Here is a 260,204-nt window from a genome sequence, read left to right as displayed (position 1 = left end):
TACATACATATGTTTTGGTTTACAATTAGAGGAGTGGATTATAAATTATTCTTAGTTACATCATGACACATATTCTCCTTGTAAATTAAGTAACAATTATTTAAATAATTTACAAATTAAAATATTTAAGCAGTCAACAATGTAGAACTAAAAAAGGCATACTTTCAACCATGTATAAATCATATATGACGGAACATAATTACCTTAAAACTTATCAATCAGCTTGTACAAAAGTATTGCGAATGATATAATTTTATTCGAAACCCTAATTTCATCGAAAATAAATACAATTTTACAGATTTTATGAATAATAAAACCCAATTTATCTGAATGCTTTAATCTAAGTCAACTTTTTCGAAAAAAAAAAAAAGCAATAACAAAATTTGGCCCATCTTAAAGAAAACATGACCCATTTGGCATTCATGATTTTCTGTATAACCGGTGGGTGGTTGAACTTAGAACATGAATTGAAGCGGCCTTCAATGTCTTCTCTGTTCATAAAGTTCTATTAAAGTCACGTTTTTCAACCTTATCCTCCTAAGTCCACAAAAACAGATAAATATAAAACCCATGGATATAGTAAAATCTCTCTTATTTTTTTATATTACCATGAAGCTTGTATTTAACAGATGGCATCATTTTATTATAATAAGATTTTGTAAAAAGAATTTTAAATTAAAATAAGAAAAATATTAATACATATTTGATAATCAATTTGGGGTCAACGATATAATTTCTACGTTTTAAGCAAGATGTGACGTTAGACTAGAAAAATAAAAAATTTCTCTTGTTTTTGTTATTGACCTTTAAATTTGGTTGTCGAGGAACCAAAGCCTGCCGGAAGAAACAATCTTTCTCTGTCTTTTGTCCCCTTCCCCTATTTTTCTTTTTGTTGTTGTCATGGCGGAGATTTCTGGGTGTAATGGAAACCATGAAGTAGTTTTGAATGTTAATGGTGAAACCAGTCATCCTCCTCCTCCTACTTCATCAGCTCCAAAAAGAAAAGATTCTGACCTGGGTTTCTCTGTACCCTTCATTCAAAAGGTAACTCTACATACATACATACATTCATACATACATATCACGATGATGATGATGGTAAGATGGTTTTGTTTTATATCCGAATCTGCAGCTAATGGCAGAGGTGTTAGGCACGTACTTCTTAATATTTGCGGGTTGTGCAGCGGTGGTGGTGAATGTAAACAATGAGAAAGTGGTATCACTACCAGGGATTTCCATGGTATGGGGATTAGCTGTAATGGTCTTGGTTTACTCCTTAGGTCACATCTCTGGTGCTCATTTCAACCCTGCTGTCACCATTGCTTTTGCTACCTGCAAAAGATTTCCTCTCAAACAGGTAAAAAGAAATTTGGTATCCTAGCCAATGGTTCTGCAAGTCTCTTAATTTGATTGGTCTTTTTATTTTTAGGTCCCTGCTTATGTATTTGCTCAAGTTATTGGATCAACACTAGCAGCTGGTACACTTCGGTTGCTATTTAGCGGACCACATGATGTCTTCGCCGGAACATCGCCGCAAGGGTCCGATTTGCAGGCTTTTGGGATCGAGTTCATCATTACTTTTTACCTAATGTTCATTATATCTGGTGTTGCCACTGATAACAGAGCTGTAAGTATGCTATTAATGTTTATTTATTTTATTTTTTGGTATAACCAAGGCTAGAGGTTGAAGATGATGGGAATGGAATCTGATGATTCAAACAGTCAAATATTTATTATATCATTGATTAGTTTTTATTATGTCATTGATTAATTTGTCTAATATGTTCCAAAGTAAATGGAATAAAAAAGGGGTTAATAATGAGAGTGACTTCCCGAATTTTCAAATCTTATCTGTATTGGAAACGACATTAAACCTTTGTTTTAAGTTAACACAAATCATGTTCTGAGTGGTTTCTAAACACCCATTTTTCTTTTCTTTTAATGGCAGATTGGAGAACTTGCTGGACTTGCCATTGGTGCCACTGTGCTCATTAATGTGATGTTTGCTGGGTATTTAAACATTTTCCCCTTAATTTACTTGCCTACTACTATTTAGAGTTGCGCATGGGACGAGTTGGGTTTAGGTTGGACATACTAATATACTTTATGTTTGTCAAAGCCTGGCTTAACCCAAAATATGAGCCTAAAATTTTGTCCAAACTCGTCCATATTTACAAAAGACTAACTCAAGCCTATTTTAGGCTCGCCCATATTAATTTTTTAATCAACTTTAGTACCTGAACTTGACAATGAAGTCTGTTTTAAGCCCAAAACTTGGATTCATCAAAATATGATGGCGTGACATTATGAGATTGTGTCATTTAATCACTTTTAAATATATTTTTTTAATTTTCAAATGATGAAATGACACGATATCATAGTGTCACATCATCAAAATTTTACATTTGCTAAGTTAAGGGACCAAATTGAACATAGTTGCCAAGTTCAGGTAAAAAAATAGACATAAAAGTGAAAATACCAAAATAGACCTAATGGCTAAGTACAAGGACTAAAAGTTTTATTAATAATTTTTAACACTACAACTCTGTGCTGATAATTTAAGATACTGTTTGGACAGGCCAATTACAGGAGCATCAATGAACCCAGCAAGGAGTTTGGGACCTGCAATTGTGTCGAATCATTACAAGGGGATATGGATATATCTGATGTCACCAACACTTGGGGCAGTGTCAGGTGCATGGGTTTATAACATGGTGAGGTACACAGACAAGCCATTAAGGGAGATAACCAAGAGTGCTTCTTTCCTCAAGAGTCCTCGTAATTCTGGTTAAATTGTACTATAGGGTAGGAACCAAAGGAGGTTTTACTTTTTCTTTTTTTTTTGCATTGTTTTGTGTAAATCAGAACTATATAATAGTGTTTGATAGGATTGGATCATATTAACCTTTATTGATATTGCAAACCGAAGATAGGAATGTACTGATCATTGAGAATGAATGAATGAGATTGGCTCATTGCTGCTGTATTTTCATCAAATTTTATAAAAGATTTCTGTGGTATATGTTCCATTCTCAAACACATTTTAAGAAGGGTAAACAATTATTAATTAATTTCTTTTTAATCACTTAATTATGAAAATACAAAATAATCACCGAATCATATGATTTTTCTTTTATGGTGGATGTCAAAAGATAAAATTAACATAATAGAAATTTTAACCATTGACATTTATACATTATGTCAAATAGTTGGGTATAATTGAGTTACCAAAAAAAATACTAATAATATTTATCCAACTATACAAAAAATGTCACTATTACATTAAATTATTTAATGAAATTAATTGAAAAAGTTGTCATCAAGACAAGAAATACATATATCTAAACATAAACAAACTAGAAATAAATGATCAAATTATAAAAGAAAAACTAAATCAGCCAAAAACGTATACTACAAGGACCTTTAATAGAATTTGACCCAGTAGTTTTGCATTGATCCTTTGTTCTTTCCCCCTTAAATTCCAAGTCCTGAAAACAGTTGATTTAAATTCCCAGTACCATGATTTGCTTGAATTAATTTGGAAATTTCTTCCATGAAGACACTTGAAACTTATCTTCTTATCCAAACCATCAAAATGGTTCTTTATTAAATCATCAAAATTATGTGAACTCAGAAAAGTAAGAATGCAAAGCAACTTTCTTATATCATGTGATGTGAAGAAAAGAAACCTTCAAGCCTTTTAAAGATTAAAAATTAAATTAAAAGGATTAGTTGAGATCACATGTATCATGCATGTTCCATATGCATATTTCATGGTATGCATCCCCTTGGAAAGGTTGCTCAAATTGAGGAAGCCTCTCCTTCTTCAACAAGCACGTGATTCCTGTATGGCATGAGGTTTTCGACATTTCAGTAACCTATTGATATCGAAAAAATCTAATTCCGAGTCATGTGTTCTATCCTAAACACGGAACATGGCAACTAAAAGACTACAACGGGTCGTGTTCAGTAAGAGAGTGAGACAAAATGTTCATTATTTCCATCATCTATGCAACCACTAATCAACTCATCAACTACATAAAAAACAGTTGAGTTTCATGTATTATTACCTTAAACTCCAGAACACTTCAAATCTGTGGTTGTCGACTATTTTGTGTAGACATGCTCCTGGTAGAACCATCTCTCATTCGTGTTCTTGGAATGAGTAAAGGTCTACAACAAACTAAAGTAAACAGTACCTCCGTGGTAAACAATGTCATACTGAGCCATATAAAAATAGTTCTCCTCCAATACCATATCATTCTTTTGAAAAAAGGTAGTTCTGAGTCAAGGATGAGGGATGCATCGTATAGTTCAGGAATACCAGCACCTGATCTGAACTCCGCTCGTTGTTCAAGTACTACCCTTAAGCAAGCAGTAGGCACGGTTCCTTCGTGCAAACCTCTAATCTTCAGATTCAAAATCTGGGTTTCTGAACTGTAGCCAGTGATTAGAGGAGCAATCTTGAAGACTGTCAGTAGAAACCGGAGAAGCTCACTTTTGAATTTCAACATGCAATGACGGCTTGAGCTGGCAAGAGTTTCACCATTAGCAGACAAGAAATCTACCCTGACCTTCAAAAAGAACAAAGTTGCAGGACAGTTCATCAATGCAAATTTGTTTTCCCAAAGTTAAGACTCAAATTACTGATTAAATTAAATGCCATTCACCACTCAGGAAGAAGCCACCCTCTATGAAATGGCCATCTTTCCTTGTTACCAAAATTTCATAGCCTGTTTCTAGACTCGGTTTCATCCAAACTATCACCAACCGCAATTGCTATGGTACATAGTTTAGTAGAGATGTGATAGAAATGTTGTAGAGCAGAGGAAAGTGGTCTATGATTCTTAGTTCAAGTGACTTAGACGCAATGGATAAATCACTGGAAGATGACCCAACTTATTCTAGAACTCTCTTAAGGTATCAGGCTGACACTAACCTATTAGGCATGCTAGTATAAGAAGCAGCAAACTCCAATATTCCCTGAATCATGACGTTAGCAATACTATCATTTCAGGCAAATATACTGGCTATACATTTTCCCCTGCTCAAGAGGTAAGTGGCTCTTAGAAATAATAACCTATTCACTCGATGATTAAGATCAACAGTCACTCCGAATGCCATGACAAGACAAATTACACCATAAAATCGGTTTCTAGATATAAAATGTAAACATAAATGATCAGAAGCAAAATAACATGAAAATGATAGCAACCTTGGCATTCCATAAATCAAACAAATACCTGGAACATCCCAAGATATCTGTTGTACTCTGACTCCGGCAATGTCAAAGAAACAGTAACCTTCAATTTGTGATCCATCGGTATGACTCGAGAACCCACATTATTCCCAACATTTATCTTCTCCATACATTTTGCACCACAACCAATGGCGGCACAAGATACAATCGGAACATATGCAACCGGACTACTCTTACTATAATCAAAGTTCAACATTTCCTTTATCGCCAATGGTTCATCCACCAAATACCTCATCAAAATCCCACTAGTAGCAAGTGAAGTAAACAATAACCCACATAAAGCACAGCCTACATATGTAGCCCAGAACGTTCCCCAGCCGAATCGGAACAAGAGGTTCCATATAGATTTATGGTAGTTCAAGCAATCATTCATCATAGGACTGAAATACCCACAAATCGAATTCCATAAATTTGACAATTTTGTGATTACATAAGCTCTACCATGACTCAAAGCTTGAAAAGGATCAATAATAAACATGTAGAAGCTACTTATACCTGACAGAGGTAATGTAATGGAGCTAATCAGCAAATTTAACTGAAACCCAATTGCCTTTATCACTAAACCAGCTATAAACAGTAGCAAACTCGAAGAGGAATGTAGCGACTCACTGAGTTCGGCGCTCGAGTCTGCGGAGTAACGGGCTTGGTCAAGTGATTCATCATTTTCTGCGGTGATGACAGTGGATTCAACGCCGGCGTTCTCTTCTGAGACGCGGATCGGGTTAACTCCATCTCGAGGCGACTCGGTTACCACCAAAGTGCTTTCGCTTGGCTTCAAATCGCGGAAAAGATTGTACCTTGGCTCTCTAGAACTGGTTCTGGAGTGGTCTTCGAGAGTGGAAGTTTCTGGAAGGGACTCTCCTCCGGATTCCTTGGAGGAGATTCCCCGGCGAGATAAGGCTCGCCGGCGGAGAGTAGACGGTAAGTGAGACGTGGAAGGATCTGATTGGTCAAAGGTAAGGCAATCGTAAAAGGGGAAGTCGTCAAATGCGTCGAAGAACTGATCCTCTTCGTCGGAGCTTTGGGATTCCATCGGAGAAAATGACCGACAATACGACGCTGTGATTTCTTTTTTTTTCACAAATTTCTAAATTTAAAAAAAAAAATCAAAATTTGGAAATTATCTATCAAAAAACTTTTGGAAATTACGGCTAGAAGAAGACAATAACAAGAATACGTGTACGATTAAGCAGTCTTTCCTTGTGACAATATAAAATGAATTTATTTATATGCACGTATATTTGTTGGGTTAATAATTTAATTAATTTTTCATTAACTGAATTAATTAAATTTATAAAAAACATTAATAACTAATTAAATCCAAGTAATTGTTTTTACTTGAAAAATGGTTTAATTTTATATTATTTTCAAACTAATTCTATAAACATGTTCAAATATCAAATTATTCATTTAAATATAAAGATTTCCTTGAATTCTGAAAAAATTTAAACAAAAATTTTAATGCTTAAAAATGAATTTAGGTAAATATAATTTGAGTTTAATTTCCAATCTCGCTTTTTCAAATAAAAATTTCTAATCGAATATTTTATATATCCAATCGAAATCTACAGACAAATCATATATTAATAATTATTAAATATGCAATAAAAACAATTATCAAATATCAATTTTAAATTAATAGATACATTTAAAATAGGGTAAACTATAAAAATATTTATTTTTGTTTGTCCTAGATTATATTTTAGTCATTTATGTTTGAAATGTTACGTTTTAATCACTTACATTATCGTTTTTATTACGAAATGGTCACTCTACCATTAAGCTCTGTTATCTCTCTAACGACAGTCCTACGTGGCACTCCAAATGAGTTTTAAATGTCAATTTGGATGTGCAGCTGGGATGAGAATATATATATATATATTTATGAACATAGAATACAATACTTTACCCTAAAACTTAATTTTCTCCTATTTGAAAATAAACAATAGCTAGATTTTGGAAAATTTTCTCCAATTTTCTACTTTGAAAATGAATTCCTCACCCTAACTTGGGTTCAATGTCTTCTTCACTACTTTGGTCCTATATCTCTATGGTAATTTTGTAAAACTCAGTTATTACTTCTTTTTAGACAAGAAAAGATTGAATTTTAGGGCAAAATTTTGTATTCTATTTTTATAAAAAAAAAGATTAAGAACCTATTCTTATCTCGGCTGGACATCCAAGTTGATATTTAAAACCTATTTGAACTGCCACGTAAGATAGTCGTTAGAGAGTTAACGAAACTTAATGGTAAAGTGACCACTTCGTAATAAAAGAATAACGTAAGTGACTAAAATGTAATTTAAGGTAAACAAAAATAACTATTTTTTATAGTTTATCTTTTAGAATAATATAAACTCTAACTGGAGATGACATTATTAAGAAGAGTAATCACGAGCTCTGAAATAATAAATCTTAATAAATTGTAAGATTATTAACTGAACTAAATTAACAATAAAATATTTTTTATCTTTTATCTTTTATCTTTTATCTTTTTATGATTAATGGTGTCTAGAGATTTGCTTCTTAGCCAAGGCATTCCTCATATATTATTTCTACTATCAATATTAAAAATAAAATAAAATAACCAAAATAGAGGATGTATTGATTGCGTTGAAGATAGTGTGTTGAGAATTGCAGCAACAAATCGTGAATTTATGAATGAAAAGAGGCATGATTTCTGGTCCACGACACCCACATGTCTTTAGAACTCAATATTTGCTGTCTGGCTAGATTAAAATTGGTATGAAAATTAAATCAGCTTAATGGGTCCCAAGCTTTATATCAGCCCAGCTCAGGTATTCTTGTAAACCCAATTTTACTCCCATTCAAAGATGATTTGGTTGATGCGTCTTGATATCAAAAAGATGAGGAGAAGGAGAAGCGAGTGTTGGTTCATCCTATTTGTGCGGATTTTTTTATGGGAAAGAATACTATGAAATGGAGACGCTCTATCCTCCTGTATTTTTTTTTTATCAATTATCTAATTTTATTTCAGTATTTTTTCTATATTATTGATATAATTTTAACCTGAATCCCGGATCTTCAATTCTAAACTTTAAACTCTAAATTATTGAATCTAAAATCCTCAATCATAGACCTTGTACCCTGAAGCCTTGAACCAGGTTCAAGATTCAAGGTTTAAGGTTCAAGGTTTAAGGTAAAAAAAATATCAATATGATGTGTCAATGACATGAAAGAAATGCTGAAATGATATTAAATAATTGGGAAGAGATACATGATGATATGCTGTCTCTGTTTCATACAATTATTTCCGGATTTCTAAATAAAATAGAGATTGAGAGAAAGGACTAATAGGAGGATGAAGAAGATATTATAGGAATTTTTAAATCCTTTGAGGTTCTAAGAAATCAAAATAAGTTTTTTGGTTGAGTCAAGTATAATTTTACAACAATTTTGATAAAAATAAAATGAAAACGCCACCGCCACCGCCACCCTTCGGATTTGCCATTGTTCCGACTGATATAAAAATACAAATAGCACTTAAGATTTTACCATCTAAACTCCTTTTCTATATGAATTATGATGAATTTATACAATCAGACCTCTTTATAATAATTTTTCATTATAATAATATTTTCTTATAATACTAAAATTGATTTTGGATGTTTTATTTTAATTTTGTATAACAGTTTTTAACTCATAACAATAATAATCATCGTTATTGAGTAAATATCTATAATAATATATTGTCTAAAATTTGAAATAACATTATAGTATTTCATGTAAGCAGACATATTAATAATAATTTTTCAAATATAAATTATTTTAATTAAAATATTATTTCAATAAAACTTTTAAAATTCACATGAAAAGAAAAATCTATTAATCGTATTTTGCTAAATGAAAATAATCTTAAATCGGTGGAATTTAGAACCTTATAAACTAATTACTTAAATTTAATAACTCATGATAAATTAATTAATTTAATTTGATAACTCATACTAATTAATTAAACTTGTTGATTTTATGAATTTCATAATTAATCATGTGAAATAATGTAAAATAAAATATGCATAAAAGCAATATTGCATACACCGCTATACATATTTTAATTTAGTTGATTTGATTCTCGGTTTCTTTCTTTATTTTGAACTTAATTCTCACTTTCTTCGTTTGATGAAAATTCAATATATGAATTCTATGATATTTTATAAATATTATCTCTTTATAACAACATGTTTTTATAGGTGTATAACAACCGTCTCTCTATAACAAGTAAAATCTTGACAGACAAATGAGGTCATTATAAAGAGAATTGATTGTACTCTCTTTATATTAGAGGTGTTTATAGGTTAAATAAATTTTAATCAAATTATATTATCTGGATAAGTCAAAAGTTCAAAAAATAAAAAAAATATATTTATAATGAAATTTAATTAAAAATATTTTTAAACTATTAAACTAACTTAAAATAAATAAAAAAATGTCAAATCTGACTCAAAGCGAGCTGAGGCCAACGGAGCGGCCGTAATAAATAGGTCTAGTAGCATTGAAACTAATTTACTGGTTTTGAGTAATTACTATTAGTTATGACGGTCCACTGTATTAATTATGGATAATTATATCATCTAGGCAATTTGCCAAGTCAACCCAGTAATGCCACGTATATATTTACACATTTAATTTGCCAAGTCGACCTGGAGTTCAAATGTTTATCTAAATTACGTTGACATTGAAACATAGATTGTTGCCATGCTAAAAAGAAAAAAACCCTGCTAAAAAGGTCAAGTAAATTGAGCCTCCACAGCTTGACCTGGATCCTTGGTAAGAGCCAGCTTTTAAGGCACCCAACACAGTTGGAAAATCATTAAGACAATATAATATCAAAACTCCTCATACAATGGTTCATATTGTAAATCCATCCTCAATAATTAAATTATTAAATATAATATCAACTAAATTCTTCCTGTCAGTCTAACTATTAACTAGACTTGTTTATGGGCTGAGTTATCTGTCCAGACCCGAATGTCCGTCTGAAGTTTAAGAGATCTTGGGCAAAAATATTAGGTTTCAAAAAATAGGTTTGGACAAAAATATTAAACTTGCTTAAAATATGGATTGGGCTCGAGCTTGAACATTCAAGACCCGAGCCTGACCTATTTTAAGTTTATAATAGTTTATATTATGTAATTTAGGACAAATTAAAAAAAATAAACTTATACTAAATATATAATGCTACTCTAATGTAAACATTAAAATAATGATTTGTAAATATGGACGAATTTGGGTAATATTTTAGGCACTGGGCCAGGCCAGGCTTGGATAAATATAAAGTATGTTAATATTATGCTTTGACTCGGCCTATGAACACCTCTATTATTAACTTTGGTATTAAATGTCAGTTCAAATATAAATATTTGTGTATTTATTGTATGGATAGCTTGAATTCTATGTGTTAAACAATAACTGAATCCATGTATTTTGCATATACTTTATGCCTTATTTGAATTGACCTTTTAACACCTGAGCCGAGCTGATACATGAATGACCGATACTTTGAAAATTTAATTGAACTAGTATATTTTAAAATTTATGAACCGATTTAAATATACATGATGATTTAATGATGTTTAGTGGAATTAAATCCAATACTATGAATGAGAAAAAAGAATGATTCCATAGGATTGAAAGCAAGTAGATAAGTGTAGAAAAATTCTCCAATCTCGTACTTATCTTAGTTGTTTATTTCATTGACATAAAAAGCCATGTTTAAAAGGTCAAAGGAGAACAACTTATTTCTCTCTGGATAATCATGGAATGTTCACCTAAACTTCAGTTGATTCCTTTACTTTGTCAAAAACGCCATCCAGTTTTCACAGTATAACACTCTGGTTTTCAACAAAATACTTTAAAAACAGAAGTGTCCAAAAGCGTATTTATCCATTTATTTTTTCACAAAAGCATACATATTTATCCATTAAGATTATATTTTAGTTTCTTAATCATAACAATCATATCCCCAACTTGCAACCTTAAGCAATGTTGACTTATTCTTCACTATTCATATATATATATATAACTTTGATTGAAATAAAATCAAGAATCTTTGAAGAAGAAACTTAAAAATCGTTTAAAAATAGAATAATTTAATTTAAATTACAAATTTTCATGAGACATCAAAATATACTCTCTTTTTTTAAATTTTAATCGAGGGGTTAAGATTGTTATATATCTTGTTAGATCGACCTCGAAAATAAAGAAAATAATATAATAATTTATAATGTTGTCTATCATTAAAATCTTATAAATTATTGATATAAAATTTAAACTTAAAATATTATAATTTTTAATTTTAGGATTAAAACTTAATTTATTTTTGATATTAATTTTTATAAATATATTAGTTTTTCAAACTAAAAAAACTCTCTTACATCCTTATCAATAAAAAATTAGATTCTTATAAATGAAGTAAATAAAATAACACATATTTTAAAAATATATAAAATTAAAAAGAAATATGCTTATGATAATAATGTGTATCAAATCATTTAATTTTCCTAAAGGCGGCTGAAAGGAAAACTTGAAGCGGACACCAATTTCCCCAAATTGCTTAGGATACAGATTTATCCAAAAATATTATTTTCCTCAAGTCGTAAGCAAAATGGATTTACTAAAACGACACCGTTTCGCATAGAATAAACCGCGTTTAATTATGCGGTCAAATTCAACTGATCAAAATGACAACCGTCAGATGTTTCATCAACGGTCCCGATTGTTGACCCTTTCCACAAACATTCGGTGCGCAATTATCTCCGTGAAGTGTAAGTTAGTCACCTACTTCTTATCCTGCGCCGTATCGCAGCAACTTCCCTCACGCGTTTGCAGCGTGTGAAAGACACACCCCATTGTGATAGAAACGAAAAAAAAATTGAAAATAAAAAAAGGTCCGCGACGTAACCGTCACTGAAACTTCAACAACTGCCGTCCCATTTTTTTTTTTTTAATTTTATTTTCCCTCTCTTTAAAACCACCCCTAAATCTTTCTCTCTCGGCTCTCATTTGATCCTAATTTTGTTTTTCAAAATCTCGTTTAGTTAAAGGCTTCAATCAAGTTCAAAATCATACTCATTACCGCAAAAAGTAGTAAATCATTTTATTGATTTTCCTAGTTTTTTTTTGTTTTTTTAAGCGATGGAAAACAAAGCGGCGGTGAGGTTTATGTTAGGGAAGCAATCGTCGATGGCGCTGGAGAGAGGTAAGGATGGATCCGATGGAAAAGGTATAGAGGAAGGAGAAGATATAGATGACGGAGTTAGGCTGATGTATTTAGCCAACGAAGGTGACTTGGACGGCATTCGGGAGCTCTTAGACTCCGGGATCAACGTTAATTTCCGCGACATCGATGATCGGACGGCTCTCCATATTGCTTCTTGTCAAGGACAGAACGACGTCGTCTCCTTGCTACTTCAACGTGGCGCTACCGTCGATTCTAAAGATCGCTGGGGAAGCACTGTAAGCAAAAAAGCAAAACCGCCTCCTATTTTTTTTGTTCTTTTCTCTAATTTTTTTCCCTAATTTATGTTTATTTTTGGTGAAATAGCCTCTGTCGGATGCTATATATTATAAGAATCATGATGTGATTAAGCTTTTGGAGAAACATGGAGCTAAGCCTTTGGTGAGTTTTGCATCTTTGATCTGGATTGTTTTTTATTTGCTGAATTTTTTAATGATACTGATTGTTGAATTTTGGTAACAGATGGCTCCAATGCACGTAAATCACGCGCGTGAAGTCCCGGAGTATGAAATCGATCCAAAAGAACTTGATTTCACTAACAGTGTCTACATTACTAAGGTAATCTCTTTTTTTAATAATAAGTAACTGTTCATGATTTCATAACAACTGAAATCATAGTTATCTGTAGGATTAGTTTTATTGGTTAACTGAGGAAGTCTTGGCGACTAGCTAATATTCACCACATTGCACTGATAAAGAGGAAACAGTTACATTGTAATGCTTATCGAAGTTTGTGAATAATGCTTGGAATGTTTGAAATAGTGGCCGGATTATTGCACTGTGAGTTCTTTTGTTTCTTCTAGTTGTGGTGGTAACTTTGACCATACAACGGGGAGTCGCTAGACCATTAAAAAATCATTGTTTTGTTGCATAGAGCAAACAGTTTTGTTATCTATGCGATGTGGGTTTGAAGTTTGATAAGATACACATAAGAAGAATAGGCTCTTTTTGTGACTTCATGTTTCAGTTGCATGCATATGCAACAGTAACTCATCATCTGATGAGTCTATGCTTTTGCATAGTTGCTGATGATTTAAGACATCTCTGTGATTAAATTTCAGGGAACCTTCTGTAGAGCCTCATGGCGAGGAATACAAGTTGCTGTAAAAAAGCTCGAGGATGAACTTATCACTGATTCGGATAAAGTGTAAGTTGCTCATAAAGTGAGGGATTTCTTCCTTCTTCATGGAAAAGAGAGGGGGTTTTGGGGGGTGGGGAGAGGCAGTGGCTTGTGGGCTTGGAAACACTGGACCAGGCTGGGTTCTTCCATTCCCATTAAATATGTTATTTGATTTTTTTTTCAGGAGCGCATTTAGGGATGAGCTTGCATTATTTCAGAAAATTCGACATCCAAATGTAGTCCAATTTCTTGGTGCAGTAACTCAGAGTAGCCCGATGATGATTGTAACAGAATATTTACCCAAGGTTTTACTCTAGCATCTATGGTTTCTGCATGCATTTACTTGTGTCTGATTTCCTGGCTTGCTGAGTTGATTTCGAAACTTGTTGTAAACTTGGTGTGTTACAAATTCCTTTTGTTGTGTATGAAATGCTGAATAATTCGTTTATATGAATTGCAAAGCCAAATCTCTGTTCCCTCTTTTTTGGGTTATTTTAGGGATGATAAAATTGCAGATGGATGACAGGATTTTGTAAAATATGCTCTAAGCTTATGTGCTTCATTAGCAGTTAGCTTTTCAAATTTTAATTCACTATCTATTTTGCAGGGAGATTTACGAGCTTTTTTGAAAGGAAAGGGAGCATTGAAACCAATGACAGCTCTGAGATTTGCACTTGACATTGCAAGGTTTGTTTCCATATTATTGCAGTGGACTTGATAAACTATTGCTTTAGTATGCCATATGGAGAGAGCTGTTTTCCTTGTCATAAATGGGCAGTTTAATTTGAGAGTTACAGCAAATTATGAATGAGTATGTTTGCTGTTACATGGTCACTATCTTCGTGAAGAATTTGATAGGCAAATATAAAATCTGAAATCATGATAGCTTAGTTTGACCAACAAAAAAAAAAGAAATCATGATAGCCTAGTGTAAAGAGAAAACTAGTGGTGATACATGTGACTGCACATGTTGATCTTAGATGAATGAAATTGAGAATTTATATTTTTACTGGGTGCTAGATTGCAATAGCTGAACTTGGAAGATCTTTGACATTTTCCCTCTTTTTTTTGTAGGGGAATGAATTATTTGCATGAGAATAAACCACCAATAATTCATCGTGATCTTGAGCCTTCGTAAGTTTTTTGATATTTGTTTATCGTTTCCTAACAAAATATGTATGTATGACCAAGAAATAACTTCAGTTTTGTATAAAAGAATTGTTGTCTCCTTCTAAAAGTCTGCGCCTCTTACGTGCCTGAAATTGGAATGACAGAAACATTTTGCGGGATGACTCTGGACATCTGAAAGTCGCAGATTTTGGTGTTAGCAAGCTGCTTACAGTTAAAGAAGTTAAACCTCTAACATGTCCAGTGACATCTTGTGAGTTCTCTTTCTATTTGGTTCTAATTGTCCCCCTTATTATGTAAGCAGTCCTTTTAAAAAAATTATCTGGACATGTTGGGCTTCATTTTGATATTTAACAACTTCTCTTCTCTGTAACCTGAAATATGTTGATTGTTGTTGTCACAGGTCGATATGTTGCCCCAGAGGTTTTCAAAAATTATGACTATGATACCAAAGCGGATGTGTTTTCATTTGCCCTGATTCTACAGGAGGTAAATTATCTGAGTCCATGGCCTGTCTCAATCGCCCTTTATCATGTATCATGTGTTGTTCTGTCCCCCCCCTAAAATGGAAATTTTTTTATTTAGGCCCTTTATAATTTATAAAATATTAAATTAGTAATAGTAAAATTGTATTTTGCCCCCCCCAAATAATAAAAATTTGATTTAATCCTTTAAAAATTATAAATATATAAACTATTAAAATGGTAAAATTACATTTTTACTATTGTAAAAATATACAATTTAATTTTGGCCCCCTAAAAAAAATTTTCTAGCTCTGCCATTGGTCTTTTGTTTGTTTTTCTTTTTATTCCTTTTTATTCTTCGATAAAGTACGTTGCAACAGGCTTGATAAATTGTTTAAATGTGGTATACTTTAGATGATTGAAGGCTGCCCGCCATTTTTTACAAAGCAAGATAACGATGTTACGAAGGCATATGCATCAAAGGAGCGTCCACCTTTCAGAGCTCCATCTAAGTATTACGCTCATGGGCTCAAAGAGTGAGTACTAGACTTTGCCCTCTTCAATAATGAGGTGTAGCCATTTAGTTTGAAATTATCTCTTTCAAAGTTATCTGTTATCTTTTGAAGAAATTTTAGTTCTGTGAATTAACTTTAAGCATATCAGTCATTGTATTTCTTTCTGTCAAAATGATTAATCTACCTGGGGGCCTCATAATATATAAAAGATATACTAATGTTATGCTCCCGCTTACAGGTTAATTGAGGATTGTTGGAATGAGAAGGCTGCTAAGCGACCAACATTTAGACAGATAATAAAAAGACTGGAATCGATCCATGACAGTTTCAGTCATAAAAAGCATTGGAAGGTATTCTTTCTTTCCTCAAAACTACCATTCCCTTGCACTCATCTTCTCTGAGTTTGCATGCATGCTTGTACATTGTCGTATTGCCAGTGGAAACACTGATTGTCAAAGAAGAATGCAAACAATTATTCAGATATTGTTTGAGCGAATTAGTTGCTTCTTGATAAACAGACAAAAATAAAGTATGATCTACAATTGAAATTTGAGGAATACATCAACTTTTGTAATTTGCCATTTTTGGATGGCCAACAGAAGTTTGATTGGGCTACTCTTTACAAAATGAACATCTGTTACATTTGGTCTACTGTTTTGGTCCCTTGCACAGTTAGCATTTTGGTCCAATTTTGCAGGTGTGGTGCAATCTTTTTTAACTATTAGGCTGATAATTGTTCTCTACGGGTGCATTATGTTCAGGCTAGGCCATTAAAATGGTTTCAGAGTCTGGAGGCAATGCTGAAGAAAGATCATTCTAGTTCAAGCAGTTCATCTCATTCTACTGGAAGCATATGAGCGAAGTGACTGAAGCTTTATCTTCCAAAGCTTATATATAATTGTGCATAAATTTTCACACCATTGATTTTTTTTCCCCTTCTGATAATTTGTTTAGTCATTAAATATGATCTTCCAAATTTGTTCTCTCCCTTTGCATTGTGTTTGTGGGCTGAGAACTGCATTTGCACTTGTATCTTTTTCATGTAAAAAAAAAAAGAAAGAATAGTCATAATCCAAAATTTATGCAAGGCAGGCAGGTTCTCGAATGAAGTATAATCGAGCCAAGCCGAGTTGAGTTTAAGCTTTACACTTGAAGCTATCAAAATTATCTAAAAAGAAAAAAGGGTATATTTATTTACTGGGATCTGATGCTATGGTAAAACTTTGTGGGAAATTTGCTGCGTTAATCATTTTGTTGAAAAGTATATAAAATATATTTGTTGATAGATAAAAAGAATGAAAATTCAAACATCAAATTTCGTTTTTTTCTTAAAATCAATAATAATAATAATAATAATAATAATAATAATGGTTGATGAAAGTAATGGCTCAAGAAATCAACTTCACTTGAAAGTTGAAAATGCACCCCATCGTTATCAAATCGATGTTTACAAAGATCTTTTGGATCACTCTAGTTTAAACAATAAGGAATTTTGGTATTAATATCAATGTATACCTAATTTAACACATTATATGCCAACCCAATTCTTGAAAGAATATACTCTTTTTTATTGGTACAATTTAATGAGTTTGACAGTTTATTTTACATTTTGTGTCAAAATGTAAGATATTTTTCTATAAAATTATTTAACTAGAAAGGATAGAAAAAAAGACATTAGAATATTTATCTTAAAAATATCATTGAGGCTTTTGTATTTGGAATCGGGTCATATTCTATTTTTTTTACTTAAAAAATGGGTAAAATAGTACCTACATGTTAGATCAAAGAGCAAACTAGTTTAATTATTAAAAATTTCATTATTTTTACTATTAAAAACTGGCTTCTATGTGTCAACATGTTGTACACATGGCAAACCACGTGTAGTTTGTTTGGTTATTTCGTCAACTATGCTAGTTTTTAATAATAGAAATGGATAAAACTTTTAACAAAAATAACTATTTGCTCTTTGATTTAACATATTTTTTGAATAAAATAAATAAAATACAATCCAACTCTTAAATAAAGACCTCCATCATGCTTTTCGCAAATATTTACTTAAATTCAAGGAGATTTATGGGAATCCATTAAAGTGGGATATTCAATAGTTGAGAACCAATATCCAATCCCACCATCCCCAGGTTTACTTTATGAGATTTCAGCCAGCATCTGATCCTGTGGGGGGCCTTCATGAATGGTTGAATAAAGGCTTTTTTAAAAGAAAAAAAAGAAGTTGAATTTAAACCCCATCCAGACATTGCTTATTCATTGACATTAAATTCTAATATTTATTAAAAAAAAAAAAGAAGACAGTAAGCCTAACATACCTTTCATATTATTGAGTACCTTCTGGACTTATCCAAGACAATTTCAAAAAGCTTGTAAGCACAGTTTCTAGTTTGGGAACTGCCTTTAACATGCCTTTGGGTCCACAACTAGTTGATTAATGTAGGACCTCACTCCCCTTCCCCACCATTGTGGGATCTTTATGGTACAAATTGGTTATTGCCAATTGCCAATTCGCAATGCGATCACTGTCATGTATTCATGTACTACTTTCCCAGCTTATAATGTCATTTGTAGTATTCAGGTGTAGTGTGATGATTGTTTATCTTATTTTTTAATTATGTGATGAGAAGATTAGTCACTATTGTCGGTGATGAATACCATGGTTATGATAAAAATAATAATAATGTCATTTGTTAATTCGAGTGGTAAGGCATTTGATACTCTTTAATTAAGGTATGGGGTTTGAGTATTGCAAATAGAGAAAACAGAGCTATGAGCAATGGTGAGCAAAACTCAATTCGATTCGAAAAATTTAAATTTTGTTCGAATTTCAAGTTAATTGAATCGAGTTATTCAAGTTTTTCAAATCAACTCAAATAAGTAATTCGTTTTTTCCGGCTTGAATCGAGTTGAATTTTACAACTCGAATAAGAAATTGATATAAATATCCCTTGAGTCCTTGATAGTTTAAAAAATGTGCAAAGATTTTATAAATATATTTAAATTTTAAAAATGAAAAAATTAAGAAATCTTAAAAATATATAAAATGTTTAAAAATAATTTTTTTAAAAAATTCCAAAATTATAAAATTGAGGTGTTAAACAAGTAAATTATCAAATCAAGTTCATCATACTATTTGTCTTGTTTTTATTTTATATTATTTTAAAAGAGTTATCAAATATATATGATATTTATGTTCCTTAATTTGAAATTTAGTCATATTATCAACAAGATTTCAATATGACCGGTTTAGAATTTTAATTTATCTTAAACAAATCTATTTGATTCAATTTCATTTCACATGATTTGGGAAAAATTCAATTCAAGTTATGATGATAAAATAAAACTTATCGACTCAAAATTGTTTCACTCAATTTGACTCGATTCAATCGAATATTTAAAACTTATTTTACATTAAAATATGCACCTCAACTCCTCAACTCCACTCCAAATTTAATTTCAACTCTAGAGGAACTATTAGACAATAAAAAAAAAAATCTCATACCAAAACAAGAAATTGTGAGATTGATTGGATTTGCTTGTCCCTTTTATCTACTTTGAGAAAGATAGGAATTTGGTACATTTATGAGATTGTGCTTTATTCTAATAAACATTATTTTGCAACCAAAGGTCCAATCATTTCAAATCAAATAAATTTCAAACTCACCTTAAAAAATCATGATATAAATATCGTTATCAATATAGAAGAATGTGGGTTCGAGTGTATTAAAACGCAGGAGAGGTTATGAGTAGTTTTAGATATTGTGTAAAAAAAAACAAAGATGATCGAATTAATAATAAAATAATTTTAAAAAATATTGATGCAAGAAATAATAATAATAGAAACATGCTTCTAATAAAACAAATAAAAGCAGGTAACAGAAAAAAGGAGGAGGAGAATTGATGAAGATGTTGGATTAAATCTAGAAAAAAATTGTGATTAACCAACAGATCATGAATAAAGGTAGGGAGCATCATAATACAGTAGGTTTTTAAATACTATGGGATGTAACACCATCCACACAGTTTTGACCTAATTAATTTAGGTTAAAGGGTTATATAATTCTTAAACTTTTCGAAAATATTAATTAAATTTATCTGTAAAAATATATATTTATTAATGTTTTTTATTTTGACTAAGACAAAACTGATACAGCTATTAACATTGCTAACATGTTGCTAATGTGACAGTATCATGTCAGCAAAAAAAAAGAGAATATTTTTATTTTTACTATATGAACCGTACAACTATTTGTTTAAATTTATTCATTTCAAAATTTATTTTTTTAAAAAGTATAAATTTATAAAAACATTATTAAAATTTATAAAATATTCTGAAATTTTTCAAAATAAAAATAAAATTAATAAAAAATTCAGAATAAATATGAACTGTCCAAACTCGATGTGAACCTAAATAATCAATGTAGAGATTCACTAAAGATGTTTTTTTTAATTATATAAAATTTAAAATTATTTTCTTTAAAAATAAGCTTAAATATACATTTGACCACGAAGTTGTCATTTTCTCCAAAGTTGGTAAAAAATATTGTGGGAATTATATATATCCTCTAATTGAAATTTTCTAAGTAAAATATATTTTTTCGGATATTTAAATCTTTTAAATTCAATTTATTTTTTAAAAAAATTCAATAATACCATGACCGTCGCATTACTGGTGGTGTGGAAGTACCTCAGCACTTGGCCTGGGTACTCCACATCTTTGCTTGGGTTCCATTTTGATGGTATCGACAACTTGAATCCATTCCCATTCTATGGCATCAAATCTGTGTTTGTTTTTGGCTTTCCAAATACATTTCCTGCATCCAAATCAACCCACTCATATGTTTTTCATTTCCGACTTAATTAAAAAAAAAAATTTGCTGACGTGGTAGTCATTGACATGAAATGCCACATCAAGGTTATTAACAGCCATGTCAGTGCTGCAATGATCAAAGACGAAAAAACGTTGATCAAAGAGTTTAATTGATGCAAATATAAGAGTTTTAAGGGTTTAATCAAATATTTTTCCGTGAAAAGACTTAATTGAATTTTTTTTTACAAAAGTTCAAGGATTTATATACCTTTTAGCCATTAATTTAATAATAATTATTAAAACAACTTATTAAAATAAACTTTATATATTGCAGCTAAACAAACCTTGTTCTTTAGAAATTAAATTATCGAGAGTAACAAAAGTAAAATTAGAAGTATTTATGAATCGGATTGGGCTGAGGTTCGATTCCAAAAATATTTCCAAGCTCGAGCCTGAGCTTGGCCTACTCAAATTCCAGACCTGCCCAAAAAACCTATTTTACTATTTAAAAAATAAAAAAAAAATATTTTTATTTAGATTTATTGTAAAAATATATAAATATTAACAAATTTATATATGTGTATATTTTATTTATAAGCAATAAAATAAGTTAAGTCAGGCTAACCCAAGATTGAAAAATATGAACCCAAACTCGACCCAAAACGGAATGAATCGACTAAATTGGATGAGTCACATGGCCCATAAACACTTTTAAATAAAACGTATTTGAAAAATACATTAATTTCACAAAATCATATGAAAACCCAAATTGATGGCATAATAAGTTTTTTTTTTGGGGTTAAAATATTCTCTAAGTCTCTGTACTCTGCATACATTTGGAATTTAGCTCCTATACTTTTATTTCAAGAAAAATTCAGTCTCTATTTTTTTATATAAAATGCAAGTTCCATTCTTAACATAGTTAAATTTCTTTTCTTAAATCCGGTTCATTACAATGTCAACTTTTATAATTACAAGATTGTTAAGTGAGTTTTTTTATTTCAAAATGTCACACCAACAAAATTAATAATAAAATTTTATATATTCCACAGTAATTTTATATATTTTAAAATTTTATTAAAAATGATTACACAAATATTGAGGTTAATAAAATCAAATACTACAAAACCAATATTTATTTAAATATGATGTAATAACATATAAGTAAAAAAAAAGCTTCCTTAAATGTTTTGATTAAAATCAAGATACCAATTTATTTATTTATTATTATGATTTTAAAATTTAAAAAATTAAAAATACGGTCAAAATAAATCTGAACAAATAGATGTCGGGATTGCATTAATGGGGATTAGGTATTTGCATTGAAAGAATTCACTTTCTCATGAAAAATCAAAATCATTCCATTCCAAGTTTAGCTTAATTTGTGGTCCCTTCTAATATTATGGCACACAGAATATTTACCTTGAATTGGTAGCATTTTAATTTTCCACTTTCTTTCTCTCTTGTTATTTTTTCAATATATACATATATTGTTGTTATCAACACTATACGTACATAATCGAGACATAGAATGACTGATGGAAAATCCAAGTCATTTGTCTTTTCTTTTCGGTTTTTATAATAGCCGATTAGATGTTAATTCGATTGGTATCGACATTATTGCTAGTATAAGAGGACATAGGTTTGAGTGCGCTGAAGCGCATTATCCTCCTATTTAAGGGTTGAGGAGGGGCTATCGATAGTTCTAGACATTATGTAAAAAAGTACAAATATAATAAAAACCTATAATGAAATTAATGTTAAAAAATAAAAATAATTTATATAAAACTCATCAGCATTATAACATGTACTCTTCATTTTTTTTACCAATTCTTCGATAATCATTATAAGAGGATGTAATTATATTGTAATTCTTTATGTCATGTTTGATTGTATAAATTGTAATTATACAATTATATGTTTTAATTTTTTAAAAAATATTAATTATTATAAAAACTATCAATAATACTTAAGAAAACAATCTTTAAACAAGTAACAAAACTCAAAATCAAATCATCATATACGTTAGTCAAATAAAGTATTTCATAATATGGTTACTATTAACAAGTAAAAATAACCGGTTGAGTTTATCTAATTGGCACGGGCATTATTATCAATATAGGAGGATGTGGGTTCAAATGCGCTGAAGTGCATTATCCTAAGGGTTGGGGAGGGATTATGGATAGTTCTAAACATTGTGTCAAAAAGAACAGATATGATCAGAATATTATTCAAAAAGCCCAACACAATTTTATCCAACTACGTACTCTAATATTCCATATTTGTGGGGTTTTTCATTATCTAACATTAAACATATAATCATGTACATCGATTGGTCATTCACTGACCAAATATAAATAATTAATATTATTTAATTTAGTTAATTATTTAGTAAGGCAAATGTATCTTCAATAAAAAAAATTAATTTTTTAAATGAGATTAATATAGTATATTTTTAAAAATAAAATATATGCCATAAAATTAAAATGATAGTATTGCTGTAAAAAAAAACCATCTTAAGAATTGGATCTACATGCGTGTTTGGAAAGTTACAGTAATTACAATTACATCCAATTTTAATTATTAGGCGACTTTTTAAACGCATCATTAATATATTTTCGCCCTTGTTATTTTACCAAATTCCTTTATGGTTATTTTCGACATATAGCGTTCCTACTTTTGCTTGAAAGCTCTAACGAGACTTATAACTAGAGGTGTTTATAGTTAGGCAGAGGTTTGATTTATTTAAAAAAAAAATTCAAGTCCCGACCCATCCCACCTCAAAAAACCATATTAATGTTTGAAAATAATAAATATATTTTTATATAAATATTTATATGTTTTATGATTAGATTAAAATAATATATTTTTTAAAAAATCATTTTATTTACATTCGAGCAAGATTGGGCCATGAATAAAAACTCTTCATCTAAGCCCAACCCAATTTGAATTGGGATGATCGGGTCAAATCGGCTACTCCACCCATATACAACTCAACTTATAAGCATGACTTTTTTTTTACACAATCTTTAGAATTATCTATAATTCTTCTTCAGCCCTTAAATAAGAAGATAAAGCGTATTCGAATCCACAGACTCTTGTACTAGCAATAATGTCAATATCAATCGAATGTACGTAAAAATCCAATTGAATGAATCACTCAGGGCTAACAAATGCTAAAAATGTTAAACCACTTGTTTTAATTGTTCTCTTGGTCTACAAACTATTTTTGTGAAAACCTAAGATGGACCGTTTAGTTTAATATTTATTATTAAAGCCATGCATGTCTGTATCCATATTTGATTTATTTATATAGATACGTTTTGGAAAATAGGAAAAAAATAGCTTTCATTTTACCCAATTTTCATCAAACATCAAGGACGGTCCATTAATTAATTAATATATTATCTTTTCTAGCAATGGGTGCTTGAATTTTAAACTAGTTTTACCTCATTTGCTTTTTCATTACCTTATGGGAATTTTATAAAATAAAAGGGTTAGAAATGTAAAAAGTTGGACTTTCCAATATAAATTATCCATAAAATTAGTCTTAGTCTCTGCTTATTTCATTTATTAAAATGTAAATGTTTGATAAAATTAAGGATAAATCTTAAAATTATATATGAACTTTGATTTAATATATAATTTTATATATGGACCTTAATTTGGTGCAACTATGCACGTGAAACTCTGGTTGTGATTTAAATCTATACTTGAAACTTTAATTGTGATTCAATTATACTTATTTAAAGGAAAAAATACATCAATTCATTTTATATTTGATGAATGTAATATATCAATAATTGTGTTAATAATTTACGAGAATTGGTTTGAATCAAAATTTGATATATAAAATTGCATAAAATCAAAGTTCATGTATACAATTGCATATTAAACCAAAGTTTATGTATAGTTTTGAAATTTATCCTAAAATCAATTATTACACATACTATTTATTAGATCATCGATCTTCTATCTAACCAGTTAAATCGTGAGTTTAGCAATAGCCAACAAATAAAAAATATATATAAAACTCAAATAAATTATAGTAGAGAAAACTGATCATTTTATAAATTATAACAATAAAATTAAATATATCATATTCAGTTCGATTTTAACAATTTTTTATTAGATTGACCTATTCTTTTTCGATTCATCCATTTTAATGTTGTAAGATCAAATCAATGGTCAAATCGATTAGATCATCAATTTTTGTGAAACTAGTTAATCGTGAGTTCAACCATGATAAAATAATAATAAACTGTTAGAAGATTAGTAAGAAAATAAAATAAAAATAAAAGCATAAACATTTATTTTATAAATTATAACAACAAATTTAAATATACTAGCTTCAACCCAATTCTAACGGTTTTTAATTAGTTCAATCATTTTTTCAATTTATCTCTTTTCGATTATATGATACCGATCGAACGTTGAATCTATTAATTTTAATTCAATCAATCAGTTAAATCTTATTATAAAAATTATGAATATTCAGGATAGCCAGAAATCTAAAAAAATCAATAATCATGTAAGGTGGACAGCTAATATATAAAAAAATTACAGTCCAATCCCAACAAATAATCAAATAAATATGATGAAAAATCGTATTTTGAAACCATTTTTGTTCACATTCTAATAATAATGGTGAGAAAAAGGGCAATGGTTGTGTTGTGGTCCTTACTTTCTGAATTCTGAAGCGTGTAATTAGAGTTTCCCTGCTGTGACCCACAAACAAATGACCGACCAATGAGAGCAGTGCACTTTCTGTTTTAGAAATGAGAACCTCTAGACTCTAACCCACGAATGGAAACTGCACTCAAACTTGTGAAAAAGGTGCCTCACATGCCTAACTATACACCCAATTATATAATGCATGCATCCACCTTGGCATATCTTATGTAATCGCTTAAATTTCGGACCTAAATTCAAAATCTAAGTTCCAATTTAAAATAATTCAAAATTAAGTGTTATTTTAATAACTTTATACCGGTTTTGTAACTTAATATCTTATGAATAAGATTCGGTTTAGCATTAGTTCGATTTATCAATAAGTATTGTTGGAATCGATAGCCACGAGCTTCGAAAATGATTAGTTTTTTTTTAATAGATGATGCTTTGATTAAAAAAAATAGCTTAGCAAAAAAAAGGAAATAGAGTGATGAAAATCCGAAATGACCCGAACTCATAATAATGCATCTAGAAAATTTTAAGCTTTACATTTGAATAACTTAAACCCAAATTGATCCGAACTCAAAATTAACACAAACAAAAATAACTCAAAAAATTTAAAACTCTAAATTGACCTATTCATGTTGACCCAAAACTAAAATAAACTAAATGAGAAATGATTGTATAAAACTGTGCAAAAAAGGGATTTTATCTGTAGTATTTTTCTTTTTCACATTATAATCGTGTTAAAATTTAAGCAGTGGACCTTAAGCTATCACTTATTTTTATTGGCAATCCAAGGAGTTAAGTAGAGTGGCCTTGGTTCCGAAAAATTATAAACTTGTATTTAAATCTTTAAAAATTGTAAAATTATAATTTAATATAATAATAAAACTCTATTTGAACCCATTCCAAAAGAATTATGATTCAAATTCGTCCTCCATAATATGATTTCGTAGCTTACTATGTTAGGGTTGTAGAAAAAAATATGTTACACACTCTGCTTCTAATGCTGAAGATGAGAATAACTTTGGGTCAAATTTTGAATGTCAATTGAAGCAGAATATTAATTAATAATGACTTTCTTTACAGATAGGTGACAATTATCATAGTTTTGACCTTAGTTTATTTATAGTGCATGCATGTGGGCTGTGATCTGAATTCAAAAACTTCATTTAATCATCCACAATTTAAGCCTACCCAAATTCAATTTAGCCATACAGTTCATAATTAAAACTTGTCCAAACTTGTAATAATTTTATTCGAAAAATCCAATCCGAAACCTCGATTAAGGTACGATTAGAAAGTTCCGAAAACCAAATTGATTTGATCCAAAACTAATCCCATCTATTCAATTGTAGATATACTTTTGCATGATCAAAAGAGAGAATGGAGTTAAAAGAAGAAATGAATGAAGAGATGGAGCTTAAAGTCAACAGTGTCTAAAAATGTCCAAATGTAGGTAACAAAACAAAGGGACATAAATTTGTGCCCCAAACTTTTAAGTGAAACACAGTTTGAAGTTCCATGGTAAATGCTTCTTGGTTTGTAATTTATAAAGGGATATTCTATTTAGTTGAGTTTGGTTTTTAGTATTCAATCTGGTAATTAAGTTTGGTTTTAATGTTCAATTTGATACCTAGACCAAATAATCCGATGAATAACCTATTAAGCTATACTTAATTGGGATAAGAAACTAAACTCAGATACCAAATTGAACAATAAAGCTACCAAATAGTATAACCTATTAAGCTTAGCAACATGATTCCAATGCACAAAAGAGAGTCAATTACTCACTCCAGGATTTTAAGGTTTTAGCGGCGTTTTTAGTGGGAAAACGCCGCAAACATTATACATTAGCGGCGCTAACAGAAAAACGCCGCAATAAGTAAATCAATAGCAACGTTTATGAGAAAAATGCCGCAAAAGGGGCTCAATATATTTAAATTTGTATTTTGTAATGAAAAAACAATAATTGAAATAAAATCAAACAAACAAGCCGAAACATGGAAAAGTGGTATAGAATGTTTTAGTAGCAATTACTTTTGACTTAAAATTAAAATATATTTTGTGGGTTGAAAAAGATGGGATTGTGATCCTCAAATTATGTATTTTCGTGTCCAAAAGGATTGAGATTTCCATAAAAGCAATTGACTAATTAGTTTGATCATTAATATGCTTTTCTAATGTCTAAGTAATTATAGTTAGACAACTAAGATTAGAAAATAAATCTCAATAATTTAAATTCATCACCTAATTTTTAATTACTTATTTATACCAATAAAATGTAACACCCCTAACCCGTATCCGTCGCCGAATTAGGGTTACGAGGCATTACCGAACAAATTCAACATTTTTAAAACCAAACTGATCACAACGTAAAAATTTAATTACTTTCGCATAGCTATTATAATTTACAATCAAAATGTAATTAACATCGTACTCAAACCTATACATGCCATAAGATTGAGTTCAAATATTTAACAAAATACCAAAAGAAGTCGATAGTGTGATGGACTATCTTGATGATCCCCGAGCTCAGAAGCGTCTCCAAAATCTATAAAAGCAAATGGACGAAAACAAACAAAGTAAGCTTTTATAGCTTAGTAAGTCTATAGCATATCTAAAATACATATAAAAGAATCATATAATTCTTTAATTAAATTTATTGAAATCACAATTATCAATAATAATTACTAATCAAACATTGCTATATTAAGTCATTTTGTTTAAATCTAAATGGATGTGTATTTTAGCACTTAATTTTTCAATTTATCAAAGGTATACCACAACATATGGATATCTTCCATACAATTTGACCAAACAGAAAATCAATGGTGCATTTGAAAAGCCACTTAGTAATTAAAATTGAGCGTAATTTCTTGTAATTACATATGTATGGAATTTTGGGTAAATGTTATAATTATTGGGTCTCAATGAACTGAATATAATTGGTGCACCCAATTATTTACTCCAATTCTTATGAAAAGTTGAAAAAATAGAGAAATTACTCAAACGAAATATTCACACATCTAGTAGAGACCGACCAAACAAAAAACTGGCTGGAATACAGGTATTTGGATGGTTTATGAAATGTAAGTTCAAAAATCGTGGCTACCCGAAATTGAACTAAAATATGTTTTTTTATTTAATATATAATTAATTTAAAATTTTAATGATATAAAATAAATATTTTATATTTAAAAGATCTTGAAATTTTTTTAGAAATATTTATGAAAAGACTTTGGAATTTTGTCAAATAATATTCTAATATCATAAAATAAAGATTATTTTTTTTCAAAATGAGTCTAAAAATTCAAAACAAAAAATTAGTATGGAAAAATTGAGAATCGAACCGAATTATGATTGACAGTTCAAAAAATAAAAATAAAAACCCAACTGAATTAAACCGAAATCACCCCTACACTCTAAGTCCAAAGGGAGACTCGAATAAAGACTACCACTTGCTTTTTCGGAGACTTGAACTCAGGAGAATTCTATGGATGAACATGTGTTAGCTACTAGACAAATCATAAATATTAAATTTCTTAAAATTACACCTTCTTACAATTTCTATAATGGTGAAATTTAACCAATTCCATTTTATTGGAACGTCCTGCCTCATGTAACCATGATGGAAAACTATTGTTCGAGGTAATAAAAATAATGTTTTTCTTGTCATCCAAACAACAAATCTATATAACTATGATTTACTTTCAAAAGAAAAATTTTGTTATAGAAGAGAATTTGAAGTAAACAAACGTAGCCTTAGCCTAACGTCTCATCCACCACCATTAATAGTCCTTTTCAAAAGGGTCCCTTTCTCTTCTCTCTCTAATGCAATGCCATCCCTTCGTTCACATGAAAAAAAAATAGAAAAAAAAGGGTTTAATGGTTAATGGTGTCTGAACCATTCAAGTGATGATTCCCAACTTTAACCTTTCTTTTTTATTCGCTTTAACTTTAAAATATAATTCACCACTTATATTAATAAATAATGAAAAAAAAAAAACCCAAATAGAACTAAAAATGGGATACATAATAGTATTTAAAAATGGAAGATTAAATTAACTGGTTATATAAAAATGATGATAAACACAACAGAAAAGGGTTTTCTGGTTTATTTACATTTATAAATAGAAACCTCTCAACCCTTCTTTGCTTCCATTTTCTGCATCTCTTCTGGTCAGAGATTTGCAGCTAAAAGGAAAAACAAAGAGAAGTAAATCAAAAACTCTTTTCTTCTTTATTTTCTGCCTTTAATTATCATACTTGCCTTTTCTTTTCTTTTCCTTTCAAGGTTAGTCAGCCATAAACTGAAAACAAAATTATTTTAATCACTTCTTCTTGCTTCACTTACTTTGGGTTTTTTTTTTTTTACCTCTCCTTGATCATCAAATTCTATATATGTACTTTTCAAAGAATATAGTAAATGATATTATTGCCTTCATCATGGTTTTTCTTTTGGTTTTTTGGTTTGTTCCAGTTAGGAAGCATGGTGTACCCCAATGAATCCCTTGAAAACTCTCCCCAGAAGAAAATGGGGAGAGGAAAGATCGAGATCAAGCGGATCGAAAACACGACGAACCGCCAAGTTACCTTTTGTAAGAGGCGCAATGGTTTGCTCAAAAAGGCTTATGAGCTATCGGTTCTTTGTGATGCTGAGGTTGCTTTGATTGTCTTCTCTAGCCGTGGTCGACTCTATGAGTATGCTAACAATAGGTATGTCCTTTGATCTTAATTTTCTCAAAGTACAATGAAAATTTTATCAATGGAACTATATATAGGAATGGATCTTTGATCAGTGGAAGTATTAATATTTATTATATAGTTTTTTTTTTATATTTTTTGGTGAAAAGCTATAGATTGAGTTCACTAAAACTAAGATTCAGTTGTCTTTTTTTTCCCTTCTATTTTGTCTTTTTTTACTTGTATAAGCTTTAGGGCTTTATATATATTTCTGTTTATGATCTTTTTCTGAAGTTCCTAGTTTGGTGGATACATGGATCTGGTGCAATAGATGGAAATAGACAGCATTATGTTTTTGCGGAAGTAACAATTTAAAAGCATAGGTTTTGGGGATATGATATATATGTGTGTGTGTGTGCGTGTGTGTATATATATATATATGACTGTTGGACCTGTGAGAGATCAGCCTTCTGTGCTTTCTATATCCTCCATTGATGTTAAAATTTATCCTTGCTTTCCTTTCTTTCTTTCTTTTTTCTTGGGGCTGAGCCTGTCTCAGCCATGGGGCTAAAGGGCCTATATACATGAATATCTGTCATGTTCCCATTAGCTCAAAAAATCATCCTTAATGGATGTCAGTTGAAAAAGATCAAGATGGTAAAAGGAGTTCGCCCAAAAGGAAACTAGAAAAAAAACACACATTTTGTCTAAATTAAGAACCCCCAATGTAAGAAAATCAAATTAGGGTTTCATTTTTTTTTTAAAAATTTGCTAATGGGAACATGTTAAGACTCCTTTTTACAACCAATCACAACCAAATTCAATAAGATCTAAATTAGGGTTCTTCATACACGAACTTTCCCTAAATCCCCACTTTCGGCACCACGTTAATTCCCCTCCTTTCACAGTCAAACATAACCAAATTAGGGTTTGGTTTTCTTTTTTCTTTTTTCTTTTTCTTTTTCGGTTATTAACCACATAAGGCTAACAACTCTCACCAAAACCCTTTTAATTGGTAACCCTTAAATCAAGCAAAGTAATCTCCCCGCAACAACTCACCAAAATTCTTTTACATAGTTTTAGACATACTTTTTTTTCTCTTCCTTTCTATCGCCAATTTGAGTCTTTTTTATGTACTTTTAAATCTATCTAGGTTTTATAGATTTGGGTTTTAAATTTTGGGTCTCGAATTCAATTTTTTATTTATTTTTAAATCTATCTAGGGTTTTGATGACTCCATGACTAAGATTAGGTGTGGTGTTTTGTCTTAGTTACCAGAATCTTTTGGTCACGTCACACACGATTTTCTCAGTTTCTTCACTACTTGACAAAATGGGTTTTCTTACATTATTCCAAAACCTCAGTTTCTTTGTCTTTCTTTTTTTTTCATCATTGCAAACCCATTTAGCCAATGGAAATAAAGCTCAAAAACTGCTGAAAGGGTCATCATCATCATCATTTATAATGAATGACTTACTGTTGGCATTAGCTTCCCCGGTTTTCATTTGTGAAAAGATCTTTGCTTAGATATATTCGTGCAAGTTCAAATTAAGAGAGAGAAGCAACACTTAAAAGGTTTAAAAAGAAAAGAAAAAGTGAGTCAGCACACAGCAGTGTTGTCTGAGAGAGACAACGTACGGCAACTGCGAACCAATGGGAGTGTTCTGAGGTTTTGGCTTCTACCGTGAAACTTGTAACTGTGGCTGCTGCTCCTCCTCACAGTTTTCAGACACTGACAGAAGCTGATAAAATCACTGTTCTATATTTTTATATCAATTAAATTCTTCTCTCTCTTTTTTTGGCTTTTGCTTTATACTATTTGTTTATTAAATAAGGTGGGTTAATAACTAAAATAACGTACGAACTCTTTAAAGTATTAACCTCCGTGTAATGGGTTAATGACACCTGGCACAAATAAAAAAACTCTGAGCCAATCATACTGCTAGAAACAGTGCTAGCATTGGCAGGGACGGCCAATCAGAGGCTCGACGAAATTAAGGTATCAGAAAGGAAATTAAAGTTGAGTTGGGGATGACAAACGAGGTGACTAAGGGGTCTCATCAATCAAATATGGTCCATATATATGTGAACAACACAGCTAGCCATTGCTCCATTGTAATTGTAAACTTTGGGGGGGTTCAAGTTTAGTATTAGATTCAGTTAACTGACACAATTGGTTGATCTGACCATTTTGCTTAATAAAACAGCTAACTACTAGCATTACATATGATGATGATGATGATGATGATGATGATGAAGATATAATGTTTCTAAACACCATTATGCTCTAACTAATTTTTAATTAATCATAATGACATTGCTAAAGGTTGGTAATATGGATCATATGCAAGCATTTCATGAATGATTTATGTGTACTTTTTACATGAATTATATATATGTATATACATTTTTCAAATAATTAAGTGTGTTATTTGCCTTGATTGTTGATATAATTTGTTTTGTTTAATTAACACAATGTTTTTGCAGTGTTAAAGCAACAATTGAGAGGTATAAAAAGGCTTCTGATTCCTCCAATACTGGATCAGTTGCTGAAGTTAATGCTCAGGTTTTAACTCAATCAATCTTCATTGTTTTAATTTGCATTCAATTAAGTCCTTAACCTTAACATTTCCCTGAAGAAGCTCTCAACCTTTACTATCTGGTTTTGTTCAACTCCTTGGTTTACTTTATAAAATTTCTTTGGTAATGCCATACGGATGTAAATCTCAGTTCTATCAGCAAGAAGCTGACAAACTCCGAAATCAAATCCGGAATTTGCAGAATGCAAACAGGTCATTTCCCCATGGTTTTAATTCACTTCCATCATATATAATTTTATTTCAAAACCCTTTTTGTTTAACAATGCTATGTGTATATATGTTTGCAGGCATATGCTGGGAGAGTCCATAGGGGGATTGCCTATGAAAGAGCTTAAGAGCTTGGAGAGTCGTTTAGAAAAAGGAATTAGCAGAATCCGTTCCAAAAAGGTATCTGATAATAATTTATGTAATTAAAAATAGTTCCTTTAAGATTATTCATTATTATTGCTACTGACAAATTTTCCCTTCTCCTTTAATTTATCCCCTTTAAACTCTACCAGAATGAGCTGTTGTTTGCTGAAATTGAGTATATGCAGAAAAGGGTAAGTACTTTTTCCTCTTCACATCACCATTTAATCCAAAACTGATTAATTGCTTGCCTGAGTGTGTTATATAAGGCAATTACTTTGGTTTTTGGCCATCAGTTAAAAGGGGGGTCTCAATGGTGTTTTATTTGATTGAACCATGTAGGGATCGATCCATAGTATGTTCTTAGTATGTATGCTTATAATTTTGTCCTTTGCTGCAGGAAATTGACTTGCATAACAATAACCAACTTCTTCGAGCCAAGGTCTGATCTCTCTTTCTTTACTTTAGTTTCACATTGTTGTTGCGGTTGAAAAATACTTTGATTGGCAAAAACCCTTTGTTTATCATTGCTTTTGCCGTTAAAAAGTGCTGTTGGACAGCCAAAAGCCATGCTTAACGCACCATTCGTGCCATTACTGTATGTTGCAGATAGCTGAGAACGAGAGGAAGCAGCAGAGCATGAATTTGATGCCCGGAGGTTCAAGTGCTAACTTCGAGGCTCTACATTCTCAGCCATATGACTCTCGGAACTACTTCCAAGTCGATGCTTTACAACCCGCCACCAATTATTATAACCCTCAGCAGCAGCAAGACCAGATAGCTCTTCAACTAGTGTAAGAATCTTCGCAGAAAAAAAAGTCTTTGTATTACCCAATATTTTTTCATCTTAGATGAAGCAATATAACATATTCCTATGGTTTGTGTGCAGCTAATGTTGTGGGGGCGTGCATGGTTCATTGCCGCTGTTTCAGTTTTAGTGAAGAACATCTTAGCATTGTGTCAGATGAAAGCTACTATATAAGGCAGGAATATTATGTTAACTTTCCTTAAATGGAGGACCCTAGATCTGATCTTCTGCCATGTTTAAGACGTGTAGAGTGTGTAAGAATGATAAGTTTTATTTTCAGACAAGAATGTCCTCTTCCATATGCTTAGAACATGCATTAAGATTCTACAAGATTATCCCCCATAAATCATGGCATTTCCACTTACTATCAAATATATTATATACATATATCTAGGAACTGATTAAGCTTGTTAAGGTTGATGTAAAAGGAAAAGGGGCTAAATTTACTTTTGATGTGGACTTGGAAAATTAAAATATTCATGTCTACTGCACCCCCTTTTCTAGCTTTTAGATGATGAATTAATTAAGTTAATTAGAATTATCAAAGTAGAGAATATTATTTTTAATAAATTAAGAACCAATTTTGTGATATGACGTGTTGATGTAAAATTAAAATAATTTATATTTTAAGTTTTTATTTAAATATTAACTCGACTTGAGTAGGATTAATCTATGATGTAACACGAATTAAAAGGAAATAAAAACAGTTAATAAAATGATAAATTAAATATATCCCTCAAGTAAATAACAAGTTTAGGGATAATTAATAAATTAATAAAAATACTACTCTATCACTTCTCTCTTATAAACTCGTCCTCGAGTTAGCTTTATCCTCTAGACATGTCTTTTCTATAACCACTCTTCCACATTCTTCTTTAAAATTACATTTCCCTTTAGTTTCATTTGGTAATTTGATAGGTTTAACTTTGTAGGCAACTCTTGTAACATAATGTCTTTGAATATATGCATCGTCTCAATGATGTTCTCCTTTCCACCATTATCAACTACCAAGTTGTAAATGTTACCAGATGGTGCAACTAGTTTGGAAATGTTGTTGGCCTTGGGTTGTATCTTCATCCTTCAATCTTAATATCTTTCGTATTGCCAAAATGTGTCCATCTACTGAATCTTTTCTATTGCTGTCACCATCATGTTTGCATATTATTTCATTTCCTTCCTCAAATTCTTCTTTGTAATCACCGTGTTCTATAACGTTAATTTCCTTTCTTCTTTGGATAATCATTAGCGCAATGTCCAGGTAGCTTACACCGACAACATTTTTTAGGAATTGACTTAGTATATGGGTTCTTTGATGGTTGTGACTGTGTTGTCTCAATCCCTTCCGCTAACTTCTTTCTCGTTGCTTTGTCATAATTGGATTTTTATGTTTGAATTTGCAAGTTTTCAGTTTATTATTATTCTCCAAAGTTGCTAGTGCAAACTGATCGCAATTCTTCTTAGTCCAACCCACCTTCTTCCATTGTATCATTCTCTTCGCCTTTAACTCCATATTACGTGCTTCGGTGATGTTTTACAACATTTTCACACCAATCTTGTCCTAGATTAATGTACGTCCTAATCCATTTAGGTATTTGGCTACCATTTGGCTATCGGAATCCATCAAGTTGTTGCGTTCAGCATGCCTCATGAACTTTGTGGCGTAGTCGTGCATTAATCTCTCTATAGGCAAAAATCGACCTTGAGCAATTGTTTCATTTTGTACCATGTTCGTATTTGGCCTTTTCCCTCACGCTGTATTGTGTCTTGTAAACATTCCCACCAGGACGAGGCTCCTTCCTTTAATCTGTATACTACTAATCTTACACTTCACTCCTTAGGATTCTCCGTATGCTTGAAAATTCTATCTACCTCTTCAAGCTAATCCATAAAACCCTAAACATTCAAATTACCATCAAAGTGAGAAAGAACTATCTTTAGACAAAATTCATCATCTCATGCACATTGTTAAGCAGGTTGGTGTTGTTGTGTCAAGATATTATTATGAGATATTATCGTTTAGGAATATCTAAATATATTATATATCTTTTAGGAATATATTATATATCTTTAGGAAAATATTATATATATTCCCTATTCCTACGTGACTATTGCAATATAAATATGATGTATGCTCTTGATGTTTATCAATAAGATTGAAAGAGATTACCCTATTCTTGTCATGGTATCAAGAGCCTAGGTTTCCTTTTATTTATTTTTCTCTTCTCCAAGCAATTTTGCTTCTTGTCTTTTGTTTTGCCCGGCGGCGCAGCAGTGTTAACCTTTGGGTTGGTTATCATCCGCCTTTTAACACAATTTTTTTCATCGTTCTCAATGGTTGGTGGCGGTTCTACTTCTCCACCACCACCACAAGTTGATCGAGGGACATGGTCATGACTTTAAAAGAATGAGTAGTTAATCTTGAGGAGTCCATGAGAGACGTGAGAGAGACGCTCGAAGAGGTCGAAGGGCGCATCGATGAGTTTGATTCAATGAGGGATCAACTTAAGGACTTTTGTTTTGGAGTCTCACGAGACCAATGTGGAAAAGATGCAAGGGGCACTTAATTTCACTAGAAATAAGCTGATAGAGAAGAACGATGTTTTCGAGGCCATAGTCAATCTGTGTTGCAGATTGAAATTGAAGTGGATTGTCACTTTGTTTAAGATGCAATAAACAATTTGCTTTACATATTGCAATTGAGGTGGATTGTCACTTTGTTCGGGATGCAATCCAGGATGGGTTGATTGTACCTTTTTATGTTCCGACATCCGCTTAGTTGGTTGACATTTTCACAAAGGCGCTTGGTGAACCGTAATTTGATTGCCTCTCAGCAAGTTGGACATTTATGATTTGCATGCTCCAACTTGAGGGAGGGTGTTAGGTCATTTGTTTAGGACAAATTAATTACTATTTGTTAGTAATTGACTTTTTCATTAATGAAGAGGTAATGGTTACTATGAGCTAAAATATGATTATATTGATAATCACTTATTAAGTTACTTTTGTAATAGTATATAATAAGAGAGAGTTTAATCATGTTACATAGAAATGCAAGGCAACCGACAGCCTAACCGAAACTAGAAAAGTTGACGATTGAGCAAAAAGTCACCATGAATGGTGACTGATGTAGGTGACATGGGTAGAATCACCCAAAACATTGCATGGTGCACAACAACTGCGTTGGGTAGTTGTGAGGACGAGACATGTAGGTGGTCAAGGCATTGCACCTAGCCAGTGTACAAGGGGCAACGTAAACTAGGGCATTGCGACTTGGTTGGTGAGGTCGCGCTAGGGGCCATGGCATTGCGCCCCAACCTAATACGAATGAACGGATGAAAGCAAAAGCGGATCATAAAGTTTGTTCAAGTCACGGATTTAACTTTGGGCTCCAGACGTTTAAAAAGAAATTTAGATTTTGACACAATCTGAAACACAATCAAATCCAAGTCAAATAAAATAAATAAAAAAATTAAATAACTAAGATAAATAAATAGAAAAATAAATCAAAGATTGGAACAATAAAGAAGAAAATAAAAAAGATAGATGAAAAAGATAGACGTGATATGTAGAAGTCCTAAGAAGCCTTGGAAACACGAAGAATCCACAATCCCCTAAGCGGCTCTAATTTCCCCTCCAAGATAGAAAACTTGGCAAAAAAAGTTTGAATATAATCTCCACAATCTAAAAAGATTGTTAAAACTCTTCTCAAAGAAACTCAAAATAAATTCTTGAAAAGAAAAACTTAAAGAGAATTTATTAACTCAAAAGAAAAGTTGAATAATTATGAATTGATTACTTTGTATACATTGCAAAGGCCTATATATAGATTAGCTAAATAAATCTAAGTAAAACTCTTAAGTATACTAGAATTCTAATTGATCTAAATAATAAATAATTTTAAACTAAACTTTCTTGTTGACATAAAACTCCTAAATAACTTAAACTACTTAATAATTATTAAAAATTTAGAATAAGAAAATAATAAAATAATAAGAGTTGATAAATATAGTGTCAGACTCATATATAATAATTAGCCCAAAACCCAAACCCAATATGATTAAAACTCGAAACTCGTAATTCCCATCATAATCCTGTCCAAAAATTCTGCTCACACAGTCTTCACTAAAACGGTCATAACTTGAGCTTCCGAACTCAAATTCAAGTGATTCAAAGTGCATTTCGAAGATAAGAGATAAATAGTTGAACAATATGAGACATCTCAACCCAAAGATTTCTGGATCCCATCCAAAGAGTCATCGCAAGTCTGTCGATTTCCCAAACTTGAATATTGGCAGCTTTGGTGAATGAAATTTAATAAATTTTACCTCATCTGTGCATGTATCACAACCTAACAATAATAGTCAAGCACAAATGGTAGTAGGCAAAGGGTGTCGTGCCCCAACTTGGTTGGTTACGGCAACAGTAGCGCTTAAGGGTCACACAAACAAGCCACGACCGGTGTTGGTTGGAAACTTTTGACTGGTCAGACTTAGTTTAATTTTCAATTTTATGATATGTTAATATTATATAAGAATGGGAGTGATTAAGTAAAAATCCACGTACATGCATATGTGATATAAGCATGCCATATAGTTTAGAAAAAGAATGTCACTTTACTTGTTATAAGCATGTTTAATCATTCATGACTGAAATTGGTTAAAACCTTGCATTTTTTTTAAATATTAAGTGGGAGAAAGTCCATAAACAAGACCCACAACCTCCAACGATGGTTTCTATAGGATAACATAATAATACTTCGAGTCAATTTCACCTTGACCGCAACTTGCGATAAGTATTATTATGAGGGTTCATTAGGGAGAGTTCCTGTAAAAAAGACAATTAGTCATATATGTTACTCATTGAGATTGTCTCACGAGGACTCATAAAAGAGTATATATCTATAATGGTTGTTGAGTTGACGATTAGACATTCAAGATTATTTTAGTTAAGTAACTTCCCACGAAGCTTTAGTTAAGTTAAATTAATAGCCAAATGTGAAACGATTATAAATATGTGTGAATAACTAATGGATCAAATTCACGTATTAATCAAATGAAAATTCATATTCTTACTGGTTGTTTACTATTAGTGGACGATATTAGAAATTGAGTAATTTGTATGGCGTAGCGCTTGAATTCTTGTTGATTCATATTTGTTGTAATGTTATTGGATTGTAAGTTTACATGATCTCATTGTTTTTTATATTAGGATTGGGATTTGATGAAGTGTGGTGATCCATTTAAGTACGAGCATAACTTTGAAGGTGTTAGAAGATGGTTATGATATACGAAAGGGTTTCTTTATGTTGTATTTGTTAAATGAGATGTTTTTTGGGAGGTCATTGTTGTAAGGTGTTTAGAGATTTTATTTTTTTAAAAAGCAATTCAATTCAATAGGTGAAATAAATTACAAGTGTTGATATCTCATTAAAATTTTTGATATATGCCAAAATATCTAAATAGATGCTTTTGGTATAAAAATTGTGATATATACTAAACTATCTAAAATTACACCTATAAAGTGATAAAAGCTGAAGGCATGATTTTAATATTCTCTTAGAAATTTTGGTATTTAAATAAATTATGTAAATTTTTTTTTGAGCTCAGGCTGCAACTACCGGTCTCAACCATAGATGTAAGATGTGATGATTCCCAACTTTATCCTTTCTTTTTATTCTCTTCATCTTTAAAATATAATTCAGAGCTTAGATTATTAAAATATTTTTAAATACAGCCTTCAAAAACCCAAATAGTACTAAAAATAGGATACATGCATGTGAAAATGGAAGATTAAATTAAAAATGATGATAAACTCAGCGGAAAAAGGTTTTCTGGTTTATTTACATTTATAAATAGAAACTCTCGACCCTTCTTTGCTTCCATCTTCTGCATCTCTTCTGGTCAGAGATTTGCAGCTAAAATGAGAAACAAAGAGAAGTAAATAAAAAAACCCTTCTCTTTCTTTTTCCGCCTTTAATTATCATACTTGCCTTTTTCTTTTCTTTTCCTTTCAAGGTTAGTTAGCCATAAACTGAAAACATAATCCTTTTAATCACTTGTTCTTGCTTCACTTACTTTGGGTTTATTTTTTCATTGGCTATTTTAGCTCTCCTTTGGTCATCAGATTCTATATATGTGCTTTTCAGAGAAGATAGTAAATGGTACTATTGCTTTCATCATGGTTTATTTTTTTCAGTTAGGAAGCATGGTGTACCCCAATGAATCCCTTGAAGACTCTCCCCAGAAGAAAATGGGGAGAGGAAAGATCGAGATCAAGCGGATCGAAAACACGACGAACCGCCAAGTTACCTTTTGTAAGAGGCGCAATGGTTTGCTCAAAAAGGCTTATGAGCTATCAGTTCTTTGTGATGCTGAGGTTGCTTTGATTGTCTTCTCCAACCGTGGTCGACTCTATGAGTATGCCAACAATAGGTATGTCCTTTGATCTTAATTTTCTCAAAGTACAATGAATTATATATATATACAGGAATGGATCTTTGATCAGTGGAAGTATTAATTTTAATTATATATTTTTTGGTGAAAAGCTATAGATTGAGTTCACTAAAACTAAGATTTACTTGTCTTTTCTTTTTCCTTCTATTTTGTCTTTTTATCTGTACAAGCTTTAGGGCTTTATATATGTATATATATATATAATTCTTTTTTTTTCCTGTTTATGATCTTTTTCTTAAGTTCCTAGTTTGATGGATACATAGATCTGGTGCAAGAGATGGAAATAGACAGCATCATGTTTTTTTGGAAGTAACAAATTAAAACTATAGATTTTGGAGATATGATATGATATATATCCTCCATTGATGTTAAAAATTGTGCTTGATTTCCCTTTTTTTTTTTTTTTGGGGAGAGCCTGTCTCAGCCATGGGACTAAAGGGCCTATATACATGAATATCTGTCATGTTCCCATTAGCTCAAAAATCATACTTAATGGATGTCAATTGAAAAAGATCAAGATAGCAAACGGGGTTTGCCCAAAAGCAAACTACAAAAAATACACACAATTTGTCTAAATTAAGAACCCCCAATGTAAGAAAATCAAATTAGGGTTTCGATTTTAGAAAACCCCAAGTTCTTTTTTAAAAAATTTTCTGTCATTGGGAACCTTTTTACAACCAAATTCAATAAGATCTAAATTAGGGTTCTTCATACACGAAAAGTTCCCTAAATGCCCACTTTGGGCACCATGTGAATTCTCCTCCTTTCACAATCAAACATAATCAAATTAGGGTTTTGTTCTCTTTTTTCTTTTTTTGGTTATTTTTTTTTCTCGGAAATAAAATATATATTAATAAGATAAAAAGGCAATACCTAAGATCATATACAACAACAACAACAACAAAAATCACCAAAAGCAATAATAAAAGACACCATTCCCTTGGCTGTTAAAACACCTGGGTACTCATCTTACAAGAATTGTGGCAACACCTCTAAAAGATTCCAAGGCTGAATTCATACACCATGAAATAGTGAAGCTCAATTCCAAAGCTTTAAGCACAATAAAAGAACAAATCTCAGCAACATTTTATGACACCAGATCAGCAATGTTACCCAAATGAAATATCCCACTTTGTCTCTCATTAAAAACGGAAGAAAGAAATCAAAATTCATCCTTGAAGCATAGTCTCCAAAACTACAAATCAATGTTTGCGTCCTTGGAGAACCACATCAAATTTGTTTGATTTCATGCCCATTAGCCTTCAAACCCCAAAATTTGCCCAATTCCCAACCCTCTTTCGCTTCTTTTTAAATTACTAATTTCCTCTCCCTTTGTTATTGGCCCTCATATTTGTAAGCCTCCGTTCCTCTAATTCCTACTGAGACTTCACTTTTCTCGACTTTTGTCACCCAACAATTGCCCTACATTTCTTCCTTCTCTCACTGTCTCACCTTCAAATTTCGACACATTAAGATTCTTTTTCGGTTATTGACCACACAAGGCTAACAACTCTCCCCAAAACCCTTTTAATTGGTGACCCTTAAATCAAGCAAAGTGATATAACTCACCAACGTTTTACATAGTTTTAGACTTACTATTTTTTCCTTCCTGTCTATCATCAATTTGGGTCTTCTTTTATGTACTTAATCTATCTAGGGTTTATAGATTTGGGTAAAAAGAATATATGGTTTTGATGATTTCACGACTAAGATTAGGTTGGCGTTTCGTCTTAGTTATGGAATCTATTGGTCACACGTCACACACGATTTTTTCAGTTTCTTGACTAGTGGGTTTTCTTACATTATTCCAAAACTGAGTTTCTTTGTCTTTTAAATTTTCTTTCTTTTCATCATTGCAAATCCATTTACCCGATGAAAATAAAGCTCAAAAACTGCTCAAAGGGTCATCATTATCATTTATAATGAATGACTCACTGTTGGCATTAGCTTCCCCGGTTTGCATTTGTGAAAGGTCCAAGTGGATATTAAGAGAGAATCAACACTTCAAAGTAAAAAAGAAAACGTAAGTCAGCACACAGCAGTGTTATCTGAGAGAGACTACGTACGGCAACTGCGAGCCAATGGGAGTGTTCTGAGATTTTGGCTTCTACTGTGAAACTTGTAACCATGGCTGCTGCTCCTCACAGTTTTCAGACACTGACAGAAGTTGATAAAATCACTGTTCTATTATATTACTATATAATTAAACTCTTCTCTCTCTCTCTCTCTCTCTCTCTCTCTCTTTCTTGGCTTTTGCTTTACTTTACCTCTTTTAAATTATTATTATATTTTTTACACTATTTGTTTATTAAATAAGGTGGGTTAATAACTAAAATAACGTACGAACTTCTGAAGTATTATCCTTCGTGTAATGGGTTAATGACACCTGGTACAAATAAAAAAACTCTGAGCCAATCATACTGCTAGAAACAGTGCCAGCATAGGTAGGGATAGCCAATCACTGGCTCGACGAAATTAAGGTATCAGAAAGGAGATTAAAGTTGATTTGGGGGATGACTAACGAGGTGACTAGGAGGGTCTCATCAATCAAACATATATGTGAACAGCACAGCTAGCCATTGCTCCATTGTAATTGTAAATTTTGGGGGGTTCAAGGTTTCGTATTCGATTCAGTTAACTGACAAAATTGGTTGATTTGACCATTTTGCTTAATAAAATAGCTATCTACTAGCATTACATTTACATATGATGACGATGATAATGACGACATAATGTAATTTTGAATTAATCATAATGACATTGCTAAAGGTTGGTAATATGGATCACATGCAAGCATTTCATGAATGATTTATATGTGTACTTTTGCATGAGTTATATATATATATGTATATACATTTTTCAAATAATTAACACAAAGTTTTTGCAGTGTTAAAGCAACAATTGAAAGGTACAAAAAGGCTTCTGATTCCTCCAACACTGGGTCAGTTGCTGAAGTTAATGCTCAGGTATTAACTCACTTAATCTTCATTGTTTTCTTTTAGCAAGTCCCTTTAATTTCAATTTGCATTCAAATAAGTCCATAATTTTAACATTTCTCTAGAGAAGTTGTGAACCTTTAATATAAATAGTTCTTTGCTTGACTAGCTTTTTACTACCTGGTTTTGTTAACTCCTTGGTTTACTTAATAAAATTTCTTTGGTAATGCCATGCGGATGTAAATCTCAGTTCTATCAGCAAGAAGCTGACAAACTCCGAAATCAAATCCGGAATTTGCAGAATACAAACAGGTTATTTCCCCATGGTTTTAATTCATTTTCATCATATATAATTTTATTTCAAAACCCTTGTTGTTTGACAGTGCTATATGCATATATATATGTTTGCAGGCACATGCTGGGGGAGTCCGTAGGGGGATTGCCTATGAAAGAGCTTAAGAGCTTGGAGAGTCGTTTAGAAAAAGGAATTAGCAGAATCCGTTCCAAAAAGGTATCTGATAATAATTTATGTAATTAAAAATAGTCCCTTTAGGATGATTATTAATTATTATTATTGCTACTGACAAAATTTTCCTTCTCCTTTAATTTATTCCCCTCTAAACTCTACCAGAATGAGCTGTTGTTTGCTGAAATAGAGTATATGCAGAAAAAGGTAAGTATTTTTTTCCGTTCTTGTTGCTCTTCACATCGCTATTTAATCCAAAACTGATATTTTGTACTTTCACAATTCCTAGCTGCCGCTAGTTTTCACTCTCACTCCTAATATTTCTTATGTTTCTCAACACTCAATATCTATTTCTCACTTATACTTCTTTTTTCTTTGCTTTCATATACACACTACACATCCAAACCTGTATGTAAATAGGCTATATAAACCGAGGCTTAACCTTGCTGCCATACTTTCAGCAAGCTACCACCTTGCTTAGGTTCTTGCCACATTGTTTCTATCCATGCATTGTCAATTTAAAACCATTTATAACTTTCCACCTAGCAAGCCAACTTATCAACTTATATCTATGATAAGCCAACCTTGAAGTGGATTTGACTTTTAACACATCCCCTCAAATCCAGCTTTTTCATTATATGTTTTTCTTTTAAGTTTTGTGGAATATGTTTGTCTTCAGTGAATTTGTAAAAATATCTGTTAATTAATCTTTCGTCTTTCAATTGACTAGTTGAACGTTTTCATTCTTCACCTTTTCCCAAATAAAATGTTATTTTATATTAATATGCTTGTTTTGGCTATAAAACACTAGATTCTTTGTAAGAGATAATGTGGATTTGTTGTCAATATAAATTGTAATTGGATCTTTTTGTAAGAGATAGTTCATTTAAAATATTCTTTAACTAAATTGTTTGACAAGCAGCTATATATTCTACTTCAATTGTTGAGAGTACTATTGTTTGTTTTTTCTTTGATGACCATGAAAATGTTGCAAAGCCAATATGGAATAAATATCTAAACGTGCTTTTACGATCATCTAAGCCTCTACCATAATCACTATTTGAATAACCAACCAATTTTGAATTTTGTGAGAGTATGAAATAAACCTTGATCTATCGTACTTTTGACATATCTCAAAATTCTTTTTGCTACAGTTAAGTTGTCTTGTTTTGGCTTTTAAACAACATTGAATTTACCTGCTCTTTCATTGAATCAACACTTAATTTCATGTCTGGTTCTAATGGCGTGGCTATTGCTTTGCAATCTTTCATTTTAACTTGCTTAAAATTTGTTCTACTTATTCCTTTGGAGACATAAATGTTCCATCTTTCATTTATTTTACCTCAATTCCAAGAAAGTCTAACATCTCACTAATGTCTATCATTTCAAATTCTTTAGTCGTAATCTTCTTAAAATCATTAAACATGCTTGGATTGTTTCCTTTGAAGATCATACCATTCATGTATAAACACACTTTGATGATATCACTATCTCCATTTTTCTTCGTATACAAGGAATGCTCATACAAACATTTTATGAACCCATTCTTCTGAAAGTACTTGTCTATTCATTTGTTCCATACTCTTGAAACTTGTTTTAGTCTATATAAAGCTTTCTTCGAGGGGTAGACTTTGTCTTTTAGTCCTTGTTTGCTATATCCAGGTGGTTGCTCAATGTAAACTTCCTTTTCTACATAACCATTAAGGAAAGTTGACTCCGCATTCATTTGAAAAATCTTCCATTTGCTTTGTGCTGCATGAGAAGACTTATGGTGTCGGTTCTTGCTATTGGAGCAAATACTTTATCATAATCCACTCCATGTTTTTGCTTGTAGCATTTGACAACTAGTCTTGCCTTGTACTTCTCCTACTTTTCCTTCTTTATTGCTTTTATCTTGTACACTCATTTGACTCTAATTAAACTGAGTTCTTCTGGCAAATTTGTTAATTCCTGCCTATTATTTCTTCTTATTGCTACAATTTCTTCATCCATCGCCTTCTTCCACTTTGACACCTTCAATTGTTTCTTCGTATGTTATTAGATCACATTTTGTCATTAAACAGAATAATGATTAATTAAGAGTCGTCTCTGTAGGTTCTATAACATTGTAGATGTCATGTAGACTGCACATTCTCTTATGTGCTTCCTCTAAACTGCTACTACTATTTGGTGATGACAGTGTAGATGTAAGAGTTGTTGCAGTAGGACTTGCAGGAGGACTTTGATCTTCACTTTGGTCACCTTGATTGATGAAGTCATCATCTTTATTATCATTGAAAAGTAATGCTTCAATTTTCTTTTCTTCGTCGCTCCATCTCTAGTAATCTGTTTAATCAAACTTAACATTTCTTGAAATAATAACTTATTTTGGTGAGAGGATTGTATAGTTTATAGGTCTTACTTTTTTTCATAGTCAATACGGATGCACTTGGCTCATTTGTCAATTTAAGCTTCCTTCTTGTCTGATCAAGTACGCGAGTATATGCGATGCATTCGGAGACCTTGAAATGCCCATCTCTGGGGTTTCGATGAATCCAAGCTTCATTCGACATCTTGTATTTCACACTTTTTGTTGGACTCGATTCAACAAATAAACAACACATTGAACAACTTCAACTTAGAAAGTTTTTGATATTTGTTTACCTTTCACCATACTTCTTGCCATATCAAGAATAGTGTGGTTCTTTCTTTCAACAACTTTATTTTGTTGTAACGTGTATGCAGTTGTCAATTGGTGAATGATTCCATGCTCCTTGCAAAAGCTTTCAAACAATCTTGAGGTATATCTGCCTCTTCTATTAGATATGAGTATCTTTAGATAATGTCCACTCCTTTTTTTTACCGTAGCTTTGAATTCCATGAATTTTTCAAGTGTTTTTTTTATTTTGTTTTAAGAAAATATATACAACTTTTTCTACTAAAGTTATCAATAAAGGTAAGATAGTACTTGTTTTTGCTAAGTGATGGTATATTAAAAGGACTTGCCATATTAGTGTGCACAATCTTCAATGGTCTCCTAACTCTTTGGGATTTTTCAAGTTCAAAACTTTGTTTATGTTATTTCCCTTTAATACAAGCTTCACACAATTGATCAAGAGGATTAATTTATAGTAACCTATTCGTCATCTTTGCTTTTGACAATAGCTTCAAGCTAAAAAATCCAAGCACAAACTTTAAATGTCACATGCATGAATCATCTTTGATTGCAGTCTTCATACGCTTCACTTCTCTTGATTCAATGTCAATAGTGAACAATCGATTCCGCATCATATCATTTAGTGCAATTAATTCCCCACTATTATTTTTTAGGGCACATAAGTGATTCTTCATTTGCACTTCATGTCCTTTTTTTGAAAGTTGGCCAAGGCTAATAATGTTGCTTTTCAAAGTTGGTACATAATAAACATCTGATATGTACTTCTCTCCATTCTTTTGAGTAATTATGACTTTGTCTTTACTTTTGATTGCGGCGTGCGATTCATCTCCAAAAGTTACTTATCCATGAATAGTCTCATCCAACTTTGATGATAGGTCTTTTTGGCCACACATGTGATTGTTGGCACAATTATCAATATACCAAATATTTTTCTTTGATATTTCACATTCTTTTGTGTAATTGTGACTAGACATTTTTTGCTCTTCACTTGTTTGTCCTCTACAATATATGATTGAGTGCCACATCCATGTGTTCCTCACCCACCTCTATTTCCATCTTTGTATCCTCTATGATATCCTCCACGATTGCAAGCCTAGAGCTACTACTAGCCCCACCTTCATTGACAGATAACTTGTTTTACAATACTTGCTCCAAATTTCCAAAATCATCATTGTGCTTCATTTTTTGCTCATGGGTTTGGAGAACCCACAAGTTCATTGATAGATATTTGTGACAAATCTTTTGTTTCTTTGATGACAATAACCATGTAATCAAATTTGCATGTCAATGATTGCAATTTTTTTTTCATTACTCTAACATCATTGAAAGTTTCTCTTTTTCTTTTCTTTTCATTTCATTCACAACCGTTTTCACTCGAGTGACATAGTCATCAATACTTTTCAAGTTTTTCATTTTCAACATCTCAAATTCAGCTTTCCTTTACGACTCCTTGAAAGGATTTTTGCAAAATGCTGCAAGCTTACTTTGATGTCTTCGCATCTAAAATTTTTTCAAATGTTGATTCATCAACTCCTTAAAAAATAAAGAACAATGCCTTCTTGTCCTTTTTACGAGCTTGCTTCAATGCTCTTTTCTCTTCATTTGTCAAAGTTGATTCGGCAGTTGCATTTTTGTCAATATCTCAATAATCTTCTTCAACAATATCCCAACAATCTTGAAAGCCGAGCTAAAGCTTTATTGAAATGCTCCAATTAACATAATTTGACTTTGTTAATTTTGAGATTTACGGTTGAATCATGTTCATCATCGTGTCAAGGACACAAACCTAGCTTGAATACCGCTTGTTAAAAACATAGTGTACACTTAAACCAAAATAATTTTATTACTCAAGAAAAATAACAAAATAACATAGATATATTTTGTAGTTTCACAATTGCTGCTAGTATTCACTATCACGCCTAGTATTTCTTATGCTTCTCAACACTCAATCTCCTTTTTCTCACTATACTTCTTTTTGCTTTGGTCACTTATACACACTACACATCTAAACGTGTATATATATAGGCTATATAAACCGACTTAGAGGCTTAACCTTGCTGCCATACTTATCCCATAATTATTATTATCATTTTTTATTTATGTTTTCAATCCTTGAAGGAACTTTCAGCAAGCGACCACCTTGCTTATGTTCTTGCCACATTGTTTCTATCCATGCATTGTTAGCTTAAAGCCATTATAACTTATCACCTTGCAAACCAACTAATCAACTTGTCTCCATGTTTAGCTGACCTTGAAGCCGGTTTGACTACTAACAATAACTGCTTGCCTGAGTGTGTTATGTAAGGCAATTACTTTGGTCATTGGCCATCAATTAAAAGGGGTCTCAATGGTGGTATATATGATTGAACCATGTAGGGACCGATCCATACTATGTTATTAGTGTGTATGTTTATAAATTTTGTCCATTGCTGCAGGAAATTGACTTGCATAACAATAACCAACTTCTTCGAGCCAAGGTCTGATCTCTCTTCTTTCTTTGCGCTAATTTAGCATTGTTGTCGCGGTTGAAAAAAAACACCTATATTTCGCTCGTCCATTTACTGTATGTTGCAGATAGCTGAAAACGAGAGGAAGCAGCAGAGCATGAATTTGATGCCCGGAGGTTCAAGTAATAACTTCGAGGACATACATTCTCAGCCATATGACTCTCGGAACTACTTCCAAGTTGATGCCTTACAACCCGCCGCCAATTATTACAACCCTCAGCAGCAGCAAGACCAGATAGTTCTTCAACTAGTGTAAGGATCTTTGCAGAAAAAGAAATGTCTATGTATTGCCCAATATATTTTCATCTTAGATGAAGCTATATAACATGTTGTTTCCTATGGTTTGTGCAGCTAATGTTGTGGGGGTGTGCATGGTTCATTGCTGCTGTTTCAGTTTTAGAGAAGAACATCTTAGTATTACGTCAGATGAAAGCTACTATATAAGGCAGGAATATTTATATTAACTTTCCTTAAATGGAGGACCCTAGAACTCATCTTCTGCCATGTTTAAGATGTGTAGAGTGTGTAAGACTGATAAGTTTGATTTTCAGACAAGAATGTCCCCTTCCATATGCTTAGAACATGCATTAAGGTTCTACAAACTAAGATTATATGTATATCTAGGAACTAACTAAAAGCTTGTTTAGGTTGATGTAAAAGGAAAACCTGGACTCAGAAAATTAAAATATTTATGTCTACTGCATGCACGCACAATGTGAGAACAAAGTCTGGTTAATTGAATAGAGTGGTTAGACGTGATAGAGGAAATTATAACTACTTTAATGGCAAATTGAGGATTATAAATTTGTAGGGGAGGAAATAAAAGTTGGAGAGCAAATGATGAACTGCAAGTATCAGCTAAATAACATGTTTTCACTCTCTTTTTATCTAATTTTTTTATCTATACTATTATACTATTTAAGTGTATGATTGCGTTGATATAGATCATTAATTTATACTATTATAGAATATTTGTATATTTTCATACTTTCATGTAAAAATTAAAATTTTGTCATCCAATCAAAACTTCATTATTGTCTTATATGACAATTTTTACATAAAATTTATAATTAGATTTTTAATATTGAAATTTTTTATCATGATAATTTTTTACGTGCTACTAAAAATGATAATATCATGATAAATAATTGAATTGCATTTATTATTATTAACCTGATGTACTTACCTATTAATTTCTTTTTACTCATGATTTAAACTGTTTTTCTCATTGAAAATTCGTACATATTGTATATATGTTGCAATTAATAGTTTCAAACTATACATTTTATTATTTATTATATATTATTTTTAAACGTATATATATATATTTTTTAAATACATTTTTTAACACCCTTTATCTTATCTGTTTTGAGAAAATCTAATACTACTGTAGGAGGGAGATAAAAAATATGTAAATCTTCTTTTTTTTAACCAAAGCTAGTTTGACTAAGCCATCTGAAACTTGATTACGCTCTACAAGAATGTAGCGCAAGATTCACTATTCTTCTTATGATAGAATATTCCGAATTCGTCTAATGAAGGCCGAATTCGAAGTGGTGGAGATGCTTTCTTGAATTGCTTTAACAACCTCCAAGCTGTCAGAAAGAATTATAATCTTGTCATGACCTCGACGTTGGTTAAGCTTAAACCCCTTCAAAGTGCCTAAAATACATCTTTTTCCATCAAATATATTTGTTATGGTGCTAAATACTTTTTTTAATACATTATAGAGTAAAGAGCAATTTAATTCTTAATTGAAGGAGGTTAATTTTTAAAGTGTTTGAAATTGAGCAAATAAAAACAATTGAAGAAGTAATTATTTCCATCAAATAAAAGTTAACATTATGAAAAGGGAAAAAAAATAAATACAATTGTGAAAGAATATCAATGCGTAAATTTACAAATTGTTCGGTCTTTGAAGTTGAGCTATGGGGTATTTTTGACAGGCAGAATCTTTTACAAGATCGAGGATTGAATAGATTATCGATTCACACGGATAGCCTTGTGGTGGTTCTTGTTTTGCAAAGGAGTTTTACAACTAGTTCGAGTTCAGCATGGGTTAAGTAGATACAATAGAAGTTACGAAATTTTGAGCATTGGGAGATCAGACGTGTTCCAAGAGAAGCTAACTCAATCGTAGATCGAATTGCCAAGATGGTGTCTGTGGACATGGAGGGAATTAATGTTTTGGCATTTGCTCTTACATATCTTTTAGTATTCCTTGAAAGTGACAAAGTTAATGGTGCTTTTGATTGTATTAACGTAGGATAACTACTTAAGCTTTGTTTTCTTTCACCAAAAAATAATAACAATAGAAATATGATTGTGTCTTAATTCAATTAATATGGATATTGTTGTCAATGTAGAAGAACGTGGGCTCGAGTGCACTGAAACACATTATATCCTCCTATTTATGGGTTGGAGAGGGGCTATAGATAGTTTTAAGCATTATGTCAAAATGAGCAGATATATAAGGATCTATATAATAAAATTGTTAAAAAACCAGAAATAAAAAATATAATAATATATAATAATTTAAAACTTAAATAATAAAAGAATTTACATAAGTACCAACAAATTAATAGAAAAAGTGAACGAATTTCTTCTCGAAGTATTTGGATCAAGTTCGAATCTTAATTTTATTTCTCTTTTGAGAACTTTACTTGAATATTATTATCCGGTTTGAATAAAATAGCCTAAGATGTAAAGTGACACAATTGATTATACCAAAATAAATAAAATTTTATTTTTTAATTTAAAAAAGGTTCATTATTTTTTTTAATTCCAAAATTTCATAAATATTTATTAATTTCTTCAATTGTTAGAACTATGTGTGCCCATTAGACTTGGGGGTTGCAATGTGTTGTTGATTTGTATATGTATTTGCCCAGCTTCTAGAAATGTATGTTGGGCTTGGCCCTGTTGTGTTTTATGATTTAGTTTAGTAAGAAATCAATATTTCCCTTTAAGAAATTTAGGGTAAATTCCAAAATTCATCATCCAATTATGCATTTTAGTGACTCCCCTTAGTTGCAGTTAACTAACTCACGAAAGTCTCGTATGCCTGCCACGCACTGCTGTTTGATCTATTTAAGCGCCTTTCTTCAATCACTTCCAATTTATCATTTAGGGTCTTTACTCGCAATGAAAGAAAGTTTAAGCTCACCGTTCCTTCTTCAACTTGGCGACATTGAAGACCAAGTACCAGCAGTATGTAATAGTTACTAGTTGACTATCAAGTGTGGATAGAAATGATATGCTGTAATTGGGAAACCAAATTGCAGCTTTTATTTTTCTAACCCCAAAATTTATAAGTGGCCTCACAGAAAAATTGATGTCAAAAAAATCAGGATTGAGTAATAATTTTTAGAGGTTGATTAATGCAAATTCTTGAAGAAATTAGGATTGATTAATACAAACCCTTGAAGAACTAGAATTGATTAGGAATTTAGCATTTTTATTTAGTAATTGTTGTTACTAATGTAATTACAGTGAACCTTGTGTTTGAAAAATTCATTATTGCATTCTCATGATGGGTTAGTATTTGGTACACTAGTAGTGTACTTTTTTTATTCCACAAGCAGCCTCAAAAAATTGACATGTGTCTTTTTTTAAAAAATATTTATTTTTTAAAATATTTTACTTTGTGCTTATAAAACACTTATTAATCCTATAACTCTAATTGTGGAGTCTAAAAACTCCACCGACAGTCTACCAAATATTTTGTAATTCTCATGACCCCAAAAAGACTTCATGAAAACATTTATGTGTTTAAGGCTTAAATATATTTGTTCTAAATGTTTAACAAGAATGGAAAAATATTTTAAAAGAAAATCTACTAGTGAAATGGAGAAAGAACAAGAAGAAAAAAATTATACATGAGTTAAATGACTTTTATAAACGTTTTAATTTTTAAAATATTTGACTACACAATCTAAATTTTTTGATTTTATCCTAATTATTAAGTTAAGGACAATTAATAAAATAATGACTAAAATATTTAATCTCGAAAAATTAAATAGTTAAATCGAAAAATTAATAATTAAATAACCAAAATAGAACAAAGGAGTAGTTAAACCAACCCATCAATCCATTAACATTATTAGTGATGATACAGACAAACTTTACAACAATTACCAAAGAGAACAACACTCATCACTTGGAGCTACATATAAAAGTGCATATATATATATATATATATATATTGCTTGCCACTTCCCTTAGAACAATGACACTTATGATTGTAAGCTGTTACACAATTCAAAACGACACAAATATAGAAAGAATTCTACAACGATTCAATTAATTATCTATAAATTCCCATAAAAAACCTCGTCGACTTTCAGTTTCAGAGCTGAGCAAGACGGCGGATATCAATGGGGTAAGCATCGGTAGGAGATTGAGCGCTGTAGGATCTCCTCCCAATGATCACATTGGCAGCCTCACTTGGATGAAATGCATCCCAAAACAAGTACTCATCCCTGTTCTGGCATGGTGTTTGGAATGGCAAGCATGTTATTTGCCCATTGTTCCTCCCCACTCCACAACATCCTGCATTTGTCACCTTAAAACCTGAAATATTATTCCATATATCAAGTCATTAGTACATTATAACGTTTGGATCAAATTGTAAACAACTGATTGTATGGTTACCGTAAGCTGCAGGGTTGCTGGTGATGTCTTGGAAAATTCCATAGGCGTTAATGTAGATGAATTTAGCATCAGAATTGGCGTTATTGAATTGATCGACAAGACCCCTAAGCTTGTTATTGAAAATCCTATTGGCAGCATTGATTCTCTCCACACATGTTCGACCATCTCCACTGTTTTGAGCCAATTCATTTGGACTGCAACCGATCTGACCCAAACCTATCAACACAAACTTCCTTGCCCCATAGTTGTATAATGCCTGAAAAAACCATTCATCCCATCCATTTTACAATAATCATAAAAAATTGTAAAATATAAGTATCTAAATAATTGGCTTAATTCCATTAAACGTCCTCAAACTATCATCCTAATTCCAGATTCTAAGTCATCAAAGTATTAATATCGAATGAATAGCGTCCTCTCATCAGCTTAATCATACCGTTCAATGTTATTTCGAGTCTGATATGAAGTATATTTAAAACATATGGATTAAATTGTAAACATGTGTATACTTATCATATGATCAGTTTGGATATCAACAAATTAATAGTATCTAATTAGTTTGGATGTGACATTCAAATTGTTTATAATTCGATTCATTAGATATGCTCCACGTCATATTTTAGCTAACATTTAGTGGTCATAATTAGAATATGTGAAGTTTCCGAGAGCAATTTAAAATCCAGATCGAGTGGAATTAAACCTAAATAATATTTACTAACCTGAAGCTGCTCAGTGTACTCTTGAATCAGAGAATTGGCATATTCCTCGGGACTATATTGTCTACCGGTTGAGTAGTAAAGGGGCATGAAATAGTTGTTAAGGTAATCGTTGCTACCCAATCCAATTGAATAAATACACTGCCTTAAGTAATTTGCTGCACTGTCTTCATCTCCAAGCACGTTCACCACTTGTTGAACTGTTTGTTGGTAATTTTTGACTTGCCCACTGAAACTAATCCGAGCTCCCTATAGTGAAAATCATCCAATCGTTAAACCAAGCGATTTATTGGGTTAATTATGCTCCAAGTCCCTATACATTTTTCTTTTAAAACTAGACCATGATTTTTATTACCAGTTGTTGTCCAGTTTCTTCTCTGATTCCAGCAGCAGCAGATGCATAGTTAACTCCTCCCAGTATTTGTCTACCACTTGCAGTTGAGTATGGAGGGATGTAATCGTCAAACCCCAAAAGTTCAGCTATAAATTATAAAGCAAATAAAATGTGTTAAAATGACAATATATCACCACATGATCATTACTACATATAGTACTATCCAATCTGTTGTTTTCAAAGAAACAATGGTGAAAGAAAGCTCAGTTTACCTATGACATCCACCGTAGTTCGACCGTTCGAAAACCGGCCGGTCGGTCCATTAGCAAAGTCAATCCCATAAGGCAAGTAATCAGCTCTAGCCAATGAACGAAGTTCATTATTGTTCCCATTATCTACCAATGAATCTCCAAAAATGAAGTAACATGGGACTTGGGGTTCTCCTTTAACCCCAAAGAACAAACTCAAAACCAACACCAACCCTGAAACCCCATACCATTTCTCCATATTATACTATCAAAATTATATAAAAAAAGTGTGAAAAAAGAATGATGGAAATGTATGTGAAAGTCAGCTTAATGTATAGGATGAGCAATATAAATGCTAACAGGTAAGTATTTATATAGAGGGAGTAGATGCATATTGGTTTTTTAAGCTTTTACAGGTGAAGTAGGTTAGAACATTAATTGTACGCGGAGACTGTGTGGAAGTCTGTATTTCTGATAGAATGATTTAAGTTTCGATACTAATACATTTATATATAACGACGAGAATTTTTTATGGTGATGATGAATTATGATAAATATTAAAATGTAAATATATATATATATATATATATAGAATATTGATTATAATATATTGCATTAAGATCATCAAGTGCTGGCCTTGAACCTGGATCAGCTCTACATTTCTGCCAACGACTTAGATTTTACTCAAAACTGAATAGAAGCTGGCTTGTCGGTCCACAGTCAACTTGTGTATATACCATACCGTCTTTTGTTATTTTTTAGTCTTAAATATTGATTTAGCCTAAATAAATAAAAATAAACTGCATTTAAGGTCACTAAACTATTAGTAAATTTATGTTTTGGTCACTGAACTATTCAAAAATTTCATTTAAGTCATTGGGTTGTTAAGTGTTTCTTTTTTCTTTTTAATTTAAAGTCTAGCTAGTGAGCTCCAATCGACATTTCGACGACCGGTACGGTGATCAATACCCATCAATGAGTAGAAGAACATCCCTTAGATATAAGTCAATTTGACAAATAGTGTTGGAGATCAGGAAAAAAAGTTGTTTAGATTTTGGTTTGCAAATGCGTGACATTCTTAGATATTTCATGAAAAAAATTGAATTATAGAAGAGAAGGAAAATAATAACTTTCAATTGATTCAAGCAGTGTGAACAGAAAAGGCCATATAGCAATGATTTTAACAACTTAACGACTTAAATAAAAATTTTCAAATAGTTCAGCAATCATTTTGTAAGTTTTTTAAGTTGAGTGACCAAAACAGAAACTTACTAATTTATTGACCTTAAGTGTAATTTACCCTAAATAAAATTATCATATATATATATATATATATAAGCATTGATATCAATATCAAAATAAGCTTCGAATGTTAGTTGAAATGGTATTGATACTTTTAAAGACTTGCTATACTATAACCTGAATAAGAACAAATATGATAATTGTGGAGCACTATTGACTTAACTCAGTACAATATGAGACCACTCTTTAAATCAACAACGGATAAAAAGTAAGTCCAAGAACCAAGCGCAGTGGCAAGAGGTATTATCCCTGAGAGGAGCATCTTTCTCTTATCTTCTTCTTGTATCTCATATTCATTCCTCTTAATCATATACTTTTATTTTTGATTATTACCAAGTTGTGTTATTGATTTAAGCATTGAAAATCATGTTGAAACACAAATTTTAATATTTTTATGGTTTAACTTCATTTTGTAAGAACTCGACAACATTTGAGTTCATCCAACTTAAATCAAAGTGATTAAAACTTTATGAAGTTAAGTAGATTTAAACCCATAATGTTTTTATAAATAAATATAATTAGTTAAGAGTCCATATATCCATTAAATCTTTACAATTTTGAAAAATTAAATCAAATATTTATTATTTTAGGGAGCAAAATGTAATTTTACGTTTACCACTTTAAAATTTTAAAAATTTAAAAGGTTAAATTTTAAGAAACTTACCAGCACCCTAACTACGCTATATATAATGCTATAGGAGAGACAGTCCCATCTATATGAATAACAAAGATTTCAATTAATCTACTTTTTTCTTTTCTTGTCCAGCGACTTCAATTAAACTACATTAATGAACTAGTTCTACTTTAAATAATTTACTTTTAAAAAATAAAAATAAAGATTGTTGGTAAGACATTTTTATACTTCCCTTCATATGAATGAGTATATATATTGTGTATCGTTTTCATAAATCGATTACACCTACCCTTATAATCAATGAAAATAATAATAATAATTAGATTGCTGCTCTAATTAATACTGTAGCTATGCTATTGAATGATGATGTGCACATGGTTTATCGTTTTCATTGCCCCATTTTTTTCTTACATTGATGTTTAATGACACCTATACATAAGCCATATATAGTTGCAGCCTTTTTTAACCTTGGGAAAATAACATTTGGAAAGTCAATCCTATAAATGCTCAACATATACATAAACATATATATATCATCACCATCACCATCATCGTCATCGTCATCATATATATTGGTGATCTAACAGAAGAAAAATAGCAACTCCATCACATGCAAAAAGTTACACTAATCGATAATAGACCTACTGTGGTCCTATATATTCCTATATGCATATATAATTTTATGTCATCTTCTCAATTCAGTGATGGCTTCGATTCAGGTTTTCAGATCAAAGTAAATGGTGATGGAGGGTCAAGATTCAAACATGTTTCGTGCAAGTGTCTGCGTCTTCGAAACAATGGAAGTAATAAAAGTCATTAATGGTGGTAGATAGCAAAATTTAATGATGAAGAGACTCAAGTCATACAGGGTAACATGCATGGGGTCATCCAAGGGGCACCTCAGCTCAGCTGTGTACTTGCTGGCTTTTGTTTTACGAGTTCCAAATGCATCATTGGTATAAATAAAAATGTTGATGATGATCGAACCAAGGGGCCGGGGTTAGGATTGAATAATTTATGGTCTAATTTTGGGGGTCAGTCCTTCTAGTTTGCTAAAATTTATTACTTAACATCTACTTTAATTAGATATAGTTTTATATATATACTTTTATAATACTATTTATAGGTTGCACTTGCAGTTGTTACGATTAAATTTATGTGGATTTTTTTTTACTGTCATACAATAATGGTGACATAATGCAAATACTCTCAACGTAATTTCTGAACAACTTGATATAAGTTTGTGTCTTGACTTTTTTTTATTTGGATGTTACTCTCTTATATTTTGTAGCTGTATTTATAATAAGAAATGAGTTTGTGGACATTTGAAAGTGAAATAGAGTCGTTGCTAGCATTAGTTTTAAATTGAAAATTTGATCCTCTAATTAACGTATTGATATTTTGACTAAAAAATAATTGTTAGTGATCGTTGAATGAGTTAAGTATCGATATATACGCATGTATCAATACATGCAAAGAATGTATAGTTACATGGCCTACCAATTGTGTTCTTTGGCTATTGACTCAAAAATATTTGGTACAAGTTGAAGTTGAAGCGCAATTAAAACATATTTTTAAGTATTTTTTAAAGTCTTGAAAATGTTTGATCACTAAACAACCTAGTAATAAAATTTATTTTAAATATCGTTGCCTTTGGGACATCAAAGATAACAATCTCCCCTTCTTAATATAACAAATATTTAAAAGAAATTTGAGTTTGAAACCACTAAATTATTTAGACATTGTTAAAGAGAATTCCCCCTTAATAACAATTTCCTCGAAAAAAAGTCCGGGACAAAGTCAAAAAAAAAATTTAGGGGGCCCAGAATTAAATTGTAATTTATACGATAGTAAAAATGCAATTTTACTATTTTAATAGTTTACATCTTTATAATTTTTAAAAGATTAAATCAAAATTTTATCATTTTTAAGGGGGCCAAAATACAATTTTATCTTTATTAATTTAAAATTTTAAAATTTCAAAAGATGTAAATGAAAAAATTTTCATTTTAGGGGGCGGGACTGGCAGCCCCATTAGTTTCGCCCTTGAGTACAAGCACTTGAACAAGATTTTAAACATAATGAATTTCAAGAAATATGAATTTAATTTGATAAATATTTGTAAGAATATTTTGTTAAGAGATTAATTAAGATAAGATATATTTTTATTTAATTTGATAAATATTAGAATTTACTTTAAGAAGTTTGATTAGTATTAGAAAAACTCCTTTGTTTTTATTCTCTTAGTTCAATCGTGAATTTACCTTTTCTTCTCTTTGAGAGTAACATGCTCCTTCTTACTATTTTTCTTTTCCTTTTCCAATTTAATTAATAAAAGTATTTCCTTAATTAATCATTTCATTATGCATATCTAAGTAATTAATCTAGTTTAGGATAAATCAAGTTGGATTACGAGGTTACCAGATTCAATTCATACTTCACCTTTTTAGTGATATTTTTCGATTTATCGATAAGTGAAAATCATTCTCAATGTTATTTTCGTGTCAATTTAAGAATGATCCCTTATTTAATATTGAAAGTAATATGCACTTAATTAGGATAAATTGATCCGCAATTGTCCATTTATTCTAATCACTAAATAAATTAATATAGTCCGAGAGGAAGGGCAGTCGAGTTATGTTAAATGGGTGAATAATCTAATCTAAACAACTACACATATGAGTTTGTTAGTTAGAGTCATGTTTTTTTCTAAATCATAAAGTTCTCAAACAAATTAAATCTTAGAAACATCTTTCTTGGACTATTCAATTAGCGTGAGTCTATTGTCGATTTGTTCTCATAGTTGATTTACAATTAAGGAAAAATTAGTGGTTCGGAATTGTTCTTCAATCGTTTTAATTGGCTTACCAGAGATCATAAAATATCTGCAATCCGTGATTGACTCCTATATTGTAGTTGGAATGGCCCCGAAGCTAGAATTGCAGTTGTTTATTTGCTTAACACAACAAGTGCAATGAAAGTGCTAGACTGTAGTGGCCACTACGGCTTGGCATTATGAAATTGAACAAACAAAATAACAAATAATACCAAGGATTTGTTTACGTAGTTCGGTTTACCTACGCCTGCAGAGCCTTACTCAATGAGAAATTCCACTATCCTTAGTCAACAATACAACACGTGACTCACACTCTATTACACTTGGTCAAGGATGAGGTCTCTACACCAGGAGTGTAATAGAGTGTTAGTCACATGTTGTATTGTTGACTAAGGATAGTGGAATTTCTCATTAAGCAAAGCTCTGCAGACGTAGGGAAACCGAACTGCGTAAACAATTCATTGGTGTTATTTTTATATTTTTAATTCTTTTATTTAAACCTTTCATAAAAATAGTAAAAGACAATTATATTAATATATTCAATTCTTTATTAAAAAGGTATTAAAATAATTTCTTTAATCGAGTTGATTTGTGATATCAACTCAACCAGACACAACATATAAATATAGATAGATATATATCACATATTATATATATATATATATATAGAGAGAGAGAGAGAGAGAGAGAGATCTTTTTTACGAACTCAAACTATTTTTTTAAAAAAAGTGAACACTTGAAAAATAGGCTAGTGGGCCTTGAAGTACTATTTCTGCATCTCCCTTACCAAATCCACCCACATTAGGATCCCCTTACCAAATCCACCCACATTAGGATTAATTGTTAATGGTTAATCGAGTTTGACAGATTCACCATCTGAAACAAGAAGTGTTGGTCTTGGGGGGATAATATCAATCACTTGATGTCCATCCAAGGCATTCGTTATGGTTATTTTGTACCCCTTTTTCTTTTCGTATGATTTTGCTTACTATACATGTTGCCATAGCATTATAAACAGTATTGTTACTTTTGTTCCCATCGAGATAAATCTGGCCCCTTCCCCTGTTTCCGCCTACGTATATGGGATATTTTAATAAATAAACATCCTTATTACTAGCAAGGTCTGGGGAAAGAATAGAAAATGTGATTTCATTATATTTGTTGCCAGGAATAAGACCTATCACAAGAATATTTTTCTTAGTGGGGCGATAGTTCTGAAAAGATAGATTACCTATCTTTTCTTTCATCTCGGGAAAAATACGATTAGGCAAAGCTAACTCAAACCCCTCTGATAAAATAAGAACAGCACCCACATTCAAAGCACAACTTAAATTAATAAAAAATATTAATAAAAATATAAATTCAAAAGAAATTAATAAATAGAATAAGATCAGTAAACAATTAAATAAATATTTAATAATATTTCATTTTACAATAAACCTAAACAACATAATAATGTTGGCCAAACCGGTTTGAAACTTGATTGTCAGCACATTCTTGCCATACAAAAATAATATAGTTTATAAACAATCATAACTTAAACATACCAAAATAAATATTATATATTAACCAACCTTCATGAATTAATTAAAATAATTTAATAAAGATGCTGTGAAATTATTGCAAGAATTTCTTTTGTTATTTTTAAGGTATTTATCAAAATAAAATCAATAATTAATCCTCTGTATTCTATAAACTCATTATTACAAGAATTATTTTTTACCAGAGAACCGAGTCCTACTTTTGTAAGGAAAATAAACGGTGATTTAATGAAATTGTTTTCTTTTGTCCATGTATAAACTCTTTTAAGATAGTCTTAATATAGAAAAATAACCCAAGCCCACGTATTTGTCATGATTTTAAGTACCATGGTAGTCGGTACCGTACTTGTATCAGTATCAATTGTCTTAAATCAGTATTAAAAATTTATGTTCTGTTTCGATTAAAATTTTGGTACATTTCGATATGTTTCAACCTGTTTCGATCAATACAGGCTTATATCGATGCATACCGGTCCATACTCCATACGGTTGGTTTAAAATTTTAATATTTTAAACTAATTTTTATTTTTTAAAATTAAAATCTATTATATTAAATTATTGAACTTAATTAATAATTTTAAAATTTATATTTACATATAAATATATTTATATGGATGTAGTTGAAATATATTTGCATGTATATATAATATATGATAATTTATTTTTATCAAAATAATATATAATTTATTAAGAAACTAAAATCAAACTATAAACATATATGAAAAATGTGTGTATAATTTATCAAGAAATTAAAATGAAACTATAAATATATATGTGAAAATATTTAAAACACTAATAAATCCGAAATGGTACATTGAAACATGTTGGTGCCGGTATGTACCAATACCAAAACAAAATAATAAGTTCACGGTATGATACTATCTACGTTGATTTTAACCCATATTGACACTTTATATATATATATATATATACACACACCACTATGGACACTTTTATTTTTAAGAATTTAGTCTCTACTTTTCAAATTGAAAATTTTAATTCAAGTAGTCATCACTGTTAAAATTCTTCTATTAAATTCATCGCTTTGACATTTTGAAATTAAAAATTTCACTTGGTAGTCATGTAATAAACTAAATAATGTTGAAACTAATGATTAAGATTTTTCTTAATAACACCCATAAGAACTCGTTTTGATAAAATAATTTTTTGTTGGAGTAGTATTCTTAAGTGTCAAGTAATAAGACTGTTGTTAAAATTTAAATGTCACAATATGCTCCGAGTTTTGTACATTTAGAATCTAGTCCCTATAATTTTATTTCTAAGAATTTAATCCTACTTTCAAATTTAAAATTTCAGGTTCAGTTGTTAACATCGTTAAAGTTCTTATATTAAATTCACCAAGTAGCATTAATGTGTTAAAATACTATTGTAATGTATTTGAAGTTAAAAGAGAATTTTAATGGTTTTAACAATTCTTAAAATTTACATTAGCATTTTAATCATAATAAAGTATTTAGGTTAACAAATTACATTATAAATGTTGGGTAATAATATAGGTTGAAAATTATAGTATAATGATTAAAAATCAAATCTGAAAGAAGTATAAGACTGAAATTGAAATTTAACCTTCTTAATATAACCTATAAAATAGGAAGACCATTATTAACGTAATATAAAAAGGAAAAAAATCATTGAAAGTTAGTGTCAAAGGAGCTTCATGTATATATTATATAAAAGTATATAGACAAATATTAATCTTACAAAATATCAAATTTTATATAACTAAATAAATAATTTTTATTTAATAAGATAGTGTTTATATCTCTTGAAGTTTATTTTAAAAAACCAATTATTTAAGTAAAATTATTCTAATAAATATTTATAAGTAATTTCATTTTTTAAAAGATAGAATTTCGAACTAAAAAGCTTTATAATTTTTAAATAAGATAAATCTTATTCAAATTTAAAAGAGAATTTTGAATTAATAAGATAGTGTTTATATCTCTTGCATTTTTTTTTAAAAACGGAACAATTATTTAAGTAAAATTATTCTACTAAAATTTACAGTATTTCATTTTCTCTTTCAAAAAAAATTGTTTGCTCTCTAAACATGAAGATAACAATTTTTATTTGCTTCTTGTTTTGATTTCCTTCCTCTTTTGGCTTTATCAGTAGAGAAAAGGTATATATATATATATATTTTCTTAATAATTTCAAGTTTGAAGAAAAATATTATATAACTAAATTATTCTTTCTCTACGTAGGTATACATTGTATATTTTGGTGAACATGATGGGAAGAAAACATTGCATGAGATCGAAAATACCCACCATTCTTATTTGAATTCTGTGAAAGAATCCCATGAAGATGCTAAATCTTCACTTCTTTATAGTTACAAAAACAGCATTAATGGCTTTGCTGCTAAGCTTACCCCAGATGAAGCCTCTAAGCTCTCTAGTAATTCTTTTACACCCTTATACGTATGTGTATATATTGTTTTTCTTTGATTATGGCATTATAATTTTTTTTTTTTTTTGGATAGAAATGAAGGAGGTTGTGTCGGTGATTCCTTCACATGGAAAATACCGATCGCAGACGACAAGATCATGGGATTTTGTAGGGTTGAATGATCATTCATGGAATAGGGCTCAAATGGGAGATGATTTGTTGTTAAATGCTCAGTATGGCAAAAATCAAATTATTGGTGTAGTTGATAGTGGTAAATATTAAAGTTTAACTCGAATTATATACTTATAGGTAACTAAAAGTGTACAGTATTGTATTTTTCATGATTATGTTTTGGGATATTTTTTATTTAGGTGTGTGGCCGGAGTCGGCGAGCTTCTCAGACGTAGGAATGGATCCGGTCCCGAAAACATGGAAAGGAATCTGCCAAGAAGGGGTTGCTTTTAACAAATCTCACTGCAATAGGTGATTAAAATTATGTATGGTTATGATATGTATTGTTTAATGACGTACAATATACTTGTTATGTTTTGTGTTTAATTCTTCCGTATCATTTTGTTGATGTAGGAAGATAATCGGAGCTCGATACTATGTTAAGGGTTTTTATAACGTGTTTGGTGCAGTAAACCCGTCTGAAGATTACCTCTCACCGCGGGATGCCGATGGCCACGGAACACACACGGCCTCCACAGCTACTGGCAGACAAGTTCCGAATTCGGCTGCGCTCGGTGGGATTGCAATTGGTATTGCCTCTGGAGGTGCTCCTATGGCCCGTCTTGCCATATACAAGGCCTGTTGGGAGATGCCCGGTAAGCCTAAATCGGATGGGAACACATGCATGGATGAAGACGTTCTAGCTGCCATCGACGACGCTATAGGTGATGGTGTTGACATACTTAGCCTCTCCTTAGGATTCAATGAGCATTCCCCTCTAGACCAAGATGTCATTGCCATCGGATCGTTGCATGCCGCGACTAAGAACATCCTCACTGTATGTAGTGCTGGAAACGGCGGTCCTTCCCCAGCATCATTGGCTAACATAGCACCCTGGGTGATAACTGTCGCCGCTAGTGGCATCGACCGGCAATTCTCTTCACCCGTTTTGCTCGGAAACGGCATGAAAATCCAAGTAAAATCTAATCCGATTCAATCATACATCGTAATTATCATATTTCATTCATTTTTTTTCTTATTAGAAGGGATATAGCATTTCACCATACGCAATGAGTCAGATGTACCCTTTAGTTTACGCAAGAGACGTAGCTCGCCTTGGTGTACCTCAATACCTTGCAACGTAAGTATATTGTCATATACATATATACATACTTATATATACATAATATTGAATAATGAGGATATGTAATGGTTTAGGCAATGCCAACCTGATACACTTGACTCTTATAAGGTGAACGGGAAGATTGTGTTGTGCTTCATAGGACAGGGACGAAACGTAGATAAAGGCATCGAAGTGAGCAAAGCTGGTGGCGTCGGTCTCATCTTAGCCAATAACCAAGACAACGGAAATACAATATTTTACGACAGTCATTTTATTTCTGCAACCGGTGTGGGTTATGATGGTGCGGTTACGATCCTTCAATACATTTACTCTACCGCATACCCTACCGCAAGGATCCTTCCGGTCCAATCAGTGTCGTATACTCCTGCACCGTTCATGGCAGGGTACTCCAGTCGTGGTCCGAATCATGTTGATGCACATATTCTCAAAGTAATTTGTGATGAGTCCTATAACATGCTATATAATTGAGAGATTATATATTCTATATCATCTAATTTGTTTTCTATAATTCTATGATATAGCCGGATATCACCGCTCCTGGACTGCAAATTTTGGCAGCATGGAGTGAAGCATCGTCTCCTACAAAGCTTCCGTACGATCGCAGATCGACGAAATTTAATTTGTATTCCGGAACATCCATGTCATGCCCCCATGTCTCTGGTGTCGCCGCACTTCTTAGAGCCGTACATCCCAATTGGAGCATTTCAGCTATAAAATCTGCTCTAATGACCACAGGTAATCACTAATGACCCAAACCCAAATCCAGAAATTAATTTAACCCATTCGAACTGATAAACTATTTAAACCATTTCATTTGTATGCAGCTAGCGTAACAGACAACTTAAACAATCCAATTCAGGATTATACGGGGAATCCCGCAACTCCATTTGTTTTCGGTTCGGGTCATTTCCAGCCTATTAAAGCATCCGATCCGGGTCTCGTCTACGATATCTCGTACGATGACTACCTTCATTACCTTTGCACCATTAACCCCGGGCTTTTAAACAAAGTGAACGCCAAAATCAATTGCCCAAATCAGCTAGCTTCACCACTGAACTTGAATTATCCATCGTTTGTGATACCCAACCTTTACGGTCCGGTCACGGTTACGAGGACGGTCACCAACGTATTCGACGGCCAAAGCCGATACGAGTTCTGTTGGAATTTGCCGCAAGGGGTCAGCATTCTTGTTTCACCAACTGTTTTGGTTTTCGACCATGTTGGCCAGTCGTTTTCTTTCACCATGACAATATTTCCTGCAAATGATTACTCGGTGAGGAATCAATATGTGTTTGGTTGGTACATGTGGAGTGATGGTCGACATCTCGTAAGGAGTCCTTTTGCTGTTTTTTTACCTTAGTTTTTATTAGATACTTTTTTTGGTAGTGGATTTTTTCGAGTTTTTTTTTGTTTTAGAAATATAATAGAATAATTATAATTAAGTGCTTTATGAATATTTCTTATATACGTGAATGTATTGATTCTCTTTTTATTATATGATATAATTTATATTTTATGAAAGTTAAATATGTGATACAATAATATATCGAGTATCAATTCAATTAATATTGATATTGTTATTAATGTAGGATGATGTCCTCCTATTAAAGAGTTGAGAAAATATACCAAGTAATTCTAAGCATTTATATATAAATAATTTAAACAGAGTTAAATAATTTAGACTTTAGCAACTACATTAGCCCAACCCAAATTATTCATGTACACTTCTTAAGTCCATATTCTATATTTTTAATTTTTCTTTCAATTTGTTTTTATCATCCACACACGTAATTTAAAGATTGTTTACCTTTATTACTTATTAGATACTCATACGAAAAATAATTTAATTTTCACTAGTATTTGCATAAAATTTTTTATTTTTTTTAGTTGAAGTCCAATTCGAAAAATGGGAGGTTTTGAGTAAAAATATAGGTCCAAAAGGATAAAAAAATAAGATTCATTTTTTAAACGGGTCAGGCATTGGATAAGCTTTTTTAGCCCGGCCTGAATTTGTAGAAAAAAATACCGCTGCTGTTATTATTTGAATATTGTATTACTCTTGTTTTATTATTAATTTTATTATTGTTATTTAAGTATATTTTTTTTCATTTGTTGGAAAACATTTAATAATATTTTTAGTGTATTTAATAAAAAAATTTAACATGGGTGAGCTGAGTCGGGTTCAGAATTTTAATATTTTTATTCAGGTCAAGTTTGAGCAAAATTTTAGACCCAATTTTTGGGTTGGGCTAGAAAATAGACCTAAATTTTTCACTTGACCCGGCCCATAAACAACTCTACCTCAGCTGATTGATTTATAATTTATACCAGCATAAATACATCTTAAAATTTTATTAATGGAATTTTTTTATAAAAAAGCACCCCTAAAACTTAATACCTAATGTAGGAATTTTTGGATGGATAAACCTCAAAATTGATTGAAAATTTGCGAAATGCAAATGCCGTGACACTAAGTCTCACTAACTAAGAATTTGGACCAAAATTTTGGTTTAGAGTGTTGGAAAAATATCATAAAAAGTTGGATATAATAAGGAAAATGAATGAATGGAGGGAGGAAGGTTGAGGGGTCATTTTCTTTGAAAAGAGATTATATGTACGTCACCAACTATATATTTATCGTAGACTACACTTTGCTATTGGACCCAAAATGATTAATTATACCTTAATATTCCTTTTGCTATAAGGACAAAAGAAGCGAAACAATGTATATTATAAACCTTGATGGTTTGGGTATTTTCTACCTTCAATTTTGATAGTTTTATAATTTCAACTAATGTCTACATGATTGCATACTCAATGGGAAGAATTTTATGTATATTTTTTATTAAAATTTATGTCTAAAATAAATAAAATTTTGGTTGAAATATGAAAGCTGAAAGTTCAAAATTCATAGATTAAACCTTATTTCTCTTTTTCTGAATATTGTAATAATAATTTTAAAAAACCAATATTGAAGAGTCTTGTCTTATCCCTTTTAAATATTACTAAGGTTTTGTTTAGTATTACTTTTGAAAAATGCTTTTGGGTCAAAAGCACTTCTCAAACCAGAAGTAATGTTAAACAAATAACTTTTAGAGTGAGAATGCTTTTGAACCTAAAAACAAAAGCAATTTTTTTTAGCTTTTGCTGTTAACAAAAGTGCTTTTAGATTAAATGACAGTTTTAACCTTTATAATATATTTTATATTATATTTATATTTTGTATGTAATTATTTTCCAATTAAATTTTATTTAATATATAGATTCAAATGTTTTATTTTTAATGATATTGGTAATATGTAGATTTTGTGTAGGAAATACGGAAAGGAAGTGAAAATCCTGAAAATTAGATTATATTTTGTTCCTTTTATTAAAAATTTTATTTATTTTTATTATTAATAATTGAATCCGCATTATATAATTTTACTAAAAGGAATGAATATTGATATGATTTTGAATCCGCATTATATCCTTTTATAAGTCTTAACAAATAATATGTATTGCTTAATTTTTTAACATAGCTCTCAAATTCAAATTCTATGATGATAATATTATAAAATTTACAGTTGAAATATAACAATAAAATTAAACTTCGTGTATTAGTCTGATAGTCAATATGTTCATCGTTTAAAGTGTGACCTGAATTTGAATCACACTAATCACGTTGCTATTAGGATTTTAATAAAAATATAATAATAAAATTAGAGTAGAAATATAAGATGTTTTTGTTAATGAAAAGAGTGTTAAAAAATAAACTTCCATTTGTACTTTGGTTTTTCTTCTTAATACTATACTATTAATTACTTGCACGAAAAAAACGGCTAACAACGTGGCACCTAAGCGGGCAAGGAATAATGAGATTCCCTTGGACCTCGTATTGGATTGCACAGCAGTTGGCGTCATCTACGACGTGTCAATAGCTAATTGGATTGTCTTATTAGAAATCAATAGATTAGGTGGACCTCACCACTCCACTCTCTTGTTTTATGCGCCGCATAAGCCGTGGGTTATGTCCCGAGCTGATGGATGGATTTATATCTTTAAACTAACGCCTTTTCCACCCAATCATTTTAACTTACGCGGGTTTTTTACCCAAATATATTAAAAAATAATTTAAATATCTAAATAGGTTGTCTGTTAAATTAATTATTAAAATGATATATTTTTTAATCGCGTCTATCTGATAGGCTCAAATCGATTTTTATATTAAAATATATATTTTTCGTTTAAATAAAATATTAACTTTTTATTTTTATTAAAAATATTTAAATATATATACAAGTAAAAATACGGTCAAAATACGGGTAAAAAACCGGTCGCGCCTGTCAGATAGGCGCGACTAATCGAGCCTGACAGGTAGGCGCGAATGGTTTCATTTTGAAAATGAATTTAGACAAATGATGTTTAAGCTCATTTAATTTTTTTTTAAGTTATCGTTAAGTATTGGTATGTTAATAGTTGCCGTTATTAACTCATTTAATTTTTTTATATCAACTTGGATATCAATTTGTCCAGGTTTAATCATAATTGACTCTTTTCATAAATTTATATACTTTAAAATTATTTTTATAAAAAATGATTGCGTAAATATTGAAGAATATAAATCAATTATTAACATACCAATACTTAACAACAACTTAAAAATTTAAAATTGATAATAATACATTAATAGTATCAATTAAAAGCGTTTCCCAAAACTCATAATTAAGATTTTTATTTTGAGCAATTGGGAGTAGAGTTTTGGTGTGTGAAAAATATGGGATATGGATATTTTTATCTACAATAACAAGTAGGATATGAATCTTGAAATCCACTTAATGCACTTTTAGGGTTGACTATAAGTATGAATTAAGATATTGACAAATGGTTTAATTAAAATTATTTAAAATTTTAATTAAAAATTTAACACCCACAAACATCAATGTTAAAAGTTAAATGCATGTACAAGAATTTATTTCATACATGAACATATTGTTGGCATAAGTAATTTAAGGGAGAAAAATCATTATCAACCTTGATGATTGTGTAAACATTTTTCAATCTATATTAGTAATGTGTTTTGTGATTTTTAGTAATGTATTTTTAAAAAATAATTTTACTGATTATTTTGTTAGTAATTTATGATTAGGTTATATAAATTGTTTTGTGATTTTTAATGTAATTTTATATAATGTAATTTTATTTGATTTTTATTTATTTAAAAATTTTTATTGATTTATTAAAATGTTAATTAAATTTGTTGTTATATAATTTTATAGGTTGTTTGAAATAAACTACTCGAGTATGTATATTTTTCTATTTTTATTTTTAAAATTGTATGTTTTTATGTTTAGATAGTTTATATTAATTTTAATTATATTGTTATTGTAATCTAACATAATTTTTTTTATTGTAGGTAAATTATGAGAAATTATTAGATATTTATCGTGTTTTGCTTCGAAATTTGAAATAATTTATTGTATTTTTGAAATAAATTAAATGAATTCATTTTTTTAATTGCAGATTTGCAGCAAATGGATTCTTTGATTAATAATAATAATCACATATCAAGTAATGAATATAGTTGATTAACTATCAACATACGATATCGGATAGGAGAAAAATTAAGCAACAGTGGGCCCCACCATTCGCGCCTCTGAGTTAGGCACAATTAGTCGCGCCTGTTAGATAGGCTCAACTAGTTGCGCCTATCAAATAGCCGCAACCTATATTTCGTATCCCAGGTTATATATTGATTCGGGAAAAAATTTAATAATATTTTATTAAACGAGAAAACAATAAAATATTTTAATATAAAAAATTGATTCGCGCCTGTCAGATAGGCGCGATAAAAAAAAACGTACCATTTTGGCAATTAATTTAGCTGACAACCTATTGAGGTATTTCATTTTTTTTAAATATATTTGGGTAAAAAACCCTAACTTATGCTATTACACCTTTTTTTGGCTCCGTTCAGCCTAGCCACTTTTCCCTTGTGACTCGGCTTCTTAAGTGATATTTATTTTCTTTAAATTTTTATTAATGATGTCATACCACCTCTGGACAAGTGACATTTCGAGAGAGCATCAGAGAGATCTATGTGGATGGTTCTCTACCTCTCATCTTTTGCATAGTCATTAGTTGTTTAACCTTTTGAGCGAGTTATTTCTCATGAGCATCACTCGCTAGTAGCGGCCACTCATTTTTTTGAATATAAACACTCTTTTTTATGAACTACTGAAGTACACTTGAACATAACAACATCGTACTACCTTAAAAAGAATAAAGAATAAGCCTCACTACGTACCTCTCCCTCACACTCTATGATAACAACCTATTAGTAACAACCTACCATGCCACCACTGCTAGACAAAAAGATCTCATTTATAAATACCCTCCATAAAGACCTCATCTTCCTCCTTGTTAGGCGCATACTCTCTACATTTAATCTCCTTTACCTTCCTCCTCCTCTTGTCTTTCTTTAGCTCTTCGCTTGTTTAGATGAACCAACTTCCTCTACACCACCACTTTCTCCCCATTGTCTCTTCCCTTGTTGATACATCTCGTCAACAAGTGAGTATTATGATTTTCTTTTAAATCTAGTAATCACATTAGATTCTGTAATAGCCTGAATTTTTAGTGGTGTCGGAATGGTGATTCGAGATCACTAAATCTGACAAACGAGTAGAAAATATTATAAATTTAGTAAGTATAAGTTAAATGTGAAGTTAGGAAAATTTTTGAAATAGTGAATAGTGTACTAGGAATAAATATTAAAATAATTAAAAAAAACGAGGTATCGAGACCTCGAAGATTTTAAACCGAGCCATAAATATTTTTAGAAATATTTATAGAGTGTCATTGAGTTGGTATTAAAGTTTCGTTAGAAAATTTTAACGTTTGGATAGTTAATTAACTAAAAGGACTAAATTGGGAATAGTGTAAAATTTGTTAAATTGTGATTAAATAGCTTAAGTGACTAAAGTGGAGGGATTTAAAGGCTATTAGGCCCAAATTATATGGGCTGGACGGTTGGGTAAGAAAATCAGCAGAATTTAAGGAGAAACAGGGGCAAAATTGGAAACTTAACAAATTAAACATTTAAAACAAAGACAAAAGTGAAAAATCTAGAGATCTCTTCACAATTTATCAGCAAAAACGCCATAGGAGGTCTGGAATAAGCTGGTTTTCATATTTTTGAATCATGTAAGTTTAATTCTTGATTATTTCTTCTACTTTTGTGATTTTGATACTTTTACAATTAGGTCCAACTAATTATTTCATTAGTTTTTGATTCCATGGCTGATTTTGAAAGTTACCATTGATTAGTGTTGGATTTTTATGATGAATAAACATGAAATTGAAGCTTTAATTTTGTTATATGATGATTTTATTAAGTAATTTTGATAGAAATTGATTTTAGGGACCTAATTGTGAAAAAGTTGGGAATTAAGGTTTGGTGTTGCGGTTTTGAGTATGAAAGGCTATGTAGTAGTCTAAAATAGTTGGAAAAGGTGTTAATTGAGAAAAATTAGATCAATTGAGGGGTTAATTGAGTAGGGATCAAATTGTAAAACTGTAAAGTTTGGGGTAAAAGTGTAACTTCAAAATTAAAGGGCATAAATTGTGAAATGAATTAGAATTGAATTAAATGCTGATGAATGAATAAATTTGCATTTTAGATCGAGAACACGAAACAAGTCGAGGAAAAGAAAAAGTAGCCGATTAGTCCCGAACTTTTACAAATTCGCAAATCGATCCGGTAAGTTCATATGGCTGAAATTTAATGATTAAATGTTAATTTCATGAATTATACAATGTATGGTGAAATGTATTTATTGTTGAAATGAGAATAAAATAAAATGTGAAAATCGAATAAATGATCAAATTAAGTGGAACGTCAATTTGAGTACTTACGATCAAGTGACAAAGTGATAAGTGGTAGTTTTAGCTACACTTATCTGATCAAGAAACAAAGTGATAAGTGGTTACACTTATCGATCAAGAAACAAAGTGATAAGTGGCTACACTTATCGATCAAGTGATAAAGTGATAAGTGGTAGCTTCACTACACTTATCGATCAAATGGTAAAGTGATAAGTGGTAGCCTAGCTACACTTATCGATCAAGACAAGTGATAAGAGGTCATATGGCAAAGTGAAAGTGAAGTACTCAAATTTCCATAACCGTTCCTTAATTTTGATCAAGGATGGTAAGTGACAAATGGGCCCAAAGGAATTATGGTAAAAGAATAAGTAGTAGTGAGTTTATACCAAGGAACTCACCAAAGATTGTGGTTGACAGTAAATTTAGTAATGGTGTATATTGTATAAGTGTACAAGTGTTTGGTAAGATTTATGTTTTATGCCTATGAACTTACTAAGCTTTTCTATAAGCTTACATGTGTGTGTTTATTGTTTTGTAGATTAACGTATTTATACATTCGGAGGATCGGATCTACATCAAGAATCACACTACTCGAGATATCTCCGTAGTTTATGTTAAGCAACTTTTGGATTTATATGGCATGTATAGGAATTGAAGTAAAAGTAAAATTGAATGTTATGGTTGCGTTAGATATCGAAATATATACATGTTTTAGTTTGAAATGGTTGATTGGTTGAACTTCATTAGTATTTAAATGAAGTAGATGAAATCTTGGAATTGGTTGTGATTTGAAATTTGCAGGAAGGTTAGACAATTATAAAGGGTTATATTGAATTTTTTTAAAATTGCAATGGAGCAGTTCTTGAACAGCAGCATTGATGTAACTTTTAAAATCACCAAAAATAGTGGAAATAGAATTAGAAGTTGAGTGAGATATGAAATTAAAGCTGAAAGAGTCTACTTTCATAGGAAAGAAGTGGAGTAAGCAAAAGAATTATATACTTTTAGATATTTGAATTTTAGTGAAACAGGGCAAGAATGTTTTGAAGTCCCTGTTCTGACTTTAAAAATTCATTAAAAATTGTACAGAAGGAATTTTGAGTTATAATTTATATGTATAGACTCCTTAATGAGTCTATTTTCAGTAGAAATAAGTTTAATCACCATATGAAGCCTTTAATAAGAGATAATTAAATTTTAGTGATGAGTGGTTAGGATAGTCGATTAGTGAAACAGGGGAGACTTCAACTAATAAACTGTACTAATTGGCTAAAGTAAAAATTCTGAAAAATTTATGGTGAATAGATATATGAGTCTAGTTTTATGGAAAATTTACGGATCTAAATTTTGAGTTTCGTAGCTTGAATTATAATTATTTTAGTGACTGCTGTACAGGAGGACAGCTTTATTATGAATGATAAAATTAAATTTGAAAGTAAATTTTTATGCCCCGAACTTTTAAGTTAAGTCAAGTAACGCCTCATGCTCGACTCCGGCCATGGTCTCGGGTAAGGGGTGTTACAGATTCAAACTAAATATGGGAGTCGGATTAGGTTGACTTATAAATGGAGGCAAAACTCTCTTAATGTTGTTTTTTCACTAAAAGGCATTGAATTCTTTATCACTCAATCCCATAAGTCTTGATGATACACTTTACTCATCCGTTTTTTAATTCTAAACCTAGTTTTGTTTGGGCTAGGGCTGATATTCAAGTAAAACCTTCCCAACAATACCAACTTCAGGATCTATACTTGATCCACATACTTGGGGAAGAAGTTTATTTCCATTCCTTCCAACCACTTGTTGATTATATGGTATGATATATTAATCATAGATATGATCATTCGTATATTTATATTGTTTTTATGATTATTATGTTTAAAGTATTATGTATTTATATAAATTGAAATATGTTAATGATTCATATTTTTATATATTTTAACACCTTTTATTTTCATGCTATTTTCATGTTTTCTTTGGACAAAATGCTATGTTTTATATTTTCATATTTTACTAATGTTGTGTAATTCATACTTTTCATATTTTAATTACTTTTTATTGGTTTGCATGAATGGCTAGCAATTCATCCATGTTCCATATTAACCTCTACAAATGTTGAGTAATCAATTATAAACAAATTCAAGAAAAACATTATATCATCATTTAAGTATATTGATGATTTATTATTGGTGAAAGTTTTAATTTTTTTTAAAAGTTTATCGATACAAATACAATATGAGATAAAGTAGAATATGATCAATACAAAAGTATAATGGATAAAGAATAAAACCGAACAAAACCCATCATGAAAAACACACATGTTAGAATTGAAGACTCACAGATGATGAAACTCGAGTATGAACACTCAAAAATCCAAAATCTCATTAAAGCTTCATTGTTAAAATATATATATATATATATTAATATGAAAATAGGAGCCTATTTTTGTACATTGACAATAGAATTTATTAGCTTCAAAAACTTGGTTAAAAAAAATTATCCCTGTATAAGAAAGTCTAAAAAACTTTAATAAATTTAATTAAATATTATGCGAAAAATAAGCTTAATAAAAGCTAAGACAGGTTAGTTAAGCAATAAATTAGCTAAAGAAGTTACACATAAAGCCGTAAGGCTCAAGTAAAAGAGAGAAGAGATTAGCCAAATGGGCAGTCGACTTCATAACTTAAACAATCAGAAAAATCACAAGCACAAGGCAGAACCCAGATTCGGAAAATCACATAAGCAACCAAATATATATATATATATATATATATAAAAAGAACATTAAAGTGGACAACAAAAACATTAATTAATATTGTATTCTAGAAAATATTTTGTCAATAACTTGTCTCATGTTTGATTTTACGTTTGGGATTCAATTACTAGATAATCCAACTTGGATGTAAATGAAAATCTAATTTTATAACGTAAGATACTTTATACTCTTAACGAAAGATGCATGTTCAAATTTCGGAGACAACACTATTGTGAAAGGCATCCACGAACCCTGAACATTGACAATAAAACGGACATGACGAATGCTAAAATATATATGATAACTCATAAATCAAACTTTTATTATTTAAAAATGTTTAATTATGGTATAATATTAAATTTTGAAATTTAATATGTAGTTTAATCTGAAATAATTTAGTTGTTTTATTTTTATAATAGGGATAAATATTAAATTTATACATGAACTTTGATTTAGAGCAATTATACATATGCAACTTAAATTTGGTGCATATGTGTACATGAAACTATGACTTTGATACATACATTTACTTTCATATCGGATTAATATAAATATTTGTATATGTTATATATTAATGCAAAACTTTGCTAACTCAATAATGTTATTAGTGATTTGTGAAATTTGAATAAAATCAAAGTTTCATGTATAAAGTTTGATATACAATATATCACTTTATAAAATTAGTAGTTGGTCTAAGCTAATAACACCATAAGCTACTTTTGTTAAAGCAATGACGTGGATTCTTTTTATTCTTATTCGATAATACAGACAAGATTAATGTTATTGAAAAATGATTAAATTGGCCGGTCGAATTGGTTGTTATACCAATCCGGATAAAGGGGTTGAATCAACCTCTGAGTGAACCGCTATGGTTGAATCAATTGATCAAATTTTATTTTTTATTTAATTATTATTGGATTAGAAGTCAAACTGGTTGAACAAGATTAGTAGTCTGGTCATTTTAAACAGTGATCCAATTTTTAAAACATTGATCAAAATCACATAAAAAGTTTGTTTTGTTTTTCAATTGAATGATCAATTTAATCACAACAACTAATGATATTATCGATTTGAATAGACTAATAATTTAGTGTGGGTTTAGATGAGTTTACTTACGTTTAGTATAAAAATAGCAGTGGCGATGAGATTAAATACTATAACGATACTATAGTTTGAAAAAAAAAAGAGCTAAACATAACACACCGCATCCCACTATCCATCTAAACCCACGCTTAGTAAAATTACGAGAAATAAAATAAAATATTTTTATTTTTAAAAAGTGGGGACCACATTGGACGCCTTTCAGACGTCATCTGTAGCAACATAAAATAAAATACAATCAATAGAGTAATTACTACGATTTAGATTCGCTCCTATAAATTCCCTTCCTTTTCCTTTCATTGTCCCTCACTGTTTTTCCCAAAAAAAGAAAATTAAAGCTTTCAATCTCTTCATTTTACTACACAATCCAATCATCAGATCTTTAACATGGCTGAAGAAGAATTCCAAGAGTCCGAGGTTATATTCTCCGACAACATCAGCAACATTCACGGCTCTCATGACGAGGATGCCGCTGTTATTGATGGCGGCTGCTTCAATTACCGAGGAGGATTTTCCAACAAGTCCGACGAGAACACCACCAAGAGGAAGAAGAATAAGAAGAAGAAGAAGAAGGTGGTGGCTGCTAGTTCGCTTCCCGTCAACATTCCGTGCGGTGTTTTCCATTACGGCGGCCGCGGCGGAGCTTATGATTTCGAGGAAGAAGATGAAGATGATATGGAAGAAGGGGAAATGGTGCCACCGCATGTGATATTAGGAAGGAGAATTGCCGGGAAAATGGCGTTTTCCGTTTGTACTGGAAATGGAAGGACGCTTAAAGGAAGGGATTTGAGTCAAGTTCGGAATTCGATTCTTAGAATGACTGGATTTTTGGAAGCATAACAACACCATAACTCCATTATCTCAAAATCTTCTCTTCTTTTTTCTTTTGATTTTCATTTCAGAATTTCAGAAACGAAATGAAAAAGAAACAAACAAACAAAAACCCGATTGATTTCCTTTGTTAATTGTTGGGGGTTTTCTCTTTTGATTCTTTTTAATCATTCATTGTAACAGAACAGAATGAAGAATTAATTATACAAACACATAATAGAATTTTCTTTTTTTTTTTTTGGATGAATTTTCTAGTTTTCGTGCAATGATTAAATTCTGCAAAATTCCAGTGGCTGCACCGCTCTTTTACAGAAAAGAAAAACAGTGGTTTAATTCCACTTCCAGTCCTTGTATTCTTTGGACTTCGAAATTTAATCTCCACTTTAAGTTTCATTGAATATAGTTAATGGATTTAATATTCAAACTTAATTTTAAAATCAAAGGACTAAATTTCAAATGTTTAAAGAGTACAGGGACTGAATATAGAATTAGACCAACAACGATTGCACTGTTTTGTCTTGAGATGGGACACAATCCCAACAGGAACAGCTGTTTTTTTCTCTTCTTTTCCTTTTAATTATTGAGAGAGAGAAAAAGAAAAACTTAAAGCAGAGATGATAATTTGGGTTCATTGGATTAATGTGAAAATAATAATAATAATAAAAGGAAAGAAAAAAAAAAAACTGTTAGTTTCTTTCAATATTTTCACAGTTTTTATCTTTCTCATTACAAAGCAGCTTACTATTTTTGACAAATGTACCGCTTGTTTTTCTTTTGGGTATAATTATGAATTTTACGTTTCTATTTTATAAATAATTTTACATTAGTCCCCTGTTTCATAAATAAATAATTATGAAATGTTGATTCTCATATTAATAATTTAATGAAAATGTCTAACAATTTTATCCCATTAGACTAATTTCTCAATTTTCATTAAATTTTAGATTTTTTTTAACAATATCATTATAGGTTCTGATAATATATGCTCTTTTTTATACAATACCTAAAACTACCCACATCTTTTCCCCAACTCATAAATAGGAGGATAATGCACTTCAGCATGCTTGAACCCATATCCTCCTGCATTGACAATAATATTCATACCAATCGACAGATTAAAACTTAAAATATTATAGAATTCACAACTTCTAATTGATTAATATTTGTGGCAGGATAGGGTCTTAGGCTCAATAATTTGGACATGTGATTACAATTCTTATTAAGTACTCCACAAAAGATAAGTATTAGTTTAGTTTTGTTGACAACTTCTAAGTGTACCATTGCTGTTTATTTGAGAATTAGGCACATTAACCATAGTCAAACAAACTCCTTTCGGAGATCTCTTAGGATCTCCTATCAAAGTAAATGAAACAAAAGCAAAGTTCACATATATTTTGGGATCAATCAAGCTTTATATATTTAGGAAAATTGTATGTTTAATAAATGTAGGTTTTTCTTTTACCTTTCAAAATATGTATTTCCAATCATGAAATCGATTTTTTTTTATAAATTTATTCAAATAATTTGGCGTGACTTGCTTTGTAAAACTATACTATTAAATTTTATAAAATTATAAGTTAGTATATGGTAAAATTAATCTAACCCTTTGAAAATTTATAAAGTTATAAGCTAATAAAATAGTGAAATTACATTTTAACTCTCATAAAATATGTAATTTATTCCGCCTAGAAAAATTTCTAACTCCATCCCTTAGTTTGACAAATACCGTACATTTTCTCAAACATTATACATTATACAAAATGTTAAGGTATATATATATATATAATTTAACACATGTTTAAAAATCACCTCAAGTTGTTTGATAGATCCAACCGAAAATTTGACCTTGAAACCGAAAATACATCTTTTGCAAAGTAAAGAGACTATAAATTATTAACTTATAATAGAAGGATTAAATCCGTAAAAATGCATAGTATAGGGACTTCATATAGAGTTTGACAGTTTATATCTAGATGGACAAATTTATTGCATTCATAAGGAATAAAGATGAAAGATGGGCTTACATTTTTGCTGTAAAGCTGAAATTTTCTGTTAAAGGTTCAATTTTCCTAGGGTTTTGATGATATGAGATATGAAATTCAGTACTACTTTTTCCCACATTCATGCACATACACCACAAAATGGGGGTTATTCGTTATAAAAAAAAAGGCATGAAAATATCAAGAAAAGCATAAATTTGTTCCTTTTTCTTTATATAAATTATATGAACCCTATAATTACATGTTAATTAATATCATATTCATTTACCTAATTCCATGCTCTTCTTTTTTAATTACTGTTCATGCACATGTTAATCTTGTCTAATTACTTCTAAATTAATTGCATATTATGAACCCTTTTTATTAATTAATTTAAAACTTTTGAAAAATATGAAATGATAAAAAAATATTTTAATGGATAAAAATCCTAGATTAGAGGCTTTTTTGAAGTATTAATTAATCTTGGATTTTTGAGTTTTGATCACTTTTTGAGATGTGTTCAGTTTTTGACACTGAATTGTGGGGTATTTTGGATGGTTTGACATTTTTACAAGACCGAGATTTTAATAGGATTTTTATTCAAATTGATAGTCTTGAAATAGTTCATGCTAATTCGAACTCAGGATTGGTTAGGCAGATTCAACAACGGCTATGAAATATCGAGCATTGGGTGGTTAGACATATTCTAAGGAAGGCCAATCTAGTCGTAGATCAGATTGTCAAAATGGTATCTATTGATTTGGACATGCTCCTACAAATCTATTAAAAACTCTTGAAAATAATAAAGCTAGTAGTGCTTTTGATTTTGTAAGTGTAATTTAACCTTTTAAGTTTTGTTTTTATCAAAAAATTACATTTTATCATATCATAATTTGATTTAAAATATATGATTAATAAATGAAAACAATTAAAAATACAAAATAAATATAATTGTGTTCTAATCATATGGTGTTTAATATTATAGGATTTACCAAAACATCATTATTAAGTTAGATATTGCAACAGCATTTTATTTTTATTTTTTATTTTTGCTTTTTGGTTGAAAATCTGGATGAGAACCACGTGCTCACGATTTGTGGATAAAAAAATAATTAATTTATTACCTTATGTGTTTGATATAAAAATTAATTGGATTGGGACGAAATCCAACGAAGCCACGTGCGAGTCCATCAAACCCTTGATTTGTGTTTTATTATATTTTAATAAAATGAAACCTTAATTATTTATCTCAATATATATAATTATAAATCATTGATTCTCTTTTGGTGTCGATTTTACTTTCTTATAAAAAACACGTTAGGAATTGAAAATATTAGTTGATTGAGTATTTAGCTCGATTGGTATGAATATTATTATACTGAGTGCATTATCCTTTTCTCATAGGACTACTCATAACTATTTTTCTATCTATAAATAGAAAGACAATACGTTTTAGCGTAACAGATACCAATTGAGTGAAGAGTTTTAAATAGTTGAGCTAAAAATGCGTGGTTGTTAGGATGCAAAATGGATTATTTTGCACTTTGCAAAGAAAGTTAAATATTTAATCTAATTTGAGAAATCAAGTAGGTGAGAACTGAGTTTGTGGGTATTTCATAAAAAAGTTATTGGTATAATTGTTGAAAAGGGTTTTCTAAACTATTCCTTTTGCAATTACTTAAGAAAATTATAATTTAATTACGTTTTCTCAATTTGACTTTTGGATAACTTAGACATAAATCTATTTAAATCATATTGATTATAAAGTAATAAAAATCTAATTTATTCAAAATCTGATCCAATAAAAAGTGATGTCAGGCAAACAAAATTAAAGTATGCAAACCAGCATTCATTGAAAAATAAAACAGTATTTATCTTTTATATTAAACTGATTTTGGCTTATAATTCAATTTCGAGTTGTATTTTGTAATACTTAATTTTAAACATAATTATTCGATGTGTATTATTTATATTTTGTTATTTAATATATAAACTTGATTAAATTTAAATTTATGATACTAATTTAATTTGAAATAAATAAAATAAACCAAAATTTTAACAAATATTCTTTTAGAAGTATACATATATCATGGGCAAAATTAGGAGGGCTGGCAAGGGCTCTACCCTCTTTAAAATGATTTTTTTATTTAAACCCTTAAAGAAATTTTAAATTTAAAATTAGTAAAGGTAAAATTGTATTTTACCCACTTAAAATATAAAATTTTGATTTAATCATTTAAAAATTATAAAGATATAGGCTATTAAAATGATGAAATTATATTTTTACCATCATAAAAATTACAATTTAATTTTGGTCCCTAAAATATTTTTGATTTCGTCCCTAATATATATATATTTTAGATTTTATATAATATTTAAAAAATTAACCATTTATTAAAAACCATGATCCCTCTCATAAACTACCAAACATTTAAAACGTTTTTTATTTTTATTTTGGGTGAAAGTATAATTTTATTATTTTATTAACTTAAATTTTTAAAATTTTGGTCTACTTTATGAATTATAAAAATTAAGGAATTAATTCAATTAGGTAACATTTTAAACTTTACCATTAAATCATTAATCTAAGAATTAATAATTCCATCAACTTATATATACAAAATCAAGAAAATTAATCATCTAAACTTACGTGTTTTTTAAGAGCAGAGTTAGCTTCTCGATTTTCATAAAGTTGTAACATATTAAAGTATAGACTAAGCTCTCGATTTTTGTAAAATAAAGGGATGGGTTTTATAATCAATTTCTTTTGGGTTCGCCTTTAGAATATTCTAGTTTTAGAAAAGGAAAAAGAAAAGGGACAAATATAGCATTTTTATGGATTCCCATTTGACCTATCTTGAAGAAAAAGTGTAAAGAAAAAGGGACAAACCCCATATTCAAACAACTTCCAGTTTCCAGAAAACAAAAGAACTCTACAAAAGCTTAGCTACCACAAGATGCTTTTTCAATTCCACAAGGATAAACCTTCGATATGTAAGCAGCTAATTAAGACCTACATGTAATTATATTCCAAGAAGTAGTTTTCAGGAAAACATAGCTATCATATACTCCAAAAGAAGAATGAAAAAAGAGATACCCTTAATGATTTTGTATGGTCATCAGCTGAGTTAAGTTAAAAAGATAAAAGAGAAAGAGGAAATGTTTAGAGAGAGAGAGATACGTGTTGCAAAGCATTTCTTGTTATTTGGGTTACTCAATATTATTGGATTGCACTATGAGGAACCCTTTGCTTGTTTTTTTTGTTTTTTCTTAAATATACTTTAACGTGAAGGTTTTGATTAGGACTTTTTCTTTTGTACCATTATAATTGCGTCCATTTCCTTCATCGACTAAAAACATAACAACGGTGGAAAATGGAGTTTTTAGATGGACTTTGATGATGCTACCATCCTTATCCCTTTGGTTTGCCAAAATGGGTTATTTAATACCAGGATTTGAATCTTAAAATTATTAAATTTTAGAATTTTTGAGTAATTTTATCTTTATATTATTAATGGGAATATTCGGGTATTTATACATATTATTACTATTCACGACATGATTTCGTTGTTTATAACTTGATCCCCACTATTCCTAGAACCGACATTCTAAGCGAACTTCAGGCATGCTGGACACGTGTTTCACCCTGCGATCTCCCTTCTACGAGCTCCTTGAGTATATGCGAACTGAGACGGCGGTCTTCTCTTGGTTCGTTGGACTTATTCGGGTTGCGCGTAGGTGACCCGGATCATACCTAGAATTCAAGCTAGTAATCACTAATTTATAACAAGAATGAATCTCAATCGAAAACTTTTTAATATTTGGCCTTTTTCTGATGATTTGTAAAGGTAATAAGTGAGTGATCAGCTAAGGTTTCTAATTCTTGAGGGAAACAATTTGCGTACCTAGACATGCATGCAAAATACTTTTGAACTGTCTTTTTTTTTTTTTTTAAATTGTTATAATGGTGGGTATGGATGAAATTTAAAATTGGATTTCAGTTTAACTGTTTATAATTACTTATTAATTATTTTTTTAAGGATGTCAAAATGTAATTGGGGTTGATGCAAATTTGAGAGTATCATCGGATGCTTCAATTGCCTTTAATTTAGTAGGATCTACTATTATCATGGTTATTCAAATTTGTGATGAGGATGACTTAAATGGATACAAATTATTTCAAAGGTTAAAATATGTTATAGGTTTTTTGTATTATTTATAATTTTGAAATTTAGCCTGTGTATTTTAATTTCTAAAATTTAGTTTTACTTTCAAATTTTAAAATTTAGATTCAATTGTTAATAATTTTAACAATATTAATAATTAGATTTGAATTTTGAAATTTAAAAAGTAGAGCGACTAAATTCCTAAAAATAAAAGTACACAAACTAAATTCCAAATTTACAAAGAGTATAAAGACTTATAGCATATTTTACCATATTACAAATAATTAGAAATTTTAATTAGGGGTTGGACTGGTATTGGATCAATTCAAAATAAAAAAATTGAACCATTTCGGTTAAGGGCAATTTGGGTTCAATTATAATAATTTGTTAATTAAGTTTTTTTAGCCTACAATTAAAATGATTTCAAGTTACTTGTATAGATAATTTTAAATTCAAATCATTTCGAGATAAGATATTTTTAATTTAGATAATATTTTACATTTAAATCAAATCATTTAAGTCAAATTTATGGATAATGAAAAGTAGGAAATTAGGAATCAATCACTTTACCTACAATGTTTTTTCTCTTAAAGAAGGGAGCTACAAACTTCGCTATCAAATTTCAGAACACAAGATCTTCTCTTAGTAATCCCCATGGTGTCGCTTATTAGAATAGTCCATATATGCCTCTAGGAGTCTCAAAATACTTTATACCCAGAACCACACTCGTCGCAATGAAACCTGCCATCGAGTTTGCTTCTAGGTAAGCATGTTTAATTCGAACTTCCCACTGCCAACTCTTAATTTTCTGCAATACGTAATACAATGTAGATCTAAGAGGCTGCTAGCTTGAATTGCTGGTTAATATTCTATGGGCAAAGTGCCGAAGTTTTCCCAGTGAATGTCATTATCGTGGTGCAACAGCTACCCTGCCTACTTCATAACAACCTATTAACATGTTCTCAATTATAACACGCTACCAAATAGCCACCGATTGAATAGAACAGAACCACCAAAACTGGAAGTTCACGTCTGGCTCTACAGCCCCTTTGCACTAGTCACCAACATATGAAAAATGTACTGTTATCATATTTGCCAAGAATGCAGTTTTAATGAAAAATAACAATTACAAAACCAATGTTGTTGGCAATTTCTTCAGTCAGTAGCTCTATATAAATGAAAATGGCGGGGTGGGGGAGGGGGGGGGGGAATGGTACAAATTAACATCTTTTTATCTTGAAAACTCGATAATCTGCTGGCTGTAATTCGTTTAAAGTCCTCGGCAGTCCAAAATCATGAGTACCCTGAAAGGGTGAAACCCTTGATCTTTAAATACGAAAGCCATTGTAAGGGAAAGAGCTATAAGTAAACAGGCATGAAGGTGAAGAATGTCACTTACAATTTCTACGGATGAACGGTCTTTTAACTATTGTTGGGAAAACAAAGATTTGACCGCTTAGCCATTGCAAAGTTTGGTACTTCTGCTAAAAATATGACCAAAACTCAAAATCTAGGCGAAGCTAATTTGGCCTTCTTGGTTTTTGGAACATAAGCAAACTGGCTAAAATCCACAGCAGCAGATGACCTAACAATAGATAAAACCAAGTTTTAACTTATGAATGCTAGGAATATAACCTTTAAAAGTGTAACTCTCTGTAGGAAAAAGATTTAACTCCGTTTACCTGTTGTTACATGTGTTCCGAGCATCTTTCAAAGGGGCTCGAAGACCACTAGCACGAGAACCAGGTGATGAAAATCTAAATGATGATATTACTGAAACAAATCTTTCCATGGATTTCTCTGCTACGTCAGAATAATGGCCTAAATGTGAAATGTTGGATCCAAATTTTGCCTCTCCAGTTTTTGTCTCCACAAATGTTTCGAGATTAGGACCACAATCACCTAGAAATGGAAATAAAAAAACAGGTAAAAACTCTTCACCTTTGTGCCAAAGTTGGACCATGACAACCATATAAATTTATATTCAGTGAAAGCAAGCAATGTAATCAAGCAATATAAATCTGTATTTTCGACTTTAGCACACTGGCATAAATAAATAAGGCTCCTAAGCAAACAGAATGAGAAAATGATACAAAAATTAGAACTAAAATTACACGCTTGATGGGAAAGGGAGGAAAGAAAGAATAGTAATAGAAAAATGAGTATCAATTCCGACAAAATATAAGCAGCAAGGCTGTTGATTAATTGATTTGAAATGAAAATTGATGTTTTATAAGTCGGATTCACCGTGACCAAAAAAGAAACCTCTATATCAACTACCAAACCAAATTTGAAATGTATAGTTCATTAAGAGCCTTTATGATTAATACTTACCGTTACCATCACAGGATGCATTAGTGTAGATTTGCTTGGGATTCACATTTTCCTGAAAAAGAAAATTAACTTAATCAAGAAATACAAGAAAAAGTAGAATGAATTATGAAACCCGAAAAAATAAAGTGAAAACACTGACTGTTTCAACATATTCAAAGGAGTTCTTCCTTTTTGAAGCCATTCCCTTAAAATAGGTATTCCCATAACCATCAAGATTGCCAGTCTCAGGAAACTGATTGGTAATACCACCCTTGCAACAATTTTTTCCTTGTTTATCTTCCTGATCATTTATGTCGACTTGCTTCTTCTGAAAGTAACGACTTGTTACAATGCTCTTTCTGCTATCTGTTATTGTTTTGCTTTTAGCTGCATCTGGGACAGTATTATTATCATGCTCTTTGTCTGAAGCTGTAGGAGGTCTGATCGTTGGCCGGTCAGATTCTAGTGGCAACACATGGTCAGGGCTTCTCATTGTATCCACCTTGGCTTCTATATCTATGAATGCACAAAGTAAGCATTAACGCATGGTAAAATTATAAATTTATCAGGCATGTATGCTCACCAGGATTTGGAGATTCTGAATACTCAGGAAGCTTGGTAATGAAACCATTTTCTTCCTGCAGAAATTGAGGCATAAAGCATAAAAAAATTTACAACTATTAAGTAAACTAAATGTAACTCTCACTTGCATCACTCACAATGCTGTTAGTATTCTTGAATTCAGGAGAGGCTGACAACAGGGTATCAATTTGGCAAGAACCATCTTCCACAGTAATGTCTTTGTCAGACTCAGGACTGATAGAAGAATTAGCAACCGGACTTGAATGCTTAGGTGATACTCGAGGGGCCTTGAAGTTTCTTCTTGCTTCAACAGATGCAAAGCCTTCATTTGTTAAGGAACAAACAATATACAAATAAAGACAGAAGAATCACCCCGATGAAATATATGGTGAGAAGGGCAATTAGATATAACTATTAACAATGAGTTTATATAAATATTTGGCTAGGACACTTTCATACATTTATAACAATAATTTAACTCCGCATTTTCCGAAAGTCTATATAGACCGTGCCATATTTTGGAAGAATTGAATAGGATCTCTTAGAACATGAAAAGTTATCAGATACATAGTACAGAGGACACCGGAAAATGCCTAATTTGCCAGAAAGAATAGACACATAGGAAGGTCATATAAGCAGCGTGTAACACAGAATATAAACTGTCTAATTTTCATAAGAGATTGCCAGAGGAAGAAATCTCTTCCATGGGAAGATGTCCCCGTTCCGTTAGTGGTAAAACAACTAGACTGCTTAATGATAACTGAATAATGCTCACTCAGAGTCAATAATGTATTTTTACCGTAAATATGATATAAATCAAAGCTAAGAGAAAGTAACATCAAGGATACAGAAATAGTTGGTCAGGAGGTTCTTTTGCACAGGCAAATATAGCCTTTTTCTTTCACTCTCGGGCTTAAAACTTTTCAGCTGTAAATTTCTATCAAGTGCCAGCTGAGAACCATCCCTGACAGCCTGTTAAAGAAGAACAAGGATACAGGAATAAACTCTAATTAGTGGAAATGATGAAAGAAACAATATAGAATTCAGAAAGTAGATAGAACAATTACCTGAAATGGCATTTGAGTAAATGGATCAAGATCACCTCTTGCTATGCCTTGAGCTATTTGTTGGGGTATCGGCGTATTCCAAATTAAGGTTTATCAAACATTTCTAAATAAAAGGAGTAATAAAAAAAGTTTTAACTGACAGGATGGTTTCTTAAGGATATGGGCCTAAAAAGTCCAAATCATCACCAATGTTGTCGGATATGTCAGATAAATGCACGATATCTTCTGTGATCGGATCATAGACTCGTTGGCACTGAAATGTTAATATTGCTTTCTTGAATGATTCTTCATACAAAGGAGGAACTGAAACAGTGCTGTACCTCAGGTGCTTAATCACCTAACAGAGACAAGAAGAATTAGTATAATCAAAGAGAAGATATGCAGGAAATGCTTGAAAATATTAGAAGACTTTACCATCACTTTCTCTTGTTAAAGATATTCAATGTATTGAGAGCATTCATGATGGTACTCACCTTGTCATAACTTTTGAATTTTTTCATTAGTGCATGGGCCCTTCTGAGCCCCATTCCTGGCAGTGACTGCAAATAGTCACAACCACTTAGAATACACATCTCAAGCAGCATCTGTTTAGTGAATCCAGCAAAGCTTAGCTCCTTGTTTTGCTGTAGCATGGAAGACTTGAACTCAACACCTTGCCCAAACTTATCCATTTTAAAGATAACCTGCATTAGATAAAGAATCATATCACTTCAAAATCTTAAAGATTAATACAATAAATAAAATAAAATAAATCCTTGTCAACATTGGAGAAATTGTAGTATGAAGCTGAAAAAAAACCAATAGCTACGCAACTCACTCTAGGACAGCCAAAGGGTATAAGATCAGAATCCTCGGTGATAACTGCATCAACCTGTTTGCTAATGGCCAAGAAAGTCATTTGTGCATCTGCCTCATAAGGTGCCACAACATAACAAACATTCTCCCGCTTCAAGACCTTCCACAGACAACCATGTTGACAAAGAAACAACAGTATAACATAAAGGACTGTTTAAGATTGATTCCTTCCAGAAAATCTAACAGGACCTCTTTCATAATTTGTTACTTACCATGATTAGTTCATTTGCAATTGAAGGTGAAATGTCAACAGCTTTTTGGTAGCACTCATAAGCAGCAGCAGAATTCCCACATGACTCATGTTCAACTGCTCGTGCAAGATTTTCCTTCCTTGCCCTGCATTTATGAGGCATGGAACATTTCTTTAGACCATACTAAAAGATCAATAATTCAAAAGAACCAATAATGGAGTCAATGTATATCATACCCCCTAGCATCTAAACAATAGAGACTAGAGAGGGAAATCACAATAAAGCTCCAAAAAGAGCCAGGTTGAGTTTGTAGTACATTCTGAATTAGACACTTTTAGCAGTTTAGTTGCATGAATAGGAAGCATTCATTTACTGTGAACATCACAGTGCACCTCAGAGAAGATAACTTTTTCATACGAATCACTTTGAATGAAGAAAGAACATAACTTATCTCACAGAGGTCTCAAGAAATACCTATTTAAACTTCTGATTTCAGGCTTATTATACAACCATGGTCAATGTCACTGAAAATTTTGACTGTGTGAAAGCAAGAACTATTCACAAGAACAACTTATTTCTAGTAACAATACCTATCTAAAATTCACTATCAACCTTAAAATGCAACCATGGATCAATCTGACCCAAAGTTTCGACCATGAAAGCAAGAATGATCGTAAGAACAACTTTAACAGGTCCTGAGAAGTGAAGCAGAGCTACACACAAACTAAAGCATATAAAATGCAAGTTAAATACATAACTTGATAGTTGACACCTAAAGTGGATAGGCAGCTGACATAAAAGAACAATGCCATATAATTAGGACTATAACTTCTTAAATAGCTTATCAATTTGCTAGCTGGATACCAAAGCAAGACTAGTTCATATATTTGGTATAACCTAAATCAGGTTTAGCATTTCAGAAAAAAAAAAAAAGAAAAAAAAGAAAGAAAGATATCAAACATACCTTGCACGCTTGTTCTCTTGCTCAATCTTCATTGGAAGAAGACCTCCATCAAAGACAAGAACTGGTTTAACACCATGATGTCGCAGCAAATTTACCCTATGCATACAGTACTCAATGTGCCTAGAGTATCAGAGAACAATGCACACACATTAGAACGGATATAATCAGAGAAAAAACAGTTCTTTCATCTGCCTGTTCCTTGGTCATTTGTCACCAAACAAGGTGAACTAAGCTGTGCTTCTTCTTTTTACAATTAATAAACTGAATTCACTTATTATATCCATTGATTGTTGGAACAACACAAAATATTTTACAAAACGATAAAATGCAGAAAACCCATTTCTGTTTTACTTTAAACTTCCCTGAATTAAAGAAATGCAAACTGAAATCAGAAACCAAAATATCACTCCCAAATCCAACCTTTTCAACATCAGAATTAAATAAAGAAAAGAAAAGAGGCATACTTTTGAATATTCTAAAAGGAAAACACATCACCCAAATTACCCAGATTGATACAATCTCCATACTTTTCACCTGCCTGAGGCAACCTAATTAAAAAAAAAGCATCATTCAACTAATACCCATTAACCCATTTCATCCAAAACTTTAAAATCCCCAACGAGCAACCTATGAATTGATAGTCAGTGGCTGTGCAGTTATAGGTGATAAAAAGAAAAGAAAGCTGGAAAGTAAGAGAGGAACCTGGAGGTGGGTAATCCTTTACAGAGCTGAGTGCTGCAAGACAAGGCTCCTTTGTGGAGCCAAGAATAGGTGTCAATAGCTACGCTACAGCCTTCAAGCTCCTTGATATGGATTGGTACCATAATCGATTTCAATAGAGGCAAAAGCCCTTGTATTCCCATCCCTGTTATTCTTTTCACAATAGAGAGTGAAAGACTGGCGCCTTAATCTTGTGCTGTTAACATCATATTTACAGAGAAATAAAGAGAATTTGTTTGAGATACCAAAGAAGAAGAACCCAATAATGTCCCAAATTTTGGGCGGGAAAAAAATGGTGGGATGGTTTGATGGGTCCCATTATCAAATGTGGGAATTTTTACAAAGCTCTTCATGGTCGAGCTACCGGTCCCTCTTGATATCGGAAGGAATTTGGATAAAAATGTTATGTCTAAATTTAAAATTTAATGTTCAAGCCCGTCCGACTGACTTACTTATTTTTAAATTTATAATATTTTATATTAGTTATTTTAATATATTATGTAATTTAGAATATGTTAAAAATATAAATTTATATTAAATATATAATATATTCTAATGTAAATATTAAATTAATGTTAAGATAATTATATAAAAAAATTAATAAATAAAAAATGAATAAACATTATTAAATATTAAAATAAAATAACTATTTTTAAAAAAATAATATGGGCGGGCCTAAAATGAGCTTAGGTTAGTCTTTTGTAATGTGGGTAGATTTAGGTAAAATTTTGACTCATGTTTCGGGTCGGTCTGAACTTGAAAAAACATAAAGTATACAAATATCATGATTAGGCTCAACTCAGCCCATAAGCACCTCTACTTTTTACCCTCTAAGGAAAAATATTAAATTCTGCTATTAGTACATGTACTTTGGTAAAGTTATCGATTTAGTTTTTATATTTTAATTTGATTAATTTTAGTTCATTTCTTCTCCAATTTTAAAATTTTAGTCAAACTCAAACATTATCAATTAAATTCGTTTCATTAAATTCAATTATTAATCTTATACTATAGATTTAGCCACTATTCTCCGATTAGATTATTATCCAAAACCATAATTGTCAATCTTTTAACTAGATTTTCAGTCTTTAATTGCCCTTCTTGTCAAGATTCCATCATTCAAAAAGCCTCTTTGTTGCGACTGAATACTGTAGTCTATGTTATAACATTAAATAACATTTTCACCCCTCATTCATTACGGTCGAAGGGCCATAGGATGGTATAAATTAAATCCTGACAGGTCTTCCATTGGAAATCCTGGACCTGCTAGTGCTGAAGCAATCATTCGACAAAAGCACGACCATGGGGTTTCAGGCTATCATCGATTCTTAAGCACTAATACAAATAAGGTAGCAGAACTTTAGGCGCTCCGCATTGGCCTCACCATTGCCAAGCAACTTACTATATTAAAACTTATTATTGAAGTTGATGCTTAGTTACATTAAGAATTTAAGAATGGACAACTTGTTGCATGATCCCATTGTGACTGATTGAAGACTATGCTGAGTGGTTTTTAACAAGTCCAAATTCTCCATATCTTTCGAGAACGAAATCATTGTTTCGATGCCTTTGTTAGGAAGGGTAGTAGCTTTCATTTTGATTTATTTTTGGATGATTATAATGAGGCAAATTGGATTATTTTGTATTTGTTAGAGTTGTGTGACCCAAATTCTAAGAGATTTCTTGCAAGTCAAGTTAAACAAAATATATTTTCTTTCTAGAATATTTAGTATTTATTAGTATAATATATTTAGTATTTATTAGCATAGTTTATTTGACTTACTAATTTATCCTATAAATAGGTTCTTTTACAACATTAGAAAATACACCCATTAGAGATTAGAACTCATAACACATTTAAAGAATTTTGTGTTTACGTTTTAATGGTTCTTTGTTTTGGGTTTTCGGGGTTTAGTTTTTATCTCCATCTTTTGTGCTCTTCGTTCTTTTGCCATTATAGTAAAATTATCTTTGCCGTGATTTTTTATCCTCTTTGGAGGGGTTTTTCCACATTAAATTTATGTGTTCAATTTCTCAATTTATTTTGCTATCTTTTTACTTGTTACTTAATCGGGTCGATCCTAACAAGTGGTATCAGAGCTAGTTCAATTCTCATAGATCATCCTGTTCAGATATGGCAGCAACAAGGTTTGAAATTGAGAAGTTCGATGGTGAGACAAATTTCAATCTGTGCCAAGTTCGGATGATGTCAATTCTAGTTCAAAACGGATTGAAAAAGGTTGTTACCAGGAAAAAGCTTGATAATCTAAATCAAACAGAATGAGAGAGCTTGATGAAAAGGCATTGTCTGCAATCTAGTTGTGCCTCGCGAATACGGTATTGCAGGAGGTATTGATGGAGAATAGCTCATATGCCTTATGGAAAAAGTTAGAAACTCTTTATGCGACTAAGTCTCTGGCTAACCATTTAGTGTTGAAACAACGTCTATTTACGTTTCGCATAAACAAATGTGAGCTTCTTAGAGATCACATCAGTCAATTCATTACTCTTTTAAATGATTTAAAGAACGTTGAGGTTCATATTGACGATGAAGATCAAACTATGCTATTATTGTACTCTTTACCCCCTTCATACAAGTCTTTTAGGGAGACCTTGATTTATGGCAAAGACAAACTTTTGTTCGAAGATGTGAAGGGTCATTTGTTGAGTAGAGACAAACTCGACAATGAGTTTGGTTTTGGATAGCAAGGCAGATAGGCAAGCTTCCGTTTTGGTGGCATCAAAGAAACGAGACAAAATGTGTCGCTATTGTAAAAAGTTAGGTCATGTCAAAGTAGATTGTTATAAACTGCGAAATAAAACAGCTGCTGAGAGTAACGAGGAAGATGTAGCTAGTGCTAATTTGGCCAATGAAAGCGGTGATGATTTCTTGTTAGTGTCAACAAGCGATAACTCCAAGCTTACGTCCGAGTGGATTCTAGATTCAGGATGTTCTTTTCACATGTGTCCCAATAGAGAATGGTTCTCCACATACAACTTGGTTGAAGGTGGAGTTGTGCTCGTGGGAAACGATTCATCTAGTAATGTAATTGGTATTGGTATTGTTAAAATTAGGATACACGATGGGATGATTAGGGCACTCTCATATGTCAGGTATGTACCTAATTTACAAAAGAATCTCATCTCCTTGAGTATTTTAGAATTGAAAGGATGCAGAATCAACATCTAGTCGAGCGACATTAAAGTATCTCGTGGAGCTCTCATTTTGTTAAAAGGTAAAAGAACTGACAATCTTTATATTCTGGAAGGTTCTACAATGACCGGTGAAATTGGACGTATAACACCTCTAACCCGTATCCGTCACCAAATTAGGGTTACGAGCCATTACCGAACAAAACACAGCTCAAAACAAGCATTTTTTTTATACTTCATAAATCACTCTAAAAAATGCACTCATCTATTCAAAATTTCAAAGTTTAATACTACTATGATCATATCGTTTGTATATTAAAATTTACTTCCAAGCTTATACTTTACGACATACCTCGAGCATATTATAAAACATACATTTCATAAACTAGATATTCAACATTTCACTTCAATATAATTATATATTAAACTTAATAATCAATATCACAGGCATACTAGATATCCAAATATATATATAACACGCCTAGACAAGCCTCATTTCACAACTAATTATACGTATCTTCTATTGTCATGAAGTTTACATGCATATAACCATATCAAATTAAACCATTTAAACAAGATCATATGCACTCATTACTAATTATTCTATCTTCAAATTGCTAGCAATAACCAAATAAAAAGAAAAAGTATGCTTAATTCATACACAAATCAAACATTAACAACAAAGACATATGCGCATAATATATATAATCAATTTACTAACTTTAGTCGATCTTACATGTGCATTACATACTAAATCTATACCTATTTCAAACAACTATACATCAGTTGAGCCATTTCTTAACAATTATACTAAAATAACTCTTTACTATGCTTTATAATTTTATTAGCGAATATATTGAGTAAACCTTATAGTCTTTGCATTTCTATAATTAACCTCAATCATGTATCATTTTCATGTACATACCAAAACAAATAACCTTACTTACAATACCAAAACAAATAACCTTACTTAGAATCATCGAATTTAACCTCCAAAATTTTGTTATTCTAATTTGATTCGTGCCTAATGATTTACCCATGCAAATATAACATATATGCATACTCTTTTACTTCCAAACCGAATCAAAATTATCCAATACAAACAAATAAAGTCTTTATTTTACCACATTTTTAGCCGAATTGTAACTAAGCCAAAATGCAATTCTATCCATGTAACAAGCATATTCGATGAGCTATTACAAGGCATTTATGAAATGCAAACAAAACATATAACCAAATTTATCAGTCAAGCAAGTTATGAAACATACTACCACAATAAGCTTAAATTATAATCAAACATAACCAAGCTCAAGCACAAAGATAAAGCCATTTTTGCATGGCTTATGTATTTATATACACTTTCAAAACAACCAAAACAAGTGCTAGCCTATACATGCCATGAGTTTATAATTCAAGCTTTTAAAATACCAAAATAGTGTTCGGTAGTGTGATGGATTTCCTCGACGATCCCCGAGCTCATAATTGGCTTCCAAAATCTATAAAACACCGAATAAACACACAAAGTAAGCTTAAAAAGCTTAGTAAGTCATAGAAAATTAATCATTTTGAGATTGTTAACAATTCAATTCAAATAGGCCAAATACCAACCATTTCAAACATATATATATTCATTTACTACATAGGCATCATTCATTGTCATGTAATTCAATATAGTCATTTAAATCATACTCACTTTTCATTTCCGAATTATATTAACAAACCGAACGTACCTGAATCGAATACATTTATTGCATAATCATTCATTTCTCAATATTGCCTGTTAAACCATTCGGAGTCAATAAGGATATTCGTAACACCCCTAACCCGTATCCATCACTAGAATAAGGTTATAGAGCATTACCGGAGTTTACAAATTAATTTACAAACATTTCATTTCATCAAGCATTCATATTTATAACCAATCAAAATCAAAACATTAATGAGCTAACGTTGGCCAATTTAACTTATTCATGCCATTATAACCAGAATCAAATCATCCAAAATTACTGATAGAACCAATGGACAGTGTGATATATCTCCGACAAGCTTCCAATCCAATCGAGCTTCCGATAATCATTTCAATGCATTTAATAATTATACATATTACCAATAAGAATTCAATTCCAATAATAAAACACATATTTATATAATATTCATCACCAAATAACATTCACTTTAATTAAAATTATACAGAATATAGTTCATACAAACTTACTAGGCTAAATTGCATAAATACCAAAATTCAGGGACATTTTGGTAATTTTTTATTTTCCTCAATTTCCACCCAATCTTGATCTAAATTAATATTTCATTCAATTTACTAATTTAAATAATAAAAAATTCATTTCATGCAATTTGATCACTTTTTGACATTTTTACAAATTTACCCTTAAAATTTTACTTTTATTCAATTTAGTCTCGATCCTAAAACATGCAATTTAACCATTTTAATGAAAACTCATGCTAGTTGAATAATTATATATTTTCCTCCTCCTACTCCTCTCAATTCCACATCCTTAATGTATATAACATGCTTATATATAACATTATCGTAATTTCACTATTTATTTATATGTTGATTCAAAGATATCCACTTGAGTCATAGTCACCAAATTATTTATATGTTGAGCTACGGAACTCCGAATTAAGATCTGCTAAATTTATATAAAACTAGACTCACGTATCTTCTTACAATAAAATTTTCAGAATTTATGGTTTAGCCAATCAGTGCAGTTTATTCTTTAAAGTCATCTCTATTCTGCTGTCTAACAGTTTCAACCCTTAAAATTTTACTTTTATTCAATTTAGTCCCTGATCCTAAAACATGCAAATTAACCATTTTAATGAAAACTCATGCTAGTTGAATAATTATATATTTTCCTCCTCCTCCTCTCCATTCCACATCCTTAATGTATATAACATGCTTATATATAACATTATTTATAATTTCACTATTTATTTATATGTTGATTCAAAGCTACCCACTTGAGTCATAGTCACCAAATTATTTATATATTGAGATATGAAACTCCGAATTAAGATCTGCTAAATTTATATGAAACTAAACTCACATATCTTATTACCATAAAATTTTCAGAATTTATGGTTTAGCCAATAAGTGCAGTTTATTCTTTAAAGTCATCCCTATTCTGTTGTCTGACAGTTTCAATCATTCTTCACTAAAAATTAATTATCTCCTCGTACGGGATTCGGATGATGTTAGCATTTGTTTTTATTGAAAATAGACTCATTAAGGATTTAAAAATATAAATTTAAGCCCCTAATTATTTTTCTAAATTTTTTGATGATTTTCCAAAATCAGAACAGGGGAACCTGAATTCATTCTGACATTGTCTCACAAAATTTATTATATCTCATGATTTAAAATTCCATTACTTACACCGTTTCTTCTATGAAAACTAGACTCAATAAGATTTAATGTTATATTTTTTTCATCCTCTAATTCGATCTCCACAATTTATGGTGATTTTTCAAATTTAACCTACTGCTGCTGTTCAAAACTGTTTTAGTGCAAAATGTTGATTACTAAGTTTATAACTCCCTTATTCCTTTTCTCTATAATATTTCTCATCTCTTTCACTTATTTCCTTCACTAATATAACAAGAACATAAAACCTTATATAAGAAAACTCTACTATAACATCATTTCTATACTTTTCAATAATATCAAACTTAAAAATATATTGAAATATTGATGTTCTTACCTTGTCCTATTAGTTTCAAACTTTAACTTGATTTTCTCTCTCCTCCAGCTTCTCTTTCTTGAATCTAACTTGATATTATAGCTCTCCATAGTCTCCTTGTTATCTTTCTCTCTTGATGGATATGGAAATTCTTTTGATTTCTAGGTGAAAATGGTGAATTTTTGGCGGAAGGACCAATTTGTAAAGAAAGCAAAACTTTCTTTCTTTCTCTCTTCTTCTCACGTTGGTGCATGAGAAGAAATGGTGGGATGGTGATTCTTCATCTTCCTTTTCTTATATATATTATAAATAAAATAATAATAAAATAATAAAATATTATTTAAAAATTAAATTAAAATATTAATAAACTAATATTTATTTAATTAATCTAAAATATTTTCAACATAATCATTGCCTTCTAGATTTCTCTCTCTTCTAATTGATCATTTTTCCCTTCATAATATTTAAAAATTACATCCTTGAGTCATCACTTAATTTGGTAAAATTACGATTTAGTCCTCAAAAATTTTCACATTTTCAATTTGGTCCTAATTCATCCATTTTTCATAGTTTTTAGATTATTCCACCCTTAAAATATTTGCACCATTGGTCCTTCAACTTTTTCATATTTGCACTTTACCCCCTCAAATTTTGAGTATTTACTCTTAATCAACAAAAATTTTCTCACTTTTGTGATTTAATCCTTTCTTGAATTAATATATCATAATATACTTCCCAATGCCATAACTCAAAAATTTCCTTTTTGTCACTTTATTTCTTTATTTTACTATATCAAGGATACCTACTTTCTTACTGTAGTAATTTTTGAGGTATTACAGTAGTAATTTTTGGGATATTACAATATTCGAATAGCTTGGAAAGCTCGTACAATGCCAACGTCTCAGACGTGGTCTTACATGTAATCAAACATCGATGCTACTGTCCCAGACAAGGTCTTACGCGTAAATCCCAAATCGATGCCAACGTCCCAGACGTGGTCTTACACGATAACTCATATCAGAATTTTATGTCATGACATATATATATCCCTATTATTCCTATGGTTCGTACAGGGCTTTCGGACATCGTAAATCCATCGATTCAAGCTCATAATTACTTCTCCCATACTTAAATCAATTCAAAATACACATATATAATTACTATAATTCAATTTGGCACAATTAAATACATTTCTATATGAATTTAACAACAATTAATTACTATGAACTTACCTCAGATGAAGACAAGCGGATGGAATCGACTACTCGACCACTTTCGACTTTTTCCGTTCTAATTCTGTTTTCTTTTGTTCTTGATCTAAATAAATTCAAATTTAGCTATTTAATAACACATTTCATTCAATTTAAACCACAAACACATAATTTGGGAAATTTTCAATTTATCCCCTAAAATTCACATTTTTCACAATTTAGTCCCTATTTCACAAAATCACAAAATACACAAAATTCATCAAAACCATGCCATAGCCGAATTTTCATAGGGTCCATAGCAACCCATTTATTTCATTTATTTCACATTTAAGCCCCAAAATTTTCTAATTTCACAAATAAATCCCTAATTTGGATTTTTATCAAAAATCACTTAATTAAACATGATAATCAAACATCAAAGATTTATTTTCCATCATCAAACAACAAAAATCTCAAGCTATCAACAATGACAATTCTCAAATTCATCATCAATTCTAAAAATTAAACCATGGGCTAAGTAATATACAAAGCAACGATCTCAAAAACGTAAAAATTATTAAAAATCGAGCTCAAAACATATCTTAATTAAGCTATGAATGTGCCGAAACCTAAAATGCTTCAATGGCTATTTCTTTCTTCCACATTCGGCCAAAAATATGAACATGCATGTCCACTTTCATGTTTTGTTTTATTTTATTATACGTTATTTTACTTTTTACTATTTTAACCTTATATTAGATCATAATATAAGTCACTTGAGCCATGGACATAAATGTCCACTAACTTATAATGGCATAATAACCTTTTAAGGACTCCCCATAAATTAAATCATAACAAATTAGCACATTAACAATGAGAATGCCACTTTTACTTTTTATGCGATTTAGCCCTTTTCACAAATTAAGCACATAAACGGATAAATTAAATCACAAAAATTTCACACATATCACTTCACATACTATAAGCACGGAAAATAATATTAAAATATTTTTTTGACTCGAATTTGTGGTCCCAAAACTACTGTTCGACTAGGGTCTAAACCGGGCTGTTACAGGATGTCCCTCGTCTGTTACGGAGTCGAAGTCAACTCGTTTGGAGTGGAGGCAACTTGGTCATAGGAGGGAAAAATGTATGACTGTTTCGTTGAAGAGATTCTCTTTTGGATGCAGGTTTTGAAAAGTTAGGACACTATGTTCATGAAAATTAGACCCGGGTTCATTTTGATTTGGCAGTGCACAAGACAAAGGCTAGAAGTCTTCCAGCTTCTAAGCACAGATTCAACTCAGTTAATTCCCTGTATAGTTCAAGATAGGCCCGTGGAGGGCTTTGGCAAAGATGGCGTTGTAAGAATTCGTGTCAAGGTGGAGATTGTTAGAATTGTGTGACCCAAATTCTAAGAGATTGCTTGCAAGTCAAGTTAAACATGTAACAGGCCGATTTAGGGCCCAGTCGGAACAGTGGTTTCGGGACCACAAATTCGATGAGGAAAAATTTTATTATCATTATATTTTTATGGTCTACAATTTCACGAAAGAATTTCGTGAAAATTCGTTCGAAAATTTTGTCGTTTGGGCACTCAATTTAGTCAAAAGGACTAAATTGTAAAAAGTGCAAAATTTGAGTTCTATATGTTAGAGGTGTCCAATTGTTATGAAATTTTAAATTGGAGGTCCTTATATGGTAATTAGACCATTGGTCAAGCTGCTAGACAAAAATGGACATGGTTAAGCATGTTTCCAAAGATTTTCATTAAGGGCATTTTGGTTATTTAGTTATTAAAATGAATTAAAAACAAAATTAAAAGCCAATTGTTGTCCATCTTCAAGCTAAGGCCGAATTTTACAAGGGTGAAGTCATAGTTAGGGTTTTCAAGCTTCCAAGCCTCATAGTAAGTGCATCCAAGCCTTGTTTTTAATTTTTTTTTTTACGTTTTTGGAGTCCTCGTAGCTCGGTTTAGCTTATTCTACCATTAATTCATGTTAGGGTTCATATTTGGAAAAATACCCTTTGGTGAAATGTGTTTATTTGATGTTTTATGGTAGAACATTAAGTTTGAAATTATGTTAAACAACTTTTGTTAGTCGATTTTAAGTGAAACCGAGTAAAATCGGTAAAAATACCTAATGTTCAGAAGTAAGTGTTAGAGTGGGAATTTGATGTTACCATAGAAGGGAAAAATGTTCAGCATGTTATAAAACATAAGAATAAGGGATGAAGTTTAATTTCCGAGCTTTGAGACAAAAGTGGAAATATGCAAAAGTTTAGGGGTAAAATTGTAATTTTGCCAAAAATTGAGTCGAGGGCTGTTTTGGATTAATGTGAATATTAAACAAGCTAAATTTGATATTATAGATCAAGAAGAACGTGGAATCAATCTCAACCGGGGAAAGGAAAAGATTTCAGATTAAATTGCAAAATCACTACATTTTGCACCGAGGTAAGTTGTATGTAAATAATACATCGTTTATAATTATTTTTAATATTTTGTTATAATATATGAGAAATGGTTGAATATGAAATAGTTATTTAACAATTAGAAATTTTTGAATATGAAATAGTTATTTAACAATTAGAAATTTAGTATTGATAGTTGAATTGAACAAAATTAGCTTGAATTGTGGATATATGATTGTCGAGTAAAAATTGAAGTAGCTCGAATCGAATTATTAAATTTGTTATGGTATTGGACTGAAATATTGGAAATTATGATTTTATTTCGGATAAATTGTAAAATATTGAAAAGTGAGAATCCCTGTTGGACCGTCGGAATAGGAAACGCTTGAATAAAGTACCTATGAACACGTGTGTAGTACTAAGTGCAGGCTACTACGTGTATCGATAGATAATGGTCACATTTGTAGTATTATGTGCAGGCTACTACGTGAACCATAAAGCTTGATCACGTGTGTAGTACTATGTGTAGGCTACTACATGTATCGGATGACAATGGTCACATGGGTGGTACTATGTGCAAACCATCGAATATTCGTTATTATTTCGACATGTTCAACGGGATATGAGTAATTGCAAACAAATATGAATATGTGATTGAAATGTGATAAATTGAAAAGGAGTAACTGGAGTGACAAAGTCTCGTACTGTGCCTACAAATTAAATTGGTATTGAATGTTGAATAAATTGTTATAGTGTTATATGAATGAGTGAAATTGAAACAGAATAGATTTGGGCAGTGACAATGACGTTAGTTTGAAAGAAAAGAATAGACAAAAGAGTTATATATTCTGAGGTATTGAACTTTTAGTGAGACAGGGTCAGAATGATTTCGAAATCCCCTGTTTTGATTTTGGAAAATCACTAAAATTGTACAAAAATAATTATGGTTTGTAATTTACATGCTTAAATTTCTCAGTGAGTCTATTTTTAAGAGAAACAAATGGGAACATCATTTGAATTCTGTACAAAGAGATAATTAATTTTTAGTGAAGAGGGGTCAGAGCTATCGAGCAGTGAAACAGGGGAAACTTTAAAGAATAAACTGTACTAATTGGCTAAACCAAAAATTCTGAAAATTTTATGGTAAGAAGATATACGAGTCTAGTTTCAGGGAAAATTTATGGATCTTAATTTGGAGTTCTGTAGCTCCAGATGAAAATAATTTAGTGACTATGACGCGAATAAACAGTTTGCTGGAACTTGAATAAAGAATGAATTTATGTGTGATTATGATTATATTATCTATGGAAATATGCTAGAAATTTGTTTGTTAATTACATACTTACTTACTAAGATATATGCTTATCTCTTTCTCTTTTCCCTTGTTTTATAGTGTTACCAAGTCAGCTCGGAAATCGAAGATTGTCAGAGATCCAGTCACACTATCAACTTCCTTTTGGGTATTTTAGTCAAAAATATTATTTTGGAATTATGGCATGTATAGAGGACTTGGTCATTTTGTTATGTGTCATAAGTTGTTCTGTATATACTATATAATAGTTTATTTTGTATAAGTCATCGATATGGACTAATATGGATTAAATTCCACGTGTATGGAATTTCAATGTTGTGTTGATAAATTTTAATGCAAGTATGTAAATGTTTAAATGCAAAAAGGGACTTTAAAATAAAATATAAAAAAATTAATTTTGTTAAAGTTCAGTAACGCCTCGTACTCGGTCCGGGCGTCTGACACGGGTAAGGGGGTGTTAAAAAACAAGATATATTTTCTTTCTAAAAGATTTAGTATTTATTAGTATAATATATTTAGCATTTATTAGCATAGTTTATTTGACTTACTAATTTAGTCTATAAATAGATTCTTTTACAACCTTAGAAAATACACTCATTAGAGATTAGAACTGATAACACATTTGGAGAATTTTGTGTTTACGTTTTGAGGGTTCTTTGTTTTTAGATTTTCGGGGTTTAGTTTTTATCTCCATCTTTTGTACTCTTCGTTCTTTTGCTGTTATAGTAAAATTATCTTTGCCCGTGGTTTTTTATCCTCTTTGGAGGGATTATTCCACGTTAAATTTGTGTGTTAGATTTCTCAAGTTATTTCGCTATTTTTTTACTCATTGTTTAATCGGGTCGATCCTAACAGTATTCAAACATGCCCAGTTTTATGACTCCCCTCGTCGTAGTTTATGCAACATGAATACCCATGTATCCTTCTACCTTTTAGTTTAGAAATGGTGTAATGCTTACATGTTTTGTCAAAATGTTCCTCATTGTATTTTTAGCCTTTATTGTTCATCAATCTTTGTTTTTTTTTTTTTCAAATTGCTTTTTTTTTTTAACAAATTTGATAAAAGTGCCATTAAAAGGTTAACGGATGATATGAAATTTCATATGTGAAATATTATTAATGAGATATAATTTATTACTTAGATAACCCAATAAAATAATTACATGTGAAAAATAATAAAATAAATAAATAGTTCAATTCAATATTTTGGTTTAATTTATTAATTATTTTCTTGAAACCTTTCAGTAAACAAATGTATACATCCATTTTGAAAACTTTTTTAGATAATTCATCCCGTTAATTTTTTTAATAATACTTTCATCAAATTTGTTAGAAAAATAGTTTGAAAGAAAAAGATTGATAGCCAAAAATACTTAAATATACAATTAAGATAATTTTAACAAAACATGTAAACATTAGTAACTAATTTTATCATTAAACATTTAAAAATTATTAAATAATTTCAGATTGAAATTATTATGCGAGTTAAAAGAGATATGAGTATCTTATAACGCATGTGGCTTACATAAATATACAGCGACATATTAGAAAAGTATCACATCAAGGGGAGCTTGGCAGCCTACTGAAGACTTTTACTTGAATCTGTGTCTATAATCCATCCTACACCACCACTAATCTTGATTTTGATTCTACACCATATATTTTATCTACCTTCTCTTTTATGGGGGGAGAAACAAATATATCCTCTCTTTTCTCTGTGTGTGGGGTTTGATTTGCATGAAAACATGAGTTCGTCAAATGATATCCCCTTTTTTTTTTTTTTAGTTTTTTTCTTTTTCTGTGTGTGGGGTTTGAATGTTTGATTTGCATGAAAACATGAGTTCATCAAATGGTGTCACTTAATTGTTGTGAACATATGTACCAGAAAGTAAACTAGTGTGTTTTTGGCTGTGAAAAGTGAGTCCAGGCTGAGCTGTTTTTTTAACTGATTGACAATGACTCAGTAAGAATCAATCATGAACCAGGTTTAATTCATTTAAAGAAATAATTTTACTATTTACGAGTTAACTCAAAGTGACCTGGTGAGCAAGACAGGCTACTCTGCCTCACCCCTGTATATTGAAGAATATTGTGATTTGTGAACACTGCTCAAACACGCAAAGACAAAACCAATTTGGCAATCAAAACTTATATGTATTTATTGGTGAATATATCAAAGAGGTCCTTCTTTTATAGGGGCCTAATCAAATTAGTCATTTTACTATTAACGGATCAATTTAATTTCATACTATTAAAAAAATCAAATAAAGTCAAATCAGAATAAAATTAATATTTACCGTTTATTATTAAAGGGTTTAATATTTTTAAGCTTTTGTGATTTTGTAAATGAAATTTTTGCAATTGAAAAAATACAGGAACTAAATTGATCTAGTCCCTATAATATAGGGACCTCCTAAGTATTTAAACTAAATTTATTTATGTGGTTTACAAGTTATCAGCATTCAGCAAGCTGAGTCTTATATGAACCAGAAGCTTTCTCTTGGGATTTATTTGCAAAAAGACAAAGCTAAAGAAATAAGTGGGGAGAAGCAAGATTAGGGGGAGAGAAAAAAAAAAGGAAATATATTTTGAGGTTTGCAAATGTCTTTAACAGTAATATCTTCAGTTTATGAAGTTTGCAGTGATGCAGCTGGTATTGCAGGTAGGCTATAGCTTCTCAAGCTTTCCTCTTCGATTATGATTAAGCTTAAGAGCTGTTCATATTATTTGCAGTATGCATGATGGGGGAACTTTGAACTTATATACTGAAATTTGATGCCTTCGAAATAAATAAAGATTTTCTGGGTTAAGGGTTTCCTTTTTCTTGTTCATCAAATGAAACAGTCAAATTCAGTCCTCACTTTGTTAATCTGTGTTGATTTTTAAAATTTTTGCAGGTAACATCTTTGCTTTTGGGCTGTTCTTGTCACCTATGTAAGTTTATTTGCACACTGAAAAAAAAAGAAGAAGCTGATACAAGGCTTGTTTTTACTGACATTTGTTACGTTGGTTTTTTTAGATCAACATTTAGGAGAATAATCAGAAATGGATCAACAGAACAATTTTCAGGGATGCCATACATATATGCTCTTTTGAACTGTTTGATTTGCCTTTGGTATGGGTTCCCCATTATATCTCCTGGTATTATCTTGGTGACAACTGTCAATTCCATTGGAGCTGTTTTTCAATTGATTTACATCATCATTTTCATTGCATATGCTGAAAAGCCAATGAAGGTAACTTTCTAAAAGAACTTTTAACTTTTTCCCATTTGCAAAATGATCTTTAATCTTATGATGTTTGTGCTTTGCAGCTGAAGATGTTGGGGTTCTTGGTATCGGTTTTCGCGGTGTTTGCTTCGATAGTTTTCGTGAGCCTCCAGTTCTTGAACTCATCGTCACGGCAACTTTTCGTCGGATATTTAAGCGTCGCGTCTTTGATTTCTATGTTTGCTTCTCCCCTGCTCATAATCGTAAGTTCCATTCGGATTTTTTCTATGTTTTAGAACCCGGAATCCCTTCTCATTCATGTTCTTGTTTCAACATTCATATGGCAGAATTTGGTGATCAAAATGAGAAGCGTTGAGTACATGCCGTTTTCACTCTCCCTGGCAACATTCTTGATGAGTTTAGCTTTCTTTGTATATGGATTGCTCAAGCACGATCCATTCATCTATGTAAGGTCCACCAAATCTTGGTTTTTGTTAAGAGATTTTCAATTTATTTAGGAAAAGTCTTTAAAGTATTACTCGTCCGGAGCCAGCGAATCCCTCAACAAGTTCAATATTGTTTTTAAGTTGGGATTTTGTCTTTTAGCTCTTTTGATAGCTGTATAGAGTTCATGGAATGAGAGCATTTTCTCAAATCGAACTGTGTGTGGTGCATGGCCATCTAGAAATGGAAGGTGAGTGTCACATGCTTAATAGGATTTGAACCCTTGCCCTTTATTCAAAGGTTGAAATCTTACCAAGCGCATGACACTCACGTCCCCTTAATAGGTAGCATTGTATTATGCACAGCTCGATCCAATGAGAAATCTTGAGCAGCTATTGAGAGATAAACCCTAATATGAAACAATATTGATCTTACTAAGGAATCCGTCAGTTCCATACGAACGAGATTTTAAAGATTTCTATTAAAGGAATTGAAAATCCCTTTCCTTGCGTAACTATTTAAATATTGTTCTAAAATATTGTGTGGCGTTGATACAGGCTCCCAATGGGATTGGAACAGTACTGGGGACAGTCCAATTGGCCTTGTATGCCTATTTCAAAAGAGCTTCACAAGGGGAATTGAGGCATCCATTGATTGTTCCTTGAAAGAGAGTTGAGCTTCGTGCATGAACTAGTTGGCATACAAGGTTTGTGACTGCTTCTCCTAACAATGTTGTCTTCAAGATTCGAATCTGAGTACTCTCTTTGAGAGTGCAATATTGTGCACTACCATTACACTGAACTACTTGTTGGCAATTCACATTTATTATTAATACGTATGTACCTATATATAGGGATCATAATGCAGAAGCTAATTCTTGTTGTAATTTAAATGAATGTATATCCATTAGATTTTAGATATGTAATATCATTGGTATCATCATCATACTGCTTTGAGAGGAAACTGTAGGACTTGGAGAAAGAAATAATTGAAGGAAGAAATTACCTGAATAATACGAATCCTTTTCGAGCTGATAAAGCTTCAATAACAGGATGAAGCTCTTTCTTTCCAATAGAGGAAATTGATTGAGTCTTGGACAATAATTTTGTAAATTAAATTCAGTAATTTTATATTTAGGAAACTACATTCATCATGATTTTTGTTTACCTTAGATTATATTTTAGTCACTTATGTTTGAAATGTAACGTTTTAACCACTTACATTATCATGTTGTAACATTTTAGTCACTGAGCCGTTAATTACCGTTAACGGTAAGCTGTTGTGGCAGATTAAATCATCATTTCAAATAAAAATTTTAGGTTAAATTATATAACTGATCTCTGTATTTTTTTGTTTTAATTAATATAAATTTTTTTGTTTTATATTCTTTAAAATTTTCTCTCTCTTTTCTTTATTTTTCATTATCTTCTATTTCTTCCTCTGTTTTCCCACATTCTCCATTTCTTTTAACATATCAGGAAGTCGAATTGGTAGTGAAGAAAGAAGCAAGAAGTCGAAAGCCATCATTGCCTATAACCAAAACCCATAAACCCATGCCATGCTTCTGTTTTCATTGTCAATTCGATTTCCTGATATGTTAAAAGAAATTGAGAAGGTAAGAAAACAGAGGGAGAAGCATAAGGGAATGAAAAAAAAGAAAAAAAAAGTTAAAAGAATATAAAAAAATTTAAATTGCTGATGACAATTAACGGTTTAGTAACTAAAATATTACAACACGATAACGTAAGTGACTAAAACGTCATATTTCACACATAAATGACTAAAATATTTTATTTAAATTTAATTATAATACATAAAACAATATTGTTGTAATAATAAAATAAGTTTTGAGGATGACTTGAATGAATTTTAAAGAGAAAAAAGATTTGGCCATTACCCAACTTAGGCCCCGTTCAGCAGTGCTTTTGAGATGAGTTTTTTTTTCTCAAAAATCACTTCTCACTTAAAAGTATTGCCAAAGATATCAATTGAGTAAAAATTTCAACTAAAAAAAAGAAGTGTTCTTTGGCATATGGAAAAGTTTAAAATTTTAACTTTTTCCTCGGCCAAAAGTGCTTTTGCTGCTATTTACATTTTTAATTTCAGTTTATCTTCTCCAAAAGACATGCTAGAATACTCATTTTTTTTTCATTTTTTTCTTTCTTCTGGTTTTCTTCTCTTTTGTTCATCTTTTAATTTCTCCACCAGTGAGTTTCTTTTTTTCTTCTTCTCTTCAAGTTGTTCATTTTTTTCTCTTTTAGTTTAATTGTTTTCTAATTGTTTAAATTTAATCACTAATATGAATTACTTAAAATATTTAAAATTAATATTATATATTAAAATATTAACAATAAGTTATAATAAATTATTTTTATATTCTTGCTAAAATATCATAATATTAACTAATTTGAACATTATTTAAATACATATTTGTTGTTTTATAATATCATGTCTAAAATGGATATTTTATTTCTCAAAATTATTTTTGACAAAGAATGTTAAACATTTAAATTTTAAACAAAACTTTTCAAAAGCATTTCGAAAAGCACTTTTAAAAACACTTTTCAAAAGTAATACTAAACTAGTCATTAAAGTTTCTAAATCCATCCGTTTGTATTTTTTTTAATTTATGTTAGCAATTTACATTGTACAATCCTATAATATAAATACTGAAAATTATGTTACAATTAAGCAGTTTATGTTTAAAATTGGCTTAATATAATATTTAGTACCTAAACTTAACCTTTTTTTAATTTGATACCTAAATTTTACTCTTTTTCTAATTTAGTATCTAATCTTTTTTGTTCAATTTGGTACTTGAACTTGACAAACATTTACAAATTACTCCAAGATACTAACAATTTTATTTTTATGAGATAGTAAAATAATCAATGTATGACCGATATGTGATGATGATATAATGTTTTTTCTTATATTTTATATGTTCAATTAATTTTAGTTTTAATTAACTTATTATTATTTTATTTATTGAAAATAATGAATTCTTTTAATTTGGATTCTTATTTAATATTAATTTGTTAAGCATAGCTCAATACCTATTTTTTAACATTAATTTCCTTTAATATTGGCAATATTTTTGTACCATAACAAAAAAAGTAACATTGTTAGTATTTTATGTAATTTGTATAACATTTAATAAATTTAGGAACCAAATTAGGGGAAAAAATGCCAAGTTCAGGTATCTAATTGGGCAAAAAAAAAATTAGACACCAAATTAGGAAAAAAAACCAAGTTCAGGTACCAAATGTTGTATTAAGCCTTAAAATTTTAATAGAATAAAAGTAAATGATATATTCATAAATATTAAATATTAAATATTAAATAATATGGATTATCTAAATTATACTTATCCATAGGTTGAATTACTTACCCAAGCCCAAAGTTCCGCATGAAATTTGGGTGATTTTGGATAAAAATATTGTAGACTTGAACAAAAAAGTAAAGCTATTTAAAATATAGATTGGGTTCAAGCTCATGCTTGAGTCTAGCTCGACCCATTTCTGTATTTATTATATATTATATAATTTATAGTAATATATAATATTATAATGTAAATATTAAAAATTTGTTAAGATGCTTATATATAAAAAATTATATATAATTATTAAATATTAAATTAAAAATATTATAACTAATCCAAAAAAAACAACATAGATGAGCTTTGAATGAGTCTGGATTAAGCATTTACAGATATAAACATGTTTAGGTAAAATTTTATACCCATGTTTCTAACTAGGCTGGGCTTTGACAAATATAAAGCATGCTAATATCATGCTTAAACCTAGTCATAACCTGATCCGACTCAGCTCATGAACACCTTTAACTAAATAAATTTAGGGTTAGCCACATATAAAGGTTTAATGAAAAATTGAGGCCTATATATCAAGTTGGGCCAATAAATTTTATATAGTGTTGATACTATGCATGAGCTCAACCCAAATCCAACTTTACTTTATCAACCCTTCTAATCTCTGGAACTTGAAATGAATCCTACCCTTTTTTCAAATCTATAATATATTATTATTTTTATATATAAATAATTTATATGGTCTGAAAATTTAATACATTATATTGTAATGTAAATATTAATAAATATGCCTAATAAAATAAAATGTTACATAATGATTTTTAGTACAATTTTATTCAAATCCAAGCTGTTTTGGAAGAAGATAAACACTCAATAAATAAGTCACAACTTGAGTTGAAATATTACATAATAATACTAAAAGATATATATAATTATTAAAGATTAAATAAATTTTAATTTGCGACTTAAGTAAAATTTAAAATCAATATTTTAAATTGAAAAATATATATAATTCGATATCATAAACTCAACTCAGATCTAATCTGACCTAATCTATAAATATGTTTAATCTTATTTTATCCACAATATATGCAATATTTATTTTATATTTTTGTTGCCCTCAAAAAATATCAACACAAATAAGATATTTTTTTGAGGGCAACACAAATAAGATATTTAATGATGACAGTCTGGGCCACATCAACATTATTATTATCTTTTGTTAAAGTCAACACTAAAATCTACAAACTATGTACTTCTTTAAACCTATTAATTTTCCTCCCCATTCTTAATTTAATGGTAAAATATTTAATATTTATATTTTTTTGAGTCTGTTAAATTTAATCATCGACATTTAAAAAATATTAAATTGATTTTTAATGAAAATATTTTAACTCGAATGACAATTCACATGTATCTATAATAATTTTTAAAAATTTATGAATTTTTTTGAGTTTTAATTTTACTAAAATTTTTATAATTTTAATTATTCGTTGACATGATATATAAAACAATTAGTGTCGACTAATATAAAGTATACATGAATTGTCACACTAATTATCATGCTAATATCGTTAAAATTTAATATTGTAATTAGTATTTTATTAAAAATAGTTTAATTATTTTTAAAAGATTAATAGTCGAATTTAATTAAAAAGAGTCAAGACGACAAAAAGTATAAATTGTTGAGAGTTAAATTTAATAATATGTTAAAATTATTTTGTTTGCTAATTTGGGTTTGAAGTTAAATTTAATTTTATTTTGTATTATGCGATATTTAATATATATATAAAAGTTGATTAATTCTTCACAAATTTAATGATTCTTAGATAAGTACATTTATATGCAATTCAGAAAAACATAAATTGACTGTTGATGAGGGGATAAAAAAGGGTAAGTTGGTAAAGTCCATTGCGGGTTGAGGAGGAGAGATAAGAAAATAAAACCCTAAGATGAGATTTAGCCGCTCTCTCTGTTTTGCTATGGAAGAAGCAGTAGAGTAAGAGTAAAGAGTAGCAGTGTAGAGAGATAAACCCTTGCTAATTCTCTTACACTCTCTCTCTTCTCTTCTCCATCTTTACTCTCTTCTATTATACTTTCGTTTCGCTTCTCTTCGATCTCTCGCCGTTGGATTCGATCAATCGGTTTAAGTCGATCCTGGTGATTGCTTGTTTCGATTTTCTGGTATGTTTCGGCAAACCTTAATTTGGGTTTTGTTCTCTCTGTTGGTTTGAAACTTATTGTTTTGATTCGGGGGAATTGAGGTTTGGAATGTATGTACAAGCCTTTTTTTTTATTAGTTCTCTTGTGACCCCAATTTGATTTTTTCCTTCTTCTTCATGGGTTTAAATATTCTGATTTCTTGGAATTGGGGGATTGAGGTCTGGAATGCATGTGTGGGTTGGGTTTTTGTTATGAATGTACTTCTGATCAGTACTCTGGTGAATAATTTTGTTTCTGATATTAGTTTAAGTTGAATTCGTTTCATGGAAAGTTCCAAAATTTCCCAGGTACTGATGCAAAATTTCGTGTTTAAGTTACTGAATCATCGGTTTAAATTTCGATATTTTGTGGGTTTATTATCTTTAGTCGTGTTTGTTACAAAGTTTTGGTCTTTTTTGGTCAACGCTGTCTGAAGGATGATCGGCTGATCTGTAAAAAGAACAAATACATTGGCTTTGAAGTGTTTTATTTGGGGGGAGGGGTTTGTTGGATATTTGTTTGAAACCCCTATTGCATCTGATCAGCTTTTTACTTCTTTTGAAGGTTCTTGATTTTACCCTTAGTTTACTTGTATGAATCCATGTTGGCATTATATCTTACCATTTGTTTAATGCGTGATGCATTTGATATTGGTCCTGCCAATATAAGCCATGAATTTATGGATCTTTTAGCATGTTGCTGCTTCAAAAAAAAAAAAAAGTTTAAGCTCTTGTTTATGTTTTTTTTTTCTATTTTTCCATATGTTTGGCTGTGTAAATATAGAAGGTGGTATATTTCAAGTTCGCAGGTTCAAAAAATGATTGCTGCAGAAAGTGTAGTGCCAAAGCATAAGTTGAAGATTAAGTTCCCCATTCTAAGGATTGAATCGGTTTCTGCGCCACAATCTCTTGAGTTTGGGCAGCAACTGAGCAGCTCTTTTGATGGGAAAAGGAAGTCATATCCTGGCAATTCAAAAGAGACTTATGGTGCTTCTAAGCGTCGACCAGAAGGGGTGATAATGGGTGGTCCACAAGAGAAGAGGCGAAAGATGGACCGCAGCATGACTCAGCAGTGTACTACCCTACTGAATGCTTTGATGAAGCATCCAGCTGGTTGGGTTTTCAATCAACCAGTGGATCCTATAGCTTTAAAGATTCCTGATTATTTTTCAATAATAAAAAACCCCATGGATTTGGGTACAATTAAGTCCAAGCTAGTAAAGAATGCTTATCTCGGCATTGAAGAATTTGTGGCTGATATTAGACTGACGTTTTCTAATGCCATGCTGTATAATCCTCCATCTAATAACGTTCATAAAATGGCGCAAGAAATGAACGAGTTTTTTGAGTCAAGATGGAAATCTTTGGAGGAAAAGTGGAATCAAGAAAATTTTAAGGTTGGGAATGGGAAAATTTCAAGTGTGCGACTGAAAGATGTTGATGAATCAAGGCAGGGTTGTCCTAAAATACAGCTATCTCGAAATAGCTCTTTGCCGAAGAAGTCAAAGCCATCTGAGGAGAAGGTTGAGAACGTGACTTTGAATGTAAGAGCAGCAGAAGTGAGTACTGTCTGTGGTATTTGTAAACAAACATTCTTGTGTATTTTGAATTGGTTTAAATTTGATTTATTTATTAAAGAAAAAGGCTGGGTTTGAAAATTGCTTACAAAACAGGTAGGAGTTAAGCATCTTTGTTCTGGCTTGATGTTATGCGTTTGCTCATTTTATGTTATTATAATAGAAAATCCGAGTTGCTTTTGATGCTGAGGTCATTGACTTGTTAACAGGTTGAGACTCCTAAACCTACACGGAATAGTGTGAGCAAGTTGCCAGGAAAGAACTTACAAAAAGGTACGAAGTGGCAGAATAAAGTTTCTGCTTTATGGCTCTTTATTGGAGCTAATTTGCGATGTGTCTTATAGGCACCAGTAGTGCTAGTTCTAGTGGTGGGTGTACAAATGGGCCTATCAATGCCAAGCCACCATTGAGCCCAGGTGCCTGCAAATGCAGTTCATGTGGGAGCATGAAGTGTCAATGTAGCCTTCCGTGTGATTCAAATCATGCATCTTCGAGTGGTTAGTTAATGACTTCTTGTGCTACCACTTTTTCTTTTTTGTTATTTTAGGCCATAACTTTCTTTAATTTTCCAAAAATCTTATTTTTGGCTTGGTGTAGATGTGACTTCAGAAAGATTGTTGGGTGGAGATCTTAGAGTGTATGGTGCTGATGCCTCTAAACTGGTACATGTGATTGTTTTTATAATATCATGGTTATTGTTCTGATTAGTGCCATGAAATATGTTACTAAAATTTTACATTAAAATATAGGACTGCCAGGCAAAAAGCACATTGACATCACAAATGAGCAAGTCTGATCCAGATTCTAATGGTGAGGAAATATCTCAATTGTATTTCATGATTTTCTACTTGATTCTTGATTTGAGTATTTGAATTCTTTCAAAAAATGTTTAGGTGCTGTAAGTGCTTTAGACGAAGGGAATGTTTCTCTTAGTCCCCATCTTACAACTCCTGCAACAGATGCTGGTTCTGGTGAAGGTTAGTTTATCTACTGATGTTAAACCGTTTTAAGTTCTTTTCTCTTTGGCTTGAAGAGCTGATGTGGTTTGTGGTTGTCGTTTAAATTGCTTCAATGCGGTAAGTTTAACCAGTTCATTGTTTTTCTATTGTTAGGCTTCTCAACTCCTATTTTTGATGCACAAATGTCACCGAAGAAGGCTCTCCGTGCTGCAATGCTAAAAAGCCGTTTTGCAGAAACCATTTTGAAAGCTCAGAAGAAGACACTACTTGATCATGTAAGTTTATGCAAGGTTATATTTTTTTCATTTTGAATGTTGTCTTGGAATTTTATGTTGCATGGTGTGAATTGCTTGTTGGCTTCTTGGTATTTAATAGTGATAATTAAGCTGCTTTACTAAATAGGGTGATAAAGCTGATCCAGTTAAGTTACAGCAGGAAAGAGAAAGATTGGAACGGAGGCAGCGCGAAGGTGATTGTTCTAGTTCTTGAGTTATTGTTGTCTGTTGTTGGTCATTTTATTTTTTTCCTATTTCCTATTTTTAATTTGGCTGCTATAAAATGAACTTCTGATTCTCATAAAATGGAATTAAAAAGATTGACAAGAAGTCAAACTCTTTATGGGTGTCTCAACTCTCAAGTGATGTGTTCCAATTTAAAATACATGTTTACTTTGTTTTTTGTTACTTATTCATTTATGACATATGAACTATTAAATAAGATATATATATTTTTCACCCTTTTCTGTTTGTGTGTGCCAAATCGATCTTATTATCAGGATGATCCAGTGTGTGCCTCCATATTCAATCATTAATTTGATATCATATTCTACAATTTCTCTTCCCCTCGTGTTTTCTTGTGCTAATGTGTTCATATCTGAAAGTTCTCATTATATAAAAGAAATGAACGTACTTGTAGGGTGGGTTTGATTTATACAGTTCTATTCTATGTTAGTCTATATGTTTTATGATAAGATGAGATATATGTGATTAGGAATACCAGTCCTCCTGATGCACATTTTTTGAAGGCTGAATACAGGAACCAGTCCTTGTTACTAGTAGTTCTAAGTTGGATAACACTATTCAGCAATAATACCTGTAGGTTTGGTAGTTGACTCTTTGTTATATCTTTGTACAGAAAAGGCAAAGATTGAAGCTCAAATCCGGGCTGCTGAATATGCTGCCAAAATGAAGGCGGAATCTGAATTGAAAAAGCAACGGGAAAGAGAAAGAGAAGCCGCTCGACTTGCACTGCAAAAGGTTTACAATTTTTTGCCCTCCTTTTCGGGTGTACATTATGTTCATTTTGTAGGAGTGGGTTTAGATTTGTATGGCCTTTTGATATTTGCAGATGGAAAAAACAGCAGAGATTGAACAGAATCTGGAGATTCTAAAGGAACTGGAAACGTTGTTAGGATGTTGTCTGTACAGTAATCAATTTTATGGTCGAAAAAGTGGAGCATGTGAAAGGGTAATTGAAGGAGGAGCTTATGGGATGATAAAAGGTGAGAATCCACTCCATAAACTGGGTTTATTCTTCAAAGACGAGTACTTTGAAGACGAGGAGGATGAGGATGCTTTTCTTAATGAAGACATTGTTTGTGAAGAAGGAGAAATACTGTAATAAAAAACATGATTGTTAGTATTAAAAATTGGCGGCGGTCCTCGTTAATAGCTTCTTAGCGAGTACCCCCAGATTTGATTGTAAATCCAAGTATTTTTGTAGGATTAATTGTGTAGTCAGCCAAACACATTTAATATTATTATATAGAAAAAGCTAAAAAGCATAGTTCCCAACAACTTCATGCCTACTCTCTTCAAAAGATTTGCTACATGTAAGGCAAATATCTCATTTATTAGAGTGCTATTGCCATCTGTCCTATATGTGCTAAATGCTCTCACGGCTGTGGACGTTGAAATGAAAAAGCTGCTTCGGGATTTTTGCCTTTTGGGTTGGGAGTTTATTTTGTGGGATTGAATTGACAATTACCTAACAAACAAATTCAGCACGTTTAGAACAGTGGTAAAATTGTGCGACCTTAATTTTTTTAATATTTTATTCTTTCTATTAAAAATAAATAAATTAGTCACTTTATATTAGATTAAAGAGTAAATTGATCATTTTATTAAAATTGGTTATTATATATCAACATGAGATACATATGACATGTTATATATAACTGTATGGTTATAGTTGAGATTTTAAACAAAAGGGTTGAGATTTTAAACAAAAGGGTAAATTTATTTTTGATTCAATATATAAAAACTAATTTGTCAATTTTTAAATAAAGGAGATAGAACGTAATTTAACTTCAATACAAAAGCCTTCATGATATTTTACCTGATTTTAAGTAAATATTAGGTGTATAAATTTTAAGTTGATTGATACAAGGTCTGAGATTTAATCCTCATTTTATTTTTAACCACAATGTGTAACATAGTGATAATTTATTTTATCTTTTAACCATGTTGTAAGACCCAATTTATGCCCAGGCCCAAAATTACAACCCAAATTACATACCCATGACCCAGGGCCCAATAGGCCCAAAACCTTAACTTGTTTCAGTAAAAAATTTGAAACCCTAACCCTAATGCGCCGTTCACTTTGCTGCCCACGTGCCTCCGCAACGCGCCCACCACCCGAGGACTGACCACCTTACACCGAAATGGCAAAGACTCCTCTCGTTGACTTCATCTTACCTGCAAAAAGGACAGAAACAGAAGCAAGAAAAAAGGCAAAAATAGCAGCAGAAGACTGTAGCATAGATTAACAGTAACCGTGGCTATAAAAACCACGAAAAAGAACAATGTAAAGGGGGGCGAAATCACTGTAATCGGGGGAATTTTTTTTCTCTTTTATTTTTCTTTTCTTTCGGTTAAAACCGATCTCATCGTAAGGAAGAACTTCTTCTTCCTTTGCTTTTACGATTATTGAAATAAAAAACAAAATGTAATTTTGAAGGTGATTTTTTTTAGATTTACGTTTCTGTTTGTTTCATTTTATTTTTATTTTTATTTTATCTTCTACATAAGAAATAAATAATAAAAAGGGAAGGACGAGGACTTACCTGCGCCATCACCGGATCTAAATCGGAAAGAGGGGGTTGAGTTTGGCGCCGGAGCTCGGAGGGCCGAAAGAGATGGAGGCTCTGCCTTTTTTTTATTTTATTTTTTTAGTCTGCTGAAATAAACTAGGGTTATTTTAAGGGGTTTTGAATAAAAACATTAAACGGCGCCGTTTAGCCTCCATGACCCGCGCGCGACCCGACCAGCTCCAGGGGGATCCGCGCGTTTTCATGAAATGGGTTATTTACGCGTGCGGTCCCTCCGCTTTTGCAGTGCGTTACAATTAGCCCCTTTTTTATTCTTTTCTTTTATTTTAAATTAGCCATATAATTTTATAGTTATTTCATTTTAGTCCCACGTGGAACGACACGCATATGGCTAGGGATAATTGACCAATCGGCCCCCTCCCTCTGCGCGCGTCACGGATTGATCTTGGCCTTATTTTATTTTGGTTTCTCCCCTGGGATTTTGTTTTGTTTTCAATTTAGTCCCGTTGTTTTATTATTATTACTAAATTAATTAGTTTTATTATTATTATTATTATTATTATTATTATTGCTATGTACATACATACGTTTGTTACACATACATATATATGTCTATATCCATCATACATTTTTATAAAATATATATATACGCCTATAATTTTATTTTATATATATATATATATATATATATACATACTTACATATATTATTTATGCTCTATGTATATATATACATATATGTACATACTTACACTGTTTTATTTTATAATATACATACTTATATCTCTTATCTTTATTATAAATATACATGTATACACATACTCTTATATTTTTATATAAGAGTATATTTTATCTTTATTATACTCTTATATATTTTTATCTTTATTATACATTTCATATTTTTATATACATATACACACATATATATATATACATCATTACACATATTTTTATTTTTTTGTGTTTTACTCGATGTTTATTTATTAATTTGCCTATATGGTCATTATTATTTTAAAAAGGACATTTGAATTCAATTCACTTACTCACTTGTTATTATGCGATCGGTTCAACTCTTATTTATTTATTTCATTGTTGATGATTGTTGGTATTCTTTATCATTAACTTGTTGTATTCGCTATTGTTTTGTCGCACATGTTGACACCATGCATCAAAAACTTTTCCTAAATAAGGCAATATTTCGTGTTTGGGAAATTCTAGAAAACGTGCCCTAAGGTGCTGGGTGTCGATTTTTCTCATTCAGCCAAATGGCTAAATATCCTTTTAAAAATTTTCAAATAAGGCAATGTTTTGCGTTTGGGAAATTTGAGAAAACGTGCCCTAAGGTGCTGGGTGTCGATTTTTCTCATTCAACCAAATGGCTAAATATCCTTTTAAAAAATTTTCAAATAAGGCAATGTTTTGCGTTTGAGAAATTCGAGAGAACGTGCCCTAAGGTGCTGGGTGTCGATTTTTCTCGTTCAACCGAATGGCTAAATATCTTTTTAAAAATTTTTCGAAATAAGAAAATGTTTTGCATTTGGGAAATTCGAGAAAACGTGCCCTAAGGTGCTGGGTGTCGATTTTTCTCGTTTAACCAAATAGCGAAATATCCTCTCGAATTTCAATCCATGTCATTCGAGTTTTTTTTAAGGATCGTATTTTGAATCTCTCTAAAGTTTTCAGTTTTTCCACACTAAGACATTAAGTAATCAACTAGGTACCAATTTTGGGCGATCGAGGGTGCTAATCCTTCCTCGTATGTAATCGACTCCGAACCCGCTTTTCTGAATTTCGTGGACCAAAATCGTTGTTTTAATAAAATTAAATCGTTTATTAAAAACAACCACTTTTTGAGGTGATCTGATCACAACTCATCAAAAAGGATCGGTGGTGACTCCTATTTTCGTTTTCATTTTTCAAAACCCAAGTCGACCCCGTTTTCATCAAAAAATGGTGTCAACACATGTGATTGGAGTTTAATTCTTTCTCATTAAAATAAAGTATATTTTATAATCAATTATTTATCCTACAATTTTGATTGGAGAAAATTAGTCACTACTTCTACCAAAAGATTTCAACACATTTAATTTTGTCTGTGATGCAATTATCAATTTCCTCAGCTGAACTGGGTATTGGTATTCAATTATGATGTTTTATAGTTGAGGTATGTTTTTGCAGGAGATGTTGACATCCACTAAAAGATTACAAATTTAGAGCCGACAACTCGACCGATGAAGTGGTGAAGGTGTTAGACGTTGACAGCCACGTTGGGAAACACGAGCTTCAGTATATACATCATATCACTCCCTCCCTTGCGTATAAAAATGAGTCTAATTGGGTGTAATATGGTGCGTTTAGTTTATTTTTTGTCTCACGTTATAGTATTGTTATAGTATCTAATCTCACCACCACCGCTATTTTTACACTAATAGCAAGTAAATACACCGTCTATCTAAGCTAACCCTAAATATAAGTGGAAATATTTGTAAAGCTTTAAATTGGAGCTTCTTTAGCCAACTTTGACCACATCCCCCACCTTGTTTTTCGTATGTTAAAATGATTTCTTCATTCATTTTCAACTCCATTTCCATCCATAACATTCTCAGGAAAATGACTGGATATAATTTTTTATATTTATATTATTAATAATTTTATAAGCTTTTTATAAATTTTACCATACTTGAACTCAAATTTCAATTTTCTAAATTTCAAATCTTGAACATTATATTCAAATCATAAAATTAAAAGTTTGAACCCTTGAATCTTGAACCATCAAATCTTAACTCTTGGCCCTAAATTCCAAACTTTCAAACCTCAAATTTTAAACCACAGTTCTTAAAACCCAAAAATCTTAAAACCTCTATTATCGAACTCTAGAACCCTAAACTTTGAACTCAAAAACTCGCTTCTAAACTATAAACCTAAAACTTCAAACCTTAAAATTTTAAATTTTAATGTCTAAGTTCAACTTTAAACCTTATTTTTTTAAAATGATATATTTTTCAAAAAATTATGGGTTGGATTAAAATTAATCAGTTATAAGAGAAAATTAATGGTATACTTGTACATGTGCTTATCATTTTAAAAAGAGTTGTGAAGTGAAAAAGTAGAAAGAAAATAAAATTTGAGTGTGTTTGGTGAGAAAGAAAAGTGGGAGGAAAAAGAAGAAGAAATAGATGATCATTTCCTATTCTAATACATAAAATCAAGAATTCCAAATTGGTATGATAATAGTAGAGAAAATGAGAGAATGATGTGTGTTAGTATATGTTTGATAAACTGAAACATTAAATGTTAAAAAATAAGTACTTGAAAAATTAAGTGTTGAATTTAAGTTATAAAATTTGTTTGACATATTCCTTAAAATTAAATTCTGAATATAATTAGATTGTTTAACTAAAGGTAATATAATATAATATTAAAAAATAGAATAAAAATAATCAAAATTATTTTGTATTAAGTGATAAGTAGGTTACTATCTACTTATTATTATTATTTTTTATATTTTTTGTAGAAAAATTTCTATATAGTAATTTTCATTATGGGTTATCAAACGTGTTCAAATAATCAAGATGTTGAAAATATTAAGGGTTCGTTTGTTAGAAGTAAAACATTTTCCGGAAAATATTTTCAGCCTTTTCCAGTGTTTTTTTGGCTGAAAATATTTTCCTACTGTAAAACCAATTACAAAAAAAGAAGACGTTAATTTTGGAAAATGTCTTACCCTTTCTAATTCGGTAAGACATTTTCAGGAAAATTAGAAGGAACACAAATCTTCCCTTCCCCTTCCCCTTCCCCCATCCTTGATCAGTTGTTCCAAGAGAGGCTACACCGTAATCGATTGTTCCCGCTCCCAAGAAAAACTCAATTCCCTCCAATCGGAGCTCCCGTCGCCTGAGCGTCACCTCCTCCTCAATGTCGATGCGGTCTGTCCTGTTGTTCTTCGATTCATTTCTGTATCTTCCTTTTTTTTTGGCAGTTCTCAGAATTTCATCACTGATATGATTTCTCGCTCTTTTTTTGGATTCATAGAGGTCAGATAATAGCGTTAAGGAGCTGGCTCGAGTGATGATGGAAAAGAAGTTTGTACCTGACATAATCGGTAATTGAATGCTATTTACCGAACAAAATTTAAAACCAAACAATTTTGAATTTTCTTGATTAGCTTTCTAGCTGTTTCTTTATCTGGAACTATAATGCGTACTACCTATATAGCTTTAGGGCATTTCATTGAGCTTAAATTCCTATAGCTTCACCTCTTTGGTCTTTACTAACATTATAAGGTATTTGCAAAACAATGCAGGTACAATCAATATAAACAATAGAATTTGGGTATCTTGATGAGTCTTATATTTGAATCCGCTTTACTTTTGTTGATAGGATATTGAATCCTTTTTTTGAATCCATTTTGTTTTTGGGGATGATGATTCGATATACTGAATTGATTAGCTACTTTACTTTTTACAATTTTTGACTTGTTAAATTCGGATATTTTGGTGATTCGGATCTTTGGTCTGCATTTGTTAATGCATATTCGCATCGAGTCACATAGATGTAGTTAGTTTTGCCTAAGTTTTGAGGACTTGGTTCATATGTTCCTTGCTCAATTTACATTGAAGATGCATATGTTTTTCTGGTTAACTGGTTTGAAAGGTTTCCACAATACAAGCATAGAGATTTCTACATTGCTGGTGAAAATTATGCAGGTCATTTTTTTACTTTAGTAACTTTTTTTCTTTTTTACTGCAATATTTTACTTTGCATAGGGATTTTTGGTGAGAATGTCTATGATTCTTTGTTTTTCTTGAAGCATCTGTGTCCGACACTAGATTCCTACGCATTCCCGGACATGATTGCAACTTCAATTGTTGTAATCTGTGCAAATGACTTGTGTTTTTGTTCTGTCATTATATATATAGGTTGGAAATGCTGTAACGGATGACTACCATGATTTCATTGTCACATTCGAATACTGGTGGACTTAGGGTTTGATTTCTGATTCATCTTATCGAAGTTTACGAGTTGCATGTGACTTGGGATCCTCTACACATCCATCTCTGCAATGCATGAATGCTCTTCGAGCTGCTCAAATTGAGCAAGGGAACATCGATCCATATAGCATCTTTCACTCAACCTTGCAAAGATAATTCAACATTATGGCATAACATGAGGGGTCATTATGTAAGTTCTCAATCAATCTGTTCTGTTTTTTCTTCCTATGAACACTAACCTGGATTATTTTAACAGTTTGTATCATTGGTGCATCCATCAGTTAGTGTTGATTGTTCGATACTACATGATTGCTATTAATCATTTGCAATGTATTGCTTTGGAAGATACCTTGTTGCTTGCTTAGGTATGTTCATTCCAAAGACCTTGAACTTCAAATAAAGATTTTATTTCTTATCTCTGGATCAGCCTTGCACGATATTTCATTTAGTGTACAGTTTCTGTGGTGACATTTTCTTTGTTATCTGCCTTGTTTATGCCATTGAATCTGAATTTTGGACAGCCATATATTATTTTCAATGTCATTGTAGTCATTTCAACACTCTGCTTTTTCATATCTTTACTTTTTAAGAATATATAGGTTCTTTTGATGTCTAACATACCATAATCATAATTCCCCTTAATGCACTAAAAGGAATATGCACTACTTTGTTAGTAAGCAAGGTACAGGATGTTGTTGAACTTTGGCCTGCAATGCAATAGGAAACCAACAAGAAACAAAGATGCAGAGCAAAGATCCAAGTTGAACCGGAGAAGCGAGAACATTTTATTTATTTTGTTCATTTGTAACTTGATTTAGTTTCAATGTAATTTATACTTAAAGTTAGTAAGAGTAGTTGTTGATTTATGTTTGATGTTATAGCTGGTATGTCAGCTACATTTTGTGTGTAATTCTAGCTAGGCTTTAGTCATGTATTAGTGGGAGCAGTGTTACAATGCTTCTCAAGTCAATGAAAAAGATCTGATTTTTGGAGGTCAAATTCAGTTTTCTTCTTGTTCAAACTTCTTTGCACGTTCTACTTGGGCAATGTTGTTGTTATTATGTGGTGTACTACTAATTATGCATTTGGTTAATATTATTAATAATTTCTAGTATTCATTGTGGTTTCAAGCTAATTTATAATTATTCAATCCTTGTTTTTTTTAACACAATTACAAATAATTTATTTGATATTAGTTGTTTTCAATTTATGACGGTTAATATTGTAGCTTAATAATTGAGTATTATTATAAATAAATCATTGCAATATATGTAAAAACAATTTCAAATATAAAATTTATTAATATATATTAATATAGGTAAAATAACTTTTTCGAAAAATATTTTGAAATCACAAACAAAGAAAATATTTTACATAGATTCATCCAAACACCAGAAAATATTTTCCAGTAAATCATTTTACAGAAAAGTAAAACATTTTTCAGAAATCATTTTACGGAAAACATTTTACTGGCAAACAAACGGACCCTAAGTTTCAGTTGATTGAATTTTTTCAACATTTTATCATATATGACCTAATTTAAAGTTGTGATTTTTTAATTTCTATCTCATTTTTCTACTCTATCAAACAATATAAATTTAATTTATTCGAGCAAAGTCTTAATGGTTTTTTTTTTCTAAAGCTTTTATTATAAATGTATTATTATACAAAATCAAATAGACACAAAACACATACGTTTTACACATTTTATTCATTATGCTATACGAACACAGCCCTGCAGATAGAAGCAGTTGAGCTCAGGGCTCACGTCTCATACATATATAACACCAAAGCTCCAATATTATCACACCACACTAAAGCTGTGTGTGTATATGTAGTTTTTATTTTCAAGTAAAATCAAGTAGAGTGATAGTCTTCTTCATTATTCATCTCTGATCCTCATATGTTGCAGATATGTTTTCCCATTGAGCTTACGAGAGAAGAAATCTTTAACGTATTGCTCCATCCCAACCCTTTTATACAATGGAGGGTTTTGAGGATTTATCAAACTTGGCGATGGCCCTACGTATGCCTCTCTTTTAGGCTTTATGAAAAAGGCTATTGACATTCTTTCTTTCTCTGCATTTGGTATTGCCCTATGCTCAATGCTGCGGTATACCCCATTGCTAAAGATCTGCAATATTTAAATATTTAAATCATAACATATATATATTATAAAAAGATAATTTTACCGCGCATCCTGAATTATGGTCTAAAATTTAAACACTATTAATATTATATTTTTTTATGAGAGGATATACATACTTAATGTATGACTGACAGGTGACACTCACAATATGATATGAAATTAATAGTATGAATTGTTGCATCTATTTGCAGTTTTCTCTGTATCGCTAAACAATATGCTTAAATTTTACTTTTCATTGGCGCTAAGATTGCTTTGATTGTTAATGATATGAATGATTCAAGAGGGACTTCGTGCTAAAAGTATGTTCCGGTCTTCACAAAGCCCTTAATTCATATCTTCAATATCAGAAGAAGCCTGTGTTAAAAAATTGTGCTTTGAGCTATGCTTAATGGATTATGAATATTGAAGAAGAAAACAAGAGTTTTAAAAGCCCAAAATAAAAATATTATATTAAATTAAAACATAAAATAAAATAAATAACTTAAACTAAAAGTAATTGAATATTTAAAATGCAAAAATAAAATAAAATCCATGTTGGCGATACATGGATAATGGATAATGGATCAATTTAAAATATGAATCATAATTTGAGGATGTGTTGCAGAATATATAAAACCATATTTAAAACAAAAGAGAGAGAGATGAGAGAAATATTTGAACCTCTAAAATGTCTCCTACATTGACAACGAGGGCATCTGGAAGGATGGTAACGGGGAACCAACAACCATCTTTGCTGATGTGGAGGCCGTCGACTCCGTTAAGTTGGAGGAGAAAGGTGAGGATAGTGGGATCGGAGTGGGGAGTAATGCCCGTCACCAACTCTGGTTGCGGGCATGGAGGATAGCATGTCATCCTCAACGATTGCATGCCGTCCTCGAAATATTCTATCATTTCCTTTTCATCAATTTCCAAAGCTTTAGCCATTAAACTTAGAAGCTTCATCGCAAGGCTTTGCAGTTCCAAGATGTAAGACTCCAACGTATTTCTTCATATGAAGAGAAAGACAATGATCTGTCATTACTAGATTCACTTCCACATAGTTTTCATTTGGATCTAAAATTTTAGTATCATTCTGAAATAAATTACTTCAAATTCAAATTTGTTTGATTTGAGTCATTAGGGTTGAAATTCAATTACTTCTTATAATCTAATTCACAAAAAACATCAAGAAATTCTGTCTTAATTTTCCAACCAAATTAATGCCAAACAGTGAAAGGACCACAAATGTCTCTTTCTACTTTCTATTTTTAGATGGGCTATTAATTTATTTTCTCTTTAATTCAATATCTATATTTTTACTATTCATTTTTAAGAATATGCGATTTTCAAAAGAAAAAGGATAAAAACCTCAAGGGTGAAGGGAGCTCAAGGAAGAGATGAGGTTTTCGTAGAAGAATAGGGTTAGTGATCATATAAAGTCTATCAGCCCAATCAAATTTGCCGTCCTCTCTCTCTATACTTCCGTACCCTTCAACCTCACCTTCCCTTATCTTATACTTCATCTTCTCCTCCAATGGAAGCTTATAAAATCCTTCAACCTCCTGTTTCACCTTCTCCATTACGGTACTGTCAACCCCATGGTTCACCAACTGCATTGCAAAACCAGTTTTAGGGTTTTTCTTTCTTCATTTTTTTTGTCTTTTTCTTTCTCTTCTAATAAAATTAATATATATATATATAGTGAAAGTACATATAAGTCCAAAACGTGAGACTATATCAAGAAAATTATGATTTCATGCACATAGCATGCAAGCTTATAAAATATATGGGTGAACTGAAGAACCTGAAAGAAACCCCCGTCTTTGCAAGCGGAGTGCAACTTGTGGAGTTGAAGATCAAAATCTTTCCCATAAACCAGTTGATTCATGTCAATGATTGGGATCGTCGGGAAGGGACGGCCACCGTGAGGGACGGTGGGGGGTTGCTGGTCTAAACGAACATAGTGTTGGGGGATTGTAATGATAGGCTGTTTGACAAGCTCTTGAACACTAAGAACTGGAATTGCTGCCATATTTGCTGACCTTGGTTGATATGCTTATAGAACAGCTCACTACAAGAGTATTTATAGGGAAAATTTCGCCTAACATTTTGGATTGTTTTTTAAATTTAAAACAAAATGTGGATAATTTTAAAAAAGAAAAAAAAATGTCGGTTACTACCACCTACAGGCTACAAACGTGGTTGACCATAATTTCTAATAATTATACATATGGCAGCCATCCTCCTTGTTGCTGCACTAGGTGAATTTCTGCATGCATTTACATCTTACATTTGGGTTTAATTAGGTTACACATTTCCACTATCATATGATTCAATGGATTGGAAATTGACGCACATTACTTTAAAATTTTGAAATTAAAGATATAGTAGTTGTTTATTTATTTTAAAAAATAATTGTCCATGTAATTTTTTTACAATTAATTCACTAGTAATAATTCTTCATCATCATGATTGTAACATTTTATATAATTGTTCCGGATAAAAATATTATCAAATTTATGAATATAATATAATTGAATCAAAATTATTTTATATCAAATGAGAATACTTACATAATTTCACGGGTGAAAAAATTGTAATTTTATATCGAAAACAAATGAGAGCTTAATTGAATTGATAAAGTTAAGAATTTGAGAAATTATGGTCGTATGTGTTAAAAATTCACTATATTATTTTAAATTGACTATGAAAAGAAAAAAATACTCACAAGATAATATTTATTACTATGCTAAAAGAGAGAATTTTACTTATTTCCTAATTGAAACTTATGATATCAACTCGTTAAGCATATACCGAATAATTAGATATTTTAAAGACAATCAATGCAAATGTAACATAAACTACAAACATTTGAACAAATAAGATTGTATAAATAATTATAAAGCAAAATGAAAATAAATTAATATCACACTAGTATTTATACTTTATTCGATGCAATAAATAATTATAAAAATAAATTAGTAATGTCTTAACTTATAAAGAAGGGCATGCATAGTTTTAATGGCGTAATTTTGTTTAACATTAATGGCAACAATTGTTAAAATGGAGTAATGACATCAAAGAGGTGTCAAACTAGGATTTATGTTTAATGCATGTAAATTAAGCTGTGTTATTTAATTAACTAAATAACATGTAAATTCATATATATTAAGAGAGGCGGCCCTAAAATGAAAAATTATTGTTTTGACCTTTTAGAAAATTTTAAAATTTTAAATTAGTAAAAATAAAATTACACTTTAATCCTCTAAAATTATAAAAATTTAATTTAATTCTTTAAAAACTATAAAGATATAAACTATTAAAATTAAAATTTTATTTTGACCTACCTAAATATTTTTGACTTTGCTCCTACTATAAACCCACTAAAATATTTGAAAGCTGAGATGGAAAGCAATTCGTCCCTTTTACTTTTATCATCATTACAAAATAATTATAAATTAAACATTTTAGAATGGATGAAGTTGGTTTAATTAACGTTTGCCCAATCATTTTATAATTAAAATAACATTTGAATGAGTATTGAATTGTACATAAAAAAATTAAGGGTGTTAATGTTATAATTTCAATGAAACGCAAATTTTTAGAATATATTTATTTTTAAATATAAATTAATTTTATTTCAATTAATTAAATTTATTGAAAGATTAAAACTTTTCATGATGCCACCCTCTTTAAAAATATTATTATTTTTAGCATAAATACATATAGATAGTAAAATGAATCTACTCAAATCACTTTGTCTCAAAATATCACTCCAAAAGAATTTACTAGGATAAGTACTACCTAAATAGAAGAGGTTTACTCAAGTAGGAACTCGCCCAGTTCAAAAATTAAGAAACATTGATATTTTAAGACTAAGGGTCTTTTTGAATGTACTTTATTTTCAATAAGGTACGTTTAGTTTTTTTTTTCAACATTACTGTTATTTTTATATTAATTATAAATAAATACATGTTTATCTGAAAAGACCCTACTTTTAGTGACATCTACCATTCTGTACCTCAACCACTACCAAATAAAGCACTAATTCAAGGGGGAGGACGCCAAAATCCAAGCCCCTTTATATAAATTCTCTCAATCATCGCTAAGCCGCCTTCATTTAGAAGAATAATCTTCCTAATCTCAAGCTCAATTATACAAAAGATTGCCATTTGCTCATTGTGTGAACCCCTCTCATCCATTAACAAAAATGAATTATGAACACATTAAACGTATAAAGCCTTAAACATTTGCATTAATACATTGAGTAATGACTTAGCTATAATTATCTGATTGAAATTGTTGATAGAAAAAACCAAGTCATTGTCATCTGTTCCGTGTTTACCAAGACAGTTGCTTTTTCCCAAGCAAAATTAAAGCTAATTATTACAAAAAACGTGCTTGATTCCTTTTTAAACCATAAATTTGCCTCAATGTCGCTTCACAAATTTTTATGATTTACACGATTAGTGTTTAAAAGGCATGCCACGTTTTTCATTCTGAAATTTGGGGCCTATGACTATATATGTTTAAGTGGAGTCGTCGTCATCAATGACGAAACTCTATATTATCTAGGCTCTTCTAGATTATATTATTTTTCCATTTCAAGTTAACAATATTTATTACAATGTCAAAATTCTCGGTGATACCACTTGTCAATATTTATTACAAATTCTTTCCCTTTTTATATATATGCAAATGAATTATTAATAATAATTTAGCACACTTAAACAATTTTTAGGTAATTTGTTCCTTACAACAAGTTGTGGAACATGACCGTATCTTGCAGTCTCATGGACTATTTGAATTAATGTTATAACGGGTGTATATTAGACAAAGTTCTTTTAGGTTGACATTATTGATATTAAAAGGTCATGTTTTCAGGGGCAAACCAGCAGAGACATGAACGTTGCTTGAAGCTCATGTTTGATTAGCTCAAGGTTCTTTATGATAAAACATTGCCTGTATTGCTTGTCCCATTTCATGTTCAAACAATAGTTAGAACAAACTAGTTTGGAACAGTCAAAGTCTTTGTGTTGGCATATTTGACTTTTAATTAAATATTGTTAATGCAACAAATGAAGAAGCATTTTGTGCCAGAATATCATCTTTATCCATTTGACTGACTTGGAGGGCATAACAAAAGTTTGAAGTGTTGAATATGCTTATGTTTATCCTTGTCATTTTTTTGAGAATTTGAAGCTTTTGGGGAGCTTGCTTATGAAGAACTTTTTGAGATAAATATTCAACTAATATATTGTATTTGGGCATCCCTTGTTTAGGGATGTTTATGGAGAGATATCGAATGTAATGTGAGGTGTTTGAGGAAAGTGATTTGTAATAATCTGCGTTCGACTTTAGGGCTGCAATTATCTAACGGGAGAGGGTAGATCAGCCTTTAGCCAATAGTTGTACCGGATGAATTGTTGAATAAAATCATTCTCTGATCGAGGCTTCGTAGATGTAAGATTGGAGAACCTGAACTGCGTTAGCAAATATCTTGCGTTGATTCTCTCTTTATATATTTCTTTAACTCACTTACATATTGGATTTGTTATTCAAACTCTCCAATTCTGTTCCAACTTCTATTCTAACAGAAGATTGAACAAAACTGTTTACAGCGGTTGCAATCTGAGGGCTTTTTCATAATCCTACATTTTGTCAACCAAACAATAAAGGTGATTGTGCGAGGATCAAACCTAAAGGAGATTGTGCAAAATAAAGCAAAGAATAAAACTAACATGCAAGAGAAAGGCTATTGAATTACTACGACAGTCCAAAACAAGTGATTTGTTTAAAAATTAGTAAAAGTAATTAAGCATAAAATTTTCAAGTAGCATGAAACTTTCATGCTAGCAATAAAATTATACATAATGACTCAATCGACAATTCCCTTACTCAACAAATTTTACCTCTCGTCTTAATTTAATCAAATAAAGAACATTAATTGAATGATCCTCTCAACCTTACTCAATTAAGTCGAACTAAATCAAATTTTACTCAATACATTCTCCTCTTGGTCTCACCTATCTTAATTTCCACTCAATGTTGTCAATTCTAAGTTTTTATAGTATTTAATTTAGTCTAAATTGTTCAATTGAGTATTTTAGGTAAAAAATAATATTCTAACAATCCAGTTAACTAATCACCCAAGTAATTTAGCAATCAATACCTATAACACAATTAAACAAGCAAATCAATTTCATGCAATAAAACAAAATATAAGGATGAAATTGCAAAGGTTGAGAAATGCTTAGGAATAGTGCGTAAAATTCTTGATTTTGGGGTAGAAAAAACTTCAATCCAAGAGATTATTGAATGCCCAATCCATAAATTCTTCAATTGAAAAGAAAAAGACAAAGTAATGAACAAGATTTTGTAGAAATAATAGTAACCTAGAAAATGGTCCCTGGACTAATTTAACCTAAAAATCCTAGTAGCTATTCTAACAATTCTAACTTTTAAAACTATACTAACACTTTAATTATCCCCTAATATTTGATTATAAGTTGGTATTTATAGGCAAAATAATAATCTATCAATTACATATTTGTCCCCTAATATTAAACTCCAATATGGCAAGTTTGACCTAAAAATTCTTCATGTTGCCCTCTTGATTTGGCTGTGATGAACTCAATATCACGACACTGGGAAGGTATGGTTGCGACACCACTACTCAAAGGGTCCTAGGTCGCGACACCACAAGTTCAACGTCACGACACTATGAGTTAAGAGCTTGATCTCCTTGATCGATTCTAGAAGTTATGCTGCGACATCACAAGCCTGATGTCATGACCTAGCAAGTCAGGTAGCTCTGTGCTGTGACATTGAAGATTGGAGATCATGACATTGAGGCTTGATGAGATGGTTTCCTTGGCTAAGTGGAACAATTGACATCGCGACATTAGGAAGTGATGTCACGACCTTGTGAGTCAAAGAACACTAGGTTGTGACATCAATCTCTTGAGGTTGCAACACTGCAATTCCTTCCTCATTCTCTCTCTGTTAAGTCCTTGACAATGCCTTAGCCACTATTAAGCTCACATAAATATGTAAATGAGGTTTTTATTCATAAAACCATAAAAATTACAATAAAAGTAAATTCTAACATAAGGATGGAAAAACAATAAAAAGACTCGAATAATTGCTCGAAAACAAGCTTTTTAAGAGTGAAAAGTGCTTAATTTGTCATGTCGAAATATGACACATCATTGGGATAGGCTCTTATACATCAAATTCAACATCCAATTTTGCAATTTCAGAGGAAGAGCATGGAAGTGCAAGCCTAACTTGCCAAAAGTGGCTAAGAAAAAAGAAGAGAAATGAGAAATATATGTTTGTGTCGTGGCATAGGTGTACCCATCAATGAAGTTGTTGGAGTTGGTTGAATGGTTGTGATTGACGTAGAGGTCAAGGCAAAGATGTTCCTACTAAATAGGGGTGTTTAAACTTCGGTTCAAACCGAATTAACCGACTGAACCGATCTAATTTGGTTAATTGGTCGGAAGTCGGTTAATGGTTTTTTAGAATTTCGATTACCGGTTAATTCAGTTCAAAATCGGGTAATTAACTGAATTAACCAAACTTACTAATTATGTAGTGTTTCAAGACTTAAAAATTAGGTTAACTTTCAAGACAAATGAACATTATCAATATTTTTTTTGATATGTTTTATACTTGTTTTAACCAAAAGACAAAAACATATAAATTTCAATTAATCTTTTTTTTAAATTTGGTTTGGTTAATGGTTAAAGGACTATATAGTTCAGTTAATTCAGTCAATGTTAGTTCAATTTGATTAATAATCGAACCAACTGTTTGAACACCCCTACTACTAAAGACGCCTTGGCTATTGTACGTATCAAACCTGATAAAGGTCATGAATTTATAAATGTAAAGGTCGATCCTAAATTTTCCTAAATAATGGAGGAAGATCTGATGTACCAACCGTACAATCAATGAATTTGCCTAAATTGTGTTTATCCTTCGAACATTGAGATGTTATGTTGATGAGAATGATCGAATTTACCGATATTCTGTATTGTTAGTTATTTGTGATTTGTTCTACGAATTGATATTCTGTATGTTTTGTCTACTGTTTGTACTGATTATCTTGTGATGGAACCCACGTTGAGCTTCATAGCTCACTCCCTTTTTATTTCCATATTTACTGATAACTCACCAGGTTAGGACGCGGACGCAGCATCCGGAGAGACTTGACTTAGTTTCTCTTTCTTAATATTTAAAGTTTCATTAATATTCGTTATTTCCTTTAAAAGATTGTATTATTTATTTTTGAACCGTGGCATGGGACATGGGTTTTAAGTTTGTGTCACTTTATTTAATAATATTTATCCAAAATTTTAAAAAATACAATTAAATGTACTTATTAAATGATTTTGTAAAATTTATTTTAATTATGAATCAAACCAATGACTGAAATGATGATGACATCAACTCTCTTCAAATATTTTCTTACGTATTAGTGTATCATTTCAGTAACAATGGTTGCCTTTATGTATTTATTTTAATTAACCCACAATTTGGCCTTTAAATTTTAGTTAGTTAAATGTTACTTATCAACAAATAAGATAAAAATGGATCTCTCACTACACCAAAATAGGCTTTTAGCGGCGGTTGGATAAAAAACGCCGCTAAAGATCGACCATTAGCGGCGCATCACGAAAAACGCCGCTGAAAATAGGCATTAGCGGCGTTTTCCAGAAAGCGCCGCTAATGCTCAGGGCTTTAGCGGCGTTTTTGAGAAAGCGCTACAAAAAAACCTAAGCCCAACGACATCGTTTTCTGAGCTTTCGGGGATTCAGTGGCGTTTTTAAGTATGCCCCGCTAATGCTCAGGGCTTTTGCGACGTTTTTTGGGAAGCACCGCAAAAATACCTAAGCCCAACGACGCCGTTTCCTGAGCTTTCAGGGATTTAGTGGCGTTTTTAAGTATGCGCCGCTAATAGTCAGAACTTTAGCGGCGTTTTTGTGAAAGCGCCACAAAAAAACCTAAGCTCAACGACATCGTTTTCTGAGCTTTCGGGGATTTAGTGGCATTTTTAAGTAAGCGCCGCTAATGCTCAGGGATTTAGCGGCGTTTTTGAGAAAACGCCGCAAAAATACCTAAGCCCAACGACGCCGTTTTCTGAGCTTTCGGGGATTTAGTGGCGTTTTTAAGTAAGCGCCGCTAATGCTCAGGGATTTAATATAATTTAAAATATTTGTTAAAAATGGAAAAAATTAGTTTTTTTGGATACATTACTGATTTTTTTAGTTTATATATTAAATAATTTCTTATATAATCGTAAAAGAGATAGTATTAATTTTAAAATATTTAATTTAATTATTATTATAGTTTAGGGTTTAATAAATATGGTTTAGGGTATATATATGGTTAATTTAGGATTTAAGACCGGTTTAGGAGTTACAATCGACATCGCGACATTAGGAAGTGATGTCACTACCTTGTGAGTCAAAGAACACTAGGTTGTGACATCAATCTCTTGAGGTTGCAACACTGCAATTCCTTCCTCATTCTCTCTCTGTTAAGTCCTTGAAAATGCCTTAGCCACTATTAAGCTCATATAAATATGTAAATGAGGTTTTTATTCATAAAATCATAAAAATTACAATTAAAGTAAATTCTAACATAAGTATGGAAAAACAATAAAAAGACTCGAATAATTGCTCGAAAATAAGCTTTTTAAGAGTGAAAAGTGCTTAATTTGTCATGTCGAAATACGTCATATCATTGGGATAGGCTTTTATACATCAAATTCAACATCTAATTTTGCAATTTCAGAGGAGGAGCATGGAAGTACAAGCTTAACTTGCCAAAAGTGGCTAAGAAAAAAGAAGAGAAATGAGAAATATATGTTTGTGTCGTGGCATAGGTGTACCCATCAACGAAGTTGTTGGAGTTGGTCGAATGGTTGTGATTGACGTAGAGGTCAAGGCAAAGATGTTCCTACTAAATAGGTGTTCAAACTTCGATTCAAACCGAATTAACCAATTAACCGACTGAACCGATCTAATTTGGTTAATTGGTCAGAAGTTGGTTAATGGTTTTTAGAATTTCGATTATAGGTTAATTCAGTTCAAAATCGGGTAATTAATTGAATTAACCAAACTTACTAATTATGTAGTGTTTCAAGACTTAAAATTTAGGTCAACTTTCAAGACAAATGAACATTATCAATATTTTTTTTTGATATGTTTTATACTTGTTTTAACCAAAAGACAAAAACATATAAATTTCAATTAATTTTTTTTTTAAATTTGGTTTGGTTAATGGTTAAAGGACTATATAGTTCGGTTAATTCAGCCAATGTTAGTTCAATTTGGTTAATAATCAAACCAACTATTTGAACACCCCTACTACTAAAGACGCCTTGGCTATTGTACCTATCAAACCTGGTAAAGGTCATGAATTTATAAATGTAAAGGTTGATCCTAAATTTGCCTAAATAATGGAGGAAGATTTGATGTACCAACCATACAATAAATGAATTTGCCTAAATTGTGTTTATTCTTAGAACATTGAGATGTTATGTTGATGAGAATGATCGGATTTACCGATTTTCTGTATTGTTAGTTATTTGTGATTTGTTCTACGAATTGATATTCTGCATGTTTTGTCTAATGTTTGTACTGATTATCTTGTGATGGAACCCACACTGAGCTTCACAGCTCACTCCCTTTTTATTTCCATATTTACTGATAACTCACTAGGTTAGGACGCGGACGCAGCATCCGGAGAGACTTGACTTAGTTTCACTTTCTTAATATTTAAAGTTTCATTAATATTCGTTATTTCCTTTAAAAGATTGTATTATTTATTTTTGAACCGTGGCATCGGACATAGGCTTTAAGTTTGTGTCACCTTATTTAATAATATTTATCCAAGATTTAAAAAAATACAATTAAATGTACTTAGTAAATGATTTTGTAAAATTTATTTTAATTATGAATCAAACCAATGACTGAAATGATGATGACATCAACTCTCTTCAAATATTTTCTTACGTATTAGTGTATCATTTCAGTACCAATGGTTGCCTTTATGTATTTATTTTAATTAGTCCACAATTTGACCTTTAAATTTTAGTTAGTTAAATGTTACTTATCAACAAATAAGATAAAAATGGATCTCCCTAATCTGTCACCTTCTTCATCTGCCCACAAATAAGATAATTAAACAACTAAACCCCATCACTTTTGGACTTTGCTTTATTAATTAATTAAGAAACATGTGTGATCATCAATTTGCCACGTTATGGGGAAACATATTTAATTAGTTGGTTTCACGATGTTATTAAGAATAATCGAAAAAATTAATTTTTATAAACTATAGAATGAATATAAAAAGTATTTTGATTCAAAAAATTAGGGTAAATTTTATAAATAATCACTTACTTTTGTCTCAGATTATATTTTAGTCATTTATGTTTGAAATGTTACGTTTTAGTCACTTACATTATCATTTTGTTACGAAGTGGTCACCTCTACCATTAAACTTCGTTACCTTCCTAAAGACAGTCCAAATAGGCTTTAAATGCCAACTTGGATGTTCAGTTGCTGGAACAAAAATAGGTTTTTAATTAAATAAATTTAATTTGGACTATCACGTAGGACATCCAAGTTGGTATTTAAAATACATTTGGACCGCCACTTAGGACCGGTAGAGTGACCACTTCCTAAAAAAAATGATAACGTAAGTGACTAAAACGTAACATTTCAAACATAAATATTTAAAATGTAATATAAAGCAAACAAAATGACTATTTTTATAATTTACCTAAAAAATTACAAGCTTAATTAGAAGTTGATAATTCGTGGTTGATTCAATAAAAAAATGTGTAATTCGTGCTTTACGTATCATTGAAAGTGTATTATATAAAGGTTGACAAAGTTGATGTAATGTCTAGCTTTTATTTTAATTGATTGAAATCTTTTCATTTAAAACCAATACAGTACTGAAATGCAACGTGCCATTTGTAGTTAAAATGGAATCCTTTAATTGTCACATTCTTCATCTGTCAAGTCTCAACAAATAAGAAAATAACTATATTGGTTATTTGTTATATATATATATATATATATAATTGAAGCACGTGATATATTGCTATGACTTTTGCACTTTGCTTTGTTAATTAAATAAGAAACATATTTGCCATGTTGAGCGGAAACAAGTACATTTAAATGGCTTCATGATGTTACCAATTTTGTTATTATTATTATTTTAATAATTTTATTATATTTGTTTTTTCACATAATATTCAGAATTATTTATAATCCATTCTAATCCATAAATAGGAAGATAATGCGTTTGGTCAAGACTCGAACTCAATTAATAGATATAATATAAATTTCAATTATGAGTCGGTCCCAGCAATAGGTGTAACATGTATTTTGTTTCGGTCCATTCTTTTATTTTAATTAATTAAAAATACAATGTATAAAAAATTGGAATATTGAAAACTTTCTATGCAACGTGCATAATTTTAGATCATTATCTGATTTAAAAGAAAAGGTTAGGAATAATCTTTTGTTAATAACTTTATATATTAGAATAAATTTAGGTTTTAAAACCTTATCCTCCTCCCTTTGATATTTTTATTTTTTAATAAATATCAAATTATGACGCATTTACAATGTGGTGAAAATATTTTATATAATTTTGATTGAAATCATAAAGTTGAGATACCAAAGACAATGATGTCTTGAGTTCAAATCTTATTATTCTTATCATGTTGGTATATTTTCTAGATTTTTCAATATATAAAATGACATAAATATCCTCAAAATATGATATTTATCCCTTTATAAAAAATAACAATTTTGTAATTTCACAATTGAATTGAAACTCGGTTGATAGGTGAATACACTAATTTTTTATTTGTACATCATAATAATATTAGTATTAAATTATGTGGCATCCACGTTGTGTAGAAAATATATTTTAAAATATATAAAATCCAACACTAAAAAGATTTAAACTTTGGTTTTAATTTTTAATGCTACAAAAAAAATATTAATTTTTTTTAATTTGTAATTTCAAGTTTTAAAGGGCTTCTCGTAGCTTCTGCTTCTATCATTGGAAAAGTCAATGTGTTGGATAGATTTGATAATGGATCGAGTTATTCGTCTTAAATTTTGGAGGTTTTGAAAAAAAATTAGGCTTAGACCTAGCCCATTTTCTATGTTTATAGTATATTATATTATCTATATTATTATTTAAGTTTCTCTTTGAGTTGATGTTACGAGTCAACCGGACATAAACTTAGTAAATAAAATTATAAAAATATTTTCCGCATATTATGTTATTTATATATATTATATAATTTATAACATATAAAAACTAAAAATATAATAATATATATTACAATAATGCAAATATTAAAAAATGTTAAGATGTTTATATATAAAATTTAATAAATGAAAAGATAACGTACTAAATATTAATTAAAAATAATATAAATATTTTCTTAAAAAATAAAAATTAAGACGGGCTTAAAATGAATTTGGTTAGTTACTTATAAATATAAGCGATTTTGGGAAAAATTTTAAGCTCATATTTTAGTTCGAATTAGGCTTAAATAAATATAAAGTATATTAATATCATATTTAAACTCGATTTGACCCGATTCATGGACACGTCTAATGTTTATGATTGCTCCAAATATTAGGGGAGTTAAATTGCAAAATGGAAGTGTGTGAAGACCATGCCAAAGCGAAATTCTTTGAAACAACTTAAGCATGTCAAAATTATTTTTGTCCATGGGTTAGCCTAATTTCATGTGTAAATGGGCTGAGCTATCTTCGGGTCAGGCCTCCAGATAAAGACCTAACAAACAACAGATTAATACTTGGGGAGGGTGGAGAAATCAGAGATTAATTTAAATGTTTATGGAATAAAAGTAGTGGTAAAAGTGTCACAAAACTCCTATACTATATATTGAATTGCATTTCAACCATTCTATCGAATAAAAGGACAAATTAATCCCTATATGTTGATAAAATTTAGTGTTTATATTTAAGGTTATCCCTTAAACTTTACATATTCATTCAATTTCACATCTATTCTTTTATTAAAGGATAAAAAAAAAACTTTAATAACAAATTTTAAATAAAATCAATTCTGTTGTAATTAATATTTAAGTAACCGCGGTCGACATTGATAACTTCAGAATTAAAATTCAAGCACGAAAAACAAGTCCACTGTTTTACCATTTCTCACTCCCAGTTCTACACGATTTCTGAAATTAATGCAATTTGATTCTCTCACTATCAAGAGCTGATTTTTTATTTTTATTTTATATAATAATGCAGCCGCCTCCAAAGAGAGAAAGATTCCAACTCTTTTTTTATGGTTCATTTTCATGAAGACTTGAAAGCACTCTGCCAATCCTAAGACTTAAGCACTTATGGATACAGAATTTGTCAACCTTGGGAAATCCATGATAGTTCCCAGTGTTCAAGAGTTGGCCAAGTACCCCCTCACCAAAATCCCACCTAGGTACCTGCGCCCGCATGAAGAGCTTCACTCCATCTCCCCCAGTCCTCACATTCCATCTGTCCCCATCATCGATCTTCACAAACTAGCTGCTGGGGATTTCGTTGACTCTGAACTTCAAACCCTACACTCTGCTTGCAGCCACTGGGGTTTCTTCCAGGTATATGCCTTATTACCTTGTTGGTATTTTGGTTGAAATTGTTAAAACAAGTTCTTTTGCAAATAATAGGTAGTGAATCATGGTGTTAGTATATCATTGTTGGATGAATTCAAGTTGGAGATTGTGAATTTCTTCAAACTACCACATGAAGACAAGAAGCTTTTGTGGCAAAAACCAGATAACCATGAAGGGTTTGGTCAAGCTTTTGTAGTTTCACAAGATCAGAAGCTAGATTGGTCTGATATGTTCTATATAACCACACTGCCATACAATCTTAGGAACATTGACGTATTTGAAAAACTTCCCTTTAAGTTAAGGTATCTCTCCCATGGTTATTTTCAACTTTGGAATTTGAGACTTCGATTTACAGTGTTTTTCTTTTTAATGATTTTGATGCAGAGAGACCCTGGAAGTGTATTGTGTTCAAGTGAAAAATCTAGCTATGAGGATATTAGGTTACATGGCTAAGGCCTTAAATATGGATGCTGATGAAATAAAACAGCTGTTCAATGATGGGGTGCAAGCAATGAGAATGAATTACTATCCACCATGCCCTGAACCTGATATGGTCATTGGTTTCAGTCCCCATTCCGATGCTGATGCTTTGACGATTCTCCTTCAGCTCGACGAAACCGATGGCCTGCAAGTTCGAAAAGATGGGAAATGGGTTCCCATTAAGCCACTTCCCAATGCTTTTGTGGTTAACATTGGAGACATCATGGAGGTATATATACATATATATTGCAATTGCTCCAATTGAGTCATTTCCTAACAATGATGATTGTATTTTGTGTGTTTGGTCTGCAGATTTTGAGCAATGGGATATACCGTAGCATCGAGCATAGAGCGGTTGTAAACTCAACCAAACAGAGGCTATCAATCGCAACGTTTTATAGCTCCAAGTTAGACTCGGAATTAGGCCCTGCACTTAGCCTTATCGGTCCAAATAACCCTGCAATTTTTCAACGAATCCCTTTGGAGAAGTACTTGAAGGAATTCTTTGCAAGGAAACTAGATGGCAAGGCTTACCTTGATTTCATGAGAATTAAAAGCAATGAAGAACATGAAAATTGAAAAACATTAGCTGAAGAATGGATTGATATGACTATACTTAGAATAAAAACACCTATAACCAGGGTGGTTAATTGATCAAATTTACGTTGAATGCTTAACATGATTATCAAAATCCGCGTTTTTCGAGTTCATCATATCTCTATAACCTTACTAAAGCAGTATTAAAGAAGAAGAGAAAGGTATCATCTAACTGGCAATGAGCAATGGTTTCTAAAAAGGAGAACGAATCCACTAAAACAAATAAACAACTCAGTTCACGTGTGTAAATCCCCACATACAACCTTTTTTTCTTTACCAAATTCTCAAGCATTCTTTTTCCTTCTTTTAACATCACCCTCCTTTTTATAACCCCAAGCAATGTCGATCCCTCCAACAGGACATTGTTAACCCAAATACCACCACAAGCCACTCTTGTTACTGATACAAGCCATCATCTTGCTTCACTACTAAACAATAAACCAAGCCTGGTTTTTTTATAACAATGCATAGATAGGCACGTTTGCATGTATTCCTATTTGGTGAGGGCTGGTCCCTTTGTAAATAAAGTTGTGTCTAATAACGCAACCCCATATACTCAGCTTTCAAACAAAGATTTCTAGCTAGTGCACTGTCCTTTCCAGCTATATTTGCTCTGTAGTTGGTTCTTGGTCACGCATCCTACATATATATCTAATTATTTTATGGTCCCTCTTGTGATTACCTATATAAGGGAAGTAAAGGGCTCCTAGCAAATTCAAAAATTACAATCCTTTCTCTCTTTAATATAGATGGCAACTTCATGGTTTTCAGTGTTGCTTTTGGTTTCAATTGTTTTTAGTTGTTTCTTGGCTGCATCAGCTGGTGATTTTTACCAAGAGTTTGATCTGACATGGGGTGACAAACGTTCTGAGATACTCAATGGTGGGAGGCTTCTTACACTTAGTCTCGATAAGGCCTCTGGTTCAGGTTTCAGGTCTAAAAGAGAGTACTTGTTTGGAAGAATCGACATGCAAATCAAGCTTGTCTCTGGCAACTCTGCCGGCACTGTTACTGCTTTCTATGTAAGCTCTTTGTCTAACTTTTTTGAATTAATTGCACCAAACGCCCCCAAATTGTGATATGGATTCTAAATTGATCTCTAATAGTAAAATATTTTAATTGAGTCCTCAAAAATACCAATATTGTATCAATCAAGTCATTCTATCAGCCTAGATATTAGCTTAAACATTACATGCCAACTCTAATCTATACTTAAACATATTTAAAACACATGAACTATCTATATTTTTTGCAAGTGTAGGAAACCATGTTTTGTGATGTCTAATTTTGGTTGCAGCTGTCTTCAGAAGGGCCAAACCACGATGAGATAGACTTTGAATTCTTAGGTAACTTAAGTGGAGATCCATACATTGTGCACACTAATGTCTACTCCCAAGGTAAAGGTGACAGGGAACAACAATTCTACCTATGGTTCGACCCAACAAAGAATTTCCACACCTATTCAATTATCTGGAGCCCGCAAGGCATTACGTAAGATTAAAATGTTGGTCTAATTTGGTTTCAGTCCCTCCACTATGCTATGTTTTGAGATTCAGTCATTCAAGTTATTTTGATATAATTCGGTACTCAGGCTCAAATTGATAACACTATTAATTGCTTTTTAGCCATATAGTCAAAAGTCATGTAGTATCGGGAGCAGAACTTAAGAGGCTAAAAAATTTAGAAAATTTCCACTAAGTCTTTTATTTTTATTGAAAATTTAACTTAAACCCTTAATTTTAAAAAATTCTAACTAAGCCCTACAAATGTTTTGAAAAATTAGTTAAACCATTATATTTTTAAAATTCTCATTAAATCCCAAAATTTTAAAAAATTTAGTAGATCCCAAAACTTAATGCCCACGTTGAACTCTAATAGATCATGTTCAACTAATAACAAAATTAGCCAAATGCTTATGACCATTTAAGAAAGAATTCACATAATTTTAAACGGTAGCAACCATCATTTAACAACGATGGACTAAATTATACTAAATCAAAATAGAGAGATTAAATCTCAACATAGTGAAAAGACTAAAACTATAATATACCCAAAAATATGCCTCTTTCGAAGTCTTTAAAATCTCTGAAAAAGATGAACTAACTCCTTTGTTTTTTTTTTCTCAACTCACCAGTTTCATGGTGGACAACATTCCGATCAGAGTATTCAACAATGAAGAATCCATTGGAGTTCCCTTCCCCAAAAACCAGCCGATGAAGGTATACTCAAGCCTGTGGGATGCAGATGAATGGGCGACAAGAGGCGGGCAGGTGAAAACCGATTGGTCGAAAGCTCCTTTCAAGGCGTATTATAGGAATTTTAATGCCTATTCATGGAACTCCGTCGGAACCGATGTTTGGCGAACTCGGGCACTGGATGCTACTGGAAGAAGATGGCTCCGATGGGCACAGAAATACCACATGGTTTACAATTATTGTGCTGATTTGAAGCGATTTCCTCATGGTCGTCCCCTCGAGTGTAGGCGCTCTAGGTTCCTTTAACCGCCCAAAAAGAATGTTGCTTCAATCTAGGATTTAATTTTGTCTATTGCTACTGTAAATTTGTTCTATTTATGGTTTAAATTTGGAATTCACCCATTTTATTTTTTATTTGGAAAAAAAATATTTATGTATTTTTATAATATTATTAATTTATCCAAATTAGAGATGTTATTGGAAGCCCAAATTTAAGGGTAAAAATATGTCAACTGAATGCCTTTAAAAAGAATCCAAGCTATTGAACCCATGTGTTGGCCTGATAGATAAAGTATTCACCGCCTCAGACCTGACCTAGGTTTAAGTCGCGCTAATCGCGTTATTGTTAGAGCTTTGCCCTCTTGTAATTCACCAAAAAAATCCAAGCCATCACTTTATCAATAAAATGCAAAGGGAGCAAACGAAATCTCTGATCAATAGTTTAATGGCAGTAAAAGAAAAAAACTGAAGAAATAAAAGCTAAACCATAGTTCTATCATCTAAATAATTCAAAAATAGATGGATACATTTACAATAATTTTTAACCTATCTGCTACACGGACCAATTGCTTCATTCCCTATTTCCAAACTTGTATTTCAATCCTTGATTTCCACCAACTCGTTACAAAGACGGGTCTTTCGCAACTAATGTCGGAATACAGCAGAATCCCTCCAGCAAGCATCGGTTGCATTGTCTCTCGACCTGTCATTTCAAAACCAGAAAACAATCATAACCAAACTTATGCAACTTCATCAAAGACCAAATGTATAGCCATATTTCCGGGTTACACGACAAGGCATGTACTAAAGTGCAGTTTGCAGAACCTACAATGATCATCACTCTTTGCTGCATACTCTCACCGATATGAAGCAAAAGCAAAAGAGTATGAGACAAGAGCATCCGGCTTGACCGTCTGGCTCACAAGTTAATAAGTTACTTAGCCAGGGTGGGGTACGAAACAAAAGCATGCCGAACTCAAGGAGATTCAAAATAGGAAAGCCGGTATGATTGAAACTTTTAATGGTGGAGGAAAAAGTTTTGGTAGGGAAAAAGGAGAATGAAAATTATGATGCAAGAACTTTAGATGCAGTCATTATGAATAATATATTATTGTGGTGGTGCCACCTTTTTCTTTTAAACATTCCCACTTCTGGTCTATTTCAAATATTTTTCCACCGATTCGATTCATTAAACCCCCCGCATACATCGTACAATCATCCCAACTTGTCGATGAAACTTTCAACCCCACAAACTTTTATGCACACCAAGATCTACATAGATTCATGGTTTCCCGGACCTACGGAAGGTTACTATATGGTATTGTTTAGCTAATGCAAATGTATATCTGAGACACAGGCACAGTTTATCCCGAGAATCTAAACTACAACTTCAGGTAAGACTCGGAAGCCATCGAAAACACTATGAAATCAACATCACTCATATACATTGTTAACACGGGATATTATATAAGTCGAATCTGAAAAGCGCATGTTATAAACTAGTCCATCAATCCGAAATTCCAAATAATCCAACAAATTGCAACTAGAGACCTTAATATAAGCAAGCACATTATGAAAATTTGCAATATCTGCCTAACAGTGAGATTTAAACTCTTAAAAACTATTCCAATCAATTACAGAAGAGACCTTGACACCACAGCTTCTAATAATTATTTACATTCAAACCTTAAGCCTCCTACATTTTTACTCATACAATCTAAATCAAATACCATAATATATATAGAACAAGCAACCAAACATTCCAACAGCAACAGAAGCAAAAGCAATAACAAGCCCCCATTTTTTTTCTGGGTATAGTACAAAAGCAAGCAAAATTGCAGTATCAGACAACATTGTAATAAACTAAGCTAAAAAACCACACTTTATATAGCATAGTAAAAAAATGCCTAAATTTTAATAAACCCCAAACATTCTTTTAAAAGAAAATAAAACAAAATCTATAAAAAAATCCCCAAAAAAATAAAAAAAATCAAACCCCAGAATTTAGCACAGCAAAATAGCACCTTAAAATGATGGGAAAAGAAAAGGAAGAAACGGGGAAAAAAAGAACCTTGTGGGCAAAAACAATATCCCAGGAAAATGTAGTGGCATGAGCAAACTACCACGGCCAAAGTGACCTGCTTGAGACATTGTAGCACAGCAGATTTTAAACCCTAAATTTTTTTTGAGAGAAAAAGACAAAGACAAGAGTTTTTTAAGTAAAAGAAAATGCAGCTTTTGTGTATGTATATATATTTATTGATATTGAAAATAAAGAAAGGGTTTAAGGAAAACAAGGTTCGTTTCTGGGTATATAATGCAACTTGGAAAATACAGAACTACAGGGAGTAAAAGAAAGTGAAAGCTTATAGATTTGCACGAGTCCCGATGAAAAATTGTGAAAATAGAGAAGTTTTTCGAGGAGTTGAATGTAAATTTTTAATTTGTGATTTTTTTTATATTTTTATTTTTTGCGTATCCGAGGTCATTTGTTGTTATTGTTTGCTGTTCTGTTTTTTTTTTCTTTTTCCTTTTTGTCTTTGCAAAACTGCATTTAAAACACACTTTGGGTCTTCCTTGTTGGTTTTCTGTACTTCAATTACTACAAACTGCAACTCAACTGGTTTTGGCATTAGATATTGTGTACTTTTTTTTTTGTTTAGGCGCGTTGGAAGCACTCTCCAATGGAGGTCTTTCATTAAGAGTTTCAGACATAATATTAGACAAAATCCTATGCCACCCTCTTTTGCTTTCCTCTGCAGATTCCTAAAAACAGATTGGGCTTTGCTTGTTCTTAGCTGGTAACACGTTGACAGGGCTGATGGTTTTTTATGTTTATGCTTGAAGGAGAAGTAAATTTAGGTTAAATTTCACTGTTGTTTAATCGTTACTTTGAGTCTTGAGATTGAAAACAATACTTATTATGTTTTTTAAACTGCCAAAAATTTTATTGTAAGAAAGTTATTTGAGCTATTTTTGTTGTAAAAAAAAGTTATTAATAAAATTAATTTTATTGAATTTACTAATAAAGAGAAATTATTTTATGGACTCTTCCCACCATATCATCTATTGTTTCTTTTCAATCAAATAATGATGTTTCAATAACTTTTTTCATGTAATTGACACATAATTTTAGTAATTTTTTTACCCTAAACCTTAAATTTTAAACTATAGATTCTAAACCCTAAACCTTGATCCCAAATCCTAAATTCAAACTTGAATCAATGTTTGAGTTTGACATTTAGAATTTGGGGTTTAGATTTTAGTTTAGGATTTGAAATTTCGGATTTCAAGTTTGGGTTTAAAGATTTTAGGTTCAGATCCAGGGTAAAAGAATTACTAAAATGAATGATGCGTTAATAATATGAAAAAAATTACAAAAACATTGTTAAATAATTAAAAATAATAATGAAAATAAAAATAATTTCACGGCAAAAAAAGTTAAGAAATGATATTATTAATCTATTTAATTCAAAAGGGGCATCCTATTTTGCCAAATCAAGACAAGAAGTAATGCCAAATAATTATTAAGCTCTTTTGGGAAAAAAAGTTAAATTCCGATGTACCAAAGCGACATTCATACGCTAATACTACAACCGGCAAATGAAAGCGAAGCGTAGTATCATACAGCAACGTTGCTTTAGGGAGACAATTGGGATCCCCCGAATTCTTTTTTCCCTTTTTTGTTATAGTAACAAGTGTCTTCTTCTATTTAGCGGTTTGAGATTAATCGAAAAATATTTAAATATCTTTTTTAAATAGTAATTATTTCAAAATTCAAACTCAATCTAGATGTTTAAAGAAAGAAGTAGAGGTAAAGTTAGAAAACTTTATGAAATTATTTTAATAATTTATATATTTATAATTTTTAAAAATTAATTTAAAACTTTATAAATTAAAAGACTAAAATAAAATTTCCCCTCCAGTCCCTGCCAACCTATCTAGGCGGCCCATGGAAAGAAGTCCACTCTACTCCTAGTCGCCTATTTGTAGGTCCCCTATTGCTAACTTCTGTTTTTAATATACTGCTTTTTGGGGTACAATCTGTAGAAGAATTTTGATGCATGTTGCTTCTTTATATGAGGTATTTGTCAAAGCATGAAAGCTATCCCTTTCGAAAAACATTACATTACTTTAATTAGAAAAATGATTTTATGATTAATATATATATATATATATATATATATATATATATATATACTCTTGGTTCCAAACTATAAGCAAGGAATAAAGATCATTTCTGCTTCCAATTGATTAACTAGTAGTGGATCAATGCTTGGTTGATTAAAGTGCTATAAAGAAACAAACCATTATTATATTATATTGCATTTACCATATTCGGGGTCTTTGTTGAGGTAAGGTTAGGAGAAGGGTTATTGAAGAAGCTTCATACAGAGCTCTTTATGTATGGAGAGATTAGAGAAAGAGAGTTCACTCTTCCTAATAAGTGGGAATGTATATATGTGTATATATATATATATATATACATTTTGGATAAGTGTCTTCCCATCAACTCACTCTTAGAAAATGAGTTATGTGGCCTAGTTGACACATGTGTTGGGATTTAACTCCTGAATTATGTGTCACCCAATAAGACCTTTTAAGTCTGATGAGTTTGTGTTTCAATTATATCTTTTAAGTAAACACATTTGTCCATCTAATGCTCAACATAATTGTGGAATTAATAATGCTTAGCCGGTTGTTGACTCTATTGATTGGGTCTTGTTGGAGACAGTTGTTCAAGAATCCCTCATTTACTAACTTAGTAAAGTGTGTAATCTTTCAAAGAATTTAAAGGAGTGTAAGAGTTAAACTTGTCATACGTTCTATCTACTTGTTTAGCCTATGAAGCATGTGGGCATGGTGCATGATTTTTCATGAATTGAGACAACCAAGGGACACATTGCCCCCTATGTTTACCTTTAATTTAGTACCTTGCTTGGATATGGCAAATATTCTTGGAGGCACCCCCCCTTGGATGATCAAATCTATTTTGAGTTGAATCATGATGTGGGCTTGGTGTGTTTGAACAAACCATCTCTTATGTTTCTACATATCTGCTAGCTTTTTTAAATAAATTGTAAAGTTTATCAAGCTTTTCATTTGTCAATGCGTATTTTAGATTATTATATTTTACACTGGTTATAAAGGCTTGAATAGCCCACTCATCAATTAGGTCTTTAGTTTCCATCATTGTTGCAATGAAAAAGTGAATGTATACTTTAAAGGGTTAGTTTCTATTCTCCCTAATAGAAAGTAAATTTGCAAGGTTTTTGAGGATTGCATAATTAGCTAGAAAATTTCCTATAAATTGACAAGCAACCTACTCGAGAGTGTGTATTGACCCAACTAATAGAGATTGATACCAAGTTCTTGCATGATCTATAAGAGACATTAAAAATACTTTGCATTTGAGGGTGTCAGTGGCACCCATAATATTCATATAATTGTTGTAATGCAACAAGTGATCATATAGGTCTATGTTGTTGTTATACTTTTCTTTTTTTTTGGGGGGGGGGGGGAGGGGGTTCTAAATGTGGGTAGTAAGTGTTCAATCGCAATTTGTAGCCAAATCGTTATTTGAAGAAGCGCTCACTCTACAACATCTAACTTTGTGCATTTATAGTGTTTGTAGTTACTATTTAATGGATTCCATTTGGTTCTTAAAAGACATCGGCAATGTTTGTGGCAAATTTTGAAGGTTATCACGAGATGTACTTGACAATAGCCAAGATGCACTTGACAAATAGCCAAGATGAGTCTACTAATTCATTATCTTGGGGTGTTTGCTTTTGAGAGAGATTTCAGGTTGCTCGCAGTTCTTGTATGAGTTGGGTGTTTTGTGGGGTTATTTTTCGATTTTGCTATTATTTTTATAGTTTTTATTGCATCATTTTAATTTGTTCATGAAGTTCAAATATTTTTTAGGAGTTAAAATTTGGATTTAGAATGTGATTTGATCATCAGATGTTGGGTATGTGTAACACCCCTATCCCATATACGTCACCAGAACAGGGTTTAGGAGTATTATCAAAGTTTTCAGATCAAACTCAGATATTTTATATTACTTAACATTCATATCAGAAATTAATTATAAATTAATTATTTTGTCCCTTATATAAGCCATCGAGGCTCAAAACATACACTAGAAACAAGTCGGGACTAAATTGGTAACTCAGAGAATTTTTCGCGAAATTTTAAAAATTTTCCTAAGTGCAGGGGTCACAAGCCCGTGTGGCTCACACGGCCAAGTGACACACCTGTGTCTTAGGCTGTGTGGTATTTGAAGTAGGGTACACAGTCGTGTCCCCTGTCCGTGTAACTCTCTAACTTGCAATACATTTAAGTGCAAGGGTCACACGACCAAGCCACACGCCCATGTGTCAGGTCGTGTGAAAATTCCTGAGCATTCTGTTTTGAATTTTTAAGATGTAGGGGACACATGCCTATGTGCTAGGCTGTGTGTCACACATGGCTGAGACACACGCCTGTGTGGACAAAATAAGGCCATTTCCAAGCCTTATTCCTCACCCAATTTCACCTTCCACCTACATAAACACTTAAACACATTCACCAACCAATTTAAGACATTTAAACCAAGCCAAAATCAGTCTTATGCATGATATTTCATCACATGTATTCCTATACTCGATCTTACCAAATTGATCAAATTTACATATATGCATACTTTATCAATTATGCTATCTCCATCCATTCATCTATATGCTTACCATCATTAAACCATTTCAATTTCGCACATCAAACATGTTAATGCCATATATATACACATTTCAAAATATACCAAACACAAGCCATACCAATGGCCAGTTACAACCAAAATATTTAAAATGCCAACAATGGCCAAGTTAACCTATACATGCCATTATAACCAAAATTAGTTTCATAATTGTACCGAAATGGGCCGGTGGATAGTGTGAGTGATCTCTGCCAAGCTTCTAAACCAATGAGCTTCCGAGTACTATAAAATAGAGGAAATACAACTGAGTAAGCACTTAATGCTTAGTAAGTTCATATAACGGGAAATTATCTCACCATTCATTTACTCATACAATAAACATGCATAACACATCCAAAGCAATTTGGCAATTAGCCTAACACATATAACCTCAACAAACATGTTAGTCATGTATTTCATGTGAATAACAAGAACAATGATGAGCTCATCAAGTATCGAGTTTCCAAGTATTTCATGCATATACATATAATAGTTTCATTTTGATTTCACATGTTCTCATGTCAGAATTTCACCCGTTGAACCATTTGAAATCTTGATGGATACTTGGGTAGTACACCTAAAGTGTGCAATACTATAAATCCTTCAATTCATATCCGGGAGTGCTTTTATGATCACTTAAACAGAAAGCTCTCTCTCAAGCACTATAACGGGAAGCTCACAAAGAGCCTATAACTGGTAGCTCTGAAGAGCAATTAACGGGAAGCACCGAATAGCCATATAACGGGAAGTTCAAGTGAGCATTAACGGGAAGCCCATAAAGAGCCTATAATTGGGAAGATCATGAAGAGCCATATAACGGGACGCTCATAAGAGCTACGATGTGCCCACAACACATGTAGGGTCACAACCGATCGGGATGCTTCGAAGAGCATTTAACGGGAAGCTCGCAAGAACACTATAATGAGAAGCTTGAGAGGGCTTGTAACGGGATGCTCTTTCGAGCTACAGTACGTCCATAACATATGTAAGAACACTACCATTTTGGGAAACAGAACCCTGTATCCATCGAATCTCATTATCCAAACATGACTTATTTATTTATTAGATATTTTCAGTTAGGAGATCAATTACATACACATATATGACATTTACACAATTTACATATTCAACACTCAATATAAGCATATAAATATAGACAATTAAGTTACACGAACTTACCTCGACAATTGTTCGTGACTTGTAAACTACTAATTCGATACTTTTTCTTTTCCATGATCTAACTCCGTTTTTTATCTATCCAGATTTATACGAGTAAATTTAACATCAATTTAATACAATTTACATTCAATCCAATACAAGTCACATCTTAGGTAAAATTATCATTTTGCCCCTATACTTTTAATTAATGACAATTTCGTCCCTAGCCTCGGAAAATGAAATTCATGCAATTTAATCCTTATTCCAAGCCCAGCTAAATTTTTCATGTATCAATAGTAGCCCATGTATTTCACAAAAATCAGAATTTTTCCATAAATTTTACATCTTTACAATTTAGTCCCTAAATCACATTTCCATCAAAATTCATTTAACAAAAGTTGTTTATCTATCAACAATCTTTCATTTTATACCATAAAATTTTATAATTCAACTACATTCATCCATGGAAAAATCCTAGAACTTTGATAACTTTGCAAATTAATCCCCAAAATAGCTTAATTGCGCTATTACAATCTCAAAAACATTAAAATTACTAAAAATGGGACAATAATTCATACCTAATTAAGCCAAGAAAGCTTGATTGAGCTCTTTTCTCTTAGCTAGGGTTCCCATAAAAAAATTTGGGAAAGATGATGATAAATGATGATATTTTCTTTATTTAATCATTTATCATCTTTTAATATCTTTTATTTCCAATTTCATCATTTTCTTTAATTAAATTTCCATGGATGAATCATCATCCTTATCTACTAACTTCTCTTAATGGTCTATTTGCCATATAAGGACCTCAAACTTTGAATTCCATAGCTATTTGATACTTATAGCTACTAGAACCCAATTTTTTCCTTTTATGCAATTTGGTCCTTTTATCAATTAGACATGTAATTGGTAAAATTTTCTTAACAAAATTTTCATACGATTTTCCTATTATAATTCAGACCATGAAATAATATTAAAATAACTTTATTTTTAGATTTGTGGTCCCGAAACCACTGTTTCGATTTCACTGAAACGGGTTGTTATAGTATGGTCGAATTTTTGGCATTGGTGGTGGAAAAGTTCTTTGGGACGAGTCTAGCAAATTGTAAGATTGTTTTCTAGCTAGAGGATAATTAATGGTGATTGGAAAATTCTCTTAGTTCAAAGGTTGGTGGTTAGAGATAGTTTCATTAGGATTAGCCATTGAAGATTTGAAGGGTTTGGGAAGAGAGGAGGGTTTGGGAAGGGGGTTATTTAAGAAGGTTCACATGAAGCTTTTTATGTGCAGAGAGCCTAAAAAAGAAGAATAATAAGAGTCCTCCGTTTTAGGTAAGTGGGAAAGTATATATGCATGCTCCCTAAACAAGCCATCAACTCTTAAGAGATGAGTCAAGTAGTCTAGTTGACACCTATGCTTGGGCTCCTAAGTTGTGTGGCTCCCAATAAAACCTTTTATGTCTGCATGATAATGAGCCGGCCTATTTTACTAGTAGTGGATAGTATATGGCAAGGTTCCTATCACTAGTGAAGAGATGAGTTTTGATGAGATAGACATTTGACGCGACTTTATTGAAGTGAGGTAGATAAGGTAAGGCATATAACAAACATATTTTTTTTACATATATTGTGGAGTTATGTCTCGCATTTTGGACTAAACAGTGTGTGACGTCGCAACGAGGAAGTGTTCTTTGTCTTGACGAGCAGTAGATGTCACGACGAGAAGAAAGCCCTCATCTCGATGATGCAGTCCTCTTTCGTCTCGATGACCCGATGGCACATCATGACATGGCGACGTGCAACTCAAATTTTTTGGTTTTCTTTTCCCAGTTAAACTCTGTTTTTAGTTTCCCACTTAAACTTTGATTATCCTAGGGTTGTTGTAGTCATATATGCTACGAATTTCAGTCTATAAATAGGCTTTAGTTACTTTACGAATTTCAACCTATAAATACATATATATATATATATATTAATTTTGTTGTGTTGGTATTCAAGTGAATTATATTTATATACTATTTTCGGATTTTTCATATTCATTAAAGTATTATATTAAATTACTTATTCTTTATATCATACTTCAAATTGTCAAATTTACAAGGATTTAAAAAAACACAATTCATTGGATAAAAATAGAAAAGAAAAAGAAAAAGAAAATAATCATCACGTATTTTGCTCCTAATATACCAAAGTTAGGAGTATCCAACTTTTGGGAGTAAAAAAGGGTTGTGATCGATAAAACAGAGAAATTAACTCGTCCAAATTAATTTCCTTCATTGTAGACTTAAAAAAATATTAATTATGATTTAAATTGGTATGATAAAACATAACAACCATTTAAAATTAGGAATGAATGAAAATAATTTTCCATTATTAGATTAATGGTTAATATATCTTTTGGTACTTGATTTTAATTTTAATATGCAATTTGGTACTCTAACAATATTGTACTTTTTTTATTTCACAAGCACCTTAAAAATTATCATGTGCTTTTTTTTCTAAAATAATTATTTTAATGTTTTATTATACCCTATAGAACACTTGTTAACCTTCTAACCTTGCTTGATAAGTCTAAACAATAATATTTTTCAATAGAATTTTTTTATTATAAAAATCAAAACTTTTCTTTATATCTTCTGTAAAATTTAAATGACAATGTAACAAAATATAGATTTTATTAAAAAATATTTTTGGTGAATTACAATAACAGGGTAAAACTCGAATAACAAACACAACTAGCATAACTCAAACTCAAGTTTCACATGAGGCAATTAACACTCTTAACCATCAAACCATCACATACATGATTTAAATTTTTTGGATGATCCATGGTAATGTTCATCCACGTCAAATATTGATTAAATTAAGTAAAAATAATAATAGATAAATAGGTTGAGTTTGATAACTCTCGTAGCTAAATTCTTGTGATTTGTCAAAACAAATATTTTTATTAACATGTGAGTGGAATATTTTGATTTAATTAATAATTATTTGAATGGCAATTGTTTATAACGTGAATCCACATTATAATTCAATCTTTTATCACATGAAGAATAGTTTGCTCAAACTTCAAACTTTCAAATCAACAGCAATATAATTCCAAGTTCTTAATAATGGAGAATGATTTATGTGTAAGTTAGAGATTTAATTTAGTTATTTTTAATTTTATATATTTTGAATTTTTAAATTTTATGGTAAATGGTAAAATTTATAAAGTCAAGTTTTGTTATTTTCAAAATATTATGCGATAATTATATATGTAAGTCGTAAAGTTATTATTGTTACATATTAGTCACACAAAAATATATAGGATTAATATTTACCAATTGAAAAGCGTATGGATTAAATTTGATCAAATTAAAATATAATGATCATATTTTATATTAAGTAAAAAATTAAAATGATTATCAAACACAATCAAAATATTAAATGTTAAAACTTTTAATATTTTATTAAACACACCCTAAATTAAAAATAATAATTATACCTAAATAACATAAGTTTAACATAAAAAATATAATTTTAGTGTTGGAGATTTTTATCAGAAGAGATTGAGAGCAAAGTAGTAAATAGGTTTAACTTTGCAATTTTTAACTTGAAACTTTTTGAACATTTTTGAAAGTATATATATTAAATAATATACAAATTGATAATTCAGGTGTCACATTAGACATTTTATAAAGCATAAATACCAAATATGATATTATCTTTTAATTTTTAAAAGTAAAATATTTAAAGTACAATCTTATAAAATAAAATAAAATAAAATTGAAAAATCCCCATATTAAGTGATAAGTATAAGTGTTTAGTTATTATTTTCTACAATTTTATTGAACAATATATTATTTACTTTTTATCATGAATTATTAAATATATTTTAAAAATAAGGTTTTTAATTATGCTTGAAACATTTGGTGTCTTGGTACATATAAACATAAAACTTCATTAATTAATTAGATTACATAGTTAAAAATTGGATACTAAATATAAAATATTTATTTTATTTTAAATAATTTTACAAATGAAAGTCGGTTTATATTAAAATTCTAAATTAAAAATTTATAAGTGAAAAATAATGATTTATTTAAATGGAAATTAAAAATGAAAAATCAAAAGCAATGGAATAAAACCACAAATTTAATGTAAAAAAAGCCTCCAAAAGTGGAGCTAACATGTCAGCACACGATGGAACAATAGAGTCATCAACAAGTTTCTAATAATTAACAAAAATAGGAAAATCGGATGTAACAAACACCAAATTTCTAGAAAGACCGACAATTAAAATCAAAATACTAAAAAAAATTAATGATAAATTTAATCCTTAATATTTATATTTATTGTTAATTTAATTATTATTTTTGGTAATTAATTTTTAAAAGAATCAAAATTATTTTTAACAAAAATACTCACTAAAACATTAAGGAATCTACTTGCAATTTATCTACATATGCTTTAAGATTATATTGTACTTTTTATTTTATATATAATATCAATAAATAATTTAATAATTATGCAAAATTTAAAATTTAAAAATTAGTCTGAATACACGTGACATGCTATATTTAAAATTAATTGATTAAATTTATCATTTGCAAATTTAAAATGCATAAATAAAATAGTAAGATATTAAAAAAGTATAATATTAATAAAATTTAAAGGAATATATATATTTAACACATTAAATTAAAAAATATATCACATATATTTTAAACACTTCTCTATTAGCCCAAAAAAGGGAAAAAAAAAATTCTGATTGAGTTTGTAAAGGAATCATTAAATTTATTCACGTAGTACCCACCATAAATTCCTGCTTTTATTCAACTTGTTTACATACATTGCTACGTCTCTCTCTCTCTCTCTCTCTTTCTAGTTGGCCTGTGATCTTTCTTTAAGGGCTATTTTCTTGAATTTTCTTTTAACTGTTCTAACAATTTAGAAACTAATAAATAACCCAAGAAAATATTTGGGTTGATTTCCCTTCTTTTCTTTTCTTTTTGATCGAAAGGAAGCTGGAATATATATACGTACGAGAGGATCATTGAAGAAGCAAAAAATGGAGGTTGATACTGCTGATGGATCAACAATGAAGAGGGGTGAAGCAGCTGACAAAGAAGAAGATAAAAACAAGAACAATGGCAGTAACAAGAAGAAGAAGACATCTGCTGACGATCAAAAAGTGCCATTTTACAAGCTTTTTTCATTTGCAGATAGATTGGATATGTTCTTGGTAACAGTAGGAACCATCGCGGCTATTGCTAATGGCTTAACTCAACCCTTCATGACGCTCATTTTCGGTCAAATGATCAATTCTTTCTCCGGTGCAGATCAATCCGGTGTCGTTAAAGCAGTCTCAAAGGTTAAAAACACTACTTTCTTTCTTTCTTTTTTTTTTTTTCTTTTGGAGTTATTTCCGTCAAGGTTTTGCTTTTAAGCAATGTTCATATATATAGAATCAGAAAAAAGAAAGAAGGAATTGAAAGTCCATCTAATTATTGTTTGATTCATTGTTTCTTAGTTTTAAAGATTCAAAACCATTGAGGGTCTTTTCAATAGATTGTATTTGTCTGCTTCGAATCCTGTTATTCATTAGAACATATGAATTATCAAAGTTTAGGGTATTATGGCCGACAGAGTGTGGATCTTAGGAATAATTATGTTGGCAAATATTGGCTAAAGTGGAAGAGTTTAGTGACTTTACTTTTTATATATATATATATATCAATATTGATTGAATTAAAAGTGAGTCAATCCGAATTTATTTTCTAAACAAATATGTATAATGAGCATAGATTTGGGGAGTATCTATATATCCTATTGTGAAGTAGTTGTAGTTACTAATGAATTTCTTTGTTTGATTTTCCAGATTGCAGTCAAGTTTGTCTACTTGGGGGTTTATGCCTGCATTACTTCATTTCTACGTGAGTGTTGAATTATACCTATTGTTCTATTTCAAGTTTTAAAAACAAAAATATAAAGTGAAATAAATTAATAATCATGCACAGTTTTTTTAAAAATATATATTATATATTTTTATTCATTTAAAGAAATGATTAGATCATACGTTTAACTTTTTGGATTTGGAACAATGTGAGTTTTTCAGAGGTATCATGTTGGATGGTGACCGGGGAAAGACAGGCCGCCCGCATTCGTGGCTTGTATTTAAAAACCATTCTCAGACAAGACATTGGTTTCTTTGACACTGAAACATCGACCGGTGAAGTCATTGGGAGGATGTCGGGTGACACTATCCTCATTCAAGAGGCAATGGGCGAGAAGGTCAATATTTTATATATACATACAAGCCATTTCATATATGTGCATATATAATTTGATATATATTTTTTGTGGGTAGTGCAGGTTGGGAAGTTTATACAACTAGTATCAGCTTTCATTGGTGGGTTTATAATAGCTTATGTAAAAGGATGGCAACTAGCACTAGTTCTATCAGCCTGCATCCCACTTGTTGTCTTTGCTGGTGGAACCATGGCCATGATAATGGCTAAAATGTCGAGCAGAGGACAGGTTGCTTATGCTGAAGCTGGAAACGTAGTGGAACAAACTGTTGGGGCCATTAGAACAGTAAGTGATCTTTAACTTGAATTCAGGTTTCATTCATGGCGAACTCAATTGATTTCGTTGATAAAATTTTTATATTTTTCAGGTCGCATCATTTACCGGCGAGAAATTCGCTATCGAAAAATATAATGATAAGCTACAGATCGCCTATAGTGCCACCGTTCACCAAGGGCTGGTTTCAGGCCTAGGACTTGGTGTAATGTTGCTTGTTGTGTTTTCTACTTATGGATTAGCTGTATGGTTTGGCGCTAAATTGATAGTACACCATGGATATAATGGCGGACAAGTCATTAATGTTATATTAGCAATTATGACAGGAGGAATGTAAGTATAATTATATGTATGTTTGCCAAGTTTTTCTTGTTTGATCTCTTACATGGTTTATTCTACTGTTGGGTTCAGGTCGTTGGGACAGACAACTCCGAGTGTAAATGCGTTTGCATCGGGGCAAGCTGCAGCGTATAAGATGTTCGAGACTATTAAAAGAAAACCGACGATTGATCCGTACGACACGAGTGGAGTAATGCTGGAAGATATCCAGGGTGAAATAGAACTTAAGGATGTCTATTTCAGGTACCCTGCAAGACCAGATGTGCAGATATTTGCTGGTTTTTCGTTGCACGTACCAAGTGGTACAACTGTGGCCTTGGTTGGACAAAGTGGGAGTGGGAAATCAACGGTGATTAGCCTTTTGGAGAGATTCTATGACCCTGATTCTGGCCAAGTTCTTATCGATGGCGTTGATTTGAGAGAGTTGCAGCTTCAATGGATACGGGGGAAAATCGGGCTTGTCAGCCAAGAACCTATATTGTTTGCAACAACTATCAGGGAAAACATTGCATATGGAAAGGACAATGCCACTAATGAAGAGATTAAAGCAGCAATTGAGATGGCTAATGCTGCTAAATTCATTGACAAGTTGCCCAAGGTAACATAACATCATTTTGTTTTCCGATCGAAAATTTTAGAGCGACTAAGCTAAGGATTGCCGTATGGCTAACAGGGGCTTGACACCATGGTGGGGGAGCATGGAACTCAACTTTCAGGCGGGCAAAAGCAACGAATAGCTATAGCAAGAGCCATTTTAAAGGATCCAAAAATCCTCCTCCTCGATGAGGCTACGAGTGCGCTGGATGCAGAGTCGGAACGGATTGTTCAAGATGCACTAGTGAGGGTGATGACTAATAGAACAACTGTGGTGGTGGCACATCGATTGACGACTATCAGGAACGCTGACATGATAGCGGTGGTGCATTTAGGGAAACTTGTGGAGAAAGGTACCATCTCTAAACCAGTTTTGTTAGCCTATGTTTCTAAACTATTTCACCAGTTTTTGTAACATTAAGAGAATAAAAATCTAGGAACTCATGAGGAGTTGATCGGAGATCCAGAAGGGGCTTATTCCCAGTTAGTTCGTTTGCAAGAGGGAACTAAAGAAGGTGGTGATGCTCTTGGGAAGGAAGCCGAACAATCTGATGTAACCACAGATATAGAGAAGGACATTAGTCGGTCCGGAAGCCAGAGACTGAGTGCATCTCTGATAAGGTCCATAAGCAGAAGTGCATCATCAAGCCGACAATCCTTCACATATAATTTCGGTGTTCCCGGTCTTGCTAACTTTGCCGAGACAGAAGAAACAGGCGTAGAGAGCAATGTACCAGAAGAAACTAAAATCGAAAGACGCAAAAGTGTTTCAATTAGACGGCTGGCGAATCTTAACAAGCCTGAGGTACCTGTCCTATTGATTGGATCCATTGCTGCTGCTGTACATGGACTGGTTTTCCCAATATTTGGTCTCCTTTTCTCATCAGCCATTAAAACATTCTATGAACCACCAAGTAAGCTGTTAAAGGATTCCAAGGTGTGGGCAGTTAGTTACGTTGGAATGGGTGTGGTTATTCTATTGGTCGGACCGATGCAGAATTTCTTTTACGGAGTTGCAGGCGGGAAATTGATCCAAAGAATCCGTTCCTTGACGTTCGAGAAAGTAGTCCACCAAAACATCAGTTGGTTCGACGATCCTGAGAATTCGAGGTATACTTTAACCAAACTTTTTTTTTTCTTTATGTGAAATTTCTTGCAGCTTTTAACAAATATCTCTTTTCAAACTTCACAGTGGCGCCATCGGTGCGAGACTGTCCACCGATGCATCGACTGTAAGAAACCTTGTCGGTGATAGCTTGGCCCTGATTGTACAAAACATAGCTACTATCATAGCAGGATTAGTCATAGCATTTACTGCTAACTGGATATTAGCTATAGCAATCCTAGCTGTCATGCCATTTACATTAATTCAAGGATACCTGCAGACCAAATTTCTCAAGGGATTCAGTGCGGATGCAAAGGTCAGTGATACTGATACTCGATGACAATTGTTTCGGCTATACGAAAAAAACGTGTATTTATATGCATATATGTAACATGTAAATGAATGTAAAATGCAGTTGATGTATGAAGAAGCAAGCCAAGTAGCTAATGATGCAGTAGGAGGTATAAGAACTGTTGCTTCATTTTGTTCAGAAAAGAAGGTGATGGGTTTATACCAAGAGAAATGCCAAGCCCCAATGAAGCAAGGAGTCCGTCTCGGACTCGTAAGCGGTTCCGGGTTTGGTTTCTCTTTCTTTGCTCTATACTGCACAAATGCCTTTTGTTTTTACCTTGGAGCTGTACTAGTGAAGCATGGGAAAGCAACATTTGAAGAAGTATTCAAGGTTTTCTTTGCATTAACGGTGTCAGCCATTGGTGTTTCACAAACAAGTGCTTTAGCTCCTGATACCAATAAAGCCAAAGATTCAGCAGCTTCAATATTTGAGATTCTTGATAGAAAACCCCCCATTGATTCAAGCAGTGAAGATGGTTCCACAATACCTACCGTTACAGGCAACATTGAGTTGGAACATGTTAGTTTCAAGTACCCAACACGACCAGACATTCAAATATTCAAAGATTTGTGTCTCAGCATACCTTCTGGAAAGGTAAATTTATTGCAGAATTGAATACCATTTAGAACCCAAATTCTATCTCATTTTGCGTACCTTTTTTTTTGTATGCAGACTGTTGCACTTGTTGGTGAGAGCGGGAGTGGGAAATCAACCGTGATTAGCCTCATTGAAAGGTTTTACGATCCAGACTCTGGTTGTGTAATGTTGGATGGCATTGATATTAGGAAGATAAGAATAAGTTGGCTTAGGCAACAAATGGGATTGGTTAGCCAAGAGCCAATACTTTTCAATGAGACCATACGTACCAACATAGCCTATGGCAAACAAGGAAATGCAACCGAAGAAGAGATCATGGCAGCTACGAACGCAGCGAATGCACATGTGTTTATCAGTTCGTTGCCGCACGGTTACGACACTTCGGTCGGAGAACGGGGGATTCAGTTGTCCGGCGGGCAAAAACAGCGTATAGCCATTGCTAGAGCCATTTTGAAGGACCCCAAGATCCTTTTGCTTGATGAGGCAACAAGTGCTTTAGACGCAGAATCGGAGCGTGTGGTGCAGGAGGCATTGGACACGGTTATGGTGAACAGAACGACTGTTGTTGTTGCTCATCGCCTTAGCACGATAAAGGGTGCTGATATTATCGCGGTGGTGAAAAACGGAGTCATTGTTGAGAAAGGTCGACACGATACGTTGATAAATATTACCGATGGGGCTTATGCTTCCTTGGTGGCACTTCACTTGACATCTTCGGTAGACACGATACGTTGATGAATATAACCGATGGGGCTTATGCTTCCTTGGTGACACTTCACTTGACATCTTCACCACAAGGCAGAAACTTCATACTGTGATGCATATTATGTTGCTTGACTATTTGTAGAAGATGTCAAGTGAACACACACACAATGCAGATGAAGAAGAAGATCTTCAAAACTGTAACTCCAATTTCTCAATTTCTCTAAGTAACTCCAAATGAAATCAGTTTCTTAGAGCCAAAAGGATTGGTTTTTGAATTTACCTTTTGACCTCTTTTCTTTAGACATCATGAAAAACTACATGTTGAAGGTTAAAGTTTCATAAGATAGTTTTATAAATTTCTTTAGCTAGTTCCTTCTGGGATGCACCCAAAAAATGGATGCATTGCCTCAATGGTATAATTATGATTATAGTGCATTCCAAATTGTCAATTGTTTAATTTAGTCCTTTTAGCTTTTATTTAAATGGAATAATTATAATTTTGACCTTTTCAAAAGTTAAATATTTAATTAAAGTCACTTTACTACAATTCTTTTAGCTTTGGGTTTTACCTCACTCCCAATCACAAATTATTTATATTAACATTAAGTCTACACCAGCAATCACCTCGCATTAATGTTGAAGAATTAATGCTTTAGTCGTCATTTTCATTTAAAAAATTATTCGACTCTTCAATGTTTTTATCACTATTTTTATTAAGAACAAATGATTTGACTATTTTCAAAATATTAATAATTAAATTTAATTAAAAAATAAATATTAAATTGACAAAATATATAAATATATATTTTGATGTCAAACTAGTTTTCGTTTTTATTTTCAAATAATACATATTAATATTGGATTCATACTCACCTCTTTGATCTCATCCAATCAAAACTTATTCTCTATCAACAGTCACGTGAGTCCCACCTTTAACTTTAAATCCTATCCATATATGGAGCAGGCCGAACATGGGTTGGATCCGACGGTGCTTGTGTTGGACCATGTATCACTATACATTTTTATATTTGTCTAGGTACAATTCAAAATATGGGCTCAAATTGTGAAAGTTTATACCAATTTTAGTTGGCATAAATATGAATTAGTCCTTCACTTATTTCTTTTGTCTGTTTGATCTTTATTTTTTTAGAAACGAGACCAACATGATAACATACGCGTTCACATATACTTAGAGAAAAAATATTAAAATTTCAACAAATTAAAAAGAAAGTAACAATATAGGTAAATATTAAGTGCTAAGTTTTATTTTATACATTTTATTTTAATATTTTTTTAATTTTAATTTTTATTAAAATTTTAAATATAATACTTGACAAGTAATAGTATTATATATTATTATATATTTAATTTTATGTGATGTAAACTATATAATGTATAAAAATAAAGCAATATATTACATAATTAGAAAACATATTCTTAGTATTTTATAATTTTTTATAATATTTGTTATACGGTTAATGTTTAGAGTTTATGAGTGTTCCTCTCAAAGATATCATCTCCAAAATTCTAATACAATTGATTGTCTTAAGAATATAATGTACTTCATCATGCCCAATTAATTGTTGATAGGATAGTGAAGTAATAAGTCGAATTTCACCATTACACCTAACTCATCTTACCCAACCAATGAAATTCACATCAACTTTACTAACATTAAAATTCACATCAACCACAGATAACGTAAACCGACTCCATCGAGGGAAAGGAGGGAAAAAAAAGGCTTTGCAAAATCCACACCACTCATTCCAAATTTCAGCATTTAAATACACCCTCCAAATGGCCCCAGGGGCCATCAATGCAAAAAATCTTTCATAATTCCTAAATATTCCAACTTCTCTCGAAGAGAGTACCCCAACGGATAGGCAAACCAGTTTCTCGATTCCAGCAAGTAACAGTGACTGACGCTTTGGCTTTTGCTAATCGCCACTAATTCCTAGTATTATTTCTCAACGTACAGCTACTAAACATTACTTGCTCTTTCGTACAGCTAAATTTTCCCAGAAAGTGAGCAACAATTACAACAGGCAAGTAGTTAGCAGCCTAAACGATCTTTGAGGGGGAACTGGAAAAGGTTTTTAAGTACCCAGAAAGGGAGGAGGGAAGCAATTATGCCATCAGGTTCTAAGAAGAGAAAAGCTGCTAAGAAAAATAAGGAACAAGCAGCCAAAAATGAAAATTCATCAACTAATAACAATCCACATGGTACATGGATTTTTTAATTGAGAATTTTGTTTTGGGTTTTTGTTTTTTTGCTTGATTTGGAAGATGGGTACTGTTGTTTTTAATTTATAAGTGGCATTTAGTTCTTGGAGATTTATAGTTAACTAAATCATGCATGCTTGCTTTGAATGTTTGATGGCTAATATCATGTTTATAATAAGTTCATGCCCTGATTAACTGTTTACTTTGTGTTTTGTTTTACTGGTGATTGTTGCTATATTTTCATCAAAATTCTGGGCACTCAGTTTTTTGTAGTGTTTGTTTTGGCTTGATAAGTTTCTTGTTTGCGTGGTGATTGTATCAAATGGTGCTAGGAAATGATGACAGTAAAAGCCAAGATGAAGGGGACACTTATGGTGGTGATGTTGGCTCCCCTGCATCTCAGGATGACCATAATCACCACCATCGGTTCAATCACCGTGAAGAAGAAAGGGAAAGAGCGCCATCGCCCGTTGAATCGCATGCAACCATGGAGAAGTCTGTGGATAAAGTCACTAGAGATGCAGAAAGCAGAGAGAAATGTGGACAAGTTTTCTCATACTCGAGCTCTCCACCTGCTGAAGCTAGTAACGTTACGGAAAAAACCCAAGATTCCGAGTCCCATGATCATTCTAAAAAGCAGGTATATCTTGCCCGTTTTCTTTTCTAGAGTCGTGGATTCGAATGTTCACTTATTTGACTGAAAAGTGATTTCTTGTTTATTTCCTGAATTGGTTCACAGCCCCTTGTTGCTTCAACTCCACCGGCAGTGCAAACAACCTCGTTCTTAAGTTGCTGTGGATTGTTCGATGTTCTTACCGGTTCAGGGAGATAATTACAGGTTCAGGTTAACCTTTGCGTTAAAGAAAAAACTATATTATGCTTTCCCTTGTAGTTGGTAGCTCATATCCTTTGTACTTTCGTGGGTGGATGAGAATGCTAGGACTAGAAACCGCAACTCGAGACCTGAAATTATTGCTTGTCGGCTACCTGTTATTCTTTCACAATCTCATTGGCCTTTTTTCTTTCTTTCCTTATGGCTTCATTGCTTAAAGTAACCCCCAATTGGTTCCGCGTTCATCCTGATACATTATTATAAGTTAACAGCATATTCAGTGCCCAAAATAATACAACTCGAAGCAACCTCGTTCTGTAATATTATTTTGGTTATGTATACATTTCTTGTTCATATACACGCATATATGTCTGATATGTTCTGTGATCTCCTATTTAATGCAGAACCATTTTTCCATGGTGATTTGGTAGACAAAGGCATTAAGTGATATCTACTCCCTTGATATCATTGAAATCTTCGTACACTTGCATCAATTCTGTCTACTATATTCAACATAAATGTCATCTATGATGCCAACGCGATTAGACTTAATTCGGATGTGCCAGTTAAATTGAGTTTAAACCTCGTATAAGGAGTCAACTTCAATGAAAGTATATAATTGTAAAAAGATGTTAAAGGAACAATAAAAGTATGGAGTAAAGCTTTCTTTTTCTAATATCAAGGCATTAGTAACAAGATCGAACAGAACAATAATTTGAAACTATACATAGAAAGCCTTTTTAGTTGTTTTTCTTATAGTTATATTTATGAAAAAGCTAATAATTAAGCACATGATGGCTAATTCGTCCCCAATAATACTGAAAGGGCGGCCAGTGTGCTGCATCAAGCAGTTGGGTATGAGGCTTCCATTGCAATGCCGCAGAGTCCTTCCTCAGCATCAATATCTCTTTGCATTCTAATGTATCCATCCTCTCCCCAACTGGTGCCCCATGAATTTTTCACCAACCAATACTTGGTCCCATCATCATCTTCTCCATACCCAACTGCTGTAACCCCATGGTCGAGAGAGGTGCCGCAGTCACCGGTGAAAACACCGCTTTTGTAGTTCTGGAAGTCAGCACCACCGGCATCAATGGCAACCGAAACCGGTTGATTAGCCACTGCTTTTAACAGTGCTGACTCACTATTTGAAGGTACGTCTTCGTAACCGGTGATCTGAGCGGCATGGTTGGCAGCTGCCTTCTTGTTGCAAGTTCCATCAACTCCTTGGTAAGGGTAATTGGATTCAGTTGTAAGTCCTTTGTTTGAAATGATAAATTCAAAAGCATCATCCATGAGACCCCCACTGCAACCTTCGTCTTCCCCATTGATGTCACAATCAACTAATTCTTGCTCTGATAGTGAGACAAGGTTACCAGTTTTGAGTTTGGTGATCCCTTCCATGGCTGCCACAGCTGAGAATGCCCAGCAACACCCTACATCATTCAAAGCAAATATTAAGCATTATTTATGGAATCATGATTAGATTGATTTCTTTATATACAAATTCTGTCAGTCTGAATCACCACATTGGCCTTGGTCCTTGATGTTGGTGACAACTCCTTTAGATCTCCAATCCATGCTAGATGGAACTGCTGTAACATTTTCATACCTAAAAGATGTTTTTGAAGACGAAGCAATGGTGGAACGTTGCATTTTATAACCGTTCCTCATTGATTTAAACTCCTCGTTGGTCAAATCTGTAAATTCATTAACACCAAGCTTGTACTTTTTGGCAGTATGACCAGCATTGTGGGATTCGATGTACTCTACATTTTCTTTGAATATCTGGAATCGTTTATCCTTCTCTGATGGATCTTGGTAAACTCGGCCATAGCTAGCCATCCATTGTTCAAACCTGTCTGACATGGATACCTCAGGAATCGAACGAGACGAGGCCTGAGAAACCCAAATTCCCAAAATAAAGAGTAAGGCCAAGTATTGTCTTCCAGAAGCCATTGCTAGAAACAAGAGTCCACAAGTAAATTTCAAGAAAGGTTATAGTGAAGGAATGTGAGATATATGAATCCCAAAGATGGGTTGTGGTTTATATAGCTTCTCCTAGATTTCTAACGGACGAATTCCCACAATTCTACGTGCTCCGGAAATTATCGTGACAAGGACTCCATCCTTTGATTTATATATTTTATTCTTTTAGAAGATTTCTATTCTATAATTATTGGAAATAACTGACTGGAGATGAATCAAGCAGCTTATGTTCCTACTTCCTGGTAGTCCTGCATGTGTTCCCACAAGTTTGGCAAAAGCGACAAGTAATGGCGTTCTAATAGATAGTTAAAATATGACAAAATAAAGCTCCAAAACAATTAATAAATATCTGAAACCTGCATAAGAAACTTACTCCGTTTCGTCTAGTTAATGTTTAAAATTTATTAATACTGATGGAGAAAGCTAGCGTTTAGCTAAGGCAAGCAGAGTGTTTTTACATCAAATCTGCAACCTTACAAATTACTAGCCCTCCCTCGGATTATCCTAAGACAATAGTTTTAATCTTTTTGACTTGACGAAAAGCATTTTGTGGAATTACACCATCAAATTCATTTTCTAATTATCTAATATAAAATAATTATTATCATTAACTATCTATACTAATACAATGTCTCGTTATTTTTATTATATTCAGTTGTTACCGCGGCTATTGGCACAATAAAAATGATGCGGGTTTAAGCACACTTAAGTGTATCCCTTTCCTCCGATTTAAGGGTTTGAAGATTATAGATAGAAGTAAGTATTGTATCAAAAAATATATTTATTATTACAATGCTTGTGGTTGAGTATGTGTCACGACTTAAACAAATACCAATTTTATTAAGAAAAGACTTAAAAATTATTTTTTTAATTAGTAATATTCTAATGATCTTGTTGTCTTTTTCATATTTCTATATAAAATTTTTAAACATAACAACTAAAAATCACTATTTGAAATAACCAAGGCCTTAAAGACTCGTATTGGTGAAAATTTGTAAACAAAAACCTTACCATTCCACCTATATTTAATTTTAACGAATAACTTTTTTGTATACATGTACTTTGTACCTAAAAAAATTATTTTCATCTTCAGAGGTTATCAATAAAAAAGTCTAAATATTTTTTTTTATTAGAAAACGTCAATCAAATAAGACTTATTACTGTAACGCCCCTCACTCAGTCCGGTCGTCGGGCTCAAGCTATGAAATGCTACATCAATCATCAAAACAATTGAATACAGTTTATGCCAATTAATTCATTTTAAAATTATCAATTCATTATTCAATTTCATGCACAATGGATTACAACCAAAAACGAAACTTAATTAAGTTCATGATTGTAAATAAACCAATTTAAACATAATGAGGGTTAAATTACAACATTGCAAAATATGAGTCCAAGTATCAGTACCCAAGATAAGTACCGATATTCTTTTTAGTTTCCAATTTACAAAAATCAAGTTAAGATAAATGGGTATCGATACATAGAATCACGATATCGATACCTTTTTATAAGTACCGATACCAGAACTTGATATCGATACCAATTCGACAATCTGCAAATTTAAAATACTGTTGATTTGGTACCTTGATCTAGGGTAAATCTCATCTAAAACAATGTGCTATTTACATTGAGTTTAAATCTCATCTAAAGTGCCAACTTCATTTAACATATATAATAGTAAATGAATGTGAAGGGGGAACAGCAGGATTACAGAACGAACCTTTTTTTTGTCTAATCTCAAGGGATTAAGTAACAAAGTACAGAACAATAATATTGGAACTATACATGGAAAGCCTTTTTAGTTGTTTTCTTTATGTTGTTTCAGATTATATAAATAAGCTAATAAGCACATGATGGCTAATTTGTCCCCGACAATAATGAAAAGGCAGCCATTGTGCTGCATCAAGCAGTTGGGTATGAGGCTTCCATTGCAATGCCGCAGAGTCCTTCCTCAGCATCAATATCTCTTTGCATTCTAATGTATCCATCCTCTCCCCAGCTGGTGCCCCATGAATTTTTCACCAACCAATACTTGGTCCCATCATCATCTTCTCCATACCCAACTGCTGTAACCCCATGGTCGAGAGAGGTGCCGCATTCACCGGTGAAAACACCGCTTTTGTAGTTCTGGAAGTCAGCACCACCGGCATCAATGGCAACCGAAACCGGTTGATTAGCCACTGCTTTTAACAGTGCTGACTCACTATTTGAAGGTACGTCTTCGTAACCGGTGATCTGAGCGGCATGGTTGGCAGCTGCCTTCTTGTTGCAAGTTCCATCAACTCCTTGGTAAGGGTAATGGGATTCAGTTGTAAGTCCTTTGTTTGACATGATAAATTCAAAAGCATCATCCATGAGACCCCCACTGCAACCTTCGTCTTCCCCATTGATGTCACAATCAACTAATTCTTGCTCTGATAGTGAGACAAGGTTACCAGTTTTGAGTTTGGTGATCCCTTCCATGGCTGCCACAGCTGAGAATGCCCAGCAACACCCTACATCATTCAAAGCAAATATTAAGCATTATTTATGGAATCATGATTAGATTGATTTCTTTATATACAAATTCTGTCAGTCTGACTCACCACATTGGCCTTGGTCCTTGATGTTGGTGACAGCTCCTTTAGATCTCCAATCCATGCTAGATGGAACTGCTGTAACATTTTCATACCTAAAAGAAGATGTTTTTGAAGACGCAACAATGGTGGAACGTTGCATTTTATAACCGTTCCTCATTGATTTAAACTCCTCGTTGGTCAAATCTGTAAATTCATTAACACCAAGCTTGTACTTTTTGGCAGTATGACCAGCATTGTGGGATTCGATGTACTCCACATTTTCCTTGAATATTTGAAACCGTTTATCCTTCTCAAATGCATCCTGGTAAACTCGGCCATAACTAGCCATCCATTGTTCAAACTTGTCCGACATGGATACCTCAGGAATCGAACGAGACGAGACCTGAAAAGCCCAGATTCCCAAAACAAAGAGCAAAGCCAAGCATGGAGTTGTAGAAGCCATTGTAAGTGTAGAGTCCACAAGAAAAGTAGAAGAAATGTAATATTGAAGGAATGTATGTGAGATATACCAATCCCGACATGCGTTGTGGTTTATATAGCTTCTCCTGGATTTTGTAACAGACGAATTCCCACAATTCTACGTGCCCTGGAAAATAAAATATCCTGACAAGGACTCCATCCTTTGATTTAAACAATATTGTACTTTCAGTAGATGAATCAAGCAGCTTATTTTCCTAGTAAACCTGCGTGTGTTCCTACAAGGTTGGCAAAATGTATAAGCGACACAAAATAAGGGTCCAAAAAATTTAATATAACAAAATGACTCCGTTTCATAGAGTCAATGTATAAAATATTTTAATACAGAATAACTGATGGAGAAAGTTAGCATGCTAATGTAGGGCAGTGTGTTTTTACACGAAATCTGCAACCTTACAAATTACAAGCCCTCCCTGCTATAATTATTCGAAGTAAATAAAAAAAGAAAAACCCACTTGTATGGCATTTCTATCTTAAAACCAATCCTCAACTTTTCAATTGTAGAAAAGAAAATTCCTTAATTTTTTTTTTCAACCTTGGGCCTGGAACATTATGGATTTGCATCTTATAATAAGAACATTTGGTTTGGGTCCCAAGAGTTTAAAGCAGAAATTGAGGTTTACGTCGAAATATAGCTTGATCATGACAATTATGATTCTTGTAATTTGTTACTGCAATATAAGTGGAGATTGAAGATTATATATTCACCTTCGTTTTGAAATCTGTACTATCTATATGGGATTCCTTTATCTGACATGTTTCCAATTCCGCTTTTTTCTTTTTCCTTTATAGACTATTTTGGTAATCCGCAAAACAGTCCCAAATTCTAAACTTGGTTTGTGTCTATTTAAGTAAAGCTTGAGCCTTTACGAGATTGATATGATTCAAATTCAAGTCTATATATATTAATATAAGTGATAATATTTTTTAATGAAATGTAGTCATAAACATTATATATTATTATTAATAAATTTTATGTTAAATAATAAAGTGAAATCATTTTTTAGAACATTAATTATGATTATAAAATATTTTTAATACGATTTTTATTTATGTATAATAAGTATATAAAATAAAATATAAATTGAATGATAAATAATATATTAATTTAATTATACGATAAATAGTGTTATACTTATCACAAATGATTCAACATGATTTATTATGTAATGTGAATAACATTACTAATAAAAGTAATTTCTTTTAATAAAAATCATCTAAAACAAAATAAATTATTTTTATTTAAATTGTTGAACAATTAAAGCAAAAGGAAAAATACAATATCCAAATAAAACATATTAATTAAAAAATTCTTAAACTCATAGAGTCATACAAATATATAAAAATCAAGTCATCCGTAACCCAACTCTTAAAAGTTGCAAGTAATAGCAACATCCAAAATTAGAATTACAATAAAAATTTATAATTAACCTTTGTATATAAATTTTTTAAAAGTAAAACAATATTAACTGCTCGATCTGAATTTTAAAATCTAAAAGTAAAAAAATTTAAATTTCTAAAAGTAAAAAATATAAAGACTAAATTCTAAAATTTCAAATAGTATAGAGATTTATGGGCATATTTTAACTTATTTTTATCATTGGACAAAATTAATAGTGTATATTTAAAAATTATACTAATCTCTTAGCGTTAAATTCATGGCAATGTCTTTTGGATGCTCTGAGGGGCTATTTCAAATGTTGAAGACACCAAATAAAAGGTAAAATTGCCATTATCGTATTTGGCTCTGCAATTTGGTCGTTAAGTTGCCCTTTCGTAAGACCTTTGCTAAAAAGACTTGTAATCATCACCCGTTGATTTGGCTTTTGTTTATACCATAATACCATTACTTCTTTGTTTTCATTTGTAGCCATTAATTGACTTTTGTACACACACATACGTGTTCGCAATGTGAATTGAAATTCCACTGTATTGCATGTAATATATTTGATAAATTTACATTTACCTTAAAATAATCATAAATAAACTAATACGTGATCTTAACTAGATTCATATCGATATTATTATCAATAAAAAAGAATATAAAACACGTTCATGCTCCTCTTTAAAAGATAGAAAGAGATTTATCATTTAACCCCTTAATTCCCAAAATGAATCAAAAATATTAATTTTATCATTTAATCCCTTAAAATTTTATAAAATTACACATTAAAATAATGATAAAATTACACTTTTATCCATCCTTAAAAATTATGATACACGCAATGACTTATTTAACATGTTTCATGTTTGGAAACTCCGACTTTTGTGTGACAATGATGGAGACCTCCACCAGCTTCATCAATTAGATATGATCGGAGCTACGACTGATCCACAGCCACAAGTTTTTCACCCACCCACTTTGGATTTTTGCAGAATTGATGTTGGAACAACTTTGTTTGGTTTTAACTTTTTATTTTTATTTTTTTCTTACAACAAATATTTTCTAATTACAACTTCGGTAATAATAAATCATTATAAACATAAAATTGAATAATTAATTAAACTTAAACAGATTCATGCATGCATAATTATACGAGTAAAACTCATACATAAACACTTAGAAAAGCCCAACATGCTATCAGTTGCATAATGACAGAAACTTAAAATTGAAACGTGTCTTCTTCACGTCAGATAGAAAGTTGCTTAATTCAATTTTTATAAAATTATGACCAATTCCTTATATTTGCATTAACCAATAGCAAAAAATGGAGGCATATGTTAAAAGTTCATGAAAGTATATTTAAATAAAAAGTTTTTAGATTTAAATTTTAAATAGAATATTATTGAAAAGATAAATACAAGATTAATTTTTATAAATTATGAACAGGTAAAGTTAAAGGTCAAAATCTCATATAATTTATAAATATTATCTACAAATTAAATGCATTGAATCTGGACGAATTAACTCATAATTAAAAAAATTAAATCTTTTTTTTTATATCAAGTTGGTGCCCATAAGGAAAATTGTGACCAATTCATGAGTTAGATGATAACAAAGAAAGACCTACATAGCCTATAAAAAGAAAGTCTTCCATTGAAGTTTTGTTTTGCTCTTTTAAAAAAGAAAATTAATGTAATTAATCAAAAGGTGATGGAAGTGAGGGCCATGTGTTAGCTTCTTCTTCTCAAACATCATCATGCCATGCAGTATTAAAATGGAGCTTTTCCAGAACTATACATTTATATACTGATTTGTAATAAATTAATCATTCATTTAAAAATGAAATTAAAATAATCTAATTATAGATACATATTTTTATATAAAAAGATATAACATCATGGTTTTTATGTGGTTAAGATTAAAAGTGTGATTATATAATAAATTTTGATTATGTCTTCACAGTTCAAGGAACAAAATTTCTGAAATGGGAGTTGTTTGGTTTGTTTTATAGATTGAATTCAACGTATCGGAATTTCAGTTTTATATTTTTTTACGAGATTTTTAATTTAATATATGAAGAAAGTAATCTCATGGGTATCGAGATTCCAACAATTTCACTTCAGTTAAACCTTAAATTAAAACATTTCATAAGCATCTATCAAATTATTTAAAGTTAAGAATTTCGATCTAATTTCAATCGAAGGAAGCTCCGATCTGATCATTTTTATATCCATGGGTGGTGAAGCATTTTTCAACTATTATCATTGAAGGATCATTGAAGTTCAATGTTGATGGAGCAATGTGATATCCACGAAATTAATTAAAAAATTGATTAAGGTAAGTGTATCTATTAATTAATAGTATAGTTACGAGAAGTAAATATATTATTCTCACGGAGTAATTACCGTCTTTCTATTATTTAATCGATAAATCCGAGTAATTGATTAAAAACTATAATTAACTAAATTAATTGTTAACGAACACGACAAAAAACAAGTTAGAAAAATAATCGAATAATAACCAAGAAGCGAAACAATACCCAGGAAAGAATTCACCTACATTTCATTTGTCACTATCAATCTAAATTACGCAATTTCTTTATTTAGTATCTTGATCCGTAGGAATCCCTAAATTATGTTGTAGAGGAACCCTAAATTACTAAATTACTCAATTTTCGCTCCAATGGTTTGTAGAGGAACCCTACCTTCTCGGATCCATTCGACACGTGCGATTTCTTTTCCGTCGATACGCCCTGCAATTTGTATTTGAATTCCTTTTATATCCGCTTGCTCAGTTAATTCAATAGCCTTTTTCATTGCCTTTCGAAATGAAACTCGATTCTTTAATTGTCCGGCTATAAATTCGGCAAGAATATTAGGGTGCCCATAAGGATTTCCAATTCTTGTAATAGCAATGTTGAGTTTTCGGTTCATACAATTAAGTTCTTTTTGCACATTCATCTGTAGTTCTTCGAGTTTTCGTGGCTTATCTTCAATTAATAATTTAGGAAATCCCATATAGATTATCACCTGAATTAGATCCAGTCTTTTTTGAATTTCTATACGTGCAATTCCCTCGACACCAGAAGATAGTCTCATATTTTTTTGTACATCTCTTTCGAGAATAAGAGCAACTTACTTTAGATTAATTAATTGAAATTTCTTTCTAATTAAAACCCCTATTATCACATTAACTTGTCTCAAACTGGGTTTATTCCTCAATTAAGCAATATCTACTCTTAAACAGGGTTTATTCCTCCTCTAATTTAACCATATTAAACATGAATCAATAATCTAGAAATATCAAACCAAGAATTAAGAACACATAATTGAGAATAAGATCTAAGTATTTATTGCGTAAAATAAAAATTAAACGGCAAAATCTATCATAGGGTTCATCTCCCTAGGTATTTAGAAAATTAGTTCATATATACTTGAAAATAGAAACATTCAATAAATAGTATAACTGAAAGTAGGGGTGTTCGTTTGGTTAACCGACCCGAAATTACTATAACCGAATTAACCGACATTCCAAAAATTTTAACCGTTAACCGAACTGATTTTTTTTTAAAAAAATTAACCGAACCGAAATTTTTTCGGTTAATAAGGTTGGTTAACCGAATTAACCGAAAATTATGTATTTTTTATTTTTGGTTAAAAATTACCCGAATTAACCGAATTACCGAAAAATACCTGAATTACCAGAATTTTTTTTATTTTTTATTTTTAAAATTTAAAAAATTTATAAATTATTAAAGTAAATTGGGTTTTAGACTTTAGTAAATTGGGTTGTCTTTTAGTTTTAGTTTTATTGGATTGGGTAATTGGGTAAACTTTAGTTTTAGTTTTATTGGGTTGGGTAATTGGGTTGGGTAATTGAGTTTGGGTGGGTTAGATAATTCTATTTATTAATTTTTTGGTTAACGAAAATTTTTGTTAACCGATCGTTTCGAACCGAATTAACTGTTAACAAAAAATCATAAAAAATTAATCGACCCCGATCGAAAAAATTCGGTTAACCGACCGATTAACCGAATTCGGTCGGTTAACCGAATTTTTTCGGTTTTACCCGAATTATGCACACCTCTAACTGAAAGAACTAAAGAAACTTATGATAAACTCCTAAGAAATCAATTGGGAATCTTCAATCCTGATGAAAATCTGCTTCAGAATCGGCTTTAATGGTGTTTTTCGAGTTGTTTTCTTGAATATTCTATGACAACTCTCTCCTATCTTCTTATTTTTGTCATACATAAGTCTCAGAATTCCTGAAAAACTTAAAAATCACGATTTTCCGTAGTTCAAAGTGTAAGCCCGCGAAATCGACATGGGCTAGCTACCACATGATCGTGTGGTAGCCCGCGTGGGTCACATGACCGTGTGGAATGAGTCAGCCCGTGTGGCTCCTGTAGCTTGCTTCGATTTTTCAGTTTTTGCTCATTTTTTCACTTTTTTTGCTCCCAAATGCTCTATTAGGCATATAAAAAACAAGAATTTAAAGAATTAGAAGCATAAAATTCACAATTAACATCAAATAATCACCCAAAAACACATTAAGAATGAGATTAAAACATGTTACTTTTTAACACTTATCACAATGCAGAATTTGATTGGCAATGGTGGTTTTGGTAGGGTTTTACGAAATAATAAAGGTTCCATCCTGGCTTTGTTTTCAAGTCCACTTCAGGTTACAAATCCTACTATTGCAAAGCTTCTTGCTGTTGCAACAGCTCTGGATATTTTTGCTAAAACTAATTGGATTCACATAGTTAATTTGATTCTGGCAATGCTACTAATGGGATTGTTAATTGTGACCTGAGACGATGAACTTTATGGATGATTCGTGAGGATGCTAAAGTTTACAGTGAAGCAAACGGAATGGCAGATGCTATGGCTAGAGCAGGAGTTGATAGATATGAATTATTCCAACACTACACCAAAACAGGCTTTTAACGGCGCTTTTTTAGGCCTTTAGCGGCGCTTTTTGCGCCGCAGATACTTTTAGCGGCGCTTTGAAAAGCGCCGCAACAGACGCCGCTAATGAATGCGCCGCTAACTTTAGCGGCGTTTTTAGAAATAAACGCCGCTAAAGGTGTTGGTCTATAGCAGCGCTTCTAGCACAAACGCCGCTGAAGACTAAGACCTTTAGCGGCGCTTTAGTGGAAGCGCCATTAAAGACCCTGATCTTTAGCGGCGTTTGTGCTAGAGGCGCCGCTATAGATCAGGGTCTTTAGCGGCGTTTTTTTCTCAAACGCCGGAATAGACCCTGATCTATAGCGGCGCTTTGACCACAAACGCCACTAAAGAACCTAATCTTTAGCGGCGCTTTCCCCTAAAATGCCGCAATAGACCCTGATCTATAGCGGCGGTTCGACCACAAAACGCCACTAAAGAACCTAATCTTTAGCGGCGCTTTCCCCAAAAACGCCGCTGAAGACCATGATCTTTAGTGGCGCTTTTTCCACAAACGCCGCTAAAGACCCTTATCTTTAGCGGCTTTGACCAAAAACGCCACTAAAGGCCAACACCTTTAGTGGCTTTTAAAAAATGCCACTAAATTTGGCGATTTGTAAAATAAAATTTTTATATTTTCACCCTCCAGTAAAAACAAATCAAAAGAAATCATATCTAAACCACCAAAAGTAATAAATCTATATATTAAACAAATAATAAATATCAATAAATAAAATAAATTTCAGATTATTCTTACAAAATGTTAAAAGTTAAAATGGTAATTAAAAGTCAAAATCAAGTATATTTACACGATAGTCTAAGACGGTAATTTGCTATGCATCTTTGAAACATCTTCATCATGCTCAAGTCTGCTTGGAGTTCATCAAACTTTTGACGCCGCTTCGCTTCCTCGCAGCCTCTGCTTCCCTCGCTTTAGCCTCTGCTTCTCTCATTGCAACTGTGCTTTCTAGTGCCGCCTCCGCTTCTCTTATCGCCAGATTCGCTTTAAGTCTTCTTTGGAGTTCTTCATACTTCGTTGAACCTCATCTTCTCTCATTCTTGCATCGCTTTCAGTTGTAGCTGGAGTTCTTCATATCTTTTTTGAACCTCAGCTTCTCTCGATGTTGCCTCCGTTTTAAGTTGTGTAATTTGCTCAATTGTTGTCGCTTGCATCTGAGCCATCTGGTCTCTTAACCTCTGAACTTCATCTTCGGCTCGACTCCCCGAAGGCATATATTGTTGCGAGCTAGATCCAAAATATTGGGATGGGTTAACAAAAGATCCTTGAAATCGAACCCGACCATACCTTTCAGGACCCAAAACTTTAGTGATAATCCGGTTATCAATGTCGTCAATATGAACAGAACTATCACTGGAAGCAATCGCTTCGTACTCCGCCTTTTTATCCTTTAATTTTTCCTAAAAAATAAATCCTATAGTTAGGAACGCAATATATATTAAAAAAACCCAATGCAACATAACTTAACAATATTTGCATTACAATAAATGAAATAAATCATTAGAAAATAAACACTATAAATTATTAAAACAATTTAAATTGTATTAATTAAGCAAACGTACCATAATTTCTGCAGCTTCAGGAGTCATAGGGTTTCCATCTTTCTTCCTATGTGTAATGTCAAAAAGTTGAAGGCGTCTAACTTTTTGACCGGATTTACGATTCCTACAATACAATAGTAAAAATATTAATGTAAGTAAGTAATAAATATCGCCAATATTAAAAATTGAAAATACCTGCATGAGCTACACACGCAAAACTTTTCGACCAAATTGTGTGAGTGAATTTTGTTGTCGCCTACTTTTTTTCCAACTTCTTCACGATCCTACATTATGAAATTATTAGTACGTTAATTAGGAAATACTATACACCAAAGTAATTACAAAATTTTATAAGTTACACATACCTCTCCTTTCTTCAAGTCCAAAATCTAACGACCTCTTCCCACTGGTACCTCAAAGATTCCGTGGGACATTTTGTAATCTCTCCTTGAGCGTTGTTTTGTCTTAAAATAGTCTTTCTTTAAAGTGCTCTTATGGTCTCTCCATCTTTTCCCAATGTCTTTTTACATAAGCATCGGAGACCTCTAGAGCAAATCTCGCCTACAAAAACACAACTTAAGAAAGTAAATGTAAACGAAACTTAAACCCAAGTATTATAAATGACATACACGTTTTGTTACCTTAATGTTATCCGAGCTTGGTTCTTGTTACTCTCGGGCACTTTATGCCATGACTCAAGTTAATGGGTAACATATTTGCATTCCGTGCTAGAATGCCCATGTATCCTGCTAAAAGCGAGCTTCGATCCAACAAGTCGACCAAGCTATTATTGGATACTTGGACACGCTCGATCGGATCTAGGTCGATAAATCGCTCAAGATCAGACGTCCACGACCTCTCCGCGTCCGACCAGTTTCATCTGAAAAATAAAAGTATTGTAATATACTGAAATTTAAAAAAACAAACAAGAAGTCAACACACATGTAAATTAAATGTTAAATTACTTTGAACTTCTATAGGTTCCTCGTGTAACCTAACATTCAAGATCCAATAGCGATCTGTTGTTCAAGGTCTTTGTTTGTTTCACGAGTTTGGAGTACCTTGAACAATGCGGTGCGATCGCACTTTTCTTCTAGGCATTTTATCTGCAATACAAATAAATTAGTTGAAAACTTAGTATACAATTACAACAATAATATCACATATAAAATAGTTGAAATGTCATCATTCGTAGATGTAATTAGATAATCGTAAAAGCTTACTACATTATAATTCGTAAATCTCTTCATCCGTATCCTGGCGGACCCATTGAAATTGTGTACTAGTACTAGGGATGTTTTCGTTTAAGTTCTGTTCTGGAAATGGCAAAGTTTGTGTTCTGTCGTCAATGTCATCTCTACTTCCACTGCCCATGTCAAACAAGTCTCTAGGGATGTTACGGAGTACAACGTACCAACCCTCATCAGTTGGGTCTTTTGAGTAAAAAACTTGTTTGACTTGAGAAGAAAATACATACTACTCATCAATCAATTCTTCGTCTGTGTGAATCAATCGAGCAAAGTTTACCATTGTGAAACCAAATTGATCTTGCTTGATTCCACGTGCAGTATTAACATCGGCCCAATCACCTCGAAATAAGACAACTTTCCATTTGCCGTAGTAATCCAACTCAATTATGTCAGTAAGAAGTCCAAAATATTCCACATTTCTCTCCACAGGATTATTGTCCCTAGCACTAACATAACTTGTAATTGAGGAATTAACCACTATTCCACAATTTTGTGTTCTCCTCAATCTCTCGCGATATTTTGTATGAAATCTGAATCCGTTTATGAGGAACGCACTATATCTTTTAACCACCCGATTTGGACCTTGGGAAAGCCATTTAACTTCGTCGGTGACGTTCTTCCCACTCTAAACCTATTGAATGGAAAGTAACTGAGTAATTAAAAATGTTTTGAGTAAATGTTATTATTTGTCGGTGAAAGCTCCAATTACATACCGTTTGGCTTAACCATTCATGAAAAGATTCTGTAAACAACTTATTGATATCTCGATGTTGTGTTCTTTGGGAGCGCGAACGTGATCTCAATATTTGTTTGTACTCACTATGTTAAAAATATGTTCACTTTGTTAGACTATAAACAATTTTTAAATGATGAATATTTATCAAATTTCCAGAACTTACTTGCGTAAAGGTTCGATTGATTCGTGGTGAAACAGAACATATCGATGTGCTTGAACCCACGATAAATCATCTAATTCTGCAATTTCAACTTTACCGATTGGTTCTCCAAAACTTTGGAACAAATAAGTCTCGGCAAAGTAATGATCCGTGAGTCCAGCATTTCTATTTGGTCTATTCAACCTTGTTTCAACATCTTCCAAATATCTTGAATGAAGGTCATACATTCCTTCGCTAAGTAGCCTTCAAAGCAATCGATCCTTCTGGATAACGCTTGTTGCGGCAATAAGACTTTAATTTGGATAGGAACCTAAACACGGTATACAACATTATCAAAAGTTGTAACTAAAAGCATATAGGTGAATGGAGGAAAATTTTAAAAATTGTAATTAACACCTTTCTATGGGATACATCCATCGATAGAAAACGGGTCCGCCAAGAATTGCTTCATGCGGGAGATGGATTATCAAGTGAACCATAATAGTGAAAAAGGAAGGTGGGAAGATTTTCTCCATGTTGCATAAATTTAAAGCGGCTCGATCCTGTACCTTCTGAAGTTCTTGAACATCCAAAACTTTGCCACAAATGACTTTCATTATATTGGATAGTTCAATTATACAAGACGTCACCTTCTTCGAAATACAACATCGTAGAGCAACTGGCAGTAAATCTTGCATTAAGATGTGATAGTCATGTGATTTTAGCGAATATAGTCTTCGATCTTTAACACTAACATATCGAGATATATTAGATGCATACGCATCTGGAACCTTTATATCCTTCAACACCATGCAGAACACTTCTTTCTCTCTTCGACATTGAGAAAATAGAAAGCGAGAATCGATATTTACCATTCGAAGTGGATTCGGATGAAGATCGGTCAATTCCATCCGAACTAAATCAAGTCGACTCAAGATTGTCTTTTGATTTTCCGTCTACATTCAAAATTGTACGCACAATGTTCTCGCAAACATTTTTCTCAATGTGCATAACATCAAGATTGTGTCGTAAAGGTGGTGCTCCCAATAAGGCAACTCAAAAAATACTTTTTTTTCCACAGTCCGCCTCATTAGGATCATCCTCTTCATCGGAGTTATCATCGACTTCATCATTTGATCTTTTATTTCTTTGCGTGTTTGCCGCTTGATTCATCTTCCCATAATCGAAATTCATATCTTCCAACATTAACAAGATTTCAGATCCACTTGTCTCGAAGGAGCTTCTCGAACTCTTCAAGCAGTCAAATGTCGAACTCGAGATCTAAATCTATGATTTTCCAAGAACCACCGACGATGCCCCATGTAAGAGAACTTCTTCCCATTGTATAACCATTGCGAACATGTTTGTGCAAAGACAACAAGGGCACGATAACGACCATTGGTACTCCAACCGGATAAATTGGCATATGCGGGAAGTCATTAATGGTCCACATCAAAGTCAGACGTAAATTAAAGTTCTCCTTTCAAAGACATCGTATGTCTCGACACCACCCATAATTGTTTTAACTCTTCAATAAGTGGTCGTAAATAAATGTCGATATCATTCCCGGCCCTTTCTCTCGTGGATAATCATAGATAAGATAAGGGAAGATTGCTTCATGCAAATCCACGGAGGCGATTGTAAGGAACAAGCACTCATCGCCAAAATCGTATGCGTACTCATGATCTTGTAAGGATTAAATCCATCGATGCTAGGCCAAGCCTCACACTCAGGATCATTTGCAAAGCTTGGAAATTTATTGTCAAATGATTTCCAAGCTAAAGAATCATTGGATGCCTTAATAGTCCATCATCGGTTCGTCCTTCATGGTGCCACGTCATTGACTCATTGTCTTCGACGACATGAAAAGCCTTTGAAGCCTTGGTATCGCGGAAAATACCGCAAAATCTTGAGTGGCTTCTTTCTTGGCTGTGCATCATTTTCATCGTCGTTCCCATCTTCTATGTTTCTATTTATCCAACGGGATTCACCGCATACATGACAGACTGTTGGTTTCTCCGATCGCCCAAAGACAACATGCAATCATTCGCAACTGTGGATTTTGTTGTACCCAAGACCTAAGTCTTTATCATTTTCTTCATATCTTTGCATGATGAGGAATTTTGCAAACGAAACATTTCTCTCAAAAACTCTAACAAAGATTGTCAATGAGTTCCGGTCCACCCTCCCAAACATTTTAACTGGAAAAGACGAATGCAGAAAGACATTTTTGAAAATTTCGATCCCTCATATAGTTCTGAGTTCATCTCATTAAGTAGCGCGTAGAACTTCGTCGCTTCTCCATTCGGCTCTTCATGAGGTACACTTCTTCCCTGTTTGGCAAAAGCATTTCCACCGAGATTACAATCATCAGATGCCACAAAGTCGGCTGGGAACGACTGCAAACCATGATTGTGCATATTAAATGCATCCCGCAACATCCCTTCCATGTCATCCCCTCTAACAGACTGATGGTAAGCATTACCATAATAAGATACATCCATCCTTGAGGAGGAAGTACTCGGCGGGCATTCTCCATGAAAAAACCATTGTTTATAACCCCGAACAAAACCATCAACAATTAGATGCTCATATACAACTTCACGATAATGCCAGTTTATGTTCACACACTTCTTACACGGGCAAAGAATCATGTTATCTTGGCTTGCATATTGAAATGCAAAATTTAGAAAAGTTTGTACTCCATTTCGATAACCGTCGCTTAGCCTTGACAAATTCATCCAATCCATTTCTTAATTATGTATGTCTGACATTGACAATAAATTGCACGGGTTTAAGATTTAGGAATAAGTGTAATTAAGGTATGTAAGTTATTATTTAAGTTAAGGTATAGTAAATATCACGGTAACTTATAAGTGTATTTAACTTATTTGAGTTCCACCACATAAGGGATATTTATGTAAGTTATGTAAGTTATGTATTAAGTAAATTATGTAAGTTATGTATTATCTAAGTTATGTAAGTTATGTATTAAGTAGGTTATGTAATTTATGTCTTATGTAAGTTATGTAAGTTTTGGTTTTGTGTATTATGTAACTTATTTAATTTGATCGGTTATGTATTATTATGTAAGTTACTATTTAGGTTATTATGTAAGTCATTATATATGTTGGTTATGTAAGTTGTGATATGATTAATATTTATGTATGTAAGTTATGATATGATTGATAAATTTAAGTTATATAAGTTATGTATTATTACGTAAGTTATTTAAGTTATATGATTGATAAATTTAAGTTATTTAAGTTACGTAAGTGGTGTATTATGTAAGTTAAGTAAGTTACGTAGGCTATGTATTATGCAAGTTATTTATGTAAGTGGTGTATTATGCAAGTTATTTATGTAAGTGGTGTATTATGTAAGTTATGTACGCTATGTATTATCTAAGTTTTTATGTTATTATGTAAGTTATGCAAGTTTCTATATAAGTTTCTATGTAAGTTATGTAGGTTATTATTTAAGTTATGTATTATGTAAGAATAAATAAAAATTTTATTTAAGTTATGTATTATGTAACTGTATATATAAGTTATGATATGATTGATAAATTTGAGTTATCATATATTATTATGTAACTGTATATATAAGTTATGATATGATTGTTATTAGGGGTGAGCATTCGATCGAATCGAATCGAATCGAATCGAAAATTTTCGAGTTAATCGAGTTTTCGAATCCCATTTTATCATCCTAACTTTATTTGAAATTTTATCGAATCGAATCGAGTGAGATAGAAATCGAATCGAATCGAATCGAATTATTTGTTCGAGTTAAGTTTAAAAATAAAATAAAATTATTGTTGTTTATTTTTATGTAATTTTTCAAAAAATAATTTTCTTTAAAGTTTTTAAACATAATCATACAACAAAAAATTGAAGTAAATAAGTGAATAAATAAAAGTAACACAACATCAACCCAAATAAACAACATGATTCCAAATAAATAACAAACATAATACAAAAGATTATAATAAAAACATAAGTAAAAGTCCAAGTAAATAGCATGAGTCGAAATAAACAACATTATAATAAAAAAACAAAACATAAGCATCAAGCTTACTTGTCTTCAATAATCAATTGTTTGAAATTTACTAAAAGTCATCCAAAGCGCCATTTCATACTTCACAGCTTTATTGAACATATATACCAACCAAAACTTGGGGTTCATATCACCGCAACCGACTTTCTTTGTAATTGCAATCAACCTCAGTATTTATAGCATTTTTGTGTGTGTATATTCAACTGAATTGGATGAGTAAAAGAGAGACAGAAATAAGGTATATAAATGCCCAAACATCAAAAGAACAATGAGATTAATGAAAAATTGTCTATAGTCACAATCATCAAATGCAAGTTCAACAAATAGTTCCATCCTAAACATAAGTAAAATCCTAATACTGAAATCAGATGCTTCTGAACAAGCTGGAAGAACACAGATCCATAAAGTTAGACCACAAATACAATTTTTAAAGTTTATGCTACAATATGTAGGACAACTAGGGATTATTAGATACCGTTAAGTTGACCAGTTGAAGTGTTGAACTATATTGTGAGAAAAACAAGGGAATAGGGATTTAACCGTGTAACATTTTATCCTTTCAGTATGTTAGGAAGCCAGTCAACTTGAATCATAGAAAAAAGATGGCTCTTTCACATTCCATATACCTAGCCTCCCTTTACAAGATCTGAATCCAAATCCTCCAAGTTGAAGTCCCAAGTTCTAAAAATTATAGTGTTCCTTTATTTACTTGAAATAAGGTTCACCTAAATGTTGAAGACACAAGGTGAGGGTGTTTTTAGCTTTGAATCTTGTACCTTTCATCCTGTAATTTCCACCTAATTTCATCTTTCTAAGTTTGTTGAATCCTTTATGAAGCATATCAACAGCATGCATGCTAAGGTAGTAAGGTTACATTAAAGGTAGCTATTTTATGAATTATGAAGTTACAATTAATATGCTTCTTCCATTAGGATTTAAATACCGGTGGGAGTGTAATAGTATTGAGTAATTAAAACAGTTAAACCTTCCATCAAGAAATTCTATGTTAAACAGTTACAACTAATATGTAAGCCTTTTACAAGAGTAATTAGCTAAAGGCAAATGTGTATACCGCATCACAGAAAAAAGAACACAATACAATTATGAAGACCAAAAAGCAACAAAAGAGAAAAGGAATAAATCAAATTTGGATACAATTAAACAAATATGCAAGGACGTACATGCGACACATAAACATATTGCTTACTTGTACAAGTGAAGGCTTATATCGCGACTTCAGTTTGGGAAAGGCATGCCCGTTAAATTTGGAGATGTCTCGAACTAGTATATTTAAAATCATCATCTTCTTTTAGCCATTCAACATGTGCAAAAGAATGTTTTGAGGCCCACTATACTGCAAAATGAAGGGTATAGAAGAAATTATTAGTGGCAAAAATGAACTACTCCAAGGAATCGATAGGCATTATGCATCGCAAACCAAGCTATGCAACTTTCTAGCACGCCATCAATATCAATCATTTACTTGCATTCAAGAAATACTCGCCCTTGTTTTTCCAAACAACATACGACTTGAGTACTTTGAAATGAAAAGAGGAATGGGAGGAAAGAAGAGAACAAAAAGACCAAACTATACTATCTTCTACAATTAATCAATATTTGGAAGGAACTAAGCACCAAGAGAGTCTTGAATGAAGATAGGAAAAATATGCTGTACATACATGGAAAAGCATATGAGAACTATATGCATTTTCAATTACTAAAATTTTGTAGTTTAAATTTGAAAATAACTGTACAAGGTCAAAATGAAGCAAGCACTAGCATTTGCAACCTAATATTTCATTTTCGTTAGCAAAAAAGGGATAAAAACACCCTTTTGTTTAGTCGAGCATGAAAAATCAAATGAGCGGAAAAACAATGTCGATTCATCACCAAATTATGGAGTGGTAGAATATGACAAGAATCACAATGCTCAAATTGCCTTGAATAATGGAACGTAACTATTTATTCAATTATTAATTAATAAAAATGCAAGGGCGATGACAAAGTACGTGCGTTAATCCCTTGTTCGTTTATATAGATTCGCCATGTATGTCCAAACCACGAAAATAAAATTAAAAAATAAATAAATGAAACGCCTGGTAGAGCAGAAGAAAGGAGTTTGGTTATCGACGATTTGAGTTTGGATTTGGTCCTCAAAGCTTGGATTTGAGTTTGGTTTATGTACCGAAAACTATATCTGAGTTTCTGAAAGAAGTTTTGAAGATTAAAAATGGGTTTCAAAGGTTATCCAAGATTACGGATTATCTTCAAAGATTGGAAGATGAGATGAAGAAAATTGATGGATCAGTGTAAGGAGGAAGAAATACAGTGTAAGGAAAGGAATAAAAGTTAACATACCTTTGAAATTCAAAGGTAGAATACGTAGAACGGTAGAAGCACTGCTCTAAGCTAACCTCTGATTCTGGAATTGGGCGGAGCCGTGTGGAGGACCGGAGGTGGATCGGTGGAGGTGGATCGGTGGAGGTGGATTGGGAAATAAAAGGGAAGAGGAAGAGGGCACGGGCTGCTTAGGGATTTGGAAGCAGAAATAATTGAAAATTTGCGGCGTTTCTACAGTAGCGCCACTAATGCCCACAAAAACGGTGACGTTTTGTTTAAACAACAGCCCAACCTTGCGGCGTTTTTATAAACGCGCCGCTAATGCGCACATTTAGTGGCGTTTTTCCCTAGCGCCGCTAAAGCCATTAAAATCGCAGACTAAAGCTACGCCTGCTTTTGTCTATAAAATTAAGAATTTTGTATGCGTTTTTATTCCAAACGCCGCTAATGTCTCGTTTATTGCGGCGTTTTTAGTGGAAACACCACTACGAAATCAAATTTTATATTGAAACGACGCCGTTTAGGTATTCCATAGTTTTGTTAAGTAATGTTTATAATATATAGTAGTAAAAATTATAAATTTTAGTGTTTTAACTAATATTTATAAATTTTAGATAAAATTATAAATTTTAGTGTTTTTATTTTTTTATTTTAATTTAATTCCATTTGTTAATTTGGTCCTCTCCTAAATTGTCAAATGTTATATATTAATTTTTTAACTTATTTATTAGTTTCCTTTAAGTAATATTTATAATAAATTAGATAAAATTAACATTTTTAGTGTTTAAATTTCATTTTTATTTTTCTATTTTAATTATCTTTTATTTTCTTCCACATTTGTGGCGTTTTAAAGAAAAAACGCCACTACCTAAATCAACCCTATTGAAAAATTGCAATACATATTTGCGGCGTTTTCACAAAACGCGGTAATATCTACCTTTTATGCGTTTTTTGCTGAAAACGCCACTAAAAAATTTAAATTTTTCTACCCAAACGGCACCGTTTTAGGAAATTTTAATACATAGTAGTGGCGTTTTTTGCTGAAAACGCCTCTAAAGCTCGCATATTTTTTAATATTCAATTATTGTATCTTTCATATAAATTTTACATAAAGAATTATTATAATTTTAAGTAATATTTAAAAGAATTAGAAAAATTTTTATTTCATTTTTTTGTATTTTATTTTTTCTTATAATTTGGTCCTATCCAAATTAAATAATTACATAAAGAATTATTTTTATTCCATTTTTATTTTTGTGTTTTATTTTTTCTTATAATTTGGTCCTATCCAATTTAAATAATTACCTATCTATCCATATTAAATATATCAAATGGTTTAGATTAAATATTTTTAAATATAAAAGCATTAATTAATTGTATAAAATTGTATCATTTAACAAATCTAAAGTAAACCTTAAATCTTAAATTAACCATTCAATATACATATATAAAGTCTATCTATTATATATCTCTTAAATAATATAAACTATACTCATAATTTCAATATATTAAACTTATTATTATATCTTTTACAGTTATATAAGAACATATTTAATATATAAATAAAAAAACTAATTAGTCTAAACCTTAAACCTTAACCCAACCCTTGAAACCCTAAATCCCTAGCTCTTAACCCCTAAACCCCCTAACTCCTAACCCCTAAACCTTAAACCATAATCCCTAAATCCATATATAATCCCCAAACCTTAAAATAGTAACTCCTAAACTGACCTTCAATCTTAAATTAACCATATACCTTAAGCCATATAAACCCTAAACTATAATGATAATTAATTAAATATTGTAAAATATTTGTTATCTTATCCTTTTCAATTATATATGAAATTTAAAAACATATTTAAAATATAAATAAAAAATTAATCTAAACCCAAAACCCTAACTCGACCCATGAAACCCTAAACTATATATCCTTAGCTCTTAACCCCTAAACCCCTAAACCTCTAGCCCTAACCCCTAAACCTTAAATCCTAACCCGACCCTAAATCCCTAATCCCTAAACCCCAACCCAATCTAGATTCCCTAACCCTAAACATTATTTAATATATAAATTAAAACACACTAATTAATCTAAACCTAACCCCTATATATACTAACCCTTAAATCTATAAACCCTAAATCCATAAACACTATATTTGGTGTTTTATATTTACTTTATTTGATTTATTTAATCGAACTATCAATTTAAGTTTTATGATATTTTATTTTACTCATAATTTAATATATTTTTCTAGTAAAGTAGTTTAAATAAACTATATGATTGAAAAAAATAATAAATAGTTAGGAGGTAGGACTTCTCTTTAATAAAAACATTTTGTATTAAACAATATTATTTGTTATCATTTAAATGTAAATTTGACTATTATATAATGAATACAACGAAATATCAATTTTTCAACTTATAATAAAAAATATATTAGCGACGCTTTTTCAAAAACGCCGCTAAAGATCTTAGCATTAGCGGCGCTTCTTCAAAAATGCCGCTAAAGGCCAGAGCATTACCGTCGCTTCTTCAAAAACGTCGCTAAAGGATAGAGCATTAGCGGCGTTTTATAAGAAGCGCCGCTAATGCTCTGGCTTTTAGCGGCGCTTACTCAAAAAAGCCGCTAAAGGCCAGAGCATTAGCGGCGCTTCTTAAAAAACGCCGCTAAGGGCCCCAAAAACTCAGAAAACGGTGTCGTATGGCTTAGGCTTTTTGCGGCGATTTTTAGAAAACACCGCTAATGCTAATTTTTAGCGGCGTTTTCTGTTAAGCGCCGCTAATTCTCTACCTTTAGCAGCGTTTTTATAAAAGCGCCGCTAATGCTCGATTTTTAGTGGCGTTTTTTGTCCAAACGCCTCTAAAAATACCGCTAAAAGCCTGTTTTGGTGTAGTGCAAGCATGGTGGTAGTATCAGTGTTGATTTTTGTAATTTGCCTTTTTAACCTTATGTTTTGTTTGAGACTAAACTTTCTTTCCTTTTATTCCCTTTTCAATAAATAAAGGTTATGGATTAAGAGTTATCCGCAACACTAAGTTATGTTAGTCTAAAAATATATATTTTTTTGAATAATTTTATTATGAGTTCTAATTATATCTACTTTTTTTAACACAATATTTAGATTTACTCATAGTTTCTTCTCAATCCATAAATAAGAAGATAGTACATTTCAAAGGCACTTTCGGACCCACGTACTTTTATATTAACAATACTATCCATATCAATTGAGTAAAGACTAAATCAAAAGTCTATTAACATTCATAATATTAAAATGGAAGTATTTAATTCCCATCCCAACTTTCTCTTTATCTTTAGCCTACCACTTTTGACAATGAAATTCCGTATTGATATAATTTATATAACATTAACTTAATAATTAAGTTTTAAATAGATATTATATATTAATTATACAAGTAAAATAATTTAGTGATATGAATAACATTTCTCAAAAGTTCACATTTATCAATAAGAGCACATTAAAATCAACTTAAAGTAATGTAATTATATTAGGATATGCAGTACAGATTTTATATAAAAAGCCAGATGTTACCTAACAAATAAAGTATATTAGAAAAAGTAAAAGATATACCACCATGATTGTTTATGTGGTTAAGATTAAAAGTATGATTATAAAATAATTTTTTGTATTTTTTTAGGTCATTAAGATAAATTAAAAACAACAGTGCTTAATCCATTGACCTTCTAACACCATTTTTAAGCCCTTGTGAGAGATCCCATTTATATCAAGTCTTCTATGCTTACATAGCTCAGAGAAAACAATTACTCTTGTTCTTCCCTCCGTTGTTTGCTCCCTCTTGAATATTCACCGAAATCCCAAAAATCCCATCTTGTTTTTGTTTTGTTTTTGAGGTTCAAACGTCTCAAAACTCTGGAAAGGAATCACACATACCTATGGAGGAATTCAAGACGATCAAGAAGAAAATGTGGATGTTTTCTCTTTAGTCTTTCTTTCTGTTTGAAAAAACGATCTCCCTAGAATTGTTCACTTGCGTTATGGAAGCTATCATCGAAACAATCATAGCACTGATCATCGGCAACAACGAGAAAGTCGCTAACCATCAAAACTTTGTTCTTCAAAAGCTATCTTTCTGGTTCGCTCCCACTACACGCCCACCTGGTCTACTCTCTTTCACTTCTGGTTCCTAAAAACAAACTCTCATACAACTTCGTTTAGCTTTCTTTTTATTTTTGTGTGTGTTTTTATATGGCTGCTTCCTATTTCAACAACAAAATTTTTTTATCTGGGAATTGTTATTCTGGTTTCCTCGATCCCTTTTCCCGTGATTTGGGTCCATGCAATGGGATTTCACAGTCCTTGGTGTTGGATAATGAGAAAAGTGAGCTGGTGGTGAAGTCGCCGGTGAAGGTTGGGAAGAAAAGCGTGTCGGAAGAGAAAGTTATAGCGGCTTTAAAGAGTCATAGCGAAGCTGAGAGGAGGAGGAGAGAAAGGATTAATGCTCACCTGGACACCCTCCGTACTCTCTTGCCATACAGAGAAAAGGTTCTTCTTACAACCTTCTTTATATATGTTAGATGGCTAATATAGTTTATTTAAATTGTTTGCTTATATTATGTGCCTGCTAGGATTCTTTGAGTCTTAAAACTTGTTGTTTAACAGTGATCATTAGATGTAATTACCAGGTTGTCCAGGTAGAGTATAAGGTAGAATATGAAGGGTAGCTATGAACCTGAAAGGATCTTTGTCGACCGTAAAATGAATTTGGATATTTTAATTATAACAAAAAAAAAATTGTTGTGAGGTCATTTGCTGCATCAATTTTGCACTTGGAAGGTCAACTCTGAATTTCATAAATGCTGGAGTCAACTAAGGGGATGCATCATTCTTTTTAGCAGATGTTTTACAATTTGACAATTACGAGATTAAGGTTTATTTAGGATCCCAGTTTCAGACCTTCAGTTCTAGATAATGGCCAGCCTTTGAAGCTGTAACTGCTTCGACTGATGGAGATATTATCTATAAGATTTATGGGAGAAGTGTTTATACAGTGTGTGATATTAATTATGTAGTCATCTGCATATTGGTTACTTTCATAATTATTGTTATGTACCATATTGACACCTTTCTTTTGAACTTTGTAAGTCATATCTCCATCAACCAACGCTCTTTTAGTTTTGTGAATCAAACCTATTGAGTCATGTTAGTTCTCGACAAAGTACAAAAAAACAAAATCTCCATTAAAAGACAATACCTTTCATTGTTGGCTTCCGACGGCAAATGAAACTTCAAAAGTCGGGTCTTTCAACAAAAGTCAACTAAGGGGATGCATCATTCTATATGATACATGTTTTATAGTTTGACAATTATGAGATTAAGGTTTCTTTAGGATCCCAATTTCAGACCTTTAGTTCCAGATAAGTTTGGTTTTATATTTTTCAAACAAAACCAATCAATCATGCAAGATTGTCTGCAGTTAATGGTTAGCCAACTCTTTTCTTGCTACCTTTCAACTGCTTCTCCTTATCTTCGTGTTAGTTAAGAATTAACATCTCCATAATATAATATAATCTTTTGACATCACTTCGTGCAAATATTGTTTTTTTTTTTCTGTTAAACCCTACCATCAGAAAAGTGTAAGCTAATAAATGATTGGACATGTAGGAGGGGGGGGGGGCAATGTAACACCTGTTCTGCTATGAATTCTGATGAGGTCTATTTCTTGATTTATAAACTAATTTAGTTGACAAATAAATCTGTCTTATATCAATTGTTTTTTTCTTTCTTTTAAATAATTAGTTAACCAAGTCAAATCAAATGGTCATTGTAGATGGATAAAGCCACATTACTTGGTGAGGTGGTAAGACAAGTGAAAGAACTAAAGAAGGCTGCAACTGAAGCTAGCAAAGGGGTTCTTGTTCCAGTTGATGATGATGAAGTGATAGTTGAAACGTGTCACGATGAAGCCAATGGGACATATTGTTTCAAGGCATCAATCTGTTGTGATTACAGACCCCAACTTCTAACCGACTTACGACAAGCTCTCGATGCTCTTCCGATTAAGATGGTTAAAGCGGAAATATCAACCTTGGGTAGTCGGCTGAGGAAAGATTTTGTTTTCACCGGTTGCCGAACCACCGCAAATGGTGATGACGCCGAGTCACGGCAATATCTTGCCGGTTCTGTTCGCCGGGCCTTGAATTCTGTCCTGGAGAAGGCTTCTATCTCGCCGGAATACTTGCCATACTCGACGTTTCCAAAGAAGAGGCAGAGGATCTCATACTTTGATTCCTCAAGCTCATCTTCATAAAAAAGATGATTGCCATTGTTTCGTTTGTGTCAATCCACTGCGACATCTCCTTTATTTTCTGCAGGTGTTTGTTTGAATGTGCAAAGGTTGGCTTGAAATGCAAATTTAGAAAACATGTTATATATATACATATCATTAGATGTAAGAGTTCAATATTAGATCATATGACTGTTGTGTGTAAATTTATATGAACTTATCTCTTTTCGTTTCCTGTTATGACTGAACATTTCATTTCATGTTATCCAATAATTTTAGCTCTGTTGCTTATATATGATAAAATCTTGCCTGCCTACTTTGCATCACTCGAAGTTCCAACAAGTTATGGAGATTCTAAATCCTTTTTTTCTTAACTTGTTCTAGTATATAAAAATTATAAGCTTGACATCAAAGCACCAGTGGTCTAGTGGTAGAATAGTACCCTGCCACGGTACAGACCCGGGTTCGATTCCCGGCTGGTGCAATTATAACATTTTTGGCTTCATTCACTTTCTTCATTATTTATATATATTTCCATATACTAAAAGAAAGTATGTATTTTTTGAAATTTGTACCAAAAAATGATAATTTTTATTTAGAAGAAAATAAAGGTATTTTTTTTCAAGAGAATAATTTTTAATTGGGTAGTTTTGTTAGAGTTGAATTCTTAAAAAAGAATAGTTTAAATTATTTTATTTAAATATATTATATCAATTTTTTTTAAAATTGGATTGCTAATTACTAATTAGTGTTTATATTATTATCGGTATCTCCTTTGAGTTTTATTTTATTTTTTTTGAGAAAATTTAGCCGTATTTCCTTCTTCTACCTGCCTACTTGGAATGAGAGTTTAGTCTAACTGAACAAAGGGTTTAATCACAATCTTCCCCTCTTCCTCGAGAAAAAAACCTGTAAGTGTGTTAAAGAAAAAAATTTGTCCTCATTTTTCTTTCATAGTTTTGTTTAAGTTGTTCATGCCAAGTTTTAGCCTTGCCTGCAGTAACAAGTCCCAAAACCTGTTAAATTGATCACTATAACTTTGGGGTTTATCCACTAATTACTTTAATAGTTTACTTAATGATAATGTTTCTGCTTCTTGATCATCTCGGTGATCCTTTTCCTTAATTAAATATTTATGCTTCTGCATGTTGATCATATTAGTATTTATTTTTTGTTTCTTTTCTTATTTTAGGGCATTGAGTTCTTTTTCTTGGCTCAAGTTTTTTTTCTGTGTTTGTTGTGATGAAGACTTGTTGCTTTGATCCCCAAATCTTAATTTATTGTTGTGATCTCTCATATCTGTTCTTTATTTGATCTTATGATCACAAGCATTGCTGGAAATATGATGTGTAGCATATCTGTATATTAGGAATAAATTTCTATTCCTTTTCTTTGAATAATGCAGTTCATGTTAAACCCAAGTGGGATCTGAAAATTGAAGTAAAACCATCCTTCTTGTTGTTCAATGGAAAAAAAAGCTAAAGGCATAGCTTGGGTAGGCAACCTCTATCAGAGATTTGAAGCTATGTGTATTGAGGTGGATGATATGGTCTGCCAGGTATTTTTTTGCCCTCTTTAAATTATGGCACTGTGCTTATCTGTTTATGGAGAAAAAGATTATCACTTTGGCTGCTTTATATACATTTGTAAAGTTCATCTTTGTAAATTCTTATTTCTTCCTATGCTGCTAAGATCTCTTTTGAAATTTGATGGCATTCTCTGTCAGGAAACATTGCGATATGTTGAAAACCAGTTGCAGACAGTTGGTTCTAATGTTAAACAGTTCTGCACTGAACTAATGCAAGACTTGGTCGCTTCATCTACCGATTCGTTAGAAGACCTTAACACGGTGCAAATTGCCGGCGTTGCAGCCTCTGTGGACTCGAATGGAAGTGCCAATGAAGATCACTCTCAGACCAAACTGGTCGATTCCTCTTCTGTAAAATCTGTTGAGGATGTACATTTAGGCTTGCCTTCAGAACAAATCACAGAGGATCAAAATTCCTTGGCTCATTCTAAAGGGTTCACAGCACCTGGTTCTCTAATTTTCTCTAAAGCTTTCAAGAATGAACTTAAGGACAATGATTCTACTGCAGATGACACATTGTTAGAGTCGATGGGTACGTATTCGATTCGTATGTTATATGCATATATCTTTATATTTCGAACTATGCTCTTTATTTATTCATATATATGTTGCCCCAGAACCAGAAGTGAAAATGGGACCAGCACGTTTATTAGAGGCTTACCATAAATCTGTTTTGAAAATGGAACCAGAAGTTCCATCATTTGATAACACAAAGCTTGAAGAAAGCTGCATTATAGTAGACCGTAGTGAGCTTCTTTCCGTCTCTAACAACGTAGGAAAACACAGGTCATACAAGGTATGATTCGGCTCTCCCTCTCTCTCGAGTCCTGACCCCTTTGCCACTGCTAAGGACAAACTTTATCCTACTTTTGTTACTTGAACCTGATATTATATATGTTTGTTTTATGGAACAGAAAAAGCTCCGGGATGCCTTTTCTTCTAAGTCAAGGTTCACAAAGCGGGATGATGAACAGCATGCACTATCCAGACAAAGGAACAAACGAGAATCACAAGACATGGAATTTTGTGAATCGGATTGGGAGATTATTTAGACAAGTTAAATTGGTTTTTGGTTTTTGTTTATGGACTTAGGTATGCATATGAAGTAATAAGAACACAGATAAACGTTGTTATGATACGAGACTGGATGTCCCTCGGTTGAAGATGTATAAAGATGGAGAGAATTAGGCAGTGGAGTAGAGCGTTAGGAAATCTCCAACTTGTTGGATTGGTGGAACATCTGACATTGTTGTCTTGTTTTCTTTATTGGAATTCTTTTCTAGTTTTTGCTTTGAATTCGTAGTTCTTTTAGATCCTTCTATATCAAGTCAAAAGTCTAGTCGAGTTATACCTGGCCAAACTGTTCCAGGATTGTCCAGGATTGTTTTTTTATTCACAAGACTCAAACCTTAAACCTTAGAGATATTAAGTTGCTTATCATTCGACCCGATAAGTGATAATAAATATTTATCCACAACATATACGTTTCACTATTAACCTATTTTATGTTTATCCAAATTTGACTTAGCCCGAAATATGAGTCCAAAATTTTGCTTGAATCCGCCCATATTGTAAATGGTTAAACCAAACCTATTTTGGGCTCAACATATTTTTTAAATTTTTTTGAAAAATATATATTTTTTCTAATTTAATATTTAATACTTGTATATATTTTTTTCATTCATTAAAACTATATATATAGACAACTTAATATTTTTTAATATATTTATATTATAATATTATATATTATGATAAATTTAATTTTTATGTGTTGTAAATCATATAATACATAAATATAACATAATAAAATAATTGAGCCAAGTTTGCGATGAATAGGGACTGGAGTTAGAAGGGTGGTAAAAAAAAAAAAAGGCACTGGAGTTTGGATTTTGGAGCACCTTCCTATGTTTAAGTCAAAGAGGTTTATGAAGAAAGATAAACATAACTTTGGCTGGGGTAAAAGGCTTACCTGTGCGGAGTCATTTGTGGTGGTTTTTTTATGTCTTTGATGTTTTTCTCCGGAACAATTAGACAAGTGCCCGAATCTAACGACTATGGCTAATCTTAGTTCTTAAAGAGGGTGCATCCTTGCGTGCTCTTAGCTAAGCTAGTTGATTGATTTTGGAAACTTCTCGAGACTACTTTTGACTAGCAGTTAAAGTGTGAACATAGGCATTCACACAATGGAATGAACTTTCTTGGGGCTTAGGTTATCTGGACCAGTTTTTATCAATTCTTATTGGGTTATATCAGTTATAAAGAACCGAACTTCCCCTGGTCGGATAATCGGGCAAATGACCAAAAAAAGCTCTTTTTTTTCAAAAATTACTGAAATGGGCTAATTATTTAATTATTTACCGGAATGGTCCATTTTCCGCGAAATCGCGTCCACGTCAGCGCGATTTGCTTACGTGGACACAAATCGCGCCCTCTAGGACGCGCTTTGCTGACGTGGATGAACATTTTCTCATTTTTAGCTTGGAAAACTTTGAAAGGCCATAACTTTTCGCTCGGTTGTCCGATTGAGACGGATTTTTTTATTTCGAATAACTTTTCGAGATCTACGCGCTGATAAACAGCCGAAGGCGGTTTGCCACACTTTTCATCGAAAAAGATCCCTTTTTGCCCTTAAATTTTGATTTTTTCAGTTTAAAATTAAATTTTGAAACATTCAAATCATTATTTTCTTTATTTATTTGAATTAAACACCGGATTTTTTTACAGAATTGTTGTATTATTTCTTCTGATTTGACACGTGTATGGAATAGGTCCGATAAATCGTTAGAACGTAAGTAATATAATTAAGATAATAACAGTATTTTTTATAATATATTAATTAATTAGTTTAGCTTAGTTGGTTAAGATGCTTGCTCTTTTCTACCTTAGTATCTTGGTTCGAGTCTTGTTGGTAACAATTTTTAAATCTTTTTTGAATCAATAGCAACAAGTACAAAAAAGATTCAAATGGCACATCACATTCCTTAACAGTCAACTCTTTTAGCATAGAAAAGGAATTCTTATGAAATTTGCTGTGCCATATCCTCTTTGCGTTCCTCAAATGGCAGATTGTGATTTTCTCCAAGTTAGGAAAAGCAACCTGCATAATGATAGAAAGTGCTAATTACAATTAGAAATAACTTATATAAAATGTTAGCTCATCGATGCTTAGGCAAAGGCATCGGTAACTCATATAATTAAGACAGTTAGAATAATTGGTCGTTTGAGAAGAACTTAAATGAATTTAATATAAAATTATATTCAGTTGACTTTTCTGTACGTAACTATTAACATATACACACACTACAAATAATGATTTGAATGTTTCAAAATTTAATTTTAAACCGAAAAAATCAAAATTTAGGGACAAAAAGGGATCTTTTTCGACGAAAAGTCGCAAACCGCCTTGGCGCTTTATCGTAGCGTAGATCTCGAAAAGTTATTTGAAATAAAAAAAATCGTCTCAATCGGACAACCGAGCGAAAAGTTATGGCCTTTCAAAGTTTTCCAAGCTAAAAATGAGAAACTGTTCATCCACGTCAGCAAATCGCGTCCTAGAGGGCGCGATTTGTGTCCACGTAAGCAAATCGCGCTGACGTGGATGCGATTTCCTGGCGCGTACCCTGACATCGCGCTGACGTGGACGCGATTTTGTGAAAAATGGACCATTCCGGTAAATAATTAAATAATTTGCCCATTTCGGTAATTTTTAAAAAAAAGGACTTTTTTTGGTCAATTGCCCCGGATTATCAATATGTTTGGGTCCGATTTGTGTGGTGTACTAACAATAATAATTACAAACTTCAAAAACAGATCTTTGGTATGGACTCAAGCCTTGAATGCTTTATTACATTTTATAGCATATTTAGGAGATAATTTTAGCATTTAGGCTAGCTTTATTATATTTTATAGTTTTTCTTTCAGCTTAATCATATTTTATTTGAATTTTTTTTATCATTTTTTGAGTTAGCTCGAATTTACTTGCTATTTTTTTTCTCTACATTGTAAGTTTTGGATGAAGAATGGAAGGCTTGAAGTATAGAGTAACAATTAGTGAAGAGAAGACTTCTGCTCCACCGGATTTCAGTGCGATGGAGCACAATCTTCAATTCAGAATTTTTAGACAGTAAGTAGTCCGCTCCACTGCGATTTTGTGTACGATAGAGCAGAATGATTAAAACCATAAAAGTAAGAGGAACTTATTTAATCAATTTGGAGGCTAAGAAACAATTCTTTCACACCAAGAGGAACTTAAAGCTGGCAAAGACGGTAAGCAAAAGAGATCTGGAGCGCTCGACATTAGCTTGATAATTATTTTTCCCTCTAGATTATTTCTTTTTACTTTCTCTCAATGCAAGTTTGTTTTAAATTTCTTCTTGTGATGTTTTCTCAAATCAACATAAACTAAACTCTATTTTCTTAGAACGATGATGAATCCAATTTTTAGTTAATTAATTTATTCTCTTTTCAATTGTTTCAATCCTTGTTAATTATTTTTTTTCAATCCCGTGTTTATTTAATCTGCTTGTCTGATCACCAAGTTGCATTAATTTGATAATCTTGATTTGTCTTGGAAGAGAAATTTGAGATTTAGATCTAGACTGAATAGATTAGGATTAAATTTAGTAGCGTCGATGAACAAATTAATTTGCAGCTAACATAGGAATATACCTAAGGCCCTAATCAACCTAATAGGCTTATTGTAGTGACTTCGCCCAACTTGCCTAGCATAGACGAAGATTAACTTAGCTAGATACTGGAAGGATTTAGTTAATGCCAATGAATCTTGGGTTAGTAATTACATAGGTTGAACAATTAAATGATAGATTATTGATTAACTGAAATAGGTGAAGTTAGAGTTTCAAGATCTTAAAAATCATTAAGAAACTTAGTAATTTTCATTATTTTAGTTTAATAGAATTTTCATAGTTAGTTTAGTTTAAGTCTAATAGTAATAAGAATTTATTTTCTTGATCGTTAGATTAGATAAAATGAATAGTTGATAGTTAGTAGCTTAGAATTTGATCCTCGTGAAAACGATATCCTTTTATGACTTTATTACTTGATTTAATTTTTTTTTATCTAAGTTTACTTTTCGAGCCTAATAATTTTATCTAAACCCTCTTAAAAGTCAAGAAAACTTTTAAACTTAAACCAGTAACATTTAAAAGACTAAGCTAATTGAACTTGGAACAAGATTATGAGTATTCGAAAACCTTTATAAAAGGTTTAGGATGCTTAAAGCAGCAAGTGGTCGGAGAAAGATGAGTATTGGACAACCTTTATAAATTAAACTATTCGTAAAGATATCTTTAATTAACAAATCTAGATAATGTTTAAACTCTAAACAGATTTTATTCCTATTCCTAGCGAGGAAAGGTTTTCCAGCAGAACATATATGCAAGTTGATGAACCAGACATGTCTTTTTTAAGTTTAGCAAATTTGGTTGTTAAATTAATACTAAAGCACTGCGGTTGGTCCAGAAATTGGTGTATTAATATTATAAGATTAATATAAAGGGAAAAAGGCTAATGGATAATGGATAATGATTGATTACTTTCCATTTCGACCTTACAATGTCACTACCCTACATCCACATTGGTTGAAATATTAGGTTAAGAAATTATTTATTTCACTTTGAAAACCAATCATGATATTTATTTATGTGGTGGACACTAAGAGAATCTTTAATGTTTTCTTTTTAATTAAATTTATTGATGTTGGACATAAACATGGTAGGAGTAGGGTTTGGTTGTTTCTAACATTGATACCATTGATATATGTTTAGAGTAGTTTTCAGAATTTTCATAAATGATACGAATTTAATTAGGGATATAATATTCATTTCAGTCCCTACTTGCCTTTACCTCCATTATTGCTAACTATCAAGCTCCACTTTAATCTCCCTCTATTGATCTTCTTGACATTGATTTCAAAATCATCTTTAAATGCATATTATAATTCAAACATCTTTTGAAAAATTGACGATGTTCACTATCTTAACAATATTTAATCATTAAAAGGAAACAAATAATTTTGACAACTTCATCTATCTAATAATTAAAAAAAAGATGGATTCCAGTGTTTAGCTCATTAGTTAAGAATGTTCACTTCATGCTCACATCGTATAATCAAATTGTAAGAATTATCTGCTAGTAATGTGTGACAATGATTTACTCGTGTTAATAATATATGAGTTTTACCCAAAACAAATATAAAAGACCAACAATTTAGAACTAGTCGGTCAAGTGCAACTTACTGGATACATAGTTGTGAGCTTAAACAAAACATCTTCCAAACGTTGTGGAGAAGGGATGTTGTGTCTTCTTATTCTTAATAGTTCCTTGAGCAATAAGCAATTTGTAGTAAAGCTTTTCAATGTGGTCCTCCATTTTACGAGTGCAGCTCCATTTGCCCACTTTTAACTCACCTCAGTCTTTCTTTTCATGGTAGGACCTGACAATATCGTTCATATCCCTTCAAAATTTATATAAATGGATAAAAGTAGTATAAATACTAGTATACCACATAAGTACAAGTATTATTTGGTTCAGTTTACCAATTCAAACCATTAACAACAAAACTGAAACAAGATGAGTCGATATCATTTGGTCCACCCTAACAAGTTTTGTTCAAAAAGAGTGGGCAAATATAGGATAGTGTAGTAGTCAAGCCAGCCTTCTCACAAAATTCTCATCAATCAATGTATAGACTTCGATTCTCGATGCTTCATTTTTGGAACTTAATCATTTATAATTCCGAAAAGAAATAACAACAGAAAAGAAAAACGACAGCTGACTTTTCTTCCTATTCTTCCTTAATATCATTGCTTGTTCATGTATACTTAATTTTAGACTAATATGAATCTTATATGCATGAAGGATATTTATAATACTCAATGTTATAAAAATTAGATCGGTTGTTAAATAAATTTTGGCTACTAGGTGGTGACAGAAGTTGTTAATGCAATTTCACATGTTAATTAAGTAATATATGATGAGATCGTTTTACGAGGATTAAATTCTAAGCAATTAAGTATCAACAATTCACTTTTATCTAATTTAAATTCTAATTACTATTACTCTTAACAAAACAAATTATGAGTATTTTATTAAACTACAAGTCAATAAAACTTTCGATTTTTTCATTAATTTTATAATTTTTGGAATTCTAAGTCCACCTAATTTAACTAATCAATTATCTCTTATTTAAGTGTTAAGTTTATATAATTATTAATCCAAGATTTAATGGCATTAATTAGACTTTTACGATGTCTAACTAAGATAATATCTTTCCCCACTAGCTATATTCTATGCTATTCAAGTTGAGTTAAGTCATTAAGAATAAATAATATGGTGGTTAAACAAGCCTACAAATTTGAATAAATAATTAATATAGATCAAAACAATTGAAGAAAAAATAATTAATAAATTAATATATAAGATCCATCATCATTCGAGGAAAATGTAATTCAATTCATTTTAAGCGAAAAAAAATCATAAAAAGATATTCAAAACATTCTTGTATCAAAATAAAAATAAAAAGAAATACTCTAAAGAGAAAATAGATAAAAGAATTTGCCAATATCTCAAATTTCTATTTCAATGAGTTGTTATTTATCAATAAAAATTAAATGCTTCCTAACAAATTTGACATTTTACATTGAATTGACCCCTTCACCTTTAATCTCGACGATTGACTAAAAAATGGGTTATTATGATTTCGAGCAAGCCGCTATGGTGAAATCGGTAGACACGCTGCTCTTAGGAAGCAGTGCTAGAGCATCTCGGTTCGAGTCCGAGTGGCGGCATAGTATCTTCTAAAAGAGATAGAATAAGTCCTATAATGAAAATGAACATTTTTGATTTCCATTCCATAAAATCGAGAAACCCAAGCTTTTTTCATGATTTTTTTTATAATTTTTATGATTTTTTCAACTTTAGAGCATATATTAACTCATATATCTTTTTCAGCCGTTTCAATTGTAATTACAATTCATTTTTTTAACCTTATTCTTATTAGTAGATGAAGTCGTAGGACTATATGATTCATCAGAAAAGGGCATGATAGTCACCCTTTTCTGTACAACAGGATTATATTATTAATCACTCGTTGGATTTATTCAGGACATTTCTCATTAAGTGATTTATATGAATCATTAATCTTTCTTTCATGGGGTTTCTCCCTTATTCATATGGATATCTCGTCTCTTTTTGTTTTGTCTTTACAAGTTTAAATTTTCTCTTAGTGTTTCAGAGTTTTCTTTTTGGGTTAATTACAAAAATAGTCACTTTTTTTGCCTCAGATTATATTTTACTCATGTATGTTTGAAATGTTACGTTTTAGTTACTTACGTTATTGTTTTGTTACGAAGTGGTTACTCTGTCGTTAAGCTTCGTTACCTCCCTAACAACAATCCTATGTGGCAGCCCAAATGGGTTTTAAATGCCAACTTGGATGTCCAACTAGGATGGGAATAGGTTTTTAATTAAATAAATTTAATTAATTAAAATTTTAAATTAATTACATCTTGAACTGGAAAAGAAAAACCGTCAGTCTCATTTTTTCTTTTAGTTTTCTTTTCCATTTTGACTAAAAAAACTATTCTCATCCCAGTTGGCTATCCAAGTTGGTATTTAAAAACTATTTAGACTGTCACGTAGGATTGCCGTTAGGGAGGTAACAGAGTTTAACGGCAGAGTGACTACTTCGTAACAAAACAATAACGTAAGTGACTAAAATGTAATTTGAGTTAAAAAAAATGACTATTTTTATAGTTTACTTTTTTTTTATCTTCAAGTAACTTCTCACTCTTTTTTCTTAAAAAGTTTTTAATCTTGAAACGCTTGAAATTTTTTACCAAATATTTGGTAAAAATTCAATCTAAAAGATAAAAAAATTAAATTATAGTAATATAAAAAACATAATGAATTAAAAAATTATAATATAAACAAATCTAAAAAAATAAAAATCTAATCTTAAAATAACTTTAATGTAAGTGAGAAAGTTCCAAGAGAATGGATGAGGGATGTCTGGAAAGCTTAAATTACAGTGCCATGAATCTTTTAAAAATGGGAGTGATAAATCCTTTTGAATTAGCATTGGTTTACATCTTTCACGGATGTCCTCGAGGCTTGTCCCATTTACCGACAAGTATCACGGGTGAGACTCCTTGGCAAGAGACGTACTAGCCATGCTTTACTAATCTTGTGTCTGCCTTGTAATCTGCACATTTGTCATTGTATGGATGCTGTAAGGGCCCCTCCTCCTCTTTGCCTGCTTAGTCAAACCCATTTTCCAGACAATTCTCTCGCCTCTTTTCAGCATTGAAAATGATAATCTCTTCTTTGATGGGAAACATCCTGGCTTGGGAGAGGCTGATTATTAAGAGTTTTATTCAACAAGTGAAGTATTATTATTTTTAGCATATGGTTCCTGACATCAAGGCATTTTGTTAATTAGGTAGTAAACTAGAAATTTATTGAGTGGAAATCCGAATCAAGCTCATTTGTATTTAGCAGCATTTAAAAAACCCTAGTGGTGAGATGTTTAATTTTGTGGTTTAGGAGCAAGAAAATAAAATATCCTTCAAATTCAATCATTTTGTTTCCTTTCTCCCTTTGACTAAGTTAGGGTGAACCCAGATTATACAATAAATGGTAAATTACATCATTAGTCATCAAATTATAGAGAAGTTTTTGTTTTGGTCACTTAATTAAAAAAAGATATAATTTAATTATTGAACTATTTAAAAGTTTTTTTATTTAAATCACTGGACTGTTAAAATCAATACTATATTGCTTTCTCTATCCGCATTACTTACACCAATCGAATGCTCTTTTTCTTCTTCTCTTCTACAGTTCAATTTTGTTCATGAAATAGCTTTAGTTGTTATGAATCTACAAATCAAAATTCAAACATTTTTTTTTAATTTTCGATACTGATCATTAGATTGACTTGGATCTAAGATATGTTCTTCTACTTGTCGATAAGTATTAATTCACCATACCGATCATTGAATCGTTGCTTTGAAACTTCCAGTGACTTAAATAAAAAGTTTTGAATAGTTCAGTGACTTAAATAAAAATTTTCGAATAATTTAATGATCAAATTGTAACTTTTTTTTATTTAAGCCACCAAAATGAAAACCTAACCATAATTTAGTGACTGATAATATAATTTAGTTGATTGATGCAACTAAGGAGAATTTCTCTTCTAATCCCACTATTGAAAGTGCTTCACTCCATTTTCTCGTTTTGGAAACAAGAAAACAATGCCAAACGTGTTTGTGAATGGAGAATTTGGGAGATAGCATTGGCAGTGCATCATCATTCTTCTTCTTATCATTACCAATTTAACCATTTTTGTTTAACAAGTAATCCATTTCAACTTCATATAGGACAAGTTTTCCTTTCGAAAATAGACAACCTATTACTGGAGCATTAACTAACCTATTGGTAGCATAAAGCTAAATATGTAGTAAATTATTTTAGTTCCAAGGTCCCATCCCATGAATATTCCAATGAGAAACATATTTAAGAATGGAAAATCCTGACGTGTGAACCATGAATGGAAGCCCCAATTTTAGAAATGATGATTTTGCGTTCAAAGGTTGCCTTCTTATGCCTCCAATGGACTAATGACCAAACCTCACTGACATGATATGATATGATCACCTTTTAAAGTAGGCCACTGATTTGGTAAATGGGTGTCCCACTCACCCTGGTGTGGTTTATTTGAACGGAATATCGTGAAGCTCAACCGCCAATGTGGTGGGCCTTGTTGTGGTGATGGCTGGGAATGAGTGATCTGATATTGGAGCTTTTTGATCATATCCCTACGGGAAAGGTCTCTAGAAAAGGTTAAATTCTGTTATTAGTCCCTGGTTTTTGTGGAAGTTTTAAATTTAATCCCTATATTTTAATTTGGTTATTTTTAGTCTGTGTATCTTTTAAAGTTTAAAATTTCAATCATCACTAAACGATAACTATTAAATTCATTAAAATATACTATTTTCAAAATCTGATGCGATATGTTAGCTTGTTATTTTCACATATCACACACTGAAAATTTAGTTAACGTCAAGACTAAAATTTCAAAATTCGAAAAAGTATAGGAACTTGAAATAATCAAATTGGAGAATATGGACTAAATCTACAATTGTAGGCATGGTACATAACTAGCAACTGAATTTAACCAAACAGATTTAACTGCTACTTTTAGGGTCGGGACTTAAATTTTAAAACTCGAAAAGTACATAGACTAAACTTAATCAACTTAAAGTACAAGGACTAAATCCTCATCTTTTGCAAAGTATAGGGACTAATAGCAGAATTTAACCCTCTAGAAAACAACTTGCATTTCCCTTGGTTGTTTTATGTAATTCCATGTGCAGTATCCCTCCCCCCAAAGAATTCTGGTTTCTATACGCCAATTATTGGGGGAAAAAACATTTACTCTTTTATTTTGTTTAGAGCACCCCACCTTCGAGGAATCGACTATGAAACTGGGTTTATTCTGAAGGAAAGTCTCCTGTCAAGATTCAGGCCCCCTTGACTCTCGTCTTGTAATGGCAATACCTTTGTTTTGGGTATCCTTGTATGAGTTGTCCATCACATAGCCCATTGGTCCCCCTACTATGAAATATATATACATATTTGCATGATTACCTCCCTTGTAAGCATTAACCATTCCAGAATTTAGGCCAAATCATCAAACACCAGTCTCTTCCACAAATTAGTTATATGATTGCTTTTCACTTTGTCAATCATAATACACATGTTCCATTATCTCCAATTTGGTTACACCTTCTCTTTCCATTAACTAAAAGCAGTGTTTTTAGTTTGGTTTAACTAAGTTGTTAATGAATATTATTCAGACATCTTTGACTCTATCTTTGTCTTAAAAGTTTCACCTTTTTACATTTATAGCAAACACAAACTGATGTTGTTGCAGTTTCTTGGTTTTACTATACTTGACTATGTCTATCTACAGAAATAGAGTGAAAGTCAAGCTAACCGTCAAAACATAAACCCTTTTTTTTCCCCTTCTGTTTCTTCATTTTAACTCATCTTCCCGTGAAAGCAAAATACATTTCTAGATCTATATAATACAAAAAGATCATACATTTTATAATGTTTTCGTGTACAGATCGAACACAAAAAAAAAAAATTTAGTATCATTATTAATTATGATCATCACGGGACTAATTTCTTCACTCAAAAAAGTCAATATAAAGGCCATGCCATGTGCTATTTTATTCTTATATTATATTATTGGTTAAATTCTGCTATTAGTCTCTACACTTTTATTTGGTCATTTTAGTCTTGTACTTTCTAAATTTTAAAATTTCAATTCTCACCGAACAATAGTCGTTAAATTAGTTAAGTAAAGTTATGTTATTTTAGAAGTGTAACGCCATGTTAGCTAGTTGCTTCCATATATTACTCACTAAAAATCTAATTAATGGATTAACGATTGTCATTTATGTCAATATTGAAATTTCAAAATTTTAAAAGTATGGGGACTTATAATGGTCCAATTGGAGAATGTGGACTAAATCTATAATTGTATGCATAGTACAAGATTAGTAATTCAATTTAACCAAACGTATTTAAAAGTACAGAAATTAAAATTGATATAGAGACTAAATTCATAACTTTTGCAAAGTACAGGGACTAATAGCAGAAATTAACCTATTATTAACATATGTCTCATGACATGCAAGAGAATGTAATAGCAAAAGAAGTTTACAAGAAGCTTATGTTAAATAATAATAATAATAATAATTTAAGAGTTCGATAATTCCCCGAGAAAAATACCCTACACATCATATTATAAACGAATCCTTCCGAAATCTCCCACAAATTATTATTTGTAAATTTTAAAAAAGAGATTGTGGTCTACCTTATTCCATGTGAACCCACCAAGCAGCGTTTTTATTTTTTATCCCTTGGCTTAATCGTCTCCTCTCTCTGTTTCCTCACTTTCAGTCTCTCTCATACACTTGTATATAAGCACTGGGTCTACAGACAAGTTTATTTCATAACAGAGCTTGTTTTAAAGACACAAAATCCCAGATGGGTTTCGGTTGCAAAGCACTGTTGTGTTTGTTTCTCACAGTTGTGGTTGTGTTATTGCAAGAAGCAAGTGCAAGGCAGCAGCAATATTATTACAATGTGAGTGGGTTAAGAAACCGAAAGCAAGTGAGTGGATGTAATTTATTTCAAGGCCAATGGGTGTTTGATCCTTCTTATCCTTACTATGATTCCTCGGGATGTCCCTTCATAGATGCTGAATTTGATTGCCTTAAATATGGCAGACCAGACAAACAGTACCTTAAGTACTCTTGGAAACCTGACGGCTGTAACTTGCCAAGGTACCCTTTTTTTCTTTTCCCTCTTTGCTTTCTTTTTTAACTATCAACTTCATTGTATACACTTTCACTGAGTTTTGTTCATTTTGATGGTAGATTTGATGGGGCGAGTTTTCTGGCAAAATGGAGGGGAAAGAAAATAATGTTTGTAGGTGACTCACTGAGTTTGAACATGTGGGAATCTATGGCTTGTATGATTCATGCTTCTGTGCCCAACTCCAAGACCACATTTGTGAGGAAGTCCCCTTTGTCTTTTGTTATCTTTGAGGTGAGTTACTGTCTTTTTCTTTTTTGAAAATTCAACTTAATTTTTACACTCCATTGGATTGGATTGGATAGTTCCTATCCTTCTCTTTAATTATCTTTTTCATGAAGTATGGTTCCAAGCTAGGATTTGAAGATATGGCTGCGTTGAGTAAAGCTGTGGGCTATAATAAAAATAGTAACAATAATCGATTAAATCTTAGTTTAATTGATATCTAACGAAAGTTCGGGTAACGTATTACCCACCTTTCTCATGATTAAAATTCACAGGAAAATGGATGGGATACTGTAATTTTATCTGTCATTTGTGCTTTCCAAGCCACTTTTAGTTCACCATCTTTAGATGTTTATTAGGATTCTGAAAGAGGCAACTTAGGACTTAGGAGGGAGCCATAATGACAGGGGAAGTGTTTCCACCTATTTTGGGTTGTATTAATTTATATTTCATATTTTATTTTATTTCTTCACAACAAAATGGACTGTTTTATTCGAAGCCAGACATAGGCCTTTTTATCTTTTTAGACATTTTGACTTGGCAAACAACAAAACATCAATGCTTAAAACTTAGTGGCATGATTAGTAGGTTGATTAACAAGCATCATACATCTTCATCCATCACCGCACACCATAGACAGCTGTTTTAAGCGACCTGCCAACCTGTTTTATTATATAGTATTTGACCTAATCTCATTATTTAATCTCATCATTTGAACATTGCTTACCGCCACTGCTGATTTTAATTATTTATTTATTTCATGTCCAAGAAATACTGATCCTTACTACGTACGCAGGATTATGGGGTAACACTCTATTTATATCGAACACCATATTTAGTGGATATAGTTAAAGAAAATGTTGGTGATGTGCTTAATCTAGGCTCCATCAAAGGTGGCAATGCATGGATAGGGATGGACCTCTTGATTTTCAACAGTTGGCATTGGTGGACCCACAAAGGAAAATCCCAAGCGTAGGATTTTTTTTTTCATCTTATTCGTTTTATGAAATCAACCCTGACTATTATTATAATGTTTGTAAATATCATGTTTGATTAATGTATAGATGGGATTACATTAGAGATGGGTCTGCATTATACAAAGATATGAACCGTTTAGAGGCCTACAACAAAGGGCTTACAACATGGGCTAATTGGGTCGACACCAATGTCGATCCCACCAAGACCAAGGTCTTCTTCCAGGGAATTTCCCCTACCCACTACGAGTAAGTCGAAAAAGAAACCCTTAGAACATTACATTTTATTATGTTTATGTACTGATTGTGTTGGATCAAACCAGGGGTAGGGAGTGGAACCAACCAAAAAGGAGTTGTTATGGAGAACAAGAGCCACTATCCGGTTCCACATACCAAGCAGGGGCTCCACCATCTGCTGCCATTGTGAACAAAGTATTGGGGTCGATGAACAAACCGGTTTACTTGCTCGACATTACGACGTTGTCACAGTTGAGAAAAGATGCTCATCCTTCGACTTATAGTGGTGACCATTCGGGTAATGATTGTAGCCATTGGTGTCTTCCTGGTTTGCCTGATACATGGAACCAGCTTCTATATGCAGCTCTTGGTATGTGAAAAGGTCCACATTGGGCAACATAGAATTTACCTCTTTTTCTTCTTCATATGAACTATACAATATTCAAAGGTGATGAAAGTTATCATATACTACTTGTAGGTGATAATTGGTGGGGGGGTAAAGATCAAATGTAAAAGTGATTGATTTTAAATCAAAATAATCAATGCTCTTATAAATTCCATGCAGTTGCCCGTGAATTATTATCAGTTTCACATGCTAAAACACCGTGTATAGTTAAAAAAACGAAGTTAAAATGGTCGGTACACCTTGCTTTTATACGTTTTCTACCAAGCAAAGTCTCTGGGAACTAAGCTATGCTTTGTAATTTATCTTGTTAACCAAACCAACATATGCATGAAATTGTCCCTTATTCCCGGGACACATTACACTCTCAAAAACAGTCACATGAAAAGTACCTCAATTTCAAGTCAACACTGGTTTTTGTCTATGACCCTATAAACCCTAATCAAGTTCACGGTTCAGAAAAAAACCAAAATGTACAAGGGTCAACATCCAACTTCTGTGTACTTCCTACAGATTTAGAGAACCTTATGAACCCCACTAGTTAGAAGACGTGAGCAAGATGGTTAAGTTATTTTGGACATAAGTTATAAATTGCAGGTTTTTTTTGGTCTTCCCACGTTGAAACAATAGCATTCAAAGGCATTCTTTAAATATAACCAATAGGAGAAAAGTACGATTTGATAAGTCTTAAAACTATTTACACTAACTCCCTGACTCAAGGGGTCAAGGCACAATTACCAGCTAAAGTAGAACAGCTGGGTTTAGGTGATACAGTAAATTTCCAGCTTCAATAGCTGGCATTAAATGAATTGAATGTAGGTGGATAAATAGCAGCTGGCTCGTTGTATTCACAAACATGATGTTTCGATCTTTACAACAGAAAAACTGTATTTTCTTTTGAAAAATCAGCTTGGTGTAGTAGACCTGCAAATGAATTTTTGCTGGTTTTGGCATTGTACATTGCATGATCTTGCTTTGTCTCTCAGTTCCTCGAAAGCCCTCATTGTTTCGACATCAAATCCGCCGGCAAACTGTCCATAAAGAAAAATGGGTTGCCTTCACTATGCCGTCTTGGTTCAAGTTGTAAAAATGAAAGAGAACAGCTGTTACCTGATGTACACGGAATGCAAATCTAACACCTTGAACGATCAGTTCCTCTTCTTCAGGCCCACCACCTCCAACTGCTTCAAGCTCTGAAGATATCCGTCTCATGTACTTCATCGCTAGTTTCACCGACGCCAGCTTGATCTGTCACAATTTATTTGCATATATTAATGAGTTGAAATAATGCACCTTCTGTAATTAGTGTCTAATGTTATAGAACATGAGGGTTGAAAGCTTAAGTTACCTGGCTTACAATACCAGTTTCAAGCATCCAATCCATGGGAATTTGGAACCCCTTGTATCGCTTTGTAGCGGATTCTCTCATTCGGGAGAGATTGTAAACGCCATGTTCTAGCCTGCCATTATTCAGATTAATAATTGAATGAGATATATATTCAGATTAATAATTGAATGAGAACAAGCAAGCAAACCAACAAACAAACAAACAAACAAACAAACAAACAAACAAACAAACAAGCACTGCAAACAGAGAGATATTCAGGATTATATATACTTTTCAAGCAGAGCCTGCATCTTCTTGAGAGCAGGACCACAAGGTTGTCGGGCATCATCACGAATCGATGCAGCCTCGGATTCTAGTTTCTTCAGATCACAATACCCAAATGCAGCCTCGCGCAATGCATCAGCCTTCTGTTCTGGCCACTCAAAATGTTTCAGTACAGCTCTTTCATCCACCTAAACGAAGAACAAAACACTAATCATCAAAACAAAACAAGATAAAAAAACCTCGAAAAAACCAAAAGGATGGAAAATGTATACCAAGTAGGAGAGCTCATCGTCTAGCCATTTAACAAAAGGCACAACATCCTCAATATCTGTAAATGCAGCATTCTCAACTTCTTTAATCAAAAACCTTATGAAGTCTCCTTGTGTTTCTACATCTGTCTTTATCTGTGTATTAACCACAAAAATTATCATCAAATTCCACTAAAATCTTTCAAATAAGTGCGAGTCCAACATATTTTCCAAAAACAACACCCGTACAATAAGATATTTCATCATGGGACCATACAAAAATGCCAAATTTGTACGATATTATTTGAAATTTAAGCTAGTTGGGCCTGAAATTGAAATTATAAACTATATGTTTACCAAAATTCGATTAGACCTTCTTTTCTTTTTATAATTTTGTAAAGTTCCTACATCGAATCTACATGCTGTCTTATCTGGCAAGAAATCAAATCTAACAAAAGCAATAAAGTCACAGACGACTAGTCACTTGTCACTGACACAAACGCCATAGTGTGAGCCGCAGTGGTATTATCGTAATAAACTATAGAACCGGAAACCGGAAACTCACCGCGAGCAAATAAGATGACCGGTTCTCAATCTCCCCGATCATGTCCCTGGCATTGGCGGTTGCAGGTAAAACCTCCGGCGCGCTACACCCACCGGCGGCTTCTCTTTTTGAGTCTCTCCGCATGAGCGAGTGATAGAACTCCACGACTTCCGGAACTCTCCTCACTTTCGCCACGATTGCTTTCGTCCCTTTAGGAGGCGGTGGTGGAGGTGGCGGCGCAATAGCTTTTACCGGTGGTGGAGGAGGAGGAGGAGGGGGTGCTAGTTGTTTGACTGCTGCTACTGGCGCCGGAGGAGGCGGAGGTGGTGGTGGAGGAGGAATTTGCTTCTCTGTAAAATCAGGTGAGCCATTAGATGAAATCAATGACGAAGATGAAGGTCTCGGCGGTGGTTTTGGGATCCTAGGAACGCGAGATCTGATGTTAAGAAGAGTCGACTCAGCGAGTTCGTCTGAGTTACACCTCGAGTGTCTCTGTCTATCAGCTTCAAGTTCCTCTCTTTTAAACTCCAAGCTCTCAACTTTTTCATTACTCGAAGCACTAAAAACAACAGTTTCCCAACATTTACTGTTACTTCTCTTCAAATTCTTAACCAGATTCGACTTCGCACTAACTTCCACTAACCCATTAAACCTCTGCGAAGACGAAAGCAAGTCCTCGTTTTCACCAAAAACCTCAGCTTTACCATTACAAACAGGGTGCGAAGTCACCATTTTCTTCAACTCACTTATCTCGCTCTCCATTTCTCTCACTTTCCTCTCTTTCTCTTTCCTTTCTTCTTCAACCTTTCTCTTTATTTCTTCTACCTCTGTCCTCAACTTTTCATTTTCGTTCCTCAAATTCTCCATCTCTCTCAAAGCTCGTTCCAGCTCTGCCTTTTTAACAGCAATGTCATTTTCAAGAAGGGGAACAATGGAAACCGATTCTTTTAAAAGCTTGTGTTCTAGGAGCTCGGTTTTGAGCCTGGACTCTCGGTCTCTTAACTCTTCAACGAGTCGAAGGAGTTCGGTAACATCAGGTGGACGAGGCTGGACTTGAGCTGAGGATCGTGGGAAATAAACACCAAAGGAACGTGAAAAAACAGTTTTTTGGGAAGAATTGGTTTTGTTAGCTGAGCTAGGAGACGGCAATGGAGGTTTAGGTGGAGTTCCATGCTTTGGTGATTTTTGCAAACCCATTGCTAACCTTACCTTACCACCCACCATGATAAGGTCTGTTTTTGCTCTCTCACTCACTCACTCTGGTTTTGGTTTGGGTTTTGGATTATAAGGTCCTATATCATCTAATATGTAATCACAAGGGGGAAGGGCAAGGAAAAAAAGTTCCTTTGTCAGGTTGGGTTTGTTTGGTTCTCTCAGAGTGTGGTCTTAAACTTGGGAGTTCGTGAAAAATTGAATAAATACAAAAAAGAAAAAAGGAAATAGACGTTGAAAAGATGAATTGAAGAACTGTAGGTGGAGGAGAGTGAGGGGAACTAGGTCAAAAATAAAGAGTATAGGAAATATAATAATAACGGCACGAATATCGAGGAACGGTCTTCTCTTCTCGGATCCAGTTTGAAAGAAGAAAAAATTTTGATTCTTTTAAACCATTCGAATTTGGAGTACATTTCAGGGTAAACTGCATCTATGGTCCCTCAACTTTATTTAAAATTATATTTTATCATTCAACAACCACTAACGTTATCAAATTATTACAAAATGATCATCTAACTATCTCTTAAGTGTCGTTAATGAGATCATGTTTATCTGATTTGGTACATTAAATATGCCACATATCTTTTCACATGTTTTATCACCTTATTATTTTACATTTATTATCATTACAGTAGAAGTCATCCAATTATGTTTTTTTTATTTTGAGTCACTCAATTATAAAAAGTTACAATTTGATCACCCAATTCTTCAATTTTATTTTATCTTTGTCATCAATTGGTAAATATAAAATTGAAAACACTTAAAATCAATATAATTAGATGGTCAAATATAAAATTGAAAACACTTAAAACACTATTTTTATATTTTTTCGAATGACAAAAAAATTTAATAAGACTACCATACTTTTTTTAGGAGTAACATGTCATTACTTAATAGGGCTACCATACATAGGATAGGATAGTTGACCACATCAACCCTAAAAACTTGTGAAGTATGGAACATAATAATACACCACATCATCATAAAATCAAGGTTGTTAATCGTCCAAACATCTATTTCCCTCTAAAAAATAGGAGAATTCAACTGCGTTCAAAAGTTTTCAAAATAGTCCTACAATCATGTAGAGATGAAGCAAAATATTTGTGGAGGCTGAACCTTGAATGAGACTAGTGGCAGCACTAGAATCTAATTCCACAATTAAATGGTGATGTTCAGATTACAAGCAAGTAAGAGATGAGGGTTCATTGTTGGTGTTATCTTACGGTGATGGAATTAGAATGTTGTTATTAATGGTTTATCACTAGACTTGTTCATGGGCCGGGCAGCCCGGCCCGGCTCGAAGGCCCGCCCGAAATATGGGAGGATTTGGGTAAAAATATAGGCCCGAAATATAGGATTGGACAAAATTTTAGGCCCGTTTAAAAATGGGCAGACCTCGAACAAGATTTTTGGCCCGGCCTGCCCAACCAAAAAATATTAAATATATTTTTTATTTTTAAAATATAATAGTTTTTTATTTTAAGTTTATTTACTTTCATTTCCTTGACTAGTGTTACAAAATAATAATAATAAAACATCAAGTTTGTTTTACTAATCAAATGTTAGATTTTGTTACAACAATTAATACAATTAATACAATTAATGATTTGATAAATTTACTAATCAAATGTTAGATTTTATTACAACAATTAATACAATTAATAATTTGATAAATTTACTAATCAAATGTTAGATTTTATTACAACAATTAACAATTAATAATTTGATAATTTTACTAACAATTAATTTTAAGAACAATTAGTTTTAATTTTATTAAAAAAATAATTTTAATTTTAATTAAAAACGGGCCGGGCCGGGCTCGGGCCCCATATTTTTTCTTTGGGCCGGGCCTGGGCCTAGTAAACGGGATAAAAATTTTTGTGGGCCCGGCCCAAACCCGGCCCATGGACAGGTCTATTTATCACCATCATACATCTCTTAAACTTTTTAGTATTATTAATTTTGTACTCTTTTTTTTTTTTTATCTCTTATCCATTCTATTTTTATGTGATAATTTTTTTTAAAATTTAGTTATCGGTTAATCGAATTAACCAATTAATCGAAATATTTGTTGTTTTTAAGACTTATGTAGTATTTGGTTGTTAACTTTCAAATTTTATGTAATGTTTCTAACTAATGTATTATTTATTGTTTTCACCTCCATTTAAAGTTTTTTAACTATTAAATTAAAAAATTAACATTAGCAATGTATTTTTTATATGTTTTGTATTTATTTTAAACAAAAGATAAAATATATAAATTTCGATTAACCGATCGAATTAATCAAAATATTTCAGTTCGATTAATATATTTAAACAAAAACTTCAGCTTAATCAACGGTTAAAATTTTTACATTTCGATTAATTTAATTAATAATAATTGATTCGAATATTAATCTAACCGATTATTAAACCATTAAAACAATGGAAACAAACCATGTTTAATGTGCTGTATTATTATTATTGTAGTTTGTAACACCACTAACTTTTTTGACCAATAAAATCGCTTTTTACTTTATAAATAAAAGAACAAAACAAAAAACAAAGTAATGGACAAAATCTTACTCTCGCACCTAATACTGGTGAGAAAATAGGTAGTTGGTGCTCCATTACTTGGCTTTTGATTTAGATGTAAACTGAAAACATTGGGATTCTTTAATGGGAAAAATAGTAAGAGATATGTGAAAAAGGAAACGTAGGATAATAGTTTTTCTTTTTAATGATTGCGATTTCTATATCTATATATTTAAGTTGAGTTTAAATATAATATTAATATATTTTATGTTTATTCAAATTTGATCCGGTTTAAAATGTGAGTTTAAAATTTTATCTAAATTTATTCATATTTGCAAAAAAATTAACTTAATCTCATTTTAATCCCCCCATATTTTTTAAAATTTTTAAAAATATTTATATTTTATTATTTTAATATTTAATATTTTATATATTTTTATTTATTGAAATTTTTATATAATCATTTTAACATTATTTTAATGTTTACATAAGAGGTTATACGAGTAACCCGACCTATTAAAAGTTCTAGAAATTCAAATAAGACACTTTAATTGTAAATTTCATTAATGTTGTGGAATTTTATTTTTGTCGTAACATATATAAGTATAAAATAGACATAAATTATAGGTTAGTTATAAAGAAAAAAAATAAATTAGAAGAGGATGCAGTTGGGCTGAAATTATTTGGATAATGTCATCACTGTCTTAAAATTAACGTTTTGTGATGTGGTCTCAAGGCCCAAATCATGATCGATAGAACGTTATACCCCACTTATAAATCCCATAAGACCAAGCCAGCCCATTGATAGATTTGATTCAATCAAGTAATCTTTTAGACTTAAGCCTTATTTGATATTCCATATTAAAAAATAATAATCTATCATGATCGATAAATTGTTTTATGAATCTTTCTCATCACATTAGTTATTGCTCCTTTCCAGTTATTTAATAACATTTCAGTAATTTTTTTTCCATATCATTGACACATAATTTTGGTAATTTTTAAATCTTGAACCTCGAACCTTAAATCCTGATCCCAAACTTTAAACCTCGGTCACCGTTTGAGGTTCAAAGTTCAAGGTTAGGACTTCAAGGTTCAGGTTATGAGTAAAAAAATTACCAAAATTATGTGTTACATGAAAAAAATTATTAAAATATCATTAAATAATTGAAAAGAGACCATAAATAATGTGGTGAGAAAAATCCATAAAATAATTTCTCGGTCATTTAAGCATACTTAATAATCTATCATTAAAAAACAATAGAAGTTTTCGATAAAAATTTGATAAGTAAATAATGAATTACCTATCACTTGATAAACTAAAAAAATTTAAATATTGAATTTTATAAGTATTGAATTTGTATTATAAATTTATTTAATATATTTATAAAAATTAAGCACTGAATATAATTATTTTGATTTTGAAAATTCATTGTTTCACAATTTTAATATTATTAATATGGTATTATTTATTTTATTTTGAATAGTTTTAGATAAAACTTAAAAATAAAATTTGATTTTATTTAATTCTTGATAAAATGAGAAAATAATTTATTTCAGAAATAAGATTTTAAAAATAAAATCAACATAATATTTTCAACATTAAGTGATAAAAGCTATCTACTTACTTATCATATTCAATGTTTTTTTGTCGAAAAATTTATATCAAGTAAAAAGTTAATATGATTATCAAACACATTAAAAATACATAAAAATAAAAATTTTAATGATTTCTCAAACATACTCTTAATGTAGAATTGTTTCAATTCTTTTTATTTTATTTTATTAACATTATTCTTTAAATAATTTACCTTTAAATTTTTAAAGTTATATTAAATCAAACAACACGTAATTTTTTTATACTTGATCATTCAATTTATCAAACAACATCGTACTTTTCTTTTGAATAATAAAAATTAAGATATTTTAAAATTTATTATTTAAAAATTATTGTATTTGCGATTATATATTTTATTCAGATAAATACAATTTTTAATTACAAAGTAGTGCTGAATAGAGGTATCTATAGGTCGGGCCAATGTTGGATTCAAAAAAAATTCATACCCAAACTCGTTTTTGGACTAATTTAACCTACCTAAAATGTCCATTCCACTATTCAAAAAATAATAAAATACTAAAAATTGTATTTTTAACTGATATGTTACATACTTTTTAATTAAATTTAAACTTTAAAAACATTTTTATCATTTAAATTAAATTTCGATCCGACCAACTCAAAAATTTTTATTGACCTAATTAGTTCAAACCTACCGAGCTACTTGACCCTTGGACGTGGTGAAGCACTAGACCGAAGGATCCAAACTAGTGCTTGGCTGCTTGCCACGTTTGTAGACAATATTTTTTATATTTAAAGAATATAATTATTGGGACTGATCATGCCATGGTAAGGCCATCTAGCAACACCCACGCCTCCCCTTGAAAAGCCGAGCAGCTGCCATCCCAGTAGCCAGCCACCGCTTCCATCTCTCACTTCACTGCCTACAGCTATGCGAAGCAATGTAAGTATCATTATTTTTGTAAGTATATATATCTCAATAGTATTTTAATATAAAAAATATATGAAGGTAATAAAATGATCTTTTTGGTTTAATTTTTATTTATTTTATATGTGAATTAAATAAGAAAGTTTAGGAGAAATTTGGAAAAAACCACTTTTTGGTGAAATTTAAATAATTTGATATTCCTGACTTCCCTCTTTATTTCTACACAAACAAGTCAATTTATATTTTAGAATTTTATTACGTATATATCAAATATAACCAAAAACAACATATTTTTAGCCAAATAAAGAAAAAGAAGATAGTTTTAGCCAAGGTATCCTTAAATTCAAAGGTAATAAATATTTCTAAAATTGGCTCCAGAGAGAGACTTCACCAAAACTGAAAGACTCAGCAAAGTATCTATCTATGTGATTAAGTCCCGACACTTGCCTTCTTCCTTCTGCAAGCATCTCTTAATCTCCTGCCATATATTCTCTCTTTTGCTAACTTCAAAGCAAAGTCACTCTATTTTAAGATTTTCATCTGCTAAAACCTAATTCAAGCTTCTACCAAATGTTTGTCTATTGATACATATATTCCAAAGCATTCTGATTTTCTCCCAACTTTCGGTGGGAGGTAACATGAATTTCCTTGTCCAAAAACAGGTAAATGCCCTTCAAAGCCAAGAATATTAGTTTGAAGATTTTTCTTTTATAATCCATGAAGCTGGAGGAATCTCGTCGGAATTAAATTATAATTTTTTTGAACGCGTAATATACCTAGTGCGATACTCAACACTAATACCAGAAGATTTATTAATTTCTGAAATTTATACGTGAAAGAAACATACCGTACATCTACATGCTTTTAAATTACTTGGGCTTATATTAAGACAAATGAAGTAGCCAGAAAATTCCCAGGAGAGAAGTTAATGTGTTTGGTTTTTCATGTAATGATTTTGACATATAAAACAAGCCGTATAAGTCTCTAATATGGTATTATATGATAATAGTATATGTGGAAGATTGGTTGTATTTTCCTTTTCGAGCTGTCACTTGAAACATCGTAGTCTAAGTTCCTGTATAGTGCAATTAATTGCACGTCACCTTAAGAAAAATAAAGATAATCAACATATATATAATGATGAATTTAGTTTTAGATATCTTTTATCAATTTAATTTTATTTATTTTAATTAAATTTTGCTTTTAATTTTTAAAAGGAATTAGATTTAACTATTAATTTTCAAAAAAAGTCTATTTGTTGGTTTTTAATAAAGACACAAATTAAAATGTTAAATTTTTAAACATGATAACCTATATAGCAATCCATGTGTACTTCGTGTTATTTTTTAATATATTATTTGCTAGCATATCATATAAGACAAAATGTATCATATCAACATTATATATATATATATATGAACCGCTATGCATGTTGCCAACCAACATCACTAAAAAAGTGGTTTAGCTCAAAAAAAAAGAAGAGAATTAAATTGACAAAAAATGTAAAAGAATATGATTCAACTTATATCGGTAAATTAGCATGTTAAACTTTACAAACTTATTTTGTTTGGTAAGTGAAAAATCTAACCACTGATAGATTTTTTTTTTATGGGCAATAAAATTACATTGCTTGCATAATAGAACTTGAGTAGTTAATGTTGGTGCAAGTCAAGTTTTGGTGCTATAAATAATCGATGAACAACAACATGAAGCATCCTTGAAAGGTATGGGAACACGATGCATTTCTAGGAAGTGGTTCGGTAAGAAAAACAAGGTAATGCGCAGCAGTATAGCAAAAAAATGGAAGGATCTAAGTGGCCAAAAGAATTGGGGAGAGCTTTTGGACCCTTTAGACATTGATCTCCGGCGTTACATTATTCACTATGGAGAAATGGCTCAAGCTGCCTATGATGCTTTCAACACCGAGAAGGCATCGAAATTTGCTGGGAGTAGCTTGTATGGCAAGAAAGATTTCTTTTCTAATGTGAATTTGGAGAAAGGCAATCCTTATAGGTACCAGGTGACGAAATTCTTGTACGCGACATCACAGATTCAAGTCCCTGAAGCGTTTATCGTGAAGCCGATATCGAGGGAAGCTTGGAATAAAGAATCAAATTGGATCGGGTACGTTGCGGTGGCTACGGATGAAGGGAAAGCAATGTTGGGAAGGAGGGACATTGTGATTGCTTGGAGAGGAACGGTGCAGACCTTGGAATGGATCGATGATTTTGAGTTTAACATGGTTTCACCTGGGAAAATATTGGGTGATCAACGAAGTGATGTTAAGGTGCATGAGGGTTGGTACTCGATTTACACCTCGGATGACCCACGTTCGCCCTATAACAAAAGCAGTGCCCGGGACCAGGTGAGAGATTCTTTAATTTATTGTTTATCAACAAAAATCTCATTCCAAAAAGAAAATTCCTTTAACCAATAGTAAGTTAATGATGTTGAGGGAATTTGATTTCATTCGAAAAAGTTTGCAAAGTGGCGTCTATTGAGAGTTAACAGATTTTTAATAAGTTCATATTATTTTTTTGGCGAGGGTTTGTCTGGTGGTGTGTTTATAGAGTGAAATTTTCTTAATAAATGACCATGTGCAACGTGCATGGTTCGTATTATCGGGCACCAAACAATGTGCTCCCACTTTATGAACCTATCGTCTCTTTAAGTACTTGACCACTTAAAAAGTTAGGAGACAAAACCTTCATCTAAACAATATTGACTCGTCGAGAGTCTATCAACTCCTAATAGGTAACACTTTATAAGCTTTTTCCAACGAAGTCTACGTCCTCTCAACAAATGCTAGAAGATGAATAACTCAATCTCCTAATCGCTGAAAAACATTCATATTAAACTCTTTTTTTATTTATAAATTATGTATGATATTGAAATCATATGCTTGATTCCACTCAAGTTCATAACTACCTAACACAAGTTGACTTAAAATGGTACAAGTAGCATAATCTATTATAAATAAAAATAAAAATGGTTCTTGTCCTTGTACTGATTCTTTATAGGTTCTTAACGAGGTCAGGAGACTAATAGACCAATTCAAGAACGAGGAAATAAGCATCACAATCACCGGCCACAGTTTAGGTGCAGCCCTTGCAACTTTGAATGCCATCGACATAGTTGCCAATGGATATAACAAGCACCAAAACCAGTCGAGCAAGGCCGCTCTTGTTACAGCCTTTTTATTCGCTAGTCCCCGAGTTGGCGACTCAGACTTCAAAAAGGCATTTACAGGTTTCAAAGACCTTCGAGCTTTACGCGTAAGAAACGCCTTAGATGTCGTCCCAAACTATCCTTTGATAGGGTATTCGGATGTGGGAGAAGAATTGGGTATCGACACCCGTAAATCAAAGTACGTGAAGAGTCCTGGGAACTTATCAAGTTGGCATAATTTGGAAGGTTATTTACATGGGGTGGCTGGCACACAAGGTAGTGAAGGAGGGTTTAGTTTGGTTGTTAATCGTGATATAGCCCTTGTGAACAAATCACTCGATGGGTTAAAAGATGAATACATGGTGCCAGTGTCTTGGAGGGTTCGGAAAAACAAAGGTATGGTCCAAAAAGAAGATGGGTCTTGGAAATTGATGGATCATGAAGGTCAAGATGATGATTATTTTTAAATGCTTTACCCTTGGTTATGCTTGATGACATGGGGTTCAATGGGGTTGAAAGATGAATTTTTCTCTGTATGTTTTTTTTTTATTGCACTAGGTGTCTAATGTCGTGAGAGTCAATACTGTGAACAATACTAGTAAACATAAAATGTTGAAGTGGTCAATTTTAGTCTCTACAAATTTCTAATTTTAAAATTTTAGTATTGATCTAAACAATAGTAGTAGTTAAAATTTTCTATTAATCTTATTTATGTTCTCCAATTAAATTATTCTTTGTTTTACACTTTTAAATTTTGAAATTTAAATCTTGATACAAACGATAATAGTTAAATCCATAATTAATTTTTGTGTGAATAATATGTAAAAATAACAAGTTAATTCAAGATTATACATGTAATGATATGTTTATGCATTAAAATTTGAAAATAAGAGAATTTAATGAATTTAAAACCACCATTTAATATAAAATATTTTATTATTTTATAAAAAATAAATATTAATATAAAACTAGTTTTTATATTTTATTATTTATAAACAATAAATCTGATGGAATTATGTGAGCATGAATTGAAAAATATAAATTCTATTTCGGTGAAAGGCGAATCATCTAATTCATGAACACCTAACAAAATACTATTAGTGGTAACGTGATGTTTTGCTTGAAATTCCTCTAGCACCCCCTTCAAGAAAAAAATGTTATCACAATCAAACTTGAAGAGAAAATTTCAATAAAAGATTGTTCTCGAAGAACTTTATGATTGTTCTTCAAAATTCTCAAAAATTAATTGACCCTTAAACAATTGATTTGACGATTGATTTGAAGCTTTATTTTTAAAAAATAAAAAATATTACTTTTTATTCAAGAAAATTTTAACTTTCAAGTTTAATAATAGCAAAATATTTTTTTTGTCATTATTCGACTCAATTTGTGTGTAGAATGATATATTGATGTATGGTAGCAAAATATTGGGGTTTTGATAATTTTATGAGTTGGCTTTTATTTTTATTTTGTTATTTGTTGATGGATTTGGCTGGGAGTGATGGTTTGACTAGGGATCTCATCTTTCTTTTCATAAGTTGATAGTGGTTTCGGGGCTTCATCTGTTGCGAAATACTCTCCTAGACCCGAGGCATGCATACCGATGTTGGTGACCATGATTCCTTACTTTAATTATTTATTCCTATGAACTGATATTCTTAGTAAGCTCTGGGTTTCATAGGGTAAGGCTAGGGTTTATGGCTCTTTGTTCTCTCTTGTGTTTTTAAGCTTATAGGCTACCGTCAACCATTTGTGTCTTCTGTCATTGAAGTCGCTAAGTAGATTAAAGTTTAGTTTAAGAGTTACTTTAAACATATGCTCAGATCCTATCCTTTTGTGTCTTCTGTCAGTTGTCAGCTTGTCATTATTCATTAATTAGAGGAACAACTTCTGCTAAAAACAGTCTTTCTTTCATTAATTTTCGGTGTCCTTAAGTAATGTCATAGCATCATCGTAAACATAAAATGTTTACTTATATAATAGAATTCTTTTAATTATAATTATAAATTAATGATAAAAAAAATGACATTGTGGCTCATATTTCTAATGCTGGAAATGTGGCTTGCTCCATTATTTAATTTACTACAAGACGAAGTTATCCCGTCTATAATAAAGCATGCATGGCAAAGCTACGAGTCGCATCGCATCCTCACAAACAGAGTTTAGATTATAGTGAGAATAGATAAATAATCATATCTAGATCTTGATCTTCAAAGAGTTATGCTTAGTTTAGCAATGCTTCTAAGAACTATGGAAAATTTGAAAGGATGGTGACTATGTAAAATTTGATTTTTCAATCAAAGATGAGGGCATTGCTATGGATTAGATCTATTTATGATGAGCTAATGTTGCAAGAGAACTTTTAGTGGATATGTCTGAATAGGTGCAGGATTGATTTAATTAAACCCAAACCAGCTGCATTGATATGGCGCCCTCCTTAGCATGGATGTTTAAAGTTTAATGTTTTTGGGATTGCAAACGAGGATAGATCAGGTTGTGGAGATGTCTTGAGACATAAGGAGGGAGTCGCAATAGCTTTATTTTCAGGTTCTATTGCAGCAAATGATACTGATTTGGCAGAGATTGGCACGGTGATGGTTGCATTGGAAGTATTTTTAGCTATGAAATGGAAGCTAAATGATTCTCTATTTTTAGAACTTGGTTCAATAGTGGTGTTTAATTGGTGTGCAATAAGTCTATGAGACCATGGTCTCTTCAAGCAACTTTCGCAGATATTGAAAGAGACATTGAAAAGGTAGGAAATGTTGTTGCTTTTTATGGTAGAAAGGAATGGAAATGAAATGACATCTTCCTTGGCGATTGCAGGTATAAATCGTGAGGAAAATTTTAAAGCCTGGTGGTCAGCTATTGATTTGGTGTAAACGTAGGCCTGTTAGTGACTGAATGTGTTTTCTTTTGGAATGTTGTAATGTTAAACTTTTGAACGTTGTTCTGTTTATTTTTTTACCACAGAACAGATCAAATGAAGCGAAAAAGAAGAATTTTTTTTAGATAAAAAGCGCTTTTGAGAAAAGCTAAACTTTTTTGCTTTTTGAAAAAAAGGCATTTGGGTCAATTTTTTGTTTTTGAAAAGTATTTTTTTCTCTTAGAAGAGTCTTGTTTAAAAATATTTTTATCTTAAAAGCATTTTTTGTTCTAAAAGTGCTTTTTAAAAGTATTATTAAACTAACGCTTAAAGCTGCTAATGATGCTATCAACCTTACCAAGACATCAAAAGATTAAGCCTATACCCACCTAACCAGTTTTTTTCTAGGGTTGGTCTTGAAAATGGAAGCCTATACCATTATAGAGTGACCAACTTTATATATGCTGCTACAAGTGTTGATGAAGTGGTGTGTTTAGGATATGTGGCGGTGGCCACAGATGAAGGGAAAACTGCTCTGGAAGTGAGGGATATTCTTGTTTCATGGGGAGGAACCATAATAATGCTCAACTTTTGGAACACTTTCGGCCTTTGTAGTGGTTGTAGGGGGTCTCCAACCAGTAACAATAACTTCTTAAGCTTTCTCATCCATTATTGTGATGAAAGCTTTCTTTTTTGCCTTCCAATAGGCATAGTTGGAACCATCCAACGTTGGAGGACATGCAACTAATGGTCCTTCAATAACTTAGTAATAACAACATTAGGGATCATCACTAAATGTGTTAAGTGGGACACTTTGATACCAATTGAAGATTTGGATAGTTGTTAGCTTGTTAAGTAAAACAAAGTATGAATGGAAGGGACAGCAGAAGTGGGCACTTCAGATGGAACTACGTAAAATAGAATAAAAATAAGAGACAATGAATTGTTTGTGCAGTTCAATTTTCTTATATCTACGGAGTCTAGCTTAGTAAGAAGAATCTATTATCTTTAATCCCAATACAACAAGTGATTTAAGTCCTATCACACTCCAGTATAGCAACCTCACATTTGTATCTAAATACTAGATCTCTCACCTCTAAGTTCTCTCCATGAGAACTCAGGCTATAAAACCAAACAACAAAAGGTTTTACTCTCTCAAACGCACTCTCACAAAAATGTTCCCTGATGACTAAATAAGTGCTTTCTTAGTTTCGTTACAAAATCTGTACAAGTCTCTCATTATATAAAAATTTGAGACTTGCTAACATAGTAGAGAGCAATTACATTCAATTCCATATTAAACAACATCTAAAATAACAATATACAATATAATTTTAGAGACCAATGTAAATTGAAGTGTTGGAGATAAGTCTTCCAAGTTTGTCTCGATCCAACATCCTTGATCCAAGGGATTTGTTTTGTACAATCCAATGTGAGCTCATCCAATCTTTAAGATGTGTTACTCCAAATAAATTAATTCTCATTAATAGGCTTGAATACTTCCACAATATCAACATTGATTATAGCCAAATATTTTGTTTAAAAAATTGTCAACTTACAAATATGACAAATAAGCTATTTGTCGTAGTGATAACTGGAGTGGATAAGGTTGTACCTTCTCTTTTCTACCGTACAAAACAAAATGAGAATGACGTGGATTGTTGATGTATATTTAATATTTATTTATAATATGTCTAATTAAAAACAAAATCAAATGTATTACTAAATTTTAAACCCTAAATACCAAAATTATATAATCACAAACCCTACATCATAATACCCTAAACATTAAATCTTAAACCTTAATTAAAAATCTCAACTTAAAACTCTAAAACTTAAATCTTAAACTATAAATCTTAAAATCTAATGTTAAAACCTAAACTTAAACCTTGAACTTTAAATGTTAAATTTTAAACGTCTATAACAATAAATTTTAAATTTTAGATCTTAACTTTTAAAACAAATCTAATGGTTGAAATTGATCCGTGCATTCCAGAAATAAAATTAATAAATAAATAATTCTCTTGATTATTCTTGTGGCCAAGGATTGTTTACTTATAGGATTATCAGAATTCAAATTTCTAGAAAAGGAAATGAAAAACATTTAAAATGCTCTTTCAAACGTGGTGTGATAATGTTGTCCGAGCATGTCTTAGTCACAGTACTAACCCTTTGACTTCCTATCTATTAATAGGGAGAACCCGCAGCGTTGGCGGTCATTGTACGCTGATTGTTTTGCATGCTACAAGTAGGCCCTTTGCGAACTCGCTAAGGAGTAACTTTCCCTGTCTATATAAAGCAAGCTCAACAAAGCTACGAGTCGCATCCTCACCAAGAAACTTTAGAATTTATAAAGCTAAAAGAGATAAAATCATTATGGCAAGTTCTGCAATAGCATCTCGTTGGAGAGAACTTAGTGGTGAAAACAACTGGGAGGGTTTACTGGACCCTCTTGATCTTGAATTTCGCCGCTATCTCATTCACTATCTCCAAAGGGCTGGAGCTGCTGGTGATGCTTTCAATGGGACCAAGGCTTCAAAGGGTTATGCTCTTAGCCTATACCCACCTGACGAGTATTTCGCTAGGGTTGGTCTTGAAAAGGGTAACCCATACCGTTATAAAGTGACCAACTTCATATACGCTGCTCCGAGCGATGATGAAGTTGCATATTTTGGTTATGTGGCGGTGGCCACAGATGAAGGAAAAGTTGTTCTTGGAAGGAGGGATATTCTTGTTTCATGGAGAGGAACCATAACAATATCTGAGTGGGTTAGCGATGCTAATGTTTTTCGAACATCAGCTAAAGATTTGTTCGGAACTGGCTCTGTTAAGGTTCATACTGGTTTTTACAACACCTATATGAACTCAAATGCAAATTCCCCTTACACTAAAACGAGCGCCAGGCAACAGGTAATTCTTGATATACATAAATAATTGAACATATATTTTACTCACATTGACAGTTCAATTGTTATTAATGACCGTCAGGCTTGTAAAGCGGTGAAGGAGCTGGTGGACAAGTATCAGAACGAGGAGGTCAGCATAACTGTAACAGGCCATAGTTTAGGTGCTGCACTTGCAACCCTAAACGCTATGGACATAGCTCATAATGGTTTCAACAAGCCAACAGACAACTCGAATAAAGCGTTCATGGTGACTTGCTTTCCAGCTGCTAGCCCTCGTGTTGGAAACCTAGCCTTCAAAGGAGTTTGTGATAGACTTGAGAACTTCCATATCCTACGCATCGTAAATTCCAAAGATCCTGTCCCTAAGGTTCCATTTGGACCAAAATACTTCCATGTGGGAGAAGAGTTGGGGATTGACACAACCAAGTCACCCTACTTGAAAGAGAAAATTATTAATCCTCACAATTTGGAGGGTTACCAGCATGCAATTGCAGGGATGCAAAAAGATGGAGATTTCAAACTTGAAGAAGAACTAGATTTTGATAATGCAGTCATAAACAAAAGTAGTGATGGCTTACTGGACAAATACAAAATACCAGATAACTGGTGGACTCAGGAGTTGTTCAAAAACATGGTTCAAACGGACGATGGGCACTGGAAGTTCAATGACACTGCCTATGTGCCAGATCCGCCGAGTGCTTAATTGGACCGGTCGATCATGTCAAATAAATAACATCCTTTTAAATGCAATCATATAAAACCAGTATTGTATCTCTGTCCTGCAAAGTACCTCTACTTACAGTTCTAACTCCTAATAGCAAATTAAAACAAAGTTGGACGTTAAGGTCGCTTATCAGCATAGCCCCCATTGCGTCGGACATGATTGTGCTGTCTGAACTCTGTGTGTTTGTCTACATATTTCCATGAATAAAGTTAGTGCTTTTTTTTTTTCCCCCTTTTTTTATAATATTATTTTTGTTCAATGAACATCGTTAATTCTTGGAATTTTTGGTAGTAGTATGTGCCATGAAATTAATGCTATGCATGCATTCATCGCAGGAGGACGAGTCAGCATTAATTATAATATTCATTTCCTTCAAGTCGTACATTCGTTTCACGAGTTAATCGCGAAGGTAATATTAGACATTAGAAATTTGGATACCACATGGGTAAAAATAAAAAAAATAATCATAAAATCATATAAAATAATAAAAGGTATTAAAAATATTAGCTTTTATCAACCACGTAAGAGAATGATAGTCAAAGTCTGACATCCCTAATAATCATGTTTTAAACAATGTTGATGTTTTCTTTCTCCAATTTGTAAAAAAAAAAACGAGCTTTCCAATAAAATTGCAAGCGAAAAATAATAATTAAATTTCTTTCTCCAATTATTGTGAAAAAATTCAATTAAATTCCTTTTAATTTTTTTCAGCTAATTAAGCTCTTCAACTCAAAAACTTGATCGATTGAATGTTTACTGTTAAATTTAACCCGCAACTATTAATTTTTAATAGCCTTTTTAACATGGGCTTTAACGATTGATGAGTAACTATTACTACACCAAAACAGACTTTTAGCGACGTTTTTTAAGCCTTTCGCGGTGCTTTTTAGCGCAGCTAAAAGTATTTGCGGCGCTTTTGTAAAAAATACCGCTATTGACATCGTCGCTAATGTTCCCAGCGTTTTTAGAAATAAACGTCGTTATAGATCATGACTTTTAGCGGTGCTTTTCCCACAAACGCCGCTATAGATCATGACTTTTAGCGGCGCTTCTCCAACAAACGCCGTTATAGATCATGACTTTTAGCGGCGCTTCTCCCACAAACGCAGCTATAGATCATGACTTTTAGCGGCGCTTTTCCCACAAACGCCACTATAGATCATGACTTTTAGCGGTGCTTTTTTTATAAACGCCGCTAAATAACACGACCTTTAGCGGCCTTTTTTTAAAAAACGCCACTAATTTTGGTAGATTTGTATTATAAAAATTTTCACATTTTCAGCCCTTCTGTAGCATAGAAACCAGCCAAAAGAAACAAATTTAAATAATATTTCAAATTAAACGAATGATGTATAATATAAATATCAATAAATGAAATATAATTCATATTATTCTTAAAATAATGTTAAAAGTTAAAATGATAGAAATATTTATACGATAGTCTAAGATGGTGGATGTTGCAACTGCTGAAACATCTTTATCATAGCGGCGTTTTTAAAAAAGCACCGCTAACGCTACCAAAGCTCAACATAAAACGATGGCATTGTACTTAGTTTTATGCTCGAACTATAGCGTCATTTTTCGAAAAACGCCGCTAACGCTCGATCTATAGCGGCACTTTTTCAGAAACGCAGCTAATGCTAGCCTTATAGCGGCATTTTTTTAAAAGCGCCACTAATGTGCAATCTATAGTGGCGTTTTTATCCAAACGCCGCTAAAAGTGCCGCTAAAAGTGCCGCTAAAAGCCTGTTTTGGTGTAGTGCACATTTTTGTTGGCATTACATCCCATGTAAGATCCACAGCTGAAGTGTGAAAATCGAAGAACTAGGGCTTCGAAGGAAACATACGTTTGAGAGAGAAAAAAAACACAAATGATACCAAAATGATATAATAACACAATTTTAGGTTAATTTATCCTGAAAAAAATAATTAAGAAAGTATGTTAATTTTTTAAATTTTATTCATCTATATTGTTTTTGGAGAGAGAAAGCAAAATTTGTCCTACAAATTTACAGAAATTAATTGTCTAAAAATGTTTTTTTTCTTACGATTGGAAATTATTTTTTATCCGTGTTTGAGATAGACATAGTTTTTTTTATGGAATGTTTGAATTTACGGTGGTGTTGTAGAGCTGAGTGGCCTACAAATTTCATCTGCCATGTGAGTATGAAGCCATCACCTAGGAAGCCAAATCGCATTGCAACTCAAGGTCTTAGTTGACGGCGATTATACGATCTGGGGTTCAAGTTTACAAAAGTTATGCTGTCAAAGGATGAAGCATAAATGGGGCCCCAATTGGCAATGATTATGCAAGCACAACAAATAATTTTTCCTCGTCAGAGGAGGATGATTTATAAAACCTAAATAGGCCTACAAAGAAGAAAAACACAATAACCTTTTAGTATAATCAATTATTTCGTTTTATCCATATCCACCAAAAGCGGTGACTACCTTTATATTTTGGTCACTTGAAATGGAATCATGATTTTGGAAGCAAGAATTTATATTTTGGTCTAGTTTTGTGTGGTCTGCTTTTGACTGTGGTAGTGTTGGTTTGGTTTCATGTTGCTGTTGTTTTTGTCTGTATGCTTTTCCTCTGTTGTTTAGATTTTCTTTTTAATAATAATGAATCTTGCCTATAGAAAAAAAAAACTCTGGTTGATCAGGTTGTTTTAATATTCTTCTTAATCATCTCTCTTATCATACCTTTAAAACAAATCATCTAATCCGTTTTATAGGTTATTTCGGCATAATAATTTGGTAATTTCATTATATTTTGGCATTTTGTAGTTTCTATTTTTAAGAAAAATTGTAAAATATATTATAATTTTAAAATTTTAAAATTCTTATAAATTTCAAATAATTTTTACATTTTTAATCTTTTAAAATTTTAAATGATTTTCACAATTTTTAAAATTTTAATAATTTTATAAATCTTTAATATGTTCAAATATTTTTATAATTTTAATAAGTCTTAAAAAATTTAAATAATATTTTTGCAATAATATCATTAATATCATTAATTTTATAAAGTTTTCTTAACATTTTTACAATAATATCATTAATTTCAACTATTTTCTTTTCATTGTAATTTTCAATTTTATAATTTATATATTTTTTAGGTTATATATTTCTGAATTTTTTATATTTTTTAATGCGCAAATATATAAAAAAGAAATCACATTTGTAATGCTTTTGGGTGTTTAGGGTTTACTCCTTTTTGTTTGCAGACAACAGTGGTTTTCGTTTGTTATTCCTTTGGGTGTTTAGGGTTTCATTGCTTTCTCATTGAAGACAATACTGGTCTTTGTTTGTAATGCTTTTGAGTGTTCGGGGTTTACTCTTTTTTATTTGCATACAACAGTGGCTTTCGTTTGTTATGCTTTTGGGTGTCTAGGGTTTCATTGCTTTCTCATTGAAGACAGTACTGGTCTTTGTTTGTAATGCTTTTGAGTGTTTGGGGTTTACTCTTTTTTATTTGCACACAACAGTGGCTTTCGTTTGTTATGCTTTTGGGTGTTTAGAGTTTCATTGCTTTCTCATTGAAGACAACAGTGGTCTTTGTTTGTATTGCTTTTCGGTGTAGCCCGGTTTTGTTAGTGTTTTTCTTTTCCTATGCCGGTGAGATTTTATCGAATAAAAAGGATCTGAGACCAATTTGAAAACAATTGTACGCAACATTATTTGAAGTTAAAATAACCTGAATAGGATCAAATCGACATGAAATAGAGAACGAAGTTATCCAGTCTTTATAAAGCATGCACAGCAAAGCTACAAGCCCACAAACAAAGTTTTAGAATATAGAGAGGAGAAAATAAATAATAATGGCTAGTTCTTCGATAGCATCTTGTTGGGGGGGAGCTTAGTGGTGAGAAGAATTGGGAGGGTCTGTTGCACCCTCTTGATCTTGAACTCCGCCGCTATCTTATTCACTATCTTCAAAGGGACGCAGCTGCCGCTGATGCTTTCAACGGGACCAAAGCATCAAAGGGTTTTGCCCTTAGTCTATACCCACCTGACCAGCTTTTCGCTAGGGCTGGGAAACCCATATCATTATAACGTAACCTACTTTATATGGGGTAAAACTCAACGAGGATAATAGCAATATAAAGTGATCTCAAAACAATAAGAAAGAAAAAAAAAAGATTTTACATGGAAATTCTTTCGGAAAAAAATCATAGGAAGAGAAGAAAAAAATTCATTAATGCTGAAAATAAAATGATACAAAAAGAGTTGCGACTACACCTATATAAAGGTTGAAAAATCTTATTCTAATCCAAGTCAAAAGATGAAATTTTAACAAAAATTCAATTTGCTCTTTGATCTAATGTATGGACTAATTTGTCCCTTTTTTAATAAAACAAGTAAAATCCAATCCAACTCCTAATACAAACTACAATACAAAGGAGGGTCGAAATCAAAATTTTGTTTATAAGGGGCTGGAATTAAATTATAATTTTTATGATATTAAAAATGTAGTTTCACCATTTTAATAGTCTATATATTGACTAAATTATCCATAAATACCGAAAATTTTTAAAATTTACTGTATTAGACCATTTTTGGAAAAAGAGGTGGCAGCAAAAAAAATTTTAAAATCCAATTTATATATTTTTCGTCTAATTCTGGAAATACATGTGAAAATACGACAGGGTGAAAAATTTATAAGAAATGATTCATCGAAATAATGAGTCACCATTGATATTGACATATCCAAGATCGCCAAATGTTTAGGATTTCCTCTATTCAATCCTTTTCCTTCTTCTTGTTGCCGGATATCTCGTTTGTACACATCTTCTCTTTGTTTCCCAAGCCTATGGTGAGTTACAGACAGAGTTCGAAAAGGTTAAATATTTGATGATTCTATCATACATGATTGAGTTGCGAAAACTTCTGGATAGGTATCCTATATCTAAACTGAATTCTTTCTAGTTAAAGAATCTCTTTCTAGTTGCTCTAGAACAATTAGGAGATTCTCTAAAAGAAATACAGGGTTCTGCTTTTGGCGGCAACATGTAATGGGGTGGTGGTCTCGCTTATGGGGTCAAATCAATATGTTCTAAGAAGAAATATTTGAATATCAATCTCATCGATATCATCGATCTCATAAGTATCATACCAAATTCCATCAATCGAATCATTTTTCAAGAAACACAAGGCATCTAAGTCATACAAGTAAAGAGATCTATTCATCGATAAGAAAAAGAAAAAACGTGAGCGGTGATTGGATTGATGAGAAAATAGATCCTGGGTAGCGAACAGTGATTCAATTGATGATAAAGAAAGAGAATTCTTGGTTCAGTTCTCTACCTTAACGACAGAAACAAGGATTGATCAAATTCTATTGAGTTTGACTCATTGTGATCATTTATCAAAGAATGACTCTGGTTATCAATTGATTGAACAACCGGGACCAATTTACTTACGATACTTAGTTGACATTCATAAAAAGTATAGTGTTGCCTTAGGAAGTGGCGGCACAAAAAAATGAATTTTTTTCCTCGTATTATTTTTGTAATTATAAAACAATAATTGAGTATTTGTTAGGTGGTGTCATCGTGGGAAGTGGAGATTTACACGGTAAAAACTAGATCACTTTCTCAATAATCTAATACTAAGATATATAATTTTCATAAATTTTAAAATTTTTTGAGTTATTTATTTAAAGCCTCCATAGAAACTAGAAACCAAATCCCCCCGGTCCACTCTCAGAGAAAACACCGCCCCTGTATCATTTTTCCTTATAAATTCAACTATTTTCCACTTCACCTCACATTCACATTCAAACTATTTCCCTTTTTACTTCCAGACTTAGCCCAAAACAAAAAGTTTTCTCTGCATTTTTCTTCGCCAGATTTACTATTTCTTTTTATTTGAAATGATACCAAGATTGGATCACTTGACAACTGCAAGCCTGCTTCCAACGACGTTTGCTCTCCCGCAAACGGCACCGTTTCCACCATTCAAGGTTCCGTTTCCCCCGCCGTTGTCAACTGCTCTAAAGCCACTCTGGGCGGCCACTTGGCTAAGCGGCTTGTTCAGATCGGTGTGAACGATGTTTTCTCTGTTCCCGGTGATTTCAACTTGACTTTGCTTGACCATTTGATTGCGGAGCCTGGGCTTAAACTCATCGGCTGCTGTAACGAGCTCAACGCTGGGTACGCCGCTGATGGTTACGCTCGATGACGTGGCGTTGGTGCTTGCGTTGTCACATTCGCCGTTGGTGGGTCAGCGTTTTGAATGCCATCGCCGGTGCTTACAGTGAGAGTCTCCCTCTTATCTGCATTGTGGGTGGACCCAACTCCAATGACTATGGAACTAACCGGATTCTTCAACACACTGTTGGCTTGCCTTATTTTAGTCAAGAGCTCAGATTTTTCCAGACTGTTACTTGCTATCAGGTTATATTCTCTCCTTTCTCCTGTTATTAAATACTATTGCTGTTGTTTTTAGTTTCATCAGGAAGATGCTAAATATGGGGTCTTTGGTTTTCTCTAGGCTGTGATTAATAACTTGGAGGATGCTCATGAAATGATCGACACAGCTATTTCAACTGCTTTGAAAGAAAGCAAGCCTGTTTATATCAGCATCGGCTGTAACTTGGCTGCAATTTCTCATCGCACTTTTACCCGCGAGCCCGTTCCATTTGTGCTCTCTCCGAAGTATGCTTTTTCCTTCTCTTTACAAGTTTAAGATTGTTCAGTGATTAATTTTCACGTCAAGTAATTCCTTTTTTTTTTTTCTTAATGGGTGTAGATTAAGTAATAAATAAGATGGGATTAGAGGCGGCGGTGGAGGCAGCTGCAGAGTTCTTGAACAAGGCCGTGAAACCCGTTTTGGTCGGTGGACCAAAGCTACGTGTTGCCAAGGCATGCGAGGCTTTTGTTTAGTTGGCTGATGCTGGTGGCTACGCCGTGGCGGTAATGCCATCGGGTAAAGGGCTTGTCCCTGAGCATCATCCTCATTTCATTGGGACGTATTGGGGAGCTGTTAGTACTGCATTTTGTGCTGAGATCGTTGAATCTGCTGATGCTTACTTATTCGCTGGACCTATTTACAACGATTATAGCTCTGTTGGGTGCTCTTTGCTTCTTAAGAAAGAGAAGGCGATTATTGTGCAGCCTGATCGGGTGGTCATTGGTAATGGGCCTGCATTTGGGTGTGTTTTGATGAAAGACTTCCTTAGAGAACTTGCTAAGAGGCTTAAGCACAATAATACTGCTTATGAGAATTACCATAGGATTTTTGTTCCTGAGGAACAACCTTTGAAGGCAGCACCTAAAGAGCCTTTGAGAGTCAATGTTTTGTTCCAACATATACAGAAGATGCTTTCTGGTGAAACTACCGTGATTGCTGAAACTGGGGATTCTTGGTTTAACTGCCAGAAGCTGAAGTTGCCTGCAGGATGTGAGTGAGTATTAGGGAAGGAGCTTTTTATGTTATGATTTAAAATCCAAAGATGGTTTTTTAATTTGATATTGAACTCAAAAACTATTGCGCAGGTATGAATTCCAAATGCAATATGGATCAATTGGGTGGTCAGTTGGTGCCACTCTTGGATATGCACAGGCTGTTCCAGAGAAATGGTCAGTTGGTGCCACTCTTGGATATGCACAGGCTGTTCCGGAGAAACGTGTCATCGCCTGCATTGGTGATGGTAGTTTCCAAGTACGTACTGTCATTTTGGCCAGTAGTTATAATATTTTTGCGTGAAAAAACATATGCACAGTGTAAACTATAAAAACAGTTGTTTTTTTTATATTTTAATTATTTATATTTGAAATATTACGTTTTAATCACTAATATTATCGTTTTGTTACGAAATTGTCATTCTACCATTAAGCTTTATTACCTCTCTAATAGCGGTCCTACGTGGCAGTCCAAATAGGTTTTAAATGCCAGCTTAGATGTTCAACGTGGCAGTCCAAATAAAACTTATTTAATTAAAAATATTTTTTCATTCCAGCAATTGAACATCTAATTTAGCATTTAAAACCCATTTGGACTGCCACGTAAGATCGCTGTTAAGGAGGTAATGGAGTTTAACGGTAAAATGACTACTTCATAACAAAACGATAACGTAAGTGACTAAAACGTAACATTTCAAACATAAATGACTAAAATGTAATCTAAGACAAATAAAAGTGGCTATTTTTGTAGTTTATCCTAAATTGATTCACATGTGCATAATGTTCTTGCTTTGGGTACATCTTCATAATGTTGGTGGTGATTGGTTCAATAGGTGACCGCACAAGATGTGTCCACAATGCTGCGATGTGGGCAGAAGACCATAATTTTCCTCATAAACAATCGTGGGTACACCATTGAAGTAGAGATTCATGATGGACCATACAATGTGATCAAGAAATGGAACTATACTGCCTTGGTTGATGCAATTCATAATGGTGAAGCCAAGTGCTGGACAACCAAGGTGAGTCAAATTCAAACCCCGTACATTGCTTGAATGAATTAAATAAAGTTCCTGACATTGATAAAATTGCTTGATATAATACTAAAAATTTTGATATTGTTTCAGGTATTTTGTGAGGAAGAGCTCGTAGAAGCAATAAAGACGGCAATGGGAGCCAAGAAGGACTGCTTATGCTTCATTGAAGTGATAGTTCACAAGGATGATACTAGCAAAGAGCTGTTGGAGTGGGGCTCCAGGGTTTGTGCTCCGAGTAGCCGACCCCCAACTCCTCAGTAAATTCTTGGCCCTGCCATCAGCACATGATGCTTTATGCTTTGACCTATTTAAGTTGATGAAAATTTATGGTATGAATGCTGAGTTAAAAGCTGGGTTTTTCAACATTTTTCCAAAATTTGCGGAGTGCTTGATCATATTTGTGTACATTCACTTTCAATGTCGTTTCCGGTAATGAATGCTATGTTCTGGTTTTATATCTCGTTTGTCTTTTGTTAACAATTTGATGAGTAGTGTAAGGTACCATTTTGCATATGATAAAGGTGGAAAGGCAATAGGTAGTATCGAATTGAATAAAAAAATTTCGAATTAATTGAGTTGACAAATTTTATTTTATCATCATATCTCGATTTGAAATTTTCTCGAATATGAGTTGAGTAAAATAAAATTCGAGTTGAATCGAATCGAGTTAAATTATTCGAGTTAAATTAAAAATTAAACATGTTAAATTAAAATCTTGTTATAATATAATTAATTTCATGTTGGAGCACATAAATTTGAAACCATATATGTTTGAAAATTTTTCAAAACAAAATAATATAAATTTAAATAATTAATTAACTTATTTAGGTCTCAAAATTATTATTTTAGAAATTTTAAATTTATTTATATATTCTTTAAAATTTTTAAAATTATTATAATTTTTAAAATATATTTTTATAAATATTTTGAATTTTTGAACGTTATTTTGAAATTATTTTTGAAATTTTGTTGAGAGATAAATCAATTTGCTCATTTTCAAAATTGACAGGGTCAAAAAAAGTATTTACACCAATTTGTTATTCGAAATATTCGAATTGTAAAATTCAACTAGATTCTAACTCAAAACTCAAATTATTAATTCGAGTTGACTCGTGTAAAACTGAATGCCGGTAATGACAATATAGAATGATTGCAAAGAAATAAGAAAGAAAAATAAAATACATATTTTACGTGGAAACCTTTTTGGGAAAAATCATGGGCAGAGGAGAAAAAAATTCACTAATGTTGAAAACCGAAAGATACAAGAGAAGCTGCGACTATATTTATTTAAAAGTTGAAAAACTTTATTCTAATCAAAGTTAAATAGAGGAGGTGTAATTCTATACAAATTCTACTTGTGTTGCATGGTTCGTATTATTTCTTTAATAGAAATTTGGGTCACACGACTCTAACAATCTCCACCTTGACACGAATTCTCAACAAACAAGTTTTTCACCACGAACTCTCAACGAACAAATTCTCCACCTCTTCCACAAAACCCTTAAAGGGGTATATATACTTCAACAATAAACACCAATCAAGTCCAAGCAATACTCAAACTTGGTTATAGGAAGTGACTTAGTCATCATATGCAGGATTATCATGAGTACTAACTTTACTCACAACAATATCACCGCGAGTAATAATATCACACACAAAATGATACTGAACATCAATGTGCTTTGTTCTCTCATGAAACATTTGATCCTTCATAAGAAAGATGGTACTCTAATTATCACAAAACACTATACTGATATAAAGGTCTTTATTGAGTTCACCAAAAAGTCTATTTAACCAAATAGCTTCTTTACAAGCCTCAGTAATAACCATGTTCTCGGCTTCAGTAGTAGACAAAGCAACTATAGTCTGTAAAGTGGCTTTCCAATTGGTTGCGCAACCCCCAATAGTAAAAACATACCCTCTGGGAGATCTTCTTTTATCAAGATCTCCAATAAAATCAGAATCAATATACCCAATGACTCCATCTCTAATTCTTCCAAACTATAAGGAAACATCACTAGTATCTCGTAAGTATTTAAAAATCCACTAAACTGCTTTCTAGTGTTTTTTACCGGGATTCGCCATGTATTTACTAACTGCACTAACTATATATGATAAATCTGGATGTGAGCAAACCATAGCATACATAAGAGATCCCATCGCACTAGAATATGGAACACGTAACATGTAGTCAATCTTATCATCTAATTGCGGAGACAAAGCCGATGAAAGTTTGAAATGGGCTGCTAATGGATTACTAACAGGCTTGGCACTTTGCATATTGAACCTGCAAAGAACTTTCTCAATGTACCCTTTCTAACTTAGGTATAATTTACATGCTTTTCTATCTCTGAGAATCTCCATCCCAAGTATCTTTTTTTCTACTCCAAAATCTTTTATCTCAAATTCTTTACTAAGCTGGGCTTTGACGTTTCTTATCTCTCATTTATATTTGGCTGCTATCAACATGTCATTAACATAAAAGAGTAGATATATAAAATAACCATCACTGTTTTTCTTAAAATAACCATCACTGTTTTTCTTAAAATAAACACAACTATCAAAGTTGCTTCTTTTGAAATCATGAGTAGTCATAAAATAATCAAACCTCTTGTACCACTGCCTTGGTGACTGTTTCAAGTCATAAATGGACTTTTTCAGCAAGCAAATATGGTCTTCTTTTTCTGAAACTATAAAACCCTCTGGTTGTTATATTTAAATATCTTCCTCAAGTTCTCTATGCAAGAACATTGTTTTTACATCTAATTGCTCAAGTTCCAAATCATATATGACCACAATACCGAGTAAGACTTGAATTAAACTATGCTTCATAACTGGAGAAAACACATCTGTGAAGTCTTCACTTGGAATCTGGCTGTAACCTTTTGCAACTAGCCTCACTTTATACCTGGGTTCTTCAACTTTTGAAATCCATTCTTTCTTCTTGAATACCGATTTACAGCAAACAACCTTTTTACCCTCAGGAAGCTTCACTAGGTTTCATGTTCTATTCTTATGGAACGATTTGATCTTTTCTTACATAATAAACATCCACTTTCCTAAATTTTTATAGCTAATTTACCTCAGAATAAGTAGATGACTCTTGATTTGCATTTATATGTTCAACTACATTTAAAGCATAAGCAACTAGATCAACCTCAGCGTACCTCTTTGGAAATTTAATTTCTCATCTATGTCTATTCCTGGTGATAAAATATTATGGTGAAGAAGCAACTTTACTCTGAGTTTCTGTACTAACTTGAGGAGTAAACTCTGTTGTAGATCCTGGATTAATCTGAAGCTCCACTTGCTTCACATGTGTGTTTGAACTTTGTCGGTCTTTATTGGAAGAGTTTTTAAGAGATAAGTTAGGCATCATAATAGTTTCATAAAAAATAATATCTCTATTAATCACAACTTTTCTATTTTCAAGACACCATAACTTATACCCTTTAAAACCAGTTTTATAACCAAGAAAAACACATTTAATGGATCTAGGTTTCAATTTCCCATTATCAACATGAGCATATGCAGGACAAGCAAAAAATCTTCAAATCAGAATAATTAGCAGGATTACCAAATCATACCTCTTGTGGAGTCTTTTTCTCAATGGCAATGGACAAAAATGGATTAATCAAAAAACATGTAGTAGAGGTCGTTTTAGCCTAAAACAACTTCAATAAACAAGTATTCAACAACATACATCGAACATTTTCCATGATTGTTCTATTCATCTGTTCTGCAACGCTATTTTTTTGTAGAGTATGACGAACTGTCAAGTGTCTTAGGATCCCCTCTAATTTGCACAATTAATTAAACTAATCAGAACAGAATTACAAGCTATTATCTGTGCGGAGGTGTTTTATCTGTTTTCCTGTTTGCTTCTCGATCATAGTTTTTTAAGCCTTAAACGTGGAAAGCACATCACTTTTCTGCTTTAGGAAGAATGCCCATATTTTTCTAAAAAATCATCAATGATCGTCAGCATATAATTAGCATCACCTCTCGAAAGCACTCTAAATGGTCTCCAAAGATCAGAATGAATATAATCTAACGTTCCCTTCATGTTATGGATTCCTATGGTGAATTGAACTCTCTTTTGCTTCTCAAAAATGCAGTGCTCACAGAACTTTAGTTGGTAATACCTTATCCATCAAGAAGCCCTCTTTTGCTCAATTTTTTCATGTCGTTCTCACTCATATGCCTTAGGCGCATATGCCAAAGTCTAGTAATATCATCATCTGGTAAAGAAGAGGAAGTGATGGTTGCGTTACCAACAACAGTCAAACATTGCAAAACATATAACTTGGCAGTCTTTTTCTGCCCTTTCATCACAACAAGGAAACCCTTACTAATATTCAAAACTCCAATTTTAGTTGTGTACCTGTACCATTTTGAATCAAGAGTACTTAACGAAATCAAATTTCTATTTAATTTTGGTACATGTCGTATGCCACTAAGTATTTTGACGACTCTATCGAATATCTTAACTTTGGTTGTGCCAATACATGCGATTTTACATGAAGCATTATTTCCTATCAAAATAAAACCTTCAGACACTGTTTTATATGTTGTAAACCAATCCCGATTGGGACTCATATGAAAGGTGTAACCAAAATCGATGATCCACTCCTCCCTCACTTTAGAGTTGTCTACAAAAGTAACTAGGAGTTTACCATTGTTGGAGTCTTCTACAATATCAACTTTATCAGATTGTACTAGTTGTTTTTCCTTTTGATTTGTCGCCTCCCTTTTGATTTTATTCTACAACTTATAACACTCAAACTTAATGTACCATTTCTTCTAGCAAAAGTTACAAGTTTTACCTCTGTTTAAATATCTCGATCTACCTTTAGATTTATTACGAATTTTTAATTCCTATGTCCTCCCATGATTATTATCGGTATTTCGTTCTTGTCTCCTACGAATAATGAGACCCTCTCCCTAAGAGTCGGATCTAGGCACAAGATGTTTTATCTTGTCATACGAGACTAAGAAAGCATAAACTTTATAAACTATGAGAGATTCACGGCTATAAAAAATTGTATCTCTAAAGGTTGAATAAGACGAGGGCAACGAACAAAGTAGAATTAACCCAAAATCTTCTTTATCATATTGAACCTACATTGCCTCTAGATCCGAGAGAATTTCTTTAAACACAGTTAAGTGTTCGTGCACAGACGTACATTCCTCCAAACAATGAGCATAAAGAGATTATTTTATATGTAACTTGCTAGTTAGGGTTTTCGACATGAATAGTTACTGCAGCTTTGCCCATAATGCAGCGACGGTCTTCTCATTCAACACATCCTATAGAATTTCATTCGACAGATGCAAATGTAATTGCGTTAAAGCCATTCAATCTTTATGCTTCTTCTCCTCCTCGTCAATTTCGAAGGCATCTTATCTAACCCTAGTAGGGCATCCTTCTATTCTATTTGCCTCAGAACTACCTACATCTTTACCTGCCATAACGCGAATCTGGTGTTGTAATCCAATAGCGAAATATTATACTTTATTATCGTCATTACCATGATCGAGACAAGCAACCTGAAAAGCTTTGATACAAGTTTGTAAAACTAAATGTCGATAATGGCAAATATAGAATGATCAAAAAGTAATAAAAAAGAAAAATAAAACACACAGATTTTACATAGAAACCCTTTCGGGAAAAAATCATGAGCAGAGGAGAAGAAAATTTACTAATGTTGAAAATTGAATGATACAAGAAAGTTGTGACTACATCTATTTAAATGTTGAACCTCGATCTTAAGCCTTCCACAGATCCCCTAGTTTTACCATTGTATTACTTCTTTAACAGGAATTTAGGTCACAAAACTCTAACATGCTACTACAGGTGCTGATGAAGTGGCATATTTTGGTTATATGGCGGTGGCCACTAATGAAGGAAAAGTTACTCTGGGAAGGAGGAACATTCTTGTTTCATGGAGAGGAATAATAACAATGACAGAGTAGGCTCATGTGCATGGTAGATTTTACAATATTTATACAAAGTCAAAAGAAAATTCTCCTTAGCTAAGATTAGTGCTAGGGACCAGGTAAAACTTTATACATACAGACATACAGATTTATATAAGTCATAACAATTCGTTGTGTTACTAATGGTTGCCAAGTCTATAAAGGGGTCTAGGAACTAATGGACAAGTATCAAAACGAGGAGGTGAGCATAACTATAATGGGCCATAGTTTGGGTGCTGCACTTGCAACCCTAAATGCTATGGACATAGCTAACAATGGTTTCAACAAACCAACAAACAACCCAAATAAGGCGTTCAAGGTGACTTTTTTTTCAGCTGTTAGCCCTCTTGTCGGAAACCTAGTGCTCAAAAGAATTTTCGATGGACTTAAAAACCTTCATCTCCTACGCATCATAAATTTCATAGACCCTATTCTTAAGGTTCCATTTGCACCAGGAATCTACTTTCATGTGGGACAAGAGTTAGGGATTGACACAACTAAATCACCCTACTTGAAATGGAACATTAATCCCCACAATTTGGAGGCTTACCAGCACGGAATTGCAGGGTGTTAGAGTATGGAAATAAAGACTTTGTAAGTTGTTAGTTTGTTATTCAAACTGTTATGCTGTTAATAGCAGTTAATAGTAGCAGTTAGTTCATACATACTCTATAAATATTGTTATTGTATTATTCAAAGAAAGGAAAGGGAAAAGAATATAGATCATCCTTTCAATTCTATCTTTTATATTTTCAATACATAATATAATTTCTACTTAGCTTACATGTGATTTTAACATGGTATCAGTCGTCTAAAGTGCTGGGGACCTGATCGACATCTGCGTCTATGACTACTACTGCTTCTGTTGATTTTACTTCTATTGAGCATGGTTATCCGGCGTTCACTGCTGCTAAGATCATTCAGTCATTTTCTCGCCATAAAACTGTAAAGTTGGATTAAGGCAATTTTAGTCAGTGGCAGCAGCATGTTCGATTGATCATTGAGGGAAACGAATTAACTGTTTTTTTGGACGAAACGTTACCTATTCTGCCGCGTCTTGTGCAGCATTCTGAGGGATCTCTCATTCCAAATTCGGATGCCTTGGCGTTCGTTCAACATGATAGGTTACTTACCTCCTGGTTGCTTTCCACTATTAATCCATCATTGTTATCTTCTTTTACAGAGGCTAGAACGGCATATAATGTGTGGAACACCGTGGTGCTCGTCTCTTCACCGCGGTGACAGGTACAAAGCTCTCTCACCTTCGTCACAATATTCACTCTCTTAAGAAAGGTAACCTCTCGATCAAAGATTACATAACAAAGATTCAGAATACAAGTGCCTTGATCGAGGCCTCTGGATCTCGGATCTCGAAGGCAGAGAAGGTAAAAATTATTCTTGCGTGATTACCTCCGGAGTTTGACGCTGTCTTTACGTTAGCATCGTTCTCGTCGAAACCTCTACAGCTACAATGTCTCATTGACGTGTTACTGGAATATGAGAGCTACCAGATGCGTGTAGTTCAAGATGTTCCGCTTCATGCTAACGTCTTAGAGTCTGGTCCGTTGCAACTATTGGTTGAATCTGTGTGTGGTGGTCGTCCACCGTCTGGAAGTCGAGGGAGAGGTTCTCGATCTTGTATACAGTGTCAAATTTACGGGCGATTTGGGCATGTGGCTCAGAGATGTTTTTATCGATATAATCAAGAATACGATGGCCCGCCATCGGTGGCTTGGGTTTTAACTCCGGTCAATCGACCTTGTCTGGGCTCGGCTGTTGGCTTCTCATTTCCGTTGTCAGCCCCTGCTACTGGCCAGTTTACTGGTCCTACCTCAACGGTGTCGCAAGAATTTTTTTCTAGTGGAAATTACTGGCCATCTGCTACGCCACACTTCTCTCGATAATTTTGTCCTGATAATGTTTGTACTGCATGGCAAAAAGGGAAGTCTCATAAACTTCCTTTTTCAACCTCTACTATTGAATATAATGATCCTTTTGCTTTGGTTGTCTTCGACCTTTGGGGACCTGCGTCAGTTGCCTGTGGACGTAATTGGTATTATGTCTCATTTATTGACTTGTGCACTCGCTTTACTGGGATATATCTTATTCGTTACAAGTCCTAAGCGATGGATTGCTTTGTTAAATTTCTACTTAGCTTACCTGTGATTTCAGCACAGAGAGGCAAGAAAAGGAATAATTCAAACTAGAAGAAGAACTTCATTTCGATTTGCCAATCATAAACAAATATACTGATGGTTTGCAGGACGAATATAAAATACCAGATAACTGTTGGACTAAAGGCTTGATGGTTCAAACTGAAGATGGCCACTGGATGTTCAAGGACTCTCTGTCCTAGATCCTCCAAGTGTTTAAATGGACAAATCTTATGTTGTCATTTAAAATCAGTACTGCACTGTATTCCTGTCTAGAAAAATAAGTACCTCTACTTACAGTCCCAAGTAGCGAGGGTTTCTTAAATTATATGGTCATTAAGCAGAGCTTATCAGCAGTAACTTATGTTGGCTGCGTCCAACATGATTGTACTGTCTGAACTTTGTTTGTTTAAATATTTTAATGAATAACATTAGTGGTTGTTTTACCAAAATAGTCCAAAAATAAATTATATTTACAAAAATAACCCAAGTTCAAAAACAATCACCAAAATAACCTAAATTGAACAGTACACACTCGTGTTTTGCATCAATGATTGCCTAATAATTGTGTCAGAATTAAAAAAATTAATTTTTTAGGTTTTGGCCTGTCAATGGCCGGAACCCATGTATTTTTTTTCAAAATTGTATAATATAGATATATGAAAAAGCAAAAAGAAAAAAAAGGAAAAAAAAAGTTTTTTTTGGGTGCTGGCCTGTCAATGGCCTACACCCAACAGTAAAAAAAATTAAATTTTTTTCGTGTCAGAATCAAATATCAGTATATGAAAAAAGTAAAAAAAAATATTTTTTGGTGCTGGCCTGTCAATGGGCGACACCCAGTACAAATTTAAAAAAAATTTTCTTTTTTTTTCGTGTGAGAATTAGATATAAATATACAAAAAAATAAAAATAAAAATTTTTGGGTCTTTGTCACAATGGCAAAGACCAAGATAAATTTAAAAAAATTCGTGATCGAATCGATATAAATATCTGAAAAAATAATAAAAATTTGAGTCTTTGGCATTGTCAATGGCAGGCACCTAGTACAAATTTTAAAAAAAATCGTGTCAGAATCAGATATAAATATACAAAAAAATAAAAAAAAATTTGGGTGATGGCCTGTCAATGGCCGGCACCTAGTACAAATTTAAAATTTTTGTGTCAGAATCAGATATAAATATACGAAAAAATAAAAAAAATTTGGGTGCTGGCCTGTTAATGGCCGGCACCCAGTAAATTTTTTTTCTTTTTTCGTGTCAGAATCAGATTGGGTGCTGGCCTATCAATGGCCGGCACCCAGTACAAATTTTAAAAAAAATTTTCTTTTTTTTTCTTTTTTTTTTCATGTCAGAATCAGATATAAATATACGAAAAAAAATAAAAAAAATTATATATAAACGATAACACAACGGTAACATATAGAATTTATCATCGGTTATTAGCTCTCTATATAAACATTTTAATAGAACAATTAATTATGTAAGGTTAGATTAAATTAATGAAAATTTGAAAAAGAAAATTTTGTTCTCAAATGTAACTTTTTAATCTTTAAAATTGTATTGCTAAGTGAACCTTAATCGAAGACGCAAGGATTAAAGAAATAAGATTTAAATTCTATCATAGAAATTCTGAAAAAATTTAACTTTAATGTATCGAAAAATATGCGCTATTAATCACACAAGTATCTAGAAATTGCAAACATTTAGATTTTGTTCACATATTAATTAGCTTTTTTTTCTATTTCCTCCTATTTACTATTACAAAATTAAAATCCCCAAGTCCTATATATTTTTGTAAATTTAGAATTTAGTTTGTATATTTTTATTTTTAAGAATTTAGTCCTTATATTTTTAAATATTACAAAGTCATATATTCAAACAAATAATTATGTTAGATTCATTAAATAAATATTAAAAAAAGAAAAAATGTAAAAATAAAAGAAATATTTACATAATAAATTTTAAGAAAGTAAAAATTAACATAAAAAATTAAAATTGTCGCGATCCTTGGGACGTTCCCGGCGCTGATGTGTAACGATCCGGATGCCTCCGTCGGCGATGCCGTGCACCTTGCTAAGGCGTTTGATAATTGCTCGGTCCAGAGTCTTGTGTCCCTTCCGGTGTAGTTAAAAAGGTGGAATAATTATATTCACCATAATCGGGACTTAATTGGTATTGCGTGACCGGAGGTGCCGATGGAAAAATATCCTCAGTGGTGGGTGTACGTGCTTCGGGGTGGAAGTCCGGGTGGTATGAGGATGACGATCCGGATCGTGTCGGATGTTGACGGTGGAGGTTGTCACCAAAAAAATCTTCAAATGATGGAGGAACTTCATGCACTGGATCCGGATCTATGAACTGTGATGATGAGTCAGATGCTTCATTTTCGGCCCCCAGTTTGGCCCCGAATGGCGGAACTCGATTACTACGCAGTTGGGTGTTCCTTGGTTGCCATCGCGAAGAATTAGGTCGCGCGTCTCTTTGGATCAGCATAAATTCTATATGTTACCGTTGTGTTATCGTTTATATATAATTTTTTTAATTTTTTTCGTATATTTATATCTGATTTTGACACGAAAAATTTTTTTTTTTTTAAATTTGTACTGGGTGCCAGCCATTGACAAGCCAGCACCCAAATTTTTTTTTCGTATATTTATATCTGATTCTGACACAAAAAATTTTTTTTTTTTATTTTTTGCGTATATTTATATCTAATTCTGACACAAAAAAAAGAATTTTTTTAAAAATTTGTACTGGGTGCCGGCCATTGACAGGCCAACACCCAAATTTTTTTTATTTTTTTCGTATATTTATATCTAATTTTGACACGAAAAAAATTTTCAATTTATTTTTTACTGTTGGGTGCCGGCCATTGACAGGCCAGCACCGAAAAAAATAATTTTTTTCTTTTTTTTCTTTTTCCTTTTTCGTATATCAGTATTATATAATTTAAAAAAATACATGAGTTCCGGCCATTGATAGGCCAAAACCCAAAAAATTAATTTTTTAAATTCTGACACAATTATTAGGCAATCATTGGTGTAAAAAACAAGTGGATACTGTTTATTTTAGGTTATTTTGGTGATTATTTTGAACTTGAATTATTTTTGTAAATATAATTTATTTTTGGATTATTTTAGTAAAACAGCCAACATTAGTCCTTGTAGATTCTAATATACCAGTGTTTTTGTCAAAAGTTAATGCTTTACATGCATCCATTGAATCGTTGCACGTGGATCATTTATTTATTTATTTATTTTTGTCTTTTGTTTGACAAACCAAATTCATGGTTTTAATAGCGTATATCAACTTTTTAATCCTAGCACTGTGTTTATTGTTTAAAACAAACTTATATGTTGGAAAATGATTAAGGTGTTTATTGTTTTAAGTGTGTGGTATAAGTTTGAGTTATGTTAGTTTTAAAAAATAAATTTCTATAATCTAAAAATGATACATTTTGGGAAAAAGAGTTGGGTCTGATTAAAATTTTATAAAAATAATTAAAGGAAAAGTAAAATTCCTTGCCATCCCTTAGCTTTGTCCCTAGTTGCTCAAGCCTAATCTCACTCAAAATATAATGTAACATTCAATTTTGTCTAACTCTATTAATATTTGTAAATAACTAACTCAAATCCTTTTAAATCCTTTCATTAAAATTATTTTTAAAATATATATTATTTTTAATTATACTTAATATTTAATATTTGTATATATAGTTTTCTTTTATTACTTTCATTAAATTTTGAAATATAAATAACTTAACCTAACATTATATGACAATATATTTAAGTTTTTTACTTACAATATAATTAAATTATATATGGTAATATATAAATAATAGAAAAACAACATATTATAAATTTAAAATGAACTAAATGAGTTTACGCTTTGAATATTAAAATTAAATACGTGATTTACATTTTAAACATGCCAAATATTTTTATTTAAATTCTAAAACTAAAACAAAACCTTCAAACTTAAAAGGAGTATTCTAATTAATCATCAATTTTTTTTTCTTTTTGGTAGAATAATTATTCAAAATTATAACCAACAATAACATTAGACTAAATATAGCTTATGCCAACAAAATTTACTAAGAATACAATTTTAAATAGTTACTAAGATGTCATTCACATTAGTGATTGTCGAGTACTGTATTTATTTACGATAAATATTGATAAAAAGTAATATTTAGTTTTTAAATTATTTCAATTTTTTAAATTGACCATTTTTTTATTTAATATTTAAACTTGAATTTTCCTAAGACATGATGACATGGCACTATGAGGTTTTGTTATACCAACACCTAAAAAATATAATTATTTTATAGTTTTTCTATATAAAGAGAAAAACTAAAATCTTGCATAGAGGTGAGCAAAACTTAATTTGACTAAAATTTTGAAAAAACCTCGAATTTTGAGTTAATTAAGTTGATTTATTAGGTTTTTTGAATCAACTCAAATAAGTAATTCGGTTTTTTCAGTTCAAGTCGAGTTGAATTTCACAACTCGAATAACTTGAATAATAAATTGATGTAAACACCCTTAGATCTCTGTCAATTTTGAAAATGAGTAAATTGATCCTCTTAACATAAATTACAAACTATTTCAAAATAAACTTAAAATTTTAAAATATTTATAAAAATTGCAAAATTTTATAAAATTTTGAAAAATAAAAGTTATATAAAGTTCTACAAATCTTTAAAAATAAAATAATAATAAATAAAAATTTGATGCCTTAAACAAGTAAATTATCAAACCAAGTTTATCATACTAAATTATATTTTTTCCTAATTTTATTTTGAAAGAGTTTTCAAATATATATGATCTAAAATCTATACGCTCTAGCTAGGAATTTAGTCACATTGCCATCAATAGTTCAATTTGACTTGTTTAATTTCTTTAATTGAATTGAACTCGAATACATTTATTCGACTTGACTCAACTCAAATTTTATTTCACTCGATTCAATTACAAAATAATTTCAAATCGAGTTATAATGATAAAATAAGACTCATCAACTTGACGAATTCAAATATTTTTTATCTGAGTCAATTCAATTCGATCAAATGCCTACTAAAAGAAAGAGTAAACGCGCATTTCAATGCACTTAAACTTATATGCTTCTATACTAACAACTATATCAATATTAATTGAATTAAGACTTAGGCGTAATTATTGGCTAAAGTATGCCTATAAATTTCAAATTGATTAACTTTGGGATAACTTTTAAAGAGAGTCAGAGATATGGGTCGGTTGGGTTTGGACTTAATGGTTAAAGGTATAATTTTTATTAATTGGCCTGTATTGCTGATTCAACCCTACCATTTTGAATTAATTGATAATAAGGGCAAGCAACCAATATCCAAATCTGTAGAAATTTACAATTTCTATCAGCTACTAATAAATATAAGGGTAAATTGTACTCATGATTATTTTAAAATATGGTTTATCTTATTTTGGTATTTTAAAAAAATTTTATTTTAGTTACTCTAAATAAGATAATTGTGTGAATTAGTCACTGCCATTAGCATTTCTATTTTCTTTTAACGAATTGCTGGCATGACATATTAGCCCATTGAGTTACTGATATATGGTATTTTTTGTGTTGATTTTTTACTGCAGTTTAAGGATCTCTCTATAAAGTTTAGAGGGAAAAAATTTTAGATTAATTATAGAGAGATCCCTAAACTTTAGTCAAAAGTGAACAAAAAAATATCATGTGTCAGTCACTTAATGCACTAATGTGCCATATCAACAATCCGTTAAAAGAAAACATAAATTTTAACAGCAATAACTAATTCATACAATTATTTTATTTAAAGTGACTAAAATGAAATGATCAAAATAAAACAAACGCTATTTTAAAGTGAAAATGGTTATAATTTACCATAAATATAATGATTTGCTTTCCATAATGAGGTTGGGTCTATGAACTTTTGGTCCAAAATTGTAAATTTCTTTTGTTGAATCCATATTCTAATTACCAAGTCTTCATATAAACTCACATGATTACTAGGCATCCATCATTGAATTCTATTGGCCAATCCTGATTTTGGCCAACTTTCTAGTACAATTTCTAGGAGCTTAGCATCCATGCTAATTAATTAAAAGATGCTAATCCTCGGTAATGATGAGATTTCCTCGTGTATGGTAACATTATGGTTATAAAATTATGCATATTTTGGTGGTTATTGTAGAATATGGTACTCAATAATGACCATTAAAGTAGCTTTGTTGGCGTGCACAAATAAACAAACATTGGACTTTGAACAACATATATAAAATAAAATGAAATAAAAATCAAAGCAATTCAAATTCTTCTTTGATTGTTGAGAAAGAAACACAAATAATGTTTGTTAGAATCTCAATAATAGAGTCCCACTCACTTTATTTGAATACTCCTTCCCCAAAGCAATGATTTAAAAAGATAGATGATTTTACATTATTTAAATAATGAAATGTATATATATTTTTTATTTTTCAATGTATTTATTGGAGCTGTTCAATAATTAATCATTTGCATTCTGTAGATTCATTAAGGAGGTAGATGTTGGTCACAAGTTTTAAAGCTACTCTATACTTAAAACGAGAATCGAACCTTCGACTACTAATTAATAAAATATATATTTTCTAATAAACATTTTAAATCATTGAAATTACATTTCAATCAAATTTGACATAGTTCATGAGTATTAACTGTTTTTTCAAATTTTATATATGTTTCTCCCAAAAACGTTTAAACTTAGATTTTTTTTTCTATTAATACTAAGCAAGCATTAATCATTACTTTGGTTTGGGTATCTCTTGTGCCTGTCAAGACATAAGGTATACTTTAAGCTTGATTGCAAACAATTTGTGGAAATTACAGGGAACAACAGCTCTACAAAAGTAGGAGATTGTTGGAGCGTTTTCTAGCATCATAATATGACTTGATTTCTCTTGCTTCGACGGCTTGCTATAGCAAAGTTGGTCCATCCGCTTGATTTGCATCAATTCCCTATCAGTACTCGAGTTTGATATTTTTTAATATGATATTTATATTGTGATACTTTTATTTGATTAAGTTATATATTTTAATAATCAAATGTAATCTGTATTAATTTTTTAGTATTTAGTATAGGTCTTAAGATTGATTTGATGAAATTTATTGGTTATATTATTAGGTTTGAATTTTTATAGTTTTGTTAAGAGGATAAATTTAGGGTTAATTGTGAGTAGGGTGAAGTCAGAAGCTTTTCTTGGGGGCCAAAATTGAGTTGAAAATCAAAATACAATTTTACCATTATATTAGCTTATAACTTTACATTTTTTAGGACTTAGTTAAAATTTAATCATTTGAGAAGCCAAAATGTAATTTTACTATATAATTTATAATTTTCAAAGGGACCAAAACATAAACTTTTAATTTGAGGGGAGTTAGAGCCCTGCCAGCCCTTGATTACAAAATTATGTAAGTTTTTGTTTTGTTAAGTACAATATGATCACAACGATTTTTAAGTTTTATGGTTGATCCAATGAAAGTTAATTGCTAATATCAATAGTTAATTATGAAATTTTATCAACTCAACCCTAAAATTCAAATTAGAAACTAAATAATTAATATCGTTACCATCTATGTTCTTAATTTCATATGCATTATATTATTATGGATTTCGAATTTTAAATTATACTTGTAATGTGTCACTTAACTGTGTAATTAATGATTTTAATGACAAAAAATCTAATTAACATAATTGGGACATCAACCTATGTTACTTTTGTTTCGTGGGATAACAAATTTAACATATAATCCTTGTCATTTTGCTTTTGTCTTTTTGTTTTTAATTTGTTTTTCTTATTCAATTTATTGTCCTTTTTCTTATTATATACTCAAAATATTTATTTAAAACCAACTCACGTTTAACTGCCCACACCACACATCAATACATATATTATATTACCTTTAATATCCCCCACTACCCATAAGCCATTGACTTAATTCCTAATTACTGTTTCTAAAATAATACGGAATTCGATCAAGACAAGGTTCCATGCATAATTCAGCTTTTTGTTTTTTTTCAATTATAACGAGAATCATGCTAAATAAATCACATCTAATTGAATAGCAATTTTGCAACTTTCTCACGTTGGTGAGAAATTAAATGTTTTTAAATAAAGTTTTAAATTTGAATGAAAAAATATTAAACAAGTTTTTCCACGTTTTTATATCTATTTTTTAAAATTATTCAATTTAAATCCATAAATTTATTCATAAATTATTTAAATATTAATATCCTAAATTGAATCCTATTATTTGTCAAACATTCACATCCACAAAAAATATTTTTAAAATTTTAATATATCTTTTGGTTCCAATAATAAAATGTTATCCAAATAAGTAATGCAAATTCAAATTCATATATACTCCAAAATTATGGTGAGCAGTAATTTTAAAATTCAAATATTATCTGAATTTATAAAATACACATCAAATATCATAAATATTCAAATCTGCAATGCAAATTGGGGAGGTCCAAGAAAAAAAAATGGTTCTGATGATATATATAAATATTATGTTGGTGTGAGGCATGGACGCATGATTGGCCCAGCAAAATTATGAATGCTTTCCCCAATTGCCATTAAAGCTAAAAAAGAAGAAAAGAGATGAAAGTCCTGATGCAGAGAGGGGAAAGGTTTAGGTAGAGAAACTGATAGAGAAAATAGATCATAGATGGGCAATTACTCCATTAATTTCTGTTACTTCCTGATATCACAAACAACAAGACAGAATTTAATGTAAAGTCCAAAAACAGTCACATCAAATACCAACTCAGACTCTTCCCAGTTTCAGTCTTTTACGTTTTTAAGATCACATCCTTTCTTTAATCTTAACCTGATCTTGTCAGTATTTCCCTCTCTCTCTCGTGCAACTGAGTTGGTGGTGAGTATTTAATAATACCCAAACTTTTTGTAACAAAAATACAAAGGCAGTTTAGTGTGGTTGTTAAAAGTTTTTGGTTCTTCTTCTCAGATCTCACAGTGTTCTCTGAAGAAGATTTTGATCATTTTTCTTTTTGCCACTCAAACATGAGGCCGACGATCTATCTTTTTGGAGACTCAATCACAGAGGCTTCCTTTGCTGACGGTGGTTGGGGTGCTGCTCTCGCCAACCATTTCTGTCGGACGGTATATATATATTGATTATCAGTTATATATAAAGTCTTTATTGATATTGAATATGTGGGTTTTCTGGTTTACAGCTTGATGTGGTGCTGAGAGGGTATAGTGGGTACAATACAAGGTGGGCGCTGAAGGTACTTGATAGGGTTTTTCCCACGGTGGGTCACGACGGTGCTGCTGCTGCGCCGCCAGTTGCGGTAACCGTGTTTTTTGGAGCTAATGATGCTTGCCTCCCTGATAGATACGCTGCTTTCCAACACGTCCCACTTGATGAGTACAAGCAGAACCTACACTCCATCGTCTCTTCCCTCAAGGTTCACTTATCACATCTTTATCTAACTTTTTTCTACACGCAAGTAAATATGGTAGCACATTAAGCACGTTAAACTCATTGACGATCAATTTTCTACTGCGTAAACAGTAGATGATTGTAAGAACTTTAGGGTCAAAAGGCAGGCACTGTGTATTTTTCAAGTAACTCTCATGTAGACGAAGAGACAAAACAAAGGGTGGAACTGTGTGATCTTTTTGTTTTTGGCTTTTTGTTCTTTTCTTATGATCTGAATATTCGTATGATAGTTTAGGACATTGCGTGCTTGGCACTGTGTTGTGGTCTAGTAAAACAGTTTCCAAACGTTATTTGGTAGAAAGAGCCATGGACTTTGTTTGGTCAGCCATGAAAGAGTGGGTGCGTAAGGCCCAGTTGTCGCTGTTATTGTTCGCCACTTGGCTTAAATATATATCTCCCTTTAATTGTTTTTATATTGAAACAAAAAACTTGAATAGTCTCATTCAAAACCATGAGCAGTGAGCAGTGATCTTTCTTAGAATTTAGCAAGTACTATATGCTGTGCATTAGTTAAAAATTTCATGGAAGTTTCTAGGTGTTAGATCAAAATTAGATTTTCTTTTTAAAATTTTATTTATTTTTAGTATTAAAAATTAACATGTCTGATACCATAATTAAATAGTATCACATGTACTTTATATTAATGTATAGAGACCAATTTGTAAAAATAGATAAAATTTTTAATAAAAAGATTAAATAACTCTTTGATCTAACGATAAAAGTTATTTTTTTTGTTTTTTTGTTTTTGTGAATAATCGTGTGAATTACAAAGGCTAAAAGGGTAGATGAGACAAGGAATTGGTATAAATATCAGTGTCTTTTTTTAATGGGGCTTTTCAGTTATATATGACGCCCACTTTTGTCTTCTTTGGTTGGATGAAAAGTCTTTTACATATTCATGTTTAAAAAAATCTAATGCCTTTATGACTCTACTTCATGCCCCTCGATTAATGAAGTTAATCGATTAGCTTTTTAAAGCAAACGTGGGAAGCTCAACTTATTGTGGAAAGACTGATTGATCCATTTTAATATGCCTTTTGAAATTGACTCCACTAACCACGTTCTAGCTTTGAAATCATAGAATATATAAATATATATGGTCACCAAAACAGTACTATGATCTTATGGATTAAGTGTATATATATGTGCTGGTCCTACTTATAGATTTTTTCCTCTTTGCCTTGTCTTTTGGGGGTTATAGAAGCGGTGGCCAAAAACACTCATACTCCTAATAACCCCTCCTCCGATTGATGAAGATGGACGCCTTAGGTACATATGTTCTTCCACTTTGCCAGCATGGGTACATTGCACAATATCTTTAATACGCATGTACTTGAAAGAAAATGAATTTGTGTTGATGCAGACATCCTTATGTTGAGAACCCATCGGGTTTGCCCGAGAGGACAAATGAAGCTGCCGGCTCTTTTGCCAAGGCATGTGTTGAAACAGCTGAAGAATGTGGGATCCCTGTGGTGGATCTGTGGACCAGGATGCAGCAATATACTGACTGGCGCAAAGCTTATCTTAGGTAGTTTTCAATAATTTTCAATGCATTCTTTTACTCTTACATACAGATTCTATGTACACGTTCTAGTACTAGATATCAGCTTCTAGACCGAGTACGAAAATTAGCCTTGGGGGGTCTCGATTGTTGGTTTGTGGCAGAAATAATCATATGCCCTTTTTGCTGATATGCTGTTTAACTGGAACTGCAGCGATGGTTTGCACCTCACAAAGGAAGGCAACAAGGTTGTATTTGAGGAAGTGATGAAAAAGCTGGAAGAGAGAGGTTTAAGCCTTGAAAAGCTAAAAGCTGATCTCCCACTTATTGCTGATATTGACCATCATGACCCACTTAAGGCTTTTCAGCAGTAGTTAAAAGACTTCAAGACCTAAAAAGTTAATAATATCACTGAATATTTCATTATATATCAGCAATAATTAAAAGAGTTTGTTTTTCAATTCATAGCTCCTTTATTCTGTTTTGCATATCCATGTCAGCTTCTGGACTTCTCTAAAGAATGGGGAATTTTGATAAGTATGGGCACAACATTGTATGTCTTTAGTCCTCGAAAAAGAAGTAATAGTGGTAGAAGAATTAGTTTTTTCTTCTTCTTTTTTTGTTGTTGGGGGTATGCTTCCTTGTTTGAAGGCAGGAGAGCAATATGAGATCTTAATGGTGAGTGGTTACTTGATAATTAATAGGATTTGTGTTAACTTGGCAAGAGATGATCCTAGGGAAGTCGAAAAACTTGGACAAACAAATCTTACCTTCATGCTCTTGTATTCTGTGATAGATGTTTGTACAATTTTTTTTTTGTGGGTGAGTTTAGAGATGCTCTTAAAAGAGCGTAAAATGGGCCTAGATACGTCTCCTTTTTCATTCTTTTAACACCCCATCAAGCCCTTCCTGTTCCACCATTTAAAAAGTTCCCACCACAGGAGGACATGATTTAGCTCCTCTACCTGCACTTTGACACCATGGGCATCTCACTTTGTCCACTAATAATCAAACTCCATCCAATTCTATTTCATATAGATAGGACGTTAGACATGTATTAAGAAGTTTTGCGTTTGTCAAGTTCAACCTATCCAAAATATGAGCATTTACAACCCATAATTTTTGAAGGCATATTCAAGTCCCACCTCGTCTATATTTCTTTTACAATATAAGAAAAAACATTCTTGAATCATTATTACACTTTTTTTTAAAAGCTTAATTACAAAATTGGCTCTTAAATTATACCGTTTTCTCACTCAAGTACTTAAAGTTTTTTTTGTCAAAAGTGGTACATATAATATCAATTTCATTTTATTTTATCCAAAAAGCATAAAAGTCCAATAAAATATCATGTTTGGGGAGTAAAATTGACAAAATTGATAATTTTTTTGTTAAAAAAACGAAATTGATAGTTTAGGTATCACTTTAAAAAAAATTAATTATCTAAGTAGGAAAAATATATAGCTTAAAAGCCGATATTACTTTATAAGAAATAATGATCAATTAAAAAATTCTCTAATAATTGTATCATCTCGATCAGTCACCTGAACCTTCATCCGTTAAAGTATTGCTATTATTCTGGATTTGTCTTCCATGCTCTATTGACAGCCAACGTTTCGTGAGCGGCTGCTCTAAAAGCCTAATTCACAAAGCTAGAAGCATCTCGATCATTCGCGGACATATAATCACCCACCAAAGGGACATGAGTGTCTCACCCTTGGTGACCTATGACCTCTATGCATCAAGGTGGTTTCTCCATCCTGTTGACGGAAAACCATCTCACTGCTCTTGCTTTCTCTTCATTGGCAACGATGGCCAGAATCAAACGAATTATGTTCTTTTCTTGAAAATGAAGTTTTAAGCGTATTCGTCTTCTCTTTGTACGATTTGTATCAAACTTATTATACTTGATTTTTTACTGCTTATCTTGTACATTTATTTGAGACTTGATCCTCGATAACTTGTAAGCTTGTTCTATGAATTTGATGAAAAAGAAGTTCTGGCCAAGTCAGATAGGACCGTGGAAAGAAGCCCATCATGATTTCACAGCACAGGAAAGAATCATATTGCGTATGCAAAGTTTGGAAATTTTCCAAGGGATATATTTTGTTTTTGTTTTCCACGAAGGGTTGTATGGCTCTTCCTACCATTACCCGATAAGCTTTAATTATCCCTCAAATTGCATAAAGGTTGAAGCATTTGTTTCAAGGTCCCCACATGATCTTTGGGTTTGATCATTCCTTTCCATTAAAAAACTTGTCTGCACCGTCATCTTTACGTTAAGTCATTCTCAAAAAGATGTAAAACCCCAAACTTAATTGAACTCATTCTTGCCTTTGATTATTTTTGTCTTCTGTTGATCCCAAATTAAAAAGTGACTTGTTTTCGCCATATGTAATGAATTTCAACATATCAAATTCATATTATCTGCAAATTACTTAGAATAGCTTATTAGAAAACTATAAGAAAAAAAGCGAGAACAGTCATAATTTCCATCCATCCCTCAAAGATAGCATACAAGCATATGTGAACCTACAATGTTCTATCAGAATAGGAATTTTTCATATTTCCCTTCTTTTAATGTGGATTTTACCTTGTTGATATATATATTTCCTTTGTTTCTTGAATATAGGGAACAAAGCATCAAAATGTGGATATTTTTTCACTTGAAACATGAGGGACAAGACACCAATGTTATATTTAACCTGTTGCAAGTACCACATTTTGATGCTTTGTTCCCCCATATTCAACAAAGAAAGTAGAAAGCAAAATATGAACAAGGCCAAATCCACTTTAAGAAGGGAAAATTATATAATTTCTAGTTATATATGAAGTGACGGTGCTGATCAGGTCCCCCAGGACTTGTTCTCTTAACCTACTCAAACTGGTTTTTCTTAGCTTCTTCATTCAGGTACTGTCTTAAGGCCTGAATCGGTTGATTTCGACTCCTATTCTCCGTCAAGGGCCGACTCTCTGATCCTGCAGACAAAAGAAAGACCAAGGTAATCCATACCAGACACCTAAAGATCAACATTGTTGTTAAAGATGCTAAAATGACAACCTTTGTGCTTTGACATGGAAGTTTGAGAGGGTTTTATTTCCATATTTATATACTTCCTATAATCTAATTTTATTACAAAGTGGACAAGTAATTGTTAATCAATCACCCCACTGTAAATTGTCATCTGACAGGCAAAGCCATATTTTCCTCTTGATAGAACCAAATGAAAATACAAAGGGATTTTGTTCTGACTAAGCTCTTGCCAATAAACATGTCAAACAGCAACGAGCCAACATTAATTTTGGCTTATGTAAGTTCGTGGAGTATTACAAACTACTTTTAGCCGATTGTTATTGATACTGGTTGATATTTAGGTATGGTTTCGGGTTTTGGTCAATTTAGGTTCCCATATAATTACAGATTTCCCTTTCTGTTTTACAATCAGAGCCTAATCCTGTTTAGGCCATGCTTAGGTGATATTTAGGTAAAACCCTCCTAATAATAATAACTCCAAATTCAAACCTAATCCAAATATCTAGAAAAGAAATCCACTTCCACTTATACAATCATCTGTTGGTGGGTTCAAGCATTTTTATTATCTTAATCTATGCCCAATACTTGGGATGGGACAAATTAGATTTTGTCTGTATTGGATACTTTTAATAGCTACCAAACAAGCTTAATACCAATACTAATATGATCTGTTCATTTGTTTGTCTCTTTTTGGTGTTAATCTTCTATCCACATAGGCATGGATGCAGCTGTAAGCACTTCAGGAATTAGATTCCACTTTCTAGCAAACTATGAACTTTTAATTCAAGTATTCTTTTGCATCAAAATATGCAGTTCAGTAGTGAAGTTCCTAATTGTTCAGCTCAGCAAAGTTATAAAAGGGTTGTATGTATGTATGTATGTATGTATGTATGTATGTATGTATGTATGTATGTATGTATCTTGTCATTGATTACTGTGAGAAAACACAGATAATCCTGGGGGCTTAAAAAATAGCCAAGTTGCCTATCTTTGCGCCTTATCCAATGGGGGAAAATATAAAAAGTCACGTCTTTCACGTTGCATCGAAGTGGTGCACTCACAAAACCAATCTTGGCCTTGCTCGATTCTTGAGTGCTCCATAACCATCTTCCTTATTGTCGTCATAGATTGAAAATTATTGTAATATTATGTATGGAATTCACTTTACAATTACCATGATAGAAAAAGATTGAGAGCCTTCATATCCCATATAGAAAATAACCTGCTCTTTTCCTTCTGCCTGCATATTCCAACACAGCCTTACCAGCAGAGCTTCTAATATGCATAAACATCCATATTTAGTGGTAAAAGTACTATGGAGGCTACAAGGAGTCGGATTAGATTTTGTCCCATTTACTCAAAAAATGAGCAAATTAGTTTCTATATGTTAGATCAAAGAGGAAATTAGTCTTTTTGTTAAAATTTCATTCATTTTTACGGTTAAAAACTGGTCCATATAAGTCAAAATGAGGTACACGTAGCACAACACGTACTATCTGGTTATTTGTCAACCACGTCAGTTTTTAATTATAGAAATCGATGAATTTTTTCACAAAAGGACTAATTTGTTCTTTGATCTAACATACAAGATAAATTTGCCCATTCCTTTTATTAAAAGAGACAAAATGCAATCTGAGTCCAAATATAAGGGTCTCCATAATACTTTTACCATATTTAACTTTTCTCGTAAGTATAGATGTAAGGATTCCGGGCTAGGAATCCGATGAAAGAAGCAGAGGAATTTTCAGAAAGAAATAATGTATACCAACGATAATGCACAAATTATATTCAAACAAAATGGATCAAAGATGCATATTATGTCAATACAAACAACCAGTTCTAATGACAAGTTATTTCTTTCATTCGAAGATACTAGCTGCATGCATGATGCCAATAACTACATATAGCTCTCAAGAAAAATACTGCTACTAAACATGGAAATCAGTGATGTTTCGGGTCCGGACCGCCTGGACTTCGGCGTTTTGATTCGTAGAGGTTCTCATTTCCAGACTCATCTCCGATCCCTATATTAAACTGATACACCTTACCTGAACTAGTGGCAAGGGACAACATTCGGAAAGAGCCTGTTGGGTTTTTACCGTCAATGTTTGGATTAAGAAGGCGACATTCAGAGCTTGAAACTGAGTACAAAATCAGTATCAAACATGCAAGAAATCGCCAGTTACCCATTTTCTTCTAACTTGTTTAGATACTGAAATCTTGTTATGGGTCCAAGCCTGAATATTCGGTGTATATATAGGCGTAAAAAGCATGAGATTGTCATCATAAAAAGTGTAGTTGACCCCTGAGTCACATTCGCAAATTGATATATAAATGGATATGATATATAATTCAGCATTGGAGGACTTTGACAAAGCTACATTATTCAAATGCAAATTTATGAATTACAAAAAAAATTACCTGCATAGTAGGGGTGAGCAAAACTCGATTCGACTCGAAAAAATCAAAAACAAAATTTGAATTTCGAGTTAAACGAATCGAGTTATTCGAATCAATTCGAATTTTTTTCGAATTTCGAGTTCGAATCGAGTTGAGTTTTCGAATTCGAATAACTCGAATAATTCGAATAATTCGAATATCAAACTATAATATTTTACATTTTTACCCCAAACTCCCAAACCTTTTTACTTTTCCCTCAAAACTTTTACTCATTCCCACTTTCCCCCCAAAACTTTTACTCCCCTCCCCTCCCAACCCCCAATCTACCCAAAATCTATTTCCCACCAAAATTTTACTCTCCCATTTATTTTTTCTCAAAATTTTACTCTCAAAAACCCTCAAAACATTTTCTTTTCCCCCAAAATTTTTACTCCCTCCCACTTTTCCCCTAAAACTTTTATTCCCTTCCCATCCCATCTCCCATCTATCCCAAACCCTCCCCCCTCCAATTTTTTTTTTAATATTTTCCTCCAAAATTTTACTCCCCTATTTACTTTCCTCAAACTTTTATTCCCCAAAACTTTTATTTTTCCCTAAACTTTTACTTCTCACCCTTTACTCTCAAATAAAAATCAAAATTATCCAAAAAATCACTAAACATAAATAGTAATAATTTTATTTATATCTACTATTTATATTATTAAATTAAATTTCACATTTTATATTATTTATATTATGGAATTGTTTAGTCATATTGAATATTTATATTAAAATTGAATTATTAATTATGCCATAAAATATTCGTGTTAAAATTTTATATTGGTATCAATTTCACATTTTATTTTAAAATAACTTTTATTAAAAAATCATATTTTTACATTTAATATATTTTTAATTCTAAAATATATAGTGACAAGAATCAAGATAATTGAAACAACTAAACAAGCAAAGAAGCTAACCAATATATAAAAATTAATAAATAAATTATGAAGTGATGAAAGTTAATAAAAAATTTGATTAAGGTGGACAAATTTTATTACGATGGGTGACAATGGTTACAAGGAGCCAAAATTATTTTTTAAAATTTAACTCGAACAAATATATTCGATTCGATTCGATTCGAATTCCATCTCACT

General features: G+C 31.8%; 27 protein-coding genes, 1 long non-coding RNA gene, 1 other non-coding gene and 2 pseudogenes across 44 annotated transcripts; 21 read left to right on the top strand and 10 right to left on the bottom strand.

Annotated features, from left to right (window-relative positions):
- The first annotated feature begins 739 nt into the window (after positions 1-739).
- On the top strand, positions 740-2,997 carry LOC105778263 (aquaporin NIP1-2). Its single transcript, XM_012601938.2, has 5 exons — positions 740-1,044; positions 1,133-1,357; positions 1,430-1,627; positions 1,949-2,010; positions 2,579-2,997. The coding sequence occupies exons 1-5, from the start codon at positions 901-903 to the stop codon at positions 2,790-2,792; spliced, it is 843 nt and encodes a 280-aa protein (XP_012457392.1). The 5' UTR covers positions 740-900; the 3' UTR covers positions 2,793-2,997.
- Positions 2,998-3,277: 280 nt separating this feature from the next.
- On the bottom strand, positions 3,278-6,441 carry LOC105777791 (seipin-2). 2 transcript variants are annotated; one of them, XM_012601255.2, is made up of 4 exons: positions 5,870-6,441; positions 5,244-5,755; positions 4,071-4,574; positions 3,278-3,844 (listed from the first exon to the last, which is right to left on the bottom strand). In XM_012601255.2, exons 1-3 carry the CDS (start codon positions 6,291-6,293, stop codon positions 4,089-4,091), a joined length of 1,422 nt encoding a protein of 473 aa, XP_012456709.1. In that variant the 5' UTR covers positions 6,294-6,441; the 3' UTR covers positions 3,278-3,844; positions 4,071-4,088. The 2 variants fall into 2 exon arrangements, with proteins under 2 accessions (XP_012456709.1, XP_012456708.1); XM_012601254.2 differs by having other exon boundaries at positions 5,244-6,441.
- A 5,765-nt stretch (positions 6,442-12,206) lies between these two features.
- On the top strand, positions 12,207-16,854 carry LOC105776889 (integrin-linked protein kinase 1). 2 transcript variants are annotated; one of them, XM_012599833.2, is made up of 12 exons: positions 12,207-12,736; positions 12,825-12,899; positions 12,981-13,076; positions 13,580-13,665; positions 13,823-13,943; positions 14,246-14,325; positions 14,713-14,772; positions 14,913-15,019; positions 15,170-15,255; positions 15,645-15,766; positions 15,984-16,095; positions 16,507-16,854. In XM_012599833.2, the coding sequence occupies exons 1-12, from the start codon at positions 12,416-12,418 to the stop codon at positions 16,600-16,602; spliced, it is 1,362 nt and encodes a 453-aa protein (XP_012455287.1). In that variant the 5' UTR covers positions 12,207-12,415; the 3' UTR covers positions 16,603-16,854. The 2 variants fall into 2 exon arrangements, with proteins under 2 accessions (XP_012455287.1, XP_012455288.1); XM_012599834.2 differs by having other exon boundaries at positions 16,443-16,854.
- Positions 16,855-29,340: 12,486 nt separating this feature from the next.
- On the top strand, positions 29,341-34,269 carry LOC105784902 (agamous-like MADS-box protein MADS1). Of its 3 annotated transcripts, XM_052621630.1 has the most exons (9): positions 29,341-29,457; positions 29,722-29,957; positions 32,412-32,490; positions 32,655-32,716; positions 32,812-32,911; positions 33,025-33,066; positions 33,273-33,314; positions 33,482-33,666; positions 33,762-34,269. In XM_052621630.1, exons 2-9 carry the CDS (start codon positions 29,731-29,733, stop codon positions 33,763-33,765), a joined length of 741 nt encoding a protein of 246 aa, XP_052477590.1. In that variant the 5' UTR covers positions 29,341-29,457; positions 29,722-29,730; the 3' UTR covers positions 33,766-34,269. The 3 variants fall into 3 exon arrangements, with proteins under 3 accessions (XP_052477590.1, XP_012466274.1, XP_012466273.1); XM_012610819.2 differs by lacking the exon at positions 29,341-29,457 and having other exon boundaries at positions 29,620-29,957; XM_012610820.2 differs by lacking the exons at positions 29,341-29,457; positions 33,762-34,269 and having other exon boundaries at positions 29,616-29,957; positions 33,482-33,670.
- A 5,155-nt stretch (positions 34,270-39,424) lies between these two features.
- On the top strand, positions 39,425-49,395 carry LOC105776890 (agamous-like MADS-box protein MADS1). 3 transcript variants are annotated; one of them, XM_052621631.1, is made up of 9 exons: positions 39,429-39,616; positions 39,876-40,111; positions 43,020-43,098; positions 43,319-43,380; positions 43,480-43,579; positions 43,700-43,741; positions 48,626-48,667; positions 48,765-48,949; positions 49,049-49,395. In XM_052621631.1, exons 2-9 carry the CDS (start codon positions 39,885-39,887, stop codon positions 49,050-49,052), a joined length of 741 nt encoding a protein of 246 aa, XP_052477591.1. In that variant the 5' UTR covers positions 39,429-39,616; positions 39,876-39,884; the 3' UTR covers positions 49,053-49,395. The 3 variants fall into 3 exon arrangements, with proteins under 3 accessions (XP_052477592.1, XP_052477591.1, XP_012455290.2); XM_012599836.2 differs by having other exon boundaries at positions 39,429-39,694; XM_052621632.1 differs by lacking the exon at positions 49,049-49,395 and having other exon boundaries at positions 39,425-39,694; positions 48,765-48,953.
- A 3,374-nt stretch (positions 49,396-52,769) lies between these two features.
- LOC105777484 (GDSL esterase/lipase At1g29660) lies at positions 52,770-54,990 on the bottom strand. Its single transcript, XM_012600786.2, has 5 exons — positions 54,673-54,990; positions 54,422-54,546; positions 54,070-54,315; positions 53,351-53,606; positions 52,770-53,269 (listed from the first exon to the last, which is right to left on the bottom strand). Exons 1-5 carry the CDS (start codon positions 54,905-54,907, stop codon positions 53,046-53,048), a joined length of 1,086 nt encoding a protein of 361 aa, XP_012456240.1. The 5' UTR covers positions 54,908-54,990; the 3' UTR covers positions 52,770-53,045.
- Positions 54,991-60,186: 5,196 nt separating this feature from the next.
- On the bottom strand, positions 60,187-61,439 carry LOC128033817 (cytochrome f-like; annotated as a pseudogene).
- Positions 61,440-61,782: 343 nt separating this feature from the next.
- Positions 61,783-66,045, top strand: LOC105775999 (subtilisin-like protease SBT5.6). Its single transcript, XM_052622021.1, has 9 exons — positions 61,783-61,794; positions 63,187-63,379; positions 63,465-63,641; positions 63,742-63,853; positions 63,956-64,517; positions 64,588-64,682; positions 64,760-65,114; positions 65,207-65,420; positions 65,510-66,045. Exons 1-9 carry the CDS (start codon positions 61,783-61,785, stop codon positions 66,043-66,045), a joined length of 2,256 nt encoding a protein of 751 aa, XP_052477981.1.
- A 10,643-nt stretch (positions 66,046-76,688) lies between these two features.
- LOC105778681 (uncharacterized) lies at positions 76,689-77,485 on the top strand. Its single transcript, XM_012602429.2, has one exon. The coding sequence runs from the start codon at positions 76,795-76,797 to the stop codon at positions 77,245-77,247; it is 453 nt and encodes a 150-aa protein (XP_012457883.1). The 5' UTR covers positions 76,689-76,794; the 3' UTR covers positions 77,248-77,485.
- Positions 77,486-84,377: 6,892 nt separating this feature from the next.
- LOC105778304 (exonuclease 1) lies at positions 84,378-90,334 on the bottom strand. 3 transcript variants are annotated; one of them, XM_052621725.1, is made up of 15 exons: positions 90,058-90,334; positions 89,356-89,475; positions 88,413-88,536; positions 88,163-88,300; positions 87,819-88,028; positions 87,508-87,682; positions 87,346-87,419; positions 87,127-87,250; positions 86,416-86,600; positions 86,280-86,334; positions 85,857-86,206; positions 85,718-85,769; positions 85,066-85,285; positions 84,783-84,968; positions 84,378-84,687 (listed from the first exon to the last, which is right to left on the bottom strand). In XM_052621725.1, exons 1-14 carry the CDS (start codon positions 90,216-90,218, stop codon positions 84,887-84,889), a joined length of 2,070 nt encoding a protein of 689 aa, XP_052477685.1. In that variant the 5' UTR covers positions 90,219-90,334; the 3' UTR covers positions 84,378-84,687; positions 84,783-84,886. The 3 variants fall into 3 exon arrangements, with proteins under 3 accessions (XP_052477685.1, XP_052477684.1, XP_052477686.1); XM_052621724.1 differs by having other exon boundaries at positions 85,857-86,212; positions 90,058-90,330; XM_052621726.1 differs by lacking the exon at positions 89,356-89,475 and having other exon boundaries at positions 85,857-86,212; positions 90,058-90,331.
- A 14,011-nt stretch (positions 90,335-104,345) lies between these two features.
- Positions 104,346-106,668, top strand: LOC105776747 (bidirectional sugar transporter SWEET2a). The gene is made up of 6 exons (XM_012599628.2): positions 104,346-104,511; positions 104,747-104,783; positions 104,869-105,085; positions 105,163-105,321; positions 105,406-105,525; positions 106,060-106,668. Exons 1-6 carry the CDS (start codon positions 104,451-104,453, stop codon positions 106,165-106,167), a joined length of 702 nt encoding a protein of 233 aa, XP_012455082.1. The 5' UTR covers positions 104,346-104,450; the 3' UTR covers positions 106,168-106,668.
- A 4,065-nt stretch (positions 106,669-110,733) lies between these two features.
- LOC105776745 (transcription factor GTE12) lies at positions 110,734-115,363 on the top strand. Of its 5 annotated transcripts, none has more exons than XM_012599622.2 (11): positions 110,734-111,014; positions 111,834-112,575; positions 112,818-112,881; positions 112,953-113,105; positions 113,206-113,270; positions 113,358-113,418; positions 113,502-113,585; positions 113,721-113,842; positions 113,970-114,036; positions 114,702-114,823; positions 114,915-115,363. In XM_012599622.2, the coding sequence occupies exons 2-11, from the start codon at positions 111,850-111,852 to the stop codon at positions 115,185-115,187; spliced, it is 1,737 nt and encodes a 578-aa protein (XP_012455076.2). In that variant the 5' UTR covers positions 110,734-111,014; positions 111,834-111,849; the 3' UTR covers positions 115,188-115,363. The 5 variants fall into 5 exon arrangements, with proteins under 5 accessions (XP_012455076.2, XP_012455078.2, XP_012455077.2 ...); XM_012599624.2 differs by having other exon boundaries at positions 111,834-112,590; positions 114,003-114,036; XM_012599623.2 differs by having other exon boundaries at positions 111,834-112,590; positions 114,000-114,036.
- Positions 115,364-116,229: 866 nt separating this feature from the next.
- Positions 116,230-122,098, top strand: LOC105776748 (NADPH-dependent pterin aldehyde reductase-like). The gene is made up of 4 exons (XM_052622017.1): positions 116,230-116,298; positions 120,377-120,541; positions 120,648-120,717; positions 121,535-122,098. The coding sequence occupies exons 1-4, from the start codon at positions 116,230-116,232 to the stop codon at positions 121,555-121,557; spliced, it is 327 nt and encodes a 108-aa protein (XP_052477977.1). The 3' UTR covers positions 121,558-122,098.
- A 1,185-nt stretch (positions 122,099-123,283) lies between these two features.
- LOC105776746 (protein SRG1) lies at positions 123,284-125,800 on the bottom strand. Its single transcript, XM_012599627.2, has 4 exons — positions 125,539-125,800; positions 125,103-125,344; positions 124,416-124,740; positions 123,284-123,740 (listed from the first exon to the last, which is right to left on the bottom strand). Exons 1-4 carry the CDS (start codon positions 125,764-125,766, stop codon positions 123,489-123,491), a joined length of 1,047 nt encoding a protein of 348 aa, XP_012455081.1. The 5' UTR covers positions 125,767-125,800; the 3' UTR covers positions 123,284-123,488.
- Positions 125,801-138,075: 12,275 nt separating this feature from the next.
- On the top strand, positions 138,076-139,616 carry LOC105777964 (protein SRG1). Its single transcript, XM_012601503.2, has 4 exons — positions 138,076-138,411; positions 138,481-138,728; positions 138,811-139,135; positions 139,219-139,616. Exons 1-4 carry the CDS (start codon positions 138,163-138,165, stop codon positions 139,483-139,485), a joined length of 1,089 nt encoding a protein of 362 aa, XP_012456957.1. The 5' UTR covers positions 138,076-138,162; the 3' UTR covers positions 139,486-139,616.
- Positions 139,617-140,175: 559 nt separating this feature from the next.
- On the top strand, positions 140,176-142,188 carry LOC105777965 (xyloglucan endotransglucosylase protein 1). Its single transcript, XM_012601504.2, has 3 exons — positions 140,176-140,525; positions 140,801-140,994; positions 141,638-142,188. The coding sequence occupies exons 1-3, from the start codon at positions 140,253-140,255 to the stop codon at positions 142,002-142,004; spliced, it is 834 nt and encodes a 277-aa protein (XP_012456958.1). The 5' UTR covers positions 140,176-140,252; the 3' UTR covers positions 142,005-142,188.
- A 157-nt stretch (positions 142,189-142,345) lies between these two features.
- Positions 142,346-144,754, bottom strand: LOC105777966 (uncharacterized). The gene is made up of 2 exons (XR_001128471.2): positions 144,049-144,754; positions 142,346-142,680 (listed from the first exon to the last, which is right to left on the bottom strand). It is a non-coding gene; the product is annotated as an uncharacterized LOC105777966 (long non-coding RNA).
- A 9,964-nt stretch (positions 144,755-154,718) lies between these two features.
- LOC105777848 (ABC transporter B family member 9) lies at positions 154,719-160,562 on the top strand. Its single transcript, XM_012601343.2, has 11 exons — positions 154,719-155,224; positions 155,732-155,786; positions 155,969-156,144; positions 156,226-156,447; positions 156,530-156,768; positions 156,847-157,372; positions 157,448-157,721; positions 157,806-158,478; positions 158,561-158,789; positions 158,889-159,419; positions 159,498-160,562. The coding sequence occupies exons 1-11, from the start codon at positions 154,922-154,924 to the stop codon at positions 160,155-160,157; spliced, it is 3,888 nt and encodes a 1,295-aa protein (XP_012456797.1). The 5' UTR covers positions 154,719-154,921; the 3' UTR covers positions 160,158-160,562.
- Positions 160,563-161,931: 1,369 nt separating this feature from the next.
- On the top strand, positions 161,932-163,858 carry LOC105778514 (uncharacterized). 3 transcript variants are annotated; one of them, XM_012602238.2, is made up of 4 exons: positions 161,932-162,036; positions 162,136-162,350; positions 162,683-162,990; positions 163,090-163,573. In XM_012602238.2, the coding sequence occupies exons 2-4, from the start codon at positions 162,257-162,259 to the stop codon at positions 163,180-163,182; spliced, it is 495 nt and encodes a 164-aa protein (XP_012457692.1). In that variant the 5' UTR covers positions 161,932-162,036; positions 162,136-162,256; the 3' UTR covers positions 163,183-163,573. The 3 variants fall into 3 exon arrangements, with proteins under 3 accessions (XP_012457692.1, XP_012457693.1, XP_012457691.1); XM_012602239.1 differs by adding an exon at positions 163,587-163,858 and having other exon boundaries at positions 161,937-162,350; positions 163,090-163,188; XM_012602237.2 differs by having other exon boundaries at positions 161,938-162,350.
- Positions 163,859-164,012: 154 nt separating this feature from the next.
- LOC105778515 (senescence-specific cysteine protease SAG39) lies at positions 164,013-165,254 on the bottom strand. Its single transcript, XM_012602240.2, has 2 exons — positions 164,709-165,254; positions 164,013-164,618 (listed from the first exon to the last, which is right to left on the bottom strand). Exons 1-2 carry the CDS (start codon positions 165,139-165,141, stop codon positions 164,026-164,028), a joined length of 1,026 nt encoding a protein of 341 aa, XP_012457694.1. The 5' UTR covers positions 165,142-165,254; the 3' UTR covers positions 164,013-164,025.
- A 1,822-nt stretch (positions 165,255-167,076) lies between these two features.
- LOC105775885 (senescence-specific cysteine protease SAG39) lies at positions 167,077-168,195 on the bottom strand. Its single transcript, XM_012598378.2, has 2 exons — positions 167,760-168,195; positions 167,077-167,669 (listed from the first exon to the last, which is right to left on the bottom strand). The coding sequence occupies exons 1-2, from the start codon at positions 168,193-168,195 to the stop codon at positions 167,077-167,079; spliced, it is 1,029 nt and encodes a 342-aa protein (XP_012453832.1).
- Positions 168,196-175,619: 7,424 nt separating this feature from the next.
- LOC128033816 (uncharacterized) lies at positions 175,620-180,783 on the bottom strand. Its single transcript, XM_052622016.1, has 4 exons — positions 180,737-180,783; positions 180,576-180,650; positions 176,148-176,250; positions 175,620-175,985 (listed from the first exon to the last, which is right to left on the bottom strand). Exons 1-4 carry the CDS (start codon positions 180,781-180,783, stop codon positions 175,620-175,622), a joined length of 591 nt encoding a protein of 196 aa, XP_052477976.1.
- Positions 180,784-188,367: 7,584 nt separating this feature from the next.
- Positions 188,368-191,152, top strand: LOC105777421 (transcription factor bHLH30). The gene is made up of 2 exons (XM_012600680.2): positions 188,368-189,171; positions 190,457-191,152. The coding sequence occupies exons 1-2, from the start codon at positions 188,875-188,877 to the stop codon at positions 190,934-190,936; spliced, it is 777 nt and encodes a 258-aa protein (XP_012456134.1). The 5' UTR covers positions 188,368-188,874; the 3' UTR covers positions 190,937-191,152.
- Positions 191,153-191,325: 173 nt separating this feature from the next.
- Positions 191,326-191,396, top strand: TRNAG-GCC (transfer RNA glycine (anticodon GCC)). Its single transcript has one exon. It is a non-coding gene; the product is annotated as a tRNA-Gly (tRNA).
- A 287-nt stretch (positions 191,397-191,683) lies between these two features.
- On the top strand, positions 191,684-193,796 carry LOC105777420 (hypothetical protein). 2 transcript variants are annotated; one of them, XM_012600679.2, is made up of 5 exons: positions 191,684-191,823; positions 192,318-192,470; positions 192,639-193,032; positions 193,124-193,296; positions 193,415-193,796. In XM_012600679.2, exons 2-5 carry the CDS (start codon positions 192,378-192,380, stop codon positions 193,550-193,552), a joined length of 798 nt encoding a protein of 265 aa, XP_012456133.1. In that variant the 5' UTR covers positions 191,684-191,823; positions 192,318-192,377; the 3' UTR covers positions 193,553-193,796. The 2 variants fall into 2 exon arrangements, with proteins under 2 accessions (XP_012456133.1, XP_012456132.1); XM_012600678.2 differs by having other exon boundaries at positions 193,118-193,296.
- An 11,624-nt stretch (positions 193,797-205,420) lies between these two features.
- On the top strand, positions 205,421-207,901 carry LOC105776874 (protein trichome birefringence-like 38). The gene is made up of 5 exons (XM_012599815.2): positions 205,421-205,876; positions 205,970-206,141; positions 206,929-207,104; positions 207,197-207,355; positions 207,430-207,901. Exons 1-5 carry the CDS (start codon positions 205,578-205,580, stop codon positions 207,719-207,721), a joined length of 1,098 nt encoding a protein of 365 aa, XP_012455269.1. The 5' UTR covers positions 205,421-205,577; the 3' UTR covers positions 207,722-207,901.
- A 463-nt stretch (positions 207,902-208,364) lies between these two features.
- Positions 208,365-211,649, bottom strand: LOC105776872 (protein CHUP1, chloroplastic). The gene is made up of 6 exons (XM_012599814.2): positions 210,172-211,649; positions 209,631-209,762; positions 209,365-209,546; positions 209,095-209,206; positions 208,857-208,994; positions 208,365-208,777 (listed from the first exon to the last, which is right to left on the bottom strand). Exons 1-6 carry the CDS (start codon positions 211,372-211,374, stop codon positions 208,652-208,654), a joined length of 1,893 nt encoding a protein of 630 aa, XP_012455268.1. The 5' UTR covers positions 211,375-211,649; the 3' UTR covers positions 208,365-208,651.
- Positions 211,650-218,109: 6,460 nt separating this feature from the next.
- LOC105778594 (phospholipase A1-IIgamma) lies at positions 218,110-220,253 on the top strand. Its single transcript, XM_012602315.2, has 2 exons — positions 218,110-218,747; positions 219,403-220,253. Exons 1-2 carry the CDS (start codon positions 218,160-218,162, stop codon positions 220,015-220,017), a joined length of 1,203 nt encoding a protein of 400 aa, XP_012457769.2. The 5' UTR covers positions 218,110-218,159; the 3' UTR covers positions 220,018-220,253.
- Positions 220,254-224,721: 4,468 nt separating this feature from the next.
- LOC105778548 (phospholipase A1-IIbeta) lies at positions 224,722-226,272 on the top strand. The gene is made up of 2 exons (XM_012602270.2): positions 224,722-225,326; positions 225,405-226,272. The coding sequence occupies exons 1-2, from the start codon at positions 224,793-224,795 to the stop codon at positions 226,023-226,025; spliced, it is 1,155 nt and encodes a 384-aa protein (XP_012457724.1). The 5' UTR covers positions 224,722-224,792; the 3' UTR covers positions 226,026-226,272.
- Positions 226,273-231,923: 5,651 nt separating this feature from the next.
- Positions 231,924-234,935, top strand: LOC105775131 (pyruvate decarboxylase 2-like; annotated as a pseudogene).
- Positions 234,936-251,194: 16,259 nt separating this feature from the next.
- Positions 251,195-254,095, top strand: LOC105775129 (GDSL esterase/lipase At5g45920). The gene is made up of 6 exons (XM_052622935.1): positions 251,195-251,545; positions 251,636-251,790; positions 251,865-252,098; positions 253,335-253,402; positions 253,497-253,661; positions 253,849-254,095. Exons 2-6 carry the CDS (start codon positions 251,692-251,694, stop codon positions 254,006-254,008), a joined length of 726 nt encoding a protein of 241 aa, XP_052478895.1. The 5' UTR covers positions 251,195-251,545; positions 251,636-251,691; the 3' UTR covers positions 254,009-254,095.
- Positions 254,096-260,204: the final 6,109 nt, after the last annotated feature.

The sequence above is a fragment of the Gossypium raimondii genome, chromosome 10, assembly GCF_025698545.1.
Source record: "Gossypium raimondii isolate GPD5lz chromosome 10, ASM2569854v1, whole genome shotgun sequence".
Lineage (NCBI taxonomy): Eukaryota > Viridiplantae > Streptophyta > Magnoliopsida > Malvales > Malvaceae > Gossypium > Gossypium raimondii.
Note: the sequence above shows the minus strand (reverse complement) of the source record. Positions and strands in the feature narration are given on the sequence as shown.

Bases quoted from the DNA above. Each gene is read 5' to 3' on its own strand.
- LOC105778263 (XM_012601938.2), top strand. From the start codon at position 901: ATGGCGGAGATTTCTGGGTGTAATGGAAACCATGAAGTAGTTTTGAAT. The intron at 1,045-1,132 runs GTAACTCTACAT...CCGAATCTGCAG, and splicing joins CTGTACCCTTCATTCAAAAG to CTAATGGCAGAGGTGTTAGG. The intron at 1,358-1,429 runs GTAAAAAGAAAT...TTTTATTTTTAG, and splicing joins AAAGATTTCCTCTCAAACAG to GTCCCTGCTTATGTATTTGC.
- LOC105777791 (XM_012601254.2), bottom strand. From the start codon at position 6,293: ATGGAATCCCAAAGCTCCGACGAAGAGGATCAGTTCTTCGACGCATTT. The intron at 4,575-5,243 runs GTATTTGTTTGA...TTCTTTTTGAAG, and splicing joins GATATCTTGGGATGTTCCAG to GTCAGGGTAGATTTCTTGTC.
- LOC105776889 (XM_012599833.2), top strand. From the start codon at position 12,416: ATGGAAAACAAAGCGGCGGTGAGGTTTATGTTAGGGAAGCAATCGTCG. The intron at 13,077-13,579 runs GTAATCTCTTTT...ATTAAATTTCAG, and splicing joins ACAGTGTCTACATTACTAAG to GGAACCTTCTGTAGAGCCTC. The intron at 14,773-14,912 runs GTAAGTTTTTTG...TTGGAATGACAG, and splicing joins CATCGTGATCTTGAGCCTTC to AAACATTTTGCGGGATGACT.
- LOC105784902 (XM_012610819.2), top strand. From the start codon at position 29,668: ATGATATTATTGCCTTCATCATGGTTTTTCTTTTGGTTTTTTGGTTTG. The intron at 32,717-32,811 runs GTCATTTCCCCA...ATATGTTTGCAG, and splicing joins AATTTGCAGAATGCAAACAG to GCATATGCTGGGAGAGTCCA. The intron at 33,067-33,272 runs GTAAGTACTTTT...CCTTTGCTGCAG, and splicing joins TTGAGTATATGCAGAAAAGG to GAAATTGACTTGCATAACAA.
- LOC105776890 (XM_052621631.1), top strand. From the start codon at position 39,885: ATGGTGTACCCCAATGAATCCCTTGAAGACTCTCCCCAGAAGAAAATG. The intron at 43,381-43,479 runs GTTATTTCCCCA...ATATGTTTGCAG, and splicing joins AATTTGCAGAATACAAACAG to GCACATGCTGGGGGAGTCCG. The intron at 43,580-43,699 runs GTATCTGATAAT...AAACTCTACCAG, and splicing joins GCAGAATCCGTTCCAAAAAG to AATGAGCTGTTGTTTGCTGA.
- LOC105777484 (XM_012600786.2), bottom strand. From the start codon at position 54,907: ATGGAGAAATGGTATGGGGTTTCAGGGTTGGTGTTGGTTTTGAGTTTG. The intron at 53,607-54,069 runs GTTAGTAAATAT...TGGTTTTTTCAG, and splicing joins AGTACACTGAGCAGCTTCAG to GCATTATACAACTATGGGGC. The intron at 53,270-53,350 runs GTAACCATACAA...ATAATATTTCAG, and splicing joins CAGCAACCCTGCAGCTTACG to GTTTTAAGGTGACAAATGCA.
- LOC105775999 (XM_052622021.1), top strand. The intron at 63,642-63,741 runs GTAAATATTAAA...TTTTTTATTTAG, and splicing joins TATTGGTGTAGTTGATAGTG to GTGTGTGGCCGGAGTCGGCG. The intron at 65,421-65,509 runs GTAATCACTAAT...ATTTGTATGCAG, and splicing joins ATCTGCTCTAATGACCACAG to CTAGCGTAACAGACAACTTA.
- LOC105778681 (XM_012602429.2), top strand. From the start codon at position 76,795: ATGGCTGAAGAAGAATTCCAAGAGTCCGAGGTTATATTCTCCGACAAC.
- LOC105778304 (XM_052621724.1), bottom strand. From the start codon at position 90,218: ATGGGAATACAAGGGCTTTTGCCTCTATTGAAATCGATTATGGTACCA. The intron at 86,601-87,126 runs GTATCCTTGATG...TAACAAATGAAG, and splicing joins CCTCCTGACCAACTATTTCT to GCTTTGCATCTGTTGAAGCA. The intron at 85,286-85,717 runs GTAAGTATTAAT...TTCCATTTCTAG, and splicing joins TGCATCCTGTGATGGTAACG to GTGATTGTGGTCCTAATCTC.
- LOC105776747 (XM_012599628.2), top strand. From the start codon at position 104,451: ATGTCTTTAACAGTAATATCTTCAGTTTATGAAGTTTGCAGTGATGCA. The intron at 104,512-104,746 runs GTAGGCTATAGC...AAATTTTTGCAG, and splicing joins TGATGCAGCTGGTATTGCAG to GTAACATCTTTGCTTTTGGG. The intron at 105,086-105,162 runs GTAACTTTCTAA...TGTGCTTTGCAG, and splicing joins ATGCTGAAAAGCCAATGAAG to CTGAAGATGTTGGGGTTCTT.
- LOC105776745 (XM_012599620.2), top strand. From the start codon at position 111,850: ATGATTGCTGCAGAAAGTGTAGTGCCAAAGCATAAGTTGAAGATTAAG. The intron at 112,882-112,952 runs GTACGAAGTGGC...TGTGTCTTATAG, and splicing joins AGGAAAGAACTTACAAAAAG to GCACCAGTAGTGCTAGTTCT. The intron at 113,106-113,205 runs GTTAGTTAATGA...GGCTTGGTGTAG, and splicing joins AAATCATGCATCTTCGAGTG to ATGTGACTTCAGAAAGATTG.
- LOC105776748 (XM_052622017.1), top strand. From the start codon at position 116,230: ATGGCAAAGACTCCTCTCGTTGACTTCATCTTACCTGCAAAAAGGACA. The intron at 116,299-120,376 runs GCAAAAATAGCA...CAGGAAAATTAG, and splicing joins AAACAGAAGCAAGAAAAAAG to AAGGAACACAAATCTTCCCT. The intron at 120,542-120,647 runs GTCTGTCCTGTT...TTGGATTCATAG, and splicing joins TCCTCCTCAATGTCGATGCG to AGGTCAGATAATAGCGTTAA.
- LOC105776746 (XM_012599627.2), bottom strand. From the start codon at position 125,766: ATGGCAGCAATTCCAGTTCTTAGTGTTCAAGAGCTTGTCAAACAGCCT. The intron at 125,345-125,538 runs GTTCTTCAGTTC...TTTGCAATGCAG, and splicing joins AAGACGGGGGTTTCTTTCAG to TTGGTGAACCATGGGGTTGA. The intron at 123,741-124,415 runs GTTCAAATATTT...TAAATATTGCAG, and splicing joins ATGTAGGAGACATTTTAGAG to ATCTTTAGCAATGGGGTATA.
- LOC105777964 (XM_012601503.2), top strand. From the start codon at position 138,163: ATGGATACAGAATTTGTCAACCTTGGGAAATCCATGATAGTTCCCAGT. The intron at 138,412-138,480 runs GTATATGCCTTA...TGCAAATAATAG, and splicing joins GCCACTGGGGTTTCTTCCAG to GTAGTGAATCATGGTGTTAG. The intron at 139,136-139,218 runs GTATATATACAT...TTTGGTCTGCAG, and splicing joins ACATTGGAGACATCATGGAG to ATTTTGAGCAATGGGATATA.
- LOC105777965 (XM_012601504.2), top strand. From the start codon at position 140,253: ATGGCAACTTCATGGTTTTCAGTGTTGCTTTTGGTTTCAATTGTTTTT. The intron at 140,526-140,800 runs GTAAGCTCTTTG...TTTTGGTTGCAG, and splicing joins GCACTGTTACTGCTTTCTAT to CTGTCTTCAGAAGGGCCAAA. The intron at 140,995-141,637 runs GTAAGATTAAAA...TCAACTCACCAG, and splicing joins TGGAGCCCGCAAGGCATTAC to TTTCATGGTGGACAACATTC.
- LOC105777848 (XM_012601343.2), top strand. From the start codon at position 154,922: ATGGAGGTTGATACTGCTGATGGATCAACAATGAAGAGGGGTGAAGCA. The intron at 156,145-156,225 runs GTCAATATTTTA...TGGGTAGTGCAG, and splicing joins AAGAGGCAATGGGCGAGAAG to GTTGGGAAGTTTATACAACT. The intron at 156,448-156,529 runs GTAAGTGATCTT...TATATTTTTCAG, and splicing joins CTGTTGGGGCCATTAGAACA to GTCGCATCATTTACCGGCGA.
- LOC105778514 (XM_012602239.1), top strand. From the start codon at position 162,257: ATGCCATCAGGTTCTAAGAAGAGAAAAGCTGCTAAGAAAAATAAGGAA. The intron at 162,351-162,682 runs GTACATGGATTT...AAATGGTGCTAG, and splicing joins AACTAATAACAATCCACATG to GAAATGATGACAGTAAAAGC. The intron at 162,991-163,089 runs GTATATCTTGCC...ATTGGTTCACAG, and splicing joins ATGATCATTCTAAAAAGCAG to CCCCTTGTTGCTTCAACTCC.
- LOC105778515 (XM_012602240.2), bottom strand. From the start codon at position 165,141: ATGGCTTCTGGAAGACAATACTTGGCCTTACTCTTTATTTTGGGAATT. The intron at 164,619-164,708 runs GTGATTCAGACT...TGAATGATGTAG, and splicing joins CAAGGACCAAGGCCAATGTG to GGTGTTGCTGGGCATTCTCA.
- LOC105775885 (XM_012598378.2), bottom strand. From the start codon at position 168,195: ATGGCTTCTACAACTCCATGCTTGGCTTTGCTCTTTGTTTTGGGAATC. The intron at 167,670-167,759 runs GTGAGTCAGACT...TGAATGATGTAG, and splicing joins CAAGGACCAAGGCCAATGTG to GGTGTTGCTGGGCATTCTCA.
- LOC128033816 (XM_052622016.1), bottom strand. From the start codon at position 180,783: ATGCCCGCCGAGTACTTCCTCCTCAAGGATGGATGTATCTTATTATG. The intron at 180,651-180,736 runs GTAATGCTTACC...CATGGTTTGCAG, and splicing joins GATGGATGTATCTTATTATG to TCGTTCCCAGCCGACTTTGT. The intron at 176,251-180,575 runs GTACCTCATGAA...ATTGTATTGTAG, and splicing joins TTGCCAAACAGGGAAGAAGT to GAATCGTAAATCCGGTCAAA.
- LOC105777421 (XM_012600680.2), top strand. From the start codon at position 188,875: ATGGCTGCTTCCTATTTCAACAACAAAATTTTTTTATCTGGGAATTGT. The intron at 189,172-190,456 runs GTTCTTCTTACA...TGGTCATTGTAG, and splicing joins TCTTGCCATACAGAGAAAAG to ATGGATAAAGCCACATTACT.
- LOC105777420 (XM_012600678.2), top strand. From the start codon at position 192,378: ATGGAAAAAAAAGCTAAAGGCATAGCTTGGGTAGGCAACCTCTATCAG. The intron at 192,471-192,638 runs GTATTTTTTTGC...ATTCTCTGTCAG, and splicing joins TGGATGATATGGTCTGCCAG to GAAACATTGCGATATGTTGA. The intron at 193,297-193,414 runs GTATGATTCGGC...TTTATGGAACAG, and splicing joins GAAAACACAGGTCATACAAG to AAAAAGCTCCGGGATGCCTT.
- LOC105776874 (XM_012599815.2), top strand. From the start codon at position 205,578: ATGGGTTTCGGTTGCAAAGCACTGTTGTGTTTGTTTCTCACAGTTGTG. The intron at 206,142-206,928 runs GTGAGTTACTGT...CTACGTACGCAG, and splicing joins TGTCTTTTGTTATCTTTGAG to GATTATGGGGTAACACTCTA. The intron at 207,105-207,196 runs GTAGGATTTTTT...ATTAATGTATAG, and splicing joins CACAAAGGAAAATCCCAAGC to ATGGGATTACATTAGAGATG.
- LOC105776872 (XM_012599814.2), bottom strand. From the start codon at position 211,374: ATGGTGGGTGGTAAGGTAAGGTTAGCAATGGGTTTGCAAAAATCACCA. The intron at 209,207-209,364 runs GTATATATAATC...GAATAATGGCAG, and splicing joins ATGCAGGCTCTGCTTGAAAA to GCTAGAACATGGCGTTTACA. The intron at 208,995-209,094 runs GTAACTTAAGCT...AAATTGTGACAG, and splicing joins AAACTGGTATTGTAAGCCAG to ATCAAGCTGGCGTCGGTGAA.
- LOC105778594 (XM_012602315.2), top strand. From the start codon at position 218,160: ATGCGCAGCAGTATAGCAAAAAAATGGAAGGATCTAAGTGGCCAAAAG. The intron at 218,748-219,402 runs GTGAGAGATTCT...GATTCTTTATAG, and splicing joins AAAGCAGTGCCCGGGACCAG to GTTCTTAACGAGGTCAGGAG.
- LOC105778548 (XM_012602270.2), top strand. From the start codon at position 224,793: ATGGCAAGTTCTGCAATAGCATCTCGTTGGAGAGAACTTAGTGGTGAA. The intron at 225,327-225,404 runs GTAATTCTTGAT...AATGACCGTCAG, and splicing joins AAACGAGCGCCAGGCAACAG to GCTTGTAAAGCGGTGAAGGA.
- LOC105775129 (XM_052622935.1), top strand. From the start codon at position 251,692: ATGAGGCCGACGATCTATCTTTTTGGAGACTCAATCACAGAGGCTTCC. The intron at 251,791-251,864 runs GTATATATATAT...TCTGGTTTACAG, and splicing joins CCAACCATTTCTGTCGGACG to CTTGATGTGGTGCTGAGAGG. The intron at 252,099-253,334 runs GTTCACTTATCA...TGGGGGTTATAG, and splicing joins CCATCGTCTCTTCCCTCAAG to AAGCGGTGGCCAAAAACACT.